The sequence below is a fragment of the Aspergillus fumigatus genome, chromosome 3 (assembly GCF_000002655.1).
Source record: "Aspergillus fumigatus Af293 chromosome 3, whole genome shotgun sequence".
NCBI classification, from domain to species: Eukaryota; Fungi; Ascomycota; class Eurotiomycetes; order Eurotiales; family Aspergillaceae; genus Aspergillus; species Aspergillus fumigatus.
The window spans coordinates 1-207710 of record NC_007196.1 but is presented as its reverse complement, the minus strand read 5'-3'; the positions used below and the strand labels follow the sequence as shown (position 1 = coordinate 207710).

The window sequence follows — 207710 nt, the reverse complement described above, 5'->3', positions numbered from 1 at the left end:
CCAGACCCTGGTCTTTCCACTTGCCGCTCTCAGCCTGTTCGTATCTTGACTTCGAGGAGAGGTGCCACAGACTCAATCCTCACCAATACTGCCAGAAGGATTTCCAGCTGAAAGCAATCTTTACAGTACCTTAATTTCCCATCATTCTCGGCAGGTACAATCTTACAAACTTACAGAGGACCTACCATGGATATCATAGGTAGAAACACGAGATCTTTGCTAAGAACCGAAGAAGCCGAGAATCGGTCCGAAGCGGATCTAGTAAATCCTTCTCTCAGATAGTTGCTAATAATTGCTCAGAATTTTTCCTGGTCGACTGGGTTAGACTATTCATGTAGCGAAGGGTCTGGAACTGATTCTCTTCAAACAGAACGAGAAAAGGGGGAGCGGTAAGTTACCATACTTCTATTGAGACGGTTACAGACGGTACCTTACCCCATGAATACCTGTATGTGTGGAATGGACGAATCATCAGCGTCCTATGGCTGGTATTGTATTGTATTGTGGTTCTATCGTACCATTCAGCCAGTATCTATCAGGAACAACAGCATCAAGCGTCTTGACCGAGCTTAGCCTGAATTTGGTCCTGGCCTGAGAAGTTTGTCCTGGGGATGGGCAGATTTCTGAAGTTGGCGATCATTGTGCGAGTCCTTGGGTGACAATGACAGAAATGATGCATCATCATGATAAGTACTCTACTCTGTACTCTGTAGGTCTGTACAAAATATGAACCTTCAAACGGAGTAGTCAGCTGCATCCATTCAAGTAGCTAAAAAGAACTATGCCTGATCGAGAGTGCGTATGACTTGTCGTCTGAGACATCTTTCTTGTCCAATGGGTGATGGTGAGATCACATCCAAGTACTTAATGGTCTCCTTCCAAGTTATTATTACTCCATATTAATACTCCTCTTTCCTCCTTTCCAGTCAATATTTTCGTTCCTGAACGTCCCCGCCCACAAATGTGACGATGTCATGACTGGTGAGACCCAAATGTAAAGCTTCCTCCCTGATTGACTGCCATCGATGGTCAGACTCTAAGGTTCTGACGCAGCCAAACACTCAGGTTAAATCAGGTACCAGGGCCTTCCTCGCCACTGTGGACATCAACTGCCTTCAGCCAGTGACAACTTCCACAACGAGTAGGTAGCATCAACGTAGCAGACTATTAATTTGACGGCTGTGTGAGGATAAGACTTGGATGTGTCGAATAAGGCGGCGTAGGGGGATGGCTAGCTAGAAGAGGAAATGTGGCCCGGGATTTGAGCGAGCTGGACGGACGACTGAGAACTTGCCTTCAATTCGGACTTGGAGGGTCACTATGATCTCCTGATGCGGATAGGATCTGCCATGGGACCATCACTGGTTCATGAAGACTGCAAGGGACTCAAGACGGAGAAACCTCTCACGAGGACAATCAGCAAGAATCATCAGGTCATTCTCGACAGTTCAATACTTTCTGTCCATGGTCTCTGTCATGATTTTAAAGAGTCAAGCCAATGCTGCGGAGGTGGTCCGAAGCAATATAGCTTAAGACTATATTAAGAAATCGGAAGACTGGTTGAGTGGTCAGTCATTCATGGTCTGGTCCGGCTATGTGCGGGTTGCACCCGGAAGACCCAAGACATGTCCTCACAAATGCAGGTACCAGGCACACAGGGTGGTTCTGGTTGTCTTTGTCGAGGGAAGTCAATGTGGTAGAGATCAAATTGAACACACCCGGAGTCCGACACAGAATGTACTCTGTAAAAGAACAACTGAAGAGGCAACACATCAACACCCGCAAGTCTAGCCAACTGATCACATGTCCCCTCATCGGCCATTTCCAAGGGAATCCTGGAGAATAATGGATAAACTAGAATCACTAGAGCAGATGGGTTTGATGGGTTCCCCCACAATTCCACTCTTTTAATCTAAAGTTTCTGCAGCAAACCAGGAAATCCCTACCCGCCTGACTTCTCCTTTCTGTTCGCTCCCCTCTCTTTCGCTAACTCCCTTCAGTCTTGAGTTCGAGGCCCTTTCTTGCTGCTTCTCTCGTTGGCCTTGTTTAATCTCTGTTTCTTTTTTCTCCTACCTTCAGTCATTCATTCGTTCATTCATTCTATATCCTGCCTGCCATCAGGCTTGTCATTCTTTACCCTGTTGTCCCTCGTTAATTTTGAGTTTATTCTTACAACGCTTCCTTGTTCATTCGTCGTGTTGACCCAATATTCTCGCCGACATCGCCAATTCCCCTCCGGCTCCAGTGGTTTCTGGGGACAATCGACGAATATTTATCCTCTATCTTGTCAACTCATTGCATCAACATATCTGGAACTTGCCAAATCGCCGATCATTTACCTCTGCTGTGGGACTCGAGAATTCCAATCGATACGAGACAACCGTTGTGCCAAGGATCAGCACATCGCCCATTTGTTGCATCATACCCCATTGACTGAGTCCGGCCTTTAGATCAATGTTCCGAACATGAGTTCGCTTTCGATTTCACGACGATGCATGCACATCGTTTCTCTTTCTCTCCTGGTTGCCTCGTCGCTCGCAGCAAACACGGCACAATGGAAATCCAGAGCCATCTATCAGACCATGACCGATCGGTTCGGCCGCACCGACGGGTCGACAACGGCGCGATGCGTCGCGTCCGAGAACATCCGTTGCGGAGGGACATGGCGAGGAACAATTGACCATCTAGATTACATCCAAGGGATGGGGTTCGACGCGGTCATGATCTCTCCCGTCGTGAAGAACGTAGAGGGCCGGGTGAGTTACGGCGAAGCCTACCATGGATATTGGCCCGAAGACATCTACAGCCTCAACCCGCATTTCGGCACGAAACAGGATCTGCTGGACCTGAGTGCAGAAGTGCATAAGCGGGGCATGTTCCTCATGGTGGACACGGTCATCAACAACATGGCGTACATCACCAACGGCAGCGATCCGGCTACGCATATCAAATACTCGACGCTCACACCGTTCGACAGTTCCAGCTACTACCACCCCTACTGTAAGATCGAAGACTGGAACAATTTCACCCAGGCGCAATGGTGTCAAACTGGTGATAACGTGGTGGCACTGCCCGATCTTTACACCGAACATCCCGACGTCCAAAGCATTCTAGAGAAATGGGCGCAAGACATGATCTCAACCTACTCGATTGACGGGCTGCGGATTGATGCGGCCAAACACGTCAACACGGGCTTCCTGGCCAATTTCGGCAAGGCGCTCAGCGACACCTTCATGACCGGGGAGGTGTATCAGCAAGAAGTAGACATCATCTGCGACTACAAGAACAACTACATCACCAGTGTTCCCAACTTCCCCGTCTACTTTTCCGTCATCGAAGCCTTCACCAAGGGCAACACGAGTTCCTTGGCAAACATTGTAGAAGTGATGAAGAACAGCTGTCACGACGTCACATCCATGACTACCTTCACAGAGAGCCACGACGTGAACCGTTTCGCCAACATGACCTCAGACATGGCGGTAGGGACCGACCCCTTTCCCCCCCACCAAGGCTATTCCCCCCCGCTCCCCGCTGATACATTGAACCCCTTTTTAGCTCGCAAAGAATGTACTTACGTTCAACATCCTCTTCGACGGCATCCCCATCATATACCAGGGGCAGGAGCAGCACTTTAACGGAGCATATTACGCCAACAACAGTAACCGAGAAGCCGTCTGGCTGTCCGGCTACAACACCGACGCCGAGCTGTACAAGCTGGCTGCCAAGCTCAACCGCCTCCGCAAACACGTATACAACCTCGACAACAACTATCTCGACATCGAGACATACCCGATCTACCAGGGCTCCAGCGAGCTCGCCTTTCGCAAAGGCGTCGAGGGCCGCCAGACCATCATGCTTCTCTCGACGCAGGGCGCCAACCAGAAAGAGCCGTACGACCTGTACATGCCCGTAAGCTTTAACCCCGGTGTAGTAGCGATGGACGTCCTCAACTGTGTCAACTATACCGTCAACCGGGCCGGTCAACTCGTAGTCCCCATGGACAAGGGCGAGCCCCGCGTTTTCTTCCCCGCGAACCTCATGCCCGGCAGCGGGCTGTGCGGCTTCAGCGACACAAACATCAGCTATGTCGAGCTGAAGACGGGCAAGCCGGCATCATCAGGGTCTGCGAAGGTGTTCTCGATGACGCCGGCGGGGATACCGGTGACGATTCTGTTCTCTGTTTTGGTGTCATTAGTCTCTGGGTTGGGGTTTGGGTTGGGGTGTTGACTTGAGCCTGTTCCCTGTGCATACCCTATCTATTTATTCCCAGTTTGTTGTTTTCCTTCTCACGTCAGTTCCATGCGATGGCGATATCTTGGTAACGTTCTGTAAATGCATGTTTATATATTTTTCTATTCGAATGTACATACATATACATAAGTTGAAGGATGCGGCCTTTCAGCCGCACCGTCGTTGCTCAGGCACGTTAAGTTTTCATTGGACCAGATCTCACCGAGCCTCGTGTAGATGCCTTTTGCTCGCTAAAAACTCGTATTCAGATCTTACCATTCTCAGCCTCATATTGCTCATCACGATGATGAGGGATTCAAACCGTCTCCTCCCAGCCGATTTGACTTCCACTAGTTTCCCTGATCAGGCCGTGGATCAGGCCGGGGAATCACAGAGCGAGACAGCCCCGCATATCAGCCAATCAGATTGATGAGTTTCTTGTCTACGGATCCGTGTTTGAGTTTTTGGTACCTGATACCATACCTATTCCATCCCGTAATATACTCTGGCAATTCCCTGTTCTGCTATGGGGAAAAAAAGATATCCGACTTAGCCGCACAGATTCTCTTCGATTGGTTATGGGATAGTGTTCAGAAGATTACGTAGACTGACTCCGTCATAATCCCTTTGTGCGAAGCACTGACATCCCTGCAAGAAAACGCCTTGCATAGGCCTTGAAACAAGTCGTCCTAAGGTACAGAGCACTCCGTACCTCCCGACAATAAGAGCCCTTAAAGGTACAGCTTACAAATGCATACAATACAGACACCAAAATCATTGAATTGTATCATTGAATTGTCAATGTGATCTGTCGGCTAGGTTGCATAATGAAACACGCAGGGCAAAAAGCAAAATTAAGCATTGCATCAATTATTATGGGGATAGGATAGATAGTGATAAGGACAGACACAGTCTAATCATGCGAATGGCAGATCCTCATATACATACAGAGCAGTACGGAGTATACGTCCAGTACGCGGTGGGTGGTTGTCCTATCTACCAGAGGAGAATTCCGGGTGCGCGAACCGGATCATTCGTTTCTGAGATGACAAAAGGTTCACGCTTACAGAGCCAGGGCGACCAGACCAAGCAGGAGCGATCCAGCGGGGACGGTGAGCGAGCCGGCACCGTTGGGGGTGGTGGTGGGGGAGCTGGTGCTGGAAGCGGAGGCGCCGCTGGTTTCGCTGCCGGTGGCGGAGGCAGTCTTGGAAGCTGCAGAGGCGGAGAATATTAGCACACGACTCTTGAAGACGCCAGAACAGGCGACTAACCTGTGCCAGAGGCGGACTTGCTCAAGGTGGAAGAAGCGGTGGCAGAGGCAGAAGCGGTGGCAGAGGCAGAGGCAGTGCTAGAGACCGTACCGGTGCTAGAAGAGGAAGTAGACGCGGAGCCAGTAGCAGAGGCGCTAGAAGTCGAGTCGGAGGTGGTCGAGGAGCCGGAGGACTCGACCTTGAACTGCTGCGACTGGGCGAGGATGCCGGTGTTCTGGGGATCCCTGGAGACAAAGTTGATCTGGTAGCCGGATCTAATCCAGGTCAGTATATGTGAAGAGTCTTGCTGCGATGTGAATAGGCGTACCCGTTGTCGGCGGAGACACCGTCAATGGTGTAGGAGCCCTCGCTGGTCTTGACGTTCTCGGCGACAAGCTTGTTGACGGGAGGGTAGGAGTTCATCTTGACGAGGTAGATGTCGAAGGAGGAGGGATCAGAGCTATGCTTGTCAGTAAGCACCACATGATGACGGTATACAAGTTTGATTACCTGACCGAGCTCCATTCGATGGTGGTCTTCTCGCTGAGGTCGACATCCTGGTCCTTCTTGGGAGAGGTGATGGACAGAGCGGCGACAGAGCCGACGAAGGCAGTGAGAGTCAGAGCGAAACGCATTGTGATAGCGAGTGATCGAATGTAAAAATCTATCCGAATGTATTAAAATTAAATATGGCTGTGGAAGTCAGACAAACGAGTGACTGGTAGTGAAGTGATTGATGAATGAAGATGAAACTGAGAGTGCCGAGGACACAGGGAATTGATATTTTATATCTACCTGAGTATCGGGTCTTACGTGTAGCACAATCCAAAATTTATAAATAGCAGAAACACCCCAAATCATCTGGTCATGTCTTACTCTGGCAGAGCCCTATCACAGCATCAGGAACCAAGGGTGAGTCAACTGTGAACCACTTCTCCTATCGGTCAGGTATCCATCCGCTGTGTTTTTGTTGATATACAACTGGATGGATCGAATCAAAATCAACCAGATCAATGCCAGTCGGTTCTCAGCACATTTCATTTGATATACACAGTAGCCTTACTGGGGTTCCTCCAGTTTGAGCTTCTGCTCTCAGTATTCCAGAATCCCGCACATGCACTACAGGACCTCCATCGGACCCTGATCGTATCCACAAGGCCAAGATCCTTGTTTGATGCCCCTCGGTCCCTTCAATCTCCTTCAATTGCATCATAATCGCCAGCAATCAAACTCTTGCCTGTGCAAAATCTCCCTGTTGAAGCCGGACAAATTTCCGACCCTTCGCTGCCAAGTGGCAAAGCTACAAGATTCTGTGTGATTGAAGCAAAGGGTCGGGCCACTGCCCCTTGGCCTCTCCAATCGAGGACAGTGCAACAAAACATGTCTTAGGGTGACTACCTTACTGTGAACAAGGAAGAATAGTCGATGCTCCACAGTATCCTGCGCCCTGTTTTGTGTCCACCTGGATCCTGATTGAAGGATTTGCCTCTTGGGTCAAGTCCCAGGCGGATTACCGGATTGGTGTGCTGTACTAGGGCTCCAGGATTTGTGGGATTTGCATCAATAATACGGAGTACGGTGTACAGGGTAAGAATACTCCGTAAAGCAAAAATCATGTTTGGCTGGCTTTTCCGAAGACCATTATTAAAGGAACCTTTTGACCAGTGAGACAAGACCAATCAGGTCAGATTCTGTTTCCTGGTCAGTTTTTGAGCTGCCAAGTGTCCGCTATTGCCCGACCCAGACTTTCTTGTTGCAGAGATTTCGTCGTCAATACATTGTATTGTATCATACTTACGATTTCAGATTTCAGATACTCACACGGTACTCCGTACTCTGTATCGTAATTTTCAGGTAGGCCTCAGCTCACAGGAAGCACTCTTATCATGCGATGCAGAGTAAATATCTGTGGCCTATGATTGAGTCTTAGCGAACGCAGTCACTGGGCTATTGAAGCCTATTATTCCGTAGTGTCTACTGAAGTATGATTCTTTCGTTGAGATACCTCTAGGCAGTAGGGTGGACATCACGACAGAAATCACTGCAATGGTCCAGCATAGGGCACACTGGACATAACGTGGTCTAACTTCTTATGGAGAAGATCTTCTGGTTTACCAGAATCGAAGCCCTCAGACCCAAGGCACGTCGCACATCTCGCAGCCCAGGACTCCGTACTATTTATTGTGTCCCCCGGATCGATATGCTCGTTCGGTGCTCTCCGAACCTGAACTGCCAGGTCCATCCACGGTTCTTCGGGCCAACCGGGTGGCAACAGCACATGGTGGATTTCAAGCCATTTTCTGTACCTACTGGTTCCGTCGGCTTATGCCGCCTTTCAGTGGTTGTCCATCCTCATTCGCCTGTGGCCGGCACGCACTCTTCGTAGTCGACTCAGGACCGTATTTGCTTATTAATGATGCCAAATAATAGCGTAACAAGCAACTCGAGGAGCATTTTACTGTATGTAATATGATTTCTCCAGCCACACTGGGATACTGGAGAACCGATCGAGCCTCCAGTAAGCAAGTTGATACACTCGTAGGAAGTTGACGGATTGAGGACTACTAAAGCCAGGCCAAGCCTGTCATGGAACTGCAGCACAGTCTTCTAGAACTGATATCTGCCGGTTTGACAATGGTTTGAACCGACAGGCCAGTTGCATTGTGTCAGTTCAGTATCAGATTCAGCTAAGTGCTGAAAGATAAAAGAAATCAAGATTCAAGATATGGCAACTTATTCAGAAGCAAAATTGTGGCTATATTGAGCAGTGTTCTGCTCTGTGAGGCTAATGGGGATAAATATATTTTGATGCATTGTATGGGACGCTTCCTATGCATCCTGAAGTTGCACCACAACTCCTGGAGAGAACACTGACATTATAAACCAAATGCCTATACTGGTCACCATGTCTGTATGCAACGGATAATGTGATTCTCTATATACCTAACGCACTTGAGGTAATCCAGGTGTGTTGATGAGACTGTCTTGGCACTGATCGGCAACAGTGTTGCCTACTGTTGCCTGCTGCCGTCTCAGTATTATAATTCAAGCAACACTCATGATCAGTACAGAGTATATGGTTCCGACCAGTCCATTCTGATATAGAAATCAAAATTGAAAATGTCTTCCTCAATTCCACCACTCCCTCCCAACTACCGTCTTCATGATGGCTATCCCGCAGTCGCAGATTACCTCCACCTGCGCGCTGCTTCAGGTCTCACCCCCAAGACCAAGGCACAGGCAACTGTCGTGGCTCAGGGCAGCTGGTACGGCTGCTATGTGACATTCGAAGACGAATCATCAGGCACATCGACTCCCGTGGGGATGGGCCGCATTATCGGCGATGGGGGTTGGTATTTCCATATCGCCGACATGGCCGTCCTGCCTGATCATCAGCGGAAGGGTCTAGGAGATATCATTCTCAAGACCCTTCTGGCGAAGATTCGCAGTGAAGCACCAGAGGGAAAGCCGTATGTGAATCTGCTTGCTGATCCACCCGGGAGAAAGCTGTATGCAAAGAATGGGTTTGTGGAGTCAGCGCCGAAGGAGCTGGGGATGATGATGGTCATGGACAGGGGTGAGCCGTCAACGTGATTGGAGTTCTTGATGTGGGTATGCCTATGGATGAGAAGTGATGTCGCTCGTCCCCAAAGGGTTCTTGGATGGCTATCGACTGGAGCTTCCGGGTCCGCGTCGAGAGTGGCAATATCGCTATTCTCGGTATGTGCGCGCGTGAATGTGCCTTGTTTCTAATTCGTTAGATAAGACGCAATGAACTGTCAGTATTAAGCTGATAGACAATTATCTTCTATCCCGGTTCTGGGAAATATGGATTGGCTTGCTGTCAAATTGGCCAGTGATGAATGCTACGAGAATCCACCATCGACGCCGCCAACACCAAAAGGAAATATCAAGTCTTTGACATTGATATGACCAATCATATTGCTCGAGGTTGAGCCAGTTCTTACTTGTGTATATATCAAAACAAACGCATAGGGATAAAAGTCGATGCTCTCCTTCTTGGTCCAATTCCCCCACCGGCAATTCAATGCTCGTTTGACTGCCTGAACAACATTATGGGACACTCGGTCATCTCGCCTGCCATCTTCTACTGGGGCACCCCGGTCGTTCTTGCGACAACGGTCAACAAAGACGGAACGCCGAATATCGCGCCTATCTCATCCGCCTGGTGGTTGGGAAATCGAGCTGTCCTAGGGCTTGGACGAAGTTCTCAGACAATCGCCAACATCATCCGCACGCGACAGTGCGTGCTCAATCTCCCAGGCGATGATATGGTCCAATGTGTTAATGCTCTGGCGCGGACAACTGGCGCCAAAGACGTGCCGGCAAGCAAGACCCAGCGAGGCTATCGAGATGAGAAAGACAAGTTCGGCATCGCGGGATTGACTCCCGAATCTTCGCATCTTGTACAGCCTCCACGGATTCAGGAATGCCCGGTTCAGATGGAAGCTGAGGTCGCTGGAACCCACGAGCTTTTCAAAGATGGTCCAATCGAGTTACAGGGATGCGTCATGGCGATTGAGGTCAAGATCCTGAGGACCTATGTTAGGGAAGAGCTGCGGCTTGCTGCGTATGCGAACAGGATCGATCCCGATAAATGAAAACCGATGATCATGTCGTTTCAGAATCTTTACGGATTGAAGGATGGGAAGCTGGCTGAGTCGACACTTGCACAGATTGACGAGGAGAGTTATCGTGTATAGATTAGAACTTCTAAATGTTGTGAATCCAGTTGTCTGTCTCATAGAACATTTTATCCACTTGATCTGCTTATATAGTATAATCTCTTTACCCCCCCTGCTACATAGTGTATCCACATTTCCTGGGTTTCTCGCAGAGTACCACGTCCTGCAATAAAGGGAACATGGCCAAGAACTGAAGGGAGGAAGTTGTCATAACATGAGACAGAACAGACAGTAGAGGACTCACAGCTCGAGACAGCGGGACCATTGGATGCGGCAAGAACTTTCTTCACTGCTGATCTATAGAGACCGCGAACTAGATATTTTATTAATGCTGACTGGTAGACAGACATGATTTCGAAATGAAGTATACCTATCGAAGGTCAAGTGTTGCACCACAACAGATGGTATTGCGACAGATGGGGCTGACTGGGACATGACCTTTGATCAGATGCGAGGCTACGGATGGATCCTCAGCTGCAACTCATCGAGGTCGTTTACAATTGTGCTTGATGCGCTTCCGTTTTGACACGTATCCAAATCCATGAGATCTGAGGCAACCATTTATTTGTTTATTGGCCTGGATTGACACCGACACATAGTGCTTCACAGTGTGATTCACCGGTGCATGAGGAATACAGCACCTATATCCTGGAAGCCAAAGCTGCATAACCCAAGACAGGCCAAGGAACTGACGCTGACCACAGAGGCATCATGACTAGAAAACCGCACTGTCTCACACAGCACTCATGGCATCAACAGCGTCGAAATTGTCTCTTCCGCTGTCTGGCTCCCATGCCTTCCATATCTTTTGCGACCGGCATATTTTCCCAATTCTCCTACATAACGTTGTCACTCTCACAGCCATCCAGTACTATGTTTTTGATGACTGTGAGTCGAGTAAGCTGCTTCGTGTCAATATCGATGTCTGCGTCATGCTTGCAATTAGAAGGGCATCAAAGGCGAGATTTTGACAAGCGCACTCACCAATGTGCGTCACGGCATACTCGTCGCGCTCTCATGTCTGGGCATTCTGGATATTCTCAGCTATTGCTAGGACTTCTTACCTTGATCAGGGCTTCCCGACCAGCAGAGTTGCCGACCTATGACTGGCGCTTCGATAATGTCAAATGATCATTCTTCGCTACTGGTCAGCACCGCGATATGACAGTGCAGGAAACTATTCTTCAAGGTGCTATACGGAACGCGGCGAATGGGAAATCTGCGGCACCCAGTGTTTGCGTCTGGATCATGGCGCACCCGGAATGGGTGGTTGAACCGTTGAAGCTGGGCTCGGTCAGCAGCTTTAACGAGGATGCTTACTGTGGTGCCAGCCTGCCGTTCCATATATGTATTTCGGGTGGAAACGACCATATCTGATCTCTCGCGAAGAATTTATGGCTGCTGAGGTGTTGAAGTCGCCGGCGGCTCTATGTGTCTTAGGTGATAGCCATTTTGGTGACCGGTGGAAGAGCAAACTATGCCACCACCGTTATATCTATCCTGACACCTGTGTTGGCTTTGAGGCACGAAGATTGGCCTGGATGGGGGGTGGGGATAATTGTTCAATCGTGAAAAAATGGAACTGTCATGAGTACAGAATTGATTGGTGAGGTATTGCATCCAGATTGTTGTCGTGTCGACCTTTTGTCGGTCGAAGCACGCATCTGTCTATCATTAGTTACGTGCAGCTGTTAGATACGGCTAATTGAGACTCCGTTAAGAAAGCTGGACGGTTGGAGAATAAATCGTCTCATGAGTGTTGGTCTACTATGAATCGGACTTTTATATCTGATCACCAATTCCCCCCACGAGGCTGATCACTCTCACCAAGATGGCTATTTCTATCCTCATGGGTGATTTCAACCTGGTTCGACACTACAATGCCACCCGGCGAATGGTCCCGACGGGTGCTGGGTGCACCAAACGCCTCCAAGTCATTCATCTTCACATTGTCCACTATCCGCTCCTCGCTCTCGCTGAAGGTCAAGTTGGCGCTGATAGGATGAACTGTCCGCTGAGCCCGACGTTTCCGGCTAGAGGACTCGCCAGCACCGCCACCGATAGTCTGGAACCCGCTGGGGAATTTGTATGTCTTCTCGGAGCTGCCGAACGCGGTGCCAAAGAGTCGCGTGAGCCAGGATCGAAGCAGATGGAAGATCATGGGAAGATTGGTCGTAACCACTGCGACAAAGGCCTCCCGGTTTCCCCATTCGCCGGCCAGCTGTGCACCATCGATGGGGTCCTTTCCGCCCCCCCGGGGGGGGGGTGCGAGTTAGCTCCCGGCCGAAGTGGCAAATGTGACATCACGACTCACCACCAAGACAAACACGCTCTTCAGGATCGCGCACACGAGGACGAACAGTCCAGCGCCAAAGACGACGGTCGCGGCAATCTTTTTGATGAGTTTGAGGCGGGATTTCCAGAGCATGGGGATGGGGATTAAGATGAGATAGATATCGGTGGACACGTTGGAGGCAAAGGAGGCCCAGATGATCGGGTCGGAGACGGCGGCCTGGCAGGCATCTGGCGAGTGCGATTGTCAGCGGACGACTGATCGGATGAAGTCGCAATCAGAAGCGAACTTACTCCCCGGGTCTGGGTTGATCTGCCAATACTTGTGGAATGGCCGGCAAGCCGAGAAGATCGTGATCACGCTGACGAGAAAGGTTGCGATGACCAGACCGAACCCAACATAGATGGGATTGCGATACCGCTGGCCCAGGCCGTCCTGCCGAGCGCATGAGCACCAATTGCAACAATAAACAGATGTGCTTCCAGTCTTACTGTAAGTCGAAGGTAGAATGCCAGCATGGACAACTTGAGCGACCACATCAACACCGAATATGTAGTCCACCCAGCGACTTGAATTTTCGAGCCGATCACCCTGTAGACGTGTGAGCTCGCTCATCGACCTCGGTGCCCTGCACAAGTAGATCTACATACGCGGCTCGGTACTCTGGATCATCAGGGGACAGTGCAGCCCGTTGGGCGTCGGTCAAGCCATTATTCGCCAGGCCATGTGCAACACGACCGACGCTGTACGCAAGAGCCGTTTGCACGGTGTAGAATATCTGCTCAAAACAGGTATTAGCAGATGATTGAAGATCCATCCAAGAGTGTGATCACGAACAATTCCAACCCACACGAGCAAGTCTTCGGCTTGCAGGTGTCTGAACCCCACGGCTCTCACCCGGGCATACGTCCGGAGGAGGGTCAACGTAACGCCAATTGCATACAACGTCCAGTGCTCAACGGTGGGCTTGTGCAAGGCTGCTCGAGCAGCCTCGTCGGCGGCAGAATCGGTCGACATTAGCAGAATCAAGCGTCCGCGCCAGCATGGCCAACTGGTGGGTGGAGGAGAATGTAAAGTAACAACATCGGACTTTAGCTTTCCTATGGACGACCAGAATAGATCAAATAAGCGAAAAGGAGATTACTGAACAACAACAACAGCAGCAGCAGCAGCAGGCAAACGGGAAAAAGTATAATTCTAGCCCCCGTCGTCTGTCGGTTCGTAGTCATTGCCGACTTCATCAATGGGCGGGCAGAGCGCCGGAGCTGGCCGGATCCATACTCAGAATCCGGTCGATGACGATTCCCGATCCCGTTAGGTTCGTCAACGCCCAGCAACAGCCTAGCAGGGATGCGAGACGGTTTAGACAGGGTTTCTGATTGAGTTCACCAATCCCTTGCGCCCCCTTAAATGAAGGCTGCTGCATTGGTACCTGCGCCCTCATGCCGCCTGCAGCAGCCAAGGATGGACTATGGTCTGGATGAGGGGTTAAAACGCGACAGGCCCCTGTACTTAATGTAACGGAGGCGCTGGATGGAGGCCAATCAATCGGGTATCCCTCTCTATCTGAAATCCTTCTCACTTTCCCTCCCTCTGTTTCGTGTCAAACTTTCTTCTTACTGCCTGACTAATGCGTTGGCTCAAAATTGAGGCGGTTGCAGCCCTCGCAGCCTCGGCTGTGCCCGCATTTTGCTTGTCAGTGCCTGTTGCCCGTGATCTCAGAGGCATCTGTCCCCGCGGAGATGATGACTTGAAGGAGCTGGGGGCGAAGCTTTCGAGGACTGGCAAGATCTACTTCCCGGGGTCGACTGAGTTCGAACAGGCGTCCACCCGATGGTCTGTTCTGGAGACTCCCACAGTCAATGTCGTGGTGGTGCCAGGAACGGAGAACGATGTCGTTGAGACGGTGGGTTGTCCTTGCCTGTACCATCTTTCTTCTCTCCCCCCCCCCTTTTGATAATGGGCATGGATGGCTAACGAGGGGGTAGGTGAAATACGCCAACAAGAAAAACTTGCCCTTTCTGGCGTACAATGGCGTGCATGGCGCCATTACCACCCTCGGCCGGATGGACCACGGCATCGAAATCTACCTGAACCAGCTGAGCGGCGTCGAAATCTCCAAGGATGGGAAAACGGCCAAGATCGGGGGCGGCACCAAGTCCAAACTCGTGACTGACCAGCTCTGGGCGGCGGGAAAGCAAACGGTGACCGGGACCTGCGAGTGCGTCAGCTATCTGGGACCTGCCCTGGGAGGCGGACATGGCTGGCTTCAGGGACACCATGGACTGGTTGCGGATCAGTTCGTTTCCGCCAATATCGTCCTTGCCAACGGCAGTCTGAAGACGATTGATGCCAAATCCGACCTCTGGTGGGCCCTGAATGGCGCAGGTCACAACTTTGGCATTGTGACCTCGGTGACCACCAAGATCTACGATATCCAGCATGCCGACTGGGCAATCGACACGCTCATCTTCAGTGGAGATAAAGTCGAGGCCGTCTACCAGGCCGCCAACGAGCACCTCCTCAAGAATGGCACCCAGCCCGTGGATCTCATCAACTGGTCATACTGGCTCAACATCCCCACTGCGGACCCGAACAACGTACGTATATCCCCCTATCCCACCGAGTGGTCGCTTGTTTTTCTCACTGCCCTAGCCCGTCATCCTATTCTACATCATCCAGGAAGGAGTCAAGACCGTCGACCCGGCCTACACCAAGCCCTTCCACGATATCGGCCCGCTCTCCGCTGAAGCTATCGGAGGCAGCTACACGGATCTCGCGGGATGGACAGGCATCGCCACGACGTCTCCACCATGCCAAAAGGCCGGGCTCGTCAACCCCCGCTTCCCCATCTATCTCAGAGAGTACAACGTCCCCGCCCAGAAGACGGCCTATGATATCTTCGCCGCTGCAACCCGCGGGTCCTCGGCGTTCAACAACTCCATCTTCATGTTCGAGGGCTACTCCACGCAAGGTGTCAAGGCCATCAACAGCAAGTCCAGTGCCTTTGCCTTCCGGAATGAGAACCTTCTTGCCGCACCGCTGGTCACCTACGCGCCGGCCGGGCCGGAGCGCGACAATGACGCCAAGCAGCTGGGTAACCAGCTCCGCCAGATCCTCTTCCAGGCGAGTGGGCTCAATGAGATTGGCGCTTATGTCAACTATGCCTATGGCGACGAGACGCCGCAGCAGTGGTACGGCAGTGAGCAGTGGCGCCAGGACCGCCTGCGGGCCTTGAAGAAGAAGTATGACCCGGCAGGCAAGTTCAGCTTTTATGGCCCGATTGCTTAGGGTGGCCATGAGGGAGGTGTCTGGAATTTGTACAGAGTTATTGCAGACGCTTTAGTATAGTAATAGATGAAGCGCTGCTTCAGTGGATAGGCGCCAGCAATGCAAGTAGAGTGTCGCAATTCTCCTCAAGACCGTAGAACGTGACTACCTGTAAAAGACAGGTGCATATCGCACTTCCATGGCCAACTCAGACGTATTAGATTCTTTAGCACCTATTAGGGTAGGCGCAATAGCTGGACGATGCCGACTTCATATTTCTCTTGCTTGACCAACCGGTGTGTGTCATCCAAGCATGTTGTGCCACTTCTTCTGCACTCCTTGCAGATGTCTGGCTCATCACTCATCGGAAGAATCACAGGCGAGATCGTCCGGATGTATTTAGAGGCATGCAAAGACAGTCAATTACATTCTCCTTGCAAAAACTGCAAAAGAACCAGGGAGATGCAAATAGGTCTCAACACTAACGACAGTCATATCATACTGGAGTCTGTACTCCCTGACTTCGGAGGCTGGAACCAGATATGAGCAATCGCCATGGGAAATGGTCTCCCTGAGAGGATAAGATGGAAAGCGTCCTGCCAATAATCTCGAATAGGGGACATGATGTGAATTATGATAGTAGACTAGCTCTGGCAACTTCTCACCACCTCGGACGGCTTTGGCTTCTAATAAAATCAGCTTGGCCCAACTCGAATGAGCCGAGTGGACGGATTCAAGCCAGTGGAGCAAGTTTGGAAAACCCGTGTCCAGGGCAATACAAGCCAAGGCCACTGTTACCAGCGCTTGCGCGAACATGCTCATTGGTGGTGGACGGATATGACTGCTAGGAGTACCTCCAGCCTCGCCAATGGGACCCCCATGACTGCATGACTGACGGCAATATGACAAGGATGTGATAGGTGCCCGACTGTCACGCGTGCAGCTCTACCGCAGGAGTCCAGGGCCCAAAAGGAATTGCGGCTGAATGCTAGAATAAAGACAAGTCTCGTTCCCACGATTTGTCGGATGACTGCATCCATCCCTATCGCGACCAGCGATCAGTGACTCTCTGTACAACGAGCAGTTGATGTTCGAGCTCGCGAGGCGATGGAGACTCCCGCGCGGTCTCCCTTCGCCAACGATGAATACACAGTTGGATGGATCTGTGGTCTCGCCAGCGAGCTAGCAGCGGCACAATCTATGATGGATAAGGTACATGGGGAGCCACAAACTCCGCCAGCTGAGGCGGACAACAATGTGTACATGTTGGGATCCATGGGCAAGTTCAAGGTCGTCGCGGCCTGTCTACCTATCCAACATCCCTCGACAGAAGCAGTTGTCAAGAAGATGCTCGTCACGTTTCCGAGAATTCGCGTGGGCCTCCTTGTTGGTATTGGCGCAGGGATACCGAATCATGACAATGATGCCGATATCTGCCTGGGTGACGTTGTCATGAGCAGCAGCCCCAAAACTGGAGGAGTCATTAGCTATGACTCTGGAAAGGCACTTGCAGACGGGTCCTTTGAGAGTCTTTCTGTATCGAACAGCCCTCCCATGCCCCTACACTCTGCTTCGGCAAAGCTCCAATCACAGTATAAGATGGAAGGGGGCAGGGCAGCGGACTATATCGAACAGATGCGGAGAAGGTTTCCCCAAATATGCAGCATGAAAGGCTCTGATCCTGGCGATCCGGCTGATCGCTTGTTTCAACCCAGCTGTCCCCATGCTGGTGGTGATTCCTGCACAGAATGTGCTCCGTCAGCGGAGATTAGTCGCGAACCACGTCCAGACGGCATCCCAAGGTCCCATTATAGAACCATCGAGTCCGGTGATAGGGCCATCAAAGACGCGCCTACACGAGACTTGATTCAGGACAGAGATGGTGCGATAATCTTCGAGAGGGAGACAACAGGTTTGATGGATAATCTCCCTTTGATGGTCATCCGTGGGATCGGGGACTACACCAACTCCCACAAGGAAGTCCGCTGGCAGGCTTTTGCCGCTGCTGCTTTCGCAAGAGGTTTTCTGGACCATGTACAGCCCGAGGCTATTGAGGCCGAGCCTGCAGCGATAAATACCATGTATCACGGTATGTGCGACTTGCAAGCTATGAAACGTATTGCACCGGATGAGCCCTTCTATCTGACTGTGCACGATTACCATAGATCTAGGAGCCCCAATCCGAGATGGACCGGCCGAATCTCGCAACGTGGTGGGGGCGTCTGTGGACTCGGAAAGCGTCCCTATTCAGGATGCTGCACCCTCTTTGACAGCGGTAACATTCACGGATTCTGGCTACGCATCAACTAAGGACTGGGAGTATGGCAAAGTACGTCCTGGAAATGTCGCCGGTGTTTCGCAACTGGAGGATGAGCACTGGGCGCGAAGTGTGGACCCATCAGACGCTGTCACTGGCGCTGGACGAGACCCAATGGAGGTGGCAGAGGACACCGAACGAGCTGAGGTCAGGAGTGTATACTCTTACGCCTCAAGCATCTCCAATGAGAAAAAGGAAAGGTTCATCTCGGAGCTCGCGGAAGAGTTTGCAAATGTTGTACAGCCGTATCGACCTGACGAGCAGTCCTGGCACAGAATATCACAGCTGCTCCCCGAGCTCCTCAGAGGGTTTGCCTTCCGGTTCGGACACAATGCACCGAGTCAGATGCACCGGGACGTGATGGTGTTTATTCACAAGCAGCGGAGGTATGCTCACTGACCTCCCTGGACAATCTTCGCCGTTGAGACGGGCCTTCGGGTGGGTCTAATTCTCTCCTAGGAACGTAGCAGCGGCTTTCATGGACCGATGTTCTGCGTACAATAGCGCGGATGTCAATGGACGGGATTGCATGGAAATGTCGCTCAGCGAGAAGATCGCTCTCTGGGACAGGATGATCGAGCGCGGCGCGGAATGCGAAAGAGGGCTCGATAGCATGATGGATATAGTTCAAAGACGGGAAACCCCCGAAGGCGAAGCCGACGACGAAGACCAAGAGGACGACGATGACATTCCCGACCTGATCGTCTACAGAAAGATTGTTCTCGGAGCTCCGGCCTTCAAGACCCTTGTTGCGACCCTGCAGAGGGAGTGCCTACTGGTCACCCCCGAGTTGGACTTTATGCGGGAAATCGGCCAGAAATTGCTTGAATGTCTTCCGCTAAGCCCGCGGATCAGCCGGAGAAGGTCAGCAGAGTCATTCAAGGTCAAATGTACAGTGAGCTGGGATCCAATCACATTCCTCATCACCCAAGAGTACACGCCGCAGCCAGCAACCGCATTCGAGACAGCGATTACTCTGACGGGATCCAACAGAATCGCACAGGCTTTGCCATGCGGGCAATATTTGTCCCAGACGTGGCCATCAACTGGGGAGCAGATAATGGGCCTCATCAAGGGCTTGATACGCAAGGGGTTTCATAATCCACAATCAGGTATTCTGCACGACGGAACCGAGATCGTCGCCGAGCTTCAAGGTGCAATTGGCGATTCGTCAAGTATGCTCTACAGCGAGGTGACTGGTACGGCCTACTCGATTATAGAAGTGGTGGAACAACTGGCCTGGCTGGGAGCCGCTCTTCGGTCGTCTCCCATCGAGTCCGGAGTTGTCTACTGCAGACCGGTTGTCGACTGCAGCTGGGCGGTGCAGGACGAGGGTGAGGCAACGCGACGAGTAGAGTATCATTGCAAGATAGACTATACACTCCGCATGGGAGAGGACAACCCGATACATCTCAACGGCCTGTGTTGGCACCACCTGTTCCGAAATCCTGTGGTCGTCGAGGGATATCCTATTGCGCGGCGACCAAAGTCTACGACCGACACAGGTTTGGAGATTCCGCTAAACATGATGGCGGGGCTTGCCCAAGCCCACCGTCTCAGTACGTTCAACAGTCGGACAGTCCTAAAAGGATGGTCTACGATGCTTGTGCCCACGGAACAACATGACGGTCTCGTGTTCTGGCACCTAATGCACCATCCGGAAGGCAAGAGGATGTCCTTTGATACGTGCAACACTTTTCCACCCACCAACGTATGCCTTCCCGCGCTGGAGAAGGCTCGACATGTCCTAGGCTGGTGTGCTGAAATGCAATTCTTTGGAGGAGCCGCCGATGCGAGTTACAACGTGCGGCGATCCAGGCTCCCCGAAACATCCGAAGACTGCATGCTGGACAAAGCATATCTCTCCAGCGGACACATGATATCCGGTGGTCATCCGTTCAGCATTGGCCGTAAGGACATACCACTGCATATTTCCAGGCACAGCTATATCCGTAAGCTCAGGTGGATTGCGCAAAAGTTCGTCATACTTTGGGACGAAGGTGATAAAAGAGGCTGGCTGGTCAACGGGACCAGTGCTCTACTCCATCTTGTTCGCGCAGCTATGAAGCAGGCCAGTGTAGACCGTTTCCAATCTTACCTGCTCTTCGATGCCGACAAATTACGGGAGTCACGGCGATCCCATGAGCCTACTGCTGCAATCGACGTCCTAATGGATCCGAGCAACCGAGCGCTAAAAGTTTATCACGAAAAGGATGACTCCATTCACTTTGAGAGCCAGGTAGAGCACTTCTATGACCTCCTCGAGAAGATCATCGACCACCAACAGAATACAGCGGGAAAGGGCGGGAGAAATTGCAACACCATTCCCAGGGCTTATCTGGAAGGCTGGGATTTCCACGAGCTGGTCGTCGAGGTCGATCCTGTCCACCCTCGGGTGGCGGTTCTTGAATCGATCGGCAAGTCCTGGGTAGACTTTGCCCGCTCGATCCACGCTGTTACACTCTTCGGGCGCGGCTTCGGTGAGATTATAAAGCCCCCGACAGGGACCTGCTGGCAGTGGGCAAGACTACCAAAGTGGAGGTACTACCTTTCCGCTTGTATGTCCGACCTGAAAGATATTATGCAAACGCGAGGTGATCCGGACTCGATCCCAATGGAACTTGTCGACAACATCCTGTGGCAGAACAGCGACTCGTTCTTAGCGCCTTGTAGATGCAAGGGCGACGACGGCGAGACGCATTCGGACTTTGCGCAGGTTCTGCTGCCGTCAAGCATGGCTCGTGAAATGCTGCAGAACGTGACCCGGACGGCCGACTTGAACAGTGGCGGCGCTGTCATCTTTGGTCAGAATAGAGAAGTGGAGTGGTTCTGGGACGACACGGGGGAGCCCTGTAGGAAAGAGGAGGCTATCCCGTCGCAAGCATTTCCAGGCTCCCCATCCCACGATAGCGGCATTGGCAGAAGTGTGGCATCGTTGACGTCGACAACCGGTGAAAGCATGGCGGGTTTGTGCTCTTCGCAACCCTCGGTGAACGGGCTCTCTGATGGGCCGCAGCCAGGAAACGCTGGTTCGGAAGGCACTGGGGTCTTGAGTATCACCACCCTCGATGAACGGTTACAGCACCTCGTCCCGGAGGACTATAAAGTGGGAATCGTGTGCCCACTGTACCTCGAACTGATGGCCGTGCGGACTCTGTTCGACAGCGAGCACGAGGCGCTGACTATCACGGATCATGACCCCAATTATTATGCGTTGGGACGCATCGGACGGCATAACGTGGTCGCCGCATGTCTCCCCGACGGAGAGTATGGGACCAACTCAGCCACCAGCGTCGCCTGGAACATGAAACGCACTTTTACTGGCGTCAGATTCTGCTTGCTGGTCGGGATCGGGGGCGGAGTGCCGTCGTCGGAGAATGATATACGGCTCGGGGATGTCGTCGTCAGCAGACCAACAGGTACACTGGGAGGGGTCCTGAATTACGAATTAGGAAAAGCCCTGGGAAAGGGGGGCTTTCAACCACAAGGATGCCTGCCGCCCGCCCCTGGACATCTGATGTCTGCCCTTAGTGACCTACGGTCCGACCCGCGACTCTCCTCAACGCCCCTGCAGCCATATCTAGAGCAGATTGCGTCAAAGAACCCAGCGTACAAGCACCCTGGTTCCGGAAAGGACAGGCTCTTCACCTCCGACAACATTCATGTAGAACAGAGTGGGCGCCGTGGAAACTGCGAAAGCTGTGTCTCTCAAGGGGAAGTCGAGAGACCACCCCGATTGTCAACTCACCCGAAGATTCACTATGGTCTGATCGCGTCGGGAAACAAGGTCGTGCGAGACGCGGAGATGAGAGACCAGGTGGCGAACCAGCACAATGCACTCTGTTTCGAGATGGAAGCAGCCGGTGTCATGCTTGCCTTGCCTTGTCTTGTTATCCGAGGCATCTGCGACTACGCGGACTCGCACAAGAACAAAATTTGGCAGGAATATGCGGCTGGAGCAGCGGCGGCATATGCGAAGCTACTACTCTCTCGCTTGCGGCCGTCGCCGGGCCAGTTGGAGGACGAAAGAGCTGAATGCCACTCTGTTTCAAGACTTCAGCGCCCCAAGCGAGCGCGGACTGTTTCGACGGCGGCTATCGAGCCATCTTCGGGACTGAAGAAAGTTCGGCGTTAACTCAACCTCAGCTCTAGCTTTATCAAGTTCTGCTGCATCCCTTGCATCCATAGTAGCAGACCCAGAAGCCCTAAGCTTCTTCAGGCCCGTTCCTCCATTACAATCTGGTCAGGACTGGTAGCTGTATAGGTTTGTCCTCCTATGGAGCAAAGCCATCACAAGAATGGATCAATGAAGCCTTCTTATACGACTGGGTTTATCCGAATCTCAGATATTACTACAAGCTAACTTCGTACTAAGAGCCATAGATATACATGATGCCTGATAGAATTAACTAAGGTTAAGTATATTGGAGCACTATCAGAGAATTACGACCTCTCTCTCTTCCTAAAAACCTAGATATTCGTATATTTAAAGCTCCACTCGGAGAAGGGAAATGCGCTCTTCTTATCGATCTTGAGGACTATGAAGCTTTGCCTGATGGATGCATGACACTCCAGCGTGGAGGTAACTGGCGAAAGGCGGTACACAAAAACAACACATTGGATGTAGATTGGATCTGGGATTATTTCCACACCCTGATGCCCAAGCTGCTATTCAGGTAGCCCTGATGATGGCAGTCATACTATTTGCAGACATTGTAGATAGACTCTCTGCGGTGCAAGCTCAGCTCTTCTCAAACCGGGATATGATATACTCCAGGTGTCCTAATAGAAGGCCAGAAGGGTAGATAGACAACATGAGGTTCGCCAATCGTAGAATTACCGCTGGTGGCTCCATAAGCATGGAACTGTTGGTAGCTATGAGTCTACGGCGTCGGGCTCGGTTCTCGGCCTCGGGGTCGGACTGGCGCAGTGACACCGAAGCCAGCATTGATATATTGCTCAGTCTGGAGAGTCCCGTCGCTCTCTTCTTCTCACTACTCCTGCACTCCTCTACTCCAAAAGATTCTTTCCAACAACATCTCAAGAAGCTTTCAGATGCATTCCCCTTGCACCTACTATGACCGAGCCCCCTCTTTCGCCGGTCGAGGCCGTCGGTTTTTTCGCCAGAACTACTACGTGTGCGGCCCCAACCCTCGCGCTGGTGGTATAGGAGGTCTGGTCAAAGTCGCCCTTGTCGCAACCGCCACTTACTTTGTCTGCAAAAAGATCTACCAGTAAGTCGCCGTTTACCTCCCTCAGCGATAACCCCCTTGCTGAACTTGGCTCTGACTGCTGTTGCTGTAAAATAGTGCCGGTGCCCAAAGCAAGAATAATGGACAGACTTCGCAATGACCGCCAACCAATCCAATTACCAGGCAGGAGGCTGTGAACTTGTGAACCTAAATGATGCATTAGCTGAGATAAGGTGTCTGATGCTTGCGTGATTTTGCTCTCTTCAGCGGCGTTGCGTATGTTACTGATAATCTATGCAGGCCCATTGATAGTCTCGCTATTATGGAGCTTAGCAACTCATTGTGGATACCAAGACAAATCATTCTTAACCCCTAAAAGTGCTTTAAGCTCGCAGTTGTAAGATTTTTCTGAAATGGACTGACTGCCCAGAGGACTATACCGAATTCGCGAGTCCGTTCAAGGAGGTTTCTATCGCGGAGTGGATCGAGCGCGCATTGCAGGCCGGTATCGACTCACTGATCACGGGGTACTTGGAGGCGAAGGCGATAAAGGGCGAGACGATTCGGTTTCCATCTATGGGAGACACGGGTCGTCTTGAGGATTTGTCCTTGGTATCAATTGACTTCTTTTTCGTCTATCTCTGTTCATTTTGATTCGCATCTCGCTTGTATCCTCAGTGCCCCGAACACGATTAGATGACTACCAATCTGATCCACATGAGCATCTCTTGAATCCAAGTATAAAATGGCTATTCTCTCCCGTAAATACAAATAAGGGATAGACATTCCCAGGGATGGCACCACCCTTAAAACTAAGCCACCAAGCCGACAGCCGCCCATGCGGTCTTGATTAAATGAGACCTGCTATTCAGCGTGTATCCAGTGGAGACAGCATATCGGATGCCATTAAAGAGATGGAAGGTGAAGGGCCAGGCGACAGCCTCGTGTTGCGCCATTTTGACCAAGCTAACATGAATTGTTTGATTTTATCACGGACCAAAAAGACCTTGCATTACAGTCAGGCTGGTGGACTGGATCTGAACTTAGCCACACTGTATATAAGTCCCACTTGAGCAGTTTATGCGAGAATCCATGACCTATCAAACCCACCCTCATATCTATTCGGGGTGCCGACGATCTTGGGACTAGCGGCAATTGAATCACTTAGCTAAGTCTAAGGTTACATTTGGGTCAATTGGTCGTATAAGCAGGTATGATAGCTTCTGCGCCATTGTCTGGGCATCAACCCGACGAAAGACTCATGGCTCCCTGTCCACCAAGTCCAAGTGTGCGGCAGAGGATTTGCCCTTTCCGGTAAGTACTTGTTCCCCCGCTTCCCCACGGTCCATAACACCGGTTTCTCCGCACATGCCGGCAGCTTCAAGCCTACAGTAGCCTCTAGTAATAGCCCTAAGTATCGATGCGGATCTGGCACCTCAATTGCCGATTTCCCTGTCCTCCGCTTCCATGATCGAGGATGGGTTGCCTACCCCACGTTTATGTCTAGTTGTAGTTTCTCTGCCATTTAAGTAGTGGAAAAATGTAACATTTTCCCATAGTCAGTCAGTCTATCCGATTCCACCAACCATAGGCATAAACACTTTGAGCTGAGAAAAGGATATAGAGTTTTATAGAACTAGACGCAGAATTGGCTCAAATGGAAACCAACCCATTGATTCTTCAGATACACCTGTTGACTCGTCGACTCTGTGTCACCGTTCAAGATGAAGTTCCTCCAGATGTCCTGTCTCAGCCTCCTCGTATCCCTCTCTAGCTCCCTCAGTCTTCCCGACGGCCATGGTCGCCACGACATCATCCCAAAGACTGTTGTGATTGATGGCACCCGTCTCGTGGAGAATAAACTGCGCCTCCGAGCTGGCGATGCCTCACTCACAGCCGCTCTTGGTCATCTCACCGCTGAAGCTGATCGCTGGCTGAGCCAGGGCCCGTGGAGTGTGACCGCCAAAACGCAGGCACCCCCTAACGGCACGATCCACGACTACGCATCCCAAGCACCGTACTGGTGGCCCAGTAATACCACCGATGGCTGTCCCTACGTAAACCGGGATGGCGAGCGCAACCCCGAAGTCGAAAAATACCCTGATCACAGCGGACGTGATTCGATGTTCAGATCCAGCTACATACTCTCTCTCGCATGGTACTACACCGGCCAGGCAAAATATGCTCAACGTGCCTCACTTATTCTGCAGACCTGGTTCATCGACCCCGCTACGGCCATGACGCCGAACCTGCGCCACGCACAGATCATCCCGTGCCGCAATGACGGCCGCTCCATTGGCATCATCGACTTCAGCATGGAGTACAGCAACGTTCTGGATGCAGCTGTTATCCTTGCCTCGACCAATGCTCCCGGCTGGACAAGAGCAAATCAGCGAGCGTTCATGAACTGGAACCGTCAGTTTCTCGACTGGCTAGTCAACTCGCCGTTTGGCAAGGAAGAGGCAAGCCAAGAGAATAACCACGGCACTTTCGCCAACATGCAGATTGCGGCGCTTGCGCTCTTCACCGGAAACACGTCTCTCTCGAGAAAGACATCCCAGGGAGCAAAGTCTCTTATCGACCTCCAGATCCGGCCGAATGGCTCCCAACCGATGGAACTCGCAAGGACACGCAGCTGGCACTACTCCAATTTCAACCTCGGAGCACACCTGCGCTTTGCGCTTGTCGCCAAGAAGGTCGGCGTAGACCTGTTCGGTTATAAGGGTCCTGATGGACAGAGTCTGTTTGGAGCGACGAATTTCCTGTTGAAGGCGGTTGTGGAAGGGAAGAGCGCATGGGAATTCGAAGAATTGGAGTTTAAGCCGTATGCGGCAACTGATAATGTGCACGCAGCAGCTGATGCAGGAGACAGTCGAGCCAAGGCAGCTGTGCCTCGGCTTCCTCCGCCGCCGACTGGGGATATTTACCTGCTTAGACCGGCCGCCGAGCAGTTGGATAATATTGCTGGCTAGATCGCCATGAGAAGTTGAACAAGTGTGTAGTAATTTCTGTGAGACTCGAGAAGCAAAGCGCCTCAGAAAATGAAACTGAAAGGCCCTCGAGTTGCTTGAGAGATATTAGCTATCGAGTCGTAGCTCTCGGGTCTATAGTTAATATAGCTGTTTTGGTACATTGAACGGATCCAAAGGCACTCCCCACGAATCCGTCATTTAAGGATTGGTGGTAAAAGGGGCACACTCGTATTCCCCAGATAAACCACTCCCTGCCGGGCCAAGCTTTTTTCTTGCCCCTGCTTTAGTCAGTGGTCTGATCTGGCAGTTCGGCATCCGAGCCGAAGAATCGGGCTCCGCGGACTGCGGTTGAAGATGAGGTCCAAGTTCGATAAATCGATTCAGTTATTTAAACAAATCGCAGGTTTTGTTTTGAAAATAGTCGTACGATTCATTGGAGTACTTGCAATAGGCCCCCAGTCTCGGTCCAACATTCACTATGGTTGAGACGCCACATAACCGGTCGAACATAAACATGATTCCCCATTATTATTATCCGCCAACTATCCGTCTGCCCCATTATTCAGCCAACGAGACTTCGGTCTTGTCATTGATTACTCAATTTGGATTTCTCTGGGCCGCTGTACTGGGGATAGCTTTCATTGTCATTCGGCGAACGCGACCTACTGTCAGTCGGTCAGATCAGCTGTCTTTTATATGGATGTGCTTGAGTACGCTGCCCTAACTGGATGGATATCGAATCGGTGCTGACGAATATGGAATCAAATAGCTGGCTTTATTCATCTATTCTTTGAAGCATACTTTGTTACCCATCATGAATCCCTCGCCGGCGCCCAACAATTATTCGGCCAGCTATGGAAGGAATACTCCCTCTCTGACTCGCGGTACTTGACCTCAGACGCCTTCCTTGTCTCCATGGAGGCAGTCACAGCGGTATGTTCTGATCATTAATGTCAGCCAGCTTAAACTAAGTTGCCCATAGTTCTGCTGGGGGCCCCTCGCATTTTTCATCGCATATTGCATCGCAGTCCAACATCCCCTCCGTCATGCCCTCCAACTCATTATGTCCACGGGACAAGTCTATGGGGATGTTCTTTACTACGCCACGAGCTTGTTTGACCTCTATTTCCATGGGGTGATCTTCTGTCGGCCAGAACGCTACTACTTTTGGTTCTACTACTTTTTCATGAACTTTATTTGGATTGCGATTCCCTCCTGTTCGTCAGCCCTGAACTATGTCCCTGCAGTATCTTGTTGATTACTAATATTTCACAGATCATGTGTACCAAAGTGTTGTTGAGATCACCCGTGCGTTTCGAAGGCTCGGAGAGCTTGATCAGAGACAGAAAGGGAAATAATGCGTCCGGATGAGCAGCAACTTGATTGTTGGTCAGTCGTAGATATCGTCTTTGAATGACTATCGAAAGAAACGTAAGGTTGCACGATATTCCACCCTGGTATAAGTATAACGCTTTCATGGAACCGGAATCGTGCTAGAAAATGAGAGCCATAGCGGCCATGACTAAATAGCCTACTATATATATTTTGAGAGAACCCAATCAATGCTTAGTTCTCACTGAGATATTTTTGGACTAATCAGATCTGTCATAGGTTGGTATAACATAGCGACTTTGCACGGCACTGATGTATAGACACACATGCATGACGCAGTCAGCACTGTCATCATTTCGAGCTTCAGAACTGATTGCAACCTAATTTGACTACTCTGGTTAATTCTCACGGAAATTGTCCTCAATCACGAATTTATTTGCGAAATCTGCAAACCAAAGGCTCTCAGTTCGCCATCGACAGCTTACGAACCGAGGTGAGGCATGTGTGTCAAGCAAAATCTCGCCGCTGACGTCGAGTTCGGGCGCTGAAATGAAGTATGTCTCGCATCGGGTGCTAGTCAGACCCGAGTATTCTTTTTGGAACCTGAAACGGTAATCCAAACATGAGGTGATAGGACGGACAAATAAAGGATAGAAATATAGTCCACACGTATGAACTGAAGTAGGATGCAAGTGCTTCATGACTCAGTCGATCTTTTGACAGTGAATAACAGGCATTCCAACGCCTCAAGAAACCTGAGAGACTGGCATTGGCATGAACAGGAGAGACAAGATGAGGAATAGGGTGTATGGTCCTAAACCCATAACCTTCAAACGATTAGACAAGGATATGAGTAAATATATGTTCCAGATATGACGGGTAATATGTTGAAGGCTACTCCCACGACAACCGGTTCTATTTGCAATTTGCTCAATATTTCTAATCATGGCCCCGTAGATAGCTGTTGTGTGTCTAACCCAATGATAGCATCCTTTTACCTTCATACCGTTCTGTTTGGGACCAAAAGAGGTTGACAACCTTTCACAAAACACAAATGTTGCTATAGAAATCAAAGAGATAGCTGCTACTTCAACAAGCAAGTCTCCGTGGCGCAATTGGTTAGCGCGTCTGACTGTTAATCAGGAGGTTGGAAGTTCGAGCCTTCCCGGGGACGAATTTTTTGTTTCCTTTTTTTCCATCTCCTCCGGCCCTCATCCGGGCCTATATGCATTTCACTTTTAGTTTCCCCTCTTTCTCGTCTCTGGAATATACAAATAAAGTTGACATCTAGGCTCTATAGTCTGCCAAGATTATCTTACAATGTCTAGAATTATTGAATCAGCCGAGCCTGAGGCTGCTGATGGCTTGGTCAGTTTTCTGTTCCAATGGGATGGTAGGAATTGACCCATTGCACTTCATGGCTGATAAATTACTCGATCGGCCGGTCGGCAAAGGAGGGTATGACTTGGCTAAAGGAGGGGAAGGTACTCTCTATAGCTGTCATGCATGTGATGTCAATGCTATTGTAAATATAAAAGCCGACACGCTCACTCAGCGATCGATGTCGAGCCACGCACAGAGATTTCTGATGTAACAAGATGGCCACTCAGGCAACGCAGCTGAACTTCCCTCTGGCTGCCTCGACCGAACCTCTGGAGCAATATGTTCACCCACCAGAGACAAAGCAGGACAGTGAGTGCTGTCTCATACACACATACTTAGAAATGCATCTGAATGTATTACAGTCAAGTATGCAGATCTGGTTACAATTGATCTGTCGGAGTTCGATCAGCCAGGAGGAAAGGAGAAGCTCGCCGCACAACTAAAGGATGTGGTTCATGAGATTGGTAATTTCTTCTTTCCTCGGTGTCTCTTACCTGACTACTGACTCCCCAGGCTTCTTCTACGTGACCAACTTTGGGCTCACCCAAGAACAAGTGGACCGACAGTTCGCCATCGCCAAAGAGTTCTTCTCTCTACCTGAGGAAGAAAGGCGCAGTTTCCGCGCTCCGCTGGAAGAAGGCATTTATAACGGCTACCGTCCTCTGGGCTCGATCGAAATTCTCCCAGGCCTCCGCGATAATATCGAATTCTACAACATCATGAAGTTCCTCCCGCAATATGAGCGAACGCACCCCGATGTAATCCGGCGACACTGGGCGGAGATCGAGAAGTTCCATCGCCATGTGCACGAACACATCGCGTACAGACTATTCCGCTTGCTAGCTATTGTTCTAGAAATTCCCGAAGACGAACTCGAAAAAGGCCACCTGTATGATTCTAACTGCGACAGCGGCCTGCGATACATGTGTTACCGTGCGCGTTCTGCCGAGGAGAACGAGAAGTACAAGAGCCTCTATTCACGAGGCCATACGGATAACGGCACCATCACCTTTGTCTTCCAGCAGCCTGTGGCGGGGTTACAGGTCAAGAAGCATGATGACTCGGAGTGGGAGTACCTGCGCATTCCTTCGGGTACGATAGCAGTCAATATTGCCGATCTACTCTCCATTCTCTCGAATGGATATCTGAAGAGCGGGGTGCACCGCGTCATCACCCCTCCCAAGGATCAGCAACACTTGGATCGGCTGGGTGTGCTGTACTTTGTCCGTCCGAGCGACCGGCTGACTCTAAGGACGGTCGACAGCCCGCTTCTGCGGAGGCTGGGTTATTACAAGGAGGGGATCACCGAGATCAACATCCCGGCCCCTGAGTGGACAAGGGCAAGAATCAAGAAGAATTGGACCAGATCCCCGACAGATCCAAATGAGGGGACCTCTATGGCTGGGTTTAGTGTGAAACATTTTCATGATTAACCTGGCGGGTTCTCCGGGTGTTGCGAGAACGGGGGAGAGCAATGACTTGATTGGCGACGGAATTTGCGTAGATTGGTCAGCTTTCAGCTGTTGCTGTTGCCATCTGAATATGGAATTCCATCTCATGCGAGTTCTATGGACTATTGCGTAGAGAGGGTGGCTGACTTAGCAGCTTGACGAGGTTGGAGGATCAAGTACGGAGCACTGCTGAGCAAACATAATGCGCCAGGCTGAAGGCGTGCGCCAAATCCCAAAACTGGCCGCCCATTGGCCTTCTTTTCAAGTGTAGATCAAAGCCCCACAAGCTGAACGACAAGCAGTGGGACGTGGTTCAAGTAGGATCAGACCTCATTTAAGAGGGGTAATGCATTGGGTTTGCTGCATGTTCCGTCACACCACGCATGTTGAATAGCTGAAGCCTATCACTTTACAACTTACAATGTGCTCTCTTTGCCAATGCAATCCCCCGCAGCATCTCATTGGTAAGGATCATCAGCCCCTCATCAGCTCCGATCCCCGGTTTCGACAGCAAGAAATCCGGCCTCGTCGCCAGCGCCACCTGCGCTGTGATGCGAGCAGACACATCCGTCTCATTCGCCGACCCCCCCAGACAGCACCCGATCCCCTTGCCTTGGCAATACAGCACGGCATCAATACTCTGATCGACCCCGCCCAGATCGGGCATTTTGATCTGCACGTAGTCGACCGCGTCTGCGTCCGCGAAATCCCGAATGTCCGGCAGCGTATTGCACCATTCGTCGGCGACGATCCTGACATCGATGCTCTTCCGCTTTAGACAAGCGCGGAGAGCCGCTAATCGCTGGATCTGCGCCGGCTTGGATGGCGCAATGATCGGAGATTCGATGAGGAGGGCGTAGGGTCGTGCGCGCTGACGTAGCCGGCCGAGAAAATCAGCCAGCCTCGTCGTCTCCGGGAAGACGTCTCCTAGCGTACCGTAGACGTCGAAATGAAGACGGGGGTGATAGCCTGGGGGAGCTCGTTGCCGAATGCGACGAGCGACGGTGTCCACGTAGTCCATCAGCACCATACCGTGGGGACCTATATCGGAGGCATGCACAAACGAGGCGTGGGGGAGCATCGGGGCCTTCTTCATGATCATTCGGTCCAGCTGGAGCGCGTCGTTGCGATGGCAGGAGGCGAGAATGTCAACAGGACGATCTGCGATTGAGCCGAGACTCCACTCGTGACATATCACCTCGGCGATGGTACGGCGCTGAGCCAGTGCGGTGGCTGCAAGGAGCGCTTGGGTGAGGCCATACCGAATTGCGGAGTGGAGCCTGCGACCGTGTAATTCCGTCCAGGGCAAGTCGACCCGTTCTGCATTGTGCCGAAAATGCGAGAGGTCGCAGCTGAGCAGCCATGGCTCTCGGGACGCAGCGCCTGAGAAAATGACATCAACACTGTCTCCAACTGCGATTCCGCCGCAAGGTAAATGCAGGATAATCGAAATAACTTGCCCAGCTTGTACGACGCTTCGGAAACCCGGTGTGCATGGGGGGATGTCGTCTCTTAAAGGATCATATGCTGGACTCCGGCGAACTGCCTCGAGATCCTTGACAAAGTAGCCGGATAGGCCAATGACGAATTGAACGTCCGTAGGCTTCATTCTGCTTGATGAGGTAGATGAGAAGAAGTAGTTACGGGAGTGTACATACAGGACGCTTATATAGTGCTAGGCGCTAATTCGTGATCGATTCCGATAGATTAATAAACAGAGTCAACTCTTCATGGAATTGATCCCTATAGCAGCAATGTTCCCGATGTAGCTGATCAGAGTCTGAGATCTAGTCTGGGTTTGGAGAGTATTTCCATCCACACGAAGCCGTCTAACATCATGCCCCAATCATTCAAGGTGCTTATATTACGGAGTGTTCGGCTACCTAGTCGGATTTTGTTGCTGAATAACATGCTGGTGGCTGCTCTTTTTTAGTTCCTGCATTCAATAACTCTGATCCAGAAATAACACAGGATATCATAGAATGAGCCTCTAAACACCCCTTGACCGATGAGTCAATAGTCATATCCGTCTGTATCACTAGGTGTTAGGGCGCTCCAACTACTGAGATTTAGTATATACTTCTCAGACCACCCGCAGTAGCAACATACAGCTGAGTATGATCCTGTTTTCAATCAGCCGGGAAGTGGGAATCTGCCTAACCGGTTTGTGGTTGGGACTATATTATATAATATCTTCAGTATGAACTCGGTATAGGTACGTTAAAACCGCTTGCCCCGAAGAAGTCAAGCTTCAATCAACTTCAGCTGCATCTCTCGCTTCCAGCCCTTCATCCCCAGCGTGATAAAGACCACCCCGTTCCAAAACCCTCTCAGCGATCCCATTGCCCCGACAGCCAGCAGCAGGGGATACGAAACATGGCTCGGGTCTACAAGGGCAGATAATCGATTGATCGTCGGGGCAACCCATGTGGCCAGCAGGACAAGGAAGAAGACCATTGGCATGAGAATGTATTGTCTGAACGATACGTTGGTATGTTTGGATCGTTTCTGCCCTGGGTTGACGTTGTGGGAGGAGGGGTCGTTGCGCGATGGGTGGGGCTTTGGCTCGCTCGGGGAGGAAGAATCATGGGCGGCGGGCTGGGATTGAATGTCAATTTGGACGGTGACAGCGACGGTGTTTCTGGGCTGGTCAAAGGCCGGATTGTTGTTGGAAATGTTGGACGAGAGAGCGATGTGGTCCGTATGGGAGATATTGAACTGGTGGCGCAATTTGACTACTTTGATGCCGACGAGGATGTAGAAAAGTAACACGATCAGGATGAGGAACCTGGAAGAAGGCCCGAATCAGCAAGCTCAAGCCGGAGCTACAGGTCCGTTAGAAGAGAAGGATTTATACCATATCGGTCCGTAGTAGAACACGACTCGGAAGACAACCCACTCGGGAGATATCGAACACCAGAGCTATAATAGTCAATATCAGCGGGATGGAGGAGAAACTGACGCTAACTTACAGTTGCGCCACCGTACATGGGCCCTTTCTCGGGTGTATGGATAAATAAAAAGACGATCGCAGGAATAGACACAAGGGATGTAATGATGGCTATATACCATATCTCAAGCTTGCGCAAGGCCCGCACGTCGAATTGATAGTAGACTACTAGGAAAACGTCGCAGGCCATCGCAAGAGTCCAAAGGACATCTGCCATAGGAAACCTGTTAGAGTGTTAGAGCAGTTCTTTGTCCATCAGCTATCCATCGAATGGCAGAATAGCTAAGCGAGACATACATCTGGAGACAAAAGCCCTGAAACTGACACAAGCGCGAGTGGTTGCCTGCCGCGGGCCCACTTGTCGCGATCATCGTTGCAATAAAATCAAACAGGTTATAAAATGCATTGATAAAGATCAGCCGGTGCATTGGATTGCGAAAATGCCGCGAATGGGCAAATGTGCCGATGATCGTGATAACTCCCAGGATGGAGAGAGTCGATGCAACACGTTCGACAGTAGTCAAGGTGCGAAGTTGCGCTGCAGTGAGGTCCATGGCGGATCTGACAAGGTCATATGGAGCTTGATCTTTCGGATGGAGTGGTCCTACAAGATCATTGATCACATATCTACCCAGCAAATTGCATTTGACATGCAAATCAAAGATGAAGCAGGTTAATATCAGTTCGACATATGGGGAATAACCTAGCGCATGTCACTAGACCCTCATCTTGTTCCTGACAGCACAATAATGCTGGGTGGGAGGGAAAGTGTAGAATATACCATTCTCTCTATCTGCTGGACAAGGTGAAATGGTAAATCGCACCACGCTATGGCGTCATCTGTACCCAATTTGCTGTATATACGACTTGTCCCGCTCTAATATGTTGTTTGCTTTTTTTTTTTTTCTTGACCTCGCTGGTTTTCTGTTCAGATGCCAGTCAATAAAACCATCATCGGTTGGAGAACCATTTTGACTCTATCACCCAAGACTTGAAAACCCGTGCGTGATCTCAATTATTTACCCGCCATAGCATCATGGCGAAAGCTTATCAAGACCGCATCGCAGGGCGGGAGGAGTCTGCTTGAAACTCTGCACGCCGTGCCACATACAGAGCTCGAGACGAGATTTGAACCGAGACGCGAGAAGCGAAACTTGCGCAGGAACCATCAGAATGATCTGAGATCTGTTACCTGTACACTGATCCCTGGCGGATTCCTTCATTATGGTTGGATAACAAGGCTGAGCCTAACATGAACCCTGTTCTAACGTCATTCATGGCGCGGCTTCTGTCATACTGCTGATCGAATCTGATTCAAAAGTCGATCTTGGCAACCCCTGAATGATCCGTCATCTTGATCAACAAGCCTTCAGTGGCCTCTCTGTTCCGGCTGCCGCGGAACTCCAAAATGGTCGGAATCAATGGCAGCTCCAACGGTTATAGCGTCTAAGCCTTGAATACTCAGAGCTTATGTGGGTCATATTGACCATCCAGAGCCAAGTAAACGCGGCTGAAGACAAGCAGACTGACAAGCTACCCTTTAGCGTTGAGTTCAGGGTCGGCCAAGATAGATCCAGGGTCATGTTCCTCCAATGCCTGATGGCTTCCCGCCCGAGAACAACCTTTTGGTCTATTGTTAGCTGTCTGAAACATTGACATGTTCTATGTACGTATATAGGCGGTTTCAAGAGGGGTGTGCATCTTTGAAGCGACTCATAACACCAGCCAGCACAGGCGGCGTTACAGGCACCAGGTTTTTTTACCACCTTCCAGATAGGAACCCCTCGATACACTGTAATGTAAACCTCTGTCAATGCTCACATTCGATGTTCATAGTTCTGCCATAGATCTTGATCTTTGTTTTGATTTAGGGCTGGGAATGTGGAGATTTTATGGCTCATACAAAGTGCCGTCTTGGCGCGGGGCCGCGAAGAAATTTTTCCCCTGGATTTGGTAAATCTCCACTGCAGGGCCACCAAAATCAGTTCAGCTCTTCCTAAATACCCGAATACCCTATAGGGGAATTATATCAAAATACTCCGGAGTCAACGGATCGAGCTGGATTATCCAGGGCATAGCAGTACGAAATGAACCCCCTGCGATATCTGGCCCCTCCCCGCCCCTTTGGGGACATCTCAAACTCCACCCAGGAGGAGATCGAGGGGAGAGAATTATTTGCGAGTTGTCTCTTGAATAATTCACACATGAGCTTGTCGGATCTAGACAGAGATGTCATCCGCACATACAGAGATGCCTGCCGCCGTCTTGATACCGGGGAGAGTCAGACGCGGGAAAACGACATGCAAGCTGTGAGAGAATACGAGCAATCGCTCCAAACCAACGGACCAGTGAATCTTTATTTTGATCTGGCCACCAGGACCAAGATGGGTGAAGAACTCGATAATCTCCATGATATGTGGAGCTATGTCCGCTATGAAAAGTACCTCCCTGCCACGGTCAAGGAGGATGCAGAAAAGCATCCCTCGTCTAAAGTCTCGGACCCCTGGCACAAGGCCTTCTGGAAGCCATTCTATGGACGCCTCGAAGCCGAGGCAGGCGCGTGGGCTCAAGTCCTGTCGGGCAAAAACCACCTCAACGAATGCCCGACATACCTCCTGCTGGCCCTGCTGTGCGAACAGCAAACCATGGACTGGGATGAGACCGTCGCGCTGATCCGATACTGCGCCGTGGAGGGTGTCGAACTCCCGAAAGCGGATTTTGTGGATTATTTGAAGGCCAAAGATGTAACTGGTCTCGCGAAGAGGCTGGAACTCGATGAAAACACCATCGCCTTGTCTACGGAGTATGTCATGGGCGTTGGCACGATGCTCCTCGCCTACTTCAGGATGCATCTTCCTGAAGCACTGTATGAGTTTGAAGAGGATCTTGAACCGGAAAAATGGGTCCCGAAGAAGCGATTGCACGATTTGATGGCGCTCCAGGACGGACACGACCAAGCGGTCCAGGAGTTAATCCGGGAGATCTTCTATGAGATGGTCCTCGGTGGATCCGATGACGACGAGGAGGAGGGTTGGGACGATGATGATGATAATGACAATGATACAGATGAGGATGATATCATGGATGAGGCTGATTGATGGTGATGTTGGCGTGTCTGGCTTGATGCCCTCCCCGCGTGGTTGTGATTATCCTAATGGCTACAACGACAACCTACAGGGGCAATAGAGAGACTGCGGAATATCAATGGGATCTGTTGGGCTCAGATGTTTATGGGCGAACCGGTTCATTTCTTTCAAAAGTTTTCCTTATTTTCATGATTTCATGTCGTCTTCGAAGACTCTATGCAAGATGAAGCCATGTCTGATACCCTCTGTTCAAAAAGTTTTCAGTTGCGCAGTCCCAAACAGCCATATTTCATGTAACACTTCTTGTCCATCGTCAGCTGTGGGTACTCTGCTGTAAAAACGAACATGCTACCACTGAGACAACTACAGAATATCTCGAATCGCCTTATGTTGGCGGGGAACGAATTGGGTCTGGTGCCCCCGCTAAACATCCAAGGCCGGTCCTCGTCAATTGTCAGGCCGCGATTTGAATCTACTCAAAGCAACCCCTATTCCATCCATTAGTTCTTCACAGAAGACAGTCTTTCTCTTTTCTCAAATGGCTCTCCTACCTCAGCAGAGCATCCGAGTGTCTATCCCAGAACCCCTCCCACCAATAATTACCCCTCGACTGTATCTTCGGCCCCTGGCCGACTCTGATGCAGAGGGCTTATTCGCTATCCGGTCAAGACCTGAAGTTGCCAGAACAAAGTATGTAGCCACTGATCTCCTTCCATGATCAAACTGATCAAAAGACTGACAATGATTGTAAGCCATCCCAAAATCCCTCATCGAACGGTCCGAGAAACGAGGGAATGGATGACCACGAAGATCTTTACTGCTGGTCCTGAGAGTGTCCTCGGTCGTCACTTGACTTACGTTCTCATTGAACGCGAACTCTTGGAAAACGAGACTCAGTCACCTCCTGCCGACAAACAGGTCATTGGCTACATGAGTATCAATCAAGTATATCCCAGCCCGGAGATAGGGTATTCGATTCATCCTGACTACTGGGGTAAGGGGTATGCGACGGAGGCTTTGGATGGACTGCTAAAGACATGGTGGGACTTACCTCGTCAGCCTCAGTTGACTTCTGCAGAAGACCGGGCTGAGCCGACTGAAAAAGTCTTTGCCCTCTGCGAGAAGACTAACGCGGGCTCGAGCAAGGTTTTGAGCAAATGTGGATTCAGGGTCATTGGGCAGGAGGTATATGACGAGGATGAAGTGTTGCTGTGGGAGTTAAAAAAACCAGTACTTAGGCATTCATGCCCCTGAAGTATATCGGCTAAAGGTCTCTGATCCCAAAGATTTCAAAGAGCATTCAACATAGTCTCAATGTCAGAAACATATTGTCATCACTACTCTTATAGTCTCCAAACGGCCCACACACCTCAAACCCCATTCCCAAATACAACCGCCGAGCGCTTTCAAACCTCCCGTCCGTCCCCGTCTCCAGACTCAGTGACTGGTACTTCCTCTCCCTCGCCTCGGCAACGATATGCTTCAAAATAGTCTTGGCAACGCCTTTCCGCAAGTGTCCCGGTGCGGTCCGCATCGATTTGATCTCTCCATGAGTCGGACTGAGCTGCTTCAACGCGCCACAGCCTAATAGACTATCGCCCTCCCAGGCGGTATACAAAGTAATTGACGGGTCCAGGAAAGCGGTTAGGTCCAGCGCAAACGATGTCTCCGGGCGACCTTGGCTTCGAAGCTCAGTGAAGTGGTGCTGGAGCAGATGCTGGACCTCTGGATAGTCAAGAGTATCGGATCTGATGAGCATCGTTGTCATTGCAACTGCAACCCGCTCTATGTAATCTTTGGCAGCGATTTGCTACTATGATGGGAGTAGATGGTAGTCAATGGTTCTGGCTGTGGCAAATTGCCATGATCTAGATTGATGTGTGCAGAAATCAGGATAAAGCAGACTGATTTATAGAATTGGCAAAGTTGACAATTTGAATGTGTTAGGAGATACTAATTTCAATCTTTGGCCATTCTTCGGTTACTTATCTATGAGTCACCGAATTGACAAATACGAGCACTTCTTGGATTCAATGATTGCTGCCCCAAAGAAGCCAAAGCTCTTGGGCTGCCTCCGGGACCAACCTGACGAAATATATCTAGCCCATAAGACGTTCCTAGAAGAATTATACGGATGCAGTCTGATAGCAGTTGATAAGAATCTAACTTGAGGAGAGCATGAAGATACACTCTATGTCCAGCATTATATTCAGATATCAAGACGAAAGCCTAATTGACCATATTAAAACAGCCCGAGAATGAGAGTGATATTAGGTGATCATTGGATAGTAAAGCCGCCATCAACTCTGATATCCGCGCCATTAACCATACCACTCGAATCCTATACCTCAGTCAGCATCACGTCACGTCACTTCGACTTCCGATGAGAGACCCACCTGGCAAAGAAAGACAACAGCATCCGCAACCTCCTCGGGAAGCACAAACCTGCCGGAGGGAATAGTCTTCAAAAAGGCCTCCCGCACCGAGTCCTCCCCCCAAGCCTTCTTCCCGAGAGCCGTCCACACCACGGTGGGTGACACGGAGTTGGCTGTGATACCTTGTCCGCCCCATTCCGACGCCATACTGCGAGTCAATCCTCACAAGGCAGCCTTGGAAGCGCAGTATGCCCCATGTCGCGGTAGCGCCACATGCGCAGCTTGCGATGCAATGTTGACAATTCGGCCGGGCGGGGATGGGTTCGCGGATGCTTCTGCGGTCTTAGAGGCGGCAAAGTAAAGTCGCGCAAAGGCTTGCGAGCACAGCATTGGCCCAAAGATATTGGTGGTCAAATGTTGCATGGTCTCCTCCGGCGGAGTCATCTCCATGTCACTCAGCGAGACATATCCGGCAGTGTTGATGAGGATGCTTGGAAAGACCACGTCGCTCTGGGTTGACGAAGACGCTCTGATCATTTCCCGTTCTAGAGCATGAAAGGCAGACTCGACTGATGATGGCGCAGTAATATCGCATTCATAGGTTCGAATTGCGTCGCTGCCTCCTCCATAGCCGGATTCGAGAAGCTCCTCTCGGCGGGCAGCTTCAAACGGGGCATACAGGATGGCGAGGTGAGCACCCTGCTCTCGGAGCTTCTTGCCTATGCTGGAGCCTAGCCCGCCTATATGGGATGTTGTGTCAATATGCATTGATTTTTGGTATCGAAGTGTCCATCGGTGTACCTAGACCTCCGGGGAGGATGGCTAATCTGCGAGCGAGAGCCATTACGGTCAGGATGTGTTGCAAAGTTGTCAATCCTGTTATATGTGACCCAAATGCATCAATTGAATTAGTTTTTATCTTCCATCGAAGCCTTAACTCCTCCCTCAGCCACGGGACTGTGACTCTTTAGGCAATGAGCACCATGATGGATCGGCGCATCCCCGATATGACGTCAGGCCCTAATAGCTACTAGAATACGAGCTAAAGAAGAAAAAGCCTTAAAAAAGGGTGCAAGTTGGGACCGCTACCGATGGCCTATTGATAACCACCCCCCCACCGAGACTTTTCTGGTTGTAGCAACTGCTGACTCACAAGCGGGGTAAAACACTAGTTATCATCTCGGGAGAAAGGCGGGCAGCGTACACTCAAGGATACTCTAGACATAAATCTTGGTATCAGGGACTACCTCAAGCGGGTGACAGTAAGTCACTAATAGCATCTGGCAATGTCACCAAAGGCCCGCGTGCTCTTAGTTGGAGCGGGAGGAATTGGGACCATTGCCGCACTCAATCTTGAGCGCGGAGGACTGGCCGAAGTCACCTGTGTCTTGCGGTCTAACTATGAAGCCGTCAGAAGCCGGGGAATTGAAATTATCTCGTGCGAGCACGGTCATATAAAGAATTGGCGGCCGACTGCAGGTTTGCAATCTTCCTTGTACGGAATGGTATGCCGTGGCTAACGGAGCACTCTAGTTCTGAATGTGATTCCTCGCGTCTGTAGCGAGGACCATAGTACCCTCTTCGACTATATTGTCTGCACCACCAAGAACATCCCAGGCGTCACACCCTCGATATGCGAGACTATTGCCCCTGCAGTGAGGCCAGGCCATACAGTGATTGTCCTCATCCAGAATGGACTAAACATCGAAAAGCCATTCCTGTCGCGTTTCCCGCAGAACGTCATTCTCTCGGGGGTGAGCCGATGCGACGCTCATGAAATCGCCCACGGAGTGATCGAACAGAAAGAGGACGATGACCTGCACATTGCCGCCTTTCACAACCCGCTTCTTGACCAAGAAACCCAGCAAAAAGCCGCAGAGCAGTTTGTGCAGATCTACGGTGCCGGAGGCAAGACCAACGTGCGACATGAGCCAAACTGGGAGCGAGATCGCTGGAGCAAGCTGGTGTACAATGCCACCTTGAACCCCATCTGCGCGCTGACGGGGGTCAATACAGGAGATCTCCAGATTGCGGGGGGTGCTTTCGATCGCCTGGTTATTCCTGCTATGCAGGAGGTGGTGAAAGTATCCAAGGCTGTGGGGGTGGAACTACCTGACGATATCATTGAGACGACGATTCGTAAGAATCCGGTGGAGAGGAAGATTGCTCCTAGCATGCAAAAAGACATGGAAAAGGTATGTGCACACTTATTTCTCCATAACTTTGGGACTCATAATTAGCAGGGCAATCTACTTGAGCATGAAAATCTCATCGGCGAGGTGGTCCGCGAAGCTCAGAAACAAGGCGTTGCCATACCTGTCCTGTCTGTTCTGTACGAGCTCTGCTCCGCTATTCAATGGCGGGTGGCCAAGGAGAGAGGCATGAGAATAGCATAACATCCAATCTATGCATGAGACAGGCCAAATCTAGGCACTCTGTACTCTGTAAATGGAGGGTCATCAGCCGGGAGTCTAGCTGCTTCTCGGATAGCACGCCAAAATGCCAAGAATGAGTCATTCTGGCTCATTATGATCCGTGGTGATCCGTGCAAGTTTTGTTACATGTTCACAAGTTAATCAAGATAGGTGAAAAGAAGGTCGAGATGTTATATATAAGTACTGTGCTGTAGACTCCGCAGACTTGTATCATCATCAATCCAAATCACACCATCTCATTTCCTATTAACCATTGAAGCTGGTTCTTCTCGTTCAACTCGTCAAAATACATCTTCTGTCCAATACACAGTCCTCCTCTTACTGGACCGCCACAATGGAGTCTAATGCCCAGCCGACCATTCTCTTCTATGATATCGCCTCCGCCCCACCCGTCACTTGCTATGCGCCGAACCCCTGGAAGATAAGGTGCGTCACATTCATTATCTACCAAGCACATAAGCTAAGATGCAACAGATATGCCCTCAACTTCAAACAAGCCCACTATCAAACAGAGTGGGTCGAACTGCCCGACATACCCACCGTGCGGAAGAGTCTCGGCCTGGCAGCCAACAGAGTCCTCCCCGACGGCAGTCCCTTCTACACCCTCCCCATCATTAAAAATCTCTCGACAGGTGAACTTGTGGGCGATTCGTTCGAGATTGCGCAGTACCTTGACAGACTCTACCCTGAGGGGCCGAGACTACTCCCTCCTTCGACGGTGGGCCTTATTTCCGCGTTCAATTCGCAGGTCGACGCTGTCTTCACCCAGCATTGCGTGCTCTGTGTCCAGGGGATGCCGTACAACCCTGCGACAGCCGAGGAGTCGAAAGCAACATTCGCCAAGCGAGCAGGCAAGGAGCGCTATGAGGATCTGATGATCACCGGAGAGGCGAGGGCGGGCATACTCGAGAGCTTCCAGAATGCGCTGGGAGAGCTGGCAAAGGCGTACCGCCGGACGGAGGGCCCGTTTCTTGACGGGGACACGCCCACGTATGCCGATTTCATTGTAGGTAGCTGGTTGAATTTTTACAAGAAGACGATAGAGGAGTGGGAGCAGCTGTTTGGCTGGCATGATGGGTTATGGGGAGAGTTACATCGTGCGCTGGAAAAGTATGCGGAGGTCAAATAAGTATGAAAATGTCCATATCGAATTCATCGCTTCATCATAAATCAAACAGCATTAGTGACGTCTCGGGGGAAGAGGAGGAGCTGGAAGCTCGGGATGGTCTGGCGCGGGACCAAATGCCGGCTGTTGCTGTTGCTCAGGATGCTCATCGTCGGGAAACCCCTGGAAAATCAGTCAGAGTTAGTCAACAGAAAACATGAGCCGCGGTCAGCTCACATTCAGCAGATACTCCACAGCGCGATCGGGGTTGAACGACGCCGCTCTCATGGCCCGATCGATATCGATTCTAGCGAACCCCATGCTCTCCATCTGCGCAATGACGGTCTCCTCGTTCTGGACGCCATCGACAGGTACAGAACGGTCGTTGAAGGTAGCAGGCGTTTCAGTAGCCGTCTGAGCCGGAGTGACCAATGCCCCTTGTGCCATGAGCTTCGAATCTGCCAGATCCTCGGGCGCGAAATCACTCGGACTCGGCCCCGTCGGTACAGCAACTCCAGAGGGAGTTTGATCAAACTGCTTGTCACCTTGGGCTGAATGAAGAGTATGCATCAACATCCTGACAGACGCGTTCTCTGTCCGGACGTGAGCGGCCATGATCTCCTTGACAGTCACCTTGCGCCCATAAAACCGCTCATTCTCGTCATTGCGCTCAATGAGAATCGTCCCGTCAATCTGTGCCCCCGCGTAGAAGCCGCGACTCTTGACGTACGACCAAATGGGAGCCTGTCGTTTGTGCACTTCCGACTCCAGCACCCCTCCCATGCCAACCGGCCCCGCCGCGACGGAGATCTCGCTTCCCAGCGTCACTCGCACTTTGGTGAACGCTTCCAGTGCCTCGTACGTGTTGATGACCATGACACAGTCGTAGATGTCAATGCCAGCCAGGAAGCCAACACCAGCCGTATGCAGCAATATCCCGGACGGTGCACTCCATTCCCCCGTCTCGGGCAGGCGAGCGACGAGGATCCCACTCCCACCAGCACCGCTAAACCACAACCCCGTCCTCATGGCCGTGAAGATGGCAATCCCCTTCGCCTGGCGGATCACCTCCGCAGGAATCTTCTGCAGAACCTTGGGTTTACCCCGTGGTTTGTCGATCTTCTTGTCAGGGGTCTGTTCCCGGGTTGCTACGGTCGCATCGTTGGCAACGTACACCCCTTCCTTGCAGAAACTGCGCAGGATGCGAGCGGCCTTTTCGCTTTCTTTGTCGAGCGTCATGGGCCAGAAGGCTTCGGAGCCGAGTTTGTTGCTTAGCCGGTTGACGGGGGCGCCGACTTTATCGAGGGCGTCCCAGGCTTTGTCGAAGCCTTTTTTGCCATATATCCATGCTTTGTTTTGTGTGAGGGACTTTTTGGTCCCGAGACTTGAAGAAGATGGGGATGAAGGTTTGGTCTTATTTGCTGTCGAGGACATTTTGGATTCAGTTGGTCTTCTGTATGGTGTTGTTGATATTTTGTTTGTCCGAGGAACGGACATTTATATAGACTGATGCCGATCATGCGAACCAGGCAGAAAGATAAAGCCATCGACATCACCGGCAGCTGCGTAGGACAGGCATACATTTGATAGCAGACAAGCAATAATAAGCGTGTGAGCCACCCACTTGCCCCAGTGATGCGTGATGATTCGGTGCGTGACGCGATGGCTGTGCTGGCTATCGCGGGGCATCGCCTCAATACGTTGGCTTCAGGTAGAAGGGAACAAGAATAGATTACTTAGTCCGTATTCAGTCGCTATCCCTTTCTTGTCCTTCTGATCTCAGGCAATAATATAACTCTCCCTGGTTGCTGATGGTTGATACTGCGCTACTGCTCTATATGAATAGGCTACACCTGAACTAAGAACTGACTGCCTTGAATCAGGTTGAGCGACTCTTGTGGTCCTCCAGACACACGATCCACTTCTTGCATATAGATTCTTTAGTTAATCTAGACTAGTCTTTATAACTCAGTGATAAAAAGTTTTATTGCAAAAAAATGAAAAGTATGATGCTCGCACTCGGATTCGAACGAGCTCTCATCACATTAGATGCACAAAAAGAAAAAGAAATGCTCACAAGCGGATTTGAACCGCTGACCTCATGATTACTAGTCATGCGCTCTACCAACTGAGCTATGCGAGCTCGTTGAAGACAGCAGTCAACATTTTTGCTCTATCAACCAGGACTTGAAAAACCCAATGATGTCTATGAAGACCATGAGAGTGTATGTCGAAATATGAGCATGTCATGATCGTCATAACCGTATGTTTATTGAAACCTGGCTATACTCTCCGTATATCAAAAGTCTAAAACTTACCTTCTCCGCACTGGCTATATGGTGTAAACCTGCCAGACATACTCTGGTTCTCGGAGAACGGTCATGCATTATATATTAAGTACACGATACCGAGACATAAGTAAGCAAGGTATCACTCATTGCGATCACACATGGCTAGCATATTTGAATAATGAGGTGAAGTTCAGAATCGGGTCGGCCGGAATTGCAGACTTCGTCTTAGACTGTAGCGTAGTATTTCCCGTATGGGGAATAACTGTCCACAAGCGCTGAGAAGAAGGACTGCATGACTGGAACACCAATCGGAATTGGTATGACAATGACGACGGAGTATGAATTGAAGAATTTCCTTGTCTCACTCCATCGTCAGTGCTGAGACGGCCAAGTTAGCAAGCCAAGTTAGTGGTGGAGAATCTACCGCATGGCTTGTTTCAGGATGATTTGCCGGAGCTCAACTCGCTCTCGAATAGATTGCAATATGGATTCTCTACCCCCTGAAGCAGACGGAAGAACATTTAAAGCCCAGTTTCTGCATGTCAATGGAAACCTACCCAGAAACAAACAATTCGGCGCTTAACAGCTGACTCTCCTCGTCTATATCCCAATGAAACTCGTTCTCGGCCTCCTTCTCCCTACCCTGGGCGTATCTGCCTCCGTCATCAAACGGGAAGACACCTGGGGCGGCAGCGTCTCTCTCGGTCCTACCAAATCCACCATCGTCAACGCCGTCACCACCCTCATCCCCGGTGCGGCGCCTGCAACTCAAAGCGGCGAGCTCTTCCTCTGGCCCGGGATGAGCAACGGCACCGGCGATCTTGTCCAAACCACGCTGGAAAGCTGGCCCAGCAATGCCTGGTGCGGTGCAACAACAGGCCAGTGGTGTGTAAGGGCTAGTCTGTTCGGCAGCTTTGGACAGTTGGATGGGGACGCCAGCCCAGTGAGCGGGACGGATCAGGTTCGCATCGAGTATACTTTGTTGGATGATCAGGAGACCTGGGTGCAGTATGTATCACACAATGAAGGCAAGGATAGTGGCTAATTAGGACAGGAATGTGACCAATGCGCAGACGGGCAAGGTTCTCTCGACCTTCTCGCACAAGTCTGGGCCTTATATGACTGGGTGAGTTTTTGTTCCCGAACTTGCGGGAGTAATGCTGATCGAGTAGATATGGCACTGGAACTGAGTGTGACGGTGGCTGCACGGGCACTGTTGCAGAGCAAAAGTACCTCATTACGAAGATCACTCTGGCCTCGGCTGATACTACCTTTGGCAACACTATTGCTTCGGCTGCCGGTGCGACGTACTCTGGCTTGAGCTCGAGCGAGGGAGGAAAGGTGTGGACAATCGAGAGCATCACCATTCCCGCTATGTCGAGCTCGTAGAACCATAGCTCACCTATGTCACCTACCTTACCTGCGACTTTCGGAACTTTGCACCTCATTTAGCAGAGTACGTCCTGTTTGCTTCCTAGATCGTATCTAATATCAGCAGTTTATTGAGTTGTTCCCTCTTTAGAGTACATTGGGGCGGGCAAACAAAGAGCTATGCAAGAGCAAAACATATCAATGTGTACATTCAAAGTCCTATTTACCCATCGAGTATCCATGTACAGCCTGAGACCGAACAACTCAACCACTGTAATCCACCTCAACCACCAACCTCACCGCACCGGCACTCACACTCCCCCCGATACCATCAACAGACGCCTCCGCCGCCGTGTACGCATTCACCACTTTGGCAGCATCAGTGGTGATATACGAGCAATCATCCCCGTTATGATCACAGATCCTCATCCCCTGCACCGTCAGACCCGCGTTCTGCGCCTGGATGGCAGACACATCCCACCCCGACCACTGATCGTTACTGGTATTCCCAAAGTCAAACTCGCCCCAGGTACACGCGTACCCGCCGTACTCATCCGTCGGCAGCGAATCGCCCGCCGCGGCACCCCATCCGCCCTGTGAGTTCTCATCAAACGCAACGTACCTGGTCTGGCCAGGTGCCAGGGTGAAGTTGAGCGCTGAGTGGCCGTACCACCCGTCCAGCTTGCCGTCGGGGCCAACCTTGTTCCAGAACGAGACGAACCAGTCGTCGGTGTCGCTGCCTGTGAATTTCACAACGTACTTGTACTGTGAGGCTGTGGAGGCGGTCACCTCGATGATGTTGCTGCCCCAGGGGCTGCCGACGTTGCCGACGTATTCGATCCCTGACCCGGACGAGTTGGTGCGTTGGCCAAAACCAGAGGTCGAGTACACGCCATTGGAAGGGGTGGAGGTCCAGCTGGCGCTGTTGCCGGAGCTGCTGGTCGCCGCAGACACGGTGGCGCTGCTGGTGCTAGTGCTCAACGTAGTCGCTGTGCTGGTGGTGTCTGAACGGACATCCAGGAGGTTCGCATCGACGTCGAGGCTGACGCTTGCGAGAGGCTGGCTGCCAGTAGTGGACGTCTCTACGGCTGCCACGGTGGTAGTTGGCTTGTGGCCGTGAGGGCGTCGCGTGATAGTGGTGTACATGGTGACAACCTCGAGGTTGACGATAGTCTTGGTGCTGACCGCTGGATTGGCCTGATCGTCAACCTCTCTAGCCTTCAATTCTGCATTATGAACCAGACGGTGACGAAGATGAGCATGCTCGTTTGCATGGTGTGCTCCAGCCATGGCCGAGCCAGCGGTGATGGCCGTCAAAAGGAACGACTCCCACTTCATGACGAATGGGTAAGTTTAGCTCTGCTAAAACACAGAAGTAACTAATGATTGATAGATTCGGCACAAACAATAAAAGAGTGACAGTGTTTGTGATCCCGTGGAAAGAAGTGTTCAGTGCGATATATGAACGAATGACTGTCAGAGGAAGCCTCCTGAATCTCGTCAGGGGGGACCTGCGCCAACGAAAAAAGATGTGAACGCCTATAGGCAAGACGTATGGCCAAGGCAGTAATCGTCAGCGCTTGACAAAGCGGACATGGTGGACAGACGCTTGTCTAGTCAATTGGTGTTCATCAAGAGCCCACTCGGGTCAAGCCCTATGGATGGTTGATCGGTCTAGCGAGCAGAATTACAGAATATGAAACGGATTGCCCCGTCCCATCCAAAACTAGCAGTGCTTGGATACCTGACCCGTTGAATTGATATAGTCTGAGCCGTTCTAGATCTAGACGTTGTCGATTGTTGATGGTCTTGGAACCAACATACCATCCCTACTGAAGCGGGGCCTCCTTGCGTCGTCAACATTCTACATTCTCAGCCACTCAGGACCAGAACATGCACAACGGAAAAATGGAACAGATCTTGAATCTTCCATGTGAAGGAAGATTGACCTGATTCGTGGTTGGTATCCATACAACCGCGTTACCATTTTGTGTCTTACAGTGGCATCTCCGGGCGTAACCTTATGGCAGGACGGTGGGATTTCCAAGTCTTCAAAAATTCCACCAGAGGCCTAGAAGCTATGAACTATATTAGTGTGGCACTGACAGAATAACAATCGACGTGTCGCCCTCATAGTTCTCTTACTCCCTCCGCCTCTCACGCCCTTAATGTGCTGATGCTCAGAAACCACCTTACAGCAACTTTTGACCCACAAGAGTATCTTTCCCTTGGACATATACTCTTCCGAAAGCACAAAGTATCGGTTGCCATGTCTTGATCATACAATAACGAGAGATGGGAAATTGCGCCGTTTCCTCAACAAGGAAATAGGAGTGGATCCCTCACTTACGTATACCACGCCTCTAAGGAACGCCTTCGACCCGCTCACAGCAGCCATTGGCTTGAGGCAAAACTCTAGATCGGGATGACGAATGCTTGGTGTTATTGACTACTCTAGCCCATGTCTAGGCAAACACGTTGTTGATGGCGCGGAAAATGACTCGGTTTGAGAAGGGTTGCTCTCGACATACGTGGGCTCGGTGCGCTGGTGAATCAAGCTGATTTCGAACATAGCCATAGTGCCGCATCATGAGGTTGCCTTTATGAAGTGACAATCCTCATGTTAGCCATAAGGGGCATTTCATACCTGGAGATCACTTGAATCGGTACTTCAGGCATAGCCGCGGTGAGTGTGAAGATCCGGGCCAGTGTCCGAAGCCGCGTATCTGCATACGTAGGCCTTGCAATTGCGGATTTACTTATATGACTAGACAAGTTACTGTGCTAATTTCAGAACCTCATGTTTTTGAGGCTCCGGTGCCCGGCACCACATGCATCAAGTTTTCATACACTACGTTCTATTGAGGCGCTTAAAATATCAAATGGTAGCATGGCTTGACTTAAGTATGGACAGTCAAGTGAATACCTCGTGCCGGATATTTCAAACTCTTGATTCTTGTCGGCAGAAGGATAAACCAGGCTAGCCATCACCCCATAGCCACAAGTCAGCAGATAGCTCCTCGCTCTCTGCCCCAGGAACCAAGCTGTTCGCGTTCAGCTCATCCGTTGCCGAGAGCATATGGTTCAAAGATAGGCCAAAATCCCGCCAGTCAAAAAGAAGGTCCTCCTCCTGTGCTCCTGTGACTGTGACTGCAGGAGTCGGACCGGGACCTTCTGCATCCGCAGCCATTCCGTGGTGCCGCTGTTGAGCCACACAGTTTCTTTCGTTGAGTGCCTCCATGAGAGGAGATCCGGGATCCTCTTCGGGGCGAGTGGTCTCTGGCCGTATAAGTGGTTGCACCAACTCTTCAAGAAGCTCAATCTCCGACCTGCGAAGTTGCGCGACTCGGTTTCCACGTGCGATCATCTCGTCCAATAGACTGAAGCCCATATCACGGTAGCTGTGGTCTGGCAGTGTGCCTGGCAAGACGGCGGAGATCAAGGAGAGAATAAAGAAGGACGAGAACAGGTTCTCAAGGTCGAAAGGGAGAAAACTTTCTTATCTTGCTGTTAGGGTACGCATAGGAGGGGGCCATTGGGACTAACCAAGGAGATTCTGGTCTCGCAGAGCCGTTAGTATCTTCAATGATCGGAGTGCTGAATCGATGCACGCTTGGATCAGGGTTCGGATGGGGGCAGATAGACTTCGGAAGACGTCGCCCTCTTCGAAGCAGCTTAGTCGCTCCCAGAGCAAACTTAGGATGAGTGGACGAGCGGTGACGATGATGCACTGCTTCTATGAGCCACCTGCGCATTACGAAAGGAACAACACGCACCGAATGACATGAAAGTGTCAACCGAGTCGTCACGCCGGAAAGAGTATCCACCGAACTCGAGAATCGATGAGCAAAAACCTCCTCCAATTCCCGCGACAGGTCCGACATCTCATGCAGTATGGAGCGTATTCCTTGAAGGAAGGCATTACCCAACTTCCCGTTTGCACTGTACACCGCTGTGGCAATGTCAGTCTGTCCTTACCAGTCGGCAGGCCACTTACTATTCAACACCCGCGTGATGACCTGCGTGATCTTGACATGAAGGCTCAAGGCTGCTGCCTCTTGGGAGCAGGTCTTCAGGTCCCACAGGATGGTGGTCACGTCCTCATCATTCACCGAAGTCGGCGACCCGATCAACGAAGAGAACTTGCGGTCGAGAATGTATACCGTCCACCAGATCTTAGTACACCGTTCGACGCGCTTCTCACCGAGTTGCTCGACCGGAAGAGCGCGATGCAAACCTTCCACCAGGGCCATACGCATGGCATGACCAATCTGCGCTCGTCAGTTGTTGCCTATGGATGGTGAAGTAGGCAATGCATACATAGCAATAGGCCGAGTCCCGCATGTCCACCGAGTGAAGGTACAGCGCAATCAGCGCCAGAACCTCAATTGCTAGAAGAGGATCCTGCCAGAGCGCTGTGGTATCCGGTAACAGTGACATCGCTCGGGAGAAGTACTTTGTCCATGAAGCGGTATTTGATGCCCTCCGCACAGGCGCCAACAGTGCCTCTCCGAAGGCCAGCACGACGAGAAACTGCACGTACCACAGCCGAGATTCCTGGACTTTTGCGGATGCGTTACAATAGAACTCGTCCAAATTACGGGTAAAGTCCTCCTCATCAAAGGGCTGATAGAGATGGCCGAAATGGAAACAGACCGTGTTCAGCATGTAGATTGCTTGATCGCGAGAAGGGAGCCCACTTCTATCGGGGACCTCTTCGGAGCTGGCCTGGCGCCAGTAAATCTGATATGCATCGCCGTCGACGGCCAGAGGGATTGACTTGGTGCATGTAGGGCTAAGACGGGTCTGTATCGTGCTGAGGACCCGACGACTGAATGACCATGTCGAGGTTGGCCCGAGAAGTACTGATAGCCGACCATTAGCAAGATACTTACATCCAGAGGTTAATAGCATACACCAAGCCCGTTGTGTACGCCTATTGTTCTTCACGTAAGTAGATGGTGATACCAAGGGATTGGCGGCGAACCGCTCATCATGTCGATTCAACTCCTGTTGCTCAGGCGTAGCGAGTCCGCCTGGTTCTGACGCCGACTGCAGCGCTTCTTTTGAACTGATAGACTCTGAATAACTGGCATGACTCTGTAAGACGCGAGGCCGCTTTGACGGGGTCGATGTCAGTGAGCCTTCTAGTTCGCTCACTTTTCTCTTAAGCGAAAGGAGTAGCCTCAATGTTCGTTAGAACAACAACATCTTATGCAGGTCTTCTTCGACATACTCCTCAGAGACTACAATCTTCCGATCTTCCTCAAATACGCAGTCCTGCTGTCGATTGCGACACTTGTCACATGGCTGCGTGCCAGAACATTTGACCTTTCGAGCTCGACATCGCTCACACCTGTGGCAGTCAGTCAGTAACTCGACTGGGAGCCAGGTCGGCGTACGCGTGGGAAGTTCGCTTGGAACGAGCTGAGTGGTCCATTCGTTTCCCAACAGTCAGAACCATTGTACAATTGACCTCTTACTATTGCTATGGCATATTCTTGATGCAGTTGTTGGCATTTAGTGACTTAGTCCCAACCCCGCCAGGCTGAGGGACAGTCAGCATCTGATTGGTCAGGAACAGTATGCTAAGTATCTCTTTCGTCTATTATCAAGTGGATCAACTTGGATGTCATTGTGACCATAATCGGAGTTGGGAAGATAGTGGAAGAAAATACATTGAAACGGACAAAGGAGACCGTAATAGATTACCATGTCGAGGTGTGAATCCTCACAGTACTAAGGTATCTTAATGAATTCCTCTAGTGACGACGCTGGTCTGGGATAGAATCACCAATGCCAGGCTGAAACAGCTGTTGCTGCATCAAGCTCACCAGGCCCCGTTCAGATCCGCCTTGGTGTATCAGGTAGTAGACATTGCGTAGTAGCTGTTTCTCCGTTATTGGATGTAGCTGCTGCCTCGCCTTTCGTTCTGATCTAGCGGCTATTGCCCAGATTGATCGGGATGGCGCGACTGACGTTACTACTTCATACTTGCCCATTTTTGGGTCTCTTTGCTTTTAGTTCAGATCTGGTTAGTCACTGCCGATGAGCTGGTAAAGAGACTCGATGTCTTGACCTCAGGAACGGCCTTTACTTTCCCATCGCTAAACCATGGGTGTCGCATTGTCCGCCAGTGCGAGGCATGGACGAGGTTTCTGCAGCCACCAGGGCTAAGTATTGTTCAACAGTCGCTCTTTTCATTGAGATGATTACTCTAGAGTGATCAGTCTCGTTACACTCCTTCTGGGAAATTATTATCGAGACGTCCACGATGGGACGGCAATGCCCGTGTCACTGGCCTTTATCTTTACGCTTGAGCCTATTGTTATCATTATTACTACTCCCCCTCCGGGCGACCACGCTCGATCTTAACGTTACAGATCCAGGTGAGCCCTACAAACACACGATTGGCTCCGAACAGACCTAATGGCCTGCAGACAATATCAAAGAGGTAGCCAGTCAACTAGCCTGGGACCTCGTCAGCTTCTACACTGGCAACAACACCGGTGACGTCCCGGGGAACCTTCCCGCCCCCTACTACTGGTGGGAAGCGGGCGCTTTTTTCGGCACCCTGGTCAACTACTGGCGATATACCGGCGACGATACCTACAATAATATCACCATGCAGGCTATCTTGCACCAGGCCGGAACAGGTGACTTTATGCCTTCCAACCAGACCCGCACCGAGGGCAACGATGACCAGGCCTTCTGGGCCTTTACCGCACTCATGGCGGCCGGACATAATTTCCCCAACCCACCCGAGGACTCGCCGTCGTGGCTGGCCATGGCGCAAGCGGTCTTCAATGAGCAGATCGCGCGCTGGGACGATCAGGCCTGTGGTGGTGGACTGAATTGGCAGATCTTCCCCTTCAACAACGGCTACACGTATCGCAACTCCATCTCCAACGGAGGGCTCTTCAATATCGCTGCCCGGCTCGCGCGGTATACAGGGGACGCCACGTATGCCAAATGGGCGAACAAGGTCTGGGACTGGGTCACAGAGACTGGACTGATCGGTAGGGAATATTACGTCTTCGACGGGACGTATGAGAGCGACAACTGCTCCGCGCTCAATCGAGTCGAATGGACGTATAACAATGGTGTCTTTCTTCATGGGGCGGCCCATATGTGGAATTATGTATGTCTCCTAGTCAGTTCTCCAAGAGCAAAGAGACGGCTGACCCTGCCAGACCCAAGGCAACTCGTCATGGAAAGCGCGCATCGATGGTCTCCTCGATGCGCAGAGGACCTTCCTCTCGCCGAACAAGTCATCCGAGAACGTACTTTATGAATACGCCTGTGAAACCATCAACACGTGTCGAACCGACCAGTACTCCTTCAAAGCGTATCTGGCGCGCTGGATGGGAGATGTTGCGCAATTGGCTCCCTGGACTCGCGACACGATTGCGACTCGACTGCGGGCTTCGGCCACGGCAGCAGCAGCGCAATGTGTCGGCGGCAAGACGGGGACGTATTGTGGAATGCGATGGACGACGGGCGAGTTCGACGGCACGACGGGGGTGGGACAGCAACTGTCGGCGCTGGAGGTGGTTCAGGCGAATTTGTACAACACGGTCGCGGGGCCACTGACGAATAGCACTGGGGGAACGAGCAAGAGGAACAGTGCGGTGGAGAGGGGATCCTCGGAAAGAATTGCGGTGTCCGACGATTCGAGTATCGTCACCATGGCTGATCGCGTAGTCGCGTGGGTCGCAACGGGGGGATTAGGGGTGCTGCTGGGGGGATATCTTTATCTTGTAGTGACATGACGCTGGCCGTTGACAACAGCAACGATACATACATATGCCTAATGAATCACAAAACCCTCCCCGTGGAGTTGTCTCTTCTTGCATCCATCTGGACAGACGAGGAAATGATAGCACTCTTCATGCGCTAATCTTTTTGGGGCAAGAGATACGCCGGAGTCGGAGATGGCCAATAGGGGAGTGCACGTGACTTATCGCGGGGGGGTGGCTCGGCATTCGACCACCAATCAGAGCTCTTTGGCCCATACTGTACCACACGAGGCGTATCTTTTGCAGAATCAGTAGGTAGATATGCCGTGCAAAAAGGTATATAAGGACCCAATGACTCGGGTCAAACACATGGCAAACTGTTCTGTTCTCTTTCTCCCATTCTACAGGCAGTCATGATGGCGCTTCATCCCTTTGACCCCATCACGCCGGCGGAAATCCAGTTGGCTGTCAAAATTCTGGAAGCGGCTTTCCCCGGGGCCTCCTTAAGATACAAGAAAATTGACGTCAATGAACCTCTGAAAAAGGAGGTGGTACCGTATATTGAAGCCGAGAGATTAGGGAAGGCTTTGCCGGCGGCGCCAACTCGGTTGTTGCAGGTGCTGTTCCATCGTCTTGACAATGGAGCATTCTACAAAGCGTTGCTCAATGCGGGGACCAGGTCTGTGGTGTATACCAAACAGCTGCCCAAAGAGGTTCAGGTATAGACTCTGTCGATCGGTGAACCTTGGAGGAAATGTCTCTGACTCAACCCAGGGCCCAGTCGATGCAGACGAACTGATCGAAATTGAGCAGCTCTGTCTGAGCCACCCCGCGGTGCAGGCGGAGATTGCCAAAATGCAACTGCCGCAGGGGGTGACTGTTTGCAACGATCCGTGGATCTATGGGACGGATGACCCTAAGGAAACCCGGCGTCTGTTCCAGTGCTACATGTATGTGGTGACCACGGATCACCCGCAAAATAACCACTATTCGACTCCCTGTAAATTCTCGCCCGTGTTCGATGCGCTTACTCGGGAACTTGTCCGTATGGACTATCTCCCGGGTGGTGTAGACACCCAGGTCTCCGAGACTCAGCCATGGAAGACGGTGGAGACCATTCAATACGCGCATGATCTGCTCACAGAGCCACTGCGGACGGATCTGAAGCCTTATATCGTGCAGCAACCCGAGGGTCCGTCATTCCATGTGCAGGGCAACCTGGTCTCCTGGCAAAAGTGGAAGTTTCGCGTGGGGTTCAACACCCGCGAAGGGTTGGTCATCTACAACACCACCTATGACGGACGCAATGTGTTTTACCGGCTGTCTGTGTCTGAGATGACCGTACCATATGGAGGTATGCCGTGGCCCATCCATGATTGCGGACAAGAGAAGTCGCTAACAAGATAGATCCCCGCGCCCCGTACCACCGCAAGCAGGCGTTTGACGTTGGGGACGTTGGATTCGGCATCACTGCGAACCAGCTCTCCCTTGGCTGTGACTGTCTGGGGTACATCAAGTACTTCGACGGGTACCGTTCCGACTCCAAGGGCAATCCGGTGCAACTGAAGAATGTCATCTGCTTGCACGAGCAAGATAATGGTCTGCAGCACAAGCACACCAATTACCGCACGGGGGCTGCCACGGTGGTCCGTAACCGCCAGCTAGTGGTCCAGATGATCTGCACTGTGTCCAACTACGAGTACATCTTTGCCTTTATCTTCGACCAAGCGGCCAACATCGAGCTGGAGGTGCGCGCGACCGGTATTCTGTCCACTGTGCCGTTTGACAACGAAAAGTTCGGGACGACAGTACCCTGGGGAACGAACGTCGGGCCTGGCGTGATGGCGCCTTTCCACCAGCACATGTTCTCCTTCCGTATTGACCCTGCCATTGATGGGTTCAAAAACACGGTCTACTACGAGGATAGCGTGCCGATGCCCGAGGACGAGAACAACCCATATCTGGTGGGTTACACCACCGAACAAACCGTCCTGCGGACCAGCGGCAGCGCCAACACCAGCGTGGAGCGCCACCGGGTGTTCAAGATCCGCAACGACGCCTGCATCAACCCGATCACTTATAAACCGGTGGCCTATAAGCTGCAGACCGCGCCGAGCCAGATGCTGCTGGCGGGGAACCGGTCGTTTGGCTACAAGCGGGCCGAGTTCGCTACCAAGCCGATCTGGGTGACCAAGTATCAGGATGACGAGCTGTTTGCGGCGGGCGAATTCACCAACCAGAGCAAGCAGAGCGAGGGGGTGGAAAAGTGGGTGCAGCGCAATGACCCGGTTGAGAATGAGGATCTTGTCCTGTGGCATAGTAAGTCTGACCGACTGTTCTTGTTGAGGCGTCACTGACCGTCCCAGCTTTTGGGCTTACGCACAACCCCCGGGTGGAGGATTTCCCTGTGATGCCGGTCGAGCGTGTCAGCGTCATGCTCAAGCCGGATGGCTTCTTCACCAAGAACCCGGCGCTGGACGTTCCCGCATCGACTCAGTCATTCAATCGGTCAACGCTGCATCCGGAGCCGGCGGCTTGCTGCGCTCCTGCCAAGGTGAAGTTGTAGTTTGAGGAACGACATGAATGCTTTTGATGATGTCTGTCCTATTAATTTCTAGACGCAAAGACGCCGTATCTTATGAATTGATCTGTTCTGGATCCACCGAGCGACGAGGTCGCCTGTAAGTCACCGTCACAACAAAGTCCGTTAACGATGAACTTCATGTGTAAGAGGACGCTCCGAGTTTTGCTCATTGCGGGTCAATCACCGGCCGTCGGGGATTGAGGACAAGATGTTTTATTTCGACTATTATATCTATATTTATTACCTTTCTGATCACCAGTATTACAGTCGTTCGCCGTTCAAGATCATCCACAGTAGAAAAGACAACGGGGTTAGGTGTAATTTTCTATATCAAACAATTTTATCCCCGGGTCCCCGAACCTCGGCCGACAAATCTAATACCAGAGGCACAGACACAGGAAGATATAAGTCGAAAATAATTGCCATTATGACCAGCACAGGCTATCTCAATTGGCAAAGGCTGAAGGATGGCACCCCTCTCTAGCATCTGGGCGTACCTGAACGAGGACATCGGCGAAGACCTCCTCCTCGAATGCCAACTTCTCCTTCTCTCCTTCGCCACCGGCATCCAAGACGCCGCGACATGGCCCGACTACAGCTGCTTCGCCTCGAACCAGACCGGCAACACCCTCTTCCTCGCGATCGGGGTCGCCGGCCTCGCCAACAATGCCTACAGCTTCCCCAACATCGGCATGAGCCTGGGGATGTTCATCGCGGGGGGACTCCTCGTCGGCCAGCTGGGGAACCTGTTCGGAGTGCGCCGCCGCCTGTGGCTGTTGCTGAGTAGTGTTATTCAGACGGTGCTGGTCGTAGCCGGGCTGGTTGTGCAGTATACGCTACCGGTAAAGCAGGAGGGACCGGCCGCGTTGGGGGTCATTGCGTGTTTGGCGTTCTCGTCGGGGGCGCAGGTGGCGATGAGCCGGTCGCTGAAGATCACAGAGATCACAACGGCCATGGCGACGGCGGCATATGTGGATGTGGTGGTGGATCCGGGACTGTTGAGGGTACATAACCGGCCGCGCACTCGGCGGGTGCTGTTCCTGGTGATGCTGACGGCGGGGTGTTTTGTCGGGGCGTTTGCGCAACGGGCAGTGGATTCGTCCTTTGCGCTACTGTGGTGTGCGGTGGGGAAGGCTGTCGTGACGGTCTCGTTGCTGTGGAATAAACGGCTGGAGAAGACATGTTGATCAATCCCGGTCTATAGTCCAATGGCTGCATATTATTATTTTGCTTGGCTTGCGGCTCGGTTCGACTAGAGAGAGCGTGGTGTTAAGATTACCCCCAGATCCAATCCTCAAGGTCCTCAGACCACCCTGGCCAGCTTGACTTTTATTTCAACCTCTTCTCTATCATATGATTCTCTTCTGTATCTCGTCCACATCCGTCAACAGACATCATTGCCATTTGTCGCCAACGAAATGCACACACAGAACGCCGGTGTCGGGGTCTCGGGAGTCGGGAACCATCAATCGGCGAACTCGTTCTGTTCTCTTCTGGCTCTTTCGGCCTCTAGAATGATTCGATTATGACTAATGTCGCCCTTGGAACTAACTACTTATATCCCCGGCGGAGAGGGAAGTATTTATGATTGTCATCGTGCCCCTCCACACATCGACATCAATCCGAGTTACCAGAGTTACCAGGCCCCAATCTAAACACGACAGCCATTCGATACCTTCTCTACGAAATGTGCATGCCATCCAAGTGCAACACCTGCCGTACGTCTACACCGCACCCGTCGCACAGACTCTGACTAACCAAAACAGAGAAAAACACCTGGTGGGGTTGCGGAAGCCATATCCCCTCCGTCATGGACCCGGTGCCTGAATCCGATCGCTGCACCTGCTCTCCCAAGGTCAACGCCGACGGCAAGGAGTATCCTCCGAAGGGGCCCGGTCCTGCCTGACTAGCCGGTGCAAAGTGCGTGCTACAGTAGGAAAGCGACTCGGGAGTTTATGTCCGGAGATTTAGGTTATGATTGATGGATGATATTGCCATCTGGATGTTTTGTTTGTATCGACGTCATAGAGCAATGTGACATTTCCCTTTTGAGGGCCTGCTTCACACAGACTACTTCACACGGACTACTGCTCAACCCGGTCCTTGTAGCATCCTGTTCCGCCGGTGTGCGTGTGCGGGGTCCTCTTCATGGCTTGCTCCAGCTGCGACCGCTTGACCACGGTGGTCATGTTGCGTGGGGGGATGGAGTCAAGGCTGTTGGCGTACGTCGCCACGGCAAAGGCCGTCGCCCTGGAATTGATCAGGAAGGCCTCGCGGTTGAGATTAGTCATGTTGTCACCCTTGGCGTGGTAGTTGGCGTCCAGAGCCACGCCGGCCTGGCCGCCAAACAATTGGGCCTGTTCCTCGGTCTTGATCGCCTCCGCGCCGGTGAAGAGGCCTCCCGCGGGGATGCCGTTGAGAATAAAGGCCTGGTAGTCGGAGCGGCCGTTGAACTCGGTCGGCACGAACGGCTTGCGGATCGACGTGTAGTAGTCCTCGAAGAGCCGCTCGATCTGCGCCGAGCCGGCCGGCCCCGTCAGGTTGAAGGCCGAGCCGTCGCCGTCATAGATCATCAGGGCGTAGTTGGGGGAGGCGATCATGTCGAAGTTGAGATACAGGCGGATCTTGGCCTGCTCGGTGGCATTGAGGCTGTTGACGTAGTAGTTGCTGCCCAGCAGGCCGAACTCCTCCGCCGTCCAGAAGCAGAAGCGCACCGCGTTCTTGACCGAGAAGCGGGTCAGCGCCTTGGCGACGACGAGGTTGCTGATGATGCCGGAGCCGTCGTCGTTGATGCCGGGCCCGGCCTCGACCGAGTCCGTGTGGCCACCCAGCGCGACGACGTTGTTGGGGTCGCCGCCCTTGGTCTGCGCGATCACGTTGTAGGTGGTACGGTTCTCGACCTGGCTGTCGATCCACAGGTTGGCTGTCACCGTGCCCGCCTGGATCATCTGGATCAGCGCCTGTCCGTCCGCGAGGCTGATGCCGGCGATGGGAGCGTAGGCACCCAGCTCGCTGGTCGCGCCGCCCAGAGTTCCCGCCATCGAACCCTCGATATTGTTGTACACGAGTGCCGCCGCCGCCCCGGCCTTGGCGCTCAAGACGGATTTGGTCGCAAAGGTGCACTCGCCCCGCGAGATCAGAGCAATCTTGCCCGTCAGATCGGCGGGATAGTCAGCCTCGACGCAGCCCAGGTTGTTCACCACTGCCAGCGGCGCCGTGGCGTTTACGCTGGGGCTGTAAGTCATGGTTGTGGCGTCATAGGACTGGCCGTCGACGGTGAGAGCCTGGTCGGCTCGGGTCCACTGGTGAACCTGGGGCTGCTTGTAAACGTCGTAGTAGCCGGTTTTCTTCAACTCACGGTAGAGGTAGTTGACGGTGTCCTCGTGGGCCCGTCCACCAAAGACGCGGTTGCGCTCGGGGTAGGCATAGGCGAAGTCTTCCAGCTGTTGAGCGCCCTGCAGAAGATCCCACAAATGGATCATTTGGGGCAGGACTTTCTGTAATAGACAGGATGCTGTTAGCATACAGCAGACAAACCCGGCGAGAGGAACACTAACCGGATGAACTCGGGGCTTCCAGTCCCATCCTGGGCCATTGGCCACGGCCAGAGAGGCAAACGATGTGAGGTAGAGCAGCTTCATGGTGACCATCTCACAACTCGGGAGCCGGAAGAGATCAAAATGCGACCGCTGGAGAGAAAAGCGACACTGATCAACCCCATTCCGATCGTCGCCTGCCTTTTATACATCCCCATCATGCCATCGCTACGGCCCTCACTACTTCCCAATCGGGGCCGTAAGCCCGCCACTGCCAATAATTCCCCGCGTCGCCATCGCAGCAATTATTCACGGAATGGCACCTCAACCCGGCTGGAGTTGCATTCAAGCAGGAAAAGTCGACTTGGCAGAAGGACTGAGTCGAGGGCCAAGAGGATAGTATGCCTTGGCACAGATAAGAGTCGGGGCAAGAGAACGGAGGAATAGCACACTTTGGCAACTGCGGCTTCAGCCCGAGGATAAACGGCATTATCCAGGCTTGCTTTGTTTGTGGCTGCAATTGCCAAGACGAGAATGAGGCCAGTATATTGCAATTCCTCGTGTGAATTCATCAACACCATGTGCTGTCTTACCTGCCGAGACGACATTCTAGAGCCCAACAGTGCTTTCGGGGACTGTATACCTCACCAGCACTATTCCAGAATCTGCTTAGATGCATAGAACTACGCCCAATTTACTCCGTCTGCAGAGTCCACCACCCCCGCCAGCCGGCGCTCTCCGTTGGAGTTCCGGCTCCCAAGACCTGGAAGCTTGGCATATTCTACAATTCTGCTGCAGATCAGAAGGAGCCCGAAGAATATGTGGATTGATACTTGCTGCTCCTTCATCGCGTTGCCAGGCGACCATCCACGTTAGTCTAGTAGGCATAGATGATATTGCCGTAGCTCCGATAACCGAACTGATTTATTCTATATACTTTTCTTCATTAGCAAATCACTACGATAACCCTCTGCTCTGTCGCCCGCAGGGCTATCTACCGCGATTCCTCAGGATTCCTGTATTATCTCTGGACGATACCTCCACAAATCGCAGAAATTACATAAGAGACCCTGTCTGCCGCCTATCATTTCTACTATGGTCGAAATGGTCTTCCAGCGTCCAGACACCTTTTGGGGATTGGATCTGATCGCTGACAGATCCCGGCAAGTGATGAGAAGTGGGAGTCTACATTGTACTATAGTTAACGTAAATCGTTGACCCTGCTTGCATCACTTGCATTAGCTTGAAGTAGCATAAACCCAATGAGATACAATGAAACTGTGGACGAGGGAAGATTAGCCGAGGGCGCAGTGAGTGGCAGAAGCTGAAGCTACTAGGCATCCCTGCTGAAGTGCTGAATGCTGACTGCTCAACGCCAGGACCAAGGGTCATAGTTAATGTTGTGTCATTGCTGCTGTGTTGACCCTACCGTGCTGTCATCCCTGCTAGCTAGAGATGGTAGTCTGGCCATCTATTTTGACTGAGTGGGAGTTGTATGGCAATTAATCCTCCTCGGTGACATGCACTGTCCGAATGCGACCCTTCATATACTTTTCCATCTGCAACGCAGGAAGTTCGGCGATCTGCTTGCCAGACGTCAGAGTCCAGCTCTTCTCATCGTGGCGTCCCTTGAGCGCGGCGCATGGCCACTTGGCCAGATTGCGATCCCGGACCGATTCGTGAATGAATTCGTTCGTGATATCGGACTCCTGACCCGTCGGGTTGTACCCCATCGGTTTGCGAGTGGATCTGCCTCCCAGCTTACCTTGTAATGTTCGTCCGATGCTGCTGTGGTCGATTTTGCCCAGGCTTGTCGCCCACGGAGCCATCTCGCTTTCCTCGGGTCGCGGGGGATCATCGAACAGATACTCGTCAATGTCAAATCTCAGCTGCCTGTGCTTCATGCACTGCGAAAATCATCCATGCCAGAGTGATGTTCGACAGCCGGGGGTTCTCGTCTCCCCCACCGACATCCGTATGCACCCCGGAAAACCACACCTGGAGCATCTCCTGGCCCTCGTTCCTGTGCGGGATGTGCCACACGATCGGCTGAAACGCCGTGCGCTCCTCGTCCAGCGACAGCGCATGGAACGCATAGCGCACATTATCCTGCAGGATTGTATTCCGCAGCTCCAGCTTCTCGCCCGCGTCCCGGCCCAGCCACGCCTTCTGGAACCCAACCGTATCCCACACCCCGATGATCTCGACCGTGAACCGCGGCAGGGGGTCGCGGAACCCCATTCGTTTGCGCCGCTCCGCATCGTATCCCTCAATCTTTTGGTTGTAGAAATCATCATACACGAGCGCAAAGTTATCCATGCCCCGCGGGGTCAGCAGACCCCATTTGCAGACGAGCCCGGCGACGGCACGGGCAGTGTACGCGCCGCGCGAGAAGCCAAAGAAATAGATCTTGTCGCCGTCGTTGTAGTTGTCGGCCAGGAAGCCGTACGCGGCTCGCACGTTGGCGCTGACGCCCAGTCCGGCCACGCCTGGTCAGGTCAGTAACTAATCCACTTGTAGAGGGAAGGCTGCGGACCGCCCCAGTATTTATCTCCGAGACTAGTTCCCACGCCCTTCTGGTAGTAGACGATCTGCGGTATCTCGTATTGTTGGCCATCCTCGCCATCAACAACGGCGAGGCGGCTCAGCGCTCTGCTAAAGCGAGTGAGGTTTGACGGCGGTTGGGCCCCGTCGGCGAGCGAATCCTGCCAGGTGCCTGGTCGGTTAGCATGCGTTATAGAAGGAGATTTGGGAATATCTACCATCACAGCAGACAATGAGTCGTTTTGGAGAGTAGCGCTTGACACCCGACATGGTGAGAATGTGTTTCGATGAATTCGTGGAAGAGGCCATCGACCGAAATGCGACAAAAGAGCGATGCATCCTCCATTGCTATACTGCAGCAGAGCTTATATTATAGCTCAACCCGTGGAAACAGCGAGCGCATTGCCATCTTTGTTGGAGTCTGGTGAGCACTCAGCTGAAGACGTCATCCAATGGCAATAACGGGGAAGAAGGTCGTTTGCGGCATAGACTTTATGATCCCCCGGATTTGACTCCAGATCATCACCTCAGACTGGCTAAAACAGAACGCCAATGCCGGGGCTGACGTCTGGCGAGGCCAATCTGACCGCATCATTGGGTGTGGTTTTGCTTTTTCCTTGGGGAGTGCGCTATTGGCATTGGCCTGGCGAATGATTGGAAGCAGCAGCGGACACGCTGGAATAGTTTGGTTCATTGCAGCGTTGAGATAGGTCCAGAGCAGTTCGTGTCGCCAGTTCAATCAGCCTCGTCATGTTCGTTTCAGCTGTGAGCGGTCCGCCAAAGACGCAGTCAGCATTTAGCGATTATGGTCAGTGGGGAGAATATCTTCAGCTTCTCCGCCACTCAATGTCCGCCTCGGCTATTCTTCGCCCAAAGCCTCACAGGAATACATTGAGTTTGAGTCTAATTCAAAGAAATGCAGGCAATGCAAGTAGAATCAGTTGTTTTATGAATTATGGTAAACTATGTATGTCGCAAGCTTTCTTATATACTATTGCAGTTTAATGGAGGCCTTGTCATAAACATATCTAGGCATGTGTCTCTCCAATTATATACTCACATACTGTCATGCTAAACTCGTGTGGATAGTCCTGTGGCGATAGAATAAAGGATATCCATAGAAATGTACTAATGTATAGAATATATAGATCAGGTCTACTCGAGGTATCATGATTCAGGCAACATTGTCTATGGCTACTGAGACTGCTCTCTGGTTCGTTCGAGTGCCTTGTGGCAGCTTATAATTTCTATATAATGGTTGAGAATGACATGCGCAATAGCTGTCCCTTGCAAATATCTGCCCAGAAGTAGTATGCGCATTCCGTTGATGTCGCCAATCTGACCAGCCGACTCTTCATCCCTTGCATACTATTTATTCCTGTCCGGCCACGAAACAGAAGATAACAAAACGCGACACCCATGCTCTGGACCAGCATCGGCCAGCATAGAACAGATACTATCACGCTCAGTGAGAGAAAGCTCATTTCTATGTTACAAAATGGACTACACGCGCCTCAGAAAAGATGACGAGGAGGAGTTCGTCTACTCCAAAACAACGCCGCCAACCCACCCGTCACAAGGCCGTCCCTACCGTTCCTACGCGACCCTTCTCTCCAGCCTGGCCCTCACCATCTCCATAATCTCTGGCATCTTCACGTTGATAGCGTACACAACCAGCCCACGCGAGCTCACACCCCAATCCCAGGACTCCCTCTTCCGCTGCGGCACCTCCGCCGCCGAAGCCAAGGCCGCAGGATGCCATTTCGACCTGATGTCCTTCTCCTGGCTGCCGTCCGCCTGCTACAATGAAGACCTGACAAACGAATTCCTCAACTACACGGACTGGAAATGGTCGCTCGACAGCGAGGGGCGCCACCTCGCCCCAAAAGAGTATGTCCAGCAGGGAGACTTTGAGTACCTCTTCACGAGCTACGAGTATCATGTTGTACACTGCGTGTTTATGTGGAAGAAGACGCACCAGGCGATTCTGGATGGCAGCTTTGATCACCTTGATGGGTACATCGCCGGACTGGGCCATACAGGGCATTGCGGGGAGATGTTGCTCGATCGGGAGACGGACTTGAAGACCTGGGGGACACCGGGGTGGACGAAGTTCCCCGCGTGTGGGCAGGGGGTGCTTAACTTGGAACAGGGGTGGTATCGCATGCATAATGGGGAGAAGGCGTGGGGGATGCCGGGTGCCGGGGGCCATCATCATAACTGATCTTAGACCATAGTTGGAAAATATATAGATATATATAAAAAATATAATACGATTGCAGAGGATAGTCAGGAATATGTAAGTAAGTGTTCTTATGTCTGCAATAGAACGAGGAGAGAAAGACTATGCAAGACCATTCATCGTAGGCTCAGGCAGGGTGACAACCACCTTCAGGGCGCCGTGTTTGGAGGATGCCTCGAACGCTTCGTAGGCATTGTGGATCTCGTCAAATGTGAATCCTGAGACGGTGATTAGCGGGATTAAACCGACGGGAAGGACAATAATACTGTGCGAGACCAGAAACCGAGGATCGATGCCACCGGCCTCCACCATCTTCAGTAGATCAGGGGTACTGACACCGTCAACCAGCCGAGTCCTTAAGCCTAGAAGAAGTCAGCGATGATCGGCGCAGGTCAGGCGAATGAGCTACAGATATTGCGATGCCACAGCTTCTCGAGTCGAAGCTCGCACGACTCCCCGAAAACACCCAGACTGGCGAGGGTCCCTCCAGCGCCGACCAGCGCCTGCGCAATCGCGAACGATTCAACCGTCCCCACTGCTTCAATCACCACATCGAATCCTCGCTCCTTGGTCACTGCCAGGGCCGCAGAAATCACCTCGTCCTGCCCGCCGAGGACACTCAGCGTATGATCTGCGCCCATGGCATTGGCGATCTCGAGCCGGGGCTGGCCCCTCCCCACCACGACCGTCATCGCCGGACCGAACAGATTCTTCGCCATCTGCAGGATCATCAGCCCGATCGGACCGGTTCCGATGATGGCGACCGTAGCCCCGGGCTGGATATCCCCGTTCAGAATCCCACATTCATACGAAGTCGGGACTGTATCCGACAGCGTAACCGCGACTTCGGGGTCGATGCCCTCGGGCAGCGCATGCAGCGAAAACGAGGCATGAGGGATGCGCACGTACTCGGCTTGAGTGCCATCGATCTTGTTCCCCAGAATCCACCCGCCGGATTCGCATTGAGATGGCATCTTCCTGCGGCAGTCATGGCAGGTCCCGCAGGAGGTGATGCAGGAGATGAGCACGGTCTGCCCGGCCTTGAAGTTTGTGACGGCGGCGCCGAGAGAGTCAATCACCCCGACGCCTTCGTGGCCGAGAATGCGGCCGGGAGTGCATGTCGCAACGTGCCCCTGGAGAATGTGCAGGTCGGTGCCGCATATAGTGGTATGGAGGACCTTGACGATGGCGTCGGTGGGTTCTAAGATAACGGGTATCGGGCGGTCTTCGACCGAAAACTTGTTGTTGCCAGTGTAGATAACTGCTTTCAGCTTGCCAGCTTTGAGCACAGGTTGACCGAGACAAGTTTGGAGGAATTAGATACTGGGGAGAAGTTCAGCACCTCGCTGGGCCCTTTAATAGACGCTTCGCAGCCAGAGAAACAAGGCACTGTGAACTCGACTATGCAAGCCCCGCGGGGTGTAGCAGATGACCAGATCAGACTGCATAGCATACTCGTCTTTATTTTGCTGACGCTGCAACTATATGCAAATGATCATGAGTTGGATGTAACGTGGCAGGGAAATTGATTGGTGGAGTATAGAACCGCGCATGAAACGCCAGATATGCAGATATAGCAAGATTTTGCCATATTGGAGACTATGTGCTTAAACCGCTGATTGGATGCTGGTTTTCAGGCTGCTAGTTCGTCATAGGATCGCAGGGGAAGTCTCGTTCGACAAGCTTAATATTCATAAGATATCCTAATGTCTTGAAAGCTGATACCGATTCTGGCCCTCGTGCTCGTACGTCAGGTCTGCCAAACCGCGTGGACCTGAGGCGCCACAGGACATGCTGTAGGAACTGCATACACCCTGTTCTCCCCCCCCTCAAAAGTCACGGAGTTTCCCGGTTCAATCTTGTAGAACTTGTACTCCATGGTAACACCCGGCTCGAGTCCCTTGACAGTTGCGAACCAAAGATTCTCATCCGAGGTGTAGAGACCGGCATTCAGACTATAGCCTGCGCTGGCGTTCCAGTCACCGAGAGCGCTGACGTTGCCGGTCATGTACACATTCTCGCCATAGTAGGTATTCTCGATCAACCAAAAGGTGACAGGAACAGTCACAGCGGCAACGCACTGAGCGGTGGACGTCGGAAAGGGAGGCGCCACAGCACTATATGTACCAGTTATGGTGGTTTTGCTGCAGGTAGTGGGAACAGGATTTGCAGACGAGGGGCCCCAGGAGTCAGGCATGATGTTGAGGCGGCGCTGAAGGGTAGAGAGGAAGGCTGCATAGGACCAGGTAAGATCGTTGGCTGACAGAGGGACACCGGTGTTGCGGTCATACTGCTCGGCTAAGGAGCCGTTGCTTGGGGTGTATTTTTCAACAAGGAAGAAGAAGTCATCAGCGTAGGTGCGGACATAATCAGTCAGGGATTTGTAGGTCGGGGTATTCGACTTGTAAGTTCCTGGCTCGACGGTGGACGAGAAGTCACGGAAGAAGGCGAGCGAGGTTTGTGTGACGGTCAGATAACCCTGCTTTTTCCACTGATAGAGGGCATCATACAGCTGCTCTGCCGCCGCAAGAGTTGCGAGGTACCTTTAATCCATCAGAAGTCTGACACGTAGTAAGTGAGGAGATTGGTTTGACCTACCATGGATTTCCTCCCTGGTAAACATCTTCAGCGTAACGGCCTACATTTGCAGCCTTTCCAGGACCAAGGCCAGCGTTGATACCGTAGATAGAACGGAAAGAATCGACATAGACCTTATGATTTGCCAAAGCTTTAGACGAACATGGTTGGAAGGTGGAATCATCACAACCAGCCGCAGGGTCAAAGGTATGAATACTGGTCAGGACTGAGTTGAGATCGATGCCCGACCGGCCGTTATTGACATTGATGTTCGAGATAATGGCGCTTTCGTTCCAGTAGCTCTGCAGCAAGCAAAGAATCTCGGGAGCAACCGCGTCATACCCAGCATGTGGCTTACCAAGGGCTTGAGCTATCGCACTACCCTCAACCATCGCTCGGTGCTGCACGGCAGTCGTAAAGAAGGAAGAGCCATCGATTTCTTCCCAGAGATCGAATCCGGTGTGGTTCCAGTACTGCGCGACATAGGTGAGATCGTTGGCTACAACGGGCCAGATCAGGTTGGAAGCCACAGACTGTTTCCCTTGCTGGATTAGCTGACGAATATAGGTCAACATGGTAATGGCGCGAAGGGCAGGACCATCGCGCTGGGGACGGCCCCAACCGCCGGAGTATGGGTTGAAATTGACCTCGAACTTGGGCTCGCCGAGTCCAGAGCCGTCAGAAAGTCTTCCGGATGGGTTGGACACGTTCTGCAAAACTGCCTGGGAAGAGATGTAGTCCTGGATGTGGGTTTCAAGACCGTCGAGATTGACGACGATAAATGTATCGCCCCCAATGAAGATATCGACAAGTCCTTTGAAAGTCAATGCCGCATCCCGAGTCCACGTATAGAAGTCTAGAGAATGGAGCAGATCAAGTCAATTTGATCTTCCTAACGGGGCCTTTTTCACCTACAATCAGGGTTCTGTATGGTAGGACTTGCAATGAGTAATCCAGCCGCTGTGCCAGGAGCATTGATGCCAGTGTTCCCAAGAGCCGCAAGAATGCTCTCGTAGGCGAACAGTCCCTCTTTGACCAGACGTGAATTTGCCGCTGCAGGGGAGCGTGCAGCAAGTTCTTTAGCAGACGAAGGAGTGGCCAAGTGCCCTAGGACACTGGCTATGCCTACAAGCAATGCCAGCAAATCGCATGCTGTTTGATGTGAGATGGGTAGCACAGTAGAGCAGACTTCTCGTGAGATATGAGAACTATGCAGGGAGGTCCCCTTTTATTCCATGGGGTTGACTTAAAATTCTAGCGCCATCGCTAGGTCCAAATGTCAATCTTACTGAGTTATACAATAAAAAGTGGATGGTCATATGCTAAAAGAAGGCTGGCATTCTAACCCCACAAAGGATTGGCAATAAGCGGAGAAGCCGAAGTTTATTCACAGCTCCATACCTTACATTCTGTGGGGAACTGGAGAACCTATTCTCTTAAAGCTGTTTGGCCTTTTGGCCGGGGTTCTGCTACTAGTACAGGGGCTGGAGATTTGTCACTGATTATAAGGAGTAAGTCGGCAGTAAAGTATACTTTAGCAATCATATGCATCGTCCGGAGTACCTTCATATTCGCTGATGGTTGGCTTTTTGATTGACGGTATGCTGGACTCCTGGGTATAAAGACATGAGTTTTATGACGGGCCAATCATGACGCTTGAAATAGTGGGAGGTTAAATCTTGATCATTGTGTTACAGAATTTATCCGAAAGCGGAAGCCATATTTCATGCTAACTCTGGCTGAGAGAAGGCCTAGAATCAGGAAGTGTGGCATTGAAAGAGTCTAACTCTTTTTTTGAGTTCTTTTTAAACATGTACCTGAATATTTAATCACAAAATTATGCAAATTGAAATCATTTCCTGATGCATTTGGACTTTGGAGGTTTGATATGCATGTCTTTGGATATGTACAGTCTCAGTTAGCCAATGACGCTGTACTGCATCATCAGTTTTGGTGCTACCATTGTAGGGTAATCACAGTTCTCCTATGAAGGTCGGTGGCAAATGCAGTCCGTTTGCAGCTATTCTAGGTCTGGATGGGATCAGGAGATGTCAAAAAGGAGAACTAACTCTTCCTGTGTCATTCATATAACTCTAACAACTCTAAATGCTCTGTGAAGTAGTTGTCTAGATCATGATAGTCACACCACACTGCCCATGGTCGCAGTACTGTGATAATGGTGTCACTAGTTCTTGGCCTGTTGACACCTACCGGCTTTTCTATTCTAATCGATTATCAGCTCGGCCAAAGCCATCTACTTAGAGCCCAGCCTATCCAGCTTATCATAAAGTTTTTCTTTTCATCGAAGATGTTCAGATAGTATTCAAGCCTAAGGCCCTAAGGTAGAGTCTCCATGCCTACCGTCCTTCAAGTACTTTTGCTTCTAGCACATTTCACTGTTACGGTGCAGAGATTCAATTTACAATGGAGAAAGTGCAATGGCTGGATTTCAAGACGACCGGTAATCTAGATCAGATGATCTCTGTTGTCCTTGGACATATCGGAAAAGAAATTCTCTGGTTCCGTGGCTAGATAGCTTGTAAACAGAACCGGGGAGAGTACATACATGGTCTGCTGCCTTTTTTAAGTATCCGGTTGCAGACTTGTACAAGGTAAGTAACGACACAGTCCCAAACCTTACCATATACTTGGCGAGGTCGATCTACTAGTCATGTCAAGCATGCCCTTCCCACCGTTGTGTTACTGTATGTAGATAATGACAATAATCTCCAGAAAGTCTATTTGTTTTGCAAGTAATGTCAATGTCATCACTATAGCAAGCATCCAAACTGCATTTCAGTCTACTAGGAAATGACGAAGGCAAAAATCAATGATGAAGGGATGACATAGAAGGTAAACAGTAGCCAAGGATCATCAATCAGCCCAGTATGTGCATATGCATGCATGATGTATGATACCTTATCAGATGATCAAAGCTTCTGCTATAAAGACCAACTAGCCCAAGTTCATGCCTTACACAATATGTTACAGAATATATACTCTCAGTTCAGCAGGCAAAGGATCATTTTGCAGCTCTTATCTCTGTTGCTTATATGGCTATTGATGTGACCACTCTTGGGCCTGGGTTCACCCACGGGCCTGGCCTTGGCTTTCCCTCGCGGACTGGTCTGCGCCCAGAAGATTTTGGCTTACCCTCGGCACCTACTCTACCCATACGACCCGGAAACGATTTCATTAATGTGCTTAACAAACTACGTTCGCAAGTAGGCGTTGGCGTATCCCCAGCAAAATTATATCTTGCCATCAAGAGTTTAAGCGCAAGTGATACGGCGACGCTTACAGACAATTTCTCAGCCTGAAACCCCTGGCTGAGCACGAACAAGGAGAGTTTACCACGAAAGTCAGTCAGGCGCTCTCATCGGAGGAAGGTAGAATCACCCTTGAGGACGCTGCTCTTGCTGCTGCCAGAGCTTGCAAAGATATTAAGCACCAGTTTATTGAATTACGGCTTGCATTAAAGGCCATTGGCGATGCGCAGCCAGGCAATCAATCGGCAATTCAAGGTTTACAGGAAAGGCTTCAAAAGTGTGAGAAAGTACGTACACATTTCCAGAATACTCCGAGCACGACTAAATATAACCAGAAATATGATGGAGTCATCGAAAAGTGCAAAGAATTATCCATGCAAATCAGCGTCTACTGCGAGCAGTTTCAAGGCTCGTTAATGCCATATGTGCAAGCCCCAATCGAAACAAATGAAAAGGAAGATTTTATCAACAAATACATCAAAGTAGGTGTACGCTGCGATATTGGACTGCCAGAGCTAATGTTTCATAAGAAAACGGAGGAATTCGGCGATTTGTCTAAGAAAATCGAGGAAGAATTAAATAGCCTCCACAGTAACTTCGGAAATCTGATGACTGAGTTCTTGAACTTCACCAACAACCAACAACCGGATTTGGCGGGGAGTATCCAGCAAATCGAAAGCAAAATTCAAGAACTAAATAAGAGGCTTGCGGCTTTGAAAAGTCAGTTAACAGCTATGAATATTGGCAGAGGGGTGATAGGGCCAGTAGCAACTGCGCTGGCTACTCTATTCCCGCCAGCATCTGTATATATTCTAGTAGGTCCTCTCGTCATTACGTGTGCCCACCAACCAGCTAATCCGACAGGCCGCTGGCCTCGTAGGGGTAGGGGCTTTGTCAGTTGCGGCAGCTTGCGTCGGCGCTGAGATTGAAAGTATGTCTCAGATTGTGTGGCTCTCGCATACATGCTAATTGGAATCAGCCATTGAAGAAGAGAAAATCAGCCTCGAGAGAGAAATTGAAATGCTCAAAACAGCGGGCAATAAATATATGGAATCAGCCGCAAGGCTGAAAGAACTAAGTAATGATGCCGATGCGAAATTCTCAGTGAGCGTTGAGCTTATAAAGGACGTTCTCCAAAATTTAACAGTGGATACTGCAGCAATTGCCCAGTGGTTAAGAGAAGGAGGAGACATGCTTGTAAGGCCATCCACCTATGTCTTTAAAACACTCTTGACTGAAGACCTAACTGACCATGTAATGCTTTTCCCAGGCCGTTCCCCATCTGGCGGAAAACTCATTTAATAAGGCCGGAGCACTTTGTAAGTTCTTTCTGTATTTTTTGCGCAACATTTTACCAAATAATACAAGCTAATGCCGACCTTTTCCGAAGATAATGTACTGGCGGGATATCTTATAACATTTTCAAGAAATATCTAAAGCGTCTCTGCAGATGATAGGTAGAGTTCCAATCCCTTAAGATGTCGTTGGAAAAGGCTTACTGGAAGCTGGGAAAGAATTTCAGGGTTGTCACAAAGGCCACTATGGCTATTGTGATTACTTTGTAAGGTACGTCACAGGGCTTTATATATGTCTTCAAAGGTCATGTATGTCTGCAACCTGTACCGGGTGTCTAATGAGTTTTTCACATGGTGAGGAAGGTTTTCTTAGGTAATCAGGCTAGGAATTTGTGCCAGAGTAACTCTTTTCTCAGATACTATATATGTTGTTGCAATTATCAATACCAATTAGCAGAATAGGTAGTTAGGGTGTTGCCTGATATATGTCTGAGCCCTGTCCTCCCTATACACGTCGCGCGTTTCTGTTCTGATACACTGAAGCTTTTGAATGGTCTATTCATGTTTGCATCTTCACCATGTCAGTCACCATGTGATCAAACCTTGAAGGTGGACTAATACTATTTTTTTTAACTGTCATCTACAGTATCTACTTGTATTACCTATAGCTATAAATTCTATGAATATACTTTACTGTTTAGTTAAAACTATTAGTTATAGTTTTTAAGGATTTATTAGATTTAATTAAGCTAACTGAGTCAACTGACCTACATTATTTTAGATGAAAATTACTTAATTTTCGCATTTGCTGATAATTCTAATATTATTAAATAGCCCTAGATCTAGGCTATCTAAATATATTAATATTAATTTAGAATACCTAGTAGTTTAAGATATAAGGGAATAATTATTGATATTATAGAGTAGTCACTAGTGCAATCGTAAGCCGCTTCTTTACTTGAACCTGCAGTACCTTTCACAAGAATGGCTACTGTACCATTAGTCCATCACCCAAAGACGGACAGTCCCAGGCGGTCCAAGTGCTCATGGTACGGCGGACCATTTGTACAAAAGGATCAATTTTACTTGTCGAAGGATGAGGAGACTGGTGACAACCAAATCATGTATGGCCCGCCAAAACAGAGGCCTTTTCTGGGTAATACGTTGGTTTGGCATGGCTAAAGTACATCAAGATCTGGTGACCTGAAGTAAGGTCGGTCTGTAGGTGCATCGCAGCCCTGGAGATCTTAGCGCCTTGATCTCACGGTAATCAATTGATCAAGTGAAATTCTTAGTATGCTGCAACGTTCCCGCTAGGGGAGCTTTCCATAGAATCTGCATATATAATTGTGGATTCACGCGACGCGATCTTAGGGAGGACTTGCGTTTCACTGCCCCGTTTTGATAATGGGACAAATATCCGTGGATATTACAGTTGAGTATATGACGGTCTCGCCAATGGACTAGGAATGGTTAATGGAAACCAAGATCAATGATGTGTCAGGTAAGTACGCATGGTTTGGGATAATAATATTAACCGGTTAAAGTGAGCAGGCCTGTCGTTGGTCAAGCAAAGGTTGTTAGAGGGTTCTCCTGCTGGCTACAAACGATCTCGAACTTCTTTGATTAAGCTTCAAGCCTGAGATGATCAGATTTTACGCTCGTCAAACTTGTCGCATGTGCTGGGATGACGGATATGACCCAATGGATCCAGCCATTATAGAGAGAACCGCGCTGATGGACAACGACGAGTCACAGCCATGTCACATTGAACATATTTATTGATATTTAATATTCCCAGCGTCCTAAGTCCGCTTCGGTATCTGTTAAAAACAAAATTCCATTCCTGATAAAGAGGCTAGTCCAAGGACAAATTAAACCAAAATGAATCCCAGAAGAGCTACACGGCGAGGGAAGCCTGCACAAAAGCCATACCAAGTAGCTGGCACATGAAGAGTACCTTCCTTTATGAACTCTTTTTTATGGTGGAACTTGAACATCCAAGGACGCCGAGGCATCCGGACATGCTTTAGCTGCTCTTTTCGGTGTAAACGTCGAAAAGGAAACTGGGTCCTGTCTCAGTTCGGCTCAATCTGATCAGATCCGCCGATTTGAGCTTTGAGACATTGATCTTCTGCTCTGCAACTTGATCTACGGGGAACGGAAATGTCCAAAAGACGCTCTCTTCCTTGTACCCGAAATCCGAAGCCCGCTGACCGTTGAGACAGATGTAGGACGAGTCTCTCTTTCCAAAGGACACGACCGAGGTCCCGACGACAGCGTCAAAGTCAAAAGCCTTGAACTCGAATAGCTTTTCTGCGCCTCCTTGAAGAGTTGGCAGCGCAACTACAAAAGAATGTTATTAGGCTGCACTAGGGAAGATAAGAATCCATGCTTACTGTCGGTGAGGCGACCGCCGTCAACAGATCTCTCTTGGGCAATATAAGTCACTGTCTTCAAGGCCCGCTTTTTAAGACAATCAGTGTCAGTAGATTTGTGCGTAGAAGTAATGTTAAGAATACAAAGTCGACCAGCGACTTACCAGAACCTTTCTCTGAAATTCATAGGGCTTTGGATACGGAAGTGGTTTATCAACATCGGTCGGGTCTTTGTCGATTGCTGCGATCTATTCCTATGTCAGGACAACGGAATGTTCCAATGTTTGATACACCATCGGATTTACCTTGTTGGAGATTGCCACATTTACCCTCGTCCCTTCGTCATAAAGGTCGGCCTGCTGCTGTCTGCCTCCGAGAAATTTATCAACCGGCACTATATTACGCACCTGCGTTAGCTTGCTCGGGATCTCTTGTGGTCAGGAATTATCATACTCTTTTTGACATTGTCAATGTAAACACCGTACTGTGTGAAATCCTCGAAAAAGTTCCAGCTCTGGCAAAGTTCGTCAAATTCCATAATGCTGCGCATTACTAAACTTGGTCTTACCTTTTTGTTTGCAGCTGAATAGTCGAATGGATCGAATGCATTGTTGAAGTCCGGGACATTCGTGTATTTCCACAACACACCACTGCCCTAACGTCAGCACCTTGTCTGGCCCTTCCAGCATTGTTGTGAAGTAAAAGGAGAATAAACCAAACAGATGAACTTACAAACGTCTGTATTTATGCTTCCCATCTTTCAACTCTTGATAGAAATTATCAGCTTCCTTCTTAATTTTAAAGAGCGGTGAATCTTCATCGTCAGGTCCCGAGTCGATCCGCTTGGTTTCACCTAGTTTGGTTCCCCCCCCAGAGATGTGGATCCAGATTGTGATTCGGGAGTTCTTCTGGATTGACGAGACAGCATGTTTGACTTCCTCGGTCACTTCACCAGTAACCCCATACATCGTGAAAGCAACTTTGGCGCTAAATATAGACTTAGATTGCAGAATAAGACATGGTGATAGACTGGTAACCTACGCCTCCTTGACTTCTTCCGTGCTGGATTTGCTGATTGACGAAATGCTGACACGGGCAAGGAACTTTCCACCTTTGATGAAGTCTGTAATCATATTAGCATTCGCTTTGCGCGAGACGGGACATTCTCACCTGCAACAAACCGGTCTCCGTAACTCGCATTCGGGTCAGTAGTTGAGATTTTGTTGAAGGAGTATGTGTTGTCAATCGTGGCCTGTTGCTGCGAGGACACCTCTACTTGATAGGTAGTCGTGGCGCTTTCAAACTACAAAAAACCAGGCATCGGTAGTCAGGACAAACTAAACATCTTTTAGTTTCAATCATTATTCTCACCTTGGACCGGTTGAGGTAGCTGGTATCAATCTGAGCTGACTGGCCCCACCCGGATATGGCAGCGCCAGCAGTGATCTCCAAAGACTTCGCTAGCTCTCTGGGACAATAGAAGACCAGAAGTCAGAATTGCAGTCTGCTGAATGGCGAGGTGTAAGGAAAAGGGCAAGCATCTGTTCATCTTACGTGTACTCCTCGATTTGGACACTCTTATAGGTCAGATCATAGGTTTCAGAAGGAGGTGATTTAGACGTTATCGTAACAGCGTTTGCAACGCGAAGTTCTTGAAGGTAGGTGTCGTATCTAGACAACAAATATCAACCAGAGTTAGCATGGAAACACCTTTCAAAGTCGTTATATGCATATCTCATACCCCTGCCCCCGCTGCATCCCATCAACATATGGAACAAGTTCTGCAACCATCTTGGGCTTTCTGTGAGAGGAAAAGGAGTACAGTGTAATGGATATGAAGGTAAATCTGAAAGGCAGTGGCACGTTGAACTCATGATGGCATTCCTTTAATGTTGCTCTTATATGTACATAGTAGTCACAGCTGAGAGAACGGTCCCTTCCTGTCAGACAGTCGGACTCATCATAGTCAGATCCTACACTAGGCTTGACGCAAGGTATGGTCAAGAAAGCAATTGCATAATGGTATTCTACACAACGCACTTGTTGCATACATGGGACTATGAGGCATTTTCGGTAGAACCAAATTCTAAAAAATATGTTCATGCATCAGGTGTGTGACAAGTACGGAGAGAAGATTATCACTTGGTGTGCTTGACATTGGGATTGTTGCATGAGACACCTTCATTGATTTGCAGGCTGAATGCAGTAATCAGGAAGCTAGAACGTTAGACCGAAAGTTGCCTACAAGGACCAGTATATCAAAAGTAACGATACCACGCAATAAGGCAGATTTGCGTTACTAATGAATGTGACTGTTCATTTCGGGTGCTGAATGCTCCGGTCGATTTATGCATTTCCAGGGCAGATGCAGGAAGAACCAACCATTGCACACTTGGAAGTGGATTGTAGCCCTAATACAGGGTTAACACAAAAAAAATGTAGTCCAAAGGTGATAAGTCGTTCTCTGTATACCGCTATGTCACTCATATCTGTATGGTTCTATGTCTTCGAATCGAGGAAACCACTGTATGCTGTCTGTTTTTGCAGAGGATACAAACAGATTTGAAGAATTGGATTGGACAACGTGAGATAGATTCTGTTATCTCTCTACGGTACATTCGTACAGCCCATTCTCAATCGCCTAGTGTCTCATGCATGCCTTGAGTTCAAATATATTTTCCCCACGCCTATCACCCATTGTCTCACTTACTTGGTTTCTACTATGGCTTCAATTCCACTCTCCAATGAAGCAAAATAAGGCTACTCCGACATATTGTTGCCTAATATGAGGTTGCATATCTAATATCCTTAGCGGCTGTGACGGACATCAAAGGTCAGCCTAGGGCGGGGGGTGTGGGATGCTTTATGCCTAGACTCTGAGTACGTCAACTCAACATTCGATAGCCTGCAAGAAGGCACAGTCGAACAATGAGTAGGGGTACGAGCGAGATATTGGGATTACAGTAAGGAACGATTGGGAGAGATTACGCATAGGCTTGTGGGATCACACGAAAATGGTAGTCGTACTCTCGGGGTACGCGGGAGTAAGTGGGGGCTTCGAATAAGCTCAGCCAGCCATCTGCGGCGATCTCTGGCATAGGGGAAGCATCCTGCATAGAAACAACCAGGGATGGACGCCTCCAACCCTTCTTGTCCAGTGGTTCATTTCGGGGAACCCGTTCCCACCATAGTCCTTGTATGCATCCATCCAGATCATCCAAATCCTTACCTGAACCGAAGACCATGTCTACATACAGTATGCTAGGACTCCTTGTTAAGACACATCATGCAAGCCGTCCATATTGACGAGGCGAGAATGAGAAATCTCATTTCGATCTTCAAGGCACTCACCACAACAAAGTACGTATTGCTATGTGCTTGGTCTGTTTACCCGTCGCACCCTAGACCAAGCAGAATCTAGGATTCAAATGAGGCACCAAAGAAAGAAAGGAGGAGAAAAAATCTACTTAGCCTGATTATTTATTAACTGGCTGGAATCACTATTTCCCAGAGGATTTGAATTCTCAGAGAGATTATGAATAAGCATATTGTATTGGTATTAAGAAGTGATATTTCCGAGCTTTTTATTTCCAGGAGTGGCAACGCGGGGATGCCGAGGATTGAGGAGAGCGGGAGGCGCCGTGCCGCCTCCATTTGGTTTACAGCATCAGATTGGGTTGGCTCCGAGGAAACTAACAATTCAGATCCCTCTTTTCCTGATAGCTCATGTTTGGCCTGGCCCACTTAGCCCCACCTTTCTGGTTTGCACAGACGTTTCGTTCCGGCTACACAGTTCAGCTCCTCAATCTGCGGGGCGACTTACAGGCACGACAATGCTGCGCTATCATATGCCACAAACCAGTGGTAACATCATACATAGGTCCTGATCTACATTTGTGTGATTTGTTTTGGTGCCTGCAGCTCAGGGTACAGGCTGATGCAATTGGGAAGCACACATCTCACTCATTATCTCTAATTTATTGGACTAACGAAAGCATCATAGGACACACACCAACACTGACGCATTTTCAGATATAAAAACCCCATGAATGACCAGCAAAGAACACCATCCAATTCCTCGATCATTCAATTCCTCAATCAACCTGTTTCATCTCCCTCACCTGTCTTAATTGCAGTTCTATCTCTTAGCAACACCGCTCCAAAATGGCATCGGTCCAAGCTTACGCACAGTGGGTTACGGTTCATCTCATCAATAGCATGTCTTCCGAGACCTTGAGTATCCAGAATGCTAGTCTCTCCTGGTAAGAAAATAATTACTGTACTTTCTTAAGTGCAACTGGGCTTTTCTCTAACAGATCACAAGGGGCAAGTGGTACAAGGACGGTGACAAGGACGCCGAAATCACAAGTGAAGATGTTCAGCAAAAGACGGCACCCCCAGGCGGTTCCGTGAACGTCAACTCTTGCGGTCGCAGCGACGCTTCGAGTGGAACGACGGGAGGTTTTGATTTGTATGACGGCAATACCAAGATTGGAAGAGTCCACTGGGACTGTCCATGGGGTTCTAAAACCAACGATTTCGATGTTGGAGAGAGAAACAAAAATTACTGGGTCGAAATTGGAACGTGGAACAAGTATGGTGGTGCCATTGGCACTGTTGACGTTGAAGTTGGAAGGAAGCGCTGAAGCAGTTTGACGCAGGACAAGGAGGATCATATTTTCTTTATTCCTCCATTCTTGTCATAACTGGTTTATGTTACTTATTGTCGTTCTTTTTTTTCACTCCTACATAAGCCAGATTAGAAATCGCCCGTCTATTCGTTTCATTGGGTATCCTTTGATGCGAACAATATCACCTTCTTTAGATAAATTACCAGATGGCTGCTGTGATATACTAATATATGCCTGAAAAGGTCTCGGGGATATTGGCTTTGTTAGTTGTCAGCTATCATTTGAAATATAATAGCCATACAACACGCCCAAGCACTCGGTGTAATGAGCTGCCTTAACTATCAGGATGTGAGAGGTGTGTCATAAGATAACTTCTTTTATCTACTTTGATGAGAATAGTGATAAGTGCGTACTAGTGCATGATCTGTTAACAATGCACAACTGATCAACTAGGCTGACATAGCTAGATGGCACACTCTGGACAATATGTCATAACATATCAAGATACACTTGTGCGTGAAACATTGTGTCGGTAACACATTTTGGCTTCGGCTAGAGAGTGGAAAAGGTCATGCTCACGGCTGGTGGTAGTATCTGGGCTATAATGAAAGCTAATGGTATGGCGTTCATCTAATCTAGAAGAGTACCCGAGCTACTAGGATTACCATACCGAACGATTGAAAATTGCTCACAGACCTAGGGGAGCGCGGGAGAGATTAGACGAAAGAAGGATACGCGCCAACCCTCAGCTGCATTATGTGTAATCTGGAGTAATATCTTCATAGATGACAACACATCTTGCATGTGGGTTTGGGCTACTTATTGATTAGTTCCGGGCTGTATGCTAGTTCAATTGATGTCGAGACCACCACATACCATGGAGAGCGCTAGTATAACCAATCCCGCTAACATAACAGGGGAACAGACTGCAGCAGGGCGAGAAGACTCAAGCTAGTAAGGCAACGGAAGGCAGACAATACTGAACGATTTTGCAGTAGGCTGGCGTGCCAAGCTCATGCAGGTTTTGCCCCACCATTTTTTTTTTCTTTTGCCCGTATCTGTCATAAAGCTTCCCGTGTGTCCCCCTATCGAATTACAAGACACTCCTTTAGTATTCACTTCTCTGGAGATCTGGTTCTCAACTGGAAGATAAAATATTCAGTCTCTCCGTGATGTGACACTGGCTCCTGGTTGATGTGAAGGTCAGAACTCGAGGAGTATCGGGGCCAAAAGAAGTGTAGGAGGCGAGGCACCACAACTATGGTACTTCTATACCTCAGAGCACAGTCATGGCATGGGTCAATGCAATATGGCGCTGATTCTCCTATTTTACATCATATGCATGCGGTGGTTAGAATGGTGTCGATCAGTTTATGCTGTACTTACATTCGCGCCTTTACTCGCAGTTGGCCACCGCAGGCTTGTTGTATTGTCCAGTGTGTGTTTCTCGTCGGTTATTCTATAGTTATTAATATCTCTTGTATTCGAGGAAGATATCCGCAAAATGTATAAGCGAAAAACTTAAAGTATGCAATTAAGGAGTTGTACAAGGGAATGTGGCAGAAGCTATAAGCAGAGGCATTTTAATCGTGCCGAGACTCTACTTCAACAACTTTTCTCTCCCCAGCGACTAATGTTGACTGATGAATTAGTAGGAGAAGTGTATATTTTGCAACACCTTATTAGTCACAAAGACCACCGCACTTCTGTTCCTCTAGACCTTCAGGGCACTAGCTAATAGCAACGTTTCCAATAGGAGTAGTGCCAGGATGATATCTGTTGTCCTTTTATTTACAAGGTTATAATGGGGTCCGTTTTGCTCTGCCTTTCTAAAAACATATTATCTTCTCTCCAGAGTTGGTTATGCTGGTCAAAGTCTTCCATCATGATGAATTCCACCACTGTGCCTGTGTCTTGCCGTAACTTTGTGATTACTTTGCATAGGTAGTTACATGCATCATGCAAAGCTTTGGTATCTCCTCCCTTTATATAGATGGATGCTATAAAAATCAGTTACTCAAGGAGCTGGATGACTGCTACTATCAAATCTGGGGATTTGTTTAATACTTACTCTGCTTGCACATCCTTATTAATCCAGAGCATGCCTTCCCTCCAAATAGAGGGCACCATCTTTGTCCTCTTGTAATGTCCCATTAGGGTTATTAAGAGCCAGCCTTGAATTCTCCTAGCTTAGGGTTCTTGAATTACTAGCGCCACTAGGCTCTGAGTGTCTTTATTGACTATTAATATCTTATACACTGCACCCTGTTTCCTTACATTAAGATAGATAATTCAGAGTGTTCTATTTATAATATTCTGAGTAAACCTTCCGATAATTCATGCTATATGATTTGCGTGGTCCTCTGCATGGAATGTATTTACTGTTGTCACAGTCGCTATGTTAGTATTCTTCCATAGTGCATTTTGCGTAACTTTTGGGCGCTCTTGCACTGGAATACTTTACAGCTAATCTCTTGGCAGTTGTAGCATTATGTCAGTCATAGGCGATATTCAAGGACGGTGGTCGTGCTGGATTCCCCTGACATGAAAGTAACTGTCAGCCAAGAGCTTCGTGCATCACTCCCTTTGATCAGGTAAACAACCATTGGCCCATATGCCTTCGGGCCCTCTTTCTTACCAAGCCAGATGCAACAACCACGTTCCTACAAGAGGAAGCAATATTCCAACTATTTTTGTATTTGGATTAGGCCAATGAATGGTACAGAAATAACCCTAGTCGTTCACACAGTTCCGGGATCTACTACCCTCCTTCGCAGGGTTTTTAAGGACTGCATTAGTCCTTATTAGCAAGGGAGAGGACGTCAGTGCCCAGGGGGGTATATATGGCAACACTCTCCGGCTGCTTCAGCTGCAGGACATTCAGAGATCGTCAACTGCTTTTACATAAGGGGGCGGACATCAATTCTTCGGGGAGCGAATATGATAACGCTGTCTATGCTGCTTCAGCTAGAGGACATCAAGAGACCGTCCAACTGCTCGTAGAGAACGGGGCAGAGGTCAATGGTCAAGGGGAGAAATATGACAACGCTTTCCAGGCTGCTTCAGACAGGCCTTCGAGGGAATGTTAAGCGCTCAACATAATAAAAATTAACAAACTACTTTCAACTTGGTTTGGCGCATGCTTCCGAAGTCGTATTAGTGGTCTGAATTTCTGATATAAGTGAATAGCTCGTTCAGTAACCATGCTCAGCTTCACACCCAATCTATTCTATAGCTTCCTAGATTCTTCCTAGGACAAGTCATATCTGTAGCAATGTCTGAATACTCCTGCGTGTGGTGGACAGCTTTGAGGTGAGGTGGTACTGAGTAATGAGGCCCCTGAGCCGACGAAGGGATTGGGGTTTTTTGCTAACTGAATTTGTATATATTTGGTCCAGACTCGCGGATACGGGCCGCTAGGCTGACGAAGTTACTGTTACTCAACACAAGGTAGAACCCATCGAATCGCTTGAGGCATGGAAGATTCATGGCGGCAATAACTATAGCTGAGTTTGTTGTATGTTTTCGTGGGGACACGCGAAATGGTTGGATTGGTTGGATCGATTGGTCAAGGAGCCTTCATTCTAGGCCCACAGATTGGGTCTCATTCAATACCCATACGCCGGCCTTAACATGAGCTGTACCTTCTCTTGCCACTTCGGAAAGGAGGCGATTGACAGTATATGACTGGAGGGCAGGAAAACAAGTGCTATCAAATCAGTGAGGATACTATTTCTCCCGTGTTTGATGGTGAGGCGATCGTCGAGCCTGGACACGAGCGAAGAGGGTTGTGGCTTCAGAGGGACTGGTTTACGAGAAGACCTCGTTTGAATCCTCATACACTGCTTTTGATGAAAACATCGCGAAGCGTCCTCAGGTGTAGATACATTTCCGGATCCCCTTGTTTCATAGCCTCGTAGAATTGTCTATAGCCCTCCCTCAACCAATTCTTTTGGAAGATATCCGTTTCATCGACGTATTCCAGCAGATAGGTTAAGATCGCCATCCAGTAGGGCTCACGGGGGCTTTCAGAGTCTAGACAAAGCAGACGGATCATAGCTTCGCAATACCGGACAGCGCTCGGAATTCGTACGCCAGAAAGGGACGGAGGGAAGCGTCCTTGGCCCCGCCCGAGCCTTTCCGGGGGCAGTCGAGTGTCCGCTGCCGACATGATATCTGTACTATTTGCGCCGATCTCAAGGTCAGGAAAATCCCAAAGTACGTCGGACTTCCTATGCAGTGATATCACAAGCTCATCATTGATATGCAGATGTGTAGCCGTCTCCAAGCATGGGGCCGAGTTCGGGTATGGGCATTTTGGACCTTGTGTGCATGGGAGAAAGCCTGCATAGGAGAGAGTCGAGCGGCCGGTTTCGAGAAGTGCATCAGGTACAACAAAGGAAACGCCCTGGCGCCGGATCAGAAGTCGCTCAATCAATAGCGCGTACAGGGAGGACACTAACGTCAACAATGGTGGGGACTCCGTAGACGGTCAGTAGATAGTTTCCCCAGAGTAAATTAGGGACACCAGCAGCACTAAGAAGAGAGGATATCGACCCAACGAGGCTATTATTTAGAGGCTGGTCACTGACGACGTATGTAGACATTGTATCTGCATCAAACTTCAAGCAGTCTAACAAACGCAGGACACGAGTACTTTACGGTTTTGGGTGGATAAATAAGATCGCCTGAGTATCGGATAAAGAGCATTGATTTTCAAAGAATATCTTAGTAATCACGTATTTATGCACGATGATCATCTGGCATGCCTCTCTATGGTCGGTTGATATCTTCTAGTATACACTTACTTACAAATCAATTTAAAGTAAGGAGAAAACACTGCCGATATTATTTTATTGAAGATTAGTCTGCACGGGGGGATCAGTACCAAAGGACGACCGATCTAAACGCATTGTGCAACGTGAGTCGTTTCTGAACCTCGCAAGCGGTTCCTGTTCGCTGCACCTCAAAGTAGTGCATAAGAAGCTTCCTTTGCTCTTGGAGCTCTTTATGTGGCAAAAAATTATGGTAGCCAGTCCGTGACTCCTCGGTTATATCCCAGATGGTTAATTCCAGACTGTTTACCTGCTTCCTCTTTTCATACAACCAGAAGAGTCCTGATCATACCCCTAATGGCCATGACACAATTTGTACATATGAATCGCTCGTATAGGTCAGGGACAAAACACCCATCGTCTCCATCACAATACTGAGCTAACATGTATAGCCATGGGTGATCTTGTTCCACCAGGGGATCGGGTCACATGTAATAGCCACTTTCTAGCCGAGCCGAATCACTCATAAATCTAAGCCGAACTCGGCTCGGCTACAACGTGGCAGACCGCGAGCTTGATGAGCATTCAATGTGCTGAGGCGCATAACGGTCTTGGGCAAACCGCGGGCCACGGCTAACACATCTCCTTCTTGGCTTTGGCCCTTTCTCCTGCCATACTTTTTTGTTATCCAAGTGGTAGGGCAACATTTTCAGAATCAACATCTATCGTCCTATCTCCCGCACGATGCCCGACATGATGGGCTTCATTGATACCCTCGTGCCCGAAAGTCTAGCGTCAATCAATTTATGGAAAATCGCGACCATCTTTTTGCTGGCGGTGAATGTGAAATGCTTGCCTTTCGTGTGGCATGTAGGTCGCCTTCCGAGTGGCATTGAGAATCACAGCTATTGACAGCGGATTAGTATCGCATCTTTAAACCCCTGGTAAGAGCCGCGTGGCGAACGTTTCGCTCTGGCCCTAAGTTGGCGGTGATCCCTCACTCCAAGACGCCGACGGTATTCCTGCCTTCTATCACAAGCACCTACGCTCCCTTATTTGAATGCGACTACATCATGCACAAGTCAAACAGTACATACTTCACTGATTTAGATGCAAGTCGATCATATCTTCTCTCCGCCCTCTGTTATGACGGATTGGTCACGGTTGACCGCGAACTAGCCGCCGAGGGAAAGAAGGGCATGTTGGCTGCTATCATAGGGTCAGTCACCACCAGCTTTAAGAAAGAGATCCGGATCTTCCAGGAGTACGAGGTGTGGTCCAGAATTCTTACGTGGGATCGAAAATGGCTCTATATTGTGACCCATTTCGTCCAGAAAGGCTCAGCGAAACCGACAGGTTATCTAATCGCGAAATCCACGCGCCTTGACTTGAGGAGGTCGACCGAAGAATCCAGATGCCACTCTGGCCAACCGGTTATTTTTGCTACATCGATTTCCAAATACGTCTTTAAGAAAGGGCGGCTCACCATCCCTCCGGAACGAATTTTGAGAGCTTCCGGCCTTATGGGACAGGATAATAAGGAAGAGAAACGCGAAGTTCTCCCTAACAATGTTCAAGGACACACAAGCGACTCGGGCGTTCCTGAAGATATAGAGTCGGAACGCCTCAAGGGTATGAAGTACGCTGAATCCTGGAACCAATTGGACTCCCTTCACGAAGAACTACTCAAGCAAGATGAGTTAGTCAATGGCGTACTAGCTCTAAATCATTTTGGAGACATCTCGCTTCCCTGGAAACGATTTACAACTGCCTAAGGGGTAGGGGTCTTAGAGAAGTTATGATTACCAATGCGCGCCGATAAGGTCTAGATGGGATTTCGTGAAACGCTTTTCGTCTTAGTGCGGAATAGAAGCAAATACAATCCATACGCTAATCCTTCGTACCAATTGGCAGAGACTAAGAAGAATAAACCACGATGAAGTTTTACGGTCAGGGCCACCGCTCAAGCTGTAACTGAGAAGTGATTGGTGCAGTATCCACGCTTGTAAAGTCCAGACCGTGTCTCACAATGAATTCCAGCCCCCATGGTACTAAAAATAGTGGTCATCGTTGCTCACTGCAGAACCTTTGATCCCCATTTACCAGTCAAGTTAACTACCAGGGGTTATGTATCCATCAAACCTGGCTCATCATCTTAACCCCTAGGAGAAGAATATCCCAGAGCAGAGAGGCATCTTTGATCTTCCATGTAGATCAATGCGTGATATCCTTGTGGAGACGTTTCTCACCCTGGTTACGCCCTTCGCACCCATCATAGACATCCTCGGTTTCTTACGCCACTACAGGATCCGCCTCCTTCACTTCTCTTGTTACATGCCGTGTTCGCCGTCGGTTCAAGGTTCTGTCCATCTGGAAGTCAGGACACAGGGGCCGTACCAACGGAGTCTTCAAAAAGGCAAAAGCCTTGTGCGATGCAGGCTACGAACAAGATCCGATCCCACTCATCCAGTCAACGCTATCCTAGGTCTATACTGGGAGGGCCGAAGGTATTTAAGCACACCGGCCGTTCTGTTTGGTTAGCTAATAGGTTCTGCCCGATGCTACTGAGAATGTTCTATTCTACTTGAGCCTATTGAGTATTGCTCTATCCCAGGCTTAAGGGCTGCACCTTAGGTTAGAAACTCTCAACGAATTTCCTGCCTAGGGTCTGCATCTTACTAAATTTATGATATTCTGGGCAGTAAGAGAATGTGGTCTTAGAGTCTGCCAACAAAAGGCTGCTAAACGAAGAGGCGTTGTTGAAGTACCGCAGTCCACATCCTGTCGGCTATCAAAGCGAGTCTCATTCTGAGAATAGAATTATTCTGATCTAGACCAAGCCAGGAACCCATATTCTTCAGCAGTTCAACCATCGAGAAATTGGGAATTGTCGCAAGTACGATATTGCAAATAGCTGGTAAAGAGAGAATGTCTCAGTCGTGTGATTGCATATACACAACACAGAGAGTTCAAAGCAGTGAACAGGACGTCACCCATTCCAGAATTGGTATCAGATCCTGGAAACAACTTGGCTGCTTAGATTAGCTTTTGTCCAGGTAATCCGGGACCAGAGCTGTCCAGTCTTCAAGAGGACGACAGATCGGCATGCAAGTCGAACACGTATTCTCTAGTTTCAGGTCCCCTGTTCTTTTATATATCGTCTAGGATGGCATGAGAAAGTAGCTCAATGTAGGCGAGCGGATAGAATCCTGTTCACAAAGGAGAATACCTCACTCATTCGACTTCAGTTGTAGAGCAGCATGCAAACCCGGATTCAAAAGTAGTCTTCATCAGACAACATCCAACGGAACATATTGGGAAGGCTTGTCAATAATTAGCTTCATTCCAGGCCGCACAACTCCTCCCTTCTTCACTGTAGCCATGACACCCGCCAACCGCCTCACAATGTTACGCTCTTCATCACGAACCAAGAACTGCTCTTTCAATCCAGCCTGGAACTTATCGATTTGAGGACATGGATTTCTCAACCCTGTAAGGGTAATAACAGCCTCCTCGCCCACTGCCTCTCCATCTTCAACGAAACGAATTTCCGTTCCGGCACCGAGACTCAAGAGATCGACTCCCTCGGTGGTGATATTCTGTCCCAGAGCTCCAGGCGCCAGTAGCTGTGTCCTCATCTCGTCAGTCGGCAGTGTTGCGCATATACCCCGCAGAATTTCAATCGGTATGAGGTGCACTTGGCGAAGGTTTGCCGGCGGGGGCTTAATGTGCAGGCGTGAGCGGTGCTGAACAGTTTCGCCGGCATGACAGTCGCCTTCCACGCCAAGGTTGGCGATAAGTTTGATAGAAGAGACGGCATTCTTGGAGAAGTTATGCGAGGCCGAGATCGTCACTGAGAGGACGCGGGGCGGTGTGGATTGAGGGGCTGTCATCGTTGAGGTATGGAAAGCCGACGGGGTGCTCCGAACAGACCTTCTGAAGCCACTTGATCACTCGCTGATTGTAGGTTTTGAATTGTCTGGCATAAAAAGTATCTTCCTCGGAACCTTCTTGAAAAGCAAGGAAGAGAGTAGAAAAGGACAGCACGATGACTCACATGAGAACACGTAGCGCTGAGGTTTGCGATTGGCTGCCGCCTCGCGTTTCACAAAACTCTGACTCTTTTCATGGTTTTGATATTGATGACCTGTTGTGGTGAACCATGGTTGACCTGGATAATTGCCGAATGCTTGAATAGTAGCGTTGTCGCAGCGTCCTGGTGATCCCGTTGAAGAATAGTATTTGTAGCAATGGGCTCTGACGGTTTGATTCCTTCTTGATTGCGCTCGTCACATAGTCGCGTTCCTTTATTACATGGAGATGATTTTTTCAGTGCTGCTTCAGTGCATTGACCGTGCGACCTCTCCTTAGAAGACGATGTAGGAGTTGCTCCATTTGCCGCTGGCTTGTTATCGTTGGGGTTCTAATATGATGTTGACAAATCCGTCTTATCCTTATGCCAAGCTTTTTCTAAATAAGTAGCGACAGCTTATAGCTCGGAGTGGTGTCTATCTGGACGACCAGTGCTGTTGCCGGGTGACCCAACCACCTTCGACTAGGTGATTTGGCATTCCACCAACACACGTTCCACGTGTGACGAGATGCGAGCTTGAGGCTTGCGGATCGGCCATGGACAAACTCAAACATGACTGTTCCCGGAGGTGAAGACCCTGGAGCCCTAACTGCATGAACAGAAGAATTGGTCGGCTTCTTGTTGTCTGGTTGTCGCCCCCGGATCTCCGCCTCAGAGCTGATTACGTCGGTCGAAGAGTCCGATGATGCGGACTCTTGTCGGTTGTGCTCTAAAACCATTCATTGCTTGTCGAATAAGACTCGGATGTACTGTGAGTGACTCTCATCCGGTAAGACCTCGCATCGAAGCATGTCAACGGAGACGAAGTCGGAATACTCATCCTTCAGGAGGACCATGTCGGGGCCCGCATCAGCTGCTTCTTGCTATTGCTGATGAGAAATGACACCTGACTGGCCAGTATCGATATAGCCATTATCCGCATGTCGACCTGCAGGGATATTAGCCAAGATCCATCGGCTATGGTGCGGATTAACTGAAACCTGTTTTAGAACCAGTCTATGTCCAACTTGGGGATTTCCCTCTAGTTACGGCCTGTCGCGCAATAGTCGTCGATGCTATTCCTGTAGTTCTGGCCTTAATTTCTATGTTTAGTCCTGAAGCATTCCTAATACTGATTCGGGCTTGTATCACGACTCACAAACCCTCTTCAGATTATAATTAGACAGACAGCATAATCGGGCGCCTAAACAAGCCACCGACTAAGGCTCGCAGGAGCCTAATTTAGCTTGCATTGGATTGGCAGCACAGCCATGAGCCCCATTGATCTGGCATTTGGGAGGCCTGAAAGGGGTTCCACATCCAACCATAGCTGAGAGATTGCATACTTTGTGCTGAGCAAGTAGGCTGAACTCCCTGTGTCATATTTAGCCATTATTTAAAAGTTAATCAAGAAGGATAAAAGCACATCGGCCTCCAGAGTTGAACATCATCATCATCAGCATCAAACAACGCAACGCAACTGTTTATCAGCAATCCTTTCTCATCGTACAAAATGAAAGTCTCTACCATCTTCTCTGTTGTCCTGGCTGCTGGCTCTGCTATAGCTGTCCCTGGCAAACGGGCTGGGCAAGCCATTACTATCAGCGACCTCAAGGCCTCTCAGGTCGACCAACAGGGATATATCACCTTCGCCTTGAAAGATCCCAACTACGACGACTCCACCGGTGCGAATGTGATCTGGTATATCTATGTCCCTTCTGGTCCAATACGTGATCTAACAGACATAATAGGCATCGTCCTGGAAACCCCGTTTCCGGCACTCGCACTAGCGACGGTGCCTACTATGTCAATTTCCCAGGAGGTGTGAATGACATTGCGGTCTTTACCTTGGAGGTCCAGCGAGTCAAGGGAACCGAGACAGTCTCTGTTACTCTCAATGACAATGGAAATGGCAGTGCTCCAGGCAGCAAGTGGTCGTGCACCTCGACCAGTGGCTCTGTTATGGGGACGGTGAAGAAGTGTGCCTATGATGGCGATATCACCTTGACCCCTTTCAACGCCTAGGGTTCACTGGCTTGTGATGGGGTTTTTATTCACTTTGCATAGTATAAGTGCAATGGACGGTGCCATATACAACGTTAAATTTTCTTTCTGGATTCAGAAATATCTGTCATTAAGTTTAATGCCCACAGAGCATGAAACATCGTGTCCGATGATTGGGACCAGTGCGAGCAAGTATAGGTCAGCCGAAAATAGGGGCATGTACATCCGAAGGTTATTATGAACAGAACATCTACTGTACAGTGTTTCCTCAGACCAGGCAGTCTAACCTCGGATTTGAAGCATTCAGCTCGGATAATGGGAATAATTTTGAAGAGAGACCACACTTGGGATAGACTATAACCCTGGTATTTTTACCCGATTTATAGAGAACTATGGCTCTTCAAGGGCAGTGCTCATGTCCATCCATCTTAGCTACTGAACTGAGAAGCTTTCTGGTCAGGACGAATCATCATCCCGTGCAGTCCTCCCCTCATGCTTGTAAGAAACCACCATGACAATCACTGCGGCCACAAACATCGCCCCAGAAACCCCTGCATACATGCCGAGTAAATCAGGATCTTTGTTCGTCGGGGTAAGCGCAAGCGCAATAATAGATCCCCCAGCTGCAGTCAAGCCATAAAGAGCCTGGATGATGGATTTCATGCTCTTCGGTGCCTTGGTGAATGTATACTCGTACCCGGCGGGGCTAGCAAATATCTCGCTGAGACCTTCGAGAACATAAACGGGCGATTGGTACCCGATGTTGACGTGGTTCGGAAGAGATCCATTCATCGACGCAGCACATGCTCGTGGATGCTCGTAGCACGGCCCGGAGCTGTAGATCCAGCCCTGGATTCCAGCGGCATAGCCCATCGCCAGTGCCTCCAGGAAGAAGCCCAAGGCGACGCGCCGGAGCGGAGGCGTCGGAATGCCCCGACGGTGGAGGAAGGGGTAGGCGAATTTGGTGACGAGCGGTAGTGCGATTATCACGGTTATGGAGTTCAAATTAGGGAGCATGTCGTTGGGCACCCTGTGAGTCTCCATTTCAGCCGCTTGCGACACAGTATTCGTAGTCATCTGCGCCTGGCAAAGCCAGAAGATAACAAATGGCGTGCTTCGATCTGTCAGTACATGGTCTTTCGAAATGCAAACCCTCGTACCTACAATGCACGGCAGGCAAACAAGGCGCTCTTCAGCTCATCAATGAGCTCATCGGACCAAGTGACCGTTATTCCGTCCCTAGCGACAGCATCGGGCCTCGCCGCATCCATGCGAAAGCCGTGCCGAATCGCGATCCAGAGAGCTTGCACAGCGGGCAGTAGTACACTTCCTTGGGGAGCGGAGACGACTTCTTGCGATTAGCATCCGCCCTCATACCTCCAGTGTTCCCGTATACTAACTAATGAACCGGCGACCGACGTACAGTAACAGTACGCCGGTCACGATCGAGCAGAGAGAGAGGAGGTACGCGGCCCAGAAGTCAATGTCCTTTTCCATGAACGTAGCTGCAATCCGGGACTGTGCTCCGATGTTCATACACCTCGACTCAGTGAGCTATCTGCTCAATCTTGCTTATAGATAACTTAGCAGTAATAGACATCAAAAGCATATTCCAGTGTGACGTCGGGATCAACAATAACGCGTTCTCCTTTCTTGGTAATCCGGATCCGCTGCTTGATTTTACTACACTGCTCCGCTATTGTGGAGGTCAGTCTAGGATTTTTAGCATGTCGGGGGACCCGCGTACCAAGCATGGGGGGGAAGCGAAGCTTTAATTCCACCAAGGGACAAGCTGACGAGGATCATCGCCACAATAAGGCCGGGAAGCCCAGCTCCCCTGTGGAGCATGGACGGAATGGAGGTGGCAAAGAGCACTGCTACGCCCAATACGTAGAGACTGAAACACGTTAGCACTCACGCCGTGTGATACTGAAAGTGAATGAGTCAGTACGTCATGGACAATAGCACTGTACGATACCGGCCCAAATACCCATCCGCCAGTATACCGGCTGCCATGGGCGTCATATAACTGATGATCAAGAAGATATTGACCAAGAGAGATGCTTTGGATTGTCCAAGACCTAAAGCCCCCGGGCGCAGTGGATCCGATACTGAGTTCTGGACATAGTTTTCTAAGAATTTGTAAGTTCCTGATGTCTTCATTCAACTGGTCACTGTCCGTACGAAACGGTCCCACAAAAGAGTAATAGCTTAAACGCTCACAAATTGATGATATTTAGAGATTCTGCGCATTCCACCAGTTAGCTATAGAATGACTCCAAATTAGTAGTAGTAGTAGTATTCAGCAATGTCCGGAACAGCGGCACTTTGTGCCTCTGGTCTCATAGGGGATAGGGACGGGCTAAGCTATGGAACTGCATAAAGGGTGAGACGACTAGAAAGCAGCTCAAGAAGCTGAAAGGCAGTCACAATTAGTCATGTCAGCGTGGGTTGACTACAGCGGCCAGGCGGAAAAAAAAAAAAGTAATGGGGTGAGCCGGGATTGAACCGGCGACCTTACGATTAAATGACTGAGTAACTTCAGTCGCACGCTCTCCCAACTGAGCTATCACCCCATCTGATAATGAGAGCGTGTAAATTGTAGACTAGGAGTGCTAACACAGTGACTAACCCATTTAATCCAAGTTGATGACAATCTCCCCCTCTCCAACCGGTCGTTCGAATCCATTAATGTACCGTTCCAACAGATCTTCTGTTAAGTAGAATGCCGAGTCTCCATCTTTGTCAATCAGTGCATTCCTAGCGGCTACTCTTCGCCGAATCTCTGTTGGATCCACGTTCAGATAAACCAGGACCCAGCGCCCACCGAATTCCGAGATGAGTGCTTTCCACGCCTCACGGTCTTCACGGAATGCGAAAGAGAAGTCAAGGACGACGTTTGCATCGTCATGTTGGAGAATATGGACAAGCTGCTGCCTCAGAGCTGCTTCCGCCTCTTCTTGATACTTCTCATAGTGTTCCTTGGGGTAGTCCACGTTCCAAAGGCCATGATGAGAGTAGACATACGCGTCAATGGAGAGACGAGTGAAAGATGGATAGGCGGAGCAGATTGATTTTGCGAAAGTGGTCTTCCCAGATCCTATTGAGTCAGCAGATGCATCTATGGTGATGGATTGACCTAGTTACCTGCCACGGCGCAGGTCATCAAGACAACCGGGCGAGGATCCGAGGAAGTGCGCTGAATGGCAGGACCAAGGCGAGCTATAGCATCCAACAGACGGCTCATGATGCGAATGTGTATTTGGCAGAGAATGCTATTGAAAATGCTCGACCAATAGTTGGAGATCAATACATGTTTAAAAAGTTCAATGTATGACTCATTTTAAACGACGGAACCAGTAAGCCCATTTTCCATGCATGTAGATCATATCTACCAATATAACCAGTGCGTGTCAACAAGAAAAGCCAAATACTAAACTATGTGCTCTTCTTTAGGACCTCGGCAAACTTGTTCTCCAGGTGTTCCTCCAACATCCGTTTATGCCCAGCAGAGATCTTCCTGGCGTCCGTCAGCGTTTTCGCGTACCTGTCAATCAGCTCGTCCAGACTCTCCTCCTCTCCCCAATCCTCCTGTGCTGCTTCTTTGGCCGCGATGGCCTTCTTCCACAGTGACTCCATCTCCGCAGTCCAACCAAGGGCATCCGCTAGTTTGCGCACCCCATCGTCGCAATCACCCAAGATGGACACATCTTCCGCCCGCTTTCCAAAGTCTCCTACCTTCTCACGATTGACAAGCACCCGGGGAATGCCTTCGCGAGCCAAACGAGGCAGTCTCGAGCATGGAGCAACCTTTAGACTCGTCCCCATCACGAGCATCATATCCGCCTCGGATACTTCCTTCTCCTTTTCATCAAATTCCGCGGGGAGAGGCTGTCCAAAGAACACGATGTCGGGCTTTACTGCTCCCCCACAGTCAGGAACTTGACAATAAGGGACAGTGCCTGTGCTGATTGCTTGCTTCATCAAGTCATCGGGATACGGAGTCTTGCACTTCCAGCAGCGCTGGGTCCGCCAGCTGCCGTGCGCATTGAGAATCTTATCCTCTGGAATACCGACATCCCGCTCTAAGCCGTCTATGTTCTGAGTAAACACAAAATGGAGAAGGCCCTTCTTTTCTAGAAGAGCGAGAAAAGCGTGGGTGATGGTCGGTTTGAGGGAGCGAGGATGCCTGGCTCGCGCGATGGCGTAGAAGGGCTCAGGGGTGTGCCTGAAGTAATTGATGTGGAAGATAGCTTCGGGATAGGGCAGATGAAGAGGTTTGAGTCGATCATAAATGCCAGTCTCGGGCGATCTGAAGTCGGGGATGCCGGCCGCGGTGGAGATGCCTGCGCCAACAAGCACGACGATTTTGTGTACCTGGCCGCTTTTGATCAGGTTGGCGATGTTTTCGATATCAGTCATTTTGTCGCTGCGGAATGCCTCGATATATTGATGATGGTTGTTATTCACCGCTGGAGGGGCCTGCGTTTTTAGGCTTTGAAACGCAGACAACTGTCAGCCTTCCATGATCATCAATCACCACGGCAACCCTGTTTGGGCATCTGGTAATCCAACATTAGGCAACGAATCATCATCCATAGAGCTCGACGAGGGAAGTTTGAAGTCCTTAAAAGGGTTATCGTACTTCTCACAAATCTCATATGTTTCGATGAAGATCCGTGTCAAATGGCCCATGGCAGCTTTTTCCACTCTGTTTACCAGCGCCTATTCCAACCCCTCTGATACCTCGTGGATGGTCGGGTGAATATAGGTCTGGTGTCGCTAGTAAGCGGTTATAGTGATTCTACTCGCAATTGGCGGTATGCGTCGTCTCTGATAGCTCTCTTGTAATCGGATAATCTAGATAGAAATGGCAACTCAAGTGCCGGTGATATCACTGCAATGTACATCCACAGACACAAGTCCAGCGCTTAGTACCTGTACAGTTGGTGACCACGTACCGTCGCCATTCCTTTTCAGACGCCAGTTCATTATCCATTTTCTACAGAAATAAATCGCCTGGATATGGACCTCATCTCACTGCGACAATTGACATGCTACTTCAAAACATGAATGTTCTACCCATAATTTGAAGCTCAGGATACTCTAGCCGCCCATATGCAAGATGCTATTTCTCCCTCCTATCTGGACACAAAGTCCTCCTTAGCCTCACAACCCAAAATGCGCTCGTTCCATAGTGCTACATTCCAGACGGCAGTTCCGGCTGAGCAGAGCTGTACCTCACGGATAACAGTCACAATAAAGTTAGCGGAACAACCGTGTCGCTTAGTGGAGGAGCCGCTACTGTCAATGTTCCTGGACATGCAATGGTGATTGTGGCTCTCTCATAGACGACATCTCTGCTACAAGCAAGGACTACGACTGCTGCTTCGAGTACCGTAGCTGCGACATTGTGCTCAATGTAGAGGATAAGGACGGACAGAAATACCTGGCAGGCGCAAAGCGTGCGATATTCTCAGTGTCTATAATCAGTTTAGCTATTTCCAGCGCTTTGATTTTCAGAAGACTATGTGGTAAAATAATTCTGAAAAGAGGACAGACACTGATGTGGCATATCGCAACCGTACTTTGATCCTTGCAGTAAGACATGTTAGGCAGACCCTCACTCAATCGTGGAGGTCTCACAGCAGTCTATGGAAGGTTCAAACTGCTGAAGATCAGTTTTGATTCATTCGGAATGTGTCTATTCTACAACGTAATGAACGAACAATAAAGCAAAAAATCCACCGTCTAGGTACACCTCCAATACCCGTCAAGCACTTCATTGTTATCAAGCAAGACCAGCTTACTTTTCTCTATCCCCAACTTGATGGACACTTTCCATCGAAGAAATGAATGCCACCCAATACAGACCAGCGCGCAAGATTCCATCAGCCCAACGTAACCGTAATTCCCGCAGTAGCCGAGCAACTCTGCGTCGCAACGTCGTCCGACTCCTGATACACCTCGCTGCAGTCACTTTCCCCGGCCGCACAGGTCACGGATGAGCAACTTGCGTCACTAGGTGTAGCTGAGAATCCCGCCGTGATGAACTCCGAGTCCGAGTCCATGTCGATTGCCGACAAGTCCCAGTAGAGCGTGTCGCTGGCCTTGGTATATTCGAACTGGAGGACGCTGGCCTGACTCTCGGTGGTGGCCATCTTGATGGAGATTCCGCCGCCGTTGGAGTTGGTCCGATAGGTCTCGGTGTACGTCTCACCGGAGGCGATAGTTTGCATAGCACTGGAGGTATCGGAGGTCGACCACAGGTAGACGGTGGTGTCAAGTTTGTTTACGATCTGGACGCTGCCGCTGCTGCTGGTTGTGGCACTGGGGCTGGCACTGCTGCTGGCGAAAGTGGAAGTAGGGCTGATGCTTGTGCTGGAGGTGGGAGTTGCATCATGCCTAGTCATGCTGCCACCAGGATAGAATTGCGGGAGGGCTGAGACAGCCAGCGCAAAGGCCGCTATGAAAAGGAGTCTGGAAAAGAACATGGCGAATGACCGATTTAAAGGAGTGTTATGTTTAAGGAGAGACTGTAGCACAATGGCAATTGACAGTAAAAGGAGTGTGTGAGGATCAACCTCGTCTAGGGAAGATTTTACAAAGAGAATCAACTGTAAGGACTGCTTGCTTTGCGTGAGGAGTCAACAGGGTCGTGGCATGTCCCTGCGATATTTATTTCCCATGGTGGAGTATGGGGTTCGTGAACACTTGATCAAAACTGTCAGCGCATACACGTGGATAGCGTGTTCTAGCCCTGTTCTCATCGATCGGGTCCATTTTGATCGTGAGTGGAGGCTTAATTGACGTTCTCTAGCTGCATCTGTATCTGTCGAGGCAGATACTGTTCAGGACATGATATGAGGCCTCGTACTGTGTTTCCTCATGAACACAGGCCAATCGAATGGGTAAACTGACAAAGCATTAGGGCAGTTCTTCAGCGATTGGACCAATAATAAAGCGCGATTCATCTTCATTATCCACCATGGTCTCGACTCTTCAATCCAGGCCGTTTTGCGGGTCTCCACTTGGTCAATTTGCGTGACTGAAATCGTAAGCGCATTACGCAGTCAGGGGAGATGCACAGACGGGCATATACCTAGTTCCCTGTCGCGTACTCATGGCACAAGAAAAGAATCAGTGTGGCTCATCCATTGCAGGGGCGTTGGTCAGCAAATTCATCGTCTAGAGGATTTTGCTATCAAAGCGAAACCCATTTTTCCATGCAGGGCAACCGTCTCATTCCCGGGTCTCTGGACAATTGGTCATCTAGACTTGCTGTCTTCATTTTGAAACTCCCTGATACGTTCAGTTCGAGTGAATGGGATACTGGATACCACTGTTGATGTGATTTCTGACCTCTCGTGGATACTCATACATTCCGGTAGACTCTACGCCAGCAAGCCCTCACATCAAACAATTGATACTAGAAGGACAACCTCGTTCAATAATATTGGGTAGTCAAATTAATTATTAATGAGGGTTATCCTAACAGACGCACACCATCAAATTTTCGTGCTTGACCTAGGACTGAAATAGGGAGTCTCAGCGCAATCAATCAATGCAGACATTACATATGTCGAGTCCAAAGCATCGGGTTCACATTTCAGAGGTTTCAAGTCCATTTCAAGTTCAGCAGGACGGTGAGGGCAAAACGATCCTGAATATCAATAATTAAGCTGTCATTTAAGCAGCCGGTTGGGCAACATCTGCTGGCGCATCCGCAGGGGCACGGCCGGTGTCGGGATGGGGATGTTTCTCGGCATGTGGGCGCATTCCCACTGGTCCCTCTCTTCCACTATAGTAGAAATTAAAGATCTCGAGGCACATGGCGCAGAGGGTGAAGAAGCTACACACGTGAGTTAGCACGCTTGACTGCGCTCCACAATCAGCTATCAACATACAAAGCCAGGAAAGAGAAGGCTTCAGCCGTTCTCTTGCGGGTGCAAGCGCTTGAGACACCGAAAAAGAACCAACGACAGTTCTCCTGCCCAATGTGCTGAGCCAGGAAGATGAATGCGGCAAGCCACCTGTTCATCACTCATCAGTACTCACGTCTCCAGAAACAGGGAGGCATATAAACGTACAAGTAGGAAAATACAATGTCCAAGGGCAGCATATATCCGCGGTTACGTTTCATAGCTGATACTATCATCGCAGGAATAAAAAACGCGTTGTTAGAACGGCCTGCCAAGGTCAGTACCATAGTTCCCGTCATATAGCGCGATAGACCTACAATCACCAGCGGATAGATCACTCGGTAGCCGTCTCTCTTGGTCACGGCCCAAGCTGTGATCCCCATGACAATGACAGCACTAATCCATGCGAATAGACGAGCAACGAGGAGAAAGGGGCGGAGCGTATCTCTCGGAGCCCAGGCCATTTTGGACGTCGTTGTTGTGTGCGGTCAACTCGATGGCAATGGAATATGAGGTGTCTGCAGCTTGTGTACATAATTACATCCAACACCTCCAGAGCTCCTTTTAACCATTTTTGCTGCCCTTGTGGTGTGACTCGAGGTCAAAATGTCATGAAATCATCGGCTGGGATGGCTGAGAACAATTGGCCGAACCACGGATATGACACAGCAGCTGGAGTCTAGCATCACATCTGTCACACGATCAGCACATTACAAGGAAATTGATAATCAATGATGTCTGAGCCCGAACTCAATGATAACATCAGACATTGTTCATTGTTCATGACAATACCATATGTATTGTGCAGCGCCCTAGATGCGGTACCTTGGGATGGTACTCCTACCCAATAGACAGATGAACTGGGAGTGATGCCGAATGGGCCTATTGCCAATTTTCAATGATTCAGTATATCCACACTGCGTTTGATATAACCTCTGTAGATCTGTAGATGATCCATGACCGGCCTACGTGGAGACTTATTGTCGAACATCGTCATTGATCGACCAAGTCCGAGCAGGTATACCACAGCCTTCAAGTACGTACCTACACTGTGGCCCTCCAGCATTGACGTCTAGTAAAACAAAATGGTTTTCAGCACTAACTTCTGCCTGCATGTATCCTGAAGTGCAACAAATAAGCAAGGAGATGGACTAAATTGCAACAGATGACTAGGCAATCTTCGGAAGAGTCACAAAAAATGAGGAGTAAAAAAATGGTCACTACGAGGGTCGAACTCGCGACCTTGGCGTTATTAGCACCACGCTCTAACCGACTGAGCTAAGCGACCAATTGTTGAGATGACTTTCTTTTATTAACAATGATAAAGCAAGAAGTATAATTCCACGGACCTTTTTTGGTTTCTTTTCGTATGGACAGATGATTATGTTAATACAGGCTTGATCTAGCTCTATGCCCTCGGTGTGTCTTCAGAGTGATGTCTCTTGCACTGGTCCTATTTACCTCATTTAGTAATGGGTTGACTGTGGGTTGTTAATGCTCGCTCGGTCTCTCAGAAGCTATTATATATATTTCGATCATTTCGCGAAGTGTGCTCAACCATTATTGACGCCCACTCGTCAATTTAGATGTCAAAAATAATGATAGAAACCATTTATATGGGATCGTCATGGAACATCGACGTTGATACTCAGCAGCAAAATTAATGAGTATAGTCGACTACTCGTTCTACAGGACTTTTATTGTTCTATTCACGAAGTGAGGTGGCTAGGACATGGTATGGTTCATGATTTCCAAGAACGAAGAAGACAATCAGGTACTGCTGGATTTGATGTTCGAGGAACTTGAATAATTGCTCGTTCGCTACATGGCCAATGTCCCCAAGGATTGCAAGATATGATGCTCTGTTCTGGAGTTGGAAATCATCATCGAACGAGTGCGACTCGAGATGAAGACAAACCATGATCTGGAAGACAAACCATGTTCTGGAATGGCAAAGGAGCCATGTTAATGCCCGTGGAAGCAATGTAATCAGTTTAAATTGATATGCTGAGCGGGAGTGCGAGTTGTTGCTCCAATGGTTCCACGTCATCAACTACGCAGCATATCGTAACCATGGATTGTTTGCGTAAATCGTCTGGGTTATAACTGTAAGTGGGTATACAGACGACTATCCCTGGACTACGTGAGGAAGATGAAACAGCGACGTTATGTAGGATCACGTGGTGTCAGCGATTGTTCTATATTGTTCCTGGTGATTTCTGCATGTAACCTGTGAGACCTACCAGGAAGAACTGACTCTTTCAAAGGCGTTGCGTTGCGACGTCTCGATCTGAGGGCTTATCGTCCAGATTATTGTAACCATGATATCACTCTTAAATGCATAGAGAAGCGCTCTTCGTCGCAAGTCCTCGTCCTCAAAGCTATCCCCCAACGTTTGATATATCACTCTACTATTGAGAACGCCTAGAGGGGAAGGACTTTACCGTACTATAAGTCTGAACATATTTTCCGGTCCGTATCGGGGATGTATACGAGGCCAGGTACCAGATCACAGGGAAGCTTGGCTATGGAGTATAGTCGACCAGTTGGGTATGCCGGGATCTTCAGTAAGCATTTTCTCCATGCGCAACGCCGGAAGCTAGTTCCTGCTTATATTCGGAAATAACATAGTCCGTCTGTAGCGACGTACATGTACGACCGAGTTTGCGCTATTAGTCCAATTGGCTGAGGTCCACCGCAATCTGCGTCACCACGGTGTACGGTTTGTCGAAGCAAGCGTCCCAAGACGTCTCGCCCGACGCCCAAAATTTCTCCAGCAGGGCTTTAGCCATCAGCGGCACATATGAGCCAATGTGGCGACTCATCTCCGGCAGGTGTTCTCGAACAAAAGCTCGCATCCCTGCACCGCCATTCACAGCTAGCACCCCGAGCACGACCAACGGCCATAGTACGGATCTTTTTATTCTTGGGGATGACAGGGCCTCGTTGAGCAGGTCCTGCAGAAGCCGCCCACAGCTGGCACAACTGGCTCTCAGTGAGGGGTTCAGAGGCAGAACAGACAGGCTCTGCAGCGACAGGATGCAGTATAATGACACGGCCGCCTGGTACGATTCTCCCACAATCCTCCAGTCCTCTTTTGATGACGGTTTGGAATCGGCCCATCGTTCAGAAGAGAAAGTATTGATACGATTAAGGACCCCATACGCCTCTTGGGCAAGAGGGCCCGGTCGTGTGGGACTTTGTTTCCAGGCTTGCACGCGAAGATGATTGATCCTGATAATCTCGGCGAACAGGGGCTTGGGACACATCTGGAAGTCAAAGACTCCGTTGCCGAGGTTCTCTAATATAAAGTAACTTTCTTCAAGGCGCAATCTACTAGTTGCCAAGTGGGAAGTGGGAGAGACAGTGTCCCCAATGACTGCGATGCTGCTTGGCTGTCAGCTGTATGCTACTCCAAACCGAACAGTTTGTGCACAATAACGTACCAGACAAAGCAATGGAGCAGTGGTGCTAAGCGGGCCGACCTGGCCAGAGAACGGATGCCGCCGCGCAGCAAGATTAGTTTCTGGAGCCCTTCCATGTGGTATCGCCAGTGGGGAGAGGCACCTTGCTGAGCCTTGCGTAGCAAAATATGGTTTAGTATCGGCGGATGGTTCCTCATACTGCACTTTAGACTCACATCAACGAGTAGAAGCGTGATGATTCCGGCAAGGACGACATCGCTTGCACGCTTATGTCCTTGATTGATATCGTTTCTGAGGGAGCGAATCACAAGTCCCCGGTAGCGATAAAAGGTCACCGCTAGAGATTTAGACTGAGGGTCATTCCGCATTTGGTTCATTCGATGACTGAGGGTCATACAAACTATACCAAGTTGTAAGTATTCAGGGTGCGCAGCCCCTCGCCGAAGAAGCGCGGATGAGATCCTGTAAACGCCATGGTGCGGCCCAAGTTCATTGACGGGGAGCAAGTCGGGGTATATACAGGCGTTAACTGTCCAGGGGTTAGTCTAATTTCAGGCCATGGCGCTACTTATGTATTTCACTTGCAGTATTCGGCTGCCTGGGCCAAGACTGGGGCATCATAGATGGTGTCGAAGCGCGGAACGACGGAGTGCTCTGCTGCGACCCTCGCCCTGTTCATTTTCTGATGCTTCACCTGTTTTCGATTCCGAAACTTTACCCTTCCAGGAGGAAGCCACTTTAACCTGAAAGGCGCCTTATCTTCGTATCCAGGGCAAACGATCCCGGAGGTAGAGCACCGCTTACATTGGGGCCGGATAAAGTCACAGACCAAAGACCGCCGGAGACATTCCCAACAGTGGCGCGGTCGATCCTCCATTATGTACCTGATCAGAGACGATCAAGCGAGGGAACGATAAAAGGCCTCCAGGGTGGGGAAGTGAAAGGGTCGTCTCTCTACCCTGGAGCAAGCACGCGAGTAGTATAATAAGATGAGCGACTGTTCTCTCAAGTCTTCAATAGGCAACCGCCTCATAATGATCATCACCTGTTGAATTTAGCGTCTTGGCGTCTCTATTTTCCTAATTCGGCAAGGCGTCTCCCAACTATGAAGCTTTCTTGGAGAGCAAATGGAGAGCCATATAAGCCAGCATGGTCCACTGTCAGATAAATAACAAGAGAGGAGATCCTATTTCGTTCAACTCGCTCGAGAATCTTCTCTTCAAGGTCCAATACATGATGGCAAGCGGGCAAGTCGGTAGGCTAGCATCGATTTTCTGTCCACCAGAGTATTATACGATGTATGTGATAGCGATCCTGACAAGCCCTAGTTCCAGGAAGCCTTTACATCTACGCTCCTAATAAGGAAGCCCCGATCTTCTTCACCATTGCATTTGCTGTCTCAGCAGTTGGCCATAATTGGCAATGCCTGTGGGTGTCCTGAATTCCTGCGATATGGCTTCCTTCATTCAGACTTCCTAATTCCCCTATTAGCCGCTACAGATGCGTCCGAATGATCGGGATGCACCCATTGTGTGCAGTGCTGTTTACAGTTGGATATGCAATGCGGGCATATGGAGCCGACGGGCACTATATTTACAACCCTGACAGCTCACAGAACCTGCTCGTCTATATTCTCAGCCAGGTTTTCATCTATATATGCCCGTGAGTTATATATGAGATCAATGCTGTCTTCGCACTGACTGAAAGCCTGGCCCTATAGTCCGCTCCTCGAGCTCGCCAACTACCACGTGCTCGGCCGTCTGTTCTACTACGTCCCAAACCTCGCACCCCTTCCCCCCGGCAAAGTCCTGGCCATTTTCGGCGCCCTAATGGCACTCGTGGAGGCACTGAATGCTCTGGGGGTAGCCCTCAACGCTAACCCAACTGGCAGCCAGCAAGGATTGGGAAAAGCTTTGATCCTCGTTTCCCTCGCCCTTCAACTGTGCGTGGTTCTCGCGTTCGTTTTAACAGCGGCCTCTTTCCAGTGGCGATGCGCAAAAGCCAATATTCGTCGCAGGTCCCTGCCAACCCTTCTGATCACGCTCGACATCAGCATGGGGTTAATCCTGGTCCGTTGCATCTACCGCCTAATTGAACATGTCGACAACACGTCGGTGGACCTCGGTGATCCAGAGGGACTTAGATCCCTGAGCCCGCTTTTGCGATACGAGTGGTTCTTCTATGTCTTTGAGGCGTCACTCATGCTCCTCAACTCTTTCTTATGGAATGTGTTCAATCCGGGCCGATATCTGCCCAGATACCCCACGGTTTATTTGGCAGCGGATGGCACGACGGAAATCGAAGAGGAGGAAGTCCGCAATGACCAGCATTTTCTGGTTAAATCTGCGTATGCGGCCGTCAATGCGCTGACATTTGGGCTGTTTCGCCTCTTCGTCCGCCAGAAGGATGAAGAGAACCATCCGCTAACAGAGCGAACTAAATAGACAACTGTTATGGCGTGTCAGATTCGAACGGTGGCTGGAATACTGCAAGCAGCTCTTTGGAGCTATCAAACATCCCTATCTATATATAGTAGAATGGACTCTAAGAGGGTGACGCCAGTTTCGACATCAGATGCAGCTTATGAAAAGAAGGGAATGGGTTGAAACACATGGGATCGGCAAATGCAGACTGATCCATATATTTGCACAGACGCTGTTGCAGTCGAATGCAACAAGTGAACCTGGTAAGACTGTGTACATATTCGGGTACTTATCTTTTGGGGGTTAGAAGAGCACTGGGACTGTACATATTTATAAAATAGACCAAGACTTTAGTAAGAAGATAAGGCAAGGATAGAAGGTTTGGAATGTTCAAGGTCCGGACAGGGAGGCGAAGAGCATCCCCGGTTCCATTTACTTAGGATGGCTTGAAGAGGTAGTCTATCCCCATGTGCAATGATAATATCATCGGCACAGATGACCAATGTGCGGCTTCTGAATATCTGTGTTTTCCCAGTGTCATGGTCTTCAGGCTGGCGAAGAGATCACTCTGTCCCACTGGAACCAAATATAATATCCATTCAGGTTGAAATTGCGTTTCCATGAACGAATTAGCATTCTGGATTCCTCCTCACTGACTGGCTGCTTGTTTGTGATAACGCGCATACTGTTGATTTCCGTATCGTTTTTAGGTAAATTTTCGATTTGGCCTGCTTGGCCTGTCAGAAACTATAATAATATTAATGATGATATGGAATTGTTCGTGGCAAGGCAAATTGAAAGACTATATGACAGCCTATATTACACCTGAGCCGATGCATGGATTGAGCCTCTCCAGACTTGCTCTGTCGTTCAAGCACTGAACAAGGTGGATGACCTGCTGAGGGTGTCAGGGTGCACTGGTTCGAAAGACGTCTCCGGCTGAACTACTTACACGGTTTGACATCCACACAAAGGCCAAATCTTCAATCTTATCTACTAGCAGCTTCTCATCCTATTCTCTAATAAGGAAGTAGCTTGCATTTTGCAAGGCCCTCTCTCCTATATAAAGCCTAGTAGGTAAATCTAACTACCCAAAGGAGGCAGGAAATACCTCTATAATCTTTATATAAAGTACTTTACGATGTTCTATAAACTAGCAAGGAGAAAGTTGCAGAATATCAATATAGGGTAAGAGCCAGGTAATTTACTATATAACCCTAATAAAGAGTTAAGGGAGACGGGAGTAAGGAATATTCTGTCTATTTTTAACATGTGCCAGATCAAAACAAGGTAAGTTCTGTCTCCTGGGTGTGCGAAGAAGTGACTGGCGGTAGCCAGGAACAAGGAAATTGGCCTCTCGCAAGAAGAATGGGAGAACTTGGGCCGTCTTGCACTGCAGGACATGAGGATGTATAGGACGGAGATATAAAATCATATAGTCTGGGCGCAGAAGCCGGTATATTTTTATTGTTAGCAATTGACTTCTATAGTTCCCGCCCTGGTTGTAGATTTTTTTGAACATCCGCCATTAATGCAGGCTCATGCTTTGGCGCCTTCTGCTCAAAGCATGGCCTGTTATCCTCAATTTTATTTATTCATACATATTATTATGCCCAGAAAGGAGGCTGAGTGGGATCTCGGTGAAAGAATCTATCTGCCGAACAGCCGTAAATGCTAGCATTTTTCTGTCATTTCGGCTGTCTGGCCAACTGCTGGGTCTTCTGACTTGGTCTTATGCCACTAGGGGTTTATGAAACGTCCGGCAAAACTCCATTACCGGGAATCCTTTCATAGTAGGTTTCACTCTCCGACACAGGCTATTCAGAATTGATTAAAATATTCAGTACTACTTGGCCATAATGCTCAAATAATGACAGATAGTTGATGATAAAAGCTTAAGTAATTCACCCTCTCCTCCCCTCTCCTTTCCAGGCTGTTATGCTCCACGAGGTGCAACTGCTTTTTTCATGTTTCCCGGCAGAAGAGATAGACTCATAATAACACTGACAATAATTTTATGGCAGAGAAAATATCATGATGATCACCGTTTGGCTTGGAATATACTTGGACCAAACAGAGAGTAGTTACCGGCACAAACTAAGCTTCGGCCGTCGAGGCTAGGCATTTCTTGGAATCAACATGTTTCATCAACGAAGCAGTTTTCCTCTACTCCCCAGGCTAATTTGGACGGTGGAATGAATAGGGAGACGAGTGGATCCATCAAAACGATATTCATTAACTCCTAGTTGACCAGAATAGCCTTAGGATGGGTGCTGCTCGTCATCCATCCTAGAGTGTGAGTTTGTAGGGAGGCATCAAGACCTTCTGTCCTTCTGAGTCCTTCCTGAATTATTAGAAGACCGTCAATTTAGGCTGCTGGTAAAAGTGTCGTCTCGTCGGGCCATAATTCCGTGAAGATTGTCGACTGCCGAACTTGGGGTGCATGTGCACTTCTGCAGCAGAGGGGAAGCAACCGCTAAGCTTTTAGCCGCGGGGACAATCCGGGGGGAAAGTATTACTGCCGGAAGCAAAGATCGTCCAAGCAAAGCTTACCCTCTTAGGGTGGGGTGATCATTCAGCTAGGCTTCGAAAAGATGTAAATTTAGCCGAAGAAAGAACATATAAGGAGGGTCTGTCCCTTCCTGGCAGAGCACTTAAACAATCATCACTTTGTTCACTAGAGCCTACAAGTGAGTCTTAAAATGATCTCCATTTCCTCGCTCAGCTTTGGACTCGCCGCTATCGCCGGCGCATATGCTCTTCCGAGTGACAAATCCGTCAGCTTAGCGGAACGTCAGACGATCACGACCAGCCAGACAGGCACAAACAATGGCTACTACTATTCCTTCTGGACCAACGGTGCCGGATCAGTGCAATATACAAATGGTGCTGGTGGCGAATATAGTGTGACGTGGGCGAACCAGAACGGTGGTGACTTTACCTGTGGGAAGGGCTGGAATCCAGGGAGTGACCAGTAGGCAACGCCCGAGAACTATAGAAGAGGACGCAAAGAAAGCACTAAACTCTCTACTAGTGACATTACCTTCTCTGGCAGCTTCAATCCTTCCGGAAATGCTTACCTGTCCGTGTATGGATGGACTACCAACCCCCTAGTCGAATACTACATCCTCGAGAACTATGGCAGTTACAATCCTGGCTCGGGCATGACGCACAAGGGCACCGTCACCAGCGATGGATCCACCTACGACATCTATGAGCACCAACAGGTCAACCAGCCTTCGATCGTCGGCACGGCCACCTTCAACCAATACTGGTCCATCCGCCAAAACAAGCGATCCAGCGGCACAGTCACCACCGCGAATCACTTCAAGGCCTGGGCTAGTCTGGGGATGAACCTGGGTACCCATAACTATCAGATTGTTTCCACTGAGGGATATGAGAGCAGCGGTACCTCGACCATCACTGTCTCGTCTGGTGGTTCTTCTTCTGGTGGAAGTGGTGGCAGCTCGTCTACTACTTCCTCAGGCAGCTCCCCTACTGGTGGCTCCGGCAGTGTAAGTCTTCTTCCATATGGTTGTGGCTTTATGTGTATTCTGACTGTGATAGTGCTCTGCTTTGTGGGGCCAGTGCGGTGGAATTGGCTGGTCTGGTCCTACTTGCTGCTCTTCGGGCACTTGCCAGGTTTCGAACTCGTACTACTCCCAGTGCTTGTAGTACCTTCTTGCAGGGTTATATCCAAGTGATGGATACATCTGCATATATGCGATGGATTTCAAGAATGGAGATCCTCGGATTCCCGCCGTCTCAGATATAGCACTTAGGCCTGAGTAGGCATGGTATCAACAGTCTCACTTTTACTTGGGCTCCTAGGTTCTATTTTACAATGATAGGAGAGATAGTCGAAGCTGAAATGACCGGATCATCCCTCCTCTCCAGGCCTGTCGCCCTCCTTAACTATCGTACACTTGTATTAGAATTGTGATATATCTTCACAGGAAAGGCAGGAAAAGTAAGGCGAGTTGCTGTACAGGCATACCTTTCTTCACAATTTCTTATTATACGCGTCCTCATGTCTGCTATCAGCCAGCTTCAGACGCAGAAATGTAAATGCACCCCGTCAGAATGCGACTCAGCACTCCTATCGCCAATTATAGAAGTGACCAAGCTGACGATCGGCAGCACGGCCATGAAGACAGGGAGTAATTGACCAAAAACCCAAGATGATGTGAGGCCGTTCTGGAGAAGACTGTAGATCAGAGCACCTAAGCTGAAAGCCCACAACAGCGCCAGCCAGACACTCGCAATTCTCCATGGAAAGATACCCTCCGCAATTAAGGATAGAATCCCCCTTGTCAGTTTGGCATCCGACTCCACGTACCTTTCGCTGAAAGCTACTGCCGTTTTGAACAGACACCGCTTCGCTATGGCATACGGGTTATACCGATGCCATATAGAGTCCGAAGCACCGCTGTGCGGCAGAGGCTTTGCGAGAGCCAACCATTCCCGGATAAAGACAATATCCTGTGCTGAGGGCGAGACACAGCTAACGATGGTTCGGACCTTCATTGCCTGGTCGGAAAGAGAGACCGGCAAATATGTGAGCAGATATATTCACATAATGCCAATGACCACAATCACAGTTGCTGTATTAGGCACCGCAACGACGAGCTACAAGCTGTAAATGATATACATGGTGAATGCGCGGAGCGTAGCAAGCTTCCGATGGCGTTGGAAGTAGGGACGGAGGGAGAGCAGCGTCGCTGCATGTGTGAAACTGGAGTAGCAGACCACATTGGTCACTGTCCGTAGATTGTTGGCGCCGTGGTGGACGGACGATCGCCAGTACTGAGCATAGCCGCACACGAGCAGCAAGAGTTCGGTCACCAATTGCTGGTCACTCAATTGAAGCACAAGAGCGGTCAAGACGCGTATCCAGAATTTGTTTGAATGGTCGACAGTTCTAGGTTTCCCGTATTGCTTCTCGTGGATCATGGACGCTGAAGGGGACGGACCGCGTCTTCGGAACTAAAGAACCGCATACGAGGCGACAAAGGTCAATGTCCCGGTCAATATATTACCGCTGATTACTTGAGTCCTGTTAGCACATACCCTATCACAATCGCTCGGGAAACACATCCCTGCTCCGGCAGTATTGGGGCTGGCTCATATGGGCTCATTACTGTACAGTCATCCACGGACTCCATTAGACAAGCGATTTGACCAATAAAAGCTATAAAGTGGAAGAAAACATTCTGCAATCTGAAAAGTAGCCATGTTCAATGTCTGATATGCAATCTATTCTGGGAGATAGAAGGCCTACACTGGAATGTCAACAGGGGACAAGTACGTCGTGATTTATGTAAGGATATTCTCCCTTAACGCATGCTCTGATGTCTTCTGATATGTATCAACCAGGCAGTGCCCGACGAATATCAAATGGCAATGCCACTTTGAGCTCGTGCTGGAGAATGCCAAATCATATTTTGCTCCGTAAGTGCCCGTACGTTTGCCCAGGTGTAAGCAGGGTATGCACAATCACCATGCGGGGAAACTAGCAACTACAAGTGCAGCCTTGTGATTAAACAAGATAGATACTACATCTGCCATCTGCCGGAAGATATCCTCAATCTTTACTCTTAGAAATGATGCTTAGGTGATATCCTAGAGCACTCCAACGTCGGTGTGAGTGGTGATATTGGAAGGGACAGCTGCAACGCCAACTTGTCCATCGACGACCTTTTGGAACTTGGTCCACATAGGACTTCATTCAGGGATGCTAGAATAGTAAATTTAAACATGGTGCTTTCGATTTAATATCATACTGGCCGGTGATTCCAGTCTCGCAGTACACCACCTAAGCCAGAGCCTTGGCCGCCACTTGCTCCGGACTCTCCTCTGCAATTCCCAGTAAATCCGCATCGGATTCCTCTCGCGACGGAGCAAGAAGACAGCGAGATTGACCCTCATCAAACAATTGTGCCACCACTAGGTCCAAAATCCAACCACTAACGCCCTCCTGGATTTTGCGTCTCCCGTTCTCCATGAGAGCCTTAGTGTGCGCTCGTTGTACTTCCCACTGTTTCCCTGTCACGGTTTGAAACGCTTCCAACAACTCATTCTGACAGGTTATAATAGACTGCGCCTTGACAAAGCGGTTGGCAGTCTCGCCCGGATGCTGCACTACGCCGACTACCGACTGTCCGATACCCTCGAGCGTGGTTCCGGTGAACCGTTCGGTGCCCGAGTCATAGATGACGGCCGAGCAGTGCGCTATATCGAACCCCATCGCAGGGAAGCGCTTCAACGCCTTGAGAGCTGGTTAGCTGTGAGGCGAGAGTATGAGATCCAGTGCTATCACTTACCCAATCAATCGGATTCCCAATGCTAATCCCGGTGTATGTAAAGTTGGGATTGCTCTCTGCTTTCGCTTTCGCATGATCCCATCCCGCACGGCGTTGCGCATGAATGGCGTTGAACTCGGGGAAGGAGTTGGGATTGTCACCCCAGCCAAAGTCATCAAGGATGAAGCGCTTCACGCCCGCAGCCTCGGCGGCATCGATCATGGTGACTTGTGCGCCGATCCCGCCGGGACCCACCACGCAGACGGCTGCATCCTGTCCCGCTAGCGCTGATGTGAGGTTCTCCAGAGTGTAAGTGGTTGTGATTACCGGAATATCCGGAGGGAATGTTGCCTTCGATTCGGACCGGGTGATAATGGTCACTGTGAAGCCTGCGTGTTGTAGGGCTGCTGTGATTGGGGTGCCAAAGTTGCCAGAGGCCAATAGGGAGGTCAGTAGGGTACAATATTTCCCGTTGTACTGAACGCTAGACAGTCGGTCTTACACCGAAAACAGCGACTCTTCGGATGATAGCCATGGTACTCAAATGTGCTCTTGTTTCTAATTCGACTTATTGCCGGCTCATATACTGATGCTTGAGGTCGAACGTAGGGCCTTTTATAAACAAAGAGCCGGAAGACAGAGGTCCATCCATTCGCAGGCAACCATCTCATCACATCATCATGTGTCTCGCTTCGTCTTAGCGCTGACCCCGCAGTGGGATCTACCAGTGACCGTGTTTGAGTAGCCAAGCAGCACTGGGACAAGCTTGGAGGTTCATTTTGTCTCTGGCGATTTATGAGTCTAGACCTCTCGGAACAGATGGAAGACACATTTATTCCAAAAAGACGTGCAAGAAGCTCTATGACTGCCTGAGATGCGTAGTCTATAGACATAGTCCACACATTGCACTTTCCGAGCTCCATAGTATCACGAATACCTCATATAGATTGAATATATTCTTCATTAATGATTAATAGTAAAGTAAGTCTATTTGGTCATCTATCCGTCTGTCCAAAACTCCAGATATCCATCTATGTTCTTCCGTTATGGTGTAGGACGGCCTATTTTGGTCCTATTTTGCCCTTGTACTGCCTCCCAGATGACCAGCATGCCTGAATTATCCCATGACTTGAACGATTGTATGGTAGGTGATCGTATGGTCCAAATCAGAGCGGCCCATGCAGGGAGATTATCCTGGAAAGCCTGCCTCCCTTCGATTGAACCAATTCGATTTCCTCATCAGGGCATCCGCCGCGGCTTCAACCGAATCGTGGTCGACTGTGAATCAAGCATGGATATTCCCTGCACCGTCGCAACCGCAACATTGCTCTATTCTTTTTGGCTGATTCACCTCATTCGGGTGGGAAGTGGCGATTGTTGAATCTTCCGAGCTTTATTCCCTCTTTGTGCCTCGAATCCGAGGAATATCGGTTGAAGGGTGCCGATCTTGCTTCTGCCGACCGGCCTTAATATGTTGGTTTCGGCACGTCAAATCGCCCAGTCCATCCCCTCACGATGCTGCCACAGCCTTGTGGTACTGACTGGCCAGTTCTTCACATACACCCCAGATGCGTCGGCGGTTCGCCACTCCAATAAGGGCCAGGTCATCCATGCCGTAGCGAGCAGCGGTCATCTTGTCGAGCCACATGTACAGACGCTTATAGTTGACGTCGGCGGGCAAATCCCTGGGATTCTGCGACGAGTAAAATTCCCAGAACCATGGCATATCCCACTGGATGAATCGCTTCCAGAACCAGTTGTCCTGAGTGACAACCTGAATGCTCAGGGATGCCTGAGTCAATGCCTTCAGCGAATCCCCGGGCAGGTATGAGCAGATCTGATACACGAGTTCGAGGGGGAGCTTGCCGAAGGGGCTGGCGGGCGAGCGGCCCTTGAGATCGAATTGCAAGAATGACCTTTTGAATTTGCTATCGGTGGTCATGTCGGTTTTGAGAAAGTCGTCCCAACCAGATGTCTCGGTTGGATGAATCGTGCAGTACTGTAAGTGGTCAGTTTGAGGACGATGCGACTTGATCGTTGCTGCTTGCCTCTGCGCCGGGGATGCACTCCCAGTACCGGCCTTGCGCCCGCCGAATGTCGTCGCCATAGTTCAGTCGCAGAGCGGAGGAGGATTCGTTGGACAACTCTGTCATCACATTGTACAGGACTTTCATATCGATTGTTGAGCTGTCGGTGGAGCCGGTGAGAACGCGAGTCAGAATCTCAAAGCAGCATCCGTGGAAGGGGATGACTGGTCCGGGAGTATCGTCAGTCCCGGAGCCATAGCTGCATCACATTAGACAAATCCTTTCCAGTTCGATGGAAAGGGTGATCAAACCAGGTATAGACATTCCGGTCCTGACCCGGTACAGCGTCAGTTCCCGACTTGATGGCAATCTCTCCCTGCAATGGTCTGTAAGCCTGCTGAGTTGTGGATATACCATTGGCTGGAGAAGCATACAATGTCTGCATAATACCCTGGTCCGGAGACAAATGCTCTGAGAAAAGAGTCAGATCCCCTGCCTTGATCGATGCAACAAGCCGACCATCAGCACTTACTTTCCCTTTCCCGAGGCAGCTTGAGGGTTGTATCCGAGACAATATGCCTTATAGAGCCATGCTACGTTCTCCCAGCCGACAATCTTGGGATCGTAACTGCGAACGGGCTCTTCCCCTTCCTGTGGAACTTGGTCGATAGACTGACCCGCTTGAAGAGCCCGAGATCTTTTTTCAATCCACCGTCGTCGACGCTCAGTTGCTGTTTCTGAGGGAGTCTCGATGAGCATTCCACAAAAGCCGACGCCGCAGATGGCGCAGTAGCAGTCGTAGGCCATAGTGACTATGGATTGAGTCCCGTGTTCCCACGGGAAGCGTATCAAGTGGAGATGCAATGGAGGATGAGTTGAGATTTTGACGGGGGACGGAGTGATCTATCTCTGCTCTCTGAACAGGGTGGAATGTATTTATTACTATCAGGCCCAATGGAGCCATCTGGACTCGGTGGTCACGCACACACAGGTGGAAAATTCGAAAAGATTTCGGTAGACGATCCGTTCCATTGACCAAATCCTACAATAACTGGATCGATACCCACAAGCCGAAGCAATTGACCCGCAGGAAGCAATGGTGTCCTGCCAGTTTGCCCCTGATTTGAATCCATTACCCACCTGGATGAGTTGTCATTCGTTGTTTTGATGAACTGCTATCGGTTAGCTATCGTTTAGTGTCTCAGCTGACCTGACAAGTTTTCTGGCTAAGACCTTCACCCCCCGTACACCGCCGGGTGGTTGAATATCACTGAGGAGAGACAAGTTGATATCGCCGCTCCTTTGGGGCAATCCCGAGTCCCGAGGAACTTCCGTTTGCCCCTTTTCTTTTACCTAACACACTCCTCCATACCATAGCTGCAAAGGCGATAACTTGATGCCTTGGCCTTCCCGCTGTTTCCCAATTATGCGATGCTTAACCTAAAAATAGTTGGTTTACGGAAAACGAGGGTCTCGATCCCTCCGGTTCAGCTACTCTCGATATTATTTAGATGGCGTGTTGGGTCACTTGATCAGTAGAAAAGGGACTAAATTAGTATCGAGGGCCAGCCGTCGTTTAATTAAGGAGAAAACGTGTCTAGACCGACACAGCAGTACTTTCGTCGTCCTACTCACTTTTCTAACTCCCTTCTAGCCTGGAGCGAAAATCTTTCCTTCCGTCTCCCCGACACCGGCCACCTGGGAAGCGGGAAGCGGTACGGATTAATAATCAACCAAGTGGCTGGACGGGTGTAACATGGGAGCTTTGCATGCAGCGGACAGTACTCCAAAGCTGAGAGACTATATTAGTGGATTACGTACTGTGGTTCTGAGTCCAGTAGTGATTGTTCTCATGAACTTTGTTCAAGTAAGTTCCGGCACCACGGAGACTTGTACACCTCCAGAGTGGAGAGCTCTTTGATCTGCTATAGCGATCTGCAGCTGCATCCCGTCTCAACATTGCGGTCAGGCCAGGAATCCGACTTTTTCTTGTCCAGCTCCAGATTGTGAGCGAATTAATGGATATGATTGGTGAGAGCATGTGGGTTGTCCCTGTGAGGAAATATATTATGATTGGCTGGAGATTTTCCAGAATTGTTCTCTTGGACCCACCTGACCAATAGAGTTCAAGCAGAGACCAAGGGACACAAGAGGACACCATTCAAAATGCTCCACTCTCAATGAAGAACCCATGAATCATGAGATTAAAGATGAGACAAAAAGAGCTCAAAGATATGGTATGCAACGAAAAATCTGATAGATCAATCCAAAATCCTTGCAAGATCCCTCGTAAATCTAATACACTAATCAGTGATCCAAAATATGATGTCCTCTCACTGCGGTCTGCATAGAGCCGAAAGGCCAGTGACTTATGCTGGCATAGGCTTACAGCTGGTCTCCACATGCTCCTTCCCCTCATCATCTCGGATTTCCTAGAGTAGTAATCCATCCTGATTGACATGTCACCGGAATCGCCCTTGAAGGTTCAACAGGATTTCTACGCAGCAATGGATCAACACCATGCAGAACCACACAGTCGATCAGCAAGCAAGGCTAGAAGCTCCCAGCTGGGAAAGTTTAAGAATCATTTCACCTTGCGCCCATAGCTTTCAATCAATCTTTTATTTGGGCGAATGTGTTCGCAGTCTTCTTTCTGTTGGTCATCACTTCGATATCTGTTAAGTGAACCAAGCGCTGGGACTCGACATATGAGTCATTGTATGGGATAGCACTTGTAAACTCCTATGACATATCTTGGAGCCCAGTACAGCTGGATCTCAGATAGCACAGTCATGATGAATGTGAGGGAGGAGATGCATGGTCACCCATGTGCAAGCGAGATATCTTTGAACACACTGGATAAACCAACTCAAGGTCGACAGCCTGGGATCCTCTCAAAAAGAGAACTGTATATTTTCTTCTTCTTGTCATTGGAGTGCATCATTGCAATTTACACCACGATACTTACCCATACTGATGACAATCATACTCCATATAGGTTTCGTATGGATATCTGCTGCACACTGGTATGCTCTCACACTCTCACTGTACAGTTCTTAGTTCTTACTAATCTCTTACTAAAAGCTACTGCAGGCTCTCATGAATGGAAGCTTTGGGTCTTATCTACTGCCCAATACAGTGCTGATAATCGTTCTAGTAAACTGATCCAATCAGTTAATGCAACGAACCAGTATGTTCTCTGTTGTTGCGCATTCAAGACTAACCACCTCATGGACGAGGGGAGAGAGATAGCAGTGTAGCACGGTATCTGCCATAGGTCACTAACTTAATGCTCATGGGTTAGGAATCTGACTGTGGAGTCCTCTTTTCTGTAACCGTCGAATCAGAATTAGACTTAAGCTTTGTGGACATGAAGACAAGACTGGACAGCGGATTGTGGAGAGAAGCTTGTTGACCATCCTTAAAGGACATCGAAGCCTCTAACCTCATCTTTACAGTTGAGACTGTTATCTGCGTGCTATTCCTTGACGAGAACTCTTTAGCGTCCTTTGAAGGTTTGCCTTACGCGCGCAATTATCCTGCGCGGTCTGTAGTCTTCTATCACTGGATTATACAAAAAGTCATCGTATCCTCATCGTCCGAAGAATATCACCAGTTGGTTCTCGAGAATGTGATATACACAAGGACTTATATCACTCGAAGCACTGCGAGCCCGAAATGACGTTTTTAATTTGTTAAGACCACTATGGCTCATATTCTGTCATACCGTCGGGGACAATGGGTTGGGCCTGCGCTTACGTCCACCAGCACGCCTGATCTCGTCTTCTATAAAGCATCTAGGAGATATTACAGAGGGGAAGTCACAACTATCAAACGACCTTGTGCTCCAATGCATATCTTTCAGAGCCTGTACATATCTTGATTTCACCCCCTGATTCTGGGCATCCGCATCGTCACAATGCCTGTAGGATTTCCTAATTTCCGCAGCATCTCAAACGATGTTCGAATGCAGTTTGCTATATACCAAGACGAGAAAGGAGCGGGTGAGAGCCTCTCTTTTGCGAACGAGATTCCCTCTACAATCAGTGAAAGACACTCTGCCTGACAGATCAGCAAAAGCAATTAACGCCAGTATTCTCCTCAAACACACAGGCGAGAGCCCCAGTGGCCTGCCAGAGAGAGTTCATGGACTGGAACTATACTTGCAATGATGCATATCGCGCCAAAACAGGAACCTCGAGCTCAACTCAGCCAAAGAATCCGTCCTGGCTTGGTCACAAAAAGAGTCACACTATATTCCCCTCCCAGTATATATCTTTTAGATCCAGAAACAGAAGGACATTAGTCAAAGTCGGAATGACAAAGGCAATAGTGAATGTGATTCCTGAGACAGAGTCGGAACAGAGTGCAAGAAATGGGAAGCGAGATAGAGAGAAGAGAAAGTTATGCATGCTTAGTGCACGCTTACTTCTTTGTGGACAGATAGATCCATAGATAATGTTATATACTTTCTTTATACTATGGCTAACATCCTAATTCCATAACAGTATAAAATAGACAATACAGTTAGCAACCACAGGTAAAACAACAGCCTACCTATTTGGTACTTCCAGTCATGATTGCTTCTTGAGCAAGTTCCCACTCTTCCCTCGCGCTGGAATCGCCAAATAGCTCGTCGATCTCTTCGAGTGACTTTCCACCCGTTTCAGGAACTAGGAAAAACGCCCAGATACCCGCCAGCGAGCACATCACGGCAAAGAAGATGTACGTTCGGTAACCGATATCGGCCAGCATGGACGGTGTGACAACGCCAACAATGAAATCTGACAGCCAGATGGTGCACGTGGCGAGAGCGACACCTTTAGACCGCGACGTAGTCGAGAAAACCTCCGAGGGAAGGGCCCAACCCAGCGGGGAATAGGTGACTCCGTAGATGAGGATAAAGATGAAAGCCATGGCGACGCAGCCCCAGCCAGCGGCCGAGTGCGAAGCCCAGGAGGTTGAGTAAAGACCCGAAAGAACCGCGATGATGATATACGCCACTGCAGTACCAAAGCCGCCGAAGATAGCGAGGGGGCGTCGGCCTACTTTCTCGATGACGAGGAAACAGACAATGGCTGCGATAAGTTGGAGAACGTTGAAGACACCGGAGAGAATGAGTGACGTCTCCGCTGTTTGGCCGAGCGATTCGAACAGCGTTGGCGCGTAGTAGATAAACGCGTTAATGCCCGAGAACTGCTGGAAGAACGCGACACCCACGCCGACAGCGGTGCGTTTCCACAATTTCCGGGTGAAGAGGTTCATCCAGGAGAGAACTTCGAGCTTGGTGCCGGACGCACCAGGGTGCTTCTTGGCCAGGACGGCTCTTTGGAAGTTGATCTCGGCGATGATTTGCTGATACTCCAATTGAACTCGTTCATCGCTGCTCGTGAGACCTCTCAGTTTACACAGGCTAGACATGCAGTCATCCTGGCGGTTGACCAAAGCAAGCCACCGGGGAGAGTACGGGAAGAAGTGAATGCCCGCACCAAGTATCGTTGCGGTCACCATCTGCAGACCAAAGGGGAGTCGGAAACAGGCTTCCGTGGCCATGTGTCGGGTGCCGTAAGTGATGTAAAACGCAACGACGACTCCCAGGGTGATGGAGATGGATTCCAGGACGAGGAGCGTGCCTCGCATGTGCGGTGGCGAGACTTCGGAGATATAGAGAGGTGCGCCCTAAAATTGACCCATTAATCTTGGTGGAAACACTGCCGATTGAGTAGAACGTATACCATTGCCAATGTACCAACCCCGATCCCTCCGATAAAGCGGCCCGCAACAAGCATGTCGTAGTTGGTAGCGGCCGTCTGAAGAATGGCTCCAAAGTTGAAGACGATGACCATAGCCGTGAGCGCCCATTTGCGAGAAATCCGATCCGCCAGATATGGCATGAAGATACAGCCAACAAATGCACCCAACAGCAACATCCCCGTCATGAATCCCTTGCCAAAGGCGCTTTCGGCCCGCGGATACGCCGCGTGAAACTTGTCCATCGAGTTGATAATGGAGATAACGCCCATGTCGTATCCCATGGAGAACCCACCCATGGAGGCCAGGAAAGCTGCGCCAAAGACATACTTGGAGCTGAAAATGCCCTTGAATCCGCTAGGACCATAAGGCAGGGATTCGAGCTGGTGAGGGTCTACCGCACGAACGATACCGACGGTAGTTCCTTCGACATGTTCCGCAGATGGGAACTCTTTCCGATCCAGGGAGGATTTGCTAGCCTCGAGGTCATCACCCATGATTAAGAAGTGGAGTTGGCAAGTGGAGTGCAGAAGAAGCTAATCGACCTCAACCGATGACGATGGCTGAAGACGGAATGGTTTCTCGCTTCAGTTCCTTCGATCTGGGAGACATATATAGCGACAGTCGGTTATTGAAAACGACGAGACAGAGGCCGGTGCCTTCAAGGGTGATGTAATTTGGTTCAATTGTAAAACCCTCTGGACGTATCTGGAGCGGGCAGAAATTCCACTCCAGGAACCCCAAGTTCCGTGTAGTCGGCAGCACCTGTCAGTTCCTTGAAGGTAATTGGACCGGGATAATCTTAACAATGAAGCAAAACGTTGGTCATTGGGCAATATGGCAGGACTAGAGAAGCGATCTTACCCCAGGATTTCTACCCCGGACGACCCAGCCACCTGAGTTGCCTCCGCACTCTGCAGAAAAGGACAGTGGTCAAGGTATGGATTGTGGATATTCTGTGAAAGTCTGACGAATAATACAGCGAATATGCCGCCTTAGTAGTCCCAGAAGGTTAAAGAATAAAAGGATTGGTCCAGATTCATGAGATTCCATGATTGGAGGTGCGGGAAATCCAACCAAATCCAGAGGCAGCCTACCAGAACCACGGCGGACAAAATGTCCCCCTTTACGCCCCTTGGTAGCCGAAAAGCGTAACAAAATGCCATTCTTGTGTTTTTCTCTTGTGAATCGATCGGAAAATGGGCGACAGCAACATGTACGCTAGCTACCGCGTATTACTATGCCCTGCCAACGTCAGAGCCATCAATGTCCATTGTCGAAGACGCTGTCAATAGCCACCTACTTCATTGTACGGGTATACACATCACATAGTGAGGAGTCCGTATTACTTGGTTCCATATCTGCCGTTGGATTTGTCCGCTTTGTGTATGAATGATTTATATTTGTCCTCCGCAGAATATTCAGCCCTGGAAAAAAGACGCACAACGCAAAGAAGCAACTAGAAGACGAAAGATAAGAAAGATACCTCCTAAAACTACGCAGGCAGCAATATTCTCAAACGCTACCATGCTCGATCGGTCAAGCTCACAGACACTGAGAGTACCACTGGCTGATTACTGTACAGGTATAGGGGCTCTGGCATGAGGTGGCGCCTGTCCATCCTTGGCCTCCACATTGACCATAATGGGCAACGGTTCCCCCGGAGCCACCCGAGCCTCCAGAACCTCCAGAGCCACCTCCTGAACCCCCTCCCGAGCCGCTCGAGCTCAGCTTGCTCTTGACAAAAGTAAGAGCTGCCTGTCCGTACTCCGTGCCGTAGCCTTGATGAGTGTTGGCATCGTTTCCATTGCAACAGTATGGATCGGCAGCATCACAGTACGACTGAATCTTGCTTGCAGATGGGCAGCTGAAGCCAGGAGGACGAGGATCAAACTAGATGACGGGGAGTGGTTAGATCCAACTTCACGAGTCAAGGAAAAGTGAAGGTCTTGCTTACACCGCCCGCTTTGCAGGTGCCGACATTGTACGGCAGACCCGCGACATAGCGAGGGTCGCCCATAAAGATAGCCGCTTTGATCATGTTGACCGCCGATGAGGACAACGGAACGGCCGTGTTGGTGTAGCCCTGGTTGGGATCTCCACCTCCGCAGAGAGCGTTATCCATGATTTGGCCACCCTGTAGCAGGATTAGACGTGACTGAATATTTCAATCTGGGGAAACAAATACCTGAGAGTATCCGACAAGGACGAGTTGAGTGTTTGGACATCTCTGATTGAAAGAGTTCACGGCGCTCACGACAGCGTTGATTCCGGCAACCACCGAGTTGGCATAGCTGACTCCGCCGCAGGAGGACTGACCTCCACAAGCAGGGTAGTTGATTGCCTCGGAGGTGGAGCCTGGGTAGGCGTTGAGGATCAGATTGACAGCGGTCGACGACGAACCATAGCCAGTGGGTGCGGTGGTTTCACGAGCACCAAAGACATGGATATTGGGACAGCTGCTCTGCCGTTCTTCAAGCTCAACCGGGCCAGCCAAAGCTTGGCCCAGAAGAGCAAGAGTCACTGCTGTGAACAACATGCTTGACAAGGATATGGAGAAACGAGCAAAACAATCTGATCTGAAAGAGCCTTTGGAATCTGTATTCCAAGCCTCTGGTATCCAGAGTTGGCCCTGACGAACTTTTTATAGACCTGGTGCCCCCCGGACGACTCCTCAGTTCTGCGAATATACAATGCCACTTGTCTATTATGTGGTCTGATTTCCTAGTTGGAACCTGTTCCTTTGCCCCGAGAGGGCGAGCTAAGATCAATAACTTCCACAGACGAATTGGCACAAAAGATGTCCCAAGACCTGGGGTCGAAAGTGATTTTAGCCGTGGAGCAAAAGAGCCCACGAAATGTCAGGATGCTTAGAGCCCGCACTCCTGGAACAGAGCTGGACAGATCCATCAAACCACCTGCATTTAAGGGGTAAATAGTCCGGGCCAGCCGTAGGATTGGTCTTGGTTCGGTATTGAGCACCAGATAAGTACGGAAAAATGCCCAGTTCTGCCGAATCGTCCTGATTCTGCAACGTTGAAGAAACAGCCTGCGTTTCAGCTGAAGAAAGTGATGTAGATCAGTACAGCTTGTGTGGGGAAAATAGGCTATTTTGGATTCCTTGACATATGTAGCCTGAATTGAGGGGCACAAGCGAGGACAGGGTAGCTTCAAGGGGCTGTTTTGGCATTAGGCATTAGGCATTAGGCATTAGTATCCGGCCAATCTGTCTCAGCGGCTTGTATCGGCGATGCAAGAATCAAGGGACCAGATTCTTCCATTAGATTCTTCAGCTGAGCCCGGTCCGCTCAAATCTCGCAAGGAGCATATATTCGTTGTCTTAGCAATTCTGGATTTTTCAAATTATCAAACCAGGTACTCTCGTCATACTACGATCGATCATAAGAGCATTACATTCTGTCTTGAAGAGAACTTAGGGCAACCAAAGAACGAATATATATCCTTCCTCCCAGCGTAGTAGGGTGTGCTCGAGGTTAGAGTCCTTTTTTACCAGCCCGTTAGACGAGTTGTAAAGGATAGATTCATTTAGCCATAGCAGTAGATGGATACATAGTTTGGTGTGCGACTGACCAGAAATGACATGACATGCAGGACAAGAGATCTGGTGACCTTTTGACAACTTAACACCTCGCTCATTTAGGACTCCTAAAGGAACGGAAATCAGTTCTCAGTGTCAGTTCTCGAAGCAGACTACCGAGGTACTGCCATCATGTCATAATAATTTGTGAATAGTTACTTCTTGTGTTTCATCAGATGGTCAGCACCACGTGATGTGTGGGAGTTAGTCCTAATATGGAAACCGTCAGGTACTGGCTGCGCTAACCAGATCAGGAAATACTTCTCAACGCGTTCAACGCGACGTTGCGGACTTGTTGCTTTTGTTTGTATGGCCTCGAACCAGGCACACGCATTTGTCTAGGTAGTTGTCACCTCACTCTTCATGCAATCAATCCATCAACACTGTCACTGTCACTTGTATTCTCTTCTGTTTCATTATCAGTATGCACTCAACTGAGTACAGTCTTGATTCTTCTCTTTGATAAGTACATGCTATCCTTCCCAACATTCAGGAGTATGGCGGCCTATCCAATGTGAGTGTCGCACTGACCATTTTCCATCGTGGTACCCACCTAACCAGGCATGACCCATGGTAGTGCCTTTTATCATAACGTCAAGTCCCAGACACCAAATACTGTCGAATCCCAAGGTCTTCTGGGTTGGTGTCCTTCTCGATGATAAGACCCCCAGCAATGCCGACTACGAGACAGATGTCCTGTGGATCAGATGTTGCGGCATGAGTGAGCCACATGATCTCTCGGCTATAGCCGACCAGATACTGACGTGCTCTCCGATCGACTGCAGCATACTAAATTCGAAGATATCGGAAAACAATACCTGTCATGAGCTTCCCACACTGAACCAGTCGTGTTCCGGCACAATGGCATACTGTGTCCTAGATGAACACTAATGCGGAATTGGACGCCTTTGCTGACCGTGTCATTGCCATCGAAGCGATCAAGGATTCCGACCTGAGTTCTCGTATAAGCCCGGCGCGACGGGATCCACTTGAGCCACTTTCCAATCTGGCCCCGGCGAATGGAGGATCGATAAGGTCGGATACGAGGTTAAAACCTGAGCCTCATGGCTGGTCGTTTAAGAACGAAAATCGAGTGCCCTCACCCAAGCGGCCCCACGCCTGTGATATGAGCAAATTGGTGTCGCCTGCACGTCTCCTTGGAGCAAAGAGGTCACTCACGGACATAATACCTTGCCTGCAGGCTCCCAAGATTATTTCACAGAGTGTGCCACGGTGGCTTTGTTTATAAGTGCTTCAGGGAAGCTCTCGCTAGCGGCGTAGATGCGGAATAGTCTCCCCCCGAGGCAGCTGCCATTTCGTAACTCAGGTACGCCGAAGCTTGCTGACTGGCTACAGAACGCCAGAGGCATGAGTCTGTTCAGCAGTGGAATATTCTGCCTCCAGATGCCCGCGAACAGTATAAAAGCCGAGCCATATTGTTTACTCGCGCCCACAGTGCACCCACTTCGCAATTGTTGGCTGAACTGCGTGAGTTTGCAAGTCAGAACGCTGGGTTCGACCAGTGTTTCATCTCGTACAAAGAAGGTTTTGATGCCTATGTGAAGCAATCTGATCTAGATATCGAGTTAAAATGACGTAGCAAGACTGGGTCCGACTGAACAAACGGAGCCAGAACATGTGGATTGAACTAGCACGACTACTAGGATACACTTTTCCTACAACTATTTCCTCCCCTCCTCTCAATAAAGATCCTTCCGCAGCAAATCCGTTGTTCAAATCACTCCAGTCAAAAGCTAGTGCAACAAAGATCGTCCCGCGCCCTGCAGCAGCTCTCCTTACAGAACCTGTTCGCTAAAAGCATTCCCCTTGAGGCTGCCGTGCACAAGGAGTGGATTTATTTGAAGATTTCAAATAGTCGCTCAGTCATATTCATGTGGCGAGCGAAGATGGCTCCCAGTGTCTCCAGGCCATAGAGAAACTCCAAAGCCACGCTGCGCAGCCCAAGACTATTGTCGGTGTTGTCCGCAACATGGGGGCTGGAAGTTTATCCATCATCAATGCCATGCTCGATGAAGAGCGATTGGTGCCGACAGATTGTATGCGCGGTTCACGGCGGTGGTAACCGAAATTTCCTACAACCAGCGACGATCCTTATCAGGCGGAAATCGAGTCCACACGGGAAGATTGGGAACAGAGATCATCTGAGGGTAGGTTTCGGGTGTTTGATGTAAATACGAACATCAGCTAAGCGATCTATGTCCAATAATTCGTGATTTAGTCCACTCAGCTGCTGCATTGATTGTACTTAGATGAGGACTGGGAGGGTATGACAATTACAGACGACCAATTGTCTCCACAGAGATGCTTGAAGAAACCTGAAACAAAAAGAACTTCTTTTTCCTATGAAGCTATGATTAGTTCTCTCCTTCGCCATCTGGTTCCTCACTGGCAATGCGACGAGGTATACCGCTAATACCCCGGTACATAAACCGAGAGCCAGTCGCTCTTGATCTCCTCTAGATGCTCAGCAATAAAATAATGGTCATGAAGGACATGCAAGCTGTCTCTTGCACCCCAGAGGCAACAGCCAAAGATAACATTCGCCATCAACCGGTAGAACCGGATGTGTGGGCCGAAAGGAATCGCACCATGGATTTCAAGCCCATCATGAACTGGAATGGCTGCGAGCCCCTCGGCCAGCTGCAATCTCAGACGATCCTCGCACCGGGGCGAGGGCGGTCCTTGTGCCTGTCTCGGAGAGCTTCTGCAGTGGAGAAACAGGAACCGGGTGGCTTCAAACGTACCTAGCTGTGTGGCGACGGACAGTTGAACGAAGGGGAAGACGGTGCCGGGTGTGGCCTGGATGGCATACTCGTTGTTGCCGGGCCTGCCAATTTGCGAGATGGGGAAGTGGAATTTGAGGATCTCAGTCCAGACCTCACATACCTCATGTTTGTTCATGGGGTATTTGGCGAGATCACGGATTCTTTGCTGTAGCTCGGGGCTGTAGCGATCCTAGGAATTGTTAGTCAGTTGTATGGGTGAACTGGGAATCGAACTTACCATGATGATCTGTGAGGTGTGAAGGTCTGTTTGGATCGATTAGCAGGAGAGTGGGTCGAGGTGTCAAAAACACGAAGAAGAAGAGCTGATTATCCAAGGATGAAGTGCTGAATGAAGATTTGGTCCAGAGTCGTTCGAGAATATATATTCGTTCTAGGGATAGTGGTCTTGCTTCTTAGACACCAGGTATAAGACAATATCGAATGAGACAGACAAAGAAGAACAGGATCGGAAGAGCAGTCCATTGTCTTTGGTGCTTGCCATCAACAATGCATTGTCTCTCAAATGTGCTGTTTGGCACAAAGAATCGAGGTTACATGGCTTGGAGCATGGTTAGTAGTAGTAGTAGTAGTAGTAGTAGTAGTAGTAGTAGTAGTAGTAGTAGTAGTAGTAGTAGTAGTAGTAACACGCAGTCTTGAACTCCATCCCACCCTTTGTGTACAAGTATATTTAGGACACAACCACAGGAATAGAGGACACGCGCCGGACTTACTGGAGAAGCTAGTCAAAGAAAAAGACAATTTTCTGGTCTTGCTACTGGCTTGTTTGTGCCCTTACCATTTCGCAAGGTATCAGGATTCCAACATCCAATTCCACGAACTTGCTTTCACAATGGACGATATCCAGAAATAGATCATCACCCTCCTCACGGACGGAAATATCACAGAATTAATTCCTACCATAAGACCGCTCTACAGCAACACCAGATTCCACCAACAGCCGTACTCCCCCAAATTGCAATTAAAGCAATGCAGCTAGATGGGTTACAATATCTGCTCACTCGACTATCTCCAAAGAACAGAAATAAAGACTACAACGGAAAAGGGAAAGAGAAGCCACTAGGAACTTTAGACTGAGCAGTAATCCTCGAAAGACTCACCTCTGTCCCAGGGTTTGAACTGCTCTGTCGTATCTCTCGCTTCAAACCGCGCAACTGGGCCATCTGGGAGCGTCGCTAGCATGGGCCATACTGAGTGACAATATCCGGCTGGCCTCGTTTCTACTCGCTAACGGAGTCGACCCCAACGAATGCCAGATCAACTATCGCCCTGCAATAGTCGCAGCGGCGGGTAACGGATCATGCGCCGTGATGGAGTTTCTATTGGATCATGGAGCAATCATTGCGGGAACCGATGCCCTGCTCGATGCTGTGCGCAACCGACGTATCGATATGCTCACCCTCCTAATGGAGAGAAGGAAAGTGGTAAATATCAACGCTATTCAACCCGCAGAAGGGGAGAGGGACCTGACTCCGGGACCAGTGCTTCATTTGGCTATCCGAAGGAACTACTGGCAGATAGTTCGCGTGTGGAGTGATTGATCTCACGCGGATCCTTTGGCACAGGGTTTAGAGGGTAAGACTGGAGTTGCATGGGTTGTAGATGGCAGAGATCTACAGGGCATCCGTATACCACCTGCATTCTCTCCCTGAGGGTTATCAAGATACTCCGTATCTCATACAGGTGCCTCCGTGCCCATCAGCGCGAGCCCTTATAAGAGTAAACAGTCTCGTCATAGACCGCGCCATGACTAGATTGACACGGCGGAGTTGCAAGCCACCCATGATACTCTCTGAGGGTCTTAGCATAACCACTGCCAGGTGTCCGTAAATAGGCATAAAAAGAGAGCCATTGTCCCAGCTGGCCAAGTGAAGGCTGTTCTCGGCAGAGAAACACTGGACTGCAGCCATCAAAGTGAGAAGAATGGAGGGCCAGAATCATGTTCTGCCTCGTTCAATCCTAGGAAAACATCGGACTCTTCTCCGCGCTCAATGTTGGCTAAATAACTCAATCCATGCCGATCCCGTCGATTCCCCCGCATGCTGATGGTTTCTCCACCAATCTGGGGCAGGACCTGCATTGAGGTTCCCCAATGGTTACGGAGTTGTCCCCCGGTAAGATCAGCATCATCATACGAGACCGAAAATGACACATAATGCGATGGGGGAATCAGTGGGATTCCGGTTCCTTCCAATGGATCCTCGCCACCCACCGGGGCACGCTGTGGGGCGTACAGAGCGTATATAATTCTGCGATAGTGTTCGCGCGAGAGTGATCGTTGTGCTTTGACAGAAGAAATCGAAGAGAATACATTGCTGGTACGAAGCGCAGGATGAAGTCCCTTTTAAAGAGATTGATTGCACTGGCCGCCGCTTATTCGGTAGCAGCTGCACCATCCTTTAGCCACCATTCATCTCAAGATGCTGCGAATAAGAGAGAGCTTCTTCAAGACTTAGTGACGTGGGACCAACACTCCCTGTTTGTCCGGGGCGAGCGGCTCATGATCTTCTCTGGAGAGTTTCACCCTTTTCGACTGCCAGTTCCTGGACTCTGGTTTGATGTCTTCCAGAAGATTAAGAGTCTGGGATTCAATGCTGTCTCCTTCTATACTGACTGGGGTCTCATGGAGGGTAATCCTGGCCACGTTGTGACTGACGGTATCTGGAGCCTTGACGAGTTTTTCACTGCTGCACGTGAAGCCGGTCTCTACCTGATCGCTCGGCCAGGGCCATATATCAATGCGGAAACCTCGGCTGGTGGTATACCCGGATGGGTTCTCCGTCGAAAGGGCATCATCCGCTCAAACAGTGAGGATTACCTCCGTGCGACAGATACGTACATGGCCACTCTAGGGAAGATAATTGCCAAAGCGCAAATTACCAATGGAGGGCCGGTGATCTTGGTTCAGCCAGAAAATGAGTACACGACTTGGCCCAACGTCTCAGAGTCCGAGTTTCCGACGACCATGAATCAGGAAGTCATGGCCTATGCCGAGAAGCAGCTTCGAGACGCTGGAGTAGTTGTTCCAACCGTTGTAAATGACAATAAGAACCTGGGATACTTTGCCCCTGGGACTGGACTGGGCGAGACGGATCTCTACGGGATTGACGCCTATCCTATGAGATATGACTGTGAGACCATTACTTTCAAGAGATGATTGGATCTGATGCAGAATCAGGTGGTAACCCCTATGTATGGCCAACATATCGATTCCCGCGAGATTGGCAGCATGAACACCGCAACCATAGCCCTACAACGCCATTTGCTATTATGGAGTTCCAAGGGGGTTCAGGGGATGGGTGGTAAGAGATACATACCATGGGTACTGCCCCTATGAACGCAATGACTAACATAATCACCAGGGGAGGAGTCACAGAAGACGGATGTGCCATTCTTGTCAACAATGAAGCTGTGCGAGTGGTGTACAAGAACAATTACGGATTTGGCGTCAGAGTGTTCAACATCTACATGGTGTGAAATGCTCCCTCCTCCTCCTCCCTACATCCGCTCCTAACTGACTGTGTAGACGTACGGAGGCACCAATTGGGGCAATCTCGGCTACTATGGAGGATACACCTCGTATGACTACGGGGCTGCCATTACCGAGGATCGTCAGATCTGGCGAGAAAAGTATAGCGAAGAGAAGCTACAGGCAAACTTTCTGAAAGTGTCTCCGGCGTACCTCACCTCAACGCCTGGAAACGGGGTCAATGGATCATACACAGGAAACAAGGATATAACGGTCACTCCGTTGTTTGGCAATGGAACGACCACCAATCTCTATCTAGTCCGGCATGCCGACTTTACTTCGACTGGAAGTGCCCAATACAATCTCAGCATTTCCACGAGCGTCGGAAATGTGACGATCCCTCAACTAGGAGGCAGTCTCTCCTTGAACGGCCGAGACTCCAAATTCCACATCACGGACTATGATGTGGGTGGATTCAATCTCATCTACTCTTCTGCAGAAGTCTTCACTTGGGCGAAGGGAGACAACAAGAAGCGCGTTCTCGTGCTATATGGAGGAGCAGGGGAACTACATGAGTTCGCGCTGCCCAAACATCTTCCGCGGCCAACCGTTGTTGAGGGGTCCTACGTCAAGATTGCCAAACAGGGAAGTGCCTGGGTCGTACAGTGGGAGGTAGCTGCTCAAAGACGGGTTTTACGTGCAGGAAAGCTTGAGATCCACCTCCTCTGGCGTAACGACGCCTACCAGCACTGGGTCTTGGAACTACCAGCAAAACAACCCATTGCTAACTATAGCTCGCCATCCAAAGAGACGGTGATTGTGAAGGGAGGATATTTGCTTCGAAGCGCGTGGATTACTGACAATGACCTGCATTTGACTGGTGATGTGAACGTAACAACTCCCTTGGAGGTGATTTCAGCGCCGAAGCGATTTGATGGGATTGTCTTCAACGGCCAGTCCTTGAAATCAACACGATCTAAGATTGGCAATCTCGCTGCAACAGTTCACTATCAACCACCAGCTATCTCTCTGCCAGATCTAAAGCGTCTTGACTGGAAATACATCGATTCTCTCCCAGAGATCTCCACGGAATATAACGACGAGGGCTGGACACCACTGACGAACACATACACCAATAACACCAGAGAGTTCACTGGCCCTACATGTCTGTACGCCGATGACTACGGCTATCACGGGGGCTCACTGATCTACCGGGGCCACTTCACGGCCAACGGAGACGAGTCATGGGTTTTCCTCAACACCTCTGGCGGTGTAGGCTTCGCCAATTCGGTATGGCTAAACCAAACATTCCTGGGTTCATGGACAGGCAGTGGAAGAAACATGACCTATCCCCGAAACATCTCGCTTCCCCACGAGCTGTCTCCTGGGGAACCGTACGTTTTCACCGTGGTGATCGACCACATGGGCCAGGACGAAGAGGCACCGGGGACAGACGCAATCAAGTTTCCTCGAGGAATTCTCGACTACGCGCTCTCGGGCCATGAGCTGTCCGATCTCCGATGGAAGATGACTGGCAACCTCGGCGGCGAGCAGTACCAGGATTTGACGCGAGGTCCGCTCAACGAGGGAGCCATGTATGCCGAGCGGCAGGGATATCATCTTCCAAGTCCGCCTACTTCCAGCTGGAAGTCATCCAACCCGATTAAGGAAGGGCTCACTGGCGCTGGTATTGGATTCTATGCTACTTCGTTCTCCTTGGATCTACCCGAGGGATACGATATCCCATTGAGCTTTCGGTTCAACAACTCGGCATCAGCAGCGAGGTCAGGGACGAGCTATCGCTGTCAGCTGTTTGTTAATGGATACCAGTTTGGAAAATACGGTATGATAAGAAGTTGAATAAATCTGTCCTATGTGTGTCTAACTGGATGCAGTCAATGATCTCGGCCCACAAACCAAATTCCCCGTCCCGGAGGGTATTCTCAACTACAACGGGGTCAACTATGTCGCCGTATCGCTTTGGGCGCTCGAGTCTCAAGGGGCTTTGATCGGTGGTCTGGACCTTGTTGCTTCTACTCCTATCCTGTCTGGATACCGCAAGCCGGCTCCGGCCCCTCAGCCTGGGTGGAAGCCTCGGCGGGGCGCCTACTGATGGTCGATAGAGTAACTAAGTTTGGGGTTTTGATAAGAATAGATGACGTATCATGGATAGTCAAGGGCCTAGAGCACAAGTGTCAGGTTGCCATTGAGGGAAAAGACATCGTTATAACTCAATAGTCATGGCAGCTTATCAATCATCTCGTCTTCAACATGCCAGAATCAAATAAGAAAGATCGCCACAATACCCTGTGGCTTAACACTTCTTTCGTGGGTAATTCCAGGTCCAGTTGCGAATATAATCCGGGTCGATGCCGTCGTCAAATGCCTTGTTCTTTGCGGCCAGCTGGAGATTGATCAGATGCTCCCGCACGCCCGACGCGGTATTGCCCAGGGATGGAATACGGTCGATGGCGTCGATCGCCAAGCTGTACCGGTCGGTCTGATTCCGTACAGCCAGCTCAAATGGCGTATCGATGTTGCCCTTTTCCTTGTAGCCCCGCACGTGGAGGTTGTGCTGACCCGGCCGCTTGTAGGTGAGACGGTGGACGAGCCAGGGGTACGAGTGGAAGTTGAAGATGATGGGTTTGTCGGTGGTGAAGATGGCCCCCCATTGGCGGTCCGGCATACCGTGCGGATGATTGGTGTCGGAGATAAGGCGGAACAGGTCAACCACGTTGACAAAACGGATCTTGAGCTTGGGTAGGTGCTCGCGCAGCAGAGCCGTCGCGGCTAGCGCTTCGTGCGTAGAGACATCGCCGCACGATACCATGACCACATCGGGCTCAGAGCCCTGATCGTTGCTAGCCCAGTCCCAGATGCCGACTCCCTTGGTGCAGTGTTCGATCGCCTCCTCCATGTTGAGGAACTGCACGTGCTCCTGCTTGTCGGCCACGACGACATTAACATAGTTGACGCTGCGGAAGCAGTGGTCCATGGTCGACAGGAGGGTGTTACCGTCGGGAGGGAGGTAGATTCTCACGATCTCGGGGCTCTTGTTCGCGACTACATCGAGGAATCCAGGGTCCTGGTGCGTGAATCCATTGTGATCCTGACGCCACACGGTCGCGGTCAGGAGAATGTTGAGTGAGGAAACCTTGGCACGCCATTCAACCGTGAGACACTTTTCAAGCCACTTGCAATGCTGGTTGACCATCGAGTCGATCACATGAATGAAGGGCTCGTAGCTGTTTAGCATCCCATGTCGACCAGACAGGACGTAGCCCTCTAGCCATCCTTCGCAGGTGTGCTCGCTGAGAATCTCCATCACACGGCCGTGCATGTCCAGGTTGCCACCGTCCTCGTCTTCTTTGAAGTATTCAGCCATCCAGACCTTCTTACCCGCCTTGTAGATTTCGGCGAGTTTATTGGACTCGGTCTCATCGGGTCCAACGACGCGGAAGGTGGTCATGTTCCGGGCCACCACGTCACGCAGATACTTCGACATATTGGTCATGCTGGGACGGATGGTGACGCCTGGCTCGATATCGGTCAGGGCGTACTGGCGGAAATCAGGCAGATCCAACGGTCGTCGCAGGAGACCACCGTTGCCGACGGGATTGGCGCTCATGCGGGAGCTGCCTGTCGGAGCCAGTTCCTTCAGTTCGGGGATCAGTGTACCGTTTTTGTCGAAGACCTCCTCTGGTTTGTATGCCTTCATCCAGTTTTCCAACGCCTTCAAGTGTTCCGGCTTGCTCTGCACATCGGTGATAGGGATCTGGTGGGCCCGCCAAAAGCCCTCGAGGTACTTGCCGTCAATTTCCCTGGGCGCCGACCATCCCTTGGGCGACCGAAGGACGATCATAGGCCAGAGAGGGCGAAAGGCTTTGTTAGACTCGCGTGCTTGTTTTTGGATTTTCTTGATCTCCAACACGCAATGCTCCAGGGTGGCCGCCATGGCCTGGTGCATGCTCTCACGGTCGCTTCCTTCGACAAAGTATGGGGCCCACCCGTACCCCCTGAGGAGCATTTCCAACTCCTCGTGGCTTATGCGGGCCAGGATAGTGGGGTTGTTGATCTTGTAACCATTGAGATGGAGTACCGGAAGAACTGCGCCGTCGGTGATTGGGTTGAGGAACTTGTTACTGTGCCAACTGGTGGCCAGAGGGCCGGTTTCAGCCTCTCCATCACCCACTATGGTCAACGTGATAAGATTCGGGTGATCAAAGACGGTCCCGAAGGCATGGGAGATTGAGTACCCCAGCTCGCCTCCCTCGTGGATACTTCCGGGGGTCTCTGGAGTTGCATGGCTACCGATCCCGCCGGGGAAGGAGAACTGCTTGAAGAACCGCTGCATGCCCTTTTCATTTTGCGTCTTGTCCGGATAGACTTCGGTGTATACCCCCTCGAGGTATGACTGCGAGAGAATGCCAGGAGCACCATGTCCGGGGCCAGAGATGAACAATACATCCAAGTCATATTTCTTGATCAAGCGGTTCATGTGGATCCATGTGAAGGATTGGCCAGCGTCGGAACCCCAGTGGCCCAGTAACCGGGCCTTGAGATGTTCCACCTTGAGAGGCTCTTTTAAAAGAGGATTTTCTCGCAGATATAGCAGGCCAAGACAAAGATACATGCTCGCACGGAAATACGCATCCATCTTGCGGAGCTCGTCCTGGCTCAGCGGGGTCCCTTGGATGGTGGACCGAGCGACTCCATACGCGGAGAGACTCTCGATTTCACCTTTTGACGTCATTCTGGGTAATGTTTGTCAAGATGCTGAGTTCAATTCATCGATGGCTTTCTCATCAAGTGTTAGGAAAAGTAAGGGTGGGAATAGAATGGAGACACACAGAGATGGGAGAAAACGAGGTGAATGGGGAAATACTGGGAAAGAAAACCCGGTACGATTATATATAAGACGACAAATTGATATATATGGCCTGACAACGATTGACGACCTCGGGATCTCCTGGTGGTGCGCCCACGCTGACCGGATGGAGGAGGACGTTGACCAGTTTGATGACGTAGAATGCTCCGAAGAACCCGTCGCTGCGCCCGGAGGCGCTGAGCTCCCATTTGAACAGTCGATTGGACGTAACATGATGGTGCTCAGATCTCTTGAGTGAGTGATATGAATTGCCGGATACCCCAGTCACAGATAATCTGATAATCCTGGATGTGCCATGTGTAGAGACGCAGCTATCCAATACCAGGAGATGATGGGTGTCCTTATCGATGAGGATCATGGGCCATATGCGGCGGTTGTCGCATCTGATTGGGTGCGTTTAGTTAGTGCCTTGGAAGTCAGGTTTGCAACATTGATTCCTGAGGCCGCAAATATGAAAGTCTCCGCCAACATGTCGAGGTTCCTTGTATGATCCACCTTGAATCAAAAAACACAGCAAGACCTAGGTATGCCTTCCTGCACCGGCGCAAAGACATGTTCCAAGCATGGCTGGTGTAGTTCAAACGATTGCCTCTTTCTCGTTGTCTCTCGCCGTACGCATGTCTAGTTGCACAGCTTTTCGCATGAGACTCTCGCAAATCGTGTGCCGTTCGCTGGGTTGATTATCTCTTATGATAAGGAGACAATGGTCACCAGTGTGGTTCGGAGACGGCAGTACCAGTGGAGAGCAAGCCCTCTAGTCGGCATAATTTGCTCATTAGTGATATCATTAGTTAAGAGGGTTATAGCACGAGAGCCACGATTTCTGTGTAGACGGCCACAAAGGTCGGAATTCAAACTACGTAAGTTCTGACTGATGCATCTCAGCTGAGAGCGATGCAGGTTCAGGACATGATCCTCCCGCAAAGTACAACGTCCTCTCCGAACGGATACCATTTCACGTCGGTCAATCGCGATGCAGGAATGGCCACGCCTTGCTCGTTGAATCGTCGCGTAGGCGAAACGACCACTCCTCCTTGTCCGAGCCAGGTTGGAGCGATCGTGACAATGACCGAGTCGATGAGATTCTGGTAGGAAGGCTCCAGAAGAGAGTTGATGATGGTCGCCCCTCCCTCAATCATGACACTCTTCAATCCTTCCTTGCTGAGGGCCTTAAGCAGCGTGGTCCAGTCCATGCGACGCTCCTCTGTTTCAGAGGTCACCACGTCGAGAGAGATGAACTTGCCGCCGTGTCTCTCCAGCAGAGCTTTCTTCTCTGCCGGAATGGACTGCGTCCCGGTGAGGATAAACGGTGCTCGACCCCGACCTTCCCGGGCCAGCGTTAGAATCTTGGAGTTCTCGGTGAAGTCCCAACGGGCGCTGGGGTCTATGACGATCGGTCGGGGTTGTCCTTCCAGACCTTGACCCCCGTAGCCACCAACCCCGGCGATGCGGCAGTTCAAGCCAGGGTCATCTGCCACCGCAGTGCCAACCCCGATGAGGATAGCATCATGACGCGACCGGAGATAGTGGGTCATCGCTTTTGATTGGGGCCCTGAAAGTGCAGTTTTTGCGCCTGGTGACAGGGCCAGAGCAGAGTCGAGTGAAGTAGCAAAGGTGAGTGTGGTGAAGGGGAGACCAGAATCTGGCGATTGGAAATTTTTACTGTTTGGCGGGAGATGGGGCTCCAGGAATGCCCTACTTGAATCGGGGAATGTAAGAGCATCGCTGGATCGATGATTCGACATTCTGGAAGTAGTTGACACGGCTGTGGATGTTTGGATGAGATGGGAATCGCAGGGAGAAACAATGATGAAAATAGTGGGGATGGGAGGAGCAAATGTGCTCTGCTACAGAGTATGCCTTGTTCCTCAGGCAGAGAGACCCACCCGCATCCACGTCAAGAAACAAAGCGATTTACTCCGGAACTCTCTGAGATTCATTGATTCTGCGCTTTGTTTACACTTTGAATATCAGTCTGTCTCCTGCTTGTCTCCCTCCGGAACCAACTCCTCGAACCGTCTCAAATCCATGGGCTTCTCCAACAACGGGATGACATAGGGATCAAAGGTCTTCCAGTAGGGGTTCTCCAGGTGGTACTTCTGGGAGCCCTCGTTCAAATAACGCTCCACAATGCAAAAGTCCTGCTTGTCATGGACCGACTGCATCACGAACCAGGACAGGGTCTCCTTGTCCTTGGAGTAGACGGCTGAGGCCTCGAGGAGTTTTGCATGAAGCTTCGAGATGCACTCGGGGTCCGGCTTTGCGCGGAGATCTGCAACGATGAGTTTAAGCTGGGCAGAATCAGTTGTGGAGAGTGTTACATACGGACGACGATAGTATACACCATATTGGGTAGATGCGATCAGGACGTGAATGGGTTGCTCGACTGATCATCGCAGGCTCTTGTGTTGTTTTATAAGCGCAGGTGGGGTATCGGTGAAGCTTAAGTGGAGCGATGTGATTCAGTTAAGTTCATTGGACACTCGGATGGAGTCCGAATCAGCGATATACATATCATAGTAGGTAGTGAAGAAAGTCGGAAAATGTCGACTCTATGGGGGAAAAGTAATACAGGAAATGATCACACAACGGGAATGAGCCCCGAATATGACAGAATGTGCAAATCCAAAACCTCACCAAATCACGCCGGACAATAGACAAACAAGCCACTGTTGTCTCCAAGGAAAATGAGCAAGTAAATATGCCAGAAAATCAAGTCTTAATCAACCACCCAACGGATCCTCCGACGGCAACCACGATGATCACAGTGAGGATCCAGGCCCCTGCGCGATCGCCTGTGTTGATGGGGGCGAGTGCATCTGGCGCCTCATCCTCATGGGTGTCAATCTGATGCTCCTTGCCGTCCGGGTTCGACTGAATGGTCTTCGGGGCGCTCGACTTGTAGTACATCAGATTGGCTGTGATGCCCGCTAGCGCCGCCATCTGGGTTTCCAGACCAGGAGTGAAGCCGTCCCAGGTGGGCTGCCACCAGCGGACGCCGCAGGTATTGTCGGGTGCCTTGGAGCACTGCTTCGAGAGGGCGAGGGCGGATCCCTGCAGGACGGGGAAGATCCGGGCCGCGGTCGATGGGACCAGGATAGCGGTATGAGCCAGCCACATGGCCGTGTATCCTTTAAAACCAATTTGATTGCGATCGCAGGTCATGATTGGTTCACAGGCAACCTCAGACAAGACGTTGCCGCCCTTGTCCTTGGGGCAGAAGGTGCCGATCAGGGAGTCCAGCAGGCCGTTGACTCTTTTCAGCCACTTGTCCTCACCATTGGTCTTTCCCGCCATAGAACATCAGCTTACCAGTCGCGCAAGTGTACTAGAACGACTTACGTAGTTATACATGAATGAGGCCCCCGACAGGTAGGTGCCATAGTTATATGACCACTGAGTGTTTCCGGCATCCTTGCAGTTGGCTTCATTGGAGGTGGAATCAGCAATGTACCATCGATCTGTCTGCAGCAGCGGCGTGCTGGCCGACCAGTCCCAGATCTTGTTCGCCCATTCTGCATAGGTCTCATTCTTGGTAAAGCGCGCGAGTCGGGCCGACAGTTCAAAGAGGCCGCCATTGGAAATGGCATTTTTCATAGTGTAGCCAGCCTGGTAGGGCCAGATCTGCCATCGCATGCCGCCATCGCAGGCCACCTTATCCCACCGGGCCACTTGCATGTTGAAGACGACGCGAGCTAGAGAGGTCCAGGTGGGTTTGCCTGAGATTTCCGGGAATCCCGTCTCCGAAGCCGTGATGGAGGCGAGACCCCAGAACATCTGATCATCGTTACCCTGGGAGAGGTTAGCAGAGGCAGACCCGACAGATGGTTGCGACCTACCAGCCATTGGCTGTAATTGCCGGAGAAGAAGTCATAATTCTCACCGGACTGAAACATCAGGTCATGTGACACAATAGAATTGTAAGTGTCGTCGCCCGAAGACTGCCAGTACTGGATGAGGGTCATGAACATGGCGCCGGCCACATACCAGGTGCCGGTCAGCTTGCCTGGAATGCCCTCGGTCTGGTTCTTATCATAGAAATCCATCATGGGAGCAGCGACGGTCTTGGCCGCCGACTTGAGTGAATCTGACCATCATAGCATGTGTTACAAATGTACGTTTCTAACGAAGTCAGACGATGAGGCTTTTTGGACGACATACCAACATTATCGGCCTGGATCCCGAGGTCTGCTAGGGCCACCTGCCCCGAGAGGAGCAGAGTGGTGGCCCCGCAGAGTTGGCGCAAACTCAGCATGCGCATCCCGAAAGCGATGGGAGACCGAAGAAGGGGGGGAAACGGGCAGAGGGTCAAAGAAATGGGAAGGGGAGATAACAACGGGGGTGGCAGAAAATCAGGTTCGACGAATCACCAGGACCATCGTACCCAAATCGAATGAACTGGTTCTGATAGACAGGGACAAATAATACTCAGGACAATAGGAGCGACAATAACTACGTATCTTAGGGGTGGGAAGTGACGATAACAAGGTTAGGGAGCCAGGCAGCTGAGGCAGTGTGTGTGTGGTCTGGGAAAACTAATCATAAATTTAATGATGAAAATAATCATAATAATAGCAGTAGTACGGAGTAGTAATAGTGGTAGTAAGTAGCGCTGGTCCTCCATTAAGTTTTAAGGGGCAAGGCAGTGATGCAGTGCCAAGGGTTCCCATGCCGCTGTGACCAGAACAGCTGCCAGCATCGTCAGATCATTGGATCATTGCATTTTCGGTCCAATATTCTCATTCAGTTGTGAAACGGGGTCCACCACTAGGACGAAAGCAGCCAAGACTCAGGTGTCTCAGGCACACAACCTAGCCAATGGGAACTCACCGCCAGTCAAGATTTCTCCACTTTGATTCCTCTGTCCCAAAAAGGGCTCAATCAGCGGACGACATTTCCTCCTGCCAAGACGAACAGCCCACTCTGACTAAAAACTAATGGCCACAATCTGGCTGCCTAATGCTCAAACAGGTTAGCATCCACCCTACCGCACCAGGAATAGTTTCGAGACCAAGATCCCTTTTGGAGGGTTCCTGTCAGATGTCGACTCCGTACTCTGTACTGCCACCTCGTACGGCATCTATCTACTTGACTCATTAGACCCTTTAAGGTACCGAGTATACTCCGTAGTACATATCAAGTTCCAAGTTCGGGATGATGTCGACCAGTGGCTTTGATGATGATGATGATGATCATCATCAAGAATGTCCTACGTGAGGTACTTGGTACGTTGAGTTGCTGACTAGGTCCACCAGCTGCCATGTTGCACAGATACACAGATATATCCCTGCAGTGTCAACGTCAGAGTTGTACAACCACGAACAACTATATCAAATGTGGACCTCGACGCAGAATCATATAGGATGATCATCTTCGTCAAGCACGTGATATCTATTCTACTTGTTGCGTCACCCCCATCTTTGACAGCATCTTGATGGTTATTAATAAGCAATGCAAAATTTTTCTTCAGACGCTTGACGAACTTAAGGTAAGATTGGCTTCAAGCCAATAAGACAGAAGCTTCGCGAGATAGCTTCAACTTGCCTGATTTAGATACATCTGAGGAAGGTCCAAGCAGCGATTTCTAATCCGGAGAGTTTTGATCTACGACGTCACCCCTCGGCGGAATTACTAATGGATGTCGGTTGCTGTAACTCTGTGACTTGAGATAAAATGGACATCATGAAGTAGACAAAAGGGACGAAATAACAAACAGATCTGTCTGAAGCTGAAGCCTGCACATTCCAATAGTAGCCATGGCGTCTCCCGCTACAACAAAGAGCGTTCTCATCGTCGGTGCGACTGGATACATGTGAGTGGCAACTAATTGGACCGCACTCGCAGTATAGTACTGACGGCATGCAGTGGAGGTTCAATCCTTACTGAACTCTTGCAATCCCCAGAGGCGTCTGAACTGAGCATCTCGGCCTTGATCCGTCGACCTGAACAGGCGGCCCGACTCCAGTCTCTCGGGGTGAAGCCTCTGGAATTCAAGGGCCTGGATGACCTGGACGCATGTCGAGACGCTGCTTCCCAGCATGATGGTACTGACTCCTCGTTCTCATTGCTGCTTTGACTTGTACTCACACCTCGCTCTAGTGGTGATCAATGCCGCATCTGCCTCGCACGATAGCTCTGCCAAAGCCTTGATCGAAGGATTGAGCCAGAGGCAGAAAGCTACCGGCAGAGATGCGTACATGATCCATGTAAGATTCTGTTTCTTTCGAATCCCAGATTGAAAGCTAACAACAATGTAGACCTCTGGCACGTCAATCCTGGGAGACCACCCCTACTCTGGGACGCCGCAGAATCAGAAAGTCTGGTCGGACGAGAAGGACGACGTCTACGCAATGGAGAAGAACCACCCCGAGCGCTACGGACAACGGGTTACCGATGTCACGGTGGTGGAGACGGGATTAAGCCTGGGTGTCAAGACGTATATCGTCGTCCCCCCTACTATCTGTATGCTCTTCATCCCGGTGAAACAGTACCAAGGCGGATTGAACTGACAAACGACAGATGGCAAAGGATCTGGTCCATTTGCGACGCTAAGTCAGCAGGTGCCCAATCTTGCGCGCCTTGCCCGAAAGCGAGGCCAGGCTGCTGTCATCGAAACTGGAGCGGGAGTAGGTTTGATATGCTGGATATGATAAGCTACATGTGGCTGACATTTCTCGTCATAGATCTGGAACCATGTCCATATCCTGGACCTGGCAAACTTCTATCTCCTTCTCTTCCGGGCCGTGCGAGAGCAACCAGACTGGCTTCCATCGGGTCCCAAGGCCATCTTCTTCGTGGAGAGTGGAGAGCATACATGGTTACAGGTCAGCCAGGGTATTGCTGATGCCCTGCACAAGCAGGGACTCTTAGACAGTAACAAAGTCGAGTCGATCAGTATGAAGGACGCAGCAGCCGAAATCACTAGGGGCAATGAGAGTCTCGTGGAAATCACTCTTGCATCCAAGTATGTACGAGATCTCCTTGGCACATACCGATACTAATGTGGATAGTTCCCGGGCGAGAGCCGATTTCGCTCGCAATCGGCTTGGGTGGAAGACATCCAGGGGCAATGAAGATTTCCTGAATCACTTTGACGGGGAGATCGAAGCGATGAGGGAAGAGCTCCAGTCGCGCAAGTAGCGATTGGATTGTCTACAGCATTCTATTCTTCCGAACCGGGTGTCCTAGGAAGCCGTACTCCTATGATGCCTGTCAGGGATACAAGTGTACCGGTAGAGGTCTTTCATTGATCAACTCAATGGATCACTCGTTCCTTACGAAAAACGAAGCATGATCTAAGATGGCTCCAGTATAGTGGCTTGATTCCAAAGACAGGGTTTCCTGCTCAAATTATTCATTGATAGGCAATCAGCAGAATATAATGCTAGGTTAGGCCTACTATATGAATGGATATCGGACAATGAATAATTCATAGAATAAGGTTCCTAGGCTAGACCTAGGGATAAAGAACTACCTTGGAGCAAGCCCGTGCTCATAAGCTATGAACAGAAGTGAAAAATAGATAGCATTTAAGCCTCAAATGAGAAAGGAAATCACAACTGCAAAGTGGAATAGTTGGCTCGCCCAGGTATGTAGGAAGGATGAGAGATATACGCAGAAGTATCATATCCCGCAACCATCCCAGCCCGTGTAGTTGTCACCTCTTACTGCTGAAGCCACAGGCGGTCAACCTTTTCTCCTCCAATCCAGTCTCGCGAAGTACTCCTAGTAGACAGTGATGGAAGCAGATCCGCTGCTCTGGTAACCCTCAGTGGCGACAATCTGGTAGTTGTGAGTTCCCAGGTTCATGCCCAGTCTGCTCCAGGCGTTGAAGTGGTTGGCCATGGTGACAGTGCCGCCGGTACGCTTGGAGGTGCGCACAGACCAGTACTGGGTGAAGGTCTTGGTGCCTTCGATGGAGGGAGCATTGTAGCGAACGGCCGTGTAGATGTTGTAAGTGCCACCGTCGGTGTTGACAGTGCCCCTGAAGGTACCGCCGCTGCCGGGGTTGTATGTACCATACGACTCAACAACGTAGTACTCAATCAAGGGGTTGGTGGTCCAGCCGTAGACAGCCAGGTAGCCATTGCCGCTGGGGTTGAAGCTGCCTCCGTAGTTGATGGTTCTACTTCTGTCAGCCACAGGTCTGCACATCCGACGTTGACAAAGCTCGGTACCTAGCGCTTCCAGGGTTCCAGCCCTTTCCACCGACAAAGTTGCCCACGTTCCTCCAGTTGACGGAGTACGAGCCACCGGCGCCATTGGTGTAGGTCACGTCGCCGCCGCCATCAGTCCAGAAGGAGTAGTAGTAGCCGTTGTTCCAGCCGGTGGAGCTTGGGGTGCCGGCGCGCTCAGCGAACTCATGAAGAGCAGTCTCATTGAACGAGGTGGTCTCGGGTTCGACGGGGGCAGCCAGAGCTCCAATGGCGGAGCACGCCAGCAGCAGGTAGGAGAAAGAAACCATGATGTTCGAAGAGGACGGGTTGTTGACTGTAGAATGTGATTGTCCGATGGAGTACTTGATGGATTCTGCTGCACTCGAGAGATGTCTCTGCCCCTTTATACCCTTGCGTCATCGGGAGACGAAGAGTGAGCAACTACCGGCCAAGCCCACCTCGCGACATCCTGGAACCGACGCTACCCTAGCGGCTATCCTAGAACTACTGTGTTTGGGTCTCCATTAGGTTTCATCCACCGGGGATTGCCAGTTAATCCGGGGTACCGCAAAGCGGCATGTGGCCCAGGGTCCATAATTCTGCAGGCAAATCCGGCTGAATTGGAAGATATACAGAGTATGGATGATGGGATTGGAATTATCACTGCAGAATGACAACAGGCTGAAACTCTCGGCTGAGGAGGGAAAGGCAGGAAGGGTTGCATTCGGATAAATGCCATTGTGACGCGATTCGTGATGAAGCACTAGCAGCCATTTTAGCCTTAACACCGCCAATACACACCAACTAGTGGTTGTTTACGGGCTGAGAGTCAGGGACCAAGCCATCCCCCAAGCGGGTTTTCTCTGTTTCAGGCCCAAACAGCGGAGTGCTTTAATGTATTCTGGACCCTGAAAGGCCCTTAGGGCTAATAACAGACTAAGACATGGTCAAACGCCAAGACTATACTTATCGGTATGAGGTGAGGTTCTCGTGCTCTATGAATGGCTCGTCGACTCATGCAGGCAAGAAACAAAAAATTTCTAATCAAGGATGACTGAGAGCAGGATACAATCATACAATCCAGCACCCCTGCCACACGGTGACGTGGATAAATGGAAACTCAAGATTCTGGAGCGCCGTTACCCACCTGGCTTCCAGTCGGATAATGTCCGAAGCAGGCCCTTTGATATTCTGCCTCTTTCTTCAGCGTCGGAACACCGTTCAGGAATCCCTCGACCGGGCAGAATCCATGGCGGGCCTGCTCACAGCCTACCAGCCCGTCGAGCGGCAAGGGAGCTCCATTCAGAACGAAGCGGATGAATCGGGTCGTGCCTACAGTGTGCTCGACATGGGGATTACGATATAGCACCGGAGCAAGGGAGTCCAGCGACGCATTACGAGGACAGGTCCAAACCTCCGACATGAGGCGCGCTCCGAATGGTGTCATCTGGCTCATGGCAAATGTCCGGTTGAGTGCATGGTCAACATTCCCGGGCAAGCCGTGCGGTCCATATCTGAAATAGCGCAGTCCCAACGCGGTGATGACGGACAGAAGGATATCGTCATGCGACATGTCGAGGTAGAAGGGCTGGTCGAGCGGGAATTGTGCCAGATTATTGTCGTAGGTGAAGTTAATGCTGGTGTCGCTGGAGTAGATCAACGTGCCCTGCAGTCGAGCCGCCAGTTCAAGGACATAGCCGATGCCCTGCGCACGGCCCGTGGGAGACCCGTACGCATAGTCCCCATAGTACTGCACGTCGACATTATACGCAAAATCCCTCCACTCCTGTTCGGTAAAGAGTGAACAGAAAGAGGAACCGCCAAGGCTGATGTGCTCGTAGACACAGATGTTCTGCATCGCCAGCACGTCCAAAGCCGTCAGGTTAAAGTCCTTGGGCAGGTGTCGGGAGAGACGGGAGATGGCTTGCCGAGTATAGCGGGGAATGAATTTTTGCGCGGAATCATCGCTAAATCATCTCAGCCTTATTACCATCAAGAGGCTCAGAGAGTTCCTGGGTTGTCACTCACCCTTCGGTCATATCCCCGGGACACGAGTCGTAAGAGGCCAGAGTATTGTTGAAGTTGGATGCCTCTGGAATCACAACCAGGTCATATTGGTCGGAAGAACTGTTGGCACCGGTATCGCCAAAAAACCCACCTCGAGACATCTGTTAGCTGTGCATTTACCTACTGGACCAGGGAGTCCATACTCAACCACCATCGAGCACTCTCGAGAATCCGCGGCTGTGAGGTCGTGCGAAAGACCGGCTTAGGACGCGCCGTGCCGTTTGGATACACGTTCAACGAGGCATTCCAGGCCGCTCCATTCTCCCGGCCGGCACGGTACAGGAGCCGTCCGTAGTTGGCCCAGAAGCTGGCCCCTGCGGTAGCCTCGGTCGCAGCGCCGGTTGCCAGGAGAGTGTCCTCCCCTAGAATGTATTCCCAGTCGTTCAGAAAGCTCAAAGGACCGGTGGCGGGGGCTTTGAGATGAAGGCTCTTGGTGTAATTGCTCCATTTCGCGGCAAAATCCTCCATCCCCTGCCCATCCAAGGGATACGGGGTCGGATAGCGTTCGGCATGGCGGTGCAGCACATGAACTTGGGACAGCTCACAGCCGTGCGGCATTCCTTTCGGCACGCCAAAGCTATCCGCCTCCTGATAGGGGCTCAGATTCGCCCAACTCCGGGTCATGTCAAAGCCCGAGGGGTAGCTGCTCCCTGTGGGGGCTGGTGGAGCTTGCTTGGTGGCATCAGAGCCTACAGCCAGGCTGCTGACAGCAAGGACAAGTACTCCAGCCACAGTCTTCATGCTTCGTCGGGTCCCGCAACGTGCGAATGACAAGAAGACCTGGTCTGATCGAGTTGTTGGTTACCTGTGGCTTGTGAAAGCAGAAGGGAGATTTTCAGGAGACCAGACTAAGACGTCTGCCGAGGGGATCCACATCGCGTGAACGTCCTGTCCTATGCGGAACATCCTTGTTGATCGTCGTTTATCCTACCTACCCTGGATGTTTATTTCTGATTGGCTGAGGAGCGCACGATATTTTCTTCTGCTGTCGCACCACAGTGTTATGTGCAAGCCTCCAGAATACAGGCTGTACGGGTTTCGGCAAGATCGTTGAAAAAGCTTGACATGGGAGGCTAATTCCAACTACGACGTACTCCGTATAGCTTCGAGATTATTGTCTCCTCCGGCCAGTACCAGAAATATGGCTACTCGCTGGGACTGAACTTTCTGCAGCTGATTGTCCTGCCAAACACTGTGGCTGACGCTCACGCAATCGCCCAAGGTGAAGGAGCTCTACTCTATATGGCACAATGCAACTCGAGAGACACAGAGACACGGCGGAGGAGATTGACGGGCTGGCCGCTGTGATGCAATTGGACTGTATATCCACTAGTCTGGTCCTATAAGTTATTAATTCGCTGGAAAGAGCACACCACAATCACTATCTCACTAGCACATTTCTCAGTAGTTTCAGAATCCCCCAATTTGATCGTTTATTTGACTTTCTGTAGGATGAACCCGCGACTCTGAGGCAATGGATCAGTATGGGCTAAGGCGCGACTAGAACGGCGTTCCGAGACGGTCCGTATGTCCTGTCATTTGCGCATTGTGCAGGCAATCTCCATAGAGAGGTACCCGAGCAAAAAAACCCCGGCCCAGCTGCGCGCCATTGCACCTTGAAGATAGAACGTATGCACGGCTGCTATTTACTACCGCTGTCTTGCAGTCGCGCGCCAGACGGCTCTGGGAACAGTGTTCCAAGAGAGTACATCGTCGCAGATAAGAGCAAGATCTGTCATTTCAAGTCTTTGAACGGGACGTCGTCTTCCCTCCATCAATGCTAAAGAGCAGATGGTAAAGTTGTGATGGTACAAGTCTGCGCATTGCAGTTGCAATATTATGGGCCACTAAAACCCTTGCCGATTACTTGCATACTCATTGATCATGTCAAGCTTTCCACCTCCCGACCTCGCCCAGGGTTGCATCAATTCTCACCGAAACGCAGGCCAGGGTGGCTGCAAAGAGGAGAACACCGCAGACGATCCCTACCCGGTCGTAGACAATTGAAGAGACCAATGCGGTGACTGAGGAATCAGCATTCCAGTCAACGGCGTCCCGATCGACGCTCCCATCCCCCGAATGAGGTACAAGGACCCCGTTCACGCTGGTCAAGTACTGCACGCCGAACAGTTCGATCAGAGACGCAGGGAAACGCGAGATGTATGCGCTGGCGAAAGATCCATAGAGAATGATAAGACGATAAATAAGGCGTCGACGCTTGACAATGAATGCCCCCGACGCCACTCCCGGAGATGAAGATCCCCATGGCCAACCCACGACGCTGATCGAACCACGTCAGGGCAACAGAAATGGTGGATACATATACCATGCTGGCCCCGATGCCGAGCAGCACGTCCTGGGTTAAAGCAAAGTGCCAGAGACGTTGGTTGAAGCTGGCCAAAATGTACGTAATACCAAAGACCCAACCTCCGGCAACAGTAACCGCCTGGGGGACCGGAGTTTGGCCCAGCACATTGCCAAAGGACCTCCCATAGACATGAGAGCGACGGCTAGCGTTCCAATTAAGCCAATCCGAGCAGTGGATTGACCAACGAAAGGAGAATGCGCTTCCTGGGCCATCTCTTCATATAGAGCTTGGTAGACACCAACCGCAAATGTAAAAGCGCAAGTGGTGAACATGACGGCGAAACCGGCGCAGAGTATCATGAAATGGTCCCTGGGTGATTTTTTGCTTTAGAACGGATATGAGGTATAGCGAACAAGAGGCAGCTCACCACATGGTGCCCCCATGCGTAGGAAAAGGATCTCCCTGATGGCGAACATCTCCAGCACTTGTATTGTCCAGCTGTTGCAAGTCAACACCAGAATGTGGGTTCTCCGGAGTAGGTACGGGGTCGGGTGGCTTTTGAATGCATGACAGATATGTTGGTATACGAGTTCCTGTGGGGGAAGAAGATGACGACTTTCAGCCAGAGACGGCAAAACGGAGAGGAGCATGCATGCATTTAAGAATACTTTCTGGAGGGAAGTCCAATCATCCAGAGCAAATCATGTCGAGTGGCTAAACTCATATCCACCCCCGATCTTCCGGGTATGATGGCTATATTGGGATCGTCCTTGTATCTGCATAACACACGATGTAATATTCTCATTTCTTTGAAAGAAGCACAATTCAGTCTCTATTGAGCCCAATCCATGCCACTACCGAGCACTGCCTGCCCCTGCGCCAGAGATCGTGACTGTTCTTCACCCAACCACTGAGGTTCTAGTCGATCAATGTTCGCTTCAATTTCCCAAGCTCGGCCACCTTCAACGTACATGGATTTGCCGTTGAGCGCTGAATCCGCCAGGACACCGGCGATAATGTACGCAACGTCAGCGGGGGTGTTGCAGGGTAGTTTTGCCTTCATCCAAGCTTCTTGCACACCTTTGACCATGGCCGTGGTGGTCATCCATGGGCAGATGGCGTTGACTCGGATATGATGAGTTGGGGACGACAGGTACAAACGCAGCGAACGCATCAGCCCAAGCACTCCATGCTTGGAGGCTTGGTAGACAAACATCCCGGGAGATTCCTTGAATCCAGCGACCGAGGAGATGAGAGTAATTGACCGATCTGCATTTTCCGGGCGGTTCTGGCGCAAGTACACGCTGGCGATACGAGCAACGTAGAGACAGCCCGTGAGATTGACATCGAGGACTTTGGTCGTGGGCGTCTTTGACTGTCAACAACTTGAAAGCTTAATCCGTAGAGCGGCAACGCACCTCGCGAACTGTTTCCAGCGTCAAGGCTGGGTCGAACAAGTTGCCAATCTCCATGATACCCGCACAGGCAACGACGTGATCAATTCGACCATATGTCTTGAGCGCCAGGTCAAAAAGACCGAGTACGGATTGGTAGCTAGTGACATCGGTGTGCTGGAAGACGGCTCGTGGTGATGACGATGAGCCGGAGGAGCACAGCGACTGAGCGATCTGATATCCCGCATTCTCAGCGACATCGCCGAAGCAAACGTACGCTCCTTGCTGGCCGCAGTATTCTACCAAGCTCGCTCCGATTCCGTTGGCGCCTCCTAATGCTAAGTGAGCCACAGACGTTGGGGAGAGTAAGCACATAACTGACCCGTCACCACAATAACTTTGTCTTTCAAAGCCTCCGGGGTAATAGTGGGATGAAATTGAGCCATGATGGATGATGCTTCTACGGTATCCAACGAAGATGAAAGGTGGATAGATATGCGATGGAGCATCGGGATGTCCTTATCCGGAAGATTTAAGTAAATACGAGACCATCATCTCTCTCCTCCCCAGATCCAACCTAGGCAAACGGGAATCCCCCCGGATCCCATCGATGGTCCGCTTGATCGATTCCGATCACCCCGCAACCGATGATATTTCAACGTCTAGGGAAGACATGGTAAACTAACTTTGACCATCCCCATGGGGGGATTGCCGGTGATGGTCCGTATCACAGTCAGGCGGAGTCGATCCTCCCCGATCTAAAGCTGAGATGTGATGATTCTACATGCATGTACTGGGAGATTTCCGATGAGTTCGGAAGATGATGGTCGGCATAAGCGGGGCTAAGAATGAGGGGAAACACGTATAGGCTTCCAGCTATGCGAACCAGCAGAAGAATGAGGCCAGTTAGCAAGAATCTGCCCGAGATACATAAACTCCTCTTTCCATTCTTTCCATTCCATGACCATAGTTCGCAAGATCATCTACTAGACCCTGGTTTGATTCATCATGCCTCTACAAACTTATCATCATACCTCGTCGATCAAAGGCCTGTCAAGCATCACCACCTTGATTGTCGGGGCTTCGGAGTCTATCCTCATAGACCCGCCATTCCTGATTCCTGATGCTTTATCCGTCGTACGCTGGATCAAAGAAACCACCGAAAATCCCCTTAAAGCCGTCTTTGTCACGCATCATCACCCTGATCATTTCTTTTCGGCAAATCCGATTCTGGATGCGTTCCCCTCGGCCAAATTCTATGCCGCCTCGTATGTCCTGGAGGGTATCAACCGCGAATATGACGACAAGGTCAAGTATTGGCCGACTATCTTTGGACGGCAAAATGTGCCCGAAGCACCCAGGAAGCCGGAAGTATTCAACTTTGGTTTCTTCTTGCTGAATGGCAACCCCGAAAGCCCCGTGGTGCTGTTGGGGCCCTTGCAAGGAGATAGCGTTGGCCACACCGTCTTCTGGCTGCCGATGGAAAAGACGGTCATCTGTGGGGATACGGTCTATGGCCGAAGCACACATGTTTGGTGAGACTGTCACACCTCGACCCGCCAACAACTACTGACGTTCTTGTCTAATATAGGGTGGAAGAGGTGGAAACCCCTGCTTTGCTAGAGGCATGGAAGAAGACCATCGCACTTATTGCTGCTCTCCAGCCCGTCAAGGTCATTCCAGGCCATTTGGAGCCTGGCTGGGAACTGGACGCCCAAGCAGACATTGCGCACACGCAGAAATACTTGGATCTCTTTGCCGAAAAGGTCACCTATGCGCCGACGAAACCGCAGGTCCAGGAACTCTATGACTTCTTTCAGGGTGCCTTTCCTCAGTGCCAACAGAATTTGGACTTTTTCTTGGGCCATCTGTCCAATCAATTTGGAGAGGGTGGCAAGGTCTGGGAGGAGAACCGGCACCACGATGTCGGCAAGAGGACCATTGAGGGACTGACTGGGTATTGGTTCAAGTGATAGTCGCTAATTGCCATTATTTGACTTCCTGGCATCGTCATTCATTCCCTTTGTGTACGTCGATAGCGTCGAGTTCGGGTCGGGTTCGAATAGTCTTGAGTATGCCAATGCCAATAGGGAGATCTCACGCTTACAGAGGAAAAGCCAAGTTGAACAGCCCAGTGCTCTCTGTAATCAGGACAAAGCGCTTAATTCCCGCAGGAGCTGCGAACTAGGTACATGAGACTCGATCGAATACATCTGCGCCCTGGACAGGAGACAGGAGAACGCATCCGGGCATGTGATTTTGGAATAGATCCTGTCGTCTGGTCACGTGATTACAGCAAGGGAAATGGGGCAACAGAGCGCGGAATCCTGTCCAGCAAAATTATCATACAGAAAAGGTCGAACACAATTTCGCAGTCGATCTCACAATGTTAAATTCAAATGGTGGGTTATCCCCCTGAGATTGTCGTTGTGTTGGTTGACACACTACAACCTAGATACGTTTGCGGAAGGATATATTGTGGCATGAAATGGAAACACCCTTGAACTCCCCCGTGCGGAGTAACAGGCACAGAACAAACGACTTGTCTGATGGACAAGGGCCACATGTGTCTCCATTAGACCAAAAAATAGAGAAGCATACCGCATTAGGATACTCCCACATTTAACTAAGCCTAATGCAGGCATGCTGCAGACCAAATGTGAAAGGCTCAACATGGAATGTAACTATTGAGAAGGTTGTAATATAGGGTTTCTTTCATCCAGGAAGACATTGGGCGTCGCAAAGGGGACGAGAGCAATATTATTTCCCGATGCTTTGAGAATATACTACTCGCAGCACGATGTGACACAGGAGGGACTTGAGGAACCCTGAGGCACCTGCGTTCAGCTGACGCAAGAGATAATTGGAATTGTATGGAGTAGACAGACGCTGTGGTGTAATATTATTGGACCGTGCAACTGTCCATTATTCAGGTACCCGTGCAGGATACTCAGGGGCTTCCAAGCGCATGTATATAATAATTCTTAAGGATCATTCTAGATCAAGTGCCAAATCCATAATGACATAGCACCCTGCTCAGAATATTGCTATTTTTAAATGGCGTCATTTGGACTATTGACTTGGCTTAGGAGGAGGGTCCAAGTAAGGAAGGACAGGACAGGGAAGATTGCCAGACAACGAAGCCCACTTTCAATTGTAGGACCATTTCAAGGCCCCACTGGTGGCTCCAATCCCCACGGTGTTAAGCCATTGGCATGACTTCTCCCATTTGCCACAGCTGTGCTGATTGGTAGTCCTCTCAGCCACGGCCGCCTCCCATTCATTATTGGCCTGAGTCCATGAGGGCTCCTCTCAGGATTCTGTCCCCTTTCCATGGTTTCTCTGTGATTTTTTAATGCCTGTCCACCAGGCAGTCAAGACAATTCTTGTACTCGGAGCAATCAAATCCATGCATTTCCGATCCGGCAATGCTATCTTTAGTGCTCATCACTTAATAGTATTGTTCTAGTTCCGGGACAAGCCCTGACTGATGGGAGCCAACGTGTCCCCGGCCCACTTGGACCCGATGCTACCAGATGGACAGGTCAACCAGCCCGGAGTCTAGACCGGCTTCGTTATTTATGGGCTCTTCGTCGCTGCCCGTCGGTCTCTCGGCCATCTCTCATTCTTCTTCGCACCTTCTTTGTTGGATTCCACTCGAACTTGGTCTTTGTCTCTGACATCCGATGTTCAATTCAGTCGTTCTCTCCCTCTAGGTTCATTCTTTATTCCTGACTTTGACCAATACTACGTTCTTTAATCAACGTCTGCGCCGTCTTTTCGACACACTTTCGTTTCTCCGAACCTTCCAAGATGCAATTCACACACCTCGTTGCGCTTGCTCTCGCGCTCGCCACCTCCGAGGCCGCTCACCAAGGCTTCAACTATGGCAATACCAAGTCCGACGGCAGCGCCAAGTCCCAGGCCGACTTCCAGGCCGAATTCTCGACGGCCAAGAACCTGGTGGGCACTTCCGGCTTCACCAGTGCCCGCTTGTACACCATGATTGTGAGTTGCTGCTGCCATGCATTGTCTATGGTTCATGCCCTTGTCACAGACTGACCCGCCAACCAGCAAGGAGGCACCGCCAACACCCCCATTTCTGCTATCCCTGCCGCCATCACCGAGCAAACCTCCCTTCTGCTCGGCCTGTGGGCTTCCGGTGGAAACTTCGCCAACGAAATCGCTGCCCTCAAGGCCGCCATTGCCCAGTACGGAGATGATTTGGCTAAGCTGGTGGTCGGCATCTCTGTCGGCAGCGAGGATCTGTACCGGAACTCGGTCGACGGCGTCAAGGCCAACGCTGGCATCGGCACCAACCCGGATGAGATTGTCTCGTACATCAACGAGGTCCGTTCCACCATTGCTGGCACCAAGCTGAGCGGGGCCCCCATCGGCCACGTCGATACCTGGACTGCCTGGGTCAACGGCTCCAACTCGGCTGTCATTGATGCCTGCGACTGGCTGGGTTTCGATGGCTACCCGTACTTCCAGAACACCATGGCCAACTCCATCTCCGATGCCAAGGCTCTCTTCGATGAATCTGTGGCCAAGACCCAGGCTGTTGCCAAGGGCAAGGAGGTCTGGATTACCGAGACTGGCTGGCCCGTCAGCGGCAAGACCGAGAATCTCGCCGTCGCCAACCTGGCCAACGCCAAGACCTACTGGGACGAGGTGGGATGCCCCCTGTTCGGCAAGACCAACACCTGGTGGTACATCCTCCAGGATGCCGACCCGGTGACCCCCAACCCCAGCTTCGGTATCGTCGGCAGCACTCTGAGCACCACCCCTCTCTTTGACCTCTCCTGCTCTGCTTCTTCTTCCTCCTCCGCCGCCGCCGCCGCGTCCTCCACCGCTGGCCCCTCGGCCTCGTCCGTGATCGGCGGCAAGGCTTCTGGTTTCACTACCGCTGCCGCTAACTCTGCTAAGCCCACCTTCACCGTCGGCAAAGGACCCGGCGGCTCCTACAACGGCACCGGCTTCTGGAACTCCACCTCGTCGGCCCGTCCCTCTAGCAGCGCCATCTCCGGCTCCTCTTCTGGCTCCGCTGCTGGCTCTTCGGGCGCTGGTGCCTCCGGTGCCTCCGGCCAGTCCTCTTCCTCTACCGGCAGCTCCTCTGCTCCTTCAACTTCCAACATCCTGAGCAACGCTGCCAGCGGTCTCTCGGGCTCCATCTTCGGCGCTGTCGTTGCCGTCTGCCTCGCTCTGGCTGCCCTGTAAGCGTGAGGTCTCAGAGCGGTTAACGTAACTAATCGTCCAATTTTATTCTCTTGATGAAGCACGTTCTCCTGCGGCGCTAGTCTTTTCATTTATTCTTGCTGTATGCTAAGACTCTCGTTCAGCTAAATAGACCAAGATAATAGACCAACTATATTCAGTCTTGGCGTAATAACGGCAGCCTGTCAGTCCTAATGATCCACCAGGGCCCAGGAAGCAGGACATCTGGATATTAGTTCCATCAATAAGTCTCCTCGATTAGCTACCCATATCGCATTGTAGTCTGAATGATCCGTAGATTTTGTAATCTATCATCTCCTTGGGTTGGGTGAAGTGCAAGCCGCACTTCAACCGCAGGGGGAACGTGTCCTGCTAATAGCCCCGATGGCCAAGCCGAATTCGCTCCATCCAGTAGTTCACATGAAATCGGGCTCAAGCGACTAGGCAGGATACTTTTCGGGATTCTGGGGATGGCGGAGCTGTGTCGCACAACTGCCTGCTGGTATTCCAACCCTCCAGAAGTGCGGATCTAAATCCGCTTTTAGTTCTCGGCTACAAGGCTCACAGTCAACCTAGAGGCTTCTCATTCTTCAGAGTATTCTTTCCTAATATTTAGAATACAACCTATTAGCCTCAAATACCAGCCCCTATTTGGACCTTGGTCTCACAAGCGCCACCCGCACTCGATCACACCCAGGGCTCAGAAAAAGTTGAATCCAGAGGAGCACAAACGGCCTCGTCGGGTGGGTGGTGTTGTCGGTGAAAGCCATACTGCCCCGGAAGGCTGAAAGTCTTTTCGTCCAGCTCATACACGCGAATGGCTCCCTCGGATGAGCATTTATGGGCGATGTAGACTGACCTTGCACATTCCGTCGTGGTGATGGGCAGCCGAGATGCCGGCAATCCCCAGGCTTTCCCACTCGGCCGGCTGCCCACCAGAGACTGCCGATACCAGGTAATGTGGGTTATAATTCATGATTCGAGATTCTGTCGAACATCATTGTCAGCAGGAGGTGTGCTTAGAGAGCCACGTGTCCACTATTTCTACGAAATCCGGCTTGTACAACGAGGCGAAGTCCAGGGGCGCGTCCTCGGCGTCCTTTTCTTCCTCCAAACTCGGCACCCTCCGTCTCTCCATATACGTGTTGAGTGCAAGCACCTTATCTATCCGCTCTTGTCGTCTTGTCTGCCAAACCTTCAGTGATCGCGCAAGAGCATCCTTGTCAGACCGTCCAAGCATCAACGAATACGTAAAAACATCCTCAAACGCCTGATTGACACCCTGGCCAGCAGCCGGGGGAATCGCATGCGCGGCATCACCCACAATTACCACGCGGCCATGTCTGGATGTCCACGTTCCAAGCTTAGGAACAATGAAGAGCGGCCATAAAAAGATCTTCTCGGGTGTTATGTTCGACACAGCGCGCTGGACGATCTCCGGGAAGTCGTCTGAACCCTGGCGGAGGAAATCCATGCACCATTCCTTATTATTATTCAGAAGCTCATCCCACCCCTCTCGGGTCAGCTGCTCTGAGCGCTTCTGCCGGCCAACCATCACCTCGGAGCCGTCTCCCAGCTGCGGCGCGATGAAGACTGCCCCATGCTGTTGATTCAGGATTGTCACTGGGAGGTTGTAGCTGCTCGGGACCTGTAGCTGGCTTGTTGGTACTGCGGCCGCCACGATGACCATCTTCGTAAAGGATGGCTCGAGGCCGGGATAGAGGTAATGGCGGACTCTGGAGTGGATGCCATCAGCGCCCACCACGCAGGTTGCTGTTGCTGTGGAGCCGTCACTAAATTCCCAGGTAATGTCCTTCTCTGTCTCTGCAAGCACCCGCACGAATTTCTTATGATACTCAATGGGGATGCCCGCTTCGCGAACCATAGCAGAGAGTTCCCGAATCAGAACATGACGGTAAATGCACATGGCGCGGTAGCCGTATTGTTCCACCCCACCAAACTCATATGTGTCCATGGGCTGGTCGTCCGGGGAGCGGAAGTAGAGCTTATCAAACTCATAGCCTTCTGGTCGGATGCGGCTGTACACGCCCAGAGAGTCGAGGATCCTCAGTCCGTTGGGACACAGCATCATAGCGCCGCCAATGTCGAGGGCGGATGCGCGAGCCTCGTAGAGGGTGCAGGCAATGGATTGCTTGTGCAAAGCCAGAGCAAGAGCTAGCCCTGAAGGACCGGCGCCGATAATCGCCACTGTGTCAATCCGGGGCATGACGGCGCAGAGGCAGTGGTATGCCGAGAGTCACAGCTACGGGGTGAGATATCTTGTAATGAGGAGAAATTTGCGTCTGAGGAAGACTGAGCAAAACAAGTCATTCAGGCTCACCCACCAGGATGGACTCCCATGCTCTTCGCCGGTGGGACCGTGGGAGTGGTTACATCATAACAAGGAAGACACTGCTCCATCCATCGAGTCTAATTCAAAGTCCTTTGCATTATTCCAGCCATCATAACTGAAAGATGGAATTTCGAATAGGTGCAAAGTATTCGACCATCTTACCCGACCGTGACGACAGACTAAACATGATTGATTCAGAGGGCCCAGGGCTTCAGGCCAGATTTATGCAAAGCTGATGCTACCCACATGCAAGACATGCCAACACTGGGCGGAGCAGTCGACATCTAGTTGACTACAATCTAAGGTTTATTTGTGAGAAATCGGACTTCGTCATCCCTCGAAACCACTGGGGACATGAGATTATTTTATGCTTAAAGAATGGATCTATCAGTCATCCTCCACTTCGGTCGGCATTTGATGCCTGAGGCCGCACAGGTCCCAGAGCAAGACTCAAGATGACCACAAAGGGCCAAAATAGTAGATACGAGACAATGATTGATACCAGATGACTGCTGATCCACCGGTACCGTGGATCTGATGCGATCGCTGGGGATGAATATCAGACGATGGATGGACCTAAGTCTACCATCCCAGGGCAATGTGTCGGTGTCATATATTACTCACGACCCCGCTCCTACATATATACCCAGCTCAGTCGGCGACGAAGGGAAGTTCGCCCACCCCATCACCTCCTTTCCTTCCTTGCTGAGCTCATCGCACTGACCGTAGCTCGTTGCGACCATGACGCATGAGTCAGAGGTCACGCCACCTGTGCCGATTAGTGACGAATACTATGATCTCGGCGCGTTCGGTCGGAAGATCACAACCTCCAGCGCCGACACTCAGGCCTGGTTCGATCGGGGCCTCAGTTGGGCTTACGCCTTCAATCATGTCGAGGGCGCCTACTGCTTTGAACAAGCCATCGCTCACGATCCGTCGTGCGCCATAGCATACTGGGGGTTGGCATACGCAGTTGGCCCCAACTACAACAAGCCATGGGAACGGTTTGATAAGGACGACCTGAAGATCTGCATGAAACGGGCATACGAGGCGTCGCGCAAGGCCAAGGAACATGCAAGTAATGCAACCCCAATTGAGCAAGGGTTGATCGAAGCCATCCAATCCCGATTCCAGAGCGCCTCGCCACCCCAGACGGCGGAGGAGCAGTCGGCACTGAACCATGCGTATGCGACGGCCATGAAGCCTGTTTACCAAGCCTTTGGCGACGATCTGGATGTCGCTGCTCTCTACGCAGACGCGTTGATGAACCAGACTCCTTGGGCGCTGTGGAATCTGTTTACTGGCGAACCCAATCCCAAAGCAGCCACCATGGAGGTCGAGGAGGTACTGGAACGCGCTCTGACTCAAAAAGAGTCGGAGAAGCACCCGGGGCTGCTGCACTTCTATATCCACTACATTGAAATGTCGCCAAATCCCGAGTTCGGTGTCAATGTCGCCGACCAGCTGCGTGACTTGATGCCTGATGCAGGCCACATCCACCATATGCCATCTCATCTCGACATTCTGATCGGGGATTGGCGGCGCTCGATTGCGTCCAATTACAGGGCTACTCTAGCTGATGACAAGTATGTGCGCCGCGCAGGCCCATACAACTTCTACACATTCTATCGACTTCACGACTACCATTCTCTTATCTACGCCGCGATGCTCTCTGGAAGATTGATTACGGCCCTGGATGCAGTCAATCGGATGGAGGCTTCCGTCCCTGAAGATGTGCTACGAATTGAGTCTCCACCTATGGCTGATTGGTTAGAGAACTTCATGACCGTTCGCTTACATGTTATGGTGCGTTTTGGAATGTGGGAGGCCCTGAAGCAAATGGAATTACCAAGAGACTCCGAACTATACAGAGTCACGACGGCAACTACGCTTTACGCCAAGGGAGCTGCCTATGCGGCTACAGGGGATGTAGATGGAGCCTTGGAGCAGCGAACGCTCTTCCAGCAGACATCTGCACTGGTCCCAGAGACCCGCATTGTCTATAATGCCAAGTGTACACAGACGTTGGCCGTGGCTGCGGCCATGCTGGATGGAGAAATCGAATATCGCCGTCAAAACTATGACAAGGCCTTTGAGCATCTGCGCAAATCCATCGAATTGGATGACAAGCTCCCTTATAGTGAGCCATGGTCGTGGATGCAACCCACTCGACATGCCTACGCGGCCCTTCTCTTGGAACAGGGCCATCTCCAGGAAGCGGCCAAAGTGTACCGCGCTGACCTTGGACTCGATAACACGCTGATTCGCCCGTGCCGCCACCCGAATAACGTTTGGTCGCTCCAGGGGTATCATGAGTGCTTGACGCGGCTGGGAAGAACGGAGGAAGCGGCTGTCATCGAGCCTGCATTAAAGCTAGCGCTCGCTATCGCAGACATTCCCATCAAATCCTCCTGCTTTTGCCGATCGGATACATCCCAAGCGCCGCGTGTCATTAAGGGTGGGAGCTCCAAAGAGAATTGCCACTAAGCATGATCCGAATGTCAGTATCTACTTCAGCAGAAAATGCAGAAGTAGCTGATCTTGTCCAATTTCCTTTTAGAAAGTTTCTCGTTATCCCAGGAGACTGGCGAGGTTTGTGGCATAGGTGAAGTACCCTGGATCGCATGTTTGGGATATTGCAATAACTCTGGCCAACACCAGGTCAGACTGTACTATTGACAGCAAAAAGCGTTTGTTGTTGTAAGCCTCGTAACTGCTCAGTCCGATCTGTGCATAGCCGAGACGACTATTATGTTTTGCAATGCACACCCACTGTCCTTTATTTTGCTGACAGTATACAAAACCCCCCCCTGCTTCAGAATACTGTACTACCTGACAGGATGATTGCACATTGTATTGTTTATCCGCCAATGGCCCTTAAGAGAGCTTTATATTATCATGGTATCTCTCTCGAATACCAACAGATCACTGTCGTCGATAGCATATTGAACACACATCCAGTATAGACTGATCTTGACCGTACAATAGGCAAAAAAGTCTACACCTTAATCACACTGATAATCCCGAACAGTCCTAGAATGTGCCCTTACTGTTCACTGTCGGGAAAGGTCGAGGGCACCAAGCAATTTATCCTCTAATCCCTTCGAACACCAAATCTGTTGTGAAGGCCCAAGGATACAAGATCCGGAGGTGGAATCTAATAGTGACTACGATTGGGGCAATTTCTGTGTAGCTAGCTCTTCCACTGCTATTCATGTTGCCCATAATTGCTTTCTTTCCCACTCTAGACTCTATGTTGTTTTAGTCAGATTCTCTTCTCATAGCTGCTATTCTTATGGAAAGCGTGTAAGATACGTTCTGTACCCTATTCTTTACAACCTACTGATTCGCTACCCTCTGCTTGCGCTACAAGATCTCTCCTATATTTTATAGATTGCTTGCAGAACATGATACGCAGAATCTATAACCCGTGCCATTTGAAGCCGGGGGCGACGTTGAACGGAGCTTCAATGCACATGGTCTGTGCATCCCTTCCTATCTTGACGTGCCATTGCCCGGGCTCGGCTTGCCATGTCGATGTCAGTTCATCCCAGTGGGATATAGCGACTGCTCTAGTGGTTAGCGAGCAACCAAGCCGTCAGGGCCCAGTATACTTACATTTGTCCATCTCCACGGTGACTCTCTCGGACTGACCGGGCCGAAGTACAGCGGTCTTTGCGAACGCTTGCAGAGTGACAGCCGGATGCGTGAGGGAAGTCATTGTTGGTGGGGGCGGGCTCGTGTAGAAGTGGACGGAATGAGCACCAGGTACCGTGCCAGTATTGGTGACTCTGGCGGAAACCGAGATGCGCCATGAGTCAGGGGAAGATGATGCGGACGGCCCCACGGTGAGGTCGGAATAATCAAAGGTAGTATATGAGAGGCCGTGACCGAAGGGATACAGGGGTTCGATGCCCCGGGCGTTGAAGTGACGGTAGCCGACCCAGATCCCTTCCTCGTAGTAGGTCTTGGTTCGTGCCGACTTAAAGTTGAGGTTTGCCGCAATGTCGAGCTCCCGTTTCGGTAAGGTGATGGGCAATCGACCGGAAGGATTGACCGTTCCGTATACGACATCCGCAATGGCATTTCCAGCCTCGTTCCCGCCGTACCAGGGCCACAAGACGGCGTCGACATGTTCCAGCCATGGCATGGATACGGCGGAGCCTGCCTGCAAGATGACGACCTTCTTGGTGTCTGGTGCTTCAGTCGCGACGCGACGGATGAGGTCGTTCATACGGAGCGGGAGAGACAAGTCGGGTCGGTCATAGCTCTCCGACTCCCAATCCTGGTCTAACCCAACCATCAACAAGGCGATGTCAGACTCTTTGGCGAGCTCTACGGCCTCATCGATCGTTTGGTCCTCATTGACAGCGGGGAAAGAGCCCAGTTTCATGCCGATGAGCTGTAATGGCTGGCTGTCCTGACCCGGAGCCAGCGGCGGTTTTCTGGAGTCGTGCAAGAGACGGAATTTGTAGACCTGATTGAACGTGAGTGACTGGTACGATAGACGGGGGAACGACTCATTTCCAGACCTTGCCCTTCGTAATCGAGAACGTAATCACGGTACCATTGCCTCCGTTGCCAAAGAATGATGAGGTCCGCTTCTGCTCCTTCGATAGATCGGCCAACAGTCTGTCGTCGATATAAACCCAAGCTTGACCGGTGACGCTGATCTCGAATTGCCATTCTCCGGTGATCGGTGCGGTAAACAGGGCCCGGATCTCGGTGAAGTAGTCATCACCAAGGTCCGGGTGGCTAAAGTCAGCGAGCATGATGTCTGAGTTGGTCCAGACCTCAGAGACGGCTGGCTGGCTGGCCTGCTTGCCGTCGACAATAGCGTAGTGAAGCATATCAAAGCCGCGGGTGGTACCATCCATGCTGGTAAACTCCTCACCAAAGACGGGTAGGAATTTGGCGCCCTTGCAGCCCAGGGCGTATCGTAAGTCCACTTGGTCCGGCTTGTTGTCAACTAATCCCTGCCATGGTGTGACACACCAGGCTGGTCGAAGCCTCGCACTGCCGCCGCCTGTAATGACGGCAGTCTTGGCGTGGGGACCAATGACTGCTACTTTGCCCCGTCAGACAGGAAGCACTGACGATTCGTTCTTCAGCATTACGATTGCCTCGTTGCCGATGCGCCGTATCAGCGCCGCGTCTGCCGCCTGGTCTTCCGTTCGCGTCCATTCTATCGAGTCATCGCGCCCGTAAACAGTGTCAGGGTTGAGCACGACAAGTTTTTGGACCCATTTCAAGATGGTTCTCACGCGCTCGTCGATTGTCACTGGCGAGATCTTGTGAGCATTCATCAACTGCCGCACGAGCGACAGTTGACGCCATCGGGGCTTCCCCGGCATCTCCAAATCAAGCCCGGCGTTGATCGCCTCGGCGACAGAATATGTCCCCATCCAGTAGGACATGACGAGTCCGTCAAACCCCCATTCGGTTCGGAGAAGGCCGCTCAACAACCACTCATGCTCGGAGCAATGGGTGCCGTTGAGCTTGTTGTACGACGTCATGTATGACCAGGGCTTGGCTAACGCCTGAGCAATGTGAAATGGTCGAAGATAAATCTCCCGAAGCGCTCTGGGCGCAATGATGGAGTCTTGACCCATTCGTTCATGCTCCTGGTCATTGGCGACAAAGTGCTTGATCGCTGCGCTGATCCCGTCATCCTGGAGGGCACTCACATACTTGGCAGCCATGATACCGCTGAGGGTCGGATCTTCCCCGAATGACTCGAAGGTCCTGCCTCCAAGAGGACTGCGGCAGATATTGATGGTCGGGGCCAATAGGCCGACAGCCCCTCGTGCTTTGGTCTCGGCGGCCAGGAGACGACCGGCTTCTGCGGGGAGGGTGGGAGAGAATGTAGCAGCAAGGCCGGTGGCGTTGGGAAGAACCACGGCGGGGGCTCACAGCAAGATTAGCTTCAGCAATCGTCCCAGCGTGTTGCCACTTACTCATTTTGAAGAAAGATTGACCTCGGGCGCCGTTAGGTCCATCGGTGAGCTTGATGCTGGAGGTTGACACTTCAGTAAAGCCGCTCCGGATCCGTACGTCGGGAAAGAAGCTTACGAAGGGATGTTGAGTCTGGGCACGGCGGTGGTCCTGCGATGATGTTTGTCAGTGAATCAACACAGTGTACACTTGACTGATGGGACGGTGAACCCCCTTACCTCCACCAATCCTCGCCGGAAAGAAGTGACACCTTCTCCGTCAGGGACATCCTCTGGACCAAATCTTCCACAGAAGCGGTCATGAAGGACCTATCCATTCCCTTGTTCGCCATTTTGCGATATCTGCCCGGCTTTGGAACTTTGGAACGGGATGGCGAGTGGTAGTCAGGAAAACCTTGCACTATAGCAGACGAGCATTCAGAACGAGGCGTCTGTCAAGTGTCAACATGTATTGGAATGCTACGATGCTTCTTAACTACCCTGTCACTGTGTGCCAAGCCCAGACTCCAGCCGGGGACTTCCCGGTGCGGGGGATTCTGTGTGGCGTGAAAACTGGCTGATATACTGTCGGATCTTCCCCGGTCCCAATGGAATGGGTAACTCTACTCGTCCAAGCAAATCTTTAAGCTAATTTCTCTGTTCAACTCATGAACGCATCTCCATGGCTCCTCGTTAGTCCCAGAACATTTTGTGGGATCTCGGCAATTTACCCCGGATTTCATCCCCTTCTCTCCCTCCGGAATGCGGAATCCTAGTCTACTTTAAGCTCGCCCATCAGACATCTCAAATCTCGCACAATCGTCCATGCTGATCTAACTATCCCTCGCGGCCCTGTTATGATGCAGCAAACAACCATGCTTCCCAACATACCCAGTAAGGACCTGCGCCAGCAAGCGGCTCCATCGCTACTCACCGATACCCTCTACTAGACAATACCGATGAACACTGGTACAAGGACCCTGCTCTCAAGGCGAACATTGCACACTGGTAAGTCCAGTACAGCTGGTGACAATAACCCAACCCGGGCATGGTCACTGACCCTACTCCCCAAGTCTTGGGCTGTGTGTTGTAATTTACTACCTGGTGGGTATCGATTCTCTGTCTCTGATACATACACCAGCTAATAGATGTACATAGGGCTGTGAGTCGATTGTCCACTATTGCTTTGCGTCACCCGCTTACTCAGATGCTGCTAGATGATGCTGGCCTCCTCAACGGGTTACAGGCTGTGACCTCGTGGAACGAGTTCTTTGACCACCCGAAAGGCACAATCTTGGGACTCTACGCTGCCTCTTTGTACCTCCCATCGATTGTGACGGCTTACCTGGGTGATTTCCTATCTCAGCGCTTCGGGCGCCGAATCACCCTGGCTCTGGGATCTTTCATTGTCCTTGCCGGTGGTTTCATCAACGCCTTTGCTAGTAGTGCTGGGATGTGGGTTGCTGGTAATTTATCTGTCCCCCTTTGGTGCCTTTGGTATTATGTTCTGAAACTCGAATCCTGCTCAGGTCGCGCCATCATCGGCGGAGGTGGCGGTCTCGCCAAGGTGGCCGCCCCAGCGCTCATTCAGGAGATCGCCCACCCTCGGTTACGACCGATGTTGGCTTCCTGCTATTATCCTTTCTTCTACTTTGGCGCTCTGCTATCAGCGTTGCTTTGTTGTGAGTGACCTCGCTTTCACCCTGCCTCCTCAACAACCCTGCGCTGATATCGAGATCTTCCCACAGTCGCGGCTCTCTACATCCCAGGCGACTGGTCATGGCGGACACCGTCGATCGTCCAAGTTGTGGGACCTTTATTTGTCCTTGCTACATTGAAAAGCTGCCCGGAATCACCAAGAGTGAGTTACGACTCCCGCATTGGGGGACACTTTCTTGGCTAATCCCGATGGACTCCAGTGGCTCGTGTCCAAGGATCGAACAGCGGAAGCCTCGGCGATATTGAGCAAGTACCACGCCAACGGTGTTGTCGACGACCCTCTTGTCCGATGGGAATTGGCCGAGATCCAAATGGTACTGGAGAAAGAACGAGTGGGGCTCCATGCATCCTATCGAGACTTCTTCATGACAGCAGGGAATCGACGGCGTCTTATTGTACTCTTGTCTCTTTGTGTCGGCACCAACTGGGTCGGCAATGGCACTGTCTCCTAGTAAGTCTGTCTGCTGGCGCTTTGTCATGACAGTGGTGTTGACCTTTTGCCCTGCAGCTATCTGACCCCGGTACTCAACTCGATCGGGATAACGTCTCCAGTCCAGATCACGCTTCTCACATCCGGGCTCGGTAAGTACGAGGCGGATCATAAGGATTAGCAAGCGCTTGTAGACTGACATGGGCTGGTCTAGCCATCTGGAACCTCATCCTGTCATTCGGCGCCGCGTTGAATGTTGAACGTTTCGGTCGCCGTCCACTGTTCCTCGTCTCAATCATCGGTATGCTCGTTTCTTACGTCCTCATCATGGGCCTCTTCGCTGGTTTCGCTACCACAGGGAGTCACGCTATGAGCGTGGCCGTAGTTCCGTCCATTTTCCTGTGAGTCATGCCCGCATCCAACGCAGTGGAAGGGACTGAGGAAAGCTGACCCGGTGGCCAAGATACTATGGCTTTTACGACATCGCCTGGACACCGCTACCGGTTCCATACACAGCCGAGATCCTGCCTTTCAGACTGCGCACCAAGGGCCTTGCCTTGTTCACGTCAGTCGGAACCATGGCGAACTCGTTCAATCAATTTGTGAATCCCATTGCGCTGCACGCCATCCAATGGAAATAGTAAGTATACCCCATTATCAGTAACGAGAAGAAGACTAGGGAAGCTTACTCTGGGCAGTTACGCTGTGTATATTGCCATTCTGTTGTTCTACTTGGTCTTCGCGTATTTCATGTATCCGGAGACCAGGCACCATACCATCGAAGAAGTCTCCATGATATTTGACAAGCGCAATGATGAGATAGCGAACCTGAATGAGCTCGCACTGCGCGAAGTGGAGAAGCGCGCTGCCGATGGGTATGCGCACCGTGGGAAAGACGAGGTTTCTGAATGGAAGGGAAGCTGCTCTCATAGAGAGGACGTCTAGGAATGCCAGGTCGATGTAATGGTATAGTACAGGCATGAGTAAACTAATACAATATGAATGGATAGAAACATTAGTATTACATATCAATCCTGACATCCGCTCCATCAACGATGTATAAGATGGCACCCTCCGTTCACCCTTCAGAGGACACGGTACAGAGTTTGCTTCATAGAGTTCCCGGATCAGTGGGTGGAGGGAAGAAAGATTGGGCGAAATCGAAGTAATGGCCGAGGTCGAGACCTGTCTCTCCGGCCGGGATGTCCTGGCCCAGTAAGGCGCAGATATCAAAGTCCCATTGGATTTCCGGCAGGCTAGGGTCTAGTCCGGTCAAGCTGTTCATATGCCGCATCAGAAAGGAACTGCCAGAAAGTCATCAAGCCGTGAGAAGTGGAGACTTACTTGGCATCTGTCGGATCACCTTCACCAGAGTCAAGCGCAAGGCCGGCGTAGCGAGCCAGCTCGCGACCCAGCTGGGCCACCCAGCCACAAATACCGGTTGTGGACATGTCATTGGACTCCAAGAGCTCAATGGCAGTCCTGAGATGATGCGTCAAGACACGTCGGTCTACTGGCAAGGGATGCTCGAGTCGAGCGACAAGTACTCGGACGAGGAACATTGCAGCTTGGCCGAGTATCAGAACCAGATACTATAGATGGATGACAATACTCCCTTAGCAATGACACTCCAACAGCAGGTAGCAGCAACTCACATCTGCACCATATCGAACGATTGGCTCCGAATCGGAAGACTTGACGTAGTACTGCACAAGGGCTACAGCGGCATCACAAGCCTTTTCCAAACAGGAGATCGTTATATGGTTCTCCGAGTTCGCAGTAGCATTAGCGGTCAGGAGGTTAAGCGAAAGAGAGTTCAAGCATAAGCGCGTATGTTCACCGTAAATCTTGACCAGGTCGGTGTACCTGCCAAGCATGACGGCATCATAGGAGCCTAGATAGCATGTAAGCATTGATGCAGCGCATGGAAATCGTCGCAAGGCTCACCGGCCCAGGTCCATTGACGTTGCCATGCGTCCAAGCGCGGGTTTAGGTCAGATAGAAGAGATGAGATTTTAGACCATGCTGTGGCAGCGGGCTGGCGGATATTTTGGCGTGGTGTTGGGGGTAAGCGGGCTGTGCGCAGACCGGAAACCAGATCCGCTGCGACCTTAGCAGTACAGTTTAGCTCCTTGTTAAGGAAATGTAACAGCGGTAAAGAACGGATCGCTTACGGCGGACAGTTCGGCCAGGCTAGTGACGTATGTCGCGGCTTCCGAATCGACCTGGGCTGAGGGTCCCAGCTTGCGTACAGCAGTAAGATACTGTCGGGGCGAGGGTTGGACAACTGGCATTGGGTGGGGACGACCAAATCCAAGGCTGAGCCACGTGTCATACCTAGGAACAGGGGTTAATCAGAGGTCAAACATCAGCAGGGAGATCGGATTACTGGTTAATGAGCAACCAGGTGTGCCACTGGGGCAAGACACTGTTCGCCTCGCCGATATCGTTAGGGTCGAGGTCAGATGAACTCAAGAGACGGATAATTGCTGGGCAGCCAAACGAATCGGGCACCCCGATACGGTACGCCAGGCGGGTACACAGCCCTGTTAACATCCACTGGTCCGCAGATTGACCTCCGCCTCGCGGAATCCACACAGAAAGTAGTAGGGTAGCCTGCACGTCAGACAGCTGGTGTTGTTTACGCAAGAGGACAAACCCAAGGTGCGCACCGGCGAGGTCTGCGAGGGCTGCGAGGGCGCTACCGGCAATGGGTGGCAGACTTGACCTGCTGGATAGCTTGTCCCGATAAGCGGTATAGTAACGACCCGCAACTGCCAAGACTGCAGTGAAGAGGAACGGCGCTGATGATCGGATATGATCGAAATGCCTGTCCAGGTCCTTGCCTGGCTCAAGGAGCGGAAATAATGGGTGACATTTCTGGAAGAACCTGGGATATATCGCGGTGAGTCCGCTGCAAGCCGATGAAGAGCAGTGAGCAATCCTGGACTTACAAGGAGAAGAGCGCTCTTGCCTCCTGCTTATCGACAATCCCCCGGGAAACTGGTTCACTCTGTAAGTCAACCTCGGCTTCGTAGTGTGTCATTCCGAGAGCGAGTTGAGCATTCGGGTCTCCGGCGGGAACGGTCTTTGCTGGCTCCCCTGACCACACAGTTGGGTGGGCCATTAATGGGGGGAACGGCGCTGAGTTGTTCTTCAGGGCGGCCCAGCGTGAATCGAGTCCCTCTGAGTGTACAGGGTGCGCCGACAAGGTGCGTATACGTTCTGGAGTTGCACTTGCCCCATGACTTTGAGTGGGCTCCGCGACGTTGGTCCGGGCAGGGAACGAATCTGGAGGCCCCGCAGTTCGTGTGATCTGGGCAGAAGGGCTGTTGACGATCTGCCTTGCCTGTGGGAAAGCTGATTGCGGGAGTGCTTCCTGTGGTGGATGGGTCAGATGGCCCAGGCTGGACACCAACTCCATGACAGTCTTCTCGAGTTGCAAGAGTCGCTGGTTTGTAAGGGAGAGACTCTGCTGCCAATCTAATCCCCGATCGCCAAAGTCGCACTCGATCCCAGCTCGGCGACAGGCACCGCAAGGGTGGCCCCCCGTACATCGAAGCTTTTTGAGTCGACATCGCTCACAGGCGTATGTGGCGCGCTGCGTTCGCTGTTTCTGAAACTGCCTTTTGTGGACAGCTGCCGTCGAGTTGTGGCGATCTACACGGTCAAGAGAGGGTGAACCTTCAGGGACTGCACGTGGACTTGGCGTCATGTTGCTGTGCGGTTGATTTGAGAGATCTTTGCAGAGTCAACTTATGGGAGGACTTTCAATAACTTAATAACCTGATCCAAACCAAAGGATAAACTTTACAGACAAATGGCACTGGTGTTCATTGGCTACTGCGCTACTGTTAGTAACTATTCGAGCCCCGCTGAAACCAGCCAAATTTGCGGGGATGCTGGTCCATTATGTAATTTTAGGATATAATAACTAACCGACCCCTTCGACGTAGCGGCTTAGTAAGACTAAGCCTTAGTCTACGGGGTCGCGCGTAGCGCGACCCTGCCATCTCAATGAAAAATATCATCTCAACGATAAAAGCTTCAAATGTCATATCCTTTCTAGAATTTCTATTATTTCTCAACCACAACCATGCCGAATGACTATTATGAGATAGAAGATCAAATTGAGAGGGCTCTGCGCGTATTACGGCGTCAAGAAAAGCCAAATATCTCAAAAACTGCGCGAGACTTTAAAGTCCTAATGCAGAGGCTTCGACGCCGCTTCCTTGGGATTCCTTCACGGTGTGACAGGGCCCCAACAAATACAAAGCTTTCCACAGAGCAAGAGGCGGCTCTCATAAAGTATATTAATATACTTATCAAGCTAGATATTCCCCCGCGGCCGAAGGCAATCAGCAATGCAGCAAATTCAATACTCTTTCGTGGACATACTGATCTGATAACCCCCCCCCCCTTCAATTAGCGTGCATTGGACGAAACGCTTCCTTGAACGCTATCCAGAATATCGAGTACGAAGGCAGAGAGCTATTGAATTAGAGCGGAAGCGGGCACACGACCCTATGGTGATTGAGATGTGGTTCCATAACCTGAAGGTGTTGATGGAACAGAATTATATCCATCTATAAGACCTCTACAACTTTGATGAGACAGGCTTCCAGATTGGAATCGGTAAAGATCAATGGATAGTTACTAGAGAGTTTAAGAAGCCTTCTTTCTCTCCTAGTAACACTAATCAAGAGTATACAACTGTTGTGGAAGTAATCAGCGCAGATGGCCACTTTATTCCACCCTTTATTATCTTCCCAGGGAAGTGCATCTTAGCGGGATGGTTTGATGTCTGTGATGAGCCAGATTATATAATTGGACTGTCAGATTCTGGCTACATAAATGATATCCTTGCCTTCCAATGGATTCAGCATTTTGAGCATCATACACGGCGTTGAATGCTAGGGGTAAAACACCTACTTCTCTGCGATGGATATGGATCCCATATGACCTATGAATTCATCGATTTCTGTGAGAAAAACAACATTCTCTTATACTTCCTCCCTCCTCATACAAGCCATATTCTTCAGCCGCTGGATGTTGGTGTATTCCATGCCTATAAGCACTGGCATAGTGAAGCTATTGAGGATGCTACCCAGACAGGCTGTGGGAAGTTTACAAAGGTGGAATTTCTATCCGCCCTCTTTGAGATATGACGCAGGACTTTCAAACAGCGTACTTTAAAGCATGCTTTTAGGCTGACTGGCCTAAATCCATGGAACCTATCAGTCGCTCTTGAAAGATTACAGGATTCCAAGCTCTTTACTGATGAGTCGTCAAGCAATTCCTCCTTCTTAATCACCAATACCCCCCAAACAGCGCGTCAAATTGATCGATTTAATCGTCATCTTCTTGATCTATCCCCCACTGAAGAAGATTCATTCCATACCACTCTTTCTAAGCTGGTAAAGGCTGCCAAAACACAGGCGATTCTAGTCGAACATCTTACGGAGCGGGTGAGGGAATCAGACGCTGCAAAACTAGCCCATCAATGCTGTGTGCAGGCTTCTAGAGCTCATCTACAGATAGGTGGAATCATGCGGAAGGAAGAGGTCACATGTATGAAGCGAATTAGGCAAGATTATGATGAGCTGGTAGAGAAGAATCGCTTACGGCCTTAGTGGAGGAAGGTAATGGCGGAACTTCAAGAGTACTGCCTTGCCAAAGGAATAATTATTTGAAAGCGGAGAAAAGTGCGAAAGGTAGTTTAAACCTAGTAGTCATTATTTCTATGTATTTTACTAGTAAATTCAGACAGGAAGGTTGCCTATTTCTTCATGATATTTAAATGTTGATAAACTTTATCGTTGAGATGATATTTTTCATTGAGATGGCAGGGTCGCGCGTAGCGCGACCCCGTAGACTAAGGCTTAGTCTTACTAAGCTGCTACGTCGAAGGGGTCGGTTAACATGCTGGAGGTGATGCTTAACCGCCTAGATCAAGCAGTACGTACTATGGGCGAACTATAAGATCCTTGTATTGTCATGCTTCCTGAGGTCTGTTCTGTTGTTGTCTTGAGACGATGGTATATGTGAATGAAGATACCATACATCAAACAACATCACCAGTAATATAGAGAGATACTCTGCAGTGCTTCTGGAGGAATAGTACACAGTGAATTTTCATTCCAGAAAGCAACAGTGCGCATGGCTTCCTTGATCATGGACGAGTATGATATGGTACCTGTCTCGAACCATGACCGCATCCTTGGGATACATCACTCTCTCAAACCCTGTCCTTGACTTCAACAACGGACCTGGATTCTTGTTTCTCGTTGTCGGGGCTGACAGGGCCCTGTTCAACATCATCACCGGCGTTATCCATGACAGCGCCCTTCCTGTTGTAGTCGAAAACCCTTGCTGCATCTTCAGCCGACAGACGTTTAGTCTCGGGGAACATGAAGAAGATGAAACAAAAGTAGAACAGCAAAATGGCAATATACACCGCGTAACTAAGCATACAGGAGTCAGTGCATGGCCATCAATCAACTCGGATGGAACTACGCCACTCACTATCGCCATGAGATGGCTTTGAGCGCAATCGGATTGACGAATTGGTTGAACGCGTTGCCCATCGTGGCGGTACTCGTGAAGAGCGCCATTCCTTTGGATCGGATTGTAAAGGGCAGAATCTCAACGGTGTATGCAATTGGAAGAGGAGTAAATGCCATGTCATAGAACCCGAAATAGCTGTGTGGGGACGGTCAGCGAGCTCTCCACTCTTGGAGTCTAAGGACGGCTCACATAAATAGTAAAGGAATCACAGCAATGCCTAGTGAGGACTGTTTGGTGTTGGCGAAGCCGGCAGATAAACCCATAACGACGACATAGGAGCATAACATCCCTGCAACGGATGTCAGGAACAGGGGTCGACGTCCAGCCTTGTCACAGTACACTGCAGCGCTGGCAGCAAGGATGAGATTCCAAAGGGCTATAGGGTAGTCAGCGAATTGTACACTGTCCGTCTTCTGATGCTGAATGTTACGGGGAAAAAGAAAGGGACTGTCAAGCCTTACCAAGCCCAGAGTTGATCAATGTGATTTGGACTGCAGAGGTGATGCCAACCGACTTGAGAATTGGCGACAGGAAACTATCGCAGCATTAGCCAAACTCTCCGTGAACGTGGTGAGGCATTCAACCTACTAGGTGATGATACCATTACCCATCCAGTTCAATGAGCATGCCAAAGCTACAACCACGGCCAGACGTCTCCTGTTTCCACGGGTCCGCAGGAAATCTACGAAACTTGCTTTCCGCTGGGCGACCTCACGTTCGATGGCGGTCCGGATTTCCTTGATCTCGAGCTGCACCAGGGCGTCCTCCTTGTCACCGTTGGCATGCAGGCGGGCAAGAACACCGACGGCCTCCTCCTCGCGACCGTTCTTTATGAGCCACTGGATAATCATTGTGAGTGGATGAGAATTTTAACCGTGCCTTAGAGGGTAAGCTCACCCGTGGGGATTCAGGGCAAAGCATGGTCACAATGATAACCGCAACCGGACCGATTACCTGGAGAAGAGAAGGGAATCGCCAACCCCAGTCCCCAGGGACATACAGACCAGCAACTAGCAATCATGGGTTAGCTGAGAACGTACTTCGGGTTGGTCTGGGTGAGTCACAAGTCATAATAGCGGCGAAGAAGATTCCGATGTATGCGAACGTTTGGTAGCAGGAGCCAAGAATAGGTCGAAGCCGAGGATGGGAAATCTCTTGGATCAATACAGGAGCCGCAACTTTCACTATACCAACACCAGCTCCAATAATAGCACGACCTGAAGACCCTGGTCAACCGGGAGACCAATGCAACGAGGGGAAGGGAAGGAAATACCGCCGCACCACATGCCGACAGAGCTGGCAAATGTATTGACAAGGCAGCCGATGGTAATGATGATATTTGCAACGATGATACACCATCGACGGCCCATTTTGGTGGAGATGACGTCACCAATAAATGCAGTAAAGATCGAGGGTAAAAAATAAGAGGCAGCATAGATACCCAGCAGCGCGCCAGTAGGGCTCTTGAAGTATCTGACAAAGTCAAATTCGAGGCCACAACGGATCAGCAAGGTTGAACATACTTTTGCCATGAAGGCATTGCTTGGAACCCAGTGAGAAGGCTTGCTTGGTCTAATGACAGGTGGATCAGTTCACTACTTGTCAATCGCCGAAGTATCCTGCCAATACTAACATCCCTGCAATATTTAGCAGCGCCACCTTTCAAACAGCAGGCGAGATGACTTACATTTGTAGCAATTACAAGGCAGAGACCAAGGCCCAAGGCTACGTTGCGACGCAAGCCTACATCTTTGTACCAGATGGGGTGGGTATTATCTGAAGCGAAGAGTCAATAGTCAATATTGCCACCACTGTGGTCACTCGCTCATGCAGCACTCACTTGGCACATCAGTCCACTTGACGTTGGGAGACATATTTGGAGGGTGACTATTGTCGACAATTGCAATGGCTCGAACCCCCAAACGGCCAGCATCTTGGGGATTTATCAACCGCCATTCATCGCTGAAACGTCTGTGACTTCAATCCGAACAGTCAATCTGGGGAAGTTGCGGGGAGACATTTTCAAAATTTCGGGGAAATGCCGAACACGCCTATACTCTGTATTTTTTTCAATCGTAGTGACAATAGAGCATGCTCGGGGAACATACCGAAGCGAACTTTACATCCAAGTCGGCTATCCGGATGTTCCCCGTGTGATGCGGAGGATGCCAAGAAAAATCAACCATCAGTCTGCTCCGCCAAAAAGAGGTCTAGACGGCCATTTCTAGCATAGTGAGAATGATAAACATAATCTGGTTAACAGAAAGCTGGACGTGTCCAATTGAAATTGATAGTCATAGCAGTTGAGGACTCGGTCTCTTTGATGGGACACTGCGGTGAGCGGTCCCGAATCCGGATGGCCCCAGAGCAGCATCGGCCATCACCAATAATCATTATAGAACCTGCCAGGAAGATCGGGCTAAGCTAAAGATCTTTTCCTGCTGGATGTGATGAATAAATGATTGTCATCTGAAGTTTTGTCATTGACGTCACGCCAGCACCTGCATATAAGCCATCGAGCATTGCGGGGGAAACTGTGTTTCTGTACACCTACACTTTCCAAGCAGAGCCAGCTAGCCTTTCGCCCAATATTGGATCACTAGTCTCCCTAGTGGAAGCCATGAGAAAGTACAGAACTCACTTTCTTATGAGCTGACCACGACGACTTGCCCAGGGTCCTACAGAGGAGAGAATCGAGTAGCATGATTGGACTCATAACAAGGGTTGACAGCATGAGACCAATATTACACTCCACACAATGTGACAATACAGATTCAAGTAGTAAACAGTTCCCAGCTGATAGGCTCTTTAATGGATGTTAGAGCCTGTCAACGGAGCATGGATATATAAAGCTTGTAAGTATATGTGAATGTTTGATTCTCCCTCGAGGAATTGCTATATTCCATGGCACAAGGCCCCACACAACTCCAGGAAACAAGTACCGGGTCGTTTCGCTCCCTTCTGCGCCCGTTTTGTAGGCTGCTTGAGCCATTTCAAATGAGCAACAGGGCCATGACCGCTATCGCGCTCAAGTATCAACAGGTCAGTCGAAGCTGGTGCTGCCCTGCTTCTTTTTCTGTCCCGATCAGAGGAGGCTTTTCTTATGCTCTTCAAGTCATAGACCCAACTCCAACGCATGGCTACAGTCCTTGACATTCCACCAAGGTCGCACCAAATCCACTTCGGATTGAGAGGCCGCGCCGACTCTGAGATACATATGCCTTCTCCTATCTGCCATCTAGTCTCAGTGAGGTCTTCCTGCCAAGATAGTCGTGTTGCAACCACTCGCAACTGCGTATTTCAAGACAATGTGCTTCCTCATGATAAGAACCGCCCAATGCAAAAGCGGCTAGTGGACCAATACATATTGCAATTTCAGACGCACCATCCTTGCAGTGGTATTCCACTGTGTCCTACATAGAGCGCCCTGCTATTGTTTTCAGAGGACATGCGGTTACACTGTACAGGGCCATCATGACTGAAAGTGTTTTGACAAGCAAGTCTTCCTTCTCACCCCATTGTAGTAGTGAATAGTGACCTAGTTTTAGACTGCGGCATATCCGCGGATATCAGATAGCAAATGGTATCCATATCGTATCCACGCGGATACCAGATACCTAAGATGCTATCTTTATCTGCATCCAAATCCACGCGGATACGATATGGATATCTTGTTATTATCCACACTAGCATAATTCTCGCCAAATTAACCCAATCTAGCCTGACACATGATGCATAACTTGCTGAATAAGATCAATTACTAACTAACTGTTATTTATGTCTGTTCTGGTCGTGACTCATGACAGGCTTGACAGCACCACGCAGCACTTTTGCCTGATACTATCCTCCATCATGTACAAAATATATATCCATGTCAATGCTGGCTACGCTAGATTTGCTGGATCTGCTGGCTCTAAACCAGAACTTCTGGTGGATTGATTGGTTCAGCCTTCTTAAACTACATTACCTTACCAATATTCCTCAAATACAGCTCTTATTGTAACGGGCAAGTGTCCGTAGGGTGCTCGAGCCCATTGAGGTCATATCGAACTCATATATCTATTTGATAGCCTGATTATGTGGTTTTCATATACAGAACTCTTGCTTTCATGGTGAGCTTGTGGATATATGCGGATATCTATCAGATATCCATAGGTAATTATACGGCATCTGCAGGATATCTGACGGATATCCATGGGTTATTACATGATATCCAATGGATATCATGTAGGTAACTACACTAATATTACTAGTAAACCAATCAGAACAGAAGATAATCTAGGAAAATAGACCTGTCTAATCTACGTGTGTATCCTTGTAACCACCAGATTTTGTTATCTACCCTTCAAATTTTCCCTCTAAAGGCTTTGTAAGTTTCTTACCTTTCTCTTATTCCTAACTCATGGTATTATCCTTACATTTAAGATGTCGCAAAGCCAACAATCTCAATTCTCTGATTCTTTCTATGAACCTGACTTCCTACAATCAGATAATACACAGCATATCGCTGATAGTCAGCGTACTATCATCTCCACATCAGACTCAGACTTCATCTTCCCACTACCACGGCCCCGCCCCCCTGAGACCCTCACACGTGTTGGGCCTAACTTTCGCAAACATTGGATCCTTTACTCCAATATGTCAAAGGATGACTTTGTAAGATGGTGGCTACAGACAGACTTCGGATCAAAGAAGGAGCTACAGGATACAATCCACTGGGATGGGAAAAAGAGCTTATTATATTGGGAGCAATTTCATCAGGTTGCAGATGAAAAAACTAGCCAGCCTAAGGTTATGTGTAGACACTGCTGCAGTGTTCTTGTTCACCCAGGTCATTGCCAAGCAGGGTTATCTCCAATGAAAGCACACCTTAAAGGAGCTGCCTGTTAGTGTACGGTACCTAAACAGCAGAAGGGTATAGACCAGCTTATCCAAGCCTCGGTTAGTATAAGGCCCTTGTATAGGTCATGAAGTATGCTTATATTACTCTTATTTAGCCCCAGCGTTCTCCTCAAAGGCTATATAGTCAAGAGCTTTTCATGGAGAAGCTACTTGACATGGTTGCTGTTGGGCGTCTTCCCTTTCGATTTAGTGAGCGTCCCGAGCTTGATGAGTTTATTGATATTGTGCGACTGGCACCATCAAAGCCAAAACTCCCCTCTAGCAGGACTCTTCGACGATATCTAGAGAAGAATGTCAAAGAAAAACAAGCAACTCTCCTCCAGAAGCTTCCACCAAATGGGAAGCTTTCAATTGCACTTGACTGCTGGACATCACCTTTTAACCAGGCATTCATAGCAATCACTGGCTACTTTATTGACCAAGAATGGAACTACTGTGAGATTCTTCTTGGGTTTAAACCTCTTTATGGTACGCATAATGGAAGCAATCTAAGCTCAGTTGTCTTTGACGTCCTCTAAGAGCATGAGATCACCAACTGCATATTATCAATTACTACTGATAATGCATCAAACAACAACACTATGATAGTGAGATTGCAGGAGTTAATCCAGTCACAGGATCTTAGTAGTAATGCTACAATTATCCGAATCCCATGCATCGCCCATGTTATTTAGCTTAGTTTGAATCAACTGCTTAGAAAGATGAAAGTGAACCCAGTCAATAATTCTATAGAAAGGGAATGGTCTGATCAAAGTATACAATCTCTCCAGAAAAAGAGTGATTCAAGTGGAATTGTGGATACACTAAATAAGGTATGATATACTATTATACAAAACTCTTATTTACTGATAAGAATAAAGGTTCGATGACTTGCTACCTTCATCAAAGCAAGTCCACAGTAAAAAGAGGCATTTCTGAGTCTTCAAACTACAGAGCCAAAGCTTGTTCCCTGCCAGGATGTCTGTACTCGCTGGAATTCCACCTACTTGATGCTTTGCTGAGCCAAGCAACTACAGTCTGTCTTTGATGAATACTGTATAATGCATCAGTATCTCTAGTTTAAGCTTAATAAGGAAGAATAGTGCTAAATCGAGTATCTGCTCTGGATTACCCAACCTTTCTTTAATTACACCACTGCGCTCTCTACAACAAAGGAGGTCACCATTCATCTTATCTTTGGTATCTATAACAATCTCTTTGACAATCTCGAGAAGATCATACGCCAACTTCAATGTAAAAGGGTTTCTTGGAAAAAGACAATGCTCTATGCACTCGAAGCAGCGAAGGCCAAGCTCTCATTCTATTATAAAGAGACTGATAAGATGCATAGTGATATCTTTGTAATTAGCATAATTATTGCCCCTTTAAATAAGCTTCAATTCTTTTCCATAAGAGAGTGGGAGGGTGGCTGGCGTGAATAGTATTATAAGAGTCTTACAGACTATCTTGAGCAGTACACCAAGCAGCTTGCTGATCTACCAACACCACTAAGGACTTAATTATCATCTGGAAACCTATCTCAGATCAAAATGCTAGTTTTAAGCAGGGCCTTACAGCAGGGAATCAGTTCTCACTGCTCTCGATCAAACATAGATAATGATGAGCTTATGAAATATCTTGAGAGTGGTTAGTAGTGACTAATAACTCTATGACTTATTACTAACGTCAGATAACAGGCACAGTTAATATATCACCAAGGGCCTTCTGGAAAGAGCATGAGCACGAGTTCCCAGCACTATCTAGACTTGCTCAGGATGTTCTTGCCATCCCAGCTAGTGGGGCTGGTGTCGAACGTCTTTTCAACTCTACTTGTGATATCTGTCACTATCGCCGCGGCCATCTTAAATCTTGTACGATCAAAGACTTGATGATGTGGATGTATACATCAAAGTTTGAGCTTGAACAAGAGCAGCTAGAACTAATAGAAGAGTATCTTCCAGCTAGTGAGGTTGCTGCTATAGAGGAGGAAAGAGCTCCGCTTCAGCTACAGGCGGATTTTGAGCCTGTTAGTGATGATGAAGAAGATAATGCTGGTGATATTCAGACTGAAACACAGCATCAGCCAAGTAAGCAACAATGTACAGGAACTAGGGAAGGGGGCTAAAGAGAAGGACAGTTAGTAGAGCAGCGTCATGAGTTAGATGATGAGACTAAACATCCCTTACCCCAGAATGACATACTGACGCGGGGATCTAAGAGATCTCGGAAGGCTCCAAGAGGGTTCGAGGATTATGAAATTATCAAACCATAGTCACATAGCCTAATAGAAGACTTTCAAGTAGTATCTCTGTTTCTGTAATTTGTCTTATAGTCTATACTACTACTCTATACCTTGATACTTGGATTCCGAAAGGTGACTTTCCTATACACCCCTAGAACAATAAATTACAAACAAAACATGCATAAATTATGCAGTAATGGATTTAGCCATGTTTATATTGTTTGCCTATCCGCAAAATATCCAAATCCACACTGCGGATACCATTTACTATCCATATCGTATCGTTGCGGATATGGAGATATTAGATTACATCCATATCCACGGATATGCGGATTTGGATATGCGGATTTAGATACGTCGCGGATGTTGCCGCAGCCTACCTAGTTTAGGTTAGTAATCAGAGACTAATAGTGGGAGGAGGGGAAAACGAATATATAGGAAAAGGCCCTTCTCCTCAGGGTGCAAAGGCGAGTAATGGGCCAATGGCATCTTGTAGATGGCTGAGGTTCCACCAACATTCTTTTAGGATAACATCATGTAATTGGCATGTTGCTGCCCTGTGAAATAGAACTGGTCTTGGGTTGGTTTTGGGTCAGCCCATAGCACAAAACCCCATCCCTAATATGGGTAGAGTGGTACCCATAAGCCAACTTGCATGGGTTCTGGGGCGGTTTTTTATGCTATGGGTTGACCCAAACCCACCCCAGAACCCATGGAGGTTGGCTTACGGGTACCCACTCATATTACTCGGAGTACATTGATACTCTGTATGCATAATTATGTATATAACTTCAGGCTATACCCTTTTTGTAGATATAAATTGTATACAGTAAAACCTCATTATAACGAGATATTCCAGACAGTCCAAATTTCTCGTTATAACGAGGTTCTCGTTATATCAAGGATATATATAATTTAGCCTGTAAAATAGCTTCGAATATCCCACTAAGTCTGTAGGCTCAGCTTTCGACCCCAAAGGATACGCTCATGCTTATCTAGCTTATAAATAAGGCTAGGAATGCCCTCTGCCTGCTGCTCCTCATATAAACAAAGTGTTCTTAGTGCTTCCAATGCCTGATCAAGTAATATTTGTGGTAGAATTTCAAGCTCCTCCTCAGAATCATCATCAAGCTCTGGCCCATACTAAGCTAGAATCTGGCTCTTAATATCTTCATGAGTATCCTGGATAGCTTCCTCTGCGGGATTCAGAAAGGTATTAATATCTATTAGGTCCTGGATAGGCGTAGAGAGCTTAAGAAGAGAGAAAGCATTCTGTATATTATCCAGAACTGCTAGATTAACAGGCTCTTAATATAATAGTTAAGAATCTAGAGCCTTTTAAAAGTAATTCTAGATTACCTACCTAGAAAGTTCAAATTCCCAGCTCTGGATTCCCCATCGAACTACTCATAGAATATTCATTAATATAATTAAATCATAATTAAGCTTAAACTCTTAAAGGATGAAGCAAATCTAGTATTGTTTCTAGTATAACTTCTAACAGTAGATAATCCCTTAATTAAGAGGCTGGTATCGGCTGGTAGAGTTCACAGGAAGCTATATAATAAGAGTATTCTGTAGTAGATAACTATTAGATTAAATCTCTATTACAGTAGCTTAATAAGCAGAGAAGTTATCTATAAGAAGGACAACATTCTATCTACTCATCTGCTTATTAAACTAACAAAGAAAGTCTGTAAATATTAATATTATAATCTAGGCTTTCTAGTTACTCTACTAGATAAGATTCAGATTCCGTATATTAACACTAGTAGCTTGGAAAGCTCATGTCAAGGTACGGGGTCACAGGTAAACAGAAACAGGTTGATGAGGTAGTTGACACTCAGGCTGGCTACAGGAATCTATATCTATCTGTTCCGGTTGCAGGGCAAACTGGTACAGGTAACCGACCCCTTCGACGTAGCAGCTTAGTAAGACTAAGCCTTAGTCTACGGGGTCGCGCTACGCGCGACCCTGCCATCTCAATGAAAAATATCATCTCAACGATAAAGTTTATCAACATTTAAATATCATGAAGAAATAGGCAACCTTCCTGTCTGAATTTACTAGTAAAATACATAGAAATAATGACTACTAGGTTTAAACTACCTTTCGCACTTTTCTCCGCTTTCAAATAATTATTCCTTTGGCAAGGCAGTACTCTTGAAGTTCCGCCATTACCTTCCTCCACTAAGGCCGTAAGCGATTCTTCTCTACCAGCTCATCATAATCTTGCCTAATTCGCTTCATACATGTGACCTCTTCCTTCCGCATGATTCCACCTATCTGTAGATGAGCTCTAGAAGCCTGCACACAGCATTGATGGGCTAGTTTTGCAGCGTCTGATTCCCTCACCCGCTCCGTAAGATGTTCGACTAGAATCGCCTGTGTTTTGGCAGCCTTTACCAGCTTAGAAAGAGTGGTATGGAATGAATCTTCTTCAGTGGGGGATAGATCAAGAAGATGACGATTAAATCGATCAATTTGACGCGCTGTTTGGGGGGTATTGGTGATTAAGAAGGAGGAATTGCTTGACGACTCATCAGTAAAGAGCTTGGAATCCTGTAATCTTTCAAGAGCGACTGATAGGTTCCATGGATTTAGGCCAGTCAGCCTAAAAGCATGCTTTAAAGTACGCTGTTTGAAAGTCCTGCGTCGTATCTCAAAGAGGGCGGATAGAAATTCCATCTTTGTAAACTTCCCACAGCCTGTCTGGGTAGCATCCTCAATAGCTTCACTATGCCAGTGCTTATAGGCATGGAATACACCAACATCCAGCGGCTGAAGAATATGGCTTGTATGAGGAGGGAGGAAGTATAAGAGAATGTTGTTTTTCTCACAGAAATCAATGAATTCATAGGTCATATAGGATCCATATCCATCGCAGAGAAGTAGGTGTTTTACCCCTAGCATTCAACGCCGTGTATGATGCTCAAAATGCTGAATCCATTGGAAGGCAAGGATATCATTTATGTAGCCAGAATCTGACAGTCCAATTATATAATCTGGCTCATCACAGACATCAAACCATCCCGCTAAGATGCACTTCCCTGGGAAGATAATAAAGGGTAGAATAAAGTGGCCATCTGCGCTGATTACTTCCACAACAGTTGTATACTCTTGATTAGTGTTACTAGAAGAGAAAGAAGGCTTCTTAAACTCTCTAGTAACTATCCATTGATCTTTACCGATTCTAATCTGGAAGCCTGTCTCATCAAAGTTGTAGAGGTCTCATAGATAGATATAATTCTGTTCCATCAACACCTTCAGGTTATGGAACCACATCTCAATCACCATAGGGTCGTGTGCCCGCTTCTGCTCTAATTTAATAGCTCTCTGCCTTCGTACTTAATATTCTGGATAGTATTCAAGGAAGCGTTTCGTCCAATGCACGCTAATTAAAGAGGGGGGGGTTATCAGATCAGTATGTCTATGAAAGAGTATTGAATTTGCTGCATTGCTGATTGCCTTTAGCCGCGGGGGAATATCTAGCTTGATAAGTATATTAATATACTTTATAAGAGCCGCCTCTTGCTCTGTGGAAAGCTTTGTATTTGTTGGGGCCCTGTCACACTATAAAGGAGTCCCAAGGAAGCAGCGTCGAAGCCTCTGCATTAGGACTTTAAACTCTCGCGTAGTTTTTAAGATATTTAGCTTTTCTTAACGCCGTAATACGCGCAGAGCCCTCTCAATTTGATCTTCTATCTCATAATAGTCATTCGGCATGGTTGTGGTTGAGAAATAATAGAAATTCTAGAAAGGATATGACATTTAAAGCTTTTATCGTTGAGATGATATTTTTCATTGAGATGGCAGGGTCGCGCGTAGCGCGACCCCGTAGACTAAGGCTTAGTCTTACTAAGCCGCTACGTCGAAGGGGTCGGTTAGGCTCTATAGACAGGACGTAGCTCAGAGGCTTCCAAGTAAGTTGCGGGATTGTGCGGTGAAGATATTCCCAAGGTCACATGATTCCTTCCTAGCGATGCTAACTCCTATCTGCGGCAGCACCGTGACAGCTCAAGGATTCTTTGCTATATTAATAAACTATGATAATAGCTTCTCAGAGCCATCTGCATTGCAAAAATTACTCTGCATTGCAATAAAAGAGGGCTATTATCTATGCTTTATCTTTCTTTTAACCTAGAAGTTAATATGTTAAAAGACTCTGTGCAGAAGACTGCTTCTAGAAGAGGCCAGTCTCATCACAGTTAAACTAGTCCTTAAGGCTATACACACTTAAGACTTATTTAATCTCAAGCATCTCTTAATCTGCCTGAGCTGGAATACTTCCCTCCTCTCTATAATATTAATACTATCTTACTAACCTCCTTATCTGGAAGTTATGAAGCCATCTATTACTAAAAGTTGCCATCTCTTACCCTGGGTAGATCTTCTCCTAAAAAGACTAAGCCTTTTGTTAAATAATCTCTGCAGAGATAGGTATTTGTTCCTCTATATATATTATTTACTTAAATAAGGCATTCTCTAGCTCTAGCCAGTTCTTATAGCATTAGCGCTTTGCATCATAGGTAGGGAGGGAATTAGCATTAAGATAGTTGTATTTACAGGATAAGATATCAGAGATAAGACCAGATGAAAGAGTATAATCATAGGTCTCCTGAAACCATTTGCGAAGGTCTTTCTGTGTTATATTTAGATAGAGGCAATTTTGAGCTCGCAAAGCAGCCTTCTAGGACGTTGAGATAGGCTTCCTCTAAGGCATATTAGCTAATAAGAACCCCTTGATATAACGAGATTTTATATAGGAGATAAGGCAAAGTTAACGAGACTCGCTGTAGCGAGGGATTTCATTATTTATATGGAGAATTAATTGAAGCAAGGAAAAAATCTCGTTATATCGAGGTTCTCGTTATAGCGAGGCTCGTTATAACGAGGTTTTACTGTATTTATGTATATAAATCTAGCCTATACTACTTGCAGTAGGCAGAATAGTAGTTCTGCCCCTATTGCGTAACCCATACTGAGTACCTACCTGGGTTTAATCGGACAACCCATGCCCATGCGGGTTGGGTCAGCCAGTCGACTATGAAATGTCCAGGTCGGTGAAACCGTGCCGTCCAGTGAGCATATTCAAATTCACGTTCACGTTCATTACTCTATTAATTTATCATATTCATCACATGAGCCTACTACAGATGGCTTACATGCTGCCTTGCTTACAAATCAGCCTGATTTAGTTAGAGGCGCTGGATCTGACCTAGTCGGGACCACTTCCGGTGCCCCTTCCATTCCATTCTATTATTAATCGAGCTGCATTTGTAAGCACCTGGGATATGATATGACTATTGTTTGAGCTTCTTCTATTAAAGTAAACAGACTATAACATCTACAGTAGCTATATTGCATTCAACGCACACACAGTTCATCCAATTTAGAATCATTACTTATCCCAGCAATATGTCTGTTTACGTTGTCACTGGAGTGTCTAGAGGGATTGGGGTGAGGCTTTCCTCTGCCGTCTGATGGCTGTTTTTATCTAATACGATAACCTAGTTCGAGTTCCTCAGGCAAATTTCAGGAGACCAGAAAAACCTAGTCATTGGTCTGGTGCGCGACAAAGCTGCAACTGAGAAGAAGATAGCTGCAGAGCTGGGAAACCGTGCAAATGTCCACATTCTCTATGCGGACCTTACTAATTATGCCACACTGAAGCAAGCTGCTGCTGACGCGGCCGAGATCGTCGGCGAGCGTGGCGTTGACTACCTTGTGGCCAACGCAGGGTTGGTGCCCTCCTTGGACGCTTATGGACCGATCGGTGCATTGTAGGTCCACTCCCCTCCTAGCTACTGTCCGGAGCGTGTCTATGGTTAACAATATGGGTTCAACAGAAGCGACAAGGTCGAGGAGCTCGAGGCTGTTTCATCGCAGCTATGGCAGACTAATGTCGTTGGTAATATCCATCTCTTCCACCTCTTCCTCCCCCTTGTCTTGAAGGGCAAGATCAAGAAGGTCATTACCATTTCCACCGGTGTGGCCGACCTCGACTTGACCAACGACTACGAGATTGATACTGGTGCTTTATACGCTGCCTCCAAGGCCGCCATGAACATGATTGTGGCCAAATTCAACGCGCAATTTAAGAAAGATGGTGTGTTATTCATGAGTATCAGCCCAGGCTTGGTGGAGGTGGGCCGCTACACAGATGGTACGTATTCTTCCCTGCCTGCAAGGGTACCGTATCCGGACATTTTGATTAATGCATACCCGCAGCCACTCCAGAAGAGATCCAAGCCTTGATGGGATTGACGGGCAAGCTTGCAGCATATGCGCCTCATTTCAAGGGCCCAATCACTCCGCAAGAATCTGTTCGACATGCCAGATCGACATGGGAAAAGGCAAGCATCGAGGGCGGATCTGGTGGTGCATTCGTCTCGCATTTTGGAAACAAGCAGTGGGTGTAAACTAGGCTTGCTATGTTGATCACACTGGATATCACTTAGGTTTTGATGTTTCTGTAACTTGTGCATCCAGGTACTCCGCATGAGATAGAAGTATCCCATCAATTCGCCCGCTTCTATGTTCCTTGGCATGTGTAACCTTTAGATCCGCATGCCAAAGCCACTTTAGTCCCATGAGGTGTATTCTGTATGCCATAAGTCTATCCCCTGAGAGCACTTCTCCTTGAGTCATGAATTTATGAATATGATATACAGTACATGAGAAATTAAATAGCCGGCAGCCCATAGTGACTAGCATTATAGTGTTCCTTTTCCTGATTCCAGTCAGATTTCGTCGGCGCTGCGGTCGATCATCGACCTCGCTTGGATGCATTTGGCCAGCAGGGGATAGGTACGGGTCTTGATGTTGGCTTCAGCGCCAAAACCATCCATGACTCAGTTCTTGTTAATCCGCAACCAGTCCGCGACCTTGGTGAAGGCGATACCATAGTCGCCGCTGCGCAGCTGCCTCAATGCCACCGTCCGTCCGTCGAGTAGTTTGTTGGATCGATTGGACCATCTCAGCGTGGGTTTGCTTCCGTAACCTGTAGTAGTGCATTAGGGCCCTTAAAAATGCCTTTTGGCTCAACACCAGCAATGTACTGTAGAGTCTTGTATTGGCCACGAGGAAGTCCACGCCGCTCCATTTCGGCCTGGTAGGGAATAATGTCAAGACTTCTCATTACCCCACTACTACTCTCCTTGCAATGTTCTTTTGGTTCAGTATCTGGCTGTAATGGTATCATTGTTGGCTCTTTTCCTGCAACCATTGCTGTGCCATCTGTGAAGGCATTCAGTATAACATGTTTGAACCCTTCGCGCAAGCGATCTGATGATACATATGAACATTGTATTTCTTCTGGCTCGGACGTAAGTATCAGCAACGTACGAAGCAGTCCCTCCTAAAAGACTGCTACCGCAGAATATGATCTCGGAACGGTTGATCTCTGCCAGCGAGGCGGCATAGTTGAATGCTGCTGAATAGTCCCGGCTTTGGAGCAGTAGATCGGCATCGCTCCTTATTGAAAAACACCTTGGTCTGGGTCTCTGTGTTAGTCATCGCTTCTAATGATAAGTTTCCGTGCATTTCACATCTCCAGAGGCTGAGGGGATTATGGATTTGACATTTCATTCGACTATCTAATGAGCGACTGTGTCTGTAGTTGATAGAATTGAAGTCGACGTCACCAGAGTAAGGCCATATTCCCCAATGAATGAAGATATATTTTACCTGGTCGCCAGTTATTCAAAGCGACAGCGACAGCCTCCGTCCTTCTAGCTTGCCACCACCCAATGCGAGTTCTACCTACTCTAACATAATCAGACGTCACTACTACAACTATCCTCTCAACTTCCCGTTACAGCACAATTCATCAAAGAATGTCAGGCACCAAGGTGTTGCGCTGGAGACCATCATCGTCGAGTTTCCTGGGAGTTGTGGACCATGAAACGGCTGAGAGGCGCTGCTTGGATAAGAAATAAGTCAACATTCTCGGAGCCTCGCTTTGGTAAAAAGGTTAGCTTCAACATTCAGCAATAACTAAGACAACTGCAAAGAGAATATGTTGTATTACCCATGGTACAATGGTTATCAGTGAAATAGCCATTCACATAACAATCGCCCTTGCCCCCCGGGTTTATTTGATGGTCCCACGTACTGCGCCTTAGTTAGCCTCTTGTTTTCAAAGGTGTCTTTTACCTTGACTGTTCGAAAAAGGTACGAGTGGATATTATACCAGTTATCTTTATAGCAGTCTCCCCGCTTGTAACACCCAAAGTACAAATTTTCGCCTGGGCTCAGGGTGCGGACGACCCTGGAATTGAGGTGCGGCCCTGCCCGACAATTGACTTTCACATCAGAATTAACTATATGGCACCACTGGGCAGAGCCTGCAAGGGCTCCAATTGGCAGGCTTAAGAGAGCAGGAAAGACAATCTTCATTCTGGTGAAAGCAACAGTGAAACCAACACAATACACAAGGAGAAAAGAAGTCAAATTCGGGAGGAAGGGAGAGGGCTGCTGACTGTCAGGTCATCCTTTAAAAGCATTGCTGAGTGTCTTTGGAAAGAGCATATCCTCAAGACGAGTGCACATCAGGCTGAGGATATTCGCAGGATGTTACTGGATTGGGTGGCGCCCTCGTGATTCCCTGGCGGTTGGTGGGCTTTTGAGAGGCATTGGCCACTGATTTGTGCAGGGGGAATGTCTGTCAAACCTTTAAAGCTCGTATACTATCTAGCTTGGTTTTTCATTTCATGTTGTTGATACCCAATTGGCCTCATCCACACTGACAATCTCCCGCTTACTAAGGATTTCGCCCGCTTTGGTCTTCCATGTTTGTTTTTTCCACTCACAGTTGCTTGGTCTCCTTGGCAATTTCTTAAGACCGGATGATACCGAGTTTCCATGCTTCTTGAGAAAGACAAGCCTGACCTGTGTGCGGCATAGTCAATTTTGGGGCTCTTGCATGCTCCCACTCTGCCATAATGCGAACCATCAACGCTGGGTATGATTAAAGTATTTCTGTATAATCTCTTTCGTTCAACAGATTGTGATCACATCTATATTGATTTGCAAAAGTATTCGATCCCCAACCACCCAGAGCTATCCGTAGCGCAACCCAGCTGCGGGGGAACCCTCTGATCTGACGCCCCCAAAAGCGTCCATCACGTCTTTTGTTTAGTCTCTTTAAGCAGACTCGGCTTCTGAATGAGTCTCTTGAAATCTCACGTGGCCAGCTACTCAAACATGATGAATTGGCGTACTGATCTTCGGCTTATCAAGTCCATCCTTGCCGGGATTTTATCCTTTACCGTTGCCTTACTCCTCTTATTCAACGTCAACGCGATCATCTCCTTCAGTCGATCTTATCCGACATCGCTGAAAACAATACCATCGGTATCATCCACAAATTCTACACCCATAGAATTGCCCTTGGCCACCGAGCCTTGCCGTCAACTTCTGGGAGCAGATGATGTCCTGGTGATTGTCAAGACAGGAGCAAGTGCGTTGCGTGAGAGATTGCCAGTGCATTTTCAAACTACTCTGCATTGTATCCAACACTACGTGATTTTCTCAGACATGGAGGAAGAATTCGAGGGCCATTATATCCATGATGTGCTGTCTGGGGTCAGTGCGGAGATGAAGAAATCCGCGCCTGAATTCAATTTCTATCGCGATTTGCACGAGAATCAAGATCGACTGACTGAATTCATGAGGCAAAATGCAACTGCCCAAAGAAAGGCATGGCATCTCGATAAATGGAAATTTCTCCCCGCTGTGGAAAAAGCTCTGCAGGCTAAGCCGGATGCAAAGTGGTTTATGTTTATGGAGGCAGACACTTTTTTGGTTTGGTCTAATCTCCTCAAATGGTTGGCAAAACTAGACTGGAGGCGACCTTATTTCTTAGGACAACCAGTGACCATGGAGGGCCAACTTTTTGCCTACGGAGGGGCAGGATGGCTGCTATCACGACCAGCTATACAGCAAATGGCAGATCACATGGCTTCCCGGAATAGCGAATATGAATATTTCACAAATGGAACCTCATTCGGGGACCTTATTCTTGGTTATGTACTAGAACAGGCCGGCGTTGGACTCACTGGGGCGTGGCCTCTTATCCAACGAGAAACACCGAGCACGATGGAATACACCAGAGATGTATGGTGTCATCCTGCTGTCACTTTCCACCACATCGATGCTCTTGAGATAAAGTCAATCTGGGATCTTGAGCAGAGATGGATAGCAAATATGCAAGGGCCCCTACTCCACTTTGACATCTTCAACCACCTTATATACCCTCTCCTCGCCACAAAAATTGTTGACTGGGATAACTTCTCTGATGGCGAGGAGAAATTTCTTACTCCTAACGAAGGATTTGCGGATTGCAAGCTACACTGTGAGGAAGATATGCATTGCATGCAGTTTCGCTTCACACCAAAGAAATGTACCTTGTCCCATTCAATTACTCTTGGATGGAAGGCAGATCGTTCGATGGACAGCATGTCCGGTTGGATGATGGAAAGGATCACCCAGGCAATAGCAAGCGTTCGATGTGAGGGGTCAAAGTGGATATAAATATGTAAAATTTCCGGTAGTATGGCAGTCTTGGCAAGTCTTCGGCTTATGGAAGTGAACAGCGGCTGATAATATGGGTCAGACATGCCGAGATCATTTGCAGCTGGCACAAAGGCGCATCATGTGCGAGGGACTGCTACCTTCCTGGGCCTGGGGTTCATCCTGCCCCTTAGGTAGGCATTGTGCAGCTGCTGCAAAGTCTCTGAATACCTTGTAATTCACTTCAAAGTTTGCGTTAACTATAAAGGAAGGACTCTGGAGTAGTCCCCTCTGGAATAAGGGATTGAGCTTCCTACCTTCTACAATTAAATGTGACAGTAGTGACGACCCACCAGCAGACTCACCCCAGGAAGAGACACTGCCTAAGAAGATGAATATATGCTTGTCCCTGAGCAAAGGCAGCTCGCTGATTATGCAGACTAGTATTGAAGACACCTTGGGTGCGAAGAGGTTCTCTGGCAAGGAAGCCAAAAGCTCCCAGATGATAATTAAAAGTTAGACTCTTCCAAGCTTTTGGATGACCAATCTGCGCTATCTTGGCAATTAGGGAACCGTACTGGAAACTGTCTGACTGCTTATCAAGCATTTACTGACTGACTACTAGCTGAAGTTAACCTAATTACAACTACCTAGTTTAGTTTAGTTACAGAGCGCTCATCAGTCCAAAGAGTTGAGATCGTTTCGATATCTAACTATAATCTCAAACTGGCTTAGCCTCCGCCTAGTGGGCGTGGCGAATGGGGCAATTTTCCGTCTGGGTTTAGTCTCCGCACAGCACTTCGGGATCTTGATATCCGTGCTACGTAGACTGGACAAGGCAATAGAAGATAAATAGGTCTCCTGTTGCTCCATGTGGGGAAACTGCTTCATGTCCTATTTCAGATGTCAACCTAGAAAATGGCGTTCCCCTACAAAAACGTTCTCATTATTGGAGCCACCTCCGGCATTGGCAAGGCGTTAGCCAACAAGCTGGTGCAGAATGGTATTCCAACCATCATTGCCGGGCGCAGGCAGGGAAACTTGGTTGACTTCGTCCAGCAACACGGCACCGACAAGGTCAAATCAAAGGTCATCGACGTCTTGCAACTTGACAAGGTATGCCTCTCCACAAGATTCCATAATGCATGTAGCTGACCCCAGTAGATCCCCCAGTTCGTGGCGGATGTGATTGATGAAAATCCCGACCATGACTGCGTGTTTGTCAACTCCGGCATTCAGCGCCCGTTTGACTTCAGCAAGCCGGAGTCTGTGGATATGGATGTTTTCGACCAAGAGCTGATCACGAATTATTCCTCGGCCGTGCGCCTCGCCAAGGCATTCATTCCCCACCTGCAGAGGCAATCGACTGCTGCCATCGCCTTCACCACCTCCCAGATGGCCCTGGTTCCCATGAAGCGCTGTCCCAACTACGGTGCCTCCAAGGCCGCGCTGCACCATTTTATTCTCGCCCTCCGAACGCAGCTTCAGGATGGGCCCGGGAATGTCAAAGTGATAGAAATCTATCCCCCTGCTGTGCAGACGGAGTTGCACGACGCCAAGCACCAGCCTGATCTCAAAGACGGCCATCTCATAGGTATGCCACTGTGCGAGTTTATCGAGGATGTTTGGTGTCAGTTGTGCCACGGCAAGGAGCAGGTGGCCGTTGGTTCGGCGCGAGAGATCTTCGAGGCGTTTGAGATCAAGAGACAGGAGGTGTATTATCAAATGACGGAGATGTTATCCAAGTTATTGAGGCAGTTCTTGCGGTAGCCTCTGTATGTAGCAATGACACATGGATTCCGGCGTTGTTACCGAGGACGGAGCGCTGCAGGAAATGGAATCTCTGAAATAGCGACTCCCCTACAAGCGGCTAATATCAGACTTCCAAATGGGGTGATCTCATGGATCTGCCCTGACTCCAGCATACCCGAGTATTCGTGCAGAGACACCATGTCGGCTTCAGAGGGACCGTCTACCCACGCCTGTCCTGGAGCATCCCACAGCGATGTGCGAACGTCAAACGGCAACGAATCAATAAACGGCGTACGAATCGAGTAATTTCTTCTCTGTAAAGAGTATACACTTCGTAACATGAAACCCACAATGATGGTGCGCCGCACACTCTCTGCGTATATCCAGGCGCGTCGCGGACTGAGCGCATGTGGAAGTTGGAAGGGGGCCTGTTGCCAGAGACGATGGCCGAGATCTGCCAGGCTGCAGCTGACCCCATCGGAATATTTGTTCTGATCGTCGCGTAGCAGGACAATACACTGAAGAAGAATCAATGCCTGCGCGCAGGCGAGGAGCTCCTCAAAGCTTTTTGCGTGCCTGAATTGGTCGAGAAGATTGATCAGTTGCTGCCGAAGCCGGGGGCCTAGCGTGGCCGTCCCAGTGCCCTTTCCTTGGTCAATCTGTGCATGCAGCTTACACAAGTCGTAAGCTGCTATAATCTGTGTCGGCATTTTGCTTTTGTATAAGTCCGGGTGGATGAAATGTGTCTTTCTGCTATGCGCAAATGCTATGGGAAACTCGCGCATGCAATGCACAAGAAATCGGACAATCTGCTGGGGGTAGCTTTTTGGAATTTCCAGCTGGAGAGGCCGATGGAGTCGGGCTCTGGGTGAAGAAGCTACTGCGTTAGGCCGCGTCCATACCAATTTCACCCCTGTCGCAAAAGGCTCATTCACATATCGGCATTCGAGTCCTCGGCCCCCACACCGACTGCATCAGGGCAATCCTCGATTGCAACGACGCTTGCTGTTGGCACAGGCTTGGCATGATCTACAAAGAGTGAGGGGCTTGGGTGCGTTGGTGACCATGTCTGCAATTAGATCGCAGACAAACCAGAGCCACCGTCGTCAGAACGCACCCTGGGGCCTCGGACCGCTGGCGCCGATTTTCCGACGATCATGTGATCTGCTCTGACTTCCAGGTGGAACGAAACCAAACCGATGCGAATTCAACTCCGAAGTTTAGAAAAATCATTAGATCACTCCACATTTATGCATGATTGAGTCCCAAAAGGAAAACAAAATCCAGGGATTCCGGTGCTCTCCAGTTAGCTGCACATTCAACTGGAGCCAATGGACTGTGCGTGGTGATTTGGTATCGGGTCATGGACAGGGTGGAATTACTGGGAACTTGAGAGGACTATTGGCATCCCCATTAACGTGGAGACTGGCGGCAGGCTCGCCAGAACCAATCAGCAGCCACCATATCAGTTTTATTCAGTGCGGCAGACTGCTCTTATCAACAGTACACTGGTCAGCGTCATCATCAGTCTGATCAGTAATGAATTGCTTATGGACGACTTTGACCACCACCACATCCTGACGACAGCGCTATCTATGTTGAGAACTTTTGTCTTTCTAGCGGTCTTTACTAAGAATATTGAGATCCCTGTTAGCTACACAGATACTATATGGTACGTTTTAGATGTCTATTGACGACTATATATGTCACTATCAGCAAACGGATTCCATGGCCCATTTTCCAAACCTTGTTAGCGTTGTAAGCACCAGCCTAATGCTGGTTGTGCTCGGGGGCCATCTTCTTAGAAGTTACTGCGGATGGTAGAAACTGACCCTATATTCAGGTCCTATTGAAAGTCACATCAAGCGCTCTATAGATAGCAAACTTCCATTTTGCCCTGAGCCTGGAGCTGTATTGGTGTAGCAGGAACATACCAACGATTCTGAGCGTGCTTAGCCCACCCAACAGGCTTATACAATGCCAAGCTCATGAAATATAGGAGGTGCCTATAGGATTGAATTCCTCCCTCTCCTGCGGAAGAAGTAACCGCAATTATGAACATATGAACAGAAAGCGTGAAGTCCGCTAGCCAGGCCTCTATCCCGTTAGTTTAGGTAATAAGTCCCGTGCTGGCTAGAGGTTGGTTTGGATTGAGGTAAGCAGAACCTTGGCAAGAGTATTGTTTCTGTGTCCTTCAGGATGGCTACAGCATCAATGGATCACTGCAACAGATCTAGATCAAAGGCAAGTTATGGTGATATAAAATACAAAGGTATAGCCTTCCAACGCCGAACTCGAATATTGCTCAATCATAAAAACCTTTGAAAGAAAAGGATGTAAAGCAATATTCTAAAATATCACCCCTCGATCTGCAAGTTCTTCCCAACCTTGATCCGCAGCAATCTCCTAACAGGCCGACTCTCCGCACGATTCGATCGATCCTTCACCAACTCCAGAATAATGCCTTTAAAATTTACTGCCAAATCTTCCCAAATGAACTCTGGATTCAACGCCCTGACGAAAACACGCATCGTGGAGACAGGAACGTTGATAATGTCGCAGACTTCTTCGGCTGAGAGGTCCTTCCGCATAGTCTCAATGAATTCCGCCCGCAACGATGACTCGAATTTCGCGAATTCATCTTCCGTTTCAATCATGGCCTTTTTCTCTTCCCCTGGAAATTCATTCACAGTAGCAGGGGGTGCCGGCTCTGACTTTTCCCCGGTCATAATCTCATGAAGAAAGACCTCATCGAGAGGCTCGATGCTATCCCCGAATTGACCCTTCTTCCCAACCTGCCACGGAACACGTTTAGTCTCCGCATCACTGAAGACATATCTCGTAAGTTGGAGGTTCTTAGCCTGAGTGTTCTGGTCAAGACTGTCGAAATCCGCGGCTAACAGCGCTTTGTACAACTTCATGTTTTGGATTTTCAGCGATTCGGGCTTGACGCGCCACAGCGTTGCGATCTCGATATGTTTCGTCATTATCTCCTGGCAGGCTTCTTTCATCCGTGGCCAATCACTCCTCTTGCATGCTTCGCAGACTTGCTTCTTCAGTTCCGCGAAGGCTGCGGAGCGGGAAGTGTAGACGTTCGCGGCGGTGAGGTCGTCGTGGACGCACCGTTCGCCTCCCCCGGCGAGATGGTTCAGGTACCTAATCATCCTAGTGTAACTCTGCGACTGTCTCTCCAGTTTATGTGGCAGCTGCGTGAGCAGCTGAGCCGCGACGGGCTGGATATCAATATCCTCTGCTGTAAGCATGCGCATGAAGACGGTAATAATAGTGCGCGAATGCGCGAGCTGGATATTCCTCAGTTTACAGAACTTGACCAGCTCAGCCATGCGACTTGCTTTGATACTGGCTACATTTTCATTCTTAGTCACCACCCTGATGACGGCTTTGTCGAGGAATTTTTCTAGATTTTCGTGGAATTGTCGGAGTGGCCAGCCCGTATACGGGTATAGTGCGACGACGTTTTCGTACCAGATCCACTCAGCCGAACTTGTGGGGAGGTCGTACAGGGGATTTGTACCGAAAAGTTGCCAGACCATGCTGAGGGGACGGACTCCTGAGCCAGCGATTGTCAAGAGATTACCGAAAAGTCCGCGCATTAACTTTGTGACAGTATCCTCGGCTTTGTCTAGTTCCACGGGCTTAGATATCCTCATCGCTGCGAGTTTCGACATGGCGGCCATTAACAGTGCACTCATTAAATGGCCAGTCTCTGGGCTACTGGGCTGAATATCATGTTCTCTGGACGCGACTGCTTGGCTAAGCGTGCTTCTCATGATAATTCGGAGCGCGGCGATGTGCGGTTCATTGCATTTCTCTATCCATCGCACTGTATAGGGGCTTTTCAGGTTGACAAATTCATTTCAACAGACCCAGGCTAACATTGATCCGGTTTCTGATAACTGGCTTAGACAGGGTAGCGCCAGGATGGGCTGGCAGGGCCCTAGGGTGCTTTTGAGTGGGCCGTTGTGTTTGGCTTGTGACTGTTCCATGATGATGCCTGCATCGAATCCTTCCAGGTGTAGGATTCTCGAGTCGAGGGCGCAACATTGGCTGAAAAAGTCAGTGTCAGTCGAAGTACACTTTTGGAGGCTTGATAGGGGAGTATTGCCGACAAAAGGATTGGCTTCAAGCTGGTTGTACATACCTGGCATCAATGGCGCTGTTTTTCAGGTTACCTAGAAGCTGATGATAGTGCGTCGTCTCAATATTCAAAAGCATAACACCCATTTCTCCTGCGTATTCCTCGAGGTATCCCATGAGAGTCTCAAAAGTCATGGACTTCACTGCCTCGACATTCTTCTGAATAGTGGTTTGGCGGATAAGGCGCTTCAAATCGTGCGTTCGCTTCGAAGTCGTTTGAGACGACATCATGTTAGCCAGGCATGAGATCACTGGCTCCAGAGCCTTTTGCATGTCCTTTGTAACCTTTCTCAATTCGCCAAACATTTGATTCTTCTTCTGCACGGATTTGGGATCTTCCATACGGTATTCCTGTGTTAGGAATCTGGTGTAGCTGTCTCTTAATGGGGTTGCAGCGTTGCTGATCTTGGCGGAGAGTGCAGTCACTAGGCTTCTGGAGAGTTCTTGTAGGTCTTTCTGGTTCAGAAGCACCTGGAGCTGTGGAACTACCGCAGATATGTCTTCTTCCAAGTTTTGGATCTGGTCGATTGAAATATCTTCCAACAACTTCTGTAGATCTTGGGGCTGGACTAACTGACCGGTACTTGGGAGGACGATAGAATTGACGCCGCCCAGGTTAATGACTCGCTCTATCCTCGGATCGAGAATGGAGCCGGTGCCTACAGACTCGAGTACACTGGTTACATCCGAGCCAAATGCTAGTCCCGACGTATTGAGGTGTGCCCGATTGGCAATGCCTCTATAGAAGTAATACTTCTCAGAGATCTGAACCAGAATCAAGGACTGTGGTCCTGCGAGTGCCGTCACTGCATTTATATTCGCGGAATTCATCAACGAAATGACATTATTGGTATCCTTGAGTTCTGTTTCTGGAGTGAGTCGAACGATGAAGAGTGCATTGATTCGGTAGGCAGATGCGAGATTCCGGGCATTATCTGTCATTCGTTCGTCGACGATCACCACGGCATTCTTGAGTTGCTTGTAGTAGTCCCGAAGGGCATCTGCATTGGGAAATGGAACATTCGAAGGGACTGTTCCGGTCGCGAGTAGAATTGGGCCTTGAAGCTCCGTACCAAAGATGCATGGCAGGACAATAGCGGAGGGCTCCTCTCTCATGTGTGACTCTTCATCTGGTAGTTGAAACTCAAGACCAGTGCCGAACCGGATGATCTGTGTTTTCTCCAGATCAATGAACGGAGGAAGAGCGGATGAACCGGTAGTGAAAATGGCATTTTCCTTGGTAATGACCTTACGCAGGTTGTCTGAATTCGACGCCGTGTCCTCTACAACTGAATCATTCACTGGGGCTGTTTCTGTATACATATTAGCTTTGCTCATAGCTTCGTTCGTTTGAGGGTGGCGATACTTACTTCGTGCAGTTAGGTCAGGAGTGCGCATAGTGAAGTCGGCGCATTTTATCGCTTCTGGGAAGGCAGGGCTAACCAACTTGTTACTATTGCACATTATGCCCCGGTCCGTGGTTGCGCTTGGTAATATCGAGCAGATTATTGAATCTCCATCGCGTTTTATTACCAAAGGGCAACAAATGGTTGCGTCTCCGATTGTCGCTGCGTCCAGGGGCACCGGGATGATGTAAAGAACCTGTCGACGACAAGTCAATCGATGCTAGGGACATGGCCAGATTCTGAACATACCTTATCCACATGATCGGCGACTAGCAAAGCAGGGTATGTTCCCAAGAACCTTGTGATAAGCGTAGACCGGTAGCCGGAGATGAACACACAGATTTCTTTCTCTGTTAGGGTGTCCTTGATGATCGTCACATAATCAAGGAGATCCTGTCCATTGAGAATATCTCCGCTGTGGGTGATACCTGGGAAGGTATTTCTCGCAAGCCAGCAGCATGTGTTACATGATTCATCCGCAAAGCAGAAGTCGTAGTAAGTGGGTGTTCGCTCAGAAACTGCTAGAATTGTAATCTGGTCTGAAACGATAGGAACCTTAAATGTTGATGATGGTGCTTGCATAATTTGGAAGTCGTCAAATACCTCTGTGCGTTGTTATTATTCACCTCTCCAGCCATGTACTTATTGGCAGACAGACATACTCAGATAGGACTGGAAGCCGGCCATTCGTCTTAAAAGGATCTCACCCGTCTCGCTCAAGTCCACGGCATTGAAAAAGAAGTCCTCTGGGTACGAAGAGATATCGATTTCCTCAATGCCATTTTCTGTTCGACAAAGAAGGAGTTGCTCCGGGCTGAAAGGGTGTGCAGAGCCGACAGGGAGGCCTTCCAGGATCTTTTCAACCTGGGCCTTCGTGGTTGCGAGAGGGTTGAAGAAGGTTTTCCTTACTCGCTCCATGGAAGCTGGAATAAAGCCGACAGTGAATTGTGGGAGTAGATGCAGATAGTCAGGCACAATACTGGCCGAATGATTAGGGTATTTGTATCCCCAGCTGGTCGAGTATCACCCCACTATCTCCGCTCATGAGTCAGAGCGGGCACCCAAAGTCGACTAGCATGAATTGGGGTGAGGTGTGATTGACTAGGGCTCTCGTGGCCTAGCGCCGATCGCTTGGGAGCCTCAGGTTGACTTTGTCGAGTAAAATAGGGCAGTCAAAATAGACCTGAAATTGTTTTGTTCGATCTGTGTCAGTGTATTGTGATCTGTTTATTTGGATTTGGGGATGCTTGACACTCTCTGGATTGGGAGAGGCGTGAGATGTTACTAACCATAGATCTTGTGCATTCCGGATTGCCAACTCAGGGAAAGTGATAAAGGCTGGTTGAAGAAGCATCAGAATTATCAATTAAGAGTGAGCCCCTTCTGTTAGCACGAATCTGATACCGTCATCTATCAGATTCTCTCATCCAATCTGGATGTACTCCGAGGAAGCTACATGTTTCTTAGAGTAGCGCCTTGGTTCGGCTTCTCTCACCACATATTGAGCTGTGGTTCAAATCCACCCCTGTGTGTGGTTTGCATTGCGCAATAATGGTCTACCTACTTGACATATAAGCAGAATGTTGAGAAGACGTGAACCTGGTTACTATTTTCTTCAATACACCATGGTCTAATTTCAGCTAGCTTTCTCTCCCTCGAGAAAGCCGCGCGCTCCATCAGTTGTGCCAGGGGATTTGGAGCATTGTGCTGGTTTGCAGATCCTGGTGAGCCATGTCTCTGTGTTACAGACTGAATACAGAGCTTGAATAACCCTGATAATAAAATCTTATGAATGTAATTTTGAGTTTCACAATCATTCTATACATGTAGGCTGGCATAAAGTCACCTGTGATATAGTTGTGGCGGCCTCTGTATTACTGCACTTCTTCATGCAAATATCATGGTAATTTCTGGCATTAGGGCAGAGATTTGTCTAACAGGGACCATGATTACTGAATGGCTGACCTGTGGGTACTTACCTTGAATAATGGAAAGACCGGCCAGGAGAAGGTACTGGAGTAATAATAATAGTAGCACATCTCACCTAGACATGTATAGGCCATGAGTTATTAAATCCAACAGAAGTTTCTGATAGATGTTGGCTGCCCTCACTAGCAACTCCCAGTCTTAGTTATTGTAATCCACCACTAAGCTGACCTAGATTGGCTGACCCAGCCTGTAACCCATACCCAACCAACTCAACCTATAACATGGGTGGCCTGAACTAACCTGCATCTAATCTACATAGATATAGACTAAAGTTATATACACAAATTATGCATGTTAATATAATATAAGCAGAATAGTTACCTACGGAGTATAATCCAGCTCGCATGGATTCAGGGATGGGTTTTTTATACTATGGGTTGACCAAACGCAACCCACAACCAGTCAAATATCACAATAATTTCTGGCATTAAGGCAAGAATATTCCTTTGCTGCGAAAAGGAAAAACAGAGGGCCCTATTATATCTAGTAAGGGACAGATGATGAGGGGGATGCTGTGAGTAATGGTTATAGTACTTATCTATTAGGGATGATTCCTAAATGAGATAAATATACAGTCATCCTACATTAGGGGATTTCCATGCTCTTGTGTAGAGCTAAGAGTTGACTGTTTAAAAGCTCCTGATCCTAGGATTATCCTCCTCTGGTATATGTACAGGTCAAGAGGACAGACAGAAGAAACAAAGAAGTTACATCAGCCTACCAGCATCTCCGTAATCAAATGTAGACCAGATGGGTTGATCCAGGTGAAGATCCATCTCAGGGTGCCAACGTGTGCCCGGATAGGACAAACTAAATTCGCCTAACTCTTCCAGCCCGTACGAGACACCATAACCAGTAAAGCCCACAAATATGGGCATTAAGCTGTAAGTAATATTCACCATTACTGAACTAGTAGGCTACCCAGGTTTCCCTGCCAACCTGATCGACCCCAGAGTAATTCCCGATATGATAGGAACTCAATGATTGAATCTGTCAACACTAGGATATTGATGATCACTTGGTGGACCCAAGACCTAGGAATTGCCATGAGTTGACATCTCAATCGATAATCCATTTGTGTTGTATATAATTATAAGATATTATGCGGGTTTTGCCCGTCTTGACGATTGTGGCTTGAGAACTTCGACACTGTAATGGATTGAGGAAAGGTCAAATGCACGTGGATCAAATGAGTCAGCCCTTCCTTGGTCTTTCCAGCTGGAGCTGCAGTGTCAGATGTGGTAACAGTAATAGCCAGATTAGCTGGGTCCAGGTAGCCAGACATATTCCACAAGATAGTTTCTCCATCCGCTCCACCGCACAAGTAGGAGAGGAAAACCAGGACATCAGTACTCATGTCAAGCACATCACATTTGACTAGCAGAACCCCTCACCGTGACAGACGCTGGCGTTGTCAAACATGGCATCCGTGGAGTTAGCCTTCTTATATTCAGAAATTGAGACTTGGCGGAGTTCTCATGCTTAATCAGGGGCTTATGACCTGTACATTATGTGTTATTCCTACCATAGAATGGATGGCAAAAGAAAAGAGGGGCTTGCATACGAAAAACTTGCATGCATCTTAAGCAGCCACTTAGGAGTCATCTGATGGGGTAATGTTCTCTTGTTGATGGAAATCAAGTTATTTGCTGTTCTTATGCTTAAATGTACTCCGTAGTGTTTCATATTACATCAGAGAAATTTCCCATCCATGGGTATAATAGGCTACTACCAGAGATGTTATTAGTCTGTACAGATATCAGGCCATGAATAAAGGGTCTTGAAAATGTGAAAGCAGTGTATGTGGTCCTGTGACAAAATAGCATTTATAGCTATTGTATCTTTAGACTTACAAGCCCTTATGCAAGTATATAATGTCCCAATGTTTCCAGTACGTGCCCACTGGAGAGGATATCACCAGTCCTTCTGACTTACAATCTTCACTGTTTTACCCATCTGTGCAAAATCTTCAAATATAAAGGTAGATGCTAACCTGAATACATGGTGCTGTGTCAACCATTACTCATTCTGAAGTAGTATACAGCCCTTCTTGCTTCTATTGCCATGATCCATGCATCGGTTGCCGGACCAATGAACCCTGGTCCAGTTGCTGAGCCATTGGAGGGATGAATGGATGTTGCCGCCCCAATAGATGGATTTCTCGAAAGCTTTGTATGTGAAGACTCCCCACAGGTTCAACGTGGATACCTTATGATCAAATACATGAGCTAGGTTGAGAAAAAAGCCTGTACTGCGACCAAATGGGTTTGCAACAAAGTCCAGGAACAATTTTACGGTAATACACCAATCAACCCAGCCTGTCGTAATGACCATGTCTATGAATGCAATGCTTCGACTGGAAAGGCGTGTGACTATGGATATAGGTCCTCCTGTGCTAAGTGTAGAAGTTGCGTTGCTGAATTAGTGAGAAGATAGGCAAATCATCAATGAGATCAGCCCTTTGTCTTCTGTCAACATAGATTAGTATTTTCTTGGATGAGACTAGTCAACTGACTGATATCAGTGTCAATGTTCTCTTTGTGCCACCTGGGTATCATTGATTGCCGCCAGCCTGGCTGCGGCCCCTGAATATAGTACGTGTTGACTGGCGGAAGAGGTTGTGTACCTGTGCCTTCTTCACTTTGTTACTAGATGCGATTGTGCCACCCAGAAAGATGACTAGCACCACTATTAATCTAGAGGATTGTGTCCGCAGGGTTCCCCAGCCGTCCTATGTCCAATCTGCAGAGCTTGATTTCTGTCTCAGTTAGCGAAGTAGAGGGGGCATTAATGAATCCCTATTCCTTGCAATTCCATTCGGATATATAATAGTTATATTTTCATGTAATGGCAAATTTGGGTCAGACCCAATGTAACACAAATTCCTGCATCATCCTATGTAGTTCGCATTGGCATAGGCATTATGCATTTTGCAAGTTTTTAAGAAGCAGTTCTCTGTCTAGGTCCAATCTACTGCAAAAAAAACATCTATATCCTTGCCATATGTACCAGCAATATCAGCGTTGCCGTATACGCAGCGTTGCGATACACTAGACTAGAAGGGGCCATTCATTTAGTTCGAAGTTCTAGTGACGGAATGGGTGATCACCTAGTAGACATCTCCAGGGATATATGGATATACATACGACCAGCGGAACTTGCTGTTCCAATTATGCTTGGTTTCGGCACTCTTGGCCTCGTTCCTGCTTCGTACCGGCTTCACAAGGATTATGCCTGGGCCATTTATAAATACATCCATGGTAATACCGAACTTAGGTTGCGATATGTAGCATATAAGGTACTTCCATCTGATGCAATTCCCTGTGACCTGCCTAAAATATGATAAATCTACCTGGTTTTGATCAAATTTGATTTCTTTCTCTTGGTGGCATTATTGTCCAATACGACTTGATCGACGTTCATTTTAAGGAACTCGAATACTCTCTCACTATGGCTGATCCGAAGCATCAAACCTATACAGGTCTAGATGTATAGGTACCTATAATCTAACCTACGGATTAAGGTTGGTCACTAGTGTTTCTAGGTTAACCTAAAACCTATAAGATTAAGTTAGAACCCATGTTCGTTGACCTAAACCCGACCCACAAGGCAGTCTAGCTCATACTAGCTAGGCAGCGTTCTTGTCATGCAATCTGTTGCCTAAGTAGTGGATTCAATATTAACTATATGATAGATTCTATATACTCCTACATAAGAATTCAACAGTTACAAAGAATGATATTATGCTTCATATCCTGTTACATTCTCCAGTCTTTCCCTTCTTGTCGAGACGAAGGTGCTGTTTTGAGTTGCTGGAGTATGTGGTACCTCAATAAGTACTCCGTCCCATGCAAAACTTTCATCAAACAAGTGCTGTAGAAAGTGGGCTTGATTAGGGAGTGACCAGGGGGATCCAGAAAGCTCCAGGACTGGTCCATTGGAGAGAAGTGATATGAGGTAAAGCCAGCTAATGAATGTCATGCAACAGACCCCTTCAACATTATCCCGTAAACCAATGTTGAAACGGCCGGTTACTAAAACGGATCAAGAATTGGAATTGTCGGCGCAAGTCCATGGTTTTGAGCCACCATCCTCCGCCAGAGAGTTAACAATGTTGACAATCGCGCCGTATGTACCAGCGACGGTCATGAATGATCCAATCAATATGACAAAGACATTCCAGCATGCCATCAGTATCCATTTCCAATTACCAGTATCACGTTTTCTCCAATTATCGTAGAACCACATGCAGCCGGTTGGTTGGTAGGCCAGGATGACACCCAGGAAGGCTCCAATGAGCGAAACGAGGTTGTTGAAGAAGGGAATACCGCTTGCAATGAGATAGGCAATCACTGTAGATCCAAAGGTACAGGCCAGCCATGTGCACCAATGGATAATACTGTTTGATGTCAGATGTGCCGACCCTCTTAAGATTCGAACAAATATATATTTGCTTGGAAGCTAGATATTATTAGTATTTGTATACCGGCGTTGTGTAGATGAGGACGAGCGGACTCACATGGATAACGATGGTTGTGGTGGCAAGGAGGCCGGGCAAAGCAATCCCATAGGAAATTTTCTTGATAATCGGACCGGCCGATCCTAGGGCGGGTGAAGCCACATGCGATCCGCAGTAGTAGTATACCACAACGCCAATAACGAGGTATATCAGAGTCGAGCCAATCTGACTAATGATAAGGGCTCGAGTGAAGAAACGGGGATCGCGCATTTCTGCAGCGATAGAGAAATAGGCGGGGGTGGCGGAGCATGCAAAAATCAGAGATGAGACAGCTGACACACCGTCGGTGAATGATGGCGAGTTGATGAGCCTCAAGTCAGAGGACCAAGGGCCGACCTGTGACACGGAAGATGGCCGTTTTTGAATACCAACACCGATGGTCACAATAAGAACTGTAAGATATGATCAGTATGGAATTAGAAACTAGGAAGTTAGATTTCAAGTGACTGACTAGCGGTGAGAATGCAAGCCAAACCTAGCCATGCTATCCAACTGATCTTCCCCAGTGTGCGAATGCTCGCTAGAAAGAATCCAATGATGGCAGCTACAGCGACATAAACGGCGGTACATGCTCCGTGGGCTGAGATGGCGTTCAGGCTGATAGAGATGCCAAGTATACCAGATCCCGCGACAAAAATCCAGTCTATAACAGGTCAGTTTCTCACAAGCGGTTACTGGCAACAGAGGTACAATCACATACAAAGACAAAATGACGTAGCGAAGATTTCTTTCCCAATGGCTCCAAACATCAACCCACCTGCATCATCAATGCCGTAGACTTGGCGATGGTTTATCTTGAAAACACCAACCACGTAGCTTGTCCAGGCGGCAATTGAGGCAACGATGCAGAGAAGAATAACTCCCGGAATCATCCCAACAGTGTCGAAGACGGAAGGGATAGAGAGGACACCTAATCCGATCTGCGTCTTCATCATCAAAGCAACGGTTCCCAACCATCCAACCTATCAACCATTCATTAAGTGACATCAAGATAACCGGTTCATTCCAAGAGACTCACGTTACGATAGTTAGGCCCAGCTTCGGTGACTTCTCCAAAAACGGCATCGTGAGTGGTATCCTCGCCCTTGAGAATGTCTCTAATCTGTGGAGGTACATGCCCAATGGGCTCTGTTGCTTCAACGTCATCTCGTATCTTGCTCTTTTCTTCAGCCATGATCAAAGAGATAGGGATAGTATTCTACGTAATAAAGAAAAATCAACGATGGCCGAGGGACAGATCGTTTGACATTTTTATACCTGAACGTACCCCATGGGGGTTTGGTGGGTCAATCCGGGTTCCACTGTTGATAAGCACCGGCCTATCAGGTCATGAATATAGAGGAACTTGACGAGGAAAGTAGAGGCGAGATAGGCAAAATCTAGGATGACCACACTGCACCTCCACTGTGGCTCTACCTGGCGCTGAGAAGAGCAGCACTTGGGGATTACTAGGTAATAGGGCGATAACAGGGTGATAACAATATTTGGCTAAATAATGGTCTAGCTTTTTTCCCGCTATGGCCTGCCTCATCTGGTTGCTCAGAGTTTGGACTACGTCCGCCACTCGTGCAATGACAAACATGAAGGCCCTAAGAATACCATTGGTAGATATCAAGCCATGATCGTCAGCTCATTGATACACACATCTAAGCTGGAGGAGAACCCTCGCTCATAGTTCACAGCTCGGTATTTGCTCGACAGCTGTTTACTTCTCTTTTAGTGCTTCCTCACCAAGAACTCAGTGTAAGAATCACCTGACTAAGATTCACAGCCTGCTGATATCAATTGCTATCTATTTATCATCCCGAGGTCCAAATTACTTGGTTATCCCTATGAGCTGGAGAAGCATAGCACAGATAAGCAGAGCAGGCGGCAGGTCAGAGGGCTGACTATGCTTTATGTTGTAGATTTTGGTATTAATTATGTTGATAGAACTAGGACAGAGATAATCTTTACATGTGAAACTCTTAAATAAAGGCTCTGAGTGAACAGAAGCAACAAGTTCAATTTCAACTTCCCTATCCCAAGGAAAACTCACAACACCCATATATATGCACTACTAAAGATTCAAGCTAGTTGCAACGTGCATTAACCCAGGATACATTATTGATAGGAGGTAGAAAGTGGCTTAACAACATTATATGAAAACCTTACCATATTCTTCTTCACCTTCGCATAATGATCCATACATTGGAAATAAAATGGTGACGTTGACAACTTTGCTCAAGTCACTACCGCCAGCTTTGAAGACTTGTTCAAGATTGCGCAAGATTCGAACCTATTTTCCTTGGATGTTACATAGCTTGCTCTTGCTGCAACTAGTCCAACTGGCTTTACTTGCTGCTCTATCTGAGGCACTGACAAACGTTCCTGTCTATCCTGAGACTGGCAGGACATGGGAGGCCTTGGAGCAGGGGCATTCTAGACCCGAAGACATATTGAACCCAATTCTGCAATGAACTTTAGGTAATAGTGGAAGATTATATATTCCTTATCTCACGGGCCGGAGACTCGAGTACAGGGCCAGGATGTTTGACCTTGGTATTGAGTAATGAAACCAATCTTTGAAATCGGAAGTAATGGAACAGTTCCCATTTGCTCATCAAGGCAATGTGAATTGAAAGGGCAGGGCAGAGTAAACAAGGAGACTGACTATCTACTATCTATACCTATAGCATGCTTTATCATTGAACTGTGCACATCACCGAGCCGCGTATCTCTATTTTGTATGTCAAATTAATTGTGCCTATCTTCAACCCCAGACCTGATATGCTAAGTTTTTCAAGAACCTCTAGATATGGGACTCAATTTCACCTCGCTGTGGGACATATGTACATGGTTTGGGAATCTCACAGCGTAGCAAATGGCAAGCTCGATGATTAAGATGAGCTTAAGGTTACGCTAGCACGGTTAGCTGTGTTTCCCCGATTGTGGATATTTTGGACCCTTGCTCAGTGGCAAAACCTGGTTTCAGTATCTGGAAAATGAACTCAAGATAGTCACTTACATCACATTTCTCTGTGTCCTCTGAGCAACACTGACCACAGCTGTCCACATCAGCCGAACAGGCGGATTTCATACACATCGTGAAGCGGCTCACTTTTGAAAATTTATCGTTCGCCTTTAGATCATTTGCCCTTCTTCAATTCAAGATTTCCCTTTTCATTGCTCACTGCGGCCGTCGCTGCATTTTATGGGAGATATTAACCTACAGAGATATTGAATACTGAAGGTGGACGTACAAAAGCTGAAAGCATTGTGTTCACCCTTTTCGTGGCCTAGCAGTCCCTCTGGCACAGAGAAGATATGTTTCTATCATTGATAAAACAGGCTAGATATGTGATCCTGGATATTTTCAAAACAATCATTCATTGTCATTGATATTGTAGATCTGTATCGGCATAACTATTTACAGGGACGCTTTGTGGATGACGTTGACGTTCCCAGTTACAACGGTCTTCAATTGGAGGTAATCCTCAATTCCATATTTGCTTCCCTCGCGACCCATTCCCGAATGCTTGATGCCGCCGAACCTGTTCGTACCATTAGATCATGTAGACTGACAGCTTAAGGCCAGAACGGGGCGAAACCAGACGGTATAAGAGGCTGCGGGGGAAAGGGAGAAGACTTACGGGCTCGCAGCGTCAGAGATGATGCCAGTGTTGATTGCCACCATGCCAGACTGCAAGAGCTCCGAAACTCGACTGGCTCGAGTAACATCCTGTGTGAAAATATACGAAGCCAGTCCCACATCGCATGCGTTGGAAGCAGAGACGACCTCATCTTCCGTGTCGAAGGAGAAGATGGGTGCTACAGGGCCGAAGATCTCTTCATTCACTACCGGCATATCCGTGGTGACATTTGTGAGGATAGTGGGCTCAAAGAAATTCGGGCCTATGTTCCAAAAATGGGTTGTCAGCTCAAAAGCTTGGAAAGCTGTCGGGCACTTCCTCGGGGGGAATAACTTTCCGTGGGACATGCGTACCCAGATCAGGGATCTTTTTTCCGCCAATTTCGATCTTCGCGCCGCGGCTGACAGCATCATTCACAAGACCAGCAACTCTTTCGACTGCCGCAGACGTAATCAAAGGACCATGGGAGGTCTTCTCATCAAGCCCATTGCCAACCTGGAATCGGCTGGCGGCATCCTTGAGACGTCGGATGAACTCGGGGTAAATGCGCTTCTGGACAAAGATTCTGTTGGAACACACGCATGTCTGTCCTGATGACTTGAACTTGCTAGTAATGGCAGCATCCACAGCCAACCCGAGGTCAGCATCCTCAAACACAATGAACGGTGCGTTGCCACCAAGCTCCAGGCTAAGCTTCTTCAAGGTGCTGCTGGATTGTTGCATGAGAAGCTTTCCGACCCGAGTAGACCCCGTGAAGGAGATTTTGCGAACGACGTTAGATAAGCACAAGGTCTCCCCAATCTTCGAGGTGTTGGCTAGTGCGGTGACACAGTTAACCACGCCCGCAGGTATTCCGGCTCGCTCAGAGAGCTTGATCAAGACATTGGCTGTGAAAGGCGTTTCGCCGGCAGACTTTACGACAACCGTGCAGCCAGCTGCCAATGCAGGACCAAGCTTTCTAGTGATCATAGCTGCGGGGAAGTTCCATCTATGGTTGGCAGGGGAAAACAGATCAGCTATTGAAAGACGTGCGCGTCTGTGACGAGTTTTCTGGTGACTTACGGCGTGATGAGGCCGCACACACCAATGGGCTCTTTCAGAACGGAGACTCGAAAGTTGGGTTGGCTATGAGGAACAACATCGCCGTAGAGTCGCGCAGCCTCCTCTGAGAACCACTCGAGAAAGCTAGCGGCAAACAGAACCTCACCCACGGCATCAGGCTTGGCTTTTCCGTTTTCCATGGTGATGAGTGTGGCCAGGTCCTCTTGGTTCTCCAAGACCAACTCATACCACCGACGTAGGATGCGACCACGGTTGCGACCAGACAGAGAGCGCCATGCAGGCAGGGCCGCTGCTGCAGCATCAATCGCCTTTTGCGCATCCTTCGCGTCCGATTCTGGACAAGATCCGATGACGTTCCCATTGGCAGGGTCTGTGACCAGCCAACGAGATGGTCAGTAACAGAGGCTAAAACCCATTGGAAGTTTCTGCTATGGACTGTCTGCTCACTTGTGACATCGAAACGCTTCTGAGACTCAGCTTCCACCCATTTTCCATCGATGTAGTTTAGGCCAACTAGTAAAGACGGATCCCTCAAGTGGACGTTAAAGACGGCCATTGTTCAGACTGAATCAGCGTGAATGTGTGGTATAGGGTCGCTCTTGAGGACCGGGACCGAGGACTTATGGTATTGATAGCCATTTATTTAATGACTTGACTGATCCCTTTGGTGGCAATTGAAGGTCGGCGTTGAGACCGATCCCCGAGACGGTAAGTCACAGCGGCGGCGGTGGATTTTCGGCGCGCCTTGGAGAACAGGAAGGCGACGGAGACGCTGGCCCCCAATCAAGCTGAAGATTCTACACCATTGCTCCGAAATTGGACCACTATGATAGCTTGGATCTATGGACAGCAGCATCTCTTTTTGCGAGGTACCCTCGGCTTATAACCTGGCGGTGGCAGTTCTTAGCGACCTTGGGACAACAGCAAGGTCGATGTGAGATGGAATTGGATAACTGAATAAGCGGTGATGATAGCGATAGCCTGATCACTTGCATTTGAAGTATCTCACTGCTTCCCTGCCACGTCCCGCACATTTCCTGACGCCATATATAGCTCGGTGGATCATCAGCCTTATTGTACTAACTCTCCTTCCCGGCCATTCCCCTTCGTCATCCTTCTCTACTCGAAATGGTGAAACCCGTTGAAACAGTTGACCTTTCCAACACCGCTGGCGCCTACTATGCGCCAGCGACAATCGCCCCCGCCGGCAGACTGATTCATATCGCTGGCCAGCCGGGAAGCACAAAGGACGGCTTTGTACCTACCGATTACGAGTCACAAATCCATCTGGCTTTGCTGAACTTGCGGAAGCTTATCATCGCAGCGGGATCCTCGATTGAACATATTGTTAAGCTCAACCTTTTCATTGTCGACTACGATGCAGCCAATCGCAAGCATACTCGTCACATTGAACGATTCCTCGCTGGACACCGCCCAGCTATTACCTTGATTCCGGTTCCCAAGCTTGCGGTGCCCTCCTGGCTGTTCGAGATTGACGCTGTCATCGCTCTGCCAGAGTCGTCGGTCCCTCCAGTCCTCCCTGCGGTGAATGAGACCGTCGACGTTATCATCGTCGGGGCCGGTCTGGCCGGTCTTTCTGCCGCTTACGATGTCGTGCGCGCCGGTCTGTCTTGTGTCGTCCTCGAGGCGCGCGACCGCGTTGGTGGGAAGACCTGGAGCACACCGCTAAAGGATGGCAAGGGCGTCATCGACTTGGGTGCCGCCTGGATCAATGACACCAACCAGAGCAAGGTTTACGCTCTGGCAAAACGCTATGGGGTGGAGCTGATTGAGCAGAACACCCAAGGCAATGCGGTTTTACAAGACGCCGATGGCAACTGTTCTCCCTTCCCGTACGGAGAGCTTCCCAACGTGAGAACATCCTCCCATAAATAGAATGATGCTGGCGAGACATTCTAGCTAATATAATTGTACAGTTCGACAAAAATACCCGAGCCCATCTAGCAAAAATTCGCGATATGTGCGAGGCTGATTGTCAAGCCCTCGATACTTGGAGACCTAAGGATACCAGGCTGGATTCCGTCACATTCGAGGCCTACTTGACCTCCCGGGGAGCTAATGAGGCGGCCCTCGCTACTGCGACTGTCTGGACCCGCGCCATGCTTGGACAGGATCCCAAGGACATCTCGGCCCTGTTCTTCTTGAATTACTGCAAGTCCGGGGGTGGTCTGTTGCAGATGAGATCAGATTGTAAGCATGGTGCCCAATACCTGCGAGTTCGCCAGGGCACCCAGGCTTTCTCTTTGGGGCTAGCATCCTCTCTTCCAGAGGGGACCGTCCGACTATCCAGCCCTGTTCAATCAGTTATCCAACATGCCGACGGGACCGTTAAGGTCCAAGCGGGAGGTACTGCCTATGCCGGCCGTAAGGTCATAATCACGGTGCCTAGCCCGGCCATGAGGACCATTTCCTTTTATCCCAAACTGCCTCCCGCCAAGCAGGCGTGGGTTGATTCCACCACTTATGGGTACTACACCAAGGCCATGATGGAGTTCCGCTCGCCCTTCTGGGTTATGGCTGGCTTCTGTGGCCTCGCCCAATCTTTCACCGGCCCTGCCAGTGTTGTTCGTGACAGCTGCAGCCCCGAAGATCGTAAATATGTCTTGACCTGCTTCATGGCGGGTGATCCTGGCCGAGCATGGGCGGCGCTGTCTACCAAAGAGCGAGAGCGGAGTCTGTTGGACCAACTGGCAAAGCTTTTCGGCGTCGCAAACTTGGGACAATGAGTTTGTCCAGATGACTACGTACGAGTGGGTACATGATGAGTGGTCTGGCTGGGGTTGTCCATGTGCCGCCCTAACCCCTGGTGTCCTAGTATTATAATGTCTCATCAGGGGGGGGGGGTGATCATACAAATCCTAGGGTTGGCCGGGGGGGGTGATCAGGGTAAGCCATCACCCCCCCTTAACTTTATCAAAACCTAATGTTTTTGAATGATTTAAAATGATTTATGATTCTAATTAGTGAAATTATTATATACTGATATTAGATTCTCGGTTATCCACTGGGAAAGGGTTTAGGGTTAGGGTTAGGGTTAGGGTTAGGGTTAGGGTTAGGGTTAGGGTTAGGGTTAGGGTTAGGGTTAGGGTTAGGGTTAGGGTTAGGGTTAGGGTTAGGGTTAGGGT

General features: G+C 49.6%; 80 protein-coding genes and 4 non-coding genes across 84 annotated transcripts; 36 read left to right on the top strand and 48 right to left on the bottom strand.

Annotated features, from left to right (window-relative positions):
• The first annotated feature begins 298 nt into the window (after nucleotides 1-298).
• Nucleotides 299-4499, top strand: amyA (alpha-amylase). The gene is made up of 3 exons (XM_743318.2): nucleotides 299-994; nucleotides 1066-3479; nucleotides 3556-4499. Exons 2-3 carry the CDS (start codon nucleotides 2466-2468, stop codon nucleotides 4225-4227), a joined length of 1686 nt encoding a protein of 561 aa, XP_748411.1. The 5' UTR covers nucleotides 299-994; nucleotides 1066-2465; the 3' UTR covers nucleotides 4228-4499.
• Nucleotides 4500-4999: 500 nt separating this feature from the next.
• Nucleotides 5000-7171, bottom strand: AFUA_3G00880 (GPI anchored serine-threonine rich family protein). The gene is made up of 4 exons (XM_743316.2): nucleotides 5991-7171; nucleotides 5809-5940; nucleotides 5502-5755; nucleotides 5000-5442 (listed from the first exon to the last, which is right to left on the bottom strand). Exons 1-4 carry the CDS (start codon nucleotides 6113-6115, stop codon nucleotides 5294-5296), a joined length of 660 nt encoding a protein of 219 aa, XP_748409.1. The 5' UTR covers nucleotides 6116-7171; the 3' UTR covers nucleotides 5000-5293.
• Nucleotides 7172-8600: 1429 nt separating this feature from the next.
• On the top strand, nucleotides 8601-9074 carry AFUA_3G00870 (GNAT family N-acetyltransferase; the record flags this gene model as incomplete). Its single annotated transcript, XM_001481535.1, has 1 exon — nucleotides 8601-9074. The coding sequence occupies one exon, from the start codon at nucleotides 8601-8603 to the stop codon at nucleotides 9072-9074; it is 474 nt and encodes a 157-aa protein (XP_001481585.1).
• A 482-nt stretch (nucleotides 9075-9556) lies between these two features.
• Nucleotides 9557-10102, top strand: AFUA_3G00865 (flavin reductase family protein; the record flags this gene model as incomplete). The annotated part of the gene is made up of 1 exon (XM_001481534.1): nucleotides 9557-10102. The coding sequence occupies one exon, from the start codon at nucleotides 9557-9559 to the stop codon at nucleotides 10100-10102; it is 546 nt and encodes a 181-aa protein (XP_001481584.1).
• A 1876-nt stretch (nucleotides 10103-11978) lies between these two features.
• Nucleotides 11979-13496, bottom strand: AFUA_3G00850 (uncharacterized protein; the record flags this gene model as incomplete). The annotated part of the gene is made up of 6 exons (XM_743313.2): nucleotides 11979-12428; nucleotides 12501-12709; nucleotides 12773-12914; nucleotides 12971-13070; nucleotides 13130-13257; nucleotides 13317-13496. The coding sequence occupies 6 exons, from the start codon at nucleotides 13494-13496 to the stop codon at nucleotides 11979-11981; spliced, it is 1209 nt and encodes a 402-aa protein (XP_748406.2).
• Nucleotides 12018-12629, top strand: AFUA_3G00860 (uncharacterized protein; the record flags this gene model as incomplete). The annotated part of the gene is made up of 1 exon (XM_077804267.1): nucleotides 12018-12629. The coding sequence occupies one exon, from the start codon at nucleotides 12018-12020 to the stop codon at nucleotides 12627-12629; it is 612 nt and encodes a 203-aa protein (XP_077660426.1).
• A 613-nt stretch (nucleotides 13497-14109) lies between the features above and the next one.
• AFUA_3G00840 (putative FAD-dependent oxygenase) lies at nucleotides 14110-15770 on the top strand (the record flags this gene model as incomplete). Its single annotated transcript, XM_743312.1, has 3 exons — nucleotides 14110-14385; nucleotides 14468-15079; nucleotides 15135-15770. The coding sequence occupies 3 exons, from the start codon at nucleotides 14110-14112 to the stop codon at nucleotides 15768-15770; spliced, it is 1524 nt and encodes a 507-aa protein (XP_748405.1).
• Nucleotides 15771-16776: 1006 nt separating this feature from the next.
• Nucleotides 16777-22467, top strand: AFUA_3G00830 (Pfs domain protein). The gene is made up of 3 exons (XM_743311.2): nucleotides 16777-17838; nucleotides 17915-18452; nucleotides 18526-22467. Exons 1-3 carry the CDS (start codon nucleotides 16857-16859, stop codon nucleotides 22199-22201), a joined length of 5196 nt encoding a protein of 1731 aa, XP_748404.1. The 5' UTR covers nucleotides 16777-16856; the 3' UTR covers nucleotides 22202-22467.
• A 2232-nt stretch (nucleotides 22468-24699) lies between these two features.
• AFUA_3G00820 (alginate lyase family protein) lies at nucleotides 24700-26541 on the top strand. Its single transcript, XM_743310.2, has one exon. It carries the CDS (start codon nucleotides 24983-24985, stop codon nucleotides 26228-26230), a length of 1248 nt encoding a protein of 415 aa, XP_748403.1. The 5' UTR covers nucleotides 24700-24982; the 3' UTR covers nucleotides 26231-26541.
• Nucleotides 26542-26640: 99 nt separating this feature from the next.
• On the top strand, nucleotides 26641-27845 carry hyd1 (EXPERA domain-containing protein). Its single transcript, XM_743309.2, has 4 exons — nucleotides 26641-26940; nucleotides 27000-27163; nucleotides 27213-27447; nucleotides 27506-27845. Exons 1-4 carry the CDS (start codon nucleotides 26709-26711, stop codon nucleotides 27586-27588), a joined length of 714 nt encoding a protein of 237 aa, XP_748402.2. The 5' UTR covers nucleotides 26641-26708; the 3' UTR covers nucleotides 27589-27845.
• An 817-nt stretch (nucleotides 27846-28662) lies between these two features.
• On the top strand, nucleotides 28663-28736 carry tN(GUU)1. Its single transcript has one exon. It is a non-coding gene (tRNA).
• Nucleotides 28737-29026: 290 nt separating this feature from the next.
• AFUA_3G00800 (uncharacterized protein) lies at nucleotides 29027-30645 on the top strand. The gene is made up of 3 exons (XM_077804266.1): nucleotides 29027-29254; nucleotides 29308-29409; nucleotides 29459-30645. Exons 1-3 carry the CDS (start codon nucleotides 29161-29163, stop codon nucleotides 30376-30378), a joined length of 1116 nt encoding a protein of 371 aa, XP_077660425.1. The 5' UTR covers nucleotides 29027-29160; the 3' UTR covers nucleotides 30379-30645.
• A 160-nt stretch (nucleotides 30646-30805) lies between these two features.
• AFUA_3G00790 (putative methylaspartate ammonia-lyase) lies at nucleotides 30806-32335 on the bottom strand (the record flags this gene model as incomplete). The annotated part of the gene is made up of 1 exon (XM_743307.2): nucleotides 30806-32335. The coding sequence occupies exon 1, from the start codon at nucleotides 32003-32005 to the stop codon at nucleotides 30806-30808; it is 1200 nt and encodes a 399-aa protein (XP_748400.1). The 5' UTR covers nucleotides 32006-32335.
• Nucleotides 32336-32640: 305 nt separating this feature from the next.
• Nucleotides 32641-33900, bottom strand: gprI (putative cAMP receptor (Car4); the record flags this gene model as incomplete). Its single annotated transcript, XM_743306.1, has 4 exons — nucleotides 32641-33184; nucleotides 33254-33318; nucleotides 33369-33570; nucleotides 33644-33900. 4 exons carry the CDS (start codon nucleotides 33898-33900, stop codon nucleotides 32641-32643), a joined length of 1068 nt encoding a protein of 355 aa, XP_748399.1.
• A 1533-nt stretch (nucleotides 33901-35433) lies between these two features.
• Nucleotides 35434-36444, top strand: AFUA_3G00770 (uncharacterized protein; the record flags this gene model as incomplete). Its single annotated transcript, XM_743305.1, has 1 exon — nucleotides 35434-36444. One exon carries the CDS (start codon nucleotides 35434-35436, stop codon nucleotides 36442-36444), a length of 1011 nt encoding a protein of 336 aa, XP_748398.1.
• Nucleotides 36445-36970: 526 nt separating this feature from the next.
• On the top strand, nucleotides 36971-37686 carry AFUA_3G00765 (GNAT family N-acetyltransferase; the record flags this gene model as incomplete). The annotated part of the gene is made up of 2 exons (XM_001481533.1): nucleotides 36971-37122; nucleotides 37185-37686. The coding sequence occupies 2 exons, from the start codon at nucleotides 36971-36973 to the stop codon at nucleotides 37684-37686; spliced, it is 654 nt and encodes a 217-aa protein (XP_001481583.1).
• Nucleotides 37687-37732: 46 nt separating this feature from the next.
• AFUA_3G00760 (GNAT family N-acetyltransferase) lies at nucleotides 37733-38200 on the bottom strand (the record flags this gene model as incomplete). The annotated part of the gene is made up of 1 exon (XM_743304.1): nucleotides 37733-38200. One exon carries the CDS (start codon nucleotides 38198-38200, stop codon nucleotides 37733-37735), a length of 468 nt encoding a protein of 155 aa, XP_748397.1.
• A 510-nt stretch (nucleotides 38201-38710) lies between these two features.
• AFUA_3G00750 (putative short-chain dehydrogenase/reductase) lies at nucleotides 38711-39575 on the bottom strand (the record flags this gene model as incomplete). Its single annotated transcript, XM_743303.1, is given in 3 exon segments — nucleotides 38711-38773; nucleotides 38829-39015; nucleotides 39034-39575. The coding sequence occupies 3 exon segments, from the start codon at nucleotides 39573-39575 to the stop codon at nucleotides 38711-38713; spliced, it is 792 nt and encodes a 263-aa protein (XP_748396.1).
• A 341-nt stretch (nucleotides 39576-39916) lies between these two features.
• On the top strand, nucleotides 39917-41320 carry AFUA_3G00740 (ketopantoate reductase family protein). The gene is made up of 3 exons (XM_743302.2): nucleotides 39917-40286; nucleotides 40341-41002; nucleotides 41051-41320. The coding sequence occupies exons 1-3, from the start codon at nucleotides 40094-40096 to the stop codon at nucleotides 41201-41203; spliced, it is 1008 nt and encodes a 335-aa protein (XP_748395.1). The 5' UTR covers nucleotides 39917-40093; the 3' UTR covers nucleotides 41204-41320.
• A 256-nt stretch (nucleotides 41321-41576) lies between these two features.
• AFUA_3G00730 (glutathione S-transferase family protein) lies at nucleotides 41577-42371 on the top strand (the record flags this gene model as incomplete). Its single annotated transcript, XM_743301.1, has 2 exons — nucleotides 41577-41668; nucleotides 41717-42371. 2 exons carry the CDS (start codon nucleotides 41577-41579, stop codon nucleotides 42369-42371), a joined length of 747 nt encoding a protein of 248 aa, XP_748394.1.
• A 51-nt stretch (nucleotides 42372-42422) lies between these two features.
• AFUA_3G00720 (DUF500 and UBA/TS-N domain protein) lies at nucleotides 42423-43844 on the bottom strand (the record flags this gene model as incomplete). The annotated part of the gene is made up of 2 exons (XM_743300.1): nucleotides 42423-42530; nucleotides 42585-43844. The coding sequence occupies 2 exons, from the start codon at nucleotides 43842-43844 to the stop codon at nucleotides 42423-42425; spliced, it is 1368 nt and encodes a 455-aa protein (XP_748393.1).
• A 573-nt stretch (nucleotides 43845-44417) lies between these two features.
• Nucleotides 44418-44490, bottom strand: tT(AGU)2. Its single transcript has one exon. It is a non-coding gene (tRNA).
• A 1674-nt stretch (nucleotides 44491-46164) lies between these two features.
• On the bottom strand, nucleotides 46165-48039 carry AFUA_3G00710 (putative allergen Asp F4-like). The gene has a single exon (XM_743299.2). The coding sequence runs from the start codon at nucleotides 47345-47347 to the stop codon at nucleotides 46274-46276; it is 1074 nt and encodes a 357-aa protein (XP_748392.1). The 5' UTR covers nucleotides 47348-48039; the 3' UTR covers nucleotides 46165-46273.
• Nucleotides 48040-48989: 950 nt separating this feature from the next.
• AFUA_3G00690 (putative C6 transcription factor) lies at nucleotides 48990-51473 on the bottom strand (the record flags this gene model as incomplete). The annotated part of the gene is made up of 8 exons (XM_743298.1): nucleotides 48990-49507; nucleotides 49556-49745; nucleotides 49786-49977; nucleotides 50017-50280; nucleotides 50330-50874; nucleotides 50926-51175; nucleotides 51242-51358; nucleotides 51387-51473. The coding sequence occupies 8 exons, from the start codon at nucleotides 51471-51473 to the stop codon at nucleotides 48990-48992; spliced, it is 2163 nt and encodes a 720-aa protein (XP_748391.1).
• Nucleotides 51474-52283: 810 nt separating this feature from the next.
• On the top strand, nucleotides 52284-53879 carry AFUA_3G00700 (glycoside hydrolase family 76 protein; the record flags this gene model as incomplete). Its single annotated transcript, XM_743297.2, has 3 exons — nucleotides 52284-52398; nucleotides 52450-53150; nucleotides 53203-53879. 3 exons carry the CDS (start codon nucleotides 52284-52286, stop codon nucleotides 53779-53781), a joined length of 1395 nt encoding a protein of 464 aa, XP_748390.1. The 3' UTR covers nucleotides 53782-53879.
• A 154-nt stretch (nucleotides 53880-54033) lies between these two features.
• Nucleotides 54034-56461, top strand: AFUA_3G00680 (copper amine oxidase). Its single transcript, XM_743296.2, has 4 exons — nucleotides 54034-54467; nucleotides 54523-55102; nucleotides 55156-56067; nucleotides 56115-56461. Exons 1-4 carry the CDS (start codon nucleotides 54162-54164, stop codon nucleotides 56312-56314), a joined length of 1998 nt encoding a protein of 665 aa, XP_748389.1. The 5' UTR covers nucleotides 54034-54161; the 3' UTR covers nucleotides 56315-56461.
• A 338-nt stretch (nucleotides 56462-56799) lies between these two features.
• Nucleotides 56800-57519, top strand: AFUA_3G00670 (YoaK family protein; the record flags this gene model as incomplete). The annotated part of the gene is made up of 1 exon (XM_743295.1): nucleotides 56800-57519. One exon carries the CDS (start codon nucleotides 56800-56802, stop codon nucleotides 57517-57519), a length of 720 nt encoding a protein of 239 aa, XP_748388.1.
• Nucleotides 57520-58019: 500 nt separating this feature from the next.
• AFUA_3G00660 (uncharacterized protein) lies at nucleotides 58020-58238 on the top strand (the record flags this gene model as incomplete). Its single annotated transcript, XM_743294.1, has 2 exons — nucleotides 58020-58050; nucleotides 58099-58238. 2 exons carry the CDS (start codon nucleotides 58020-58022, stop codon nucleotides 58236-58238), a joined length of 171 nt encoding a protein of 56 aa, XP_748387.1.
• Nucleotides 58239-58416: 178 nt separating this feature from the next.
• lap2 (M28 family metallopeptidase) lies at nucleotides 58417-60534 on the bottom strand (the record flags this gene model as incomplete). The annotated part of the gene is made up of 2 exons (XM_743293.3): nucleotides 59890-60534; nucleotides 58417-59829 (listed from the first exon to the last, which is right to left on the bottom strand). The coding sequence occupies exons 1-2, from the start codon at nucleotides 59980-59982 to the stop codon at nucleotides 58417-58419; spliced, it is 1506 nt and encodes a 501-aa protein (XP_748386.2). The 5' UTR covers nucleotides 59983-60534.
• An 836-nt stretch (nucleotides 60535-61370) lies between these two features.
• AFUA_3G00640 (T6SS phospholipase effector Tle1-like catalytic domain-containing protein) lies at nucleotides 61371-62751 on the bottom strand (the record flags this gene model as incomplete). The annotated part of the gene is made up of 4 exons (XM_743291.2): nucleotides 61371-61775; nucleotides 61867-62357; nucleotides 62405-62584; nucleotides 62631-62751. 4 exons carry the CDS (start codon nucleotides 62749-62751, stop codon nucleotides 61371-61373), a joined length of 1197 nt encoding a protein of 398 aa, XP_748384.2.
• An 809-nt stretch (nucleotides 62752-63560) lies between these two features.
• On the top strand, nucleotides 63561-64653 carry AFUA_3G00630 (uncharacterized protein). Its single transcript, XM_743290.2, has one exon. The coding sequence runs from the start codon at nucleotides 63911-63913 to the stop codon at nucleotides 64634-64636; it is 726 nt and encodes a 241-aa protein (XP_748383.1). The 5' UTR covers nucleotides 63561-63910; the 3' UTR covers nucleotides 64637-64653.
• Nucleotides 64654-64756: 103 nt separating this feature from the next.
• AFUA_3G00620 (putative zinc-containing alcohol dehydrogenase) lies at nucleotides 64757-66107 on the bottom strand (the record flags this gene model as incomplete). The annotated part of the gene is made up of 5 exons (XM_743289.1): nucleotides 64757-64872; nucleotides 64921-65016; nucleotides 65064-65628; nucleotides 65683-65925; nucleotides 66045-66107. The coding sequence occupies 5 exons, from the start codon at nucleotides 66105-66107 to the stop codon at nucleotides 64757-64759; spliced, it is 1083 nt and encodes a 360-aa protein (XP_748382.1).
• Nucleotides 66108-66314: 207 nt separating this feature from the next.
• AFUA_3G00610 (putative glucan 1,4-alpha-glucosidase) lies at nucleotides 66315-68382 on the bottom strand (the record flags this gene model as incomplete). Its single annotated transcript, XM_743288.3, is given in 4 exon segments — nucleotides 66315-67197; nucleotides 67253-68087; nucleotides 68147-68356; nucleotides 68361-68382. Coding segments are annotated over 4 exon segments (1860 nt in total). The 3' UTR covers nucleotides 66315-66404.
• Nucleotides 68383-70219: 1837 nt separating this feature from the next.
• On the top strand, nucleotides 70220-72426 carry AFUA_3G00605 (uncharacterized protein). Its single transcript, XM_077804265.1, has 7 exons — nucleotides 70220-70787; nucleotides 70836-70982; nucleotides 71031-71315; nucleotides 71365-71431; nucleotides 71480-71697; nucleotides 71771-71819; nucleotides 71891-72426. The coding sequence occupies exons 2-7, from the start codon at nucleotides 70875-70877 to the stop codon at nucleotides 71935-71937; spliced, it is 774 nt and encodes a 257-aa protein (XP_077660424.1). The 5' UTR covers nucleotides 70220-70787; nucleotides 70836-70874; the 3' UTR covers nucleotides 71938-72426.
• A 1326-nt stretch (nucleotides 72427-73752) lies between these two features.
• On the bottom strand, nucleotides 73753-76276 carry AFUA_3G00600 (uncharacterized protein; the record flags this gene model as incomplete). Its single annotated transcript, XM_743287.2, has 11 exons — nucleotides 73753-74141; nucleotides 74195-74261; nucleotides 74338-74421; nucleotides 74479-74567; nucleotides 74627-74823; nucleotides 74906-75160; nucleotides 75215-75296; nucleotides 75344-75476; nucleotides 75545-75641; nucleotides 75728-75844; nucleotides 75915-76276. The coding sequence occupies 11 exons, from the start codon at nucleotides 76274-76276 to the stop codon at nucleotides 73825-73827; spliced, it is 1800 nt and encodes a 599-aa protein (XP_748380.1). The 3' UTR covers nucleotides 73753-73824.
• A 1634-nt stretch (nucleotides 76277-77910) lies between these two features.
• aspHS (aegerolysin family protein) lies at nucleotides 77911-79015 on the top strand. The gene is made up of 2 exons (XM_743286.2): nucleotides 77911-78435; nucleotides 78498-79015. The coding sequence occupies exons 1-2, from the start codon at nucleotides 78338-78340 to the stop codon at nucleotides 78817-78819; spliced, it is 420 nt and encodes a 139-aa protein (XP_748379.1). The 5' UTR covers nucleotides 77911-78337; the 3' UTR covers nucleotides 78820-79015.
• A 3158-nt stretch (nucleotides 79016-82173) lies between these two features.
• AFUA_3G00580 (uncharacterized protein) lies at nucleotides 82174-83434 on the bottom strand (the record flags this gene model as incomplete). Its single annotated transcript, XM_743285.2, has 4 exons — nucleotides 83268-83434; nucleotides 82646-83212; nucleotides 82420-82598; nucleotides 82174-82381 (listed from the first exon to the last, which is right to left on the bottom strand). Exons 1-4 carry the CDS (start codon nucleotides 83409-83411, stop codon nucleotides 82174-82176), a joined length of 1098 nt encoding a protein of 365 aa, XP_748378.1. The 5' UTR covers nucleotides 83412-83434.
• A 639-nt stretch (nucleotides 83435-84073) lies between these two features.
• On the top strand, nucleotides 84074-85473 carry AFUA_3G00570 (acyl-CoA thioesterase). Its single transcript, XM_743284.3, has 2 exons — nucleotides 84074-84449; nucleotides 84503-85473. The coding sequence occupies exons 1-2, from the start codon at nucleotides 84324-84326 to the stop codon at nucleotides 85352-85354; spliced, it is 978 nt and encodes a 325-aa protein (XP_748377.2). The 5' UTR covers nucleotides 84074-84323; the 3' UTR covers nucleotides 85355-85473.
• A 1365-nt stretch (nucleotides 85474-86838) lies between these two features.
• AFUA_3G00560 (MOSC domain-containing protein) lies at nucleotides 86839-89073 on the bottom strand. The gene has a single exon (XM_077804264.1). It carries the CDS (start codon nucleotides 87470-87472, stop codon nucleotides 86870-86872), a length of 603 nt encoding a protein of 200 aa, XP_077659893.1. The 5' UTR covers nucleotides 87473-89073; the 3' UTR covers nucleotides 86839-86869.
• Nucleotides 89074-89164: 91 nt separating this feature from the next.
• Nucleotides 89165-89676, top strand: AFUA_3G00550 (uncharacterized protein; the record flags this gene model as incomplete). The annotated part of the gene is made up of 2 exons (XM_743282.1): nucleotides 89165-89352; nucleotides 89403-89676. 2 exons carry the CDS (start codon nucleotides 89165-89167, stop codon nucleotides 89674-89676), a joined length of 462 nt encoding a protein of 153 aa, XP_748375.1.
• Nucleotides 89677-89750: 74 nt separating this feature from the next.
• AFUA_3G00540 (putative MFS peptide transporter) lies at nucleotides 89751-92001 on the bottom strand (the record flags this gene model as incomplete). Its single annotated transcript, XM_743281.1, has 8 exons — nucleotides 89751-90009; nucleotides 90119-90769; nucleotides 90820-90981; nucleotides 91052-91195; nucleotides 91254-91346; nucleotides 91403-91552; nucleotides 91607-91812; nucleotides 91975-92001. The coding sequence occupies 8 exons, from the start codon at nucleotides 91999-92001 to the stop codon at nucleotides 89751-89753; spliced, it is 1692 nt and encodes a 563-aa protein (XP_748374.1).
• A 142-nt stretch (nucleotides 92002-92143) lies between these two features.
• Nucleotides 92144-92231, bottom strand: tF(GAA)1. Its single transcript is given in 2 exon segments — nucleotides 92144-92179; nucleotides 92195-92231. It is a non-coding gene (tRNA).
• Nucleotides 92232-92291: 60 nt separating this feature from the next.
• AFUA_3G00530 (AAA family ATPase) lies at nucleotides 92292-92902 on the bottom strand (the record flags this gene model as incomplete). Its single annotated transcript, XM_743280.1, has 2 exons — nucleotides 92292-92755; nucleotides 92803-92902. The coding sequence occupies 2 exons, from the start codon at nucleotides 92900-92902 to the stop codon at nucleotides 92292-92294; spliced, it is 564 nt and encodes a 187-aa protein (XP_748373.1).
• Nucleotides 92903-93093: 191 nt separating this feature from the next.
• On the bottom strand, nucleotides 93094-94350 carry AFUA_3G00520 (SIR2 family NAD-dependent protein deacylase; the record flags this gene model as incomplete). The annotated part of the gene is made up of 2 exons (XM_743279.1): nucleotides 93094-94150; nucleotides 94196-94350. The coding sequence occupies 2 exons, from the start codon at nucleotides 94348-94350 to the stop codon at nucleotides 93094-93096; spliced, it is 1212 nt and encodes a 403-aa protein (XP_748372.1).
• Nucleotides 94351-94909: 559 nt separating this feature from the next.
• On the bottom strand, nucleotides 94910-96149 carry AFUA_3G00510 (putative GPI anchored cell wall protein; the record flags this gene model as incomplete). The annotated part of the gene is made up of 3 exons (XM_743278.1): nucleotides 94910-95104; nucleotides 95218-95307; nucleotides 95562-96149. The coding sequence occupies 3 exons, from the start codon at nucleotides 96147-96149 to the stop codon at nucleotides 94910-94912; spliced, it is 873 nt and encodes a 290-aa protein (XP_748371.1).
• A 1195-nt stretch (nucleotides 96150-97344) lies between these two features.
• On the bottom strand, nucleotides 97345-98041 carry AFUA_3G00500 (MARVEL domain-containing protein; the record flags this gene model as incomplete). Its single annotated transcript, XM_743277.1, has 3 exons — nucleotides 97345-97507; nucleotides 97563-97688; nucleotides 97746-98041. 3 exons carry the CDS (start codon nucleotides 98039-98041, stop codon nucleotides 97345-97347), a joined length of 585 nt encoding a protein of 194 aa, XP_748370.1.
• A 750-nt stretch (nucleotides 98042-98791) lies between these two features.
• On the bottom strand, nucleotides 98792-98865 carry tI(AAU)1. Its single transcript has one exon. It is a non-coding gene (tRNA).
• A 486-nt stretch (nucleotides 98866-99351) lies between these two features.
• On the bottom strand, nucleotides 99352-102026 carry AFUA_3G00490 (Zn(II)2Cys6 transcription factor). Its single transcript, XM_077804263.1, has 4 exons — nucleotides 101588-102026; nucleotides 101218-101531; nucleotides 101024-101154; nucleotides 99352-100964 (listed from the first exon to the last, which is right to left on the bottom strand). Exons 1-4 carry the CDS (start codon nucleotides 101877-101879, stop codon nucleotides 100250-100252), a joined length of 1452 nt encoding a protein of 483 aa, XP_077660423.1. The 5' UTR covers nucleotides 101880-102026; the 3' UTR covers nucleotides 99352-100249.
• A 1-nt stretch (nucleotide 102027) lies between these two features.
• On the top strand, nucleotides 102028-103890 carry AFUA_3G00480 (putative RTA1 domain protein). Its single transcript, XM_743275.2, has 4 exons — nucleotides 102028-102257; nucleotides 102331-102430; nucleotides 102494-102664; nucleotides 102723-103890. Exons 1-4 carry the CDS (start codon nucleotides 102152-102154, stop codon nucleotides 103444-103446), a joined length of 1101 nt encoding a protein of 366 aa, XP_748368.2. The 5' UTR covers nucleotides 102028-102151; the 3' UTR covers nucleotides 103447-103890.
• Nucleotides 103891-106001: 2111 nt separating this feature from the next.
• On the top strand, nucleotides 106002-107364 carry AFUA_3G00470 (uncharacterized protein). Its single transcript, XM_077804262.1, has 3 exons — nucleotides 106002-106399; nucleotides 106460-106940; nucleotides 106993-107364. Exons 1-3 carry the CDS (start codon nucleotides 106128-106130, stop codon nucleotides 107098-107100), a joined length of 861 nt encoding a protein of 286 aa, XP_077660422.1. The 5' UTR covers nucleotides 106002-106127; the 3' UTR covers nucleotides 107101-107364.
• A 160-nt stretch (nucleotides 107365-107524) lies between these two features.
• Nucleotides 107525-108378, bottom strand: AFUA_3G00460 (uncharacterized protein; the record flags this gene model as incomplete). Its single annotated transcript, XM_743273.1, has 4 exons — nucleotides 107525-107648; nucleotides 107765-107955; nucleotides 108077-108185; nucleotides 108221-108378. The coding sequence occupies 4 exons, from the start codon at nucleotides 108376-108378 to the stop codon at nucleotides 107525-107527; spliced, it is 582 nt and encodes a 193-aa protein (XP_748366.1).
• An 862-nt stretch (nucleotides 108379-109240) lies between these two features.
• AFUA_3G00450 (aromatic alcohol reductase) lies at nucleotides 109241-110650 on the bottom strand (the record flags this gene model as incomplete). The annotated part of the gene is made up of 3 exons (XM_743272.1): nucleotides 109241-109693; nucleotides 109749-110134; nucleotides 110230-110650. The coding sequence occupies 3 exons, from the start codon at nucleotides 110648-110650 to the stop codon at nucleotides 109241-109243; spliced, it is 1260 nt and encodes a 419-aa protein (XP_748365.1).
• Nucleotides 110651-110661: 11 nt separating this feature from the next.
• AFUA_3G00440 (F-box protein) lies at nucleotides 110662-112830 on the bottom strand. The gene is made up of 5 exons (XM_077804261.1): nucleotides 112287-112830; nucleotides 112189-112225; nucleotides 112066-112130; nucleotides 111776-112013; nucleotides 110662-111726 (listed from the first exon to the last, which is right to left on the bottom strand). Exons 1-5 carry the CDS (start codon nucleotides 112559-112561, stop codon nucleotides 111238-111240), a joined length of 1104 nt encoding a protein of 367 aa, XP_077660421.1. The 5' UTR covers nucleotides 112562-112830; the 3' UTR covers nucleotides 110662-111237.
• A 3481-nt stretch (nucleotides 112831-116311) lies between these two features.
• AFUA_3G00430 (sugar porter family MFS transporter) lies at nucleotides 116312-118002 on the bottom strand (the record flags this gene model as incomplete). Its single annotated transcript, XM_743270.1, has 2 exons — nucleotides 116312-117433; nucleotides 117490-118002. The coding sequence occupies 2 exons, from the start codon at nucleotides 118000-118002 to the stop codon at nucleotides 116312-116314; spliced, it is 1635 nt and encodes a 544-aa protein (XP_748363.1).
• An 843-nt stretch (nucleotides 118003-118845) lies between these two features.
• Nucleotides 118846-120588, bottom strand: AFUA_3G00420 (putative acetyl xylan esterase (Axe1)). The gene is made up of 3 exons (XM_743269.2): nucleotides 119694-120588; nucleotides 119463-119642; nucleotides 118846-119398 (listed from the first exon to the last, which is right to left on the bottom strand). Exons 1-3 carry the CDS (start codon nucleotides 120042-120044, stop codon nucleotides 119051-119053), a joined length of 879 nt encoding a protein of 292 aa, XP_748362.1. The 5' UTR covers nucleotides 120045-120588; the 3' UTR covers nucleotides 118846-119050.
• Nucleotides 120589-121983: 1395 nt separating this feature from the next.
• On the top strand, nucleotides 121984-122698 carry AFUA_3G00410 (uncharacterized protein; the record flags this gene model as incomplete). The annotated part of the gene is made up of 2 exons (XM_001481532.1): nucleotides 121984-122326; nucleotides 122460-122698. The coding sequence occupies 2 exons, from the start codon at nucleotides 121984-121986 to the stop codon at nucleotides 122696-122698; spliced, it is 582 nt and encodes a 193-aa protein (XP_001481582.1).
• Nucleotides 122699-123533: 835 nt separating this feature from the next.
• On the bottom strand, nucleotides 123534-124025 carry AFUA_3G00400 (uncharacterized protein; the record flags this gene model as incomplete). The annotated part of the gene is made up of 1 exon (XM_743268.1): nucleotides 123534-124025. One exon carries the CDS (start codon nucleotides 124023-124025, stop codon nucleotides 123534-123536), a length of 492 nt encoding a protein of 163 aa, XP_748361.1.
• A 2214-nt stretch (nucleotides 124026-126239) lies between these two features.
• lacE (glycoside hydrolase family 35 protein) lies at nucleotides 126240-129489 on the top strand (the record flags this gene model as incomplete). The annotated part of the gene is made up of 5 exons (XM_743267.1): nucleotides 126240-127038; nucleotides 127086-127209; nucleotides 127270-127378; nucleotides 127434-129219; nucleotides 129272-129489. The coding sequence occupies 5 exons, from the start codon at nucleotides 126240-126242 to the stop codon at nucleotides 129487-129489; spliced, it is 3036 nt and encodes a 1011-aa protein (XP_748360.1).
• Nucleotides 129490-129690: 201 nt separating this feature from the next.
• AFUA_3G00370 (phosphoketolase family protein) lies at nucleotides 129691-132129 on the bottom strand (the record flags this gene model as incomplete). Its single annotated transcript, XM_743266.1, has 1 exon — nucleotides 129691-132129. One exon carries the CDS (start codon nucleotides 132127-132129, stop codon nucleotides 129691-129693), a length of 2439 nt encoding a protein of 812 aa, XP_748359.1.
• A 1037-nt stretch (nucleotides 132130-133166) lies between these two features.
• Nucleotides 133167-134009, bottom strand: AFUA_3G00360 (RibD family protein; the record flags this gene model as incomplete). Its single annotated transcript, XM_743265.1, has 1 exon — nucleotides 133167-134009. The coding sequence occupies one exon, from the start codon at nucleotides 134007-134009 to the stop codon at nucleotides 133167-133169; it is 843 nt and encodes a 280-aa protein (XP_748358.1).
• A 225-nt stretch (nucleotides 134010-134234) lies between these two features.
• AFUA_3G00350 (putative quinol monooxygenase) lies at nucleotides 134235-134611 on the bottom strand (the record flags this gene model as incomplete). Its single annotated transcript, XM_743264.2, has 2 exons — nucleotides 134235-134536; nucleotides 134590-134611. The coding sequence occupies 2 exons, from the start codon at nucleotides 134609-134611 to the stop codon at nucleotides 134235-134237; spliced, it is 324 nt and encodes a 107-aa protein (XP_748357.2).
• A 365-nt stretch (nucleotides 134612-134976) lies between these two features.
• AFUA_3G00340 (glycoside hydrolase family 76 protein) lies at nucleotides 134977-136525 on the bottom strand (the record flags this gene model as incomplete). Its single annotated transcript, XM_743263.1, has 4 exons — nucleotides 134977-135549; nucleotides 135607-136056; nucleotides 136104-136351; nucleotides 136426-136525. 4 exons carry the CDS (start codon nucleotides 136523-136525, stop codon nucleotides 134977-134979), a joined length of 1371 nt encoding a protein of 456 aa, XP_748356.1.
• Nucleotides 136526-137339: 814 nt separating this feature from the next.
• AFUA_3G00330 (NAD-dependent epimerase/dehydratase family protein) lies at nucleotides 137340-139625 on the top strand. The gene is made up of 7 exons (XM_743262.3): nucleotides 137340-138076; nucleotides 138130-138308; nucleotides 138364-138470; nucleotides 138522-138726; nucleotides 138784-138890; nucleotides 138948-139228; nucleotides 139275-139625. Exons 1-7 carry the CDS (start codon nucleotides 138021-138023, stop codon nucleotides 139402-139404), a joined length of 1065 nt encoding a protein of 354 aa, XP_748355.2. The 5' UTR covers nucleotides 137340-138020; the 3' UTR covers nucleotides 139405-139625.
• Nucleotides 139626-139989: 364 nt separating this feature from the next.
• On the bottom strand, nucleotides 139990-140886 carry xynf11a (glycoside hydrolase family 11 protein; the record flags this gene model as incomplete). The annotated part of the gene is made up of 2 exons (XM_743261.2): nucleotides 140442-140886; nucleotides 139990-140389 (listed from the first exon to the last, which is right to left on the bottom strand). The coding sequence occupies exons 1-2, from the start codon at nucleotides 140726-140728 to the stop codon at nucleotides 139990-139992; spliced, it is 687 nt and encodes a 228-aa protein (XP_748354.1). The 5' UTR covers nucleotides 140729-140886.
• Nucleotides 140887-141031: 145 nt separating this feature from the next.
• On the bottom strand, nucleotides 141032-144124 carry AFUA_3G00310 (histidine phosphatase family protein). Its single transcript, XM_077804260.1, has 3 exons — nucleotides 142631-144124; nucleotides 142449-142578; nucleotides 141032-142387 (listed from the first exon to the last, which is right to left on the bottom strand). Exons 1-3 carry the CDS (start codon nucleotides 143226-143228, stop codon nucleotides 141541-141543), a joined length of 1575 nt encoding a protein of 524 aa, XP_077660420.1. The 5' UTR covers nucleotides 143229-144124; the 3' UTR covers nucleotides 141032-141540.
• A 1503-nt stretch (nucleotides 144125-145627) lies between these two features.
• On the bottom strand, nucleotides 145628-146635 carry AFUA_3G00290 (putative 3-hydroxyacyl-CoA dehydrogenase; the record flags this gene model as incomplete). The annotated part of the gene is made up of 3 exons (XM_743258.2): nucleotides 145628-146164; nucleotides 146214-146521; nucleotides 146572-146635. 3 exons carry the CDS (start codon nucleotides 146633-146635, stop codon nucleotides 145628-145630), a joined length of 909 nt encoding a protein of 302 aa, XP_748351.2.
• Nucleotides 146636-147028: 393 nt separating this feature from the next.
• AFUA_3G00280 (MBL fold metallo-hydrolase) lies at nucleotides 147029-148324 on the top strand. Its single transcript, XM_743257.2, has 2 exons — nucleotides 147029-147724; nucleotides 147781-148324. Exons 1-2 carry the CDS (start codon nucleotides 147198-147200, stop codon nucleotides 148160-148162), a joined length of 909 nt encoding a protein of 302 aa, XP_748350.1. The 5' UTR covers nucleotides 147029-147197; the 3' UTR covers nucleotides 148163-148324.
• A 1189-nt stretch (nucleotides 148325-149513) lies between these two features.
• Nucleotides 149514-151670, top strand: bgt2 (GPI-anchored beta-1,3-endoglucanase EglC). The gene is made up of 2 exons (XM_743256.2): nucleotides 149514-150197; nucleotides 150264-151670. The coding sequence occupies exons 1-2, from the start codon at nucleotides 150003-150005 to the stop codon at nucleotides 151407-151409; spliced, it is 1341 nt and encodes a 446-aa protein (XP_748349.1). The 5' UTR covers nucleotides 149514-150002; the 3' UTR covers nucleotides 151410-151670.
• A 53-nt stretch (nucleotides 151671-151723) lies between these two features.
• Nucleotides 151724-154363, bottom strand: AFUA_3G00250 (FAD-dependent oxidoreductase). Its single transcript, XM_743254.2, has one exon. It carries the CDS (start codon nucleotides 153631-153633, stop codon nucleotides 152410-152412), a length of 1224 nt encoding a protein of 407 aa, XP_748347.1. The 5' UTR covers nucleotides 153634-154363; the 3' UTR covers nucleotides 151724-152409.
• A 57-nt stretch (nucleotides 154364-154420) lies between these two features.
• AFUA_3G00240 (tetratricopeptide repeat protein) lies at nucleotides 154421-156725 on the top strand. The gene has a single exon (XM_743253.2). The coding sequence runs from the start codon at nucleotides 154501-154503 to the stop codon at nucleotides 156244-156246; it is 1746 nt and encodes a 581-aa protein (XP_748346.1). The 5' UTR covers nucleotides 154421-154500; the 3' UTR covers nucleotides 156247-156725.
• Nucleotides 156726-157180: 455 nt separating this feature from the next.
• On the bottom strand, nucleotides 157181-160212 carry AFUA_3G00230 (glycoside hydrolase family 3 protein; the record flags this gene model as incomplete). Its single annotated transcript, XM_743252.2, has 7 exons — nucleotides 159933-160212; nucleotides 159832-159864; nucleotides 159717-159772; nucleotides 158857-159667; nucleotides 158292-158775; nucleotides 157378-158236; nucleotides 157181-157326 (listed from the first exon to the last, which is right to left on the bottom strand). Exons 1-7 carry the CDS (start codon nucleotides 160043-160045, stop codon nucleotides 157181-157183), a joined length of 2502 nt encoding a protein of 833 aa, XP_748345.1. The 5' UTR covers nucleotides 160046-160212.
• Nucleotides 160213-160899: 687 nt separating this feature from the next.
• AFUA_3G00220 (putative MFS sugar transporter) lies at nucleotides 160900-162786 on the top strand (the record flags this gene model as incomplete). Its single annotated transcript, XM_743251.2, has 8 exons — nucleotides 160900-161158; nucleotides 161222-161374; nucleotides 161441-161553; nucleotides 161612-161862; nucleotides 161920-161993; nucleotides 162056-162242; nucleotides 162305-162481; nucleotides 162540-162786. 8 exons carry the CDS (start codon nucleotides 160900-160902, stop codon nucleotides 162784-162786), a joined length of 1461 nt encoding a protein of 486 aa, XP_748344.2.
• Nucleotides 162787-162952: 166 nt separating this feature from the next.
• AFUA_3G00210 (Zn(II)2Cys6 transcription factor) lies at nucleotides 162953-165587 on the bottom strand (the record flags this gene model as incomplete). The annotated part of the gene is made up of 7 exons (XM_743249.3): nucleotides 164796-165587; nucleotides 164231-164731; nucleotides 164016-164178; nucleotides 163789-163951; nucleotides 163497-163735; nucleotides 163186-163433; nucleotides 162953-163118 (listed from the first exon to the last, which is right to left on the bottom strand). Exons 1-7 carry the CDS (start codon nucleotides 165554-165556, stop codon nucleotides 162953-162955), a joined length of 2241 nt encoding a protein of 746 aa, XP_748342.2. The 5' UTR covers nucleotides 165557-165587.
• A 2222-nt stretch (nucleotides 165588-167809) lies between these two features.
• Nucleotides 167810-170602, bottom strand: AFUA_3G00200 (uncharacterized protein). The gene is made up of 12 exons (XM_077804259.1): nucleotides 170249-170602; nucleotides 170096-170184; nucleotides 170042-170045; nucleotides 169932-169980; nucleotides 169682-169881; nucleotides 169473-169625; nucleotides 169306-169418; nucleotides 168997-169247; nucleotides 168870-168943; nucleotides 168598-168784; nucleotides 168367-168543; nucleotides 167810-168305 (listed from the first exon to the last, which is right to left on the bottom strand). The coding sequence occupies exons 1-12, from the start codon at nucleotides 170280-170282 to the stop codon at nucleotides 168080-168082; spliced, it is 1557 nt and encodes a 518-aa protein (XP_077660419.1). The 5' UTR covers nucleotides 170283-170602; the 3' UTR covers nucleotides 167810-168079.
• Nucleotides 170603-177334: 6732 nt separating this feature from the next.
• AFUA_3G00190 (uncharacterized protein) lies at nucleotides 177335-178396 on the bottom strand (the record flags this gene model as incomplete). Its single annotated transcript, XM_077804258.1, has 3 exons — nucleotides 177335-177383; nucleotides 177693-177721; nucleotides 177938-178396. 3 exons carry the CDS (start codon nucleotides 178394-178396, stop codon nucleotides 177335-177337), a joined length of 537 nt encoding a protein of 178 aa, XP_077660418.1.
• A 2376-nt stretch (nucleotides 178397-180772) lies between these two features.
• On the top strand, nucleotides 180773-182255 carry AFUA_3G00180 (SDR family oxidoreductase). Its single transcript, XM_077804257.1, has 4 exons — nucleotides 180773-180991; nucleotides 181046-181314; nucleotides 181381-181697; nucleotides 181763-182255. The coding sequence occupies exons 1-4, from the start codon at nucleotides 180950-180952 to the stop codon at nucleotides 181951-181953; spliced, it is 819 nt and encodes a 272-aa protein (XP_077660417.1). The 5' UTR covers nucleotides 180773-180949; the 3' UTR covers nucleotides 181954-182255.
• A 1241-nt stretch (nucleotides 182256-183496) lies between these two features.
• On the bottom strand, nucleotides 183497-183950 carry AFUA_3G00175 (uncharacterized protein). Its single transcript, XM_001481531.2, has 2 exons — nucleotides 183726-183950; nucleotides 183497-183646 (listed from the first exon to the last, which is right to left on the bottom strand). Exons 1-2 carry the CDS (start codon nucleotides 183929-183931, stop codon nucleotides 183520-183522), a joined length of 333 nt encoding a protein of 110 aa, XP_001481581.1. The 5' UTR covers nucleotides 183932-183950; the 3' UTR covers nucleotides 183497-183519.
• A 306-nt stretch (nucleotides 183951-184256) lies between these two features.
• AFUA_3G00170 (glycosyltransferase family 31 protein) lies at nucleotides 184257-186512 on the top strand. Its single transcript, XM_743245.2, has one exon. The coding sequence runs from the start codon at nucleotides 184700-184702 to the stop codon at nucleotides 186065-186067; it is 1368 nt and encodes a 455-aa protein (XP_748338.2). The 5' UTR covers nucleotides 184257-184699; the 3' UTR covers nucleotides 186068-186512.
• A 146-nt stretch (nucleotides 186513-186658) lies between these two features.
• On the top strand, nucleotides 186659-187816 carry AFUA_3G00150 (putative short-chain dehydrogenase/oxidoreductase; the record flags this gene model as incomplete). The annotated part of the gene is made up of 2 exons (XM_743243.2): nucleotides 186659-187162; nucleotides 187211-187816. The coding sequence occupies exons 1-2, from the start codon at nucleotides 186965-186967 to the stop codon at nucleotides 187814-187816; spliced, it is 804 nt and encodes a 267-aa protein (XP_748336.1). The 5' UTR covers nucleotides 186659-186964.
• Nucleotides 187817-187854: 38 nt separating this feature from the next.
• AFUA_3G00140 (uncharacterized protein) lies at nucleotides 187855-188957 on the bottom strand (the record flags this gene model as incomplete). Its single annotated transcript, XM_743242.2, has 3 exons — nucleotides 187855-188711; nucleotides 188765-188867; nucleotides 188916-188957. The coding sequence occupies 3 exons, from the start codon at nucleotides 188955-188957 to the stop codon at nucleotides 187855-187857; spliced, it is 1002 nt and encodes a 333-aa protein (XP_748335.2).
• Nucleotides 188958-190155: 1198 nt separating this feature from the next.
• Nucleotides 190156-194280, bottom strand: AFUA_3G00130 (uncharacterized protein; the record flags this gene model as incomplete). Its single annotated transcript, XM_743241.2, has 6 exons — nucleotides 190156-191642; nucleotides 191682-191866; nucleotides 191961-193269; nucleotides 193327-193558; nucleotides 193612-193967; nucleotides 194025-194280. The coding sequence occupies 6 exons, from the start codon at nucleotides 194278-194280 to the stop codon at nucleotides 190156-190158; spliced, it is 3825 nt and encodes a 1274-aa protein (XP_748334.2).
• Nucleotides 194281-199113: 4833 nt separating this feature from the next.
• AFUA_3G00120 (uncharacterized protein) lies at nucleotides 199114-201044 on the bottom strand (the record flags this gene model as incomplete). Its single annotated transcript, XM_077804256.1, has 5 exons — nucleotides 199114-199812; nucleotides 199871-200262; nucleotides 200322-200513; nucleotides 200571-200832; nucleotides 200889-201044. 5 exons carry the CDS (start codon nucleotides 201042-201044, stop codon nucleotides 199396-199398), a joined length of 1419 nt encoding a protein of 472 aa, XP_077660416.1. The 3' UTR covers nucleotides 199114-199395.
• A 2235-nt stretch (nucleotides 201045-203279) lies between these two features.
• On the bottom strand, nucleotides 203280-205162 carry AFUA_3G00110 (NAD-dependent succinate-semialdehyde dehydrogenase; the record flags this gene model as incomplete). Its single annotated transcript, XM_743239.2, has 5 exons — nucleotides 205012-205162; nucleotides 204565-204934; nucleotides 203856-204490; nucleotides 203503-203764; nucleotides 203280-203403 (listed from the first exon to the last, which is right to left on the bottom strand). Exons 1-5 carry the CDS (start codon nucleotides 205118-205120, stop codon nucleotides 203280-203282), a joined length of 1500 nt encoding a protein of 499 aa, XP_748332.1. The 5' UTR covers nucleotides 205121-205162.
• Nucleotides 205163-205692: 530 nt separating this feature from the next.
• Nucleotides 205693-207311, top strand: AFUA_3G00100 (putative flavin-containing amine oxidase; the record flags this gene model as incomplete). Its single annotated transcript, XM_743238.1, has 2 exons — nucleotides 205693-206436; nucleotides 206502-207311. 2 exons carry the CDS (start codon nucleotides 205693-205695, stop codon nucleotides 207309-207311), a joined length of 1554 nt encoding a protein of 517 aa, XP_748331.1.
• Between the last annotated feature and the right edge of the window lie 399 nt (nucleotides 207312-207710).

Coding starts and splice junctions, on each gene's coding strand:
- amyA (XM_743318.2), top strand. CDS start 2,466: ATGAGTTCGCTTTCGATTTCACGACGATGCATGCACATCGTTTCTCTT. Junction 3,480..3,555: donor ACATGACCTCAGACATGGCG/GTAGGGACCGAC, acceptor ACCCCTTTTTAG/CTCGCAAAGAATGTACTTAC.
- AFUA_3G00880 (XM_743316.2), bottom strand. CDS start 6,115: ATGCGTTTCGCTCTGACTCTCACTGCCTTCGTCGGCTCTGTCGCCGCT. Junction 5,941..5,990: donor ATCGAATGGAGCTCGGTCAG/GTAATCAAACTT, acceptor TGACAAGCATAG/CTCTGATCCCTCCTCCTTCG. Junction 5,443..5,501: donor CAAGTCCGCCTCTGGCACAG/GTTAGTCGCCTG, acceptor CCGCCTCTGCAG/CTTCCAAGACTGCCTCCGCC.
- AFUA_3G00830 (XM_743311.2), top strand. CDS start 16,857: ATGGAGACTCCCGCGCGGTCTCCCTTCGCCAACGATGAATACACAGTT. Junction 17,839..17,914: donor GATAAATACCATGTATCACG/GTATGTGCGACT, acceptor CGATTACCATAG/ATCTAGGAGCCCCAATCCGA. Junction 18,453..18,525: donor TTTATTCACAAGCAGCGGAG/GTATGCTCACTG, acceptor ATTCTCTCCTAG/GAACGTAGCAGCGGCTTTCA.
- AFUA_3G00820 (XM_743310.2), top strand. CDS start 24,983: ATGAAGTTCCTCCAGATGTCCTGTCTCAGCCTCCTCGTATCCCTCTCT.
- hyd1 (XM_743309.2), top strand. CDS start 26,709: ATGGTTGAGACGCCACATAACCGGTCGAACATAAACATGATTCCCCAT. Junction 26,941..26,999: donor TTTTATATGGATGTGCTTGA/GTACGCTGCCCT, acceptor GGAATCAAATAG/CTGGCTTTATTCATCTATTC. Junction 27,164..27,212: donor CCATGGAGGCAGTCACAGCG/GTATGTTCTGAT, acceptor AGTTGCCCATAG/TTCTGCTGGGGGCCCCTCGC.
- AFUA_3G00800 (XM_077804266.1), top strand. CDS start 29,161: ATGGCCACTCAGGCAACGCAGCTGAACTTCCCTCTGGCTGCCTCGACC. Junction 29,255..29,307: donor ACCAGAGACAAAGCAGGACA/GTGAGTGCTGTC, acceptor AATGTATTACAG/TCAAGTATGCAGATCTGGTT. Junction 29,410..29,458: donor GGATGTGGTTCATGAGATTG/GTAATTTCTTCT, acceptor CTGACTCCCCAG/GCTTCTTCTACGTGACCAAC.
- AFUA_3G00740 (XM_743302.2), top strand. CDS start 40,094: ATGTCACCAAAGGCCCGCGTGCTCTTAGTTGGAGCGGGAGGAATTGGG. Junction 40,287..40,340: donor GAATTGGCGGCCGACTGCAG/GTTTGCAATCTT, acceptor GGAGCACTCTAG/TTCTGAATGTGATTCCTCGC. Junction 41,003..41,050: donor TGCAAAAAGACATGGAAAAG/GTATGTGCACAC, acceptor CATAATTAGCAG/GGCAATCTACTTGAGCATGA.
- AFUA_3G00710 (XM_743299.2), bottom strand. CDS start 47,347: ATGAAGTGGGAGTCGTTCCTTTTGACGGCCATCACCGCTGGCTCGGCC.
- AFUA_3G00680 (XM_743296.2), top strand. CDS start 54,162: ATGATGGCGCTTCATCCCTTTGACCCCATCACGCCGGCGGAAATCCAG. Junction 54,468..54,522: donor AGCTGCCCAAAGAGGTTCAG/GTATAGACTCTG, acceptor GACTCAACCCAG/GGCCCAGTCGATGCAGACGA. Junction 56,068..56,114: donor GGATCTTGTCCTGTGGCATA/GTAAGTCTGACC, acceptor TGACCGTCCCAG/CTTTTGGGCTTACGCACAAC.
- AFUA_3G00630 (XM_743290.2), top strand. CDS start 63,911: ATGGACTACACGCGCCTCAGAAAAGATGACGAGGAGGAGTTCGTCTAC.
- AFUA_3G00605 (XM_077804265.1), top strand. CDS start 70,875: ATGCAAATCAGCGTCTACTGCGAGCAGTTTCAAGGCTCGTTAATGCCA. Junction 71,432..71,479: donor CGTCGGCGCTGAGATTGAAA/GTATGTCTCAGA, acceptor AATTGGAATCAG/CCATTGAAGAAGAGAAAATC. Junction 71,820..71,890: donor TAATAAGGCCGGAGCACTTT/GTAAGTTCTTTC, acceptor CCTTTTCCGAAG/ATAATGTACTGGCGGGATAT.
- aspHS (XM_743286.2), top strand. CDS start 78,338: ATGGCATCGGTCCAAGCTTACGCACAGTGGGTTACGGTTCATCTCATC. Junction 78,436..78,497: donor CAGAATGCTAGTCTCTCCTG/GTAAGAAAATAA, acceptor ACAGATCACAAG/GGGCAAGTGGTACAAGGACG.
- AFUA_3G00570 (XM_743284.3), top strand. CDS start 84,324: ATGCCCGACATGATGGGCTTCATTGATACCCTCGTGCCCGAAAGTCTA. Junction 84,450..84,502: donor GCTTGCCTTTCGTGTGGCAT/GTAGGTCGCCTT, acceptor ACAGCGGATTAG/TATCGCATCTTTAAACCCCT.
- AFUA_3G00560 (XM_077804264.1), bottom strand. CDS start 87,472: ATGACAGCCCCTCAATCCACACCGCCCCGCGTCCTCTCAGTGACGATC.
- AFUA_3G00490 (XM_077804263.1), bottom strand. CDS start 101,879: ATGGAGGATCGACCGCGCCACTGTTGGGAATGTCTCCGGCGGTCTTTG. Junction 101,532..101,587: donor GGCCCAGGCAGCCGAATACT/GCAAGTGAAATA, acceptor ACCCCTGGACAG/TTAACGCCTGTATATACCCC. Junction 100,965..101,023: donor CTGCTCCATTGCTTTGTCTG/GTACGTTATTGT, acceptor ACAGCCAAGCAG/CATCGCAGTCATTGGGGACA.
- AFUA_3G00480 (XM_743275.2), top strand. CDS start 102,152: ATGGTCCACTGTCAGATAAATAACAAGAGAGGAGATCCTATTTCGTTC. Junction 102,258..102,330: donor GATGGCAAGCGGGCAAGTCG/GTAGGCTAGCAT, acceptor GACAAGCCCTAG/TTCCAGGAAGCCTTTACATC. Junction 102,431..102,493: donor GGCCATAATTGGCAATGCCT/GTGGGTGTCCTG, acceptor TTCCCCTATTAG/CCGCTACAGATGCGTCCGAA.
- AFUA_3G00470 (XM_077804262.1), top strand. CDS start 106,128: ATGATCTCCATTTCCTCGCTCAGCTTTGGACTCGCCGCTATCGCCGGC. Junction 106,400..106,459: donor TGGAATCCAGGGAGTGACCA/GTAGGCAACGCC, acceptor ACTCTCTACTAG/TGACATTACCTTCTCTGGCA. Junction 106,941..106,992: donor CTACTGGTGGCTCCGGCAGT/GTAAGTCTTCTT, acceptor TGACTGTGATAG/TGCTCTGCTTTGTGGGGCCA.
- AFUA_3G00440 (XM_077804261.1), bottom strand. CDS start 112,561: ATGGCCTACGACTGCTACTGCGCCATCTGCGGCGTCGGCTTTTGTGGA. Junction 112,226..112,286: donor GCTGCCTCGGGAAAGGGAAA/GTAAGTGCTGAT, acceptor CTCTTTTCTCAG/AGCATTTGTCTCCGGACCAG. Junction 112,014..112,065: donor GACCGGAATGTCTATACCTG/GTTTGATCACCC, acceptor AATGTGATGCAG/CTATGGCTCCGGGACTGACG.
- AFUA_3G00420 (XM_743269.2), bottom strand. CDS start 120,044: ATGTTGTTCACAGCAGTGACTCTTGCTCTTCTGGGCCAAGCTTTGGCT. Junction 119,643..119,693: donor TCCTTGTCGGATACTCTCAG/GTATTTGTTTCC, acceptor ATCCTGCTACAG/GGTGGCCAAATCATGGATAA. Junction 119,399..119,462: donor GCACCTGCAAAGCGGGCGGT/GTAAGCAAGACC, acceptor CCCGTCATCTAG/TTTGATCCTCGTCCTCCTGG.
- AFUA_3G00330 (XM_743262.3), top strand. CDS start 138,021: ATGGCGTCTCCCGCTACAACAAAGAGCGTTCTCATCGTCGGTGCGACT. Junction 138,727..138,783: donor CGTCGTCCCCCCTACTATCT/GTATGCTCTTCA, acceptor GACAAACGACAG/ATGGCAAAGGATCTGGTCCA. Junction 138,891..138,947: donor TCATCGAAACTGGAGCGGGA/GTAGGTTTGATA, acceptor TTCTCGTCATAG/ATCTGGAACCATGTCCATAT.
- AFUA_3G00310 (XM_077804260.1), bottom strand. CDS start 143,228: ATGAAGACTGTGGCTGGAGTACTTGTCCTTGCTGTCAGCAGCCTGGCT. Junction 142,579..142,630: donor GAGTGCTCGATGGTGGTTGA/GTATGGACTCCC, acceptor AGATGTCTCGAG/GTGGGTTTTTTGGCGATACC. Junction 142,388..142,448: donor CCCGGGGATATGACCGAAGG/GTGAGTGACAAC, acceptor GAGATGATTTAG/CGATGATTCCGCGCAAAAAT.
- AFUA_3G00280 (XM_743257.2), top strand. CDS start 147,198: ATGCCTCTACAAACTTATCATCATACCTCGTCGATCAAAGGCCTGTCA. Junction 147,725..147,780: donor GGCCGAAGCACACATGTTTG/GTGAGACTGTCA, acceptor TGTCTAATATAG/GGTGGAAGAGGTGGAAACCC.
- bgt2 (XM_743256.2), top strand. CDS start 150,003: ATGCAATTCACACACCTCGTTGCGCTTGCTCTCGCGCTCGCCACCTCC. Junction 150,198..150,263: donor CCCGCTTGTACACCATGATT/GTGAGTTGCTGC, acceptor CCCGCCAACCAG/CAAGGAGGCACCGCCAACAC.
- AFUA_3G00250 (XM_743254.2), bottom strand. CDS start 153,633: ATGCCCCGGATTGACACAGTGGCGATTATCGGCGCCGGTCCTTCAGGG.
- AFUA_3G00240 (XM_743253.2), top strand. CDS start 154,501: ATGACGCATGAGTCAGAGGTCACGCCACCTGTGCCGATTAGTGACGAA.
- AFUA_3G00200 (XM_077804259.1), bottom strand. CDS start 170,282: ATGTCTCCCAACGTCAAGTGGACTGATGTGCCAA. Junction 168,785..168,869: donor ATTGATCAACTCTGGGCTTG/GTAAGGCTTGAC, acceptor ACTACCCTATAG/CCCTTTGGAATCTCATCCTT. Junction 168,544..168,597: donor GTGATTCCTTTACTATTTAT/GTGAGCCGTCCT, acceptor GTCCCCACACAG/CTATTTCGGGTTCTATGACA.
- AFUA_3G00180 (XM_077804257.1), top strand. CDS start 180,950: ATGTCTGTTTACGTTGTCACTGGAGTGTCTAGAGGGATTGGG. Junction 181,315..181,380: donor TATGGACCGATCGGTGCATT/GTAGGTCCACTC, acceptor TGGGTTCAACAG/AAGCGACAAGGTCGAGGAGC. Junction 181,698..181,762: donor GGTGGGCCGCTACACAGATG/GTACGTATTCTT, acceptor GCATACCCGCAG/CCACTCCAGAAGAGATCCAA.
- AFUA_3G00175 (XM_001481531.2), bottom strand. CDS start 183,931: ATGAAGATTGTCTTTCCTGCTCTCTTAAGCCTGCCAATTGGAGCCCTT. Junction 183,647..183,725: donor GACTGCTATAAAGATAACTG/GTATAATATCCA, acceptor ACTAAGGCGCAG/TACGTGGGACCATCAAATAA.
- AFUA_3G00170 (XM_743245.2), top strand. CDS start 184,700: ATGAGTCTCTTGAAATCTCACGTGGCCAGCTACTCAAACATGATGAAT.